Genomic DNA, 227,058 nt, shown 5'->3' with positions numbered 1-227,058 from the left:
AAAGTGAAGCGCTGTGAATACTTTCCAGATGCACTGTATGAATATATATATATATACAGTCAGGTCCATAAATATTGGGACATTGACAGAATTTTCATATTTTGTCCTCTATTCACCACCACAATGGCTTTGAAATGAAACAAACAAGATGTGATTTAACTGCAGACTTTCAGATTTAATTTGAGGGTAATTACATCCAAATCAGGTGAACGGTGTAGGAATTACAACGGTTTCTATATGTGCCTCCCACTTTTTAAGGGGCCAAAAGTAATGGGACAAACTAAACAATCCTAAATCTAACTTTCACTTTTTAATACTTTGTTGCAAATCCTTTGCAGGCAATTACAGCCTGAAGTCTGGAACGCATAGACATCACCAGACGCTGGGTTTCATCCCTGGTGATGCTCTGCCAGGCCTCTACTGCAAATGTCTTCAGTTCCTGCTTGTTCTTGGGGCATTTTCCCTTTAGTTTTGTCTTCATCAAGTGAAATGCATGCTCAATCGGATTCAGGTCAGGGGATTGACTTGGCCATTGCATAACATTCCACTTTTTAGCCTTAAAAAACTCTTTGGTTGCTTTTGCAGTATGCTTCGGGTCATTGTCCATCTGCACTGTGAAGCGCTGTCCAATGAGTTCTGAAGCATTTGACTGAATATGAGCATATAATATTGCCCGAAACACTTCAGAATTCATTCTGCTGCTTTTGTCGGCAGTCACATCATCAATAAATACAAGGGAACCAGTTCCATTGGCAACCATACATGCCCATGCCATGACATTACCACCACGCTTCACTGATGAGGTGGTATGTTTTGGATCATGAGCAGTTCCTTTCCTTCTCTTCTCTTCCCATCACTCTGTTACAAGTTGATCTTTGTCTCATATGTCAATAGGATGTTTTTCCAGAACTGTAATGGCTTTTTTAGCTGTTGTTTGGCAAACTCTAATCTGGTCTTCCTGTTTTTGTGGCTCACCAATGGTTGCATCTTGTGGTGAACCCTCTATATTCACTCTTGTGAAGTCTTCTCTTGATTGTTGACTTTGACACATATACATCTACCTCCTGGAGAGTGTTCTTGATTTGGCCAACTGTTGTGAAGGGGTTTTTCTTCACCAGGGAAATAATTATTTTGTCATCCACCACAGTTGTTTTCCGTGGTCTTCCGGGTCTTTTGGTGTTGCTGAGCTCTCCGGTGCGTTCTTTCTTTTTAAGAATGTTCCAAACAGTTGATTTGGCCACACCTAATGTTTTTGCTATCTCTCTGATGGGTTTGTTTTAATTTTTCAGCCTAATGATGGCTTGCTTCACTGATAGTGACAGCTCTTTGGATCTCATATTGAGAGTTGACAGCAACTGATTCCAAATGCAAATGTCACACCTAGAATCAACTCCAGACCTTTTACCTGCTTAATTGATAATGAAATAACGAGGGAATAGCCCACACCTGTCCATGAAATAGCTTTTGAGTTGATAGTCCCATTACTTTTGGCCCCTTAAAAAGTGGGAGGCACATATAGAAACCGTTGTAATTCCTACACCGTTCACCCGATTTGGATGTAATTACCCTCATATTAAATCAGAAAGTCTGCAGTTAAATCACATCTTGTTTGTTTCATTTTAAAGCCATTGTGGTGGTGAATAGAGGACAAAAAATGAAAAGTCTGTCAATGTCCCAATATTTATGGACCTGACTGTATACATATATATATGTATATGTGTGTAGTGGGCAGCCACGTCTGCTGCTGCTGCTGCTATTTTACACATGGTTTAGGTTCTTTTTTCTTTGCTGTTTATTAACTACTACTACTTTGGAGCGATGATATTCCACACACGATTCATAGTAAATTTCTGTGTTGGATTGTTTTCTATTGAAAGTACTTGTGAGTTGGTTAGATTGGTTATTGCTAATACATTACTAATTTGCAAAACATTTTTAAACAGAAATAAGTGCCGTGTGTTTGTGCCGCTGCTCTGCCACTTAGTTTAGCCAGCCAGCCTTTGGCCTGTATTGGTGAACAATATTGTGAGCTGTGAGGTGGACAAAATTGACTGGAAATGACTGGAAACTAACTTTAGTCAGCCAGTCAAAAAAATCAATAAGATTAGTTTGTCATGATCTACCCCCGTGTAAGTCAATGATGTTTGGGATCCTGTAAGTTCCTGAATCTGAGATATTTTACAACACTATTTTTTCACAGTGTTTCTATCAATTTCCCTACTACTGATGTAGGGCTCACTGGTCGGTAGTTGCTTGCCTCTTTGCTTCCACTTTTGTGCAGTGGTACAACATTCACTCTTTCCCAGTCCACTGGAATTATTCTGTAGCTAGTGACTGGTTGAATAATTCTATTAAAGCACCTCTTAGTATCCTTGGATCTAGCTAGCCCCATTGATTTCTTCACTTTCATATTGAGAGTATTTACATCTACCTAATTTTTTTTTATTACATATTGTATTGAAAGGTTGACAAAGTACAGCACATACAGAGTATAGAGTATAAGAGTAACATGCAGTTGCAACAATAAGGAAACAATAGAAGACATTTCTGAAACAGAGGCCCTGATTCAGAGCCGGACGCTCTGAATCAGCGGCCTCCTGGCTGCTCGCATAGCTGTGGGTGACCACCCACAGCTATAGTGAGCGGCCAGGTTGATGGTCGCGATGGTCAAGACCATCGCGACCACCGGGCTTGCGACAAGACCATTGTGTTAGGGTCTCGTGGCCGCAAGCCCCAGAGAGATTTCGGCTCTCTCCACTGACATCACTCGTGATGTCAGTTGGGCCGCCCCCAAATGGCAGGCGTTCTCATGGGAATGCCTCCGTTTGGGCAGCTACCCCCCCGGCCCGCCCACCAAAGGGGGCGAGCTGTCACTCAACAGCGACAGCTCACCCCCTTTGGTGTGAGACCCGGAGCGACGGATTGCCTGTGGGCCACCATCGACCCGGTTACGAGCGCTCAGCGCTTGCGACCGGGTCTGAATTAGGCCCAGAGTACCAAACCACAACTGTCCATAGAGCTATCTTGAACAGCATAGCATACAGAATGGACCAAAGGCAAAAATCATTGTTATGAAGTACATACAACTTTGATTATAATAACAATATAAAATTAATTTAAACATATTAGAACATATTAGCAATATTGCTTTATTTTTTTGTAGTAGAAGGGGAGCATTGAAGAGATAGGCGTATTCCAAAAATCAGGGAAAAATCTAAAAGGGAACACCATTATCAATAACATCCAGATTACACCATGAGGTTAGCTGAATGCACTTGCGTAAAGAATCCTTAACTAGTTTTTTTTTGGTGGCTGTAGCTAATTTAGTTAGTAGTAAGCAGTTACCTTTTGTCAGTCCCATGGAACTAATACCCGAGTATACATTCTAAAAGGCGCAGGCTTTAGACATTGTATAAGAAATCTTTAAAAGTATTGGTGACATAGCAACTAAGAGCCTCCCATGGGGACAGTCCCATAAACAATGTAATATATCTGCATCTGGGGTGCTGCATTTATAATAATTAGAGGTATTAGTTTAGAAGTGTAGTATGCTCTAGACCCTGAGAGAGCACACTCACGCTCTGTCTCAGGCCTGCATAAACTCTTCGCTTTGTTGCACTTTCTGGCTACTGGGTACCCGACGCAGGTGTTGGCTGCATTCCAGCCTTTTAGTGGCGCCTATATCTGCTTCCCTAGCCAGGAGTCACAGTGGCATGCAGTCAGGATATCCTTTTATCGTATTGCAGGCATGCCTAATGTCCTGGGTGCGTGTCACGATCTGCTACAAAAAGTTCCTCTGTGGGGGCCAGAGAGCTGGGTGGTTTGGATGGCTAGAAGGCAGCTAGGGAAGTGACAGTCCTAGTTCCCTCAATAAAGGTCAAACCCAGGTGTTGGCTAGATCTAGCCAGAGGTGCAGAGTCTAACCCACTCAGTGGTCTTCACCAGTGACCCCCTCCAATTGGGATGTGGGTTTCGCTGCACCAAGTGGGCAGGTCGTGGCCCCCTCACTAGGTACCTGGGAGAGAGAAGGATACTAGAGAATGATACTGTAATACTTGAACACAGGAGATCAGTGTGTGAGCTTTATACTTGAACAAAGGAGATGAACTGAATACTTCAACACAGGAAATGAACTGAATGCTTGAACACAGGAGTGCACTAGAGAATGTTAGAGATCCTAGTCGCAGGGAACACAGGAGAATGTACTGGGAATTACTAGAGATCCAGCTGAGAGCTAACTAGTAATTAGCATGAATGTGGACACCACAGTAACACAGGGAGGCTGCAAGAAAGCTAAGCAGCACACTAAAAGACAACACAGGAATTGTAACATGAATACTGCAGTTCTGAGAGAGAGCTAAAGTAACATACTGCGAATTAGCATGGATCTAATGTAGCTAACACTGGAGAACTGGGAGTAGGCTGAAGCAACACTCTAAAGGAAATAACACAGAGAAACACTGGTGAGTATCACAGTCGCTAGAACAAGTTGAACAGCAGTTTCCTGTTGCAGGAGTCAAACTAAAATACCCCTGAATAGCTGGTCACTGGATCAGAGGATCAGCTGAGTGACCACAGGACTACCATTGGGACAGACTAGTCAGGTGATATGGACCAAAATGGCTGCGCTCATGCCCGGCGCCCCGGAGACCAGGATGCACGCACGGAAGCCCTAGCAGACTCCAGGGAGAATTCTCAGACACCACTCACCTCCACTCCCAGCGACTGAACACCCAAGCCCAAGGATGCCGGCGCGTAGGTGAGTAGTAGATCCCAGGCCACATCCTGACAGTGCGATTGACTGCACACATATTGGCCTGAGACCACCTAGGGCGTGTGCACATATATATCTCAATAGGCACCACCCAGCACTCTACTAATGTGCAGGTGGTTTTTGATGCAAACATGAAAACAATGAGTGTTGTGGTGGGTTACCCTGCAGCATGTCATGACTCATTAATCCTCAGCCAGTCAGCCCTTCATGATAAATTTGAGGCGGGAGAAATGGCAGAGGGTTGGCTACTGGGTGACTTACGATTTCAAACACTTTAATGACAGCACACATGTATGTTTATACTCTTTGTATTTAAGGGGACTCTTGGTACGGCTGTTTCCCCTGGCTACTGACTTTGAGAATCCCCTGCTGAGCACAAGTATAATGATGCACATAAGGCCACTAGAGCGGTGATAGAAAGATTTTTTGGGCTACTGAAAACTAGGTTCCGCTGTCTGGACAGTTCTGGTGGCATTTTGTTGTATTTTCCATCTAAAATATCTGACATTGTGCTCAGCTGCTGTCTTTTACATAATCTGTGTTTGCGACAAGCTGATGCACATGATTATGTAATAGACAGTCAGCACGTAGAGGATTTCGATGTTTCTGGCGACAATCTGACATCAGACAGTGGGAGGCAGGTAAGGCAGAACCTCATAGAGCAACACTTTACCAGTAAGTATATGGCTTACTGTAAACCCTTATTTGATGTTTTAACATTTTACATACCTCCCAACATTCGAAGTCCCAGAGTTGAGACTTCCGCGTGCCGAAGGTGCACGCACCCGGAAAGGGGGCGTGACCTGATATTAAAGGGGGCATGGTCTGATGCATGCCCCATTTACATCACTAAGGGGCGTGCCCAGCATCTCCAAGATGCTGGGCTGCCCCCGGTACTGTGAATAGATGCTGTGCGAATGCGCACAGCAACTAATCTCGCTCTGCATGGGTGCCGACTGTAGATAGACAGTAATTAGTTAAACAATGTCTAAATCGACCCCAGTTGTTAGACAGTCAATAGATCGACAGGCACAAAAGGTCGACACACTAAAGGTTGACATGTAAGAAGGTCGACAGGTACAAAAGGTCGACATAAAACTGATCGACACATATATATATATATATTTTTTTGATTTAGGGTTAGGCACTTAAGATGAGCCAGTGTCCATTGTCATTCCCTACCATCCAAGTGGGCATGGAGGGGGAATAAATCCATGTGGCGAGCGAAGCGAGCCACCTTGCCCGCAGCATGTAAAAAAAAAAAATGTGTTGACCATTTTCGTGTCGACCTTTCCCAAGTCGACCTTTTGACCCGGTCGACCTTCTTACATGTCGACCTTTAGTGTGTCGACCTTTTGTACCTGTCGATCTATTGTCTGTCTAACAACTGGGGTCGATGTAGACATTGTCTAACTAATTTTTGTCTATCTCTTATACCACACCCGCTCTGCATACCCGCTGCTCTGCTATACAGAGCAGTGGTGTATGCTTCCCCCAACTTTCCCCCCACCGCGGGACATTGCGGCCCGCGGGTGGGATAGCGGGACTGCCCCACTGAATGCGGGACAGTTGGGAGGTATGATTTTAACAGTCACTTGTTTACCCATCAGTGGACATTTACAGACACTCAACAATGTTATCATTTACCTAAAAATGTTTGCATATGTTTTCCAAAAAAAAGGAACAGATTATAACTTACAAATATTTTCAAAGAAAACCTTAAAATGTCAAAGTGTTTTGAAAGTATTTTGCTGAAAATGTTTGGTAAACCACAAAGTAGTAAATCTATAACAAAAAAAATTCCCACATTACATATATGAAATGCAAAACTTAATTAGATTTAAATTTTCAGATTTTTTAACATAAAGACATTATTTGTATTGTTAAAATGTACCACTATATTTACAGCCTACCCCTAGTGGATTTAAATGGCTGGCGTTGGGAACCATGACCATATCTGCTGCGCAGTGAGCGCTTTTCTGGACTACCCACAGGTGTGGATTATGGTGTGTTGCCCCCAGAAGTGCTAGGTCCTGGCTCAGGGAATCGGGATATAAGTTGGGAGCCTACTGGGAAATTGTTTGATTTAAATCCCTCGTAGCAGAATTTTTGTATCCAAGTAGGTGAATTAGGGTTAGTTGTGTTGGTCTCCAGATGAATATAGGTCTGAATGAACTTTTGGTTGTCGTCCATTTAACCTCAAGAATGAATCGTGGAAACAATTATGATCAGATCTCATAAGGTCAAATGTGTTAGCCACCCAGGTAACCTCACTTGTCAACTTGCTGACATTACAGTGAACCCACTGGGAACTTTTGGTTTGAGCAGCAATCTGCTGCACCTGCCTATGTAAACACTCCAGCTGTTATGTCTGGACCATGTTGCCCAAAACTGTTCCCAGCGATTCAGTGCTGGTTCTGAGGTGACTCCAAATTGCAGGGCAGCTGGGGTAGCCATCATTGGGGGTATTGTGGGGGCCTCAGGGATAGTTTGTAATGTAATGTTACAGTTTCTTCCTCAGTAGGAAACTCTACCATGGCTGCAGGCTGCGTGGTTTCTTGGGAAACTAAGGGAGAGAATTGGGTAAGTATCTTCATTTAAAAGAAACCTGTTTATACATGTACATTACTACTTATTTACGTTGTTGAAGGAACTAAACAAGTGTCATTGTAGGCCACAAAAATGGTCTTTTTTTTATTAATATTCATTTATGGGTCTGGATCCCTAATTTGTGACCCTTATTTATGGACAACGTTGGTGTAATACAGCAGACCTTTTCTTTAACATTTTCTGAGTCTAAGAAAAGCAACAATTTTTATATAACATTTGAAGCCACTACAATGCAATGTCATCTAAGTACTACTGTGTGTTGCACGGAATGGGTATGTAATGCCAGCTGTCATGATGCCTCCTGTCAGAATACCGACAGTAGCATCCCAGTGGTTGGTATCCTGACATGGGTCGGTTTAGTATACTTACCCTCCACCCCTAACCCTCCCTTCTTGTAGCCTAAACCTAACCCTCCCCACCCTGCATCCTAACTCCCCCCTTAGTGCCTAAACCTAACCCTCACCTCCCCCCAAAAAAAACCTAACCCTGCTACGCTCCCTAAACCTAACCTCCCCCCACCCCGGCTAACGCTAAGGGCGCCCCAGACTTACCTCATTCGGGCTGGCATCCTTCGGCGTTCCGGCGTCGGAATTAAGATAGGCGTTGGTATTTCGATGCCTATCCGAAGTTCCTTATCGGGATCTCACTGTCGGTATTGAGACCGGTAGCACGAAAACTTAGTAAGTTTACCCCCTAGTCTCAGTCTCATATGCAGAAATGCCTCTCAAGATACTACATAGAGCAGGCCCAGCCAAAAGGTCGATAGCGATCTACTGGTAGCTTGCGGAGCTCCCGCTGGTAGATCACGACCAACTTAAATAGCAACTGGGAACGCTGGCCTCTGAAGTGAACAGAGACGAAAGAAGCCTCTGATTGCTTCAGAGGCCAGCGTTCCCAGTGATGCAATGCACGGGTGACTGCGATGTGAGGAGCCTGTGTGCCTGGTGGATCCAATTAGATCCAGCAGGCAGTGACGGCGGGACTCGGGAGCCCTAATGGCGTGAAGCAGTGCCAACGTGAAGACAGGTAAGTTTCTTCACAGGGGTGAGGGTGGGCTGTTCTGCACTGGGAGGGGGAGCTAGTACTGGGGGTACTACTTTAGGGGGCACGACTACAGGGGGCATTGCAGAAGGGGCACAACTACAGTGGTCATTGTATAAGGGGCACCACTGTGGGCAGTTTGCATTATTGTGCCCCCCCCCCCCGTATGCAGACATTCAACTCCCTCCCGAAAGGACGGAGCTGAATATCGGCAAGTGTGACATACACTTGCCAATCCGCCACCCTACATTCCTGGCCATGGGAACCGGAAGTGACGTCATTGTCAGTGGTTCCTGGGCCACCATGCGGGACTGTCGGTGGTTCCACCAATACACACATCTACATGATATATTAGCATCGGCTGTGCTGCAGGGACAATCTGATATGTCTGTGAACTATGTAATTCACAGACATATATCGGGTGTATACATACGTGGAAGCACTACAGATTTATAGTTTGTCGATCAAACAAACGATACCCAGCTTTAATGTGTGTAACTGGAAGGAAACAGGGCATTAGCGCAAGTTTACCATGGGTGTCTAGACTATATTGTGGCCTATGTGGTTTGCAAAGATCCAATAATTTCTTACAGGCCTCTTCCACACAGGATATGGCTGGTGCAAATGCATGCTGATAGTGATAACAGCTGCTCTGCTCTCACCAGTGGATGTAGAGGGGCTGTACAGTTATATAAATGCAGCCACCTCTGAATACAGGCAGAGGTCTGGAAGGATGTTAAATCTCTTTAATAATAATTATTTGGTGATTAACGCTTTTGATTACTGCATGCATGCTAATTATACACAGCAGCCTGTTCATGTGATGTGCAATAGTCACATGATACAACGGAACACAATGATCTTCTCACAGTACTGTGCATTTCATTTTATCATGTGACCAGGTCCTTATATATCTAAATACTGAATAGTGCATGAGCTCTTGTGGGCTAAAGAAAAAGGAACCACTGAGAAAAGGCCTCACATATGCTAATGAATAAATAATAACACAAATAAAAATACTCTCCACCTCCGGAATTTAAAAATCTTCCGCTGTCCTGATATGCAAATCGGTAAAGTCTGCTCCAATCAGATAGCTGGTCGGGGGTTTACTATTCTCATCAAGCCCCTGGACTACGTCACATCCAGAAAGATTCAAAGATTACATTTTCTAATTATTTAACATTAGCTTCTGTTGAGGACTGAGTATGTGGGATGTCATTGACCATGCATAGAACAAGGTACTTTGGGTCTAAATTGTATTTGTTATTATTATTATTATTTGTTTCTCCTCTATATTAATTATTTACTGGTCATAGCTCAGGCTCCCTGTAGTTCTCCAGTTTATGTAGAATTGTGAGTTCACATGCATTTGCTGGAGCTAATAGTCCTACAAAACTGGAGAGAAACAGATTACAAAAGCCAACTGTACCTTTACCAGCACTGGGCACAGGTAGAACTCTTACAGGTAGCATTCAATAGTCTTCAAACCTACCAGGTATCAAGGGGGATGCTTGGGGCTCCTAGTTATAAGGTCTGGACATATTTATTAAACTGTCGGTACAACAGGAAACAGTGATATTTATTTATCTTTTAACTATTTAAATACTACTGTAATAGGGGGTTTGGTACGCGATATGAATCCAGGCAGCGTAATCTCAAAGGTGGAAATCCCAACATGTGCAGGTAACTATTCTAACCCTTCCCCCTACCCATCTTTCCTGCAGCCTACCCCTAACCAGCCCAACACTCCCCAAAGCATGACCCTAACCCTCCCCCTTAGTGCCTAACCCTAATACTCACCATTGGGATCGCAGCTGCCAGGATTCCAGCACCTAGATTCTGACCGCCGGCCTTGTGTGTGAGGGGATGCGGACTACATCCATAATAGGAAACACAGCAGGTGACCGCGATTTAGTATGGGGTGGACTTTACTTTATACATAAAATGGCAACTACACCATAATATGATGATTTTATAGTCATTAAACTAAAACTCTAGCATTACATGTCACATAAAATTATATAAATATTATGTACAAATTCAATTGTGCTGCCCTTTCCAGCTTCAGTGGACTGTAATTATTAGTGTTATGCATCTTTGGCTAAATATATTGCTAAACATGAGGAAGTCACAGTAATGCAATGTATTTATAGCAGAGTGGTGTCATAAACATGACAATAACCAGCCTGTGCCATAATACAATCCTGTAAGATAAAGTACATGGTAAATCTGCATGAGGGTGGTTACAAGCTAATAAATGAAAGTTATGTGATGGTGGGGAACCTCTCTAACATTTACCCCACCTGAGGTTGCAGTTGACTTGTTCTCTAAGCAGCTTTTTACCATTTAGCGCTGCATTTGTAACTCCAGTAATATTTTATTTTTCTCTCCATATAACTGAAACTCACATTGTTTTTTTTTTTTTAAGGGAACAGACAAATGATTATTTTGCATGCAAAGCCGAATAAGGGCATATTTAGAATAATTTTTCCATTACGGGCATTGTATAGGGGGAAAAAAACAAATTAAAATATGAGATATGGTAAGAACTTACCTTTGTTATCTCTATTTCTACGAAGTCCATAGGGTTCCACAGGATACCTTGGGGTATAGGCGATGGCGGCAGACATCCAGGCACCATAGAGTTAAGCTTTCAGCCTCCCAGGATGCACTAGGGTCCCCCTCCTATACCCCGCCCCCAAGCAAAGGCACCTCAGTTAGTTACCAAGCCAAAGGCCGGAGGAGGAGAAGGAAGAGAGAGAAAAAAGATCTGGACACACACAAGAATCACATTCTCACCAGAGGGAGACGGAAAAACCGGTGACCAGAGCAAAGCCCATCTGCAGCACAGGTGCGACAGGGCGGGAGTCCTGTGGAACCCTATGGCCTTCGTAGAAATAGAGATAACAAAGGTAAGTTCTTACCATATCTCATATTTTCTACTTCAGGGTCCATAGGGTATCCACAGGATACCTTGGGGATGTCCCAAAGCAGTATCCTTCAAGGGTGGGGACGCTCCTGTGCTGAAAGGAGAATCTGCCGCCCGAAGGAAGCATCCTGAGAGGCAAAAGGTGTCAAACGTATAATACCTCACAAAGGTGTGGACAGAGGACCACGTGGCATCCTTGCAGATCTTGACTGCATAGGCACCACGTCGAGCTGCCCACGAAGGACCCACAGACCTAGTGGAATGAGCCCTCACAGAGGATGGAACCGGAAGGCCTTCATGAAGATAAGCTTCTGAAATTGCCATACCGATCCAAGCTGCCAAAGTTTGCTTTGAAGCAGGCCAACCCTTTTTACGGAAGCCATAGAGGACAAACAAGGTGTCCGATTTCCTAAATGAAGAAGTGCGGTCAACAGAAATCCTTAAGGCCCGCACAACATCCAAAGTGGCCTCACCCACTGACAGGTCAGGTGAGTTAAAAGCAGGCACAACGATTTCCTTGTTGATATGAAAACGGGAAACAACTTTGGGAAGAAATTCAGGATGAGTGCGCAACACCGCCCTGTTCCCATGAAAAATCAAGAAAGAGGGGTCTACAAGAGAGCCCCTAAATCAGAAACACGTCTGGCCGAAGCGATGGCCAGAAGGAAAATTGTTTTAGCTGTCAGCCATTTAAGATCCACTGAGCCCAGTGATTCAAACGGCGGTCCCTGGAGATCCCTCAGGACCACAGCTAAATCCCAAGGCACCACCGGTGGAACAAAAGGTGGCTGAATTCGAAGAACACCTTGCATAAAAGGTGCGCACATCAGGGATTGTAGCAATCCTACGATGGAATCAGACAGACAGGGCAGACACCTGCCCCTTCAAAGAAGCAAGGCGAAGCCCATGGTCTAGTCCTGCCTGTAGGAAGGCTAGCACTCTAGACCAGTGTTGGCTAACCTTGACACTCCAGCTGTTATGGAACTACATAACCCAGCATGCACTGCTACAGTTTTGCTATTAGGGCATGCTAAAACTGTGGCAGGGAATGCTGGGATATATAGTACCACAACAGCTGGAGTGTCAAGGTTAGCCAACAGTGCTCTAGCCAGACGGAACTCCCGAGGTGCATAACCTCTTGGTCGACACCATTGGAAGAACGTATGCCACACACGATGGTATATTCTTGCAGAAGACGGTTTCCGAGCTGTCAGCATAGTGCGTACTACAGAGCTGGAATACCCCCTGGACCTTAACATGGCCGTCTCAACAGCCACGCCGTCAAAGACAGCAGAGTCAGGTCCGGGTGAAGACAAGGACCCTGTGACAGTAGGTCCGGTCGTAGCAGCAACTGCAGAGGGATGTCCACGGACAGACACTGAAGGTCTGAGAACCAGTGCCATCTGGGCCACGGGGGAGCTATCAACAGGAGCGTCCCTCCTTCCTGTTTGAATTTCCGGATTACCCGTGGAAGAAGGGAAAACGGAGGAAAGAGATAAGCAAACCAGAACGTCCACTGGACGGACAGAGCATCCACCAGAGATGCCTTTTCGTCTCTTGTGCGAGACCCGTACACCAGCAACTTGTTGTTGTGCCGTGATGCCATGAGGTCGATCTCTGGAAGACCCCACCTGTCCACCAGAAGTTGAAAGACGTCTTGGTGCAGAGACCATTCCCCCGGATGAACGTCCTGGCAACGGAGAGAGTCGGGCTCCCGGGCTGAAAACCGCTGATATGGCCGGGAGATTGCACTCCGCCCAGATCAGGATGCGGGACACCTCTACGAGTGCCGCCTGACTTCAGGTTCCTCCTTGCAGATTTATGTAGGCCACGGTGGTGGCGTTGTCCGTCTGGACCTGCACGGGATGACCGTGAAGAACCCGATGGGCCTGCTGGAGAGCATTGAAAACGGCGCGGAGTTCCAAGATGTTTATCGGAAGCTCCTTTTCAGCCACCTGCCCTGGAACAAGTGTGGACCAAAGACCGCTCCCCAGCCCCGAAGACTGGCGTCCGTCATCAATAGGACCCAGTTCGCCACCCAAAACGGACGACCCTTGTTGAGATGGGTCGTCTGCAACCACCAGGCAAGGGACAGGCGAACCTCTGGAGTGAGCACCATCATCTGGAACTTGAGACTGAGGCAGTCCATTCCATTTGGACAGCATCAATTGCTGCAGAGGTCTGGAGTGAAACTGGGCATATTCCACCATGTCGAATACGGACACCATGGAGCCCAGTAACCTCATAGCTGAGTGAAGAGACACAGCGACTCTGCAGACAACTGCGCACCCTCAACTGCAAGGCAGAGATCTTTTCCCCCGTTACAAAGATCCTCTGCTGACTGGAGTCCAACGAGGTGCAGAATCCTCTGAGACAGGATCAGGATGGACTTTTGCCAGTTTATCAACCAGCCATGCCGTTGCAGTACTGCAATCTTCAGATCCAAATGGTGTAGAAGGAGCTCCGGAGATCCTGCCACCAACAGAAGGTCGTCTAGGTACGGCAACATGCAGACTCCCTGCAGCCGCAGGGAAGCCACCATGACCGACATAACCTTGGTGAACACACGTGGTGCTGTCGCCAGGCCAAAAGGTAATGCCCGGAACTGGAAGTGATCGTTGTGGATTGCAAACCTGAGGAACTGTTGATGGCGCAAAAGAATAGGGACATGCAAGTAAGCGTCCTGTATGTCCAACAACACCATGTAATCCCCAGGTTCTAGCGCTCAGAATGATGGACCGTAGGGTCTCCATCCGAAACCTCAGCACCCGCAAGGACTTGTTGAGTGCTTTGAGGTTGAGGATCGGATGGTACGACCCATCGGGTTTCTACACCAAAAACAGATTGGAATAGAAACCTAGGCCCCTCTGGGAGAAAGGAACAGGCACTATAACTCCAGCCTGGAGCATAGTGTGCAAAACCTTCCGCGGTTCCATGGCCTTGTTCTGGTCTGATGGAAGACCTGTGGTGAAGAATCAGGATGGGGGCCTGTGCCGAAAGGAGAGGGCATACCCGTGAGAAACCACCTCGTGAACCCAACTGTCTGTCGTGGTTACCGACCAACACTGGGCGAACCGTAGCAGGCGGCCTCCCACTCTGGGATCCCCCAAAGGGAGGCCCGTACAGTCAGGCCGCAGGTTTGTCATCGGACTTAGGGGCCGGACGTCTGGTACTCCAGGCCTGCTTCTGGGGCTTGGTCGATTTCTTGGGGCCAGCCTGTCGGGGAAAGGACTGTGCTTTAGGCCTACCCTGGGCCCTGTAAGGCCGAAAGGACGACGTACCTGAACTGGAAGCAACTGCAGCAGAGGGGAGACATGCCGATTTGGCTGCCGCCAGCGTGGCTACAATTTTGTCCAGATCCGGACCAAATAGGACTTCTCCATTAAAAGGCAAAGCTTCCAAACCCTTTTTGGAATCAGCGTCCGCCTTCCAAGATCGCAACCATAAGGTGCGACGAGCTGCCACAGTTGCCGAAGAAACCCGAGAAGGGTACTGATATCTAAAGCCGCTTCATTAATGTAAGTGGCTGAATCCCGGAGATTGCGACGAGCACCTACAGCTGCCGAAGAAATCCGAGAAGTTAGGGTACTGATATCCAAGGCCGCTTCATTGATGTAAGTGGCCGAATCCCGGAGATTGCCTACCAACTCGTTCAGCCAAACAGTCGGAATCGAAAGACGCCTCCAAACTATCAGCCCAGTGCTCCATAGCTCTGGCTACCCAACAAATGGCCATAGCCGGCCTGGCTGCCCCCCCCCCCCCCACGAGGGAATAAACGGACTTCAAGCAGATTTCCACCTTACAGTCCGTGGCATCCTTTAAAGGAGGACATGGAGGGCATGGGCAACGTGGCACTTTGGACCAGGCGTGTCACATGAGAATCCACCTGTGGCGGGGATTCCCACTTAGCAAAATAATTGTCCGCAAACTGATAAGCCACTGCTAAACGTTTTTGAGGCTGATATCGTCTGCCAGGATGTTTCCACGCTTCCTCTAAGTGGTCCACCAATTGACCCGAAAGAGGAAACACTGTGGAGTCACCCTTAACATCTTTGAAAAAGGCATATTTGGATTTTGATACCGGAGGTTCATAATCCTCAATAACTAAAGCTGTGCGGACTGCACGAATAAGGCCAGGTATATAAACCTTAGACTTAGCGTCCGACTCTTTAGTAGGGAGAGGTTCTTGGTCCGACAGATCCAGAATCTCCCCATCATCGGTCGTACCCTCGTCATCCTCATAAGGAGTGGACAGAGACGCCACCGGCCGCTTGTGAGGCCGCAACAGACTCCCCAGGGACAGTGAAAAGGCTGACAGTAGAAAGTGAAAGTACAGGCAGCAGATGCTAGCAGCAGTCACATACAATACAAAGAAATTAATCCCTGCACTATCAGCGCTGATCCTCAACTACGCAGGGCCTGGTAGAACACAGCACTGCATACACAGACCTGTTCCAACGGAGGTGAGGTATGCCGGGGAACCCAGACCACGATGCCACCGATCAGCAGCTTCCACCATGCTTCCATAAAGATGGCCACCTAGGAGCAGAGGGGAGGAGCGCTGCCACAGGGCCAATCGGCAGGTGCAGAGCGGGCTGTGTGCAGCGGGGGAGGTGCCGGCTATGTACAAGGAAGGCGCGCTCCCCTGGCATGCAATTAACCCCTGGGACGCCGCAGCACTACCGCTCAGCTGCGGTCCGCAACCTGGCCCCACGCTGCAGCCAGTCCCCAGGGAGCGCCCCTGCCTGGGGACTCCAGACCATGTTCCAGCGGGGACCCACCGCGGGACCCCGCTGCTTACCTGCTGTCCCCCTTAAATCCGGCCATGGTCCCAAACATCTGGGGTCACCGCTAGCTGTGACCCCAGATGCTTACCAGCATCCCCGGATCAGTACCGGCGTTCTGGGACCGGCGGGGGTGTAGGGAAGACAGCATGGACGTCAAGAATGACTGTCCATGCTGTACCTCCAGATGTGCAGCCACAGCTGCCTTGTAGAAAACTTCAGGGGCTATCCTTAGCCCCCCTCTAAACAGGTGCATCCAACTCTGAGCCAGGCACCAATGAAACTGAGGTGCCTTGGTTCGGGGGTGGGGTATAGGAGGGGGACCCTAGTGCTTCCTGGGAGGCTGAAAACTTAACTCTATGGTGCCCGATGCCTGTCGTCATCACCTATACCCCAAGGTATCCTGTGGATACCCTATGGACCTTGAAGTAGAAATACATTTTTCCATGTATTTCCATTTAGCGACTTTAAAACATTTAGTACAATCCATCAAATATATTTATTTTATTTTGCAAACTTGTAATGGTTACATGAATACAAAATCTGTGTAGTTAATCAGAGATTGAATATATAGGTATGAGGTATAATAGAGGATCTACGGTATATAGCCCCCTTTGGGTTATGTTTTCTGCCTTACCCCTGTTGGGGGCGTAATGTACTTATGAGACTGCTGGCCGCGATGCTGCCGGTCTAAATCTCGACGAGGGCAGCCCGATAAGGGGCTTAAGATAGGCGTCAAAATACCGACGCCTAAATCTAGAAGAACGCCATGCCGAAAGAGGTACGGCCAGGGCGTCCTTAGCTGTTTGGCCGTGGGGGGGGGGCCAGGGGTTAGAGTTAGGTTTTTTTTTTTATTTTAGGGGGCGTCTAGGCACGAAGGGGGAGACTTAGGTTTAGACACTAATGGGGAGGATACCAACCATCAGGATGCCGCTGTCAGTATTTTGACAATAGGCATCCCGACAGCTGGCATTACCGATTTCTTTGGGGGCAAGTTTTATTATGTTATACTGCATTGGATAGCTGAACATCCAAACCCTGATGCATCATGTGGGCACATTCTCTAACACTGCCATTTATCAAAAGAAGATAAGTAGAGGTGTTGTCCATAGCAATCAGATTCTAGCTACCATTTTATAGAATGTACTGGATAAATTAAAGCTAAAATCTGATTGGTTGCTTTTACTCTTTAGGTTAAATATCACTCTAATGCTGGGTACACACTGGCAGATATATAGGCCGATCAATAGATCGGCCAATATATCGGGTACCAGTCGGCCAGTGTACTAGCGATATGTCTGAACGACGTTCAGACATATCGCATTGGCTGTGCTGCACAGTCGATGGCAGATATATTAGGGCATCGTGCTGTGTGTACAGGCGGACTGGCAGAGGAGGCCGCGGGGAGGGGGGGCGCGCCACAACCAGAATACAGTTGTTTATGAACCATCATCTGCAGATATATCAGTTAAGTGTGTACCCAGCTTAAGGGCCTATTTCAGAGCCACATACAATGCCAAAGACCACATAATAGAGGGATTTTATCTGTAATTACACAAGGGCGCTGTTGCAATCAAGATGCATAGTGTTCCTGGGAGGCAGTGTAGTGTGCGCAAATAAAGGTCCATTTAATGGGTGTGTTATGGGAGAGTCGTGGGCATGTCAGTCAAGGAGGCTGCGTACACAGACGCACAGATCCAGATATAGGGGCCATAGTCAGATGGAGAAACATCACCTGTGATAGGGAAGGTGCAAGTTTCGATGGTGGTATTTAAGGGCTCACCAATCAGTATTACTGTGTGTAAGTGGGTGTCTCAGTCATTGCACATTCAGCAGCACAAATGTACACAAGTGAAGGAGTTTGCATAGGCATTTCCATAAAGTCAGACAGGCGATCGCTGATACACGCTGCTGCGTGCTCTTTTGCGTTCACCTCTGAATCAGGCCCTAATGGTGCTATGTGAGCTGCTCTTGGCCCTAAAAGGATCTCCCATCTCCTTTCAGCTGGGAAACACCAGTGATGACAGCAGCAGGGTTTTAGACAGTCCTGGAAGAGCATTTGTTCTGTCTTTGTGCTCAGGAAGCGGTTCTCCTTTCTGTGAGAGCCGGGTTCCTCCCAATAATCGCCACTGTTAACCACGGTCGCCAACCAAAATAGGTGTGCAAGGATGCCCATTCTACATCGCCCGATTTACCACTGTAAACTTCCCCTCACTCGCTAATACATTAGCAGTGGGCACATTTCTTTAATCCTCCCCCACACATTCTCCAAGAAGTTTCTTGTTACTAGTAATAAAAATTGGCACTGCAATATGTCTACTTTGCTAAAATAGTGTAGCAACTGCACCACACCATAAGGAGATAAAAGAGTCAAGGGTACCAATATAGGATTTAGATGCAAATTATAGCTTATGACAGAAGCCAAACACCTTTTTTTAGTCTCCCTCTTCTTGTTAAAATGTGAAACTAGACATGGAAACCTCCCTAAACCATTTGGTACTTGAGGGACATAGGAGACAGAGTGAAAAGTGATAGATGGCAGTTAAGGTGCCAGCCAATCAGCTCCTAACAGGCTGTGTTTGAAAAATGAGAGTTGGGAGCTGATTGGCTGGTACCTTATCACTTTTCACTCTGTCTAATACTGCTTAGTAAATAGACCCCTAAGGGCAGTATGAGGCAAAGATTCCGCTGAAAAGTTGATGTTTTCACTCATCTCTAACCATTGCGGGTATAAACAAAAATATAAAATTGGCATATATGCTCTGGCGCTTATGTGAATAGAGAATTATTCACATATGAAAGTCATTTGAAGTCAAAAGAAGATTCACATTAAGAACAATTCACCTTAGAAGTACCAGAGCATATCTCCCAATTTTATATGTATTCTTTTAGGAATTGGTTGACCAGTTTCATTGCACCTAGCTGCACATCTAAGGCCACAGGTCTGAGTAACTTTGGTGCAAGTTATTCTCCACATAGTTTACTAAAATTCACCTGCTACCTATACACTGCAAAGGCAGCCATTTTGTGGCTGAACCAACTGTACCTATTCAATGAGCAGACATATTGCAGTGTGGGGATGCAATCAGGGAAACCGGCTGACGTGATCCCGACAGCCGGCTTCCTGTCTGCTTTATCCAGACGTGGGTTAAATGACAGGAGTCTATATCTAGACTTAGGGTTAGGCAGCGGGGAAGGGAAGGAATTAGGGTTAGGCACCCATAAGGAGGGTTAGGTTAGTTTTTACTTACCTCAGGACGTTCGGGATTTCCAGCGCTATCAGCCTGCCGCTGCCGGGATCTGTTCAGCTGTCGCGAATCCATTCCGCAGTGTGTTGGTCATCGCTCTCATCAGCCCAATTCAAGATAAACGAATGAAACAAAAATCTGACTGAATGATATCGCTTCCAGCACATTTCAGCAGTTTGTGCTGTACTACAACATTAAACACTTATGTCTTCCTTCACATATCCTACGTACATGTTTTACAGCTGCACAATGACGACAGACTAATATTTTCACAGTGCTGTTTTGGTTTTACTATAAAATTGATTCCAAATACATCATACAGATTGCTGTGACACAAATGTACATACAAATAGGTGAACACCAGCGACAGGGACTTGTTCATACAGGACATGAAGACAGGGCAGAGCTGGGAATTTTGTACAGTCTCTGAAGGCACTGCTGTCTGGAAGCCGTACACTTCCATGTGTGTATGGCACAGAGCTCTCCCACCCTATGCGGAACAGAAATATTAAATGTATCAAACACCGGATATAAAGATGCTATGTAATTAAAGAGCAGGATTGTGTGTTTAAAATTAGATTGAAAAGTGTATGACAGTGTCGCCTCGCTGGATCCTCTTAACCAAATGTAGCACCACAGTTGGGGCATCGCCGTTGCCTCAGAGCCAGACAGAACAGAATTCCAATCGGGAAAAAGAAGATGGCGCAGAAGATACCCAGGCAGGTGAAGGCATCCTCTAGAACACCAACTCTGGCAAAAAAATAAAAAAGGACAAATATTAGACTTCAAAAGAAAAAAAAATATATATATATATATCTATGTTTGTTTTTTTATAAACACACAAAACATTTCTCTCTCTGTCGTTTGGTGATTGTCATATATAAAGACAACTGTTTTTCCCTATAGGTACTGTGAGGAGCACTGCTAGACAATTTAATGAGAAGTGCCACTGTACATAACCACAGCAATCATTGTTTAAATGATTATTTGGGATATTGCACAGAGGGCCTGATTCAGCAAGGAACGCAGTTGCTAATACGCGGGCAATCGGTCGATTTTGCACTGCGCATGCATCACAGTGCAAGACAGATGCTGCGGTCAGAACTGCGTGTGCAGACGGACAGTGTGATTGACAGGAAGTTTAGTTTGTGGGGAGGGGGGGGTAGTGGAGTGGAGTTGGCCATGTCAGTGCCGTTGTATGGGCATGCAGAAATTATCCACTTCGCTACCAGATACCTCCCGAGTACTCATAGCATGCGCAGAAGTTAGCCAATACTGAGCGAGGTCTGGGCCCGATGTTACTCAATGTTACCAATGGTTTCGCTATGTTGGCCAAGTGTACAGATGTGAGTAAGGGGAAGTGGGTGTCCTTATTTCAGGCTGCGTCTGCAATGCAAACACTTAAATAGCACCGCTGATATTAGCAACACAGTTGCGTACGTATAAGCAGAATAGCGATCCATGCTGAATCAGGCCACAAATTATGGTATTAGAACGAAAAAGAGATGGATAGATAGATAGATATATATATCCCAAAACTCCTGAGGTACTAATTAAATAACCTGTGCTCAAGCATGGATATCCTTAAAACCTGGACTGTAATGGTGGCGTTTAGGGGAACTCTGTTCTAGGTCATAGAGAAACCATTGTGGTATCACAAATTAAACATAATGGAGGACATTTACAGGGTAGGATGAAATACAAGAATTTCTGAGAAGGATGTCCCAGATGAAGACAGGCAGACAATTGCTGTTGACCCTTGATACAAAATCAGGAATACCTTAAGATAGCTAGCTGCAAGAGCAATGAGATGTAATTAACTAGTCCAGGTTAGTCACTCAAAACATAGTTTTGTCACAGTAATAGTGATGCAACACAGAGGAGTACCCCCTTACTATCATAACATGCAGCACAGGGATCAGTCAGACGTTGTACTGGACAGATTATGTGCTTTTCCTGCTATACTACATAATTTGGGATGTAGTTAGCATCCAGTCGTGCAGACGGTCGAAATACCGGCAGCGTCGAGATCCCAGCACCAAAATCCCGAAGGCAAGTATCGGGCATTAGGGGGGAGTGTTCGGTCTGAGCACTAGGGGGGAGGGCTAGGGAGGGAGGTTAGGTTTAGTCTTACCCGATTTCCTTATGGGTGTTGGGATGCCGCTGTCAGTATTCTGACCAGTGGCATCCCGACCGCTAGGATCTCCTACCCAACCCCATAATTTAAAGTATGCATGATTTAAACAGAAAAAAAAAAAAAAAAAAAATAGAATTGAACATATATTTTGGTCCAATTGTTCTGACATACTGTATCTACAACCCCATAATTCTATTCATTATGAATAAAGCTGGAAGCTAGTAAGGGCCATATTCAATTGGGGGAGGGAGCGAGAAAAGCAAAAAAATTTTGCTATTCAATTAGGTGCATTTTTTCCCTAGTTTGAGCTCCAGGAGGATTTTTTTTGAACACCTCCAGAGAAAGTCAAATTTTTCCTAAAATCAAATTTTAGGAAAAATAAAAAAATCAGTGTGACTTGCACTGGGACCCCAGCGGCACCCCCCATAGAACTAATTAAGCAAATGGAAGTTTCCAATCAGCTTACTTGCTTACCTTCCACAGCGCTGTCTTCTTCCTCCAGCGTCGGAATCTAGTCTCCTGCAGCAGCGAGTATATCAGTGTGTATACCAGTGCGGGCGCACCCCCCCCCTCCCACAATGGGCTCTGAGAGAACTACATCTCCCACCAGCCCCTGGAGCATTAGTGCAGCCCCCTCCCCAGATGGAGGGGAGGCCACCGGCAGCCGCGGAGACCCCCTGGCAGGTTTATTTTTTTTATGAGCCATGGGGTTTCCAGACCAGAAAACCCTGCATACCCTTTGTTTTATTGGTTACTGAGGTTATCGGGAGCGTGCATACCCGAGGTAATCCAAAATTGAGCGCAAGGTTTTTTACCTCACTAAAACTCGTGCCCAAATGAATATGCCCCTAAGTGTTGCTGTTAAACAGATAGTCTGACCATAGCCACCATGTATTCTGTATTTAATACATCTGAGTGTAGTGATTGCCAAATGCTGATTACAGCAGCCGGTGCATGTGATCTGCCTACTGTAATAGTCACATGATAAAAAGGGAAACATCTCTTCCTCACATCCCAAACGTTTTGTTTTATCACACGGTCACTGACAAGTTTCTTTTTTATCTCATTTGTTGTATGGTGTCAGTGTTACAGTCTTAATAATTCAGATTAAATTAAAATGAAGAAATACCACAGTAAACAGGGTTCCGGACTATAGACAGACGCGAACTAGTTAGACAATGTCTAGATAGACACCAGATGTTAGACAAGGATAAAAGTTCGTCACAGACAAAAGTCAGACACACTACAGGTAACATGTAAAAAGTTCAACACCTACAAAAGTTGGACACAAAAATGGTCGACTTTTGTTTTGTTTTTTTTAGGATTAGGGTTAAGCACTTACTGGAGGGTTAAGCTGGCCACACACAGCGATATTTTACCCGATCTGGACGATTCCGACACATTGCAACGACAGATAGTGTAAAATAAGGCCAAATCGGGAGAAAACCCGTGAGTCCCCACTCACGATCAGATGCGTGTCCACGCTGGTCGTACATTGCATCTTCAGATCTGCCGTGCTGTAGGGCAGATCTGCCAATCTGGAATACAAATGCACTGGAGAAACGTCTGGCTGCACGATAGATCGTTTGAAGATTGGACACTGCAAACACCAAATCGTGTGCAGAGCTGCCAAGGAGAGTTTAAGGGAAATCTGTGTTCACGATCTGACATCGTGCACACATTGCTATGTCTGTGGCCAGCATTAGGCACTTACCCAGACTGTTAGGGACCAGGAAGGAGGGTTAGGGTTAGGCACCAAGGGGAGGGTTAGGGTGAAGATTAGTGCTAAAAAATAAATTGTTGTAATTTTCATGTTGAACTTTTGACCCTGTCGACCTTTTGTACCCGTCAAACTTTTTACATATCTAGCTTTAATGTGTCTGACTTTTGTTTGTGTCTAACTGTTTTCCCTGTCTAACATCTGGTGTCTATCTAGACATTGTCTAACTAATTACTGTCTATCTCTTATACCACACCCTTGTAACCCTATCATGGTATACCATTTGTTACAATACAAACCAGTCTACAGGGGTACTCTGTCTTTGGGATAATGTTTATAAAGTACTTGTCGCCCTCTCTCAGATTTCCATTTTGTTTCCCTGGTACCAGCTGATGTTTACCTGTAATAAGCCTTTGGATTAATTTGCCAGGACTTGTTGGGCCACAAAGGCGAGGCCACCACAGGTTACCCAAGGTATGAGTAGAATCCAAGAGGTGGCACTGAATAGTTCTGCCACCAAATTTGCATGACTGGAGGCCAACCACTAGCCCCATGCAGTTTTATTACTCCTCCCTAAGCAGGGGGAAGACCTTTATTTTTACCATTTAAATCCCATGCCATGTTTTAATTGGAAGGTCCACGAGCCACCACAATTTAGTAAATGATGGATATGGGTGCAACCTATCCCTCTTCCACCCGCTACAAAAATACTTCAGAAGGATGTTTTATTAAAATGTGCCCATATGTGCTATGCATTAAGAAAAATGAAAAAATAAAATAAAAAAAAAGTTTAACATTTAACAAAATATTCCCTTGCCTGGTGGGCTACTGGGAGTCTGAGCGAATATGTTGGCACCTCAGGTAAAAGACAGACCCACTTACCTTGTGAACATGGTAGAATACAGACTAGACCAGAGGTTCCTAAACTTGGTCCTCAAGGCACCCAAACGGTCCAGGTTTTATGGATAGACATGCTCAGGCACAGGTGACTTAATTAGCATCTCAGACAATCTGATTTAACCATCTGTGCTCAACCGTGGATATCCTTAAAACCTTGACCGTTAGTTTTGAAACCTCTGGGCTAGAAAAAAGGGATGCTTCACACAGATTCAAGTCATAGACAAGGGAACCAGCCTGGGAGGATTAACAGTTTAGTGGACTGTGTTACCCCCTGCCAGCATCAGGAGTGAGAATGCATGGATAGATAGAGAATATAATATAATAATTATATATATATATATATATATATATATATATATATATATATATATATATATATATATCTCTCACTCAACATCCTAAATGTAAGCTTTTAACCTTATGACATACAACTTGTAGGATGCAACACATTCCACTGAAGTCTTCTGTTGAACCCAGCACCCATGCCAACACACTGCCTGCTACTCTGCAGTCATGATTAAAAAGTTTGAGATCAGAAGGTGCCAGCAGTAAGGAGAGGTTTCACTTGTTACACACACCAGCCACATGCAAGGGGGTTTCAGTGACCTACATTTGCCTACAACTAGAGACACCACACTGGTGAATGGCTGACTATAATTGGTCAGCAAGTGGCTGTCTTGGCAAAGTGGCATAAGTAGGTTGCTGACAAGAAGCAAAACCCAAACAAACAATCGGGAAGTCCATAAACAGGGTACTCTGCACCAAAGTAAGCTCAGTCTGCCACCCCCATATATGCACTAGTTTATTTTTATCTATATAGAAGAGCGAAAGTGCATGGATTAACATCTCTGTGCTAGCTTCATCCTTTTTTCCAATATTTTAAATTACATTTTAATCGTGTCAGTTATGGGTAACAGCAAACACATTGGACAAAACCCATTGCACAGTCCTCACACTTTGCAGACCCCATTGCGAGTCACATCGCCAGCAGCCATTGTCCCAAGATCCCACTGTACGGAACCTATCAGTAAAAGTGCCCAAACCCCACTATGCAGATGTCAATGCCAGGCAATTGGACAAGTGCCACTGTCAGAGATGAGAAGCTGAAAGTTAAAACTAGGGTCATGGAATTTAGAAGGGAGAGACTCAGTGTTTTGGGGACAGTTTGGGTGCTCGGATGACACGGTAAAAATTAAAGAACTGGAAAAGGCTTGTGTGATCCAGGTGGATATGGCAGAGAAATAAGGGCAGCAGGACTGGGAGTGCAGTGTGCTAGAGAAACTGAAAAGTAGCATATGGGGGTTCCTTAACTGCTTAATGTGGAGAGGAAGAGATTTAGACAGGGTACACACTGCAACGATATCTGCATGATTTGTTGTTTCTAGGCAAATTGGAACGACAAACCGTGCAGTGTGTATGCATAATTGGACGCTCCTGCAAGTCATACACAATATCTTTTGGTTGGCCGTGCTGCACAACCAAATAGAAGGTATTGTGTACAAAATGGTGCAGTTTAATGAAGGACGGAACGAGTGTGTACGGGAAATCACGGATGGTCCGGGACAAAGGAAATTCAGATTGCCCTTCGTTGTAGATTCTACCCGGCCTAAGAAAGGGATTGGACAAAATTAAATGTTTCATTGTCCTGCATTCTACTCTATATTCACCAGGTAAACCGAAATTTTTTTAGTTTACAGCCAAGTTTTACCAAAAAAAGCCACAATGTCCATGCAACACTGTTTCAAGAGATATCTTACAGCTTCTTCCGCATAAATAATGGACATGCAGTCACAGGGATGTCCACCAAGAATACATATTTGGAAACAGAAGATGTAGGGCAATTTCACTAGCAATCTTCTTGCAGAAGAAAGTAGTCCAGAACTTTGACCCTGCAGTAATGTTTTGTATTAATCAAAAAAAACAAAAACAAAAAAAACAACAACCTCTAATTTTTTGTCCAATCCCTACTAAAACAAGAGATATGGTAAGAACTTACCCTTGTTATCTCTGTTTCTACGAAGTCCATAGGGTCCACAGGGTTGACCTTGGGGTATAGTTGGATCTGGATCCATGGGCACCACGCAGTTAAAGCTTTGCTGCTCCCAGGATGCACTTGGGTCCGTCCTCCTCTATACCCCACCCCGGCCACAGGCACCTCAGTTGGTAAGCAGCTAAGGCCGGAGGACGAGACTAAACAGAGAGAAGGAAGACTGGAACACAAGAAACCATACTCACAGAAATGGGAGACGGAAAACCGGTGACCAGCCACACAGCCCATTTGAAGCCAGGTGCGTCAGGGCGGGCGCCCTGTGGACCCTATGGACTTCGTAGAAACAGAGATAACAAAGGTAAGTTCTTACCATATCTCTTGTTTTCTACTTCAGGGTCCATAGGGGGTCCACAGGGTTGACCTTGGGGATGTCCCAAAGCAGTTCAACTAAGGGCGGGGACGCTCCTGTGCTGAAAGGAGTACCCGGCGCCCGAAGGATGCATCCTGAGAGGAGAAGGTGTCAAACGCATAGAACCTCAAAAACGTTTCAATTGAAGACCAAGTGGCCCCCTTACACAGCTGAACAGCGGAGGCGCCACGTCTAGCAGCCCAAGAGGGACCCACAGAACGAGTGGAATGAGCCTTAACAGAGGCTGGCACAGGTAAACCCTCCTGTGCATAAGCCTCACAAATAACGGAACGAGGCCAACGGGCTAACGTTTGCTTGTTGGCAGGCCAACCCCTCTTGTGAAAACCGAAGGAGGACAAACAAAGAATCAGACTTCCTAACCGAAGCAGTCCGATCCACATAGATTCTAAGTGCCCGGACTACATCTAAGGAAGCCTCACCAGCTGAAAGATCAGGCGACTGAAAAGCTGGCACAACAAGTTCCTGATTAATATGGAACTTCGAGACCACTTTGGGCAAAAACTCAGGACGAGTGCGGAGCACCGCTCTGTCCTGATGAAAAATCAGAAAAGGAGGGCAACAGGAAAGCGCCCCCAACTCTGACACCCTCCTGGCAGAAGCAATTGCTAGGAGAAAAACGGTCTTGAACGTCAGCCACTTGAGGTCCACCACCTCAAGAGGCTCAAAAGGATGACCCTGCAAGACCCGTAGCACCACCGCCAAGTCCCAAGGAGCCACAGGAGGCACGAAGGGAGGCTGTATCCTGAGAACACCCTGGAAAAAGGTGTGAACATCCGGTAGTGTAGCAATCGGACGCTGAAACCACACGGACAATGCAGACACATGAACCTTCAGAGAGGCCAGGCGTAAGCCGAGGTCCAAACCTGATTGAAGGAACTCCAAGATTCTGTAAACCCGGAACACCTGAGGATCATAGTTTCTGGATTCACACCACTGAAAGTAAGTGCGCCACACCCTGTGGTAAATCCATGCGGAGGCAGGCTTGCGTGCCCTAAGCATGGTACCAATGACTGAACTGCAGAAACCCCTAGACCTCAAGACGGCTGTCTCAAGAGCCACGCCGTCAAAGACAGCCGACCCAGATCCGGGTAAAGGCAGGGCCCTTGAGACAACAGGTCCCGACGCTGAGGAAGAAGGTACGGAGCGTCGATGGAGAGACACCTCAGATCGGAGTACCAAGGACGTCTGGGCCACGCCGGAGCAACCAGCACGATCGTGCCGCCAGCCTGCTTGAATTTCCGCAGAACCAGAGGAAGTAAGGAAATCGGAGGAAACAGATACGCCAGGTGAAACGTCCATTTCACCGACAGCGCGTCTACCAGACTGGCGCCTGCGTCTCTTGTCCTTGACCCGTAAACGGGCAACTTGTGATTGTGACGGGAGGCCATCAAGTCCAGCTCCGGCAGCCCCCACCTGTCCACGAGTAGCTGAAACAACTCTGGGTGAAGCGACCATTCCCCGGGATGCATGTCGTGACGGCTGAGGAAGTCCGCCTCCCAATTGAGGACTCCGGGAATGAAGACTGCCGAGATCGCTGGAATGTGACACTCCGCCCAAGCAAGGATGCGAGACACCTCCGACATTGCTGCCCGACTTCGAGTTCCTCCTTGGTGGTTGATATACGCCACCGTGGTGGCGTTGTCGGACTGCACCTGAACCGCCCGTCCGTAAAGAGCGGGACCGGACGACTGCAGGGCCCGATAAACCGCCCGCAGTTCCAGAATGTTGATGGGAAGAAGAGCTTCTTCCGCAGACCAACGACCCTGAAGTGACAACGAGCCGGTCACTGCCCCCCAACCCCGAAGACTGGCATCCGTCGTGAGCAGGACCCAGCCGGGATCCAAAAGGGACGCCCCTCGACCAGATGAGCTGTCTGAAGCCACCAAGCCAAAGACTGCCGAACCTCCGGGGACAACACCAGCAACTGAGAGCGGATCCGGTGAGGTAACCCGTTCCATTCCGATAGAATCAGCCCCTGCAGAGGCTGGGAATGGAACTGGGCAAATTCCACCATGTCGAATGTTGACACCATGGAGCCCAAAACCCTCATAGCCGAATGGACCGACAGGCGGCAACTGCTCAGGCAACTGTGTATCCTCAGCTGCAGGGAGGAGACCTTCTCCGGGGTCAGGAAGATCCTTTGCTGCCGAGAATCCAGCAGGGCTCCCAAATGAACCATCCGCTGAGATGGAATCAGGGAGGACTTTTTCCAATTTATCAGCCACCCGTGCGCTTGCAGGCAAGCGACCGTCAAGTGGAGATGATGAAGCAGTACCTCAGAGGATACCCCTGAAAAGGTACCATCGACTGCTGCGGCACCGTGGGGGTTTGCACGTATACCGGCAAACCCGCATAAGGACCCACAGTCTGAGACCCGGGAGGAGACTGCACCAGACGAGTCACACCCGGGGAACGGGGCATGGTAGGCTGGGGCAACGCCCTAGAAGGGGCCGCAGTCGGGACCGCAAGTCAGTCCGCGATTGACGCCAGCACTTGCGTAAACATTGCCCACGGAGGATCCTGCACCACCGGGGGTTTAGAGGGTCCAGGTACCAACTGGCACCGCCCGCACAGACCGTCCTGAGACAAATCTGCCCCGTCAACCCCTGCCGAACAGCGTCGGCAGGAAAACAACACAGGAGCCTCGGAGCGCTCATTCCCCTCATCAGACATGACACAAACTTTTTTGCAAAAAAAAGTGTCTCACCGAAACGAGGTAAGGCGTATAACACCCACACTCTCCCAAGTATGCAACCCAAACAGCCCACAATATGGTACTGAGGAGCACACCGCAGTATGTGACGGACCTCACAAATACGTAGATTTATATAAGTGAGGTACACAGAAAGAACACCCCTCCCCCACGCACCTGCGGGCCGTAGGAGAAGGAAAGGGATAGGTAAAAAGCTGACAGTAAGTAGAAAATAAGCACAGACAGCAGCACTAGCAAAAAGTCACATACCATGCAGAGAAGTTATACTCACTGCACCTTCCGCTACAATCAACCTCCCAGATTCAGTGTCTGGGAGGGCTATAGCGCTGCGAACACTGTCCTTTGCAGGGGGAGAGGTACGCAGGGGGACTGGTCCACAGGAAGCCTGCCTGGGAGCTCTGCTATGCTGCCTGAGGAAGATGGCCGCCGGAGAGCTCTGAGGAGGAGTGGCCGAGTGAGAACAGCCCAGCGACGCCAGCACACATGAGAGAAGGCGCGCTGGGCTGAGGGGAGGAGCGCTGAAGCAGGGAAGGCTGCCTCCCCTGCTAGTACTAAACCCCGGGGGAAGCCGGTTCCCCGCCGGTACTTACACCCCGAGGGCCAGCGGACACGCGGGGTATGCCTGAAGAGGGGGAGCCCGCCGCCGCTACTAGCGCCGCCGGCTTACCTGGCCCCTTCAGTCCAGCAGCAGTCCTTGGGAGGTCCCGGAGCCACGCTAGTACTGACTCCGGGGTCCCGCTGCGATCCCCGGATCAGTACCGACGTTGCAGCGCCAGCGGGGCTGTTGGAGCGGCAGCGTAGACGTCCAGATGGACAGTCTGATGCTGCCGCTCTGAAGACAGTAAAAATAAAATCATCTTCTTTTTTTTTTTTTTTTTTAAATAAAGAATAAAGCTTAGGGGCTGCTTATGCAGCCCCACTGCGCAGGGTGACCCGACTCCGGCCGGGCACCAACTAAAACTAAGGTGCCTGTGGCTGGGGCGGGGTATAGAGGAGGACGGACCCAAGTGCATCCTGGGAGCAGCAAAGCTTTAACTGCGTGGTGCCCATGGATCCAGATCCAGCTATACCCCAAGGTCAACCCTGTGGACCCCCTATGGACCCTGAAGTAGAAAGTTATGTTGCCACAGATGTCAGTTTCTGTTTGAGACCATTTCTACATGTTACTTATACTGAAAACAGTGACGTGGGTGTTCGCAATTACAATACTTTTATAGATATGTCCCTAGCCATCACTGTACACCAGCTTTACTACATATGCAAAACTAAACCAGAATCTACATTCTACAGGCGGCCTAAATATCACCTAGACAATCTGTCCTTAAGCTGGCTACACATCTAAAGATCTGTCCAACCAGTCAACTAGTTGTTAGGTTGGAGTGAAAATCTGGTAACATATGGGATTAAAAGATGATCAGCAATTTGCTCCTAAATGCCAGAAAACAGAGTAAAATGGACGTTCAGACAAGTTTGTTAAATGTTTGATCTAAACAATTTGTTTAGAACTTGTCTGACACCATTTTCACCTGTTTTCTGGCATTTAGGAGCAAATTGCTGATCATCTTTTAATCCCATACGTTACCAGATTTTAATTCCAGCCAATCAACAAGTTGGCTGGTTGGATGCAAGTTGGTCTAGTGCAGTGTTGGCTAACCTTGACACTCCAGCTGTTATGGAACTACATAACCCAGCATGCACTGCTAAAGTTTTGCTATTAGGGCATGCTAAAACTGTGGCAGGGCATGCTGGGATATATAGTTCCACAACAGCTGGAGTGTCAAGGTTAGCCAACACTGGTCTAGTGTGTGGCCAGCTTTAGGCTTCACCAACAAGGAAGATTTAATCTTTGTTTTTGAATCTCATCCTGAGCACCCATGAATGTACCACGGGCATCTAGTAGTGAAAACAGTGGTTAACCCACCTGTGTTTATGAAAGGGGAACCAGTGACCTAGGTTACAGCCCATTTATTTCCTTCCTCATAGATAGATTTGCACCTAACCTATTAAATGTTCTGCATATGAGTAATACCCCACACAGACGAGTTTCGCCTCTATTCTTTCTATTGTGCATTGTACTATAGCTACAGTCTGACATTCTCTAAGTGAGTAGAATAAGATTCTTGATAATGTAACAATCAGAGAAAAAGGAAGGAAATAAAGAAACCCAAAAACACACACCAAAAAAAAAAAAAAAAAAAACACAATACCACTACACAACGATTCAGCAATTTTAATTTGAAAAAAAAAAAAAACCCACATAAAATAAAAAAAAAAAAAAAAATTACCTGCAAGCCGGGCACCCTCCAACCACTACCACAGAAGTCACTGCTGCTGGCTGCTGGATAATCGTGTAAGTGCTTGGGTAGGCAGTCTGTGGCGATGAAATGTATCCTGGAATGAAAAGGAAAAAAAAAAAAAATCAATGTTAATCTAATCAGAAAATCCACACGTTTATTACATGAAGTTAGATAGAAACACAAGTATAAGTACTGTTGTGACAGGTACACTTAAAAGTGAACTTGTTACATTACACCCGCCAACTATCGCATGTACACCCACCTATATGAAGCCACAAGTCTTTAGCAGTAACCGGCTTTCAAAATCACAGAAGTCTGACATATGCTGAACTTGCCATACGGCTGCATACATTTAATCCACTTTAAAATTGGGGCAACCGGGACTACTATTGTTAAGTCTATACAAATCACGCCTTAAATCTTTTTGGTGCCAATTGCTATAAGACCATTATAGAAGTCCAATTCTGATAACTAAAAAGGATCCAGATTACTAAAACCAGAGGGACAAGACCGATATAACTCTTCCAGGCATCCACTGTAACCTTAAACGTACAATGGTGTAGGGTGCTGGCAAGAGGGTAATCAGAACAAACCTATTCGATATGGTTTTGGGTCTAATATTTTATTTTACAAATAACTTGTTTGGTAAAGATCCACTTGCATTGATTTTATTAGAAAGTAGTCATCCAAAACAGCGTTCAGGGAATAGGAAGTACTTAAAAGTATAAGTAAAAATAAAACAAACACCTTCCCTCGACTTATAACAAGCTGGCGATGATGTCCATTGACAGCATTGGAAGTAATCAGCACTGCCTAAACACCAGTTCCTCACCTGACTAGATTCCTCCCAGCCACATGTCAGGTGATAACTTTCACCAGAACTCCAGGAACTTCTGACTAAATAACTTTCATGCTAATCCGCATGCAATCCTGCCTTTTCATCTGCTTCCTTTGTCCTTTAAACGTTAGTAGAATCCAACTCATAAGTTTACAAAAATAGTATTTAATTGCCAGGATCCTAGTGGTTATTTTAATTAGAGTATGGTCACTTGTCCATCAACCAGTCTCTCTATATATATATATATATATATATATATATATATATATATATATATATATATATATATATTAATATACACACACACACCTTATCTAATTATTCATTAACTAAATTAGTCTGTTCAAGGCATTACTTATTCCACATACACAGACAGCAACTGCCTTGAAGAATGGACATGGTTGATGAGGAATATGCCGATAGGTCAAGAGGATAGTCCGTGACATAAGCCCACTTTGCATAACATCTGCTTTCTAACAAATAACTAATATTTGAAAACCCATGTACTGCTGTAAACACTTCCATGTAGTTATCAGCAAACACAGGTAGGAAGTTAAATATTAACAGTGCAAACAGTTTGCACGCAATATTGTTAAAAAAAGGTTTGAAAATGTAATGCACGACAGTATTACTAACTCTAATATGCTATTAAAAGAACATCAATTTCAGATAAAAATCCATTAGAATGGAAAAAACATAAAATTATTAAAAACACAGCCTACATACTTCTGTGCCCATTATGCAACAAACACCAATGTAACCACACACACACTTGCTTATAACACTGCCTCTTATGTGCAGGGTCATGTGGAAATTACATAGGTGCTGCCATTTAACTAAACAAGCTAAATATCTATCTATATATCTAGAATTATTGTTCAGGAAACAATACTAGTGACCTACAGACACAATTATCTTTTAGTATTTCACAAATACCCAGATCATAATTATAGCAAATTCTTGATAGGAAAGCACAGATACTACTGCTAGGTAAAGCTGGGTACACATTAGACGACCTGTGTAAACAGCCGACCCACGATGCCACAGACTATATATCGGGCGGCCAGTACACAACGCATGATCTGGTGAACGACTGCACAATATGTCATTCGCCAGCCACATCCAAATACATGGGGTCGTTCATCACATTGACCGATTGAGCAGCATGTACGACAAATCTGTTGGTGCGTTGAACGACCCTGCGGGAGTTGGCATGGGACAACATAGGGCGTACACACTCGCCGATGTCTACGATATGTTGGCCCAATCCGCCGGATTGGGTGACATTGTCTAACGTGTACCCACCTTAAGAGACCTACTCAAAAAGTGAAAGTTCAATTGCACTGTATGGGACTATGAATAAAAAGGTTTCATACTCCCTGTTACTGTTGCAATTTCCTGGGGGTATTCGGTTTCTACAGAAAACTAACCACTCTGATTGGCATTCAATGGAATGAACCTGTGATAGCCAACTGCATGCTGACAGATGGTTTATTTAACGCACTACATTTTCTTAAGGCCTATGGCCCTCATTCAGAGCCACTCGCTAGCGGCAGTACGCTCGTTCCGAGCGATGTTCGCACATCTGCGCATGCGTACGGATCGTTATACGCATGCGCGAACCAGTCAGTGCGGCCGAAATTCATGTGCTCGCAATATAGCGAATGCCTGCTATTTTGAGTGACAGAATGAGGCGTATGTGGGTGGTAACAGGGGAAGGTGCTTGAAAATGGGGAGTGGAGATCCGAACGCAGGCGTGCTTAAAGGTCAAAACGGGCGTTTTATGGGTGTGCATAATTAATACAGCAGAGTCATTGACCACGTCACTGGGTTATTTTATAGCCAGAACTGCTCGCAAGATTGTGGTAGCAAAAACCAACCACAATAGCGAGCAGTTCATACGCTGGTCGATGTACTCGATTAATCTAAAAAATAGCGGACATGACGTACGGTGCGAGCGGCCAGGGGGCGTTTTTAACAAATAAACGAGCGTATGTTTTGCTCGCTCGTTCAGACTTAGAGGTGTGAACAGACTGCAATTTGCGAACGGATCATTTGAATAGCCACCCCTTGTTTTTGAACGAACGACCGCAAATAGCGAACGGCTCTGAATCAGGCCCTATGTTTAGACAATATCAAGAAAAGATAAGGGCATCTACATACAGTCTTATATTATGCCATATAGCTTTAAAAAATAAATAAAAAAAATAGCTAGCAGAGCCTTGCTACAAGTCATAAGCAATAGACTACACAAAATGCAAGTCAGAAGAAAAGAAATAAATAATGAATTACAGTAGGAGTGGCTTCTAGGATTTTTGCCAACCCTCGTCATGTTTAGAATAGTTTGAAAGAAAGTAGGTGCTAATTTGCCTTTATAAAGCAAAATCCCTTGTTTAGTCCATCTGCATACAATCTTTCAGGGCACTACACAGCCAATCATGACCCGTCTGCCATCCTTGATGGGAATGTATGGATCTATAATTACCGTGCGATAGCAGACAAAGCCATGACACAAATACCGCACATTGGAAATCAAAAGGATTTACCCAGGAAATTACTAATTGGCTCTAAAAGAGCCTTCACAGGTAGGTGCTGCCTCTTACAGTCCCCTATACAAAGAGGCAGCCAGTGGGACAATAACTGCTTGTAATGCTTCCTAATACAAGCTAATGAAGACTGAAACAGAATTCAAAATTAGTCACATGCAAATAGTTGGCATTACATTATTTTTAATGACAAGTACACGCTCAACAGCAACTAATGTAATCCATTAGGTCCCAAGCCCAGGGCCTCCTATTTTTGGGACATACCCACTGCTGCTGCTGGTGGGATACGTTTAGTATCCAGACAGCGGGGATTCCGGCGTTCAGAATGCTGACTCCGGAATGCCGATACTTATCAGAATAGCGTTAAGTAGCAGGGTTAGGGGGAAGGTTAGGCATAGAAGGGGGAGGGTTAGGAGTTAGGGTTACTTACCTAGAGCCGTCGAGATTGTAACCTGGTCGGGATGCCTGCGTTAGGATTCTGACCGCCGGGATCCCGAGCTCTAGCATCCCGTACCCAAGATAGCCTGCAGAATGTTGGGAAGAAAAAAAAAAAGCGCCCTGTGGAGTTGTCAGATAAGAGATGATTGAACAGAGCTGTTGATAAGGCATCATCTGACAACCATTATAGGCGCTGGCAGGTCACATGCCACAGTTATTACAGTTTGAGTGTCTGCTTTGTTGGCAAAAATGTGATTGCAATCTGGTTGCCAAGGATAAAAAAAAGTTGTTTCAAATTTTAAGATTAGTCTCCTTTGCCCAGCTTGGGGAAATAGGGCCAACATAACAAAAGGGAGCCAATTATACCTTGAAGTTCTATGCACAAATTAAGGCCACCATTGTTGGTACCATGCGTAATGTTATTTATTTTTTTTAAAGAATAAAACCAAAGACACATGACACCAAAGTCTAGTATTAAGTGAAGGGTCTAATGCTGAGTATTCACTAGCAGATATTAATAAGCAATTGCACGATTACAACATTATAATTGTGCAATCGCTCATTAATAGTGCATGAAAATGTCAAAAACAACCAGCGATGCGCGCTCCCGCTGGTAGTTTCCGACATCAATCATCGCCTGAACATGCCGGTCAACCTGCTGATAACGACGACGGATTGGCCATGTTCAGGGATGATGGAGGGTGCCTACACTGAACGACTATTATACAATTACCTGTCAGACATCTGTCCAATCTGGATGGTTGGAATGAAGACCTGACTGTTAACGGGGATGAAAAAGGGAGGTAGCCTCAGGTTTTATCACCTGAGGCTACCTCCCTTTTTCACCCGAGCCCCTTTTTAATGGGTGTTAAGTGCAGTTAACTCCACGAGAAGTTCGCAGACCTACACGTTAATTGGGTCTTTACACCCATTAACTGCACAGTTATCGGAGACCTGAAAAGAAATATCCAATAAGCAAGGCTAATTGCACACAGGCCAGCGATCAATTAGCACCCATTCAGCTAACAGGTCTAATTGAATTCCCCCCAAAATCACTAGGTGTTGCAATAAAAAAAAAAATAATTATATATATATATATATATATATATATATATATATATACACACATATACATACATATACACACACACACATATTATGAGTGCACATACATACAGTAAGACTGTTTAGACAAAGTGTTCTTCTAGCTAATAAGATGTGTTATATACACAACAAGTCAGAAGTCAGGCTGGGCTAGTTAGATGGTAGATACACACCGGTGCCTGTGGGATAAGGGTAGGCAGGAGGTTGGTACACGGCCTGAGCTGCAGTCTGGGGTGCTCCCGGTATAGTTCCATAGCCCTGCTGCCCGTACTCGTAGCCCCCCGGGGCCGCCGGAGTGTAGGCTGGTGGTCGCTCCTGCAGTAGGGGCTTGCTGTCCATTCTGACTCCCAGTGAGAGCGGAGGGAGAAGCACTGGGTGATCGGTAGGGTGTGCACAGGTTGGCAGGAGCCTGGCTCCCGGATGATCCCGCTGTCAGCTCCTCTAAGCTCACTCACACTCCCTCCTCCTAGTGTGCGAGGAGTGAGAGCAGCAGTCACAAGACTCGGGTCATGTGACCGTCCCCTGCTGCTGCTGCGTGACTCTGCCTGGCTGGCCGGCAGCAGGAAGCGCTTCTTAAAGGGACCGGCGCATCGATGGCACCTGATGCTGCTGCTGGTGGGGTGAGGGGGGAGGAACCAAATATAATATGACAGAAGGGATTACTGGCTGCTAGTCTGGCATCAGGGTGATGGGCGGGATGTATACTGTACACAGGAATTGGACGCAACTGTACTCCTAATGCAGAACACTTCCTTCCATTTACTATTGGGTATATATGTGGAGTATTAATGCTGGATGGTCGCTTTGCTCTCAGATGTAAAGCACTGCTGAGTACGCTGGCACTGTATAACTAAAATAAATGCTGGATGTTTGCGCCATAATATACATGGTGAAGATACTGATGTGGGGTGGACTCTTTCCCCACCTTAAAAAAAAAAAAAACCTCAAAACAGGCAATATGGACCCCCTCAATCCTCTGTGCCCATTGTGCCCCAGCGGTAGCCCATACCTACTTTTGATAAAAGCATTTCATGAGGATTGTGAATTTAAAGCAACAGCCATGCACACAGCACATATGTGAGCATCTACGTCTCCGCCTGAATTAATTTACATCCAACTGTAAATGAGTCCCAATCAGTTGCATAGTTTGGCACACATACATACATAATACCTCCCAACCATCCCGCTTTTCTGTCACTGTCCCATCTTTGGGGCCGCATGGGGGTCACTGTCACTCGCTGCTCGGCATAGAGCAGCGGTGAATGTAAGATGGTCACGTGCGCATCATCCACACTGTGCAGGAGAGGCTGGGGCTGTCCTGTGCTGGGCAAGCCCCTAGCATGATGGAAAATGGGGGTGTGACACTCAGCCACACCCCAAAAACAGTGTACCTCAGGGGCCGTGGTCTTGCGGGCACATCCACTTTTGAACATGTGCGAGTATTCCCGATTAAGGGCTTACAAATGAGGGATGTACATATATTTATATACTCCGGGATGTAGTCAATAGGACGACATTTAAAATGTCTACATTCCTAATGTCAACACCACAATGTTGACAATTATGATGTGGACATTGTTAAAATGTGGGGGAGTTGGGGTTAGGCACTAGAGCAGGTGCTCTCAACGTCTGTCCTCAGAACCCCACACAGTTCACATTTTCCAGGTCACCCAGCAGGAGCACAGGTGTGTTCATTACTCACTGACACATTTTAAAAGATCCACAGGTAGAGCTAAGTATTTCACTTGTGATTCCGTGAGGAGACCTGGAAAACATGTACTGTTTGGGGTCTTGAGGACCGAGTTTGAGAACCTGTGCACTAGAGGGAAGGGATAGGGGAGGATTACGCATCGGAACGCAGGAGCGGTGGAGGTCTAATCTAAAAGTGATGGTCACATGACCGCTGGGACCAAAAAGCCACAATGGCGCTGCTGACATTATGACCATGTCGACATGATGAGTGTCAACATTGTCTACATACAGGGACGGACTGGGGCTGTTTATCAGCCCTAGCAGTCCACCCTGCACTTCCGTGTAGGGGGGGGGCGTGGTAAATGCAAGGGGGCGTGCTGCGAGTCACGGGGGCTGGCCTCACGGCACGCCCCTGTCTCTTTTCGGCCCAGCATAGCCGCCGCCGGCCCATACACGCCTCCACCCCTTCCGGCTCTGTGAAATCTTAAAGATTTCTGAGCCGTTGGGTGGAAGGCAGGGGTCTTTTCCTTTACTCCTCCTCGAGCCGTTCCTTAGGCCATCGGCCCTTCTGGCATATGCCAGAAGTGCCTGATGGCCAGCCCGGCCCTGTCTACATATAATAACACACCCATATGCTCCACCTTCTTCAAATTCCCACCAGCCAAGAATGCCAATCCCAATATTCCTTCAAAGAACTCAAGGGGGCGCTCATAGTGCACTGTATCAATGAGGAAACAATCTCATTACAACCAAATCCAAACGCAACTTTGAATGAATGATGAAGAAAAGCTTATCTGGTATCGCCAACAGATCCAATAAATTCCAAACTCTTATTTATGGATAGCAGCAAATTCTACCTTTTATTATTCATGCTGGATATGTGTTGTCCTGGTGACGGCATCCCGCATGTACTGCGCGACCCCACTTCTTGTGTAATGGTGCTGTGTAGACGCCAATGTCAGTAAGGCCCTTCTGCCCTAGTTAGGATTCCTTTTCTTCTTGATTTTTTCTGATATTTCCAGTGTTGTTAGTAATTCCAATGGTAACTTTTCCTGAAGACATGTTCTCCTTTTAGAATCTTTATGATGCTTGTGCTCTATAACTCCTCACATCTCCTTAGGCACACTTATGTAGTCATCTGTGTGCTGTAGAGCAGCACTGGAGAGCTTGCGACACATGGGCCTGATTCAGCAAGGAAAGCAAATGCTAATACGTGCGCAATTGGCCATTTGTTGCCTACTGCGCATGTGCAAACTGGCCAATGTGATCGGGACTGCGATCGCAGTGACTACGCAGACCCATCGCAGAGTGATTGATAGGAAGTGCCGTTTGTGGATGGTGATGGGGGGCTGATCGGGGAAACGCAGGCGCGCCAGTACGTTTCAATGCCACTGCATGGGCGTGCATAAATTATCCAGTGCAATGCCTTACGCAGCCTGAGACCTCATAGTGTGCGCTGAAGTTAGCAATTTCTGAGTAAGGTCAGGGCTTGTGCAAGTTTGCGTGAGGCTGCGATGGTACTTGACTGTACCGATGTTTTCACAGCATTGCTAAACATTACGGATGTGTGTATGGTAAAGTGGGAGTCTTTGTGTAGTGCAGCAGCAGCATTGCAATCGTAATGAATTAGCATACTATCGTTGAACTACGTGCGTACTTGCTATTGCATTCGCTGTTGCGTTTCGTAGTGAATCAGGCTCCATGTCAGATGTTGGAGACAGAAGTGTCGCAGTGGAGCAGGGATTCCAGTCCTGAAATTGTTTACAAAGCCCAGGTTTTTGGGATTACCGGGCTGCAATCCTAGGCTCCCAGGATTCATTTTGGGATTGTGATTAAGAAGAAAAAAATGGGGAAAAAAAAGTAAATGGTAAAACAGCTCAAATCTCTACAATGGAAATTGGAAGTTAGTTGATTAGACTGATTAGACCAGTGATTTTCAACCTTTTTCAACTCGAGGCACAATACACAAGATTTTAAGATCTGAATTGGTCTCCAGTCTGAGGCAACAGCAGAGGTTTCCAGAATAGAGTATCTGGATTATATTTAAAAAGAAGTTTTAAAGGGGTAAACCCAAAGGGGATTGAGTGGCGCTTTTTCAAGCATGCATGCTCTATCTCTTTTTTTCTGCCCAAACTCTCCCCAAAATGATACGTGCATACCTCCGGGCTTGCTTGATTTATAACTATCAGTCTGCTTAATACAACTTGCTTTACTGTGCTCACAGCTTCCTTGTTACTAAACTATGCACTAATTACTGGAAGAGTTTGCTCACTAACAAACAAATTGTAATACTACTAATACGCCCTGTAATACTTTACTCAATGGGTGACTAGTATCGTGAGTGATTTAGATGAAGAACACATAAATTGGATGCCTGAATGTAACTGCTGATACTAAACGGATAATCTCTGATAAGATCATACTGTTACTAATTTATTGAGCCACATTTGTAAATTCTGTGACTATCTGTTAATTATTCTAGTGCTGCTTATTAAACAAGAAGGTGTATTTAGGTGCGGTATTACTGCACGTGGTTATATTATTTGTTAGGGTTTTTAAGTGTTCTATTTCATGATATGTATGTTTTTATTTGAAATAAATAAGATAACTGAATAGCGCCTAATCTTTTTAGATTGACTATTTAGCAAATAGATCAGCAAGATTGTATTGACGTCAGTACTTTGTAGGTCCATCACGTGCAGTGATTACTGCAGACACCCTTCTTGGCAGACTGTCCACAAGTTCCTGGATAACAGCATGCGGTATATTGTGCCTATCCACCTTAAGTACAGTGACCAACTGTGACTATGAAGAAGGTTGAGTTGACCTAGAATGCACCCGTCACTCCAATTCATCCCAGAGGTTCTTATAGGGGTTAAGATCTGGACTCTGAGCTGGCCAGTCCATCCGGATTACTAAATTTCCTGTATACCAGTTCTGCATCTCCCTGGAAACATGACCGGTGGCATTGTCGTCCTGATAAAAACATTGGCCCTCATTCAGAGCCGCACGTTAACAACAGTACGCTCGTTGCGTTCCCAGGTTGACTAACCGCGCATGCGTCGGTGTTACACTGCGCATGTGCGTACGGCAGATTGCGAGTTTTTTTTCTCTCGTTCCTAAAATAGCGTACAGGAAGTGACATGTCAAATGTGATTGACAGAACAGGGCGTTTTTGGGTGTTGACGGGGGTGGAGATGAAAAAACGCAGGCGTGGCGAGGCGTTTTTGGGGCGTACATACATTAGCAGATGCGAACGTCAAATGTGTTCGGACCGTCTCATACGTCACTGGAACATCCGCTTTCCCTTCAAAATGCTCGCACAGCTTAGGGTCAGGATTACTCGACCACATTGGCGATGGCCTTCTCCTCTGTCCCTGGACTCAAGGATGGTGCTGCGATTAATCGCGGCTGGTCAGTAAAGTAATTAGTGTTGGATTGAAAACCGGCTTGGTATGTGTTTGGAAAGCAGTTTATTGGGATAGCACAAAAGCGTACGCAGGTGGAAATCAGAGCTGCTAATGTCATGATTACACAATCAATTAGCGTACATTTTTGGTGTTTTATTTTGGCCACAATTTGTTGGTTATGGCCTATTGTAACAATAATGTCATCATGTTTTAATTAGCTCCCCTTTTTTTTGGTTTACTGTGGAATTTGCATCGCTATGTGATTTTTTAAACGTTCCTTAAAGAGGTCTTTTTTTTTTTTTTAAGAGGGTCAGTTTTTGCCTTTAGGGCCAGGATTAAATGTAACCCATTTGTACAATAATGTCACAATACAATGTCAGTTTTTTGTTTTAAATTTATTGTTTAAACACAAACAAATTGGCCTAATATTTTGTTGCCTTTTTTTTGTGGCAAAGATATTTGTTAAAAAAAAAAAAAAAGCCATAACTGGTAACATAAACGTAAATACCAAATGTAAAAAAATTTCACAAGAAAGGAGAGGGAAGTTTTGACCAGAAAGGAATATGAGCCAAGCACAGAAGGAGTGTGGGAAAAGTCGCCATTGCTGTCACCGTTTTCTCGCCCGTTTGGCTGGGTGAGGGTGGGCACCAGACCGGGTCCGGGATGCCATCGGGCTGGCCTGTCCAGAGGCAGATGTTGTGGCCTCTGGACTAGGCACAGGGCTAGGCACATTTGGAGGATTGGCTGATGTTGTGCCAGAGGTGGAGGATCCGGATGTTCCGGCAGGAAGGGAGGTCGGCTCCACCATGTGCTGGCGAACGAGCTGCTCCAGGGCATCGGCGATGCGGATGTTGGCCCTGGTATTTTCCGCCAGGGCCTGAGCAATGGTCACGTTGGCCGCAGCATTTTGCTCCAGGGCCTCAGCCACCCGTATCAGACTGGCGTCCATCCTCTGCAGAATCTCCGTATGGAAATCCGATTTAAAATTGAGTTCTGTGAGGAGGCCCACTGCCTGCGAGGGGGCACGCCCTGGACTGGCTTCTGCAGGGTCCTCAGCCGGATGTACTGGTTCCTCCCCTGCAGAGCCAGCAGAAATTCTGCGGCCAAGGCTCCCCTCTGGAGCAGACTCATCCGCCTCTGTCTCTGTTAGGAAAAATGCGAAAAGACTCACATTAGAATCTACATATTGGCACAATAGCATTTCATAGTTGGTGACATCACAAGACTTACCTTGGCCAACATGAGGAGCCGCAAAGTCTGGCATGTCCGTATCCATGTTGGACACGCCAAACACCTCCACAGCCTGCACACACCCCTGTGCCAGCTCTTCTAAGTCTGTCAATTCCAATGACACAGGGGTGGGACCCCCACCTGTCCCCCTTGCATGCCTAGCCCTGTCGGCAAGTTTTTGCTTGAGACGATATTTGAAGTCTGCCCATCTGTGGAATGAAATTGGAACCATTATCCTTTTTTTTACAATGGGGTTTGTTTATAGGATGGGAAAGTGTTTACTTACCGCCGTTTGACATCCCGGGCTAGACGGACATAATCACCCACCCTATTGACAGCAACGGCGACCTCCTCCCACATTCTCCACTTCTGGCTTTGGCTCATATTCCTGGCTGCCTGGGGCAGGATGTCAACGCACTTCTGGATCAAAACCTCCATCTCCTTGCTTGTGAAATGTGGCTGCCTTTTTTTTTTGGCAGCTTTGGCGGGTTGACTGGGGCCAGCAGTCTCTTCCATGTCATCCTCCTCACCTATTTGGGTAAATATGCAGATTTAGCCACTTCACAACTTGCACAATATTATGTTTTAAAAGAATCATTGAGACAAAATGCATGAAGGCCTTACCGCCGGATTTTTGGCCATTGTTTCCCTGGTCTGAAGCCATGTCTCTGCTTCCAGAATGCAATCAACCAGAAATTAAATGTGATTTCGTGACGTATTTATACATGCGTCCTTAGTTTGCGGCCGCATCATTGATTGTGCGTCCCTATGATTCATCCTTAATTTGGGCGGGAAAATAAACACTATTTATGGCTTGGTGTGTGTGGAGTCGAGGTTGCGTTGTTGGATTGTTGGCGGTTAAGTTGGTTGGATTTGGTTGTTTGCGGTTGGAGGATTTGGCGGTGTTTGTATTTTTTTTGTTTTGCTACAGTTGTTTTGGTTTTCCGTTCGCATTTTTTTGGTTTATTTTTTGCCATCGTTTCCTGATTTGGTAAGTTTTGTGCAGTCTAATTTGTGGCCAATTGGTGTCTACTTCTGGTTTTTTGTTTTATATATTTTTTTTAACACTAATTTCATCTATTTTAGTTTGTTTTGGCTTTCGGACCCAAAGACCTTTTTGTTGGAAATCTTATATATTCGATTTTGGTAAGTCCATTATTTTTCTTGCATTTGCGAACTAATTAACGCATTTTTGACTGTTGGTGTAGTGACTTGCATTTGCGAACTAATTAACGCATTTTTCGAGGCTTATTCATCATGTAAACCAGTTTTGCTTTTCCCTTTTCCATTTTTGGGGTCCATTTGACCCCTATTTGACGTACGGTGTGCAATGTCGTTTTCATCGATGGCCAAATGTGTGTTTCGCCTATTTTATGTGTTGGCTTGCACCAATTTGACAAACATAAAATCACCCTCTAAATTTTTGATGTCTCATTTTTGGCTTTTTTACAGTTTATACGTATCATGACAATACCCCGGCATGTAAGCAGCTATGGATGGTATCATAAAGCTAAGTTGTTTTATGTTACTTTTGGGGTGGCTCAAAAGCCTTACATTGTAAACTTTGAATTTCAGGTAGATCTGGGGCGAATTGTTCTCGCCCTGCTCCCGGAAGACGACCAACCTCAAACTCGTCCCAGGCGTAGGCATCGTAGGCATGCAAGGCCCCAGATATTTCGAACACGTGTCACCCTTTTTGGAATGCCCGATGATGAGGTTTTAAGACGCTACCGTCTACCTCCCAAAATCATCATAGACACTCTCTCATTAATAGAAAGTGATCTTGAGCGGCAAATTGACAGTCCAACAGCAATACCACCACTGACGCAATTTATGGCGGTGTTACATTTCTGTGCCTCAGGATCATTTCAAACAACGGTGGGAATAGTGGCGGGCATCTCCCAATCCTCCTTTTCCCGGATCCTGAGGGCAGTGATGGAGGCACTTTTCAAGCACCTCCATCATTTTATTAAAATGCCTTTGGATATGGGTGCCCTTAGTGTGGCCAAGGCCAATTTTTACCAAATAGCTGGCTTCCCACACATCATAGGGGTTGTGGATGGTACTCACATACCACTTCAGCCTCCAGCACGGCTGGAGGCAATATTTAGAAACAGGAAACACTATCACTCCCTGAATGTAATGGTGGTATGTGATGCCTCCCTCCAGATCCTGTCCCTGAATGCTAAATTACCAGGAAGTGCTCATGACTCCTTCGTCATCCGGCAATCAGGGATATGGCAGAAATTAACCAACCTACAAGCTGGTGATGCGTGGCTTCTGGGTAAGTGGAGACCTTTAGTACATAACAATGTTAAGCTTGATACACAGTGTTCCTGATGTTGTCTATTTTTTTTCACAGGAGACAGTGGATACCCTTGCATGTCCTGGCTGCTCACTCCTTATTTGGCTCCCACACCAGGGCCACAAAGTGCGTATAATTCCGCACTTACAGCCACCAGGCAAGTGGTGGAGCGCTGTATCGGCCTTTTAAAAGGCCGATTCAGATGCCTCCACCGCTCTGGTGGCGAGCTCATGTATGTGCCGGATATGGTGTCTAAAATTGTGGTCCTGTGTGGGATATTTCACAACATTGCCATAAGGAGTGGTGTCCCAATGCAGCCAGAGGATGCCTTACCTGAGGATGGCCCCCCCGAGGTTGGTCGGAGGTCAGTATGTGGGGGGGCCATACGCGATGATGTGGTGGCCAGATTTTTTAGGTAAGTTGTAACAAAACTACAGTGTTTATACCTAATGTGTTTGTGTTTGTTTGCGAACATCTAATTTTGTGTTTTTTTTCTCACCATCTTCTGTTTGTTCACATAATCTTTGGCACTCCAACGCTCACTACTTCCTGCTACCCTTACCAAACCTGGATCTGGTCCTTTTGGGCATATATTCTGGAACCCATATTGCAACGCCATGTTTGTGGAATCATGTTGGCATGGTCCTTCGTCAACCAGTTCTTGATTTTTTGTTTTTATTTAATTATTTCTTGGTATGTGTTGTATTTGAATTTATCACTGTGTTCTTTTTTTGGGAGTGACCACTTTGTTTTCTCTGTTATGTTGTGAATAAATGTTTGGAGAGTGAAATGGTCTTCCTTTTTTGGGACGTTAACAGCAAGTGTAACCAGGTTAACACAAGTTACATTTGACTAAGGGGTTATCCAGTACTGACGCCAGTTGAGCTAAACTGAAATATGTTTTCAGCTTCCCAACCCACACCAAAAGGAAGCCTGGCCCAACCTTGGGATTTGTAAGATTGGCCTAAGCAGCTTGCGCACCAACTAGGAACCTGTAAAATGTCGAAATATGTAATTGACACTACACCCAAAAACGGAAATGACATTGTTACTGTTATGTGTTTCTTGTGTCTGTTTGACATACAAAGACAAAACACAATCTAACTTTTAAAAAAGGGAAATCCTTGCAGGAACAGTCTACTTATGTCATGCTAAACTATCTTGGTTTTGGATTTAAAAAATGAGCCAGAATGTATATTTGTCAGAATAAATTTATTTTGAAACGTTAACAAAAAAAAAAAAACTACTGGCGAAGGAGGCCAGACAGCCGGTCGAGGGCCACCAGAATGCCAATTACATGTTGGCGCATCTGGCCAACACAATCCGCCACCTCTTGCCGACGCCTCTTCCTCTGTGGGTGAGAAAAGTGTGTGGGTTAATACAACAATAGGGAATCCACATTAAAAAAAAAAAAACACAACGAAATCACTCCTAAACCTAAAAAAAACACAAAAAAGGGGCTGCTGCCAAAAATACAAGGCCTATGTACAAATTCCCACAGGTGTGATATGTGTATGTTGAAATCACCAGGAAGAGGTAAAGGCAAACTGCAAAATCACCAAAAGTCAAGCCACAAAAACACGAAGAAAGGCACGACACATGATTACATACAAACAGTTTGTGCTTTAAAAAAATAAAAAATAAAAACATACCGGGAGCCAAAACGGGAGCTCCGGAAATGCCTCCATGATCCTCCTCGGAGGATCCGTCATTCCCCAAAGAATGGGGAGGAGTTATGATGGACTCCGGGGAGGGGGTAATTGGAAGAGGGGTGGGTGGAGGAGAGGGGGAAGTGGGACGGAGGGGAAGGAGGCCCGACATTTCCGGGAGAGGGTCTGGGAAGGATGGGGAGGAGTGGGGAATAGGGGAAAGATTTGGGGTGGAGTGTTGGCTGGGGGTTGGGGATAGTGGCCGGGAACGCCGTCTGGACGGACGGTGACGGCGGAGTCTTGGCTGTCCCCCTAAAATATGTCAAAGAAATTGCGGTTAGTTTATGGACAAATCCGGGGACCAAAACTAAAAAAAAAAAACAACCCAAAAAATAAGCCAAATAGGAGGAGAATGAAAAAAACAGAAATAGAGGGAAAACATGCACACGCAGATATGAGTACAAATAATAAATAGGACAGACAGGAAAACATGCACACGCAGATATGAGTACAAATAATAAATAGGACAGACAGGAAAACATGCACACGCAGATATGAGTACAAATAATAAATAGGACAGACAGGAAAACATGCACACGCAGATATGAGTACAAATAATAAATAGGACAGACAGGAAAACATGCACACGCAGATATGAGTACAAATAATAAAAAGGACAGACAGGAAAACATGCACACGCAGTTTGCCCCACAAACACAAACATTAAAACCACAATACATAACACTTACTTTCCAGGATCTGCATGCGAAAGCATGCCAGCAAGCGGGGCGTTCGCCGTTGCAGGTCGGACCACCTGCGCTCCAGCTGCCCGATGTTGCGGCGTGAGCCGAAGGACCGCAGGCGGGACCGTGCCTCCGCATACGCGGAGCGCTTCTGCCGGTTGGTGATGGGTTGAGGTTGGCTGGTGATCCGGCGATCCATGACCTCCGTAAGCACCAGCAGCTCGCGCCTGGTGAATGCGGAGGCTCTCATGATGGCAATGGTGTTTTTCTTAAAAATCATTTTTGATAAAGTGTGTAAAAATTTTCTGATTGGCTAATGTATTTTGGAAATTAACAGGATCAATTTTATTGGTTAGTGTATGAGTCATGTGTTCGACAGGGCCAGAAATCTCTGGAGAGTTATGATAGGCTTGATGCAGTGACATGCGTAAGCAAATTTAAATAAAGAAATGAACCCAGGGAAATATGCGGGGATCCACAGCAATAGTACAATTGTTTAATTGTGGTTCACATGTTTTTTGAACAATAAAAGCGAATGTTTCATCCGTACGTATTCTGCGGGTAAACACAAACACGGACAAGAGTAAAGTTTCTTGCATTGTGTTGAAAAAAACAAACAATTAAGCTAATTGATACATTGATTGGCATGATACGATTGATGGAGGTAGGCAGAATAAAGGAGCAGGTAATCGACATCTGACAAGGCCACTTCCTGTTTATACTTGTGCGTGCGTTCCTTTCAAGCCATTTCGGGGATGTACGCTCGCTATTTCGTACGCTCGTTAGTTAGAGGAGGGGTCGTCAGAGTTTAGGGAGGAATTTTAGATGCGAACGAAAATACGAGCGAGCCATTGAATTTAAATATTTTTGTACGTACGCCTAACGTACGTGCGCCCGCTTGCGAGTGGGTCTGAATGAGGGCCATTGTTTTCGTAGAACTGCCACAATGTAGGGAGCACAGAGTTATCAAGAACATCTCTATACTTCTCAAATTATACCTTCACGAACACGTGTCTGCTGCAGGAGCACAACATTTCACTTGTGCGGGGGTGTCCAATCACTTTTGTCTACATAGTGTAGATTAAAAAAGAGATCTATGAAGATATAGGGCCGTATTCAATTAGGCTGCGAAAACCTGTTATCGGCAATACTTTATCGCTGATGACGTCATTTTCGTAGGTTTGACTTATCACCGTATTCAATGTTCCCGACTTTTCGCAGGAGCAAAAAGTCTATGCATTGGGACCTGCGAAAAAGTATCACCATTGAATAGGTGGCGAGAACAAGTGCAGAATTGGGGTTTTGGGGTGCAGACTTCCAAAAACCACCCTGCACCCCTTGGACAGTCGCCCAAAGTTATTCGGTGTCAAAATTTTTTTTTTAAAGGACCACAGGACACCCCCAAAAAAGGTACTTTCATTTTGGGGGCGAAAAAAAATTGGGGGATAAACTTCTAAACTATCGAAATAGACTCGGGGGGGTCCCCAAGTATGCAGCAGGTGTTTTTTTGATTGCAGGTGGTGGCGGCAGGTGGATTTTTCACGATTATTAAAACTTCACATTAGCCACTTTAAAATATGCTAGTACCCATTTTCATGTACCCCAAATTTGATGGGACACCTTATTTTTCCCCAATAAAGTTGCTAAATGCTACTCTTCAACACTTTCCCAAAGATGCTATACATCACCTATTGAGACCGTTTAAAGAGCCCACATACCTTTAGCAGGGCTATTCGGGGGTACTCATAGTGATCCCCCATGTCAGAGCATCTTTTGGAGGGTGTCAGGCTGATTTCCCCTAAAATGACAGGACTTTTCGCTGATTTCCTTTTCGCCAGGTCCCATTTTCACCGAAATGAAATTGAATATGGGGAATCGCAGGGATGAGCGCAATAAGTTTTCACTTCCAAAACCTCCGATGACGGCAAAAAGTCCGGCAATGGACTTTTTGTCTCAAATTGAATATGCCCCTTAGAACTAAAATATCAGAAGGGCCCATTGTACATTATTAGAATGAGGATGAAACTATACTAACAATAATTAAATAATATAAAAATATTATATATGGGATTATTGGATCATTTTATGTATGTTCTATTTGTGTTATGTAATAAATTCATTATAAACGGTACTTCACTATCGTGAGATATTGTTCTCTCTTTATGGTGTGACTGGGGCTGAAGATCAACCATACAGACCAGGCCTTGATGAAGGATTTATATGAGATACTGGGGAAGATGTATTAAGCCTTGGACAGAGATAAAGGTCCTGATTCAGACCCGCTCACAAGTGGGTCGATGGTCCCCAACAGCGCATGCGCCGCCTCCGGCGTGAGCGAGACCCATCCAGTGACGGCTGCTCCATCGCTATGGGTCTCACTACAAGACGAGGCGGCTGTCGATGTTGACTGACAGCTCGCCCCGTTTTGTAGGCGGGGAGGCTGCACAAATGCAGGCGTTCCCTTAGGTATGCCTGGCATTTGTGGGCGGCCCTACTGACATCACTAGTGATGTCATTAGTGGACTTCCTGCTCTATTAGAGCAGGAAGTCCACTCGGGCTTGCGAGAGCTGAGACCATTCCACAGGGTCTCCTCGCAAGCCCGATGATAATCGCGATGGGCTCCAGGCCGCTCGCAAAAGCTGTGGGTGGTCATCCACAGCTTAGCGAATGGCCTGATGAAAAAAAAACGCGAGCGTTCACCAGCAGCGAGCGGCTCTGAATCAGGCCCAAAAATGACAACTAGGAGCTGATTGGTTGGTGTTTTATCTCTCTCCAAGGCTTATACATGTACCCCACTATATTTAAAGGCAACAAAGAACGTACTTTAAGTAAGAACAATGCCTAAGGGGTGCAATCACCCTAAATACCCTGTACTATTACTCCTATACTGATGTGTATTTGGTTATTGCCGGTGGTATTATACTATTGTTATTTTCACTGTATTTCATGTTTGAGGGAGTCATCATCGAAAGCAACATAAAGACCTCTAAGGGAATAATTTATGTTATCATTTGCATTAACCACTTTTGTCTTTACTTTTCACTCCCGGTAGTTTTATTTTCTTTTAACCTTAGCACCAGATAACATCATGCAAAACAAGGGTCATGGCCACCTCAAACTCTTTTCAAAACAGAGGTAATAATATTACCATCCTGTCTCTATATTTCTGTTGACAACACTAATAAACCCTTCCCTTCAAGCTCACTGCCTCAGTGTCATTCTCTACTTTGCTCCCCACATTCAGAGGCGGTCGGAGGATGCAAGCGGTCGCTCAGAAACTGGGCGGCCGCTTGCATCCTGACCGCCCGCCTCTGTTTCTGTCGTTAGGCTGTGGGTTTACACCCACAGCTCTAACGACCGCTAGGGTGATGGTCGCGATGGTCATTGACCATCGGGGCTTACGACGAGACCCTAGGGTAGGGTCTCACTTGTCGTAAGCCCCGGAGAGCTTCTGGCTCTGTCAGAGCCGGAAGCTCTCCACTGACATCACTAGTGATGTCAGAGGGGCCTCCCCCAAACGGCAGGCGTTCCCATGGGAACGCCTCCGTTAGGGCTGCCACCCCCCCGGCCCGCCTTCCAAACGGGGCGAGCTGTCAATCAACATCGACAGCTCGCCCCCTTTGGAAAGAGACCCGCTACGACCAGCGCTGTCGGTTGTAGCGGATCTCACGCATGCGCACGAAGGAGCCGGCTCCCTCGTGCGCATGCGCACTAGACAAACATCGAGGCGGCCGTGCGGTCGTAGACCGTACGGCCGCCTCTGAATAAAGCCCTCAGTCTGTATCCAAATCATGTTACATACATCTAATAAACATATCCAGAATACTCATATAACTCACAAGACACTAAAAACCTTTAATTCATGCACTCATTATCTCTCGCATTGATTACTGTAATAGTCTCCTTATTGGTCTTCTAAAAACAGACATTGACCCCTACAATATATTTCTCTTTCATCCACTAGGGAACACTGGAGTTGCTTACGCTGGGGTATAGAGGCGTGGATAACTGGAGCTGGCACCTTAAACAATTTAGAAGTGTGAAGCTCCTCCCCCTCTATTCCCCACCAGCCCTCAGTTTAAAAAATGTGCCTACGGAGCTGGTCACAATTTGCTGTGCTCCAGCAATACATGTATTTTACTTTATTCTATTATTTTAAAAGCATCTTTTACACTGTATTGGTACCCTTCGCCACCTTTTGAAAGGTGGGGTCCGGGTACCTGGCGCCCTGTTATACATGAAGGAGTGCACAGTGCTTATCAAAAAAGCAACTGACAGCTCCTTATCGCCACACAGCACTTCTACAAGCACTGAGGACAAGACAGTGTGAGAAGCAGGAGTGCTGTTATCAGAGAGGCCATCCAAGGGACGCAGTGAGTACATCAGCTGCGCATCCCCTGGCTCCTGTCCCCGCTGCCAACTCTGGCTTCAGAGCATAGTGCTATAGCGCTGCTCCATATTACATCTATGAGTATCCTCCTCCCCTCTCCCCGCTGACACCCGTGGCATAGCGCTCCTACTCAGCGGGGCTTCACAGGGGGAGGTGAAAGCTCCAGCGCGACAGCCATTTTCAGAGCCCTTAGGGCATGAAGAAGTGGGGCGGAACCTAACAGCACGGGCTCTCTGTTTCCAGTCAGAGCGGCAGCGGCTGTTAGAACAGCGTGGCTGCCGTTTCACTTGTATCTGCCTGCATCTCTCCAATTTAGGAAGAGTGTAGCAGCACTACTACAGAAGGGCTGGTTCTCCTGATTGCATCCCTGGGAGGCAGTGAGCACAGGGGAGTGTACAGCAGGGAATCAATTCTGTGGGAAGGGAGTTGTGTGATCTCCTCCTCTGTTTCCCAAACTAGCCTTCTGTCTTCTGTATCTGTCCCTCTGTATGGGTGACTGTGGTTAAATGCCAAACTCTTTGCAAAAGATGTTTGTTCAAACTGTACAAGCACGATGCTTGTTTAGTAATCTATCCACCTATGGCTATTACTGCCTCTCCTGCTCCTCCATGGGCCGCTGATATGGTAGGAGTGATGGCTGACTTAACGTCACAGTTGGCTGAGGCTCGCACCTCCCAGGGTGTCAGGGTTAACCAAGTCTCTAGGCACCCTGGTACAGGTTATAGGTACCGCTGTTTCTATTCCCTCCACTTCCTACCAAAAATGCCCCCTAACGACTGTTCTCCAGTCAGAGAGGGTCTGACAAGGAAATGCTCATACCAGAGGATACTAAGGAAGGTGAATGGAGGAAGTTTGTGACGGTACTCCTCAAGATTTTCTCGGCCTTTTGGCTAAGATCAAGTGTAGTATCTGTTCGTATCAGTTTAATATCTGATACGCCCCCTATCTGGGGGCCATATATAGAGTCTGCCTCTACTGGGGTGGAATTCTTAATTCTGGTGGTCAGGCAGGTACTTAATCTACCTGTGGATATAGTTCCTGCATCCCAGGAGTGTGTATTATTTGAGTACGTTACTCCCTGTGTCAGGGTCAGAACAGCAGTAACCTGTTTCTGTATATAGAACTCAGTTAGCCTGGAACAATCACAATGTAATTGGACGCTACCTATCTTCTCGGTGACCAACAAAAAGGTCATCTGTTTTTCCGTTTTTGTGACCCTAGGGACACTCCACCCTGAACACGCCTGATCTCGGAAGGTCAGGCCGTGTTAATGGGAGACTGCCTGGGAATACCAGGTGCTGTAGGCTAAAATAGTCTGGAATCAACCATATAAAAGTTTCCAAATTCCTCGTCGGTTCCTGTTCAGCTACCCATTTCCATCATCCATAATAGAAGAGTGGGAAATCTCTCCCCCTGTTGACGCATCTGCTCACTGTCCCTTTAAGAAAACTACACTCCCAGCTGCCTCATTGTTGAGGGACCCTTCTGATGCAAGTTGGAGTCAACACTGCGGTCTATTTATACTCCAGCGGGAGTTTAACTTAGACCTACGCTAGTTACCGCCTGGGTTACCAAGGCTATGGTTTGCTTGGCTGACCAGTTGATTGCGTTGATCAGGTACTTCCAGGGCACAGTTATGCCTTCTGGCAGAACACATCGTGAGTCTGCAGTTTACCTGGGAGAAGCTTCTAAGGAGCCCGCATATCTGCTTCTGCTATTTCGAACTGCTGAGCCCTATGGTTGTGCGCTTGGTAACCGGATGCAGAATCACTGGTGACATGCTTTTTGGCCCGGAATTGGGCAAATGGATATCCCAGGCCACGGGTGGGGGTTAAGTCTTCCTTCCTCCCTTCGGCTGCTCCGGCTCCCAGAGGATCTTACATGGGACCTTTGTTTCTTTCCTTCCGTGTGCCACATTCCTTTCGTGGTAGAGCCAGAGGTGCTCCCACGCAAGCAAGAGGCGACAGAGGTAGAGGTCATCCACACAATGTTGCAGGTCGACAGGAGCCTAAACCAGCTGAGAAACAGGTGGCATGACGGTCTACCGCCCCACCTGGGATCTCCTGCGGTGGGAGCCCGTTTTGCAGAAATTTCAACAAGTTTGGAACTAGACCTTTTCAGATCAGTGGATTCACAGACTGATTTCCCTACTGAAGTCCCCCCCCTCATCTCGGTACTTCCCTACACGTCTGCCAATACCTGCAGACAGGGCCAGGGTTCTACGGGAGGCTATCCAGTCTCTACTCCGATCCTTGGTGCTAGTTCCGGTTCCAGAACATCAACGAGGTATGGGGTTTTTAATCAAACCTGTTTGTAGTACCAAATCCAGATGGATCGGTTTAGGACCTCTAGTCCTTAAAACCTGTATCTTAAGATAGATCGTTTCAACATGGTGTCCCTGCAGTCCATCATTGTGTGGTTGAAACCAGGGGAGTTTCTATTATCCCTGGATATCAAGGACTATCTCCATGTTCCCTTTTGGGAACCACATCAAACCTTCCCGTGTTTTGCCGTATTGCAGGATCACTACCAGTTTTGGGCATTGCCGTGTGGGTTATCCTCAACTCCCCGCATTTTCACCAATCTCAGGTCAGTCATGATTGCTCTCCTTCGGTCATCGGGAGTAAACATAATCCCCTCTTTGGACAACTTGTATCCTCAAGACTCCATCGTTATCCCTTCTAACAAACCATGCCTTACTGACATATCACACTCTAATCCAACACGGTTGGATAATCAACTTCAAGAAGGGAGCAGTAGAAAGAGGGTGTCCCTAATTCTTTGCGTATCTTAGGGAAGATGGTAGCTGCCTTCGAGGCACTACAGTTCGGACAGATCCACTCCAGAGTGTTTCAGCTAGACCTGCTGTCACAAGGGTCAGGGTCTCATCTGCTTCTGCAGCGACAAATCCATTTGAGCCAGGTTACCAGAGTGGCCCTCCTCTGGTGGACACAATACAACAGTCTTTTAGCGGGCCGAAAATTCAGTGTGGGTCTGGATCATCGTAACAACGCATGCCAGCCTTCAAGAATGGGGAGCAGTAGTCCTCGAATTTCACTTTCAGGGTCGATGGTCCCCTCTGGATCTGAAGTGGCCCTTAACTGTGTTGGAACTCAGAGCGATCTACTATGCTCTGATAGAAGCAACAGAGTTGCAAAAGACTCGTCCGGTAAGAGTTCAGTCCGACAATGCTACGGCCGTCGCTTACATCAACCGCCAGGGTGGGACTCGTAGTCGCATGGCCATGCGAGCATCTCAGATTATCCGGTGGGCAGAGAAGAAGTCAGTAATCCTGTCGGTGGTATTCATCCAGGGTGTGGACCACTGGGAAGCAGATTACCTAAGTCGCCAGGATATACATCCCGGGGAATGGAAGATTCATCCAAACGTGTTCAACGCACTGATACGTCGATGGTGTTTTCAGGTGGACCTCATGGAGTCATGATTGAATCATCAACTCCCACTATAAGTGTCAAGAACTCGAGATCCACAGGTGGAGGCAGTAGACGCTCTGACAGTTCCATGGATCTACAACTTCGTTTACCTTTTTCCTCCGATCCCACTTCTTCCTTCTAAAAAGGATAAGACACGAGTCAGTCTCTGTCTTTCTCGTGGCACCGAACTGGCCTCGGAGTAGTTGGTTCTCGGACCTTCGGTCCCTATTGGTAGACGACCCGTCGCCCTTTCATCTGCGCACGGATCTTCTACAGCAGGGTCTTTTTCATCCACTCCAACTTAGCGCAACTAAGTTTAATGGGGTGGCTCCTGAAACCGATATCTTTTAGTACAGAAGCATCCCAGACTCTGCTACGCACCAGGAAGCCAGTTTCGGCTGCGCATTATTGCATCTGGTGTTCCAGTCGGGCCTTCCGTCCGGTTGTCCCGGTTTCTGTTTTTTTCTTCAGATGGGGCTGGATTCTGGCCTTCACCTTTGAACTTTCAAGGTGCAGGTTTTGCCCTTTCTATTTTCTATCAATGAAAATTGGCCTTCATTCATTACTTTAGGAGGTCTTGCTTGTGTAGTCTCCTTTTGTACCACCGATAGCTCCCTGGTACTTAGATTTAATGAAGTATTTGACTTGGAAGACGGTCCTCCTCCTGGCTCTAGATTTGGCTCGTAGAGTTTCGTTTTGGGTGCTCTGTCCTATAAGACACCTTAGCTTGCGTTTCCAGGGTTGGGTCGGCTTTCCATATAAATCAGCCTATTGGGTACAGTCTTTGGTAGAGGACTCCGGTAATTCTTCTACTTTGGATGTAGTTAGAGCTCTCCGCATCTATATGCCAGGACAGCGTCACACGTGGGTCAAATGTTACAGTTTTGATACATTTGCTGCTTCGGCATCAAGTTTTGGCCGCCTGGTTCTGCAGGTTCCACAGAGTGCTCCCGCCCGCGGGGAAAACTTTGGGACGTCCCCAGCGTAGGCAACTCCAATGTCCCCTAGTGGATAAAAGAGAAAATGGGATTTTGGTAACTATCGGTAAATCCTTGATTCCACAGGGGACACTGGACGCCCACCTCTGCGCTCTTAGCCTACCTGTTCGGTTTGTTCCGTATGTTGTATGCTTTGATTATTGTGTATTCTTCTCTCCTTTTTTTTTTACTCTTCTTGTTCTCCGTCTCCTCTCGGTCTTCATTTTCTAAACTGAGGGCTGGTGGGGAATATAAGGTGCCAGCTCCAGTTATCCACGCCTCTATACCCCAGCGTAAGCAACTCCAGTGTCCCCTGTGGAATCAGAAAAAAAAATTACCGGTAGGTACCAAAATCCCATTTTTGAATGCTTCAGCTAAATGTGCTTCTGCTATGTCAGTCCCTACATTGGTTACCTGTATTTTAATGAATTTAATGTAAATTACTTCTCATATATAAGGCTATCAACAAAACTACACCAACAGACATCTCTGCGCTTATATCAAAATATCTCCCAACTCAACCCCGGCGATCTGTGCAAGAATTGTGTCTGTCATTTACAGTACATGCATTACCTGCTCCCATTTACACTTACATTACTTTTTTCAGGTTACCCCCACTCTGTGGAATGCCCATCCTCACACTTCAAAACTCAGCTCTTCAGGCAAGATTATAAAATGCCTGAACTACCCACATAATCTCCATAAAGTATCCTACCCATTTACATCCCCACTGTACAGTCCACACAGAAAATTTACATATGTTCTGTTTCTGCAGGGGGTGTGCAGCAAGACACGGTGGTGTGGCCTCGCTGCACGCCGCCTTTTTTCAGTTTTCCCGGCCAAGCAGATGCTGGGAGGCGGAGCTGCTCGGCAGGGTTTGTGGCCGGACCGGCTTATATGGCATTTGCCAGAAGTGCCAGATGGGCAGTCCGGCCCTGATTGTAAGCTTGCGAGCAGGGCCCCCTTACCTCTCTGTCTGTCTGGTATTACCCAGTCTTGTTTTATTATTGTTTTGTTCCATTTGTAAAGCATAATGGAATAAGTTGGCGGTATATAAATAATTATAGTACAGATGCTTTCATACTTTCTTGTTTTTATCTCCTGGTAGCTCCATGCTGATGGAGTTTTCCTGGTGCTCCTACATTTCTGTGAAAAAACAATCTGTGCTTAAAAGTGTGAACAGCCTATGTCCTGGTCTCTGCTTACAGCTTTGTATCCATCCGCGAAGTCATACCCCATAGACTGTAAGTGCAACATGGCCCTTTGCTGGCACTATACTATAGCCACTCTGAAGCCCGAGGGAAAGCTGTTTAAGAGGAAAGTGAGAAGAAGGACATTAGGCTAGTGCCAGGGCTTGATTCTCCTGCGACTCCTGCCCGGAAGGCAACAAAAAATGTTGTCACTGGCTGGACACTAAAAAAGAGCCTCTCCCTCCTGCCTTCATAAATTAGGGCCTGAGTCAGAGATGGTTGGTAATGCAGCTGCATTTGCAGAGCTCTCACAATAGAAGTTGTGGGAATATGCAATGCTAATTTCAGCCTTCCCTTTATGCTCTACTGTGCGATGGAGTGTACAATCGTTGAGACACCAACTTTCCGGGTCCATGGTCTGCACACTTGCGATGGAGATTGTAAACACTGCCAGAGCTGTAACTAGGGGTTTGACAGGATAGCACTCACCATGGGGTGCTTGTCGAGGGGATGGGGGGGGGGCACCACCAGCCTCAGGGCCTGATTCTGACCCGCTCGCGACTGCTGAGCGCGCGCAAGCGGGTCGATGGTGCCCAAGTGCGCATGCGCACGACGGAGGCGCCTCCATCGTGCGCATGCGCGAGACCCGAATAATGACGGCCAAGCCGTCGTTAAGGGTCTCGCACCAAAGGGGGCGTGCTGTCGATGGTGATTGACAGCACGCCCCCTTTGGTGGGCATGCCGGGGGCGTGGCTGCTCAGACGGGAACGCCTACCGTCTGGGTCTGGCCCCACTGACATCACTGGTGATGTCAGTGGGAGTGCTTTTGGCTCTGATAGAGCCAAATGCACTCCTGGGCTTGCGGCAGCGAGACCCTACCGCAGGGTCTCGTCGCAAGCCCGATGGTCGCGATGGTCTTGACCATCGCGACCATCATTTTGGCCGCCTGCTATAGCTGTGGGTGGTCACCCACAGCTATGCGAGCGGCCAGGAGGCCGCTCCAATAATAGGTACGACGGCCCTGATTCAGAACGAGCACTCTTGTCAGAGCGTCCGGCTCTGAATCAGGCCCTCAATCCCTAGAGACGTCTGATACCCAGATTACCCATTCTAAGCCTTTATTATTATTATTTATTACATTGATCTTAATTTGCTTTGTTCAGCAGTGTCTGGAATCTTGACAATCAGAGAGAGGAAACAGCATCCCATGCCTAGTGCCGGGCTGCAGGCTTTGTACCTTAATGGGCATGTCCGGCGGCCTGGTATCTACATCCACTGTGTCCAGTCAGCTTGCCGCTCCTGAAGAGACATACACCGGCAATTTAGCTTCTAACAGCTGTAAAGCCACCGCTATACTACTGAAGCCAACAAGCTCTCTTAACCTGATAAGTGCACAGCCGCCGCTGTGTTATTGAAGCCAGTGAGCTCTTACAGCCTAAACACACCACATATGGACCGAGAATTATAGTGCCTGAAAAAATGACAGCCTGCCGCCACGCTGCATAAAGAGCTTATTCAGCAAAGAATACTGCAACTCCCGTTTCTAGCGTAATTGTTGGGTCATCCCCTATTAGGACAAGGACACTTTACTTTGCAGACTGCCTGATATTGCAGGAAAATTTTCTGCATTAAAAACTTTTAATATTGGAAGCATTGTCCGGTATTTTACAACACGCTGTTTTTACAGACGGACAACCAATTACCGGTAAACCCTTATCCTGCTTATAGATCGGCACTGTATTGTATTAATCTTTATATATCCTGACTGGATACTTTCCAACAATAGACATGACAAACACATGCTGAATGTTTCAACTCAATATTTCATTTCTTGTGATATTGTATGTTTAGACTGTTTTAAGTGTTGGTTACTGTAACCACTTATTGTAACATAGTTTCTTATGGCTTGTAGTCTGTGGTTATTAACATTGTTTCATATGTGTGAGACTTTATGACACATACGTATACATCCATTATGTTGTTCCAATAAACACACATGTTGCTTTTTAACACATTGGCTGTTTATTAATTGGGTCTGCCGGCACAGTTTTTCTTTATTAGTGTTTATCGGCGGCTGTACTCAGACAGCATATCACAGGAAGGTCGGGCTCGGTCAATGATGATGAAAGTACATTGGTCCTGAAGATTTATAAGTGAGGGGCCCACAGCTTCTAGAAGTGAGAAGGGCACAGCTTGTTATCTGGGACCTTCTCACTGCTAGAAATGGACAGTGGACATAATGAACTGCACCCTGTCACCACAACATGGCTGAGCTTCCTTACTCATTTTTTTGCATTGGTATTGTTAGTTTAGCGAAAGCTCATATCGGTCACGGGAGCTCATTCAGACCCACTTGCTAGGTGCGTTCTCTCGCAGACTGCGTATGCAAATCCAGTGCACGCCCAGCAGGCAGGTGATCGCACGGCAAAGCATTAGCAAGCTCACTATGTCTTGGTGTGCGATCACTTTGGGTATGCAGACGCCCAACAGCCATTCCCACTTGCGCACGACATCTCCTGGAAGTGCTTGAAAACATTGGTACATCGAGCACCATTGAATGCGATCGCAGCGCTTGAGGTTGACTATACCCTGCCGTAATCACTGTGATCACTTCAGTGTGAAATACAACCCAGTGGCATGTACTGTGACGCTGCCTTTTAATTATGCACACCTCTGAAACGGCGTTGAAACACTCAGGCACGCCTGCGTTTGCACCTCCAACCCCCATTTCTAGTGGACTGCCCCTGTCACCACCCACAAACGGCCTCTCCTGTCACTCAGCAGGACTTTCTATGCGCAGCGAGTGATTGCTTCCCGAGCATTTGCACTGGATCGCGCACACGCATTGCGATGCATACGCATGAGCAGATTGCAACTATGGGCCAGCTACGAGCGTTCGCATCCTAGCGAGAGGGTCTGAATCAGCTCCACAGAGAGATGTGACTAGTGCTTTAGAAGATCCCATCTCCCTACAAAGCAATACTGTGTATAAGACTGGATGATGCAGCACTGTCTTCATGTTGCTTGGAGCTGGTGGACTCCACAAGGTAATGCTCCCTCCTTATGGATTCTGCTTCAGGTCATGCCTCCCTCTCTACATTGTAACTTAGATCATGCCCTCCTTGCATTCTCTATCTTTTGCCCCATGTCTGCATATACTGTATCCTTCAAGGCCTCAATTCTTGTCCCTCGGTTCTCTCCTTCAATAATATTCCCTATACAGCACAGATGGCCAAGTTATAAGCAAAAATTATTATCTGGATGATGGTGTAGCTGGTACAGTGGCATCAAGTTCTTCACTTAGCCATGGGCGTCCGGACCCCTAGATATAGCCCTCAACACTCCAACATCAATGCAACATTGGTCACACCACTACATTTGTGGTAGGCTAGGGTCTACTCTAGCTACTCTCCTCTAATCCCATGATACAGCCCCTTTTTGCAATCACTTTAGGTCACCTCCCATACTCCACCCTGATACACCCAGGGATTCAGGGCCGTAACTAGGGAGGTGTGGTTGGTGCCACTGCACAGAGTGCAGGATGTCCTGTGGATGGAACCGGCCGCTGCTGCAATCTATATTGTGGTCAGACAAGTGGGTGCAGCACCAGTTTAAATTTAGCCCCAGCAGTGAGCCAATTGAGATCCGTGGACCGGCAGCCAATAGGCAGCAGCGGCTATTTGAACTTGGCGCCACTTGGAAGCTAATCACAGCTCGCAAACTGGCAGCCAAACATAAGCAGAGAAGCCTTCAGTTCGGCGGCGTGAAAAGAAGATGCTGGGTGAAGAGCGGTCGCGATAGAGGCCAGAAGATGACGCGGTAAAGAAAGAAGACTGGCAGTGCAAGAAAGAAGATGAGGACCGGAGAGTGCTGCAGGTGGTGGTAAGCAAAGAGCTTAACAAAGCTCCCCACTGCAGCCACTCCCAGCTTACCAGTAGGTGGCCTTGGCTACCGGTCCTTTATCCCCCCCCCCTCCCTAGATAACCAAGTGATGGGCATTAGGCTCGTGGGAGCAATTAGGCCACAGGCCTGTTGGGCATGTTAGGTGGGCAGAGGGCCTGTGCCACAAGTTTTAGTGACTCTGAGCATTAGGCACAGGTCACTTTATGTGCCCTAAGGTAGGCAGGCAATAGCCTGAGCACCCGATGAGTGGCTGGGCATTAGGCCTAGCCACTCGTTAGTAACATAGGTAAGGGCGGCCTCTACTGTGTAGCATTATGTATACTATTATGTGGCATAAGGGGTACTACTGTGTGGCATAATGTGCATAATGGGTACTACTGTCTGGCATAATGTGTATAAGGGGTACTACTGTATGGCATATAATGAATAAGGGATACTGCTGTGGCATAATGTGTAAAAGGGAACTACTGTGTGGCATAATGTGTAAAAGGGGCACTAATCTGTTGCAAAATGTGAATAAGGGGTACTACTGTGGGATAGTGCGTAAAAGAGGCACTACTGTGTGGCATAACGTGTACAGGGGTACTACTTAGTAGCATAATGTGAATAAGCGGCTATACTGGTGTGGCATAATGTGTATAAAGGGTACTACTGTGTGGCATAATGTGAATAAGGGGTACTGCTGTATGGTATAATGTGAATAAGAGGTACTACTGTGTGGCATCATGTGTATAATGGGTACTACTGCGTGGCATAATGTAAATAAGGGGTACTACTGTGTGGCATAAGGGGTACTACTGTGTGGCATAATATGAATAAGGCATAATACCAAGTGGCATAATGTGAATATGGGGTACTACTGTGGCATAATGTGTATAAGGGGCACTACTGTGTGTGGCATAATGTGAATAAGGGGTACTATTGTGTGGCATAATGTGTATAAGGGGTACTACTGTACAGAGCCGGCAACAGAAATCTTGGGGCCAAGTACACTGATGTCTCTGGGGTCCCACCTTCTCACCACCACCCCCTATCCAGCACATCCCTCCCCTGCATTTGTGATATGTGAAGCATGATAATGTTAACTGAAAGATATGCCAGCCTTTAAATAAAGTAAAAATACACTATGACTTACCACACTGTCTCTCTGTCACTGATGATGCAGGCTGTAGTTGTCTGCTATCTCTTCCAAGGTCTTCTTGATGACAGTGCTGTGGATGCCTCAGGGGTAGGAGGGATGGTGTCTGCAGCCAACCATCCTTAGTTGTCAGCCTCTCATCACTTTCCTCAAATTCAGCCTCGCATCACCATACTCATCCCAAAAGCCCCTCATCATCACCATCATCAGACCGCAGCACCTTCATCAGACGACCATCACCTTCCTCAGCCCCCTTAACTTCCTCAGCCCCTAACCCCCTTCACCTCCATCAGCCCCCAACCCCTTCATCAGCCCCATCACCCTCCTCTGCCCCCAGCCCCTCTCTTATGCTCTATTCTCTATCACCCCAACTCCTCACCATCGCAGTTGCGCAGCCTGCCTTAGGAGCAGGGACAAAGCGCGGCAAGTTACCTATGACACCACGTTGCTGACCGGGCCGCATCTAAATCACCTGGAAGAGTCCAGCGCTGCCCGGGCCAGGCTACAAGGGAGCTGGGTGGCGGCTATGGGTCCCGCAGCCTGCCGGCTGGAACAGTGAGTCTGCAGCCCCATTTTGTGCCCGTCTGGACCTTGGGGCCCCGTACAGGTGTACCCTTAGTCCCCCCTGCTACTGTGTGGTATAAGGGGTACTCCAGGGGGCTGGTGGCCAGAGACTTGCCCTCTCTTGTGGGGGGCCACTAGCGCCCCCTGATTTTCGGGTGCCTCCCAGCTATTGCTGGAGAGTCGGCAAGTATGAACTATGCCGCTGAATAATACTGTGGTGTGGTAGTAGCACTAATAATAATAATACTGTGAAGGTGGTAGCAGCACTAATAACAAGAGATATGGTAAGAACTTACCTTTGTTATCTGTTTCTACGAAGTCCATAGGGTCCACAGGGTTGACCTTGGGGTATAGCTTGGATCTGGATCCACGGGCACCATACAGTTAAAGCTTTAGCTCCCAGGATGCACTTGGGTCCTCCTCTATACCCCGCCCCCGAGCCACAGGCACCTCAGTTGGTAAGTAGCCTAGGCCGAAGGAGGAGACTAAACAGAGAGAAGGAAGACTGGAACACACAAGAAACCATACTCACAGAAATGGGAGACGGAAACACCGGTGACCAGTACCACAGCCCATTTGAAGCCAGGTGCATCAGGGCGGGCGCCCTGTGGACCCTATGGACTTCGTAGAAACAGAGATAACAAAGGTAAGTTCTTACCATATCTCTTGTTTTCTACTTCAGGGTCCATAGGGGGTCCACAGGGTTGACCTTGGGGATGTCCCAAAGCAGTTCAACTAAGGGCGGGGACGCACCTGAGCAGAAAGGAGTATCCTGCGCCCGAAGGATGCATCCTGAGAGGCAAAGGTGTCAAACGCATAAAACCTCAAAAATGTCTGAATTGAAGACCAAGTGGCTGCCTTGCACAGCTGAACAGCGGAGGCACCACGTCTAGCAGCCCAAGAAGGGCCTACAGACCGAGTGGAATGAGCCTTAACCGAGGCTGGAACAGGCAAACGTTCCTGTATATAAGCCTCCCTAATAACAGAACAAACCCAACGGGCTAAAGTATGTTTGTTGGCAGGCCAACCCCTCTTATGGAAACCAAAGAGGATGAACAACGAATCGGACTTCCTAACAGAGGCCGTCTGCTCAACATAAATTCTGAGAGCCCGGACCACGTCCAGCGAAGCCTCGCCAGCCGTAAGACCCGGAGCCTGAAAAGCTGGCACCACAAGTTCCTGATCTATGTGGAACTTAGCAACCACTTTAGGCAAAAACTCAGGAAGGGGGAGATACAGGAAAGTGCCCCCAACTCGGATACCCTCCTGGCCGAAGCAAGAGCCAGGAGAAACACAGTCTTAAGTGTTAACCACTTGAGGTCAACCGACTCAAGAGGCTCAAAAGGAGGTCCCTGCAGGACCCGAAGAACCACCGCCAAGTCCCACGGAGCCACTGGAGGCACAAAGGGAGGCTGGATCCTCAGAACACCTTGGAACAAAGTGTGAACATCAGGCAGTGTGGCAATCCTTCGTTGGAACCACACTGACAGGGCCGATCCATAAACTCTGAGGGATGCAAGCCGTAAGCCCAGGTCAAGACCTGACTGCAGAAATGCCAAAATCCTAGAAAACTCTGAACACCTGAGGGTCATAGCTTCTAGAACTCGCACCACTGAAAGTAAGTGTGCCACACTCTGTGGTAAATCCGTGCAGAGGCAGGTTTACGTGCCCTAAGCATGGTACTGTTGACAGAGCTTGAAAAGCCCCGGGACCTTAAGACAGCTGTCTCAAGAGCCACGCCGTCAAAGACAGTCGACCCAGATCCGGGTAAAGGCAGGGACCCTGAGACAGCAGATCCCGACGTTGAGGCAGAAGGTACGGAGCGTCTACAGACAGGCCCAAGATCGGAGTACCAAGGACGTCTGGGCCAAGCTGGAGCCACCAGCAGAAACGTGCCTCCGTCCTGTTAGATCTTTCTGAGTACCCGAGGGAGCAGGGAGACTGGAGGAAACAGATACGCTAGGTGAAACGACCATTTCACTGACAACGCATCCACTAGGCTTGCGCCTGCGTCCCTTGTCCTTGAGCCATATATGGGCAACTTGTAATTGTGACGAGAGGCCATCAGGTCCAATTCCGGCAGTTCCCACCTGTCCACGAGAAGTTGAAACACCTCTGGGTGAAGCGACCATTCCCCGGGATGCATGTCGTGACGGCTGAGGAAGTCTGCCTCCCAATTGAGGACTCCCGGGACGAAGACTGCCGATATTGCTGGAAGGTGGCACTCCGCCCAAGTCAGGATTTGGGACACTTCCAACATCGCAGCTCGACTGCAGGTTCCTCCCTGGTGATTTATGTATGCCACCGTGGTGGCGTTGTCTGATTGCACCTGAACTGCTCTTCCGAGAAGAACGGTGCCTGATGCCAGAAGAGCACGGTACACTGCCCGTAGCTCTAGAATGTTTATGGGAAGGACGGCCTCCTCCGCCGACCAACGGCCCTGAAGAGACAACGAGCCAGTCACTGCCCCTCAACCCCGGAGACTGGCATCTGTCGTGAGCAGAACCCAGTCCGGAATCCAAAAGGGGCGACCCTGGCTGAGATGAGCTGACTGCAGCCACCACGCCAAGGACCGGTGCACTTCCAGGGACAATACCAGTATCTGGGATCGTATCCGGCGGGACAACCCGTTCCATTCCACAAGAATCTGCCCCTGCAGGGGTCTGGAATGGAACTGGGCGAACTCCACCATGTCGAATGCCGACACCATGGACCCCAGGACTCATTACCGAATGTATTGACACCCTGCCACTGCTTAGGCAACCGTGTATCCTCAGTTGTAGGGAGGATACCTTTTCCAGAGTCAAGAAAATCCTTTGTTGACTGGAGTCCAGAAGTGCTCCCAGATGGACCATCCGTTGAGATGGGATCAGAGACGACTTCTTCCAATTTATTAACCACCCATGTGCTTGAAGACAAGCAATTGTCAGGTGGAGATGATGAAGAAGCACCTCCGGGGAGCTCGCCAGCAGCAGCAGATCGTCCAGGTACGGCAGCAGCCGTATACCCTGACCCCGAAGGTGGGCAGCCATGACTGCCATCACCTTGGTGAAAACCCTCGGAGCCGTGGAAAGAACGAAAGGCAACGCCCGAAATTGGTAGTGATGGTTTAGGATAGCAAACCTCAGGTACCGCTGATGTGCCGGTGCTACGGGCACATGGAGATAGGCGTCCTGGATATCGAGGGAAACCATGAAGTCCCCCGGTTCCATCGCCAGGATGATGGACCGCAATGTTTCCATCCTGAACTTGGGAACTCTGAGGTACTTGTTCAGAGACCTTAAACTCAGAATAGGGCGATGAGACCCATTGGGTCTCTGCACCAGAAACAGAGATGCGAAGCTTTGGACTCGTCCAGCGAAGGACTCGTGCAAAAAAATTGGTGGGGCGGCCTGCACCGAAACGACAGGGCGTACCCTTGAGAGACTACTTCTCGAACCCAAGCATCCGTGGTGGTACTGAACCAACACTGGGCGAATCTGAGAAGTCGGCCTCCCACTCTGGGGTCCCCCAGGGAGAGGCCCGTCCAGTCAGGCAGCAGGTTTATCCTCCTGTTTGGAAGAGGGGCGCCAAGCATTCCATATGCTTCTTGGGTTTGGATGAGGCTTTGGTCGCTGAATGTCTCGGGAAGGACTGGCCCTTGGCCTTACCCTGAACCCGAAAGGACCGAACGGCAGTGCTCCTCACCCTAGCCGGCGCAGAAGCCGAAGGGAGGAAAGCCGACTTGGACTTAGCCAAGGTATCCACTATTTTGTCCAAATCTGGACCAAATAGCAAATCTCCATTAAAGGGGAGAGCCTGCAGACCCTTTTTAGAGTCCGCATCAGCCCTCCAGGACCGCAGCCACAAGGATCTCAGAGCAGACACAGTCGCAGCCGAAACTCTAGAGGTTAACATACTTGCGTCCAATGACGCTTCCCCAATATAGGAATCGGCATCCCTCATTTGTGCCACTAATGCTCTCTGAACATCCGGAACACCGTCCGTAAGAGAATCCTCCAAGGCTTTGGCCCAGTTCTCAATGGCTTTAGCCACGCAGGAAATGGCCATGGACGGGCGCGCCACCGCTCCGGAGAGCGACTTCAAACAAATCTCCACTTTCCTGTCCGTTGGATCCTTTAAAGAGGAAATAGACGGCAATGGTAGTGTAGCGGTTTTAACCAAGCGAGTGACATGTGAATCCACCGCCGGTGGAGTCTCCCATTTCCTGCAATGATCCTCAGGAAAGGGATAATGAGAAGCCAACCCTTTCTGCGGTTGGAATCTCTTTGCTGGGTAATTGCCAGGCCGCCGCCATATGATCCGCCAACTGATCGGACAGAGGGAACACATTAGAAGTAACCTTTGCTTTCTTGAAGTCAGGAAACTTCGACTTAGGTACCAGTGCCTCCTCTTCTACATTGAGAATAGCCCGCACCGCCCTAACTAATGCTGGAACATTAATGGAGGACCTAGGCTCAACCTCCTGTCCCACAGCATCAAAATCAGAATCCTCATGGACCTCGCCATCATCTGAAGAGGGATCCGATTCTGATACATGCGCAGTGAGTAAACTCACAACAGGCCGCTTAGTCGCCTTCTGGGGCACATCACCCTGCAAAAATGACTGAAAAACCGAGGATGAAGCCGCCAAACTCTGTACCGATTTGGAGAGAACATCCACCCAAGGCGGAGGAGCCGACTGAGGGAAGCCCTGAAAAGGCACTACAGACTGTTGTGATACAGGGGGAGGCTGGACATACACAGGCAGCCCCGAATACTGTCTCACAGTCTGGGCCCCGGAGGGAGACCGCAATACCTGCGGAATATCCGGGGAATGGGAGATAGAGTGCTGGGACAATGCCCCAGAAGGGGTCACTGTAGGGATCGACATCTGCAATAGATGTCAGCACTTGTGAAAACATCGCCCAAGGGGGGTCCTGCTGCATAGGGGGTATAGAGGGGCCAGGTGCCAGCTGGCACTGCCCGCAAAGACCATCCTGAGATAAATCCTCCCATTAACACCAGCAGAACAGCGTCTGCAGGAAAGCAACACAGGAGCCCCGGAGTGCTCAGTCTCCTCATCAGACATGATACAGTAATTATACAATAAATACTTATCAGCAGAGGACATACGGTGTTAACACCCTCGCACTCACCAGCATGCAACACAAACAGGCCCAAAAATATGGTACTGTGTAGCACACAACAGTATGTGACTGACCTCACAAATACATGATTTATAAAAGTGAGGTTAATAGAAAAACGCCTCTCCCCCACACACCTTCGGGCTGTAGGAGAAGCAAAGGGATAGATATAAGCTGACAGCAAGTAGAAAATGAGTACAGACAGCAGCACTAACAAAGTCACATACAATGCAGGAAGATTGTACTTACTGCACCAATCGTTGCCCTCAACCACCCAGATTCAGTGTCTGGGGGGAGTTATAGCGCTGTGTACACTGTCCTTTAGGTAGGGGAGAGGTACACAGGGGGACCTGACCATGCACCTGCCTGGGAGCCTGCGTTATAGCCGGAGAGCTCTGAGGAGGAGTGGCCAGCAGAGGAGCAGCTCAGCGATGCCAGTACACGTGAGAAAAGGCGCGCTGAGCTGAGGAGCCGCTAAACCAGGGAAGGCTGCCTCCCCTGGCTAGTATTTAACCCCAGGGATGCCGGTTCCCCTCCGGAACTTCTACCCTGGTGGTCCAGCGGAGCGCGGGGTATGCCTGCATGAGGGGGAGCCCGCCGCCGCTACTAGCGCCGCCGGTCTGTCCCCAGAGACCGGCGGCAACTGACTGCATTTACCCCCGCGAGCGGCGCTAAGAGCGCCGCTCGCGGCTTACCTGTTCCCCGTAGAGTCCGGCAGCAGTCAGAGGGAGGTCCCGGAGCCATGCTAGGACTAACTCCGGGGTCCCGCTGCGATCGCCAGATCAGTACTGGCGTCGCAGCGCCAGCGGGGTATTGAAGCGGCAGCATGGACGTCCAGGACAGTCCTATGCTGCTGCATTAAGTGTAAAACAAGAGAAAAAATAAAAAAACTTTTCTACTGTAAAAATAAAGCTTAGGGGCTGCTCCTGCAGCCCCACTGCACAGTGCAACCGACTTCGGCCGGCACCAAACTGAAACTGAGGTGCCTGTGGCTCGGGGGCGGGGTATAGAGGAGGACCCAAGTGCATCCTGGGAGCTAAGGCTTTAACTGTATGGTGCTCGTGGATCCAGATCCAAGCTATACCCCAAGGTCAACCCTGTGGACCCCCTATGGACCCTGAAGTAGAAAATAATAATAATGATGATAATGCTGTTGTGATAATTGCACTACACATATCAGACTATATAAAGTAAGAAGAACTGTGAGATGACTTGGGAAGTACTCCTGACTCCCTCCCTCGGTGATGCCCATGACTCCCTATCTATCACTACCGACAGTGTGCACTGTCTGCAGCCAAACTACTGCTCTGTATGCCGCTGTCACCGAGTCTGACGTGGAAGTACTGCAACCAATAGCAGCTCAGCTAGTAGCCACTCTCCTGATGCAGTAGCCAATAGTAGAGCGTAGAGCGTTGAGCTGGGCAGTGCCCGCCCCCGTGTCTGCTGCTGCTTCTGCTGCTGCCGGGAGGGAGGGGAAATAGAGACATGATGGCCTCACTGTGTCAACATTCCCCATGTGTATGTGTGTGACCGGGCCCTTGCGTGTCATTGTGGGGCGGCCAGGTAAGCTGCATGCTCTCAGCGCTGCTGTCATGTGCCCTTTGCTGCCCTGCCAGTGCTTCACCAACCTGTCACTCACAGCCTAGCACTGTCTAGAATTTACAGGGTTAACGAGATCGTTTATTAGGGTCGTACACTCCCCCTCCCCAGTGGGCATAGTGTTTGTGTGATATCACAACTTCCTATTACCTGTACCTAAAATATGTCAATATATCATGTATGTTGCATGGTAGGCATATGTGTGTGTGTGTATACATATACTGTAACCCTGCACAAGAGTGTACACCTATAAATGTTTTTTAAATACTTCTCATAGTTCATATCTTATACAAGTAGTTTTGCTGTCAATTCAAGAACTGCACAATATGCTAAGTAATGTAATGTATGCCTTGTGTGGTCTTATTTATATAAACAAGTGTATTTGGTGCAACACAATGTTACATATACTACAATAACAGTATTATAAACTCAAATGTAGTATGTACTGTTGTACTGTACAGTGTTTGTTTGTTTTTTAACTATCAAGTCATTGCTATTCCTTCTTTACAATACTTTATGTAAAAAAGACAGTGAAGTTCATATATGTTGGTAAATTGCAAAAGTAAGATCCTTCATATGTAGTGGTTACTGGACAGTAACTGGGCTATTTACAAAATATTTTTGAGCTTTTGTCCTCATTAAAATTACTGTAGTCATTGTTTTGAAGACCCTGTCACTATGTGAAAGATTCCTCCTCCTCAGCGGCAGCTTTCCAGGAGTTCCTGCAGTATGTTATGAGCACAGACATCACTCCCAAAGCCCTTATATATGTGCATTTAGCTTTGACCGGAGGGGATTTTGCAAACCTCTCGGCTTCGCAAGTCTTCCCAAGACTGGTATATGGTAATGCCATTCAAGGGAAAAATGCTAAATTGCAAAATGCCTCCGTCTGTCCCCATATGCAGCGCTGTACCAGAATTACCAGTCCTCAGGCGTTAATACTCTAAGATCATCCAAATGACCCACCCCCGCCAAAACAAACACGCACACATGTATGCAGCTACCAAACATGTTTATTTTACTCAATGCCAGATACAGCTGTTAAGCTGGGTCCATACATGATTTGTCATGGTACTGTACCTACGACCTCTCTGCACGACCATTGTGTAGTGCGTACTTCCAATCTGTTGTTAGTATGCAGCTTTTATTGCATAGACGCATATGATGTGCTGCACGTCAGATGGGATGGTGTGATATACGATGTGGAGTACCCACAAGCGTTGTTCACGACGTTTGCACAGTATGTATGCCGGGATAATCCATCGCACCATCAGAAGGACCGTCGGATGATCGGCTAGTCGTTCAGGTGTATACCCAGCTTAATGTTCACCAACAATTTCATATTTAGATTTTCAATGTGTGCTTATTAATTATCATTATCCCATAGCAGCTGAAAAGATGGGTGAATTTCCCAACCTGTTCTAGATACAGTAAATGACAGCTGTTATCTAATCATAACTCCAGTCTCTGATCACATTTTTAAACAAACTCCTCCCACCAACTAATTTTACTACAGTGTTGCTGCCCATAGCACTCCCACAATTTTCCTGCATTAATTTACTTTGATGATATCGCACATCTCCGATGTTTTAATAGCTGAACATGTGCAGGAGCCGCAGATCTGTTTCTGTGATGTTGCTCGCAGTGCCCCAAAAGCTTCAGTGTGATTAACATTCTGCTGGAGTTTGAGGGCGACGACGGCCAGCATTTCAGAAAATGGGCCGTGTCGGACCTATTTTTTGGGCTTCCTTGGGCGCAGCTTCATTGGCTCTGGCAGTGTGATTTCACTGCACATCTTGAGTAACCAGAGAGTTCCTCAGATGTCCTATGGACACGCAGTTGAGGCGATGGTCGTGTCTTTGGACGCAGCATGGGATCAGAGAAGCCAGCAATGGACATTACATAATACGCCTTCTGCGGCTTTTGCATAGTCGCTGAATACAAGATGTAGTGATTGTGTGAATAGCGTCCATCTCTGAATCGGCCAGTCAGTCCGCTGATTCCTGAGGTACACTGACACTGCATTGGAGATTTACTAAGCAGCGGTTTTGGATATGGTCTGCAAAATTCCACACAATGTTCTGTTAATTGCATGTATGACTCTCTGTACCCACTTCCATTTACATATATATATATATATATATATATATATATATATATATACACTGTTTTCACGTGTGTAAGACTACAGTTGTGTTTACATACAAAGTACCTCCGTGTGCTATAAGTCACGTTAAACATAACGCGTGAGCCTCGTGAGACTCTAGCGCGTGCAACTTTTTACCTTCAAATGCTTCTTATTTGCAAAGTGAATAGGACGCACGAGAAGCTTCTGCTGATTAAAATGATATGCAGCATGCCTATATTCCGTGTGCGACTGCGGCTATATCTGCATGCTACGTTACAGCGTCAGTGGCTGTGACACTGTAACGTAGCACTTCACATGCAGATACACCCGCGTCTCACACGCACAAGCTGCTTGTGCGTCGTATTCGCATCGATTTGCGATTAAGACGCATTTGAAGGTAAAAGTCGCACTAAAAGACACTCAGCACTACTGAGTCATGCCTCGACATGGTGTGACTAGAAGGGATGTTCAACGCGCAAGGAAGTAAGATGTATGTGGACACATCTGTATGTTAGGTGCTACGGAATCTGTTGCGCCTTGCAAATAAATGACTATGATAATGAGATACACATTTTTTCTGGCTTTCTCAGACAATATATTCAATTAAAATGTAATTTCTTAACTCAAACATTGATAATTTATTATGGTTACTATAACAGTGTCCAGTTAATACAGATTCTCAGTGGCAGAAATGTCTCTTTTTATAGGCATCATACTGAAATGATATGTGATTTGAGCCTTTTTGTTCATCAGAAAATGTTTGCCTTTTTCTGCCAGTATGATGAAAGGCAGCTTTAATACTTTTTACTATGTTTGTTTTTTCCCCATGTGTAAAAATCAGGGCAGTGGTTTACAATAATGCGGTTTGGTCTGTACTAAAGCTTAGCAGTTTCTAAACTGTACATAAAAACACCAAACACCATACAATTTGGGGAAACTACACTTCAGTACTGTACTATTTCACTGTATTTACCCCTAAGGCTGTACAAGCCACAGGGAGCTAAGATCCAAAATACAGAAGGAAGCTTGTCTAAATATTGTTCAGGCTCCTTGGCCTATAGGACACAGAGGAGAGCAATTACACCAGTTATAGGAAATATTTAATTTGTTTAATTTTCAGAAGCCTGGAGTTTAAACGGCTGAGCTAGGATTTCTGGCTGTATTGGTAAATCTCATATTACAGCTGTGCATATAAAATTTAAGGTGACTGTGTTCCACCTGATATGCCCTGCACGCAGTTTCCATCATTATATCATCATTACTCTGGTCTCCTGTGCTCGGTTATCGTTGAAAATAGTCTCGGAATTACGTCTTTTTGAACAAACAATGGTAAATGTCCGGGGTTTTATATTTAGCAAATTACTGTTTTGTTTGTTTTGTCTTTTTACAGTATTTATAGTCATTTTTTTATATTTTTATTCATACACAAGAAAGAAGGTTATACCTGCCGTATTGTATTTTAGTTACATCAAACGATTGTCAATCAAAATCAATGGAAACAACTTTTCATGTGCTTAAGACCTGGCTGAGGGTAAACATATGTTACTGGTGAAGACCTGGATATGTATTGGGATGTTCCGTGGAAATGCTATTTTTACGAGTGGCTTTTTAGAACTTATGTTTCAGAGAATAATTGTCCAACTCAGCATTAATGATTTATATTTTAGATTTGATAGAGAACAATTTGAGAAATTCCTTTTTGTTTTTGAATTTCAGTTCTATAGATCTAAGAGTAACCAGTGAGGCCCACGGTGAGACTTCCTTCAAGATTCGGAAGTCGAAAGAGGACACTTTAAGCACTCCTGTGCATCGTAGAGCCATACATAATTCATTAAAATGACATAGTCACTATTCAGTACCATTAAAAAAGAGCTAATCCTGCTGGACAAGATTTAAGGTTTAGGATGAATTGATTTTCCTAGTCTGATTTTGATAAGCAGGGTAAGCAATTGTTCAATAAATTCATTGGGCTATGATGCCTTACAGAAAGAACTATTTGTCTGCTTGAACGTGACAAGGAGATTTTAAGTGTACACTTCAATATCTTAAGAGTCAGTATAATTCTTCAGTATTCTCTGTCTGTTAAATCCTCCATTACATATAGGATTGGTTTGTGCATAGCCATATTAAGGAAAATAAGCTGCACCGATCCTGCCTAGCGGACTGCGCTTGGGATTCATATCAGTGTGCAAGTTTATCTATTTACAATAGAAAGCTTTCTGTAGTGCCATGACTAATAAGGTCATAGGACCTTACAAATTGGCAGACATGGAGTAAACGGCCAGAACTATGGGGGACAATGGAGGCGCCGGGCGCCAGCACTGAAGTGGCACCTCCTCCATTGCCCACAATATATTCACACCACTTAGGGCTGTAAATATGTACTCAGAGTGTACCGTCACGGCCACCCAATGCATGGCGATCTTTCCGGCACCTGAGAAGCTACCATAACCATATACTAGTGGAGGGGTCCATGTCAGACCATCAGATGCTGCTTCGGTCTATCTATAGCCTGTCCCCGTTCATTGATGTCGCTGCTCCTCAGCAGCTTCTCATGCCACTGTGACTCTGACGCTCCCCTCACCCGCAACTCCCCGTTCCACTCCTTCCTGAAGGCAGCTCTAGCCGCGGACCTGTGCTGCGGAGAGCATAAGGGTGGCTGCAGATCTTCCAGGAGCTGGATGTCACAAAGGATGCACCAGACAGAGCTGCGGGTAAGAGGGCATGGGAGGCGGGGAACTGGGACACAAGCGACTGAGTCTGGGGGCAGATCTTAGGTGGAGCAACTTCCCGGCATGTGAAGTAGTCGGTAGTAGACCGGGCAGTTTGTGATTTGTACTTTCACAACAGTAGCAATCTTACAGTACAAACTCAGTCCTCAAAGCCCCCACATCAGGTGGTTTTCCCCTCTATATATAGATAGATGTGCACCATATTTATTTTCCCTTATTTTAGGGGAGTGGCACCAAATTATAACTTGCCTCCGGGCGTCTGGGATGAACTTACGCCACTAGGAGTATAGTTTGTATGTCTTTATCAGGGGCGCCGAGAGGGGGGGAGGAAAGAGTGGGTACAATTTACCCAGGCCTGGGCTTCCTAGAGGGGCCCGGCGCTGTACCCCCCCCTCCTCCCTCCCTCTCTCACAGCAGACCAGCACATAGCATGGGAAAAAAGCAAATGTGGGTGGCGCTGAAACACACAGCAAGGGGTGATAATAGGTATCTTTAATATGCAAACATAAATGATACAATAAAAGCATTAAATAAATCTCCCGGGAGTGAAAAAGGCAACACTTATACTAAAATGACACAATGATGCTCATAGCTCCACCAATGCAATCCAGCCTGAAATAAGTTAAATCAACTGTAATAGTTCCATACACATGAATCCAGATAAGGCTAGAATCCACTTCCTATATGGCTAAGTAATAATCCTTGGATAAAGGTAGGGCCACTGTGGGCATTGATAGTGGCGCTGAATAAAATAATATCGCGTGTAAGGGTGAAAACTGGGTGACCCAAAGTGCTAGCTTGTTGAATAAGTAAATCAAGGTGCTGAAATGTCAATCAGTTGGCATATGATAAGATTACAGCATGTGCTGGACTGCAGTGGGAGACTGCTCGCAGCTGCTGAGCAGCACCAGTTTCCTATGCCTGTGGAGGGGAGCAGGCCCGTCAAGAGCCGCGCCGGGCCCCGGTAAAATGGAAGCTTGGCCTAATCGCGGGAGGCGTGGTCACGCCCCCTTAGGTTAAAAAAAATAAGTTTTGCAGTGCCACACAGTGAGCCCCCTCAGCCATGGAGACTGCTTTTTAGCAGCTGTGAGCAGTCTCCATGGCAGTCCAGCACACAGCAGCGTGTGCTGGGCTGCTGTCATGTAAGAGGGGGGGAGCGGTGCCGGGCCCCTCCAGCAAGCCCAGGTAATTTATACCCGCTCCCCCCCTCTCGGCGCCCCTGGGGGGCAGCAATCACACTGACCGTGCCCCCCCCACTGGCTTTGCACCGAGCTGAGGGGTTTACAACGCACCCCAGCACGCTATGCGGTGCTGCAAAAGTTTTTGTTTTGTTTTTTTGCTCAGGAGGGCATAGTCACGCCTCCCGTGATTAGGCCACGCCTCCCTTCACCTGGGCTTGGTCGGGTTTTCTACGCCCCTGGTCTTTATATGCAATGAAAACTGTGGGAAAACCTATTTGTCAGTTTCAGACATGCTTTAAAACACTTTTGCTCTGTTACTTTGGGGCTTGACACTGCAATGACTAAATATGTCTTCATGTTTAATTGTGGAGTTGCAAACTGGCTGAGGTTAACGGGATTGGAGAAATTCAGGGCTGGTATTGAGAAGGGGAATCTTGATAATAATTTTTTAAATAGGAGAGGATGTCACTGGTTTCATAAACTGAATCACTGAAACCTAAATACACAGTATTTTTTTCTTTTGTTACTGTTCTTGATGCTATCACTGCCCTTTCCAACTCTATGGATTGTATGCTCTTGTTTGAACAATGCTATTTGTACTGGAGTTTCTTAGTCACACAATGGATAACACTGCCCTGGTATGAGTAGTGTTTCCTACTCTTACCAATCACATGGAAGAACATTTCTGATAAATTCAGTCAGCTACCGTTCAATAAAGGGCAATGGTAAAATCATTTAAATTGACCATATGTAAATATTAATGCCCTGATGAAAGCTTAATAACAAACAGCTGAAACTCATGTCCGGTTTGTGTTGCCCTGCGGTCGCACCGCTATTTTTATTAGAAATAAAATTAATAATGAAAAAATAAATAAAACTAAAACAACCTCTCTAATACAGTGGATCTCGTGTGCATATTCCTAGAATACACACACCGATGTATACCATAGGCCTGAGCCATGAAGAAAGCACCTAACTGCATCAGTGGTGCATTTACAAACAGCCAATCACAAGAGGATCGCTAGCGCTGGCAGCCGTCATCAACATCTGGACCTGCTCCTGACAAACAATTTGGCTTTCTCTGGCTTATATGCGTTGTTTTCTCTGTCTATGGGGCTGATTCATAGTTGTACGCTGGAACGATATATTTGCAGTTTGTAAATTTTTCAGGTCCTACAATGTCGCTCACTGTGCCCCAAAGGCCTCAGCATAATTTACACGGGGGGGGGGGTGATTGCCCCATTTTCTGGGCATGCTAAAGCCAGTGGTTGCATCTTCAGACGCAGCATCACTGGCCCCGGCAGCGTGATTTCACCAGATGTCCTAAGACAGCTGAGGGTTACTCAGATGTCCGATGTTTACGCAGTTGATCCAATGCTGCACCTCTGACGCAGCACTCTCTGGCACAGCAGCGGATCAGAGAAGCCGGCAGGGGGTGTTACATGTACAAAGAGCCAGCAGTTGTGCCATTTGCGTACAACTATGGATCAGGCTCTATATGTCTGTTCTCGATTGATTGAACATGCCATTACAGTCCCCAGCCTACGTTACAAAATAGTAGCAAGTGTTGATTTACGCTTCTGTATAGGCATATGTGCCTGCGTCTGCTTTCAGGCATGCCCAGACTCATTTGGCGCGAGATATGCTACGCAAACTGGTATACATATTAATCTGCATCAGCCCCATTGAGTTTACTCTCTCTTTGTGGTTAGGGTTACCAATTGTAAAGGTAAAATGAATGGGATTTGTACTATAGTAGCAAATTGTTTTCCAAATTATGATGGCGTTCTAATTTTAAGTCTGCATAGTCGGGGATAGACTGTACTTGTGCGTTTGTCCGTCTTACGTTGAGTAAGTTCTATTGAGCAATCATTTACATACATGGTTACAGTATGAGGTGTCAGGGTGACATGTGCTTCTACATTGTCCCTCTGTCTTGTATCTAATCATCTTTTGCACAACATTAGATTGTAACAGAAAGGAAACTCAGCTACTCTGAGACTCAATACAACATGTGTTGTAATAACAAATCTTTCTAAATATTTGAAAATTGTTACATTACAGAGGCATCCCTAATTCCTATCCCCATGAATATTGTTCCACCATACAAAATGGCTGCCTACAATGTTGTTAGTGGTCCGTTCGTTTTACTCAATTCAACATCATTAAACTCCGTAACAAATCATTAAGTATATTTCTGCAGCATCGTTACAGAGGGTCTGATACGGACTTATGAGCAAAGCAAAAACAAGCAAGTCATTTTGCACTTGGAACAAACCATGCTGCAATGCAAGGGGTGCAAATACATTTATTATTCTTGCATGCAGGGCAAATACTGGCTGTTATTGCATGTAGCCCACAAATGCTGGGCAGCTTTATATTTACAAGAAAAAGAAAAAAACCAGCTGGTGCTAATACACTCGATGTAGACTAAATGAGATATGGTCAACTTAGCAGCTGTTCAACAGTGGAATACTGCAAGTCCACAAAAGGAAAGAAAGAAAAAAAAACCTAAGATATTGATTTAAACTGCGCTTTGGTGACCATATCACACACAAACTGACAACACAACTATACAACGTTATTTATTGTAAAAATGTTATCATAACACACATAAAAACTTGTACAAGAGCAAAAAAATCCACAAAAAAGCAACAATCTTTTATAATAATCAATTCATATGAGTTATATTGTAACCCTTATTCAAAGGTATCTCTTACATGGAATCCTTGGATACAGTATCCCAAAGAGCTGGATAAACACAGTCCCGGCTGTTATAGACAGTATCCACACTGTTCACTCCGCAATAAAGTGAAATACTGAAAAAGTCCCAAGATTGAATGCCAATATCTGTGCCCTGATGGCTCTGATGAAATTACCTGGTGTAAAGAATCATGTTAGGAAGACTGCTATTGCACAGCCTGGTTTCTTTTAGTAGTACTCATTGCTAATACCACAGAAATCACCCGCAGCAATCTATGTACAAGCTGCTCCACACAGGGACCCTTCCAGGAATTGCATGCACACCCCCAATCCATCATATCTGAATTTGTACCTTGTGTCTGTTTTTGTCAGCAGGATGGTGAATACTGTACTATGGGCGGCAGATATTTGGGGCAAAGTATACACTCTGTCTACAGATGGGCAACAATGGGAACTATGTAAAGACGAGCATCTCCAGTTCAAACGTATATCTGCTGTACAAGCATGCTGCTGGGGCATCGCAGGCAACAATAAGATCTACATCTACGTACATACCAGCGACCTGCCAATCCGATATCAAGAAGAGACCTACGAAAATCAGGTGTGTAATCCAAAGGGTCACTTGTATTTGCAGCTTGCTTACAGTATATCCATTCCAGCAGTGAAATATACCCAGTGAATGTTGTTTGTTTAAACTAAATATTGTGAGAATTTAAATATTTGTTTTACATTTATTTATTTATTTTCTCCTTCATCCACTAGGGGACACGAGAGCTCGACAGTGGGGTATAGATGGTGGTAGAGTAGAGCCTGGCACTTTAAATAATTTAGAAGTGTGACTGGCTCCTCCCCCTCTATGCCCCATCAGCCCCAGTTTGGAAATTATGCCCGAGAGAGCTGGTACACTGTGGGGCTTTCGTATGTTATTTATTTAAAATTTAATTTTTAATAATTTTTCCAGTGAGGACAGGCAGACTGCGGACTGCGGCAGCCTGCCTGCTGCGTGGGAGCCGCCGGAAAGGAACCACCACGGCTACTGCAGCCTGTGTCCGGTGCCCTGAGAGGGATCCCCTGCTTTAAGACACCTGTCTCTGTGTGCCGCCACAGCTGGAAACGGCTTGTGTCCGGGTTCCTTACTGCCCCCTAAGCCAGAGTATACCACTGCTCTTGAGTAGGAGCAGTGGAGTAAGACTGGGCTCGATGACAGCGTTCCACAATCAGTGGCATAACTAGGGCAGAGCCGCCAGGGCTCGTGCCCTGGGCGCCATGGTACTGGTGGCGCAGGGGGGGTGCCACCTCCCATGGTACCGGCCTGTCCTTGATAGCCATTTTAGTGCCGACCGCAGTGAGTGCTGTCAGCGCTACACATTTACTCAGGACCGACTATAGGCTTCCCTGCGACCAACATCGGTCCTGTGCTGCACACACAGCCGAGCCCCTTCCCTTCCCCTGAGCGCTTACCCAGTAGTGCCAGGCGGAGGGTGGGAGGCGGGCTCCAGCTGGTGTATTTACACACACATTGCCGCCAGCGTGAGATGGTAGACAAATTTGTTGCTAGAGGTTATAGCGTAGTGAATTAGAGACATTAAAAAGAAAAGTAATGAATATTCCAAGTGAACAAACCCTGGAATGCGAACAAAAACCCAGGTCGTTATTACCCATTGATAAAATACCTTGGGTTAATAGATTTAGTCACACGAGTAAAGATACCACGCAGCAAGCAAAAAAATGTTAAATAGTATTTAGTGACCCAGATTTACCATCTTTGTATAACAAAATATTGTTACCCAGCTATACACGGGGAAAAAACAACAGAGATCAACTAGTCCAAGGGCTAAAAAACAAAAAATACCCATTGTCGACCATTTGTGTCGATCATTTTCATGTCGAACTTTTGACCCTGTCGACCTTTTGTACCTGTCGAACTTTTTACATGTCTAACTTTAGTGTGTCTGACTTTTTGCAGTGTCGAACTATTATCTTTGTCTAACAATTGAATATCTAACATCTGGTGTCTATCTAGACATTGTTTAACTAATTACTGTCTATCTATAGTCGAGATCCCATACTATCAACCTGTATAATTAATCTTTGAACAAAAATCTTTAGCGCCCTCTTTTTCTTTGTTTTTGATATTACTTTGAGGCATCAGACTAACAGGATGTCAATTGGAAGGTGCTGCTTCTATATTCCTTTATATTGTTTGCATTGAGCACATTCTAGGGGCATCCTTTGTAATGTATATATTAAAATAGATGCATAGGTATACCTTTAATTCCACAATCACTAGTAACCAGGTAGGCCATGTTCGTCTAATCTTTTAAGCTGAGCGGGACTTGTGCTTGCTTTGGGACCATGTGCACTAATTTTGTAAGCTGGGTTTTTAATTGTCCTTTTCTATAATAGATTAGGTCGCTCTATAAACTAGAGTCATGTTCTGCAGCTTACATTGTAATAGTCAAGATTCCCTCAGACATTGCTAAAACTCTGCTTCAAGTACATGACCCAATGCATGTCCTGTAGCCTTGTATGTTCACACATATCTATAAAACTATGTACTTACATAAAGTAGGTGCTACTGGGGCACTAGGTGTCTAGGTTCAGCTCAGGCTATTCTAAGGAGGGCATTCTGCCACACAACACTTGGGTCTTGGGCTATCGCATAACGACCTTGAACTGTAAATCTGGCAGCTAATGTTTACTGCATTTGTAAAGCGCAACAGAATATGCTGCGCTATATAAGAAACTATTAATAAAATAAATAAATACTGCGTCTCTTTTTTTTGGGGGGGGGGGGCTATTTTTATATAAAACTGCAGTACTTAGTTGCATGAGCTATGTATGTGTAGAATGTGAGTGGTGTGTGTATGCACACACACACACGTACTTCCAGGGGTGCACTCACCAATCTTCATACAAATTTTTTTTTTATTCCATAACCATCTAGAAACAAAGCATCGACGTTTCAGTCCTTTGTATAATGTTCCCATTCCTCGTATGAATATTCATAATAATAGGGACAACCTGTTTCAAACCCTAACTGGGGTGATACAACATGTATAGTCTTTCTTTACTTGGGATAACTACTCCATTATATTGACTTGTCGCAGACTGAACAAAGCTAACTCAGGAAGATACAGTATGTGTCTCTAAAGCCGCACATCCACTAGGCGACTAGGGAAAGCCAGTACGATTACTACATCATAATCGTACCGTTGTTCCCCATTCCCTGCAGTGCCTACACTGAACGATTAGTCGTTCAGTGTAGGCACCCTCCATCATCCCCAAACATGCCAATCTGTCATTATCGGCAGAGTGACGGGCATGTTCGGGCGATGATTGATGTCGGAAACGACCAGCAGGAGTGCACATTGCTGGTCGTTTCTGACATTATAGTGCACGATTTGTGCACGAATAATGAGCGATTGCACGATTACGATGTCGTAATCGTGCAATTGTACATTGATATCGCCTAGTGGATGTGCGCCTTAAGGCGGTGGCCCCAATGTAGATTCCTATCAGAATGTAGAGAGTCCAGGTTCTATTCCATCCTCAAGCCTTAATTGGCTATATTACAGCAAACTGCAGTTACAACTACTGTGTCTAAAGGCCTCAGGACCACCCGTCAAGAGGTTAGGCATGGGCTGTATTATATTGGCGGACATTAAGTAAAACCCTGACCCTGCGGTTCACTTTTATTGTTTGTTTTCAATATCCCTCTCGTTGTGTCCACTATACATGAGAAGGGTCACTGGTGGGGATCCATTGTCGTCTATGTGCTATTTATATGTGTACCTTGACTGATGCAGGGTCTTAGTTAAATTCTGCTTGTTTGGTCATAAGCACTTCACCATTATAACTGTTACTGTAATGATACTTACACTAGCAGACTGTTTTTGAGGTGTATGTGTATTCTCTATATGGATGCAGAAAGTGGTCCTGTGGATTGACTTACATGTCTCCACTAACAATTCTGCGAGTTTCTACAGTGTTTTCTACTGCAACATCTCCAAGCTGTAGTCCGAGCTGTAAAGCATTGGGTCTTAAACCACTGATGCTACTCTTTATCCCTGACGAGGCGAGTTGCTGTGAGTGGAAAAGGTCAGTGACATTCTATGTAGTGTCCAGAGGGCTTCTGGTCACTCACAGGTAAATGAGCTTAACCCACTAATGCCTCGGAAGATGCTCCTAATAATGCACCCTGACATTAAACAGCGCTATTCTCCCTTCTGCACCCTAGGTGCTGTCCTAGCAGCCATTCGCCCTGTTATGTTCCCTGTTCATGTTAGTTGGCTTCACACCATAGAGCAGTGATTCCCAACTTCGGTCCTCAAGGCACACAGTCCTGGTTTTAGTGATATCCATGATTGTGCACAGATGGTTAGATCAGAATAACTGAGGCACTAATTAAGTCACTTGTGCTCAAGTATGGCTATCCCTAAAACCTTGTCTTTTAGTGTGCCTTGAGGACCGTGGTTGGGAACCCCTGTCATAGAGCTTTCCTAGCATGTGGGTTCATAGTTCTAATATAGAGAGACACTATTATGCTAGACTGTTGGGGTTATGCTATATTCTGGGCTGAGGTGCATCTATAGGCTATTGCACCTATTTACATTAAGGTGTGACAGTCATAGGTTTAGTTCCTGTGACAGCACTGTTTCACACAGGAGGCCTTGTTGGTTTTACTGTTCAGTATCTGTTGATAAATTTATTACACTGACAGGTGCCTTCAAGGTTATCCTTAGGCTCTAGCCTCACTGTATGGACTACTTTTCTATATGGGTGACTTGCTCTCCTGGGGTGACTATTGCATTTGTGGTTCTTATCTGCTAGGGTATCCCGGTTGCGTTCATACTATGTTCGGGCCAGAAGCTGGTACTGACTGCACGCTTCCATCATGCTAGAAGTCATATGTTGTTGGGGGGTTTTTTTGCTGTGGTTTTCTTTAGGCTGTTGCCGGAGGTTGATTGTTTTTTTCAGGCTGATTGGTCGCGGGTCTTCCCCTGGGCCTGCTGGGGAGTTTCAGATGCTGTTTTATCCCTCTGGTCCAGTATGGGTTGTCTTACTGTCTGACCCTCTGCAAGGAGTTTTGGTCTCAATCCTCTCTGTGCCGCCTCTATCTCCTGCTCAGTGGATCTCCACTCGTTGGAGACTTCTTTGATCTAACCTTCCACGTGTTGTAAACACCCCTAATTAGTTTGACCTCATGATTGGACCTGGTCGACTGTTCGGTTCTTGGCTTTAGCCTTCATTTATACTCTTTTAGAGAAATCTGTGGACAGGATCAGCTTTACATCTGTATAGGTGTATAATTACACATATATGTGTGTATATGTATGTGTGTGTGTGTATATGTGTGTGTGTGTGTGTGTGTGTGTGTGTGTGTATATATATATATATATATATATATATATATATATTAGATTCTTCTGTCCGCGACTGTTGCATTTTCCTATTTTAGACTCTGGCACAGCTTTCTCGAGTTTTGTTCTCGTGTTTCTGCCCTTCTCCTATGGATTCTTGGTAGGGCTCTCTGCTACCAAGGGTCAGTTTGGTCTGTTTTCAGCTGAGATTACGGGGTTCTGACTATTCTCGTCTGCTGTTGTCCGCTAGATAGCCATTTTCCTGTTCCATTCGATTTACGCTGTATGTTGTGGACTTTTCTGTGGCTGTTCAGCATGCAGTTTTGATTGTTTCCTGTGCTCTCAGACGCTTGATCCTCAGCTCTTGCTTTTCACTTGGGCTTATGGTTCTTGGCCTCTAATCGACTCTGAGTAGCATCAATGTGCTCCAGACTCAATTAGATTATCCTGGGTGTCACAACCCTGGCTAGTTTTTTACCTTTTGCCTTGAGACTTACCTCTGCCATCTGCTCCATGAATCTGTGTGTGCAATTTGCCTGGAGGATTTTCTCTGATCATGTTGGCTGCAACACTTCTCTGTATGCATTCCCGTCCACACTGATTGTTCACCTGGGCTCTCCTCTGTCTGTGAGCATTGCTAGTTTTGATTGGAATTGCAGGTGTGGTTCTGATTCTCAGTGCTGTAGAGATGAATACTCCCACTGCATGTTGTGCCTTCCACCATTCAGAATGCTACTGCCAGACCACCTGTCTGTATCCACCAATTGCTGCCAGACCCAGGGTATGTATATCCTCCCCTGATGGCATTTTGGGCCTGAACATCTCATTACTTCCCGTAGTGTATGGTTCATGCTGCTACTGTGTACTAGTGTATCCCGGGCTCATGCTATTGAAATTCCTGGCTATCCTGAAAACCTGCTACAGCAATACCTGGAAATCCAGAAATACTACCAGTTCCCAGGCCAGTGCATTATGTCCATTGTTGTTGCATGACTTATGATCCTGTGTTCCCTGTGTATTACCAGTGCTTCCCAGCACAGCTCAGGATACTCTAGTCCGGAGTGATATTCCAAGTCCTTTCCACGGTACTCCAGTCCGGAGTGATGTTCCAAGTCCGTTCCACGGTACTCCAGTCCGGAGTGATATTCCAAGTCCGTTCCACGATACTCCAGTCCGAAGTCAAGTTCCAAGCTCACCGGTTCAATTCTCATTACTCCAGTCCAGAGTCAACTTCCAAGTTCATCAGTTCAATCCACGTTATTCCAGTCCAGAGTCAAGTTCACCAGTTCAACTCAGCAAGTCTTCCTGCCGGTCCTGGTCCGGTTCCTCCAAGTCTTCTACTAGTTCCACTCCAACGTTACAAGTTTCCTGTTCCTGTCATTTATCACCAAAGGCAGTTCTCACTGCTATACAATTCTTTCACAAATAGAGCTATTTACCTCAGCCATGGTTCCAGTTAAGCCGGTCTCCGCTGAATCCACTTCAACACCTGAGTCAGGTAATTCTCAAACACCAATCGTGACACTGGGTAACTATGTTCAGTGCTATACGGAGGTCATGTGACCTGAACCACTAGATGCAATAATTTATTTATGGAGTGGTTGGTCCACTACCTGCATAGGTAAAAGGTGCCCCCTTAAGTATTAAATCATGGAGGACAAGATGGTTAAAGATTTATTTCAGCACGATTGCTATAAATAGTGCTTTTCTTAGTCACGAATCAGCAATCCTCTAATCGAGTCTGAGTAGCATCAATGTGCTCCAGACTCGATTAGATTATCCTGGGTAAGCACCAATGGTTCCCTTAGGAGACTCTGATAGTCAATCAATGAGGCTTAACATGATTGGTTGCCTCGGACTGGGTCATCTTTTGATTGGCTAAGGACAGGACATCCGGGTATATAGGGATACCCTGACATAAGATTCGGCTTGCCTTGACAAAGCCTGTGTGCGAAATGCTGCGTCGATGGTGGCGCTTGTTACCTGACTAGGGATGGGCAGTACAATTATACTTCTACACTGACTCAGTGCAGAAGTATAATCAGGACGGATCAGCAGTGTAGGGGGTGAAGCTGCCACTCACTATGACAAAGAGGTAAGGGAGGTGGGTGTCTCGACACACCAAACACTGTGTGACTCGAATCATTCACTCATCTGAATGATTCGAGTCATTGTGTTGAGAGTGACACGCACTCGCTAGCCATCTCTATACCTGACCACATGTCATTTATATGAAATACTAATTCTATGTGTTGTTTGTACGCTCTAAGTCCCGGATAAGGCCAGACATTGTGCTCAATTGTAATGACCAGTATGGAGTGTTATAACTGCTCATACTGAGTGTGACATGTACATATTTCCCAGGAATACTTGCTGCAATAAAAGTGACTCCATTTAAACATTTTTCTAGGGGAGATTACAGCAACATTGAGAACAAGTTCGTTCTGGATATTTCCCACGAGGAATTAAAGAAGTATATGTGGTGTTTAAATGGATTATTAATAGCAGAATTTTATTCACCCCAAATGTATTAGCTATCCAAACAAACTACTCCTTGATGATCTATACTCACTGGGTGTACCAAGATTAGAGGGAACTTTTATTACATCTGCAAATACACTCTCCAGTGTGCTAACATCTGACTAAATCCAAGCTGTGCTGGATCAGTTAAAGCCTAGAGGTTTATATAACATCTCTACACATATGGTTATGCTAGTATGAAACAATATATCCTGGGTGTATATATTATTTATGTAGCAATTCAAACACACAAATTAATTGGCTACATTCCAATTAAACTAGTAGTGTCAATCATATGAGAAGATATAGAATAACTTCTGTGGATATTAAATGAATGATAAAGAAATTATTATATTATAATTACAATACATATAAATTGCTAATCCTAGCAGTCATCCTGATTATAACACAATACGAGGCAGGCACGTGCGCCGCAATCTGTTTTTTAAATCATATTTTCTTGACTTTTTGTGACACATTTCTATATATTTTTTACCAATTTTCACCATTTCTCTGTTGTATATTTTTGGTATTAACCTATGAAATATTAAAAGTTATGTTTTAAAATGAAGTGCACCACCTATGACATTTCGCTCTCTTTCCTTTGTTTTTTGTTCATATAATATATATGTCTGTGGTTGCACCCCTCATATGTACATTATCTAACCTTTAGAACCGATTATACGAGGGCCTTTGTTCTCTTTTTTGAGAAGTGATTTAATAAATATTCTTGTGCGACTGTAAATGCTCTATGGGTTCTTGGCAGGCCCTGTTTCGGTTTGGCCGCGGGGTCGGCAAGTTCTCAGTGCTTCCCACCCGGGAGGTTAGCTTTGGGATGTTCCCTACTTGAGCTCCAGTGTCCCCTAGTGCAGTGGTTCCCAAACTTTTTTGAATCACGGCGCCCTAGAGTATCGGCATTGTTTTCACGGCACCCCTAAGCCAAATGTTTGTTATTGAGAAATTCTGAAAAAATGTAGTAAAGTAAATTGTGCTTATCTATCATCCTTAGGTTCAGTTATGTGGTGGTGTACAGGTTTGCGCTTCTGTTAGTCCACATTTAAATTACATTGACCATAAATAATTTTATTTTGTGCTAAACCACCAACCTGAGGAACCCCTGCAAGTGTCCCGAGGCACCCCAGGGTGCCTAGGCACACAGTTTGGGAACCACTGCTCTAGTGGATGAAGGCGAAAACAGGATTTTGGTACTTCCACAGGGGACACTGGACGCCCAACCAGCGCCGCGTGCATGCCGTTTTGGTTCAGTTCATTCTATGGTTGTGTGACTGCATGTGTTCCCTGCAGTGGGTCCCTCTGTTCTCCTTCAGTCGGTCTTGTTCCGTTTTGTGGACTTCTCCTCATTCCATCTCCTCTTGGGCTCAGTTTCTTAAACTGGGGCTGATGGGACATAGAGGGGGAGGAGCCAGTCACACTTCTAAATTATTTAAAGTGCCAGGCTCTACTCTACCATCGTCTATACCCCACTGTCTTGAGCTCCAGTGTCCCCTGTGGAATCGGAGAAAGGGATTTATCGGTAAGTACCAAAATCCATTTTTTTTGTTACAACCATTTATGGCCTGCATCCATTATTTATGACAATGCAGAGTGTCCATTCGTCAGGAAGTAGTGACATCGCTGTGCTAGAAAGGGCCTAGTTCACATGAATCACTTTACGTGCAACTCTCACTTTCAGGTCCATTATGTGGAAGTTAATACAACAAGAAATTAGTTTTAAGTATAATATGCTTTTAGCTTGGTTCACATTTACATGAAAATATATTGACAATACAGCATTCTTTTAAGTACTTACTCTAAGGTATTTGTCTTTACAATATACATTTCTCCGATTAACGAGCTGAATTAGATTATTTCAAGGTGGTGTCACACGAGCTGACCCCAGCAAATGTGTGACACATGCTTGTCAAATATCATATCACTTTCTGGGAGGCACTTCTTTGCTTCACAGAACAGAATTGGAATTTTGGTTGGCACCAGGCAAGGCTAGCAGCTTCCTAATAGAGAACTTTACATGCGTTACATGTACAGATGTGTCCTTGCTCATCTAGCCTTAATACACCATGCAGCAAAAAATGCCTGGCGTGAGTGAGCTGTCAGGTCCCGTGCAGCTCTGCTAGCATCAGATGCGCGACTAGGGCGCACCAAGAGACTGTGCTGAATAACGAATTGAATTTGATATGTGACACTTGTATATCTGTGTCTGACTGAGACTGCAAACGGAACTTAGCGTGGAAAAAGCTGTGGCTGCTGCATCGTAGCACTTTGCATAATGATTAAGAAACTAAATCGCACACAGATACACAAGTGTCACGTATCAAATTAATCAGTACAGTCTCCTGGTACGTCCTAGTCGCATCACATTGCAACTTAGATGCATGTTCGGCAAAAAAGACGCCCAGCGCTAGAGAATCTCTTGGGACCAGGCACCCCAAATGGGCTGTTTGACGCCACTGCAGCAAAGACGAGTGAGGACACATCTATATAAGGAAGGATGCTAAGAAAAGATGATGTACTACTGAAATGAATGGGTTTTGGGTGAAGGGTGTCACACATGCAGATTTGCATGTTTAAAGGCTTTTAAGAATCTGCAAGCAGCATTTGGAGCCAGCAGGAAAACAGCTGAAGCAAAGAAGTTTGGGTATCTCTAGCACAACAGTTAGACCTCCTTAAACCACATTTGAGATTTGTCTTGTCAAAATATTTAAATTAATAGTTAGTTCATGTTCATGTAACTTAATGCTAGCAATGCTACTGTACCTTTTTCCTAACTGATAAAATGGCATACCTAGAGATGCATATAATTATCCTGTATGTTCATTCATAAAATATTGACAAAATTAAATATTTAAATTCATTAAATATTAACAAAATTAAGTAAACTTCAATGTACTTGTTTTGACTGTGGTGTGTTGCAGCGCTGGAATCCAGTGGATGGATTTTGTGAGAAGCTGCTCCCGAGTGACCGCTGGCAGTGGAGTGATGTCACTGGCTTAAAGCACCAGCAGCTGGACAGCTTTGAACTGCCCTCTTTTCACTGGGAGTGGGAGTCAGATTGGTACATTGACGAGAATATAGGAGGAGAACCAGCAGAAAAAGGGGTAAGTAATGTTGCTAATCTGCAAACCTGTAATTTATAAGTAACGTATTGCATACAGTACACTGCACATGCTTTCAGTGAGGAGCACTAACTTTTTTAATATCATAATACAATACAGAAAAAATTAGCTTGTCTGCAAAAAGGATCCTCCAGATCCTGCATTGAATAATCTGAAAGTCTAAAAGGGGTCAATTCAAGACACCTACGATATCTAACCAAGAAATTGTTACCAACATTCCTTTATCGTCCATCTGGGGGATGCCATTAACTGTGGGTTATGCCTTAGGTGTGTTGGAGGCGTGCACTAACTAGATCAAACCGACTCCCACTATATAACCCCTCCCCATAACCCGGTTTTTAGTGCCTTGGAGAAGGCACTAGCTAGGTCCTAGCTGTTTAGTTAGGTATTATTTATTTATTTTTGGTGTAGCGAGGGGACTTTGGTTATCCTCACTCAAAGGACAGGTATCAGCCCTGTCTATCCTGTTTCAAAGGAAATTGGCCGTTATTCCTGAAGTACAGACTTTGCTTCAGGGGGTAACTCGCACACAGCCTCCATATGCTCCGCCAGTTCCACCTTGGAATCTGAACTTGTTTGAGGCGCTTCAGAAAGCACCCTTTGAACCTTTGGAGTCTGTGGAATTGCGATACCTTACCTTGAAAGTGTTTTTCTGGTGGCCTTTGGTTCAGCTAGAAGAGTTTCGGAGTTAGCGCCCCTTTCCTGTAAGTCTCCTCTCCTCATTTTTTTTATGAGGATAGGGTTGTGTTACGCACAAGGTGGTTTCAGTTTTTCACATTAACCAGGACATAGTCCTTCCAGCTTTTCGGCAGGCTTCAGCCAATGAAGCCTCACCGTTAAGTTTGTTGGATATGATCCGTGCCTTCCGCATTTATGTGGAACGTACCGCGTCTTTCCGACGTACAGATTCATTGTTAGTCCTAATTGATGCTCCAAAAAGAGGCTGGCCAGCCTCTAAAGAATCTATTGCAAGATGGGTTACGGCTGCCATTAGGCAGGCTTATGTGTCCTCCAATGTGTTGGTTGCAGCCTTAGTTTGGGCCCTCTCGTGCGGTCGGAGCTTCTTTGGCAGTATGACATGGAGCCTTGGTAGAACAGTTGTGTACTGTGCTCCACCTGGTCATCCGTACATACATTTACAAAGTTTTACCATTTCCTTACATTCAGCATTAGTGAGGCCAGTGTAGGATGGAAAATTTTGAGAGCAGTGGTTTCCGATGCTCCCCCCTTTAATTTGGGTATGATCCCGCAGGTAATGGCATTCCCCAGATGGACGATAAAGGAAACAGGATTTTTACTCACCAGTAAAATCAATTCCTTGAAGTCCATCTGGGGGATGCTGAGATCCCTCCCTTGTTTGACTTCAGACTAATTTCTATTAGTTAGGTTCTCAGTTGTTTTGTGAGTTTTTTTCCGGGCTTGGTTAAACATTAGACTGAGGATCCGGGTTATGGGGAGGTGTTATATAAGGGGTCGGAATAAGTTTGAACTAGTTAGTGCATGCCTCCAACCCACCTAAGGCATAACCCACAGGTAATGGCATCCCCCAGATGACTTCAAGGAATGGATTTTACTGGTGAGTAAATATCCTGGTTTTCCCTTTTCCCCACTTTCTATATCACCCCCTGCTCATGAGAGCTTACATTCTAAGGGGAGGGGAGAACAGTTGAAGTGAGAACTGGGGAGAAGCGAAGGACAGGTAGCAGAGAAGAGAGACAATTTAGGAGGAGGCATGTTAGGCATTGACAAAGAGGCATGTGTTGAGTGAACATTTGAAGCTAGCATGATTGGGAGAAAGACTGACGTGGCAAGGGAGTGAGTTCCAAAGGAGGGGGGCAGAATGGGATAAATCTGGGAGGCAAGCATGAGAGGAGGTAAGCAAGGTGGAGCAGAGGCACCAGTCACAGGAAGAGCAGAGGAATGGGGAGGGAGAGTAACTGTAAATGAGGTTGAAGATTTGTTAGGGGGCAGAGCAATTGAGAGCTTTGTAAGTGTAGGTCAGAAGTGTGTACTGGATTAGGAGGGGGATGGGGAGCCAGTGAAGCTGGTTGTAGAGGAGGGAAGCTGACACAGAGTGGTTAGAAAGAAAAATTAGATGGGCTGCAGAGTTAGTTATGGATTGAAGTGGGGAATGTCGAGTCAGGGGAAGGCCAGGGAGAAAAAAAGGAGGTTACAATAGGCAATGCGGGAGATGTTGAGTGGATGGACAAGGGTTTTGGTGGCGAGAGAGGGCCTGATCTTAGAGATATTTTGGAGATGGAAGTGGCAGGAATGACATAGATTAATGTGCAAGGTGAAATATAAGGAGGATAGAGTATGAGGCCTAAGGGGCAGTCTTGGGGAACAGCCTAGAGGGAGATGTTGTCGACAGAGAGATGGGGAGAAAGGATGGAACCCTGGAAGGGGGAAAGATATCAATGTTCTGATTTGGACATATTTAATTTGAGAAAGCGCTGAGACTTCCCGGAAGAGATAGCCAAGAGGCAATAAGAGACTCAGGTGAGAACTGAGGAAGAGAGGTCAGGGATGGAATGGTAAATTTAAATGTCATCAGCATACAGGTGGTAGTAGTGGAGACCAATGGAGCTGATGAGTTGACCAAGAGAGGAGGGGCCCAGAGACCAATCCTTGTAGAACACTGACAGGTAGCGGCAAAAGGGCGGAAGTGGATTTATCGGCAGAGACAGAAAAGGAACGGTTAGAGAGGACCAATTCACAGAGATCAATGGTGTGGAAGGTTTGAAGAAGTGAGTTATCGACAGTGTCAAAGGCCACAGATAAGGCAGGAAGAATGAGAATGGAGAAGTGACCATTGCCTTTGGCATCGTGAAGGTCATTAGTAAGGGTAGTTTTTGTAGTGGAGGGGATGAATTCCAGATTGGAGAGGGTCCAAAAGGGAGTGAGAACAAAGAATTGAGGCGAGCCGGAGATAGACAATCTTCTCAAGGAACTTGGAAGTAAAAGGGTGAAGTATAGGTCAGTAATTCGAGAGAAAGTCAGGGTCAAGCGAGTGTTTCTAAAGGATGAGTAAAACAAGTACATGTTTAAAGCAGGAGGGGACAGTACCGGATGAGAGGTTCAGCAGAGCATGAACATTTTTGGAGGAAGTGTGTCAAATTGGATTGCCAGGGTTGGGGTGGTGATCAACCAAGGCTGAGTGTAAACCTTGGGCTAGCAGTGTCAAGGGCAGAGGAGAGGAAAGTGTTGTAAAGCGACATAACTTGTGTGGGCAACGGGAGAGAGGAGAGGTTTAACAGTAGAGGAGGAGAATGAAGTCGGGTTAAGAGAGTCAAGGTTACATGTAGCTAGCCAGATTAGAGGAGTCATGTAATTAATACCTATCAAAACATGAGCTGTTCGGGGTACTCACTTACTGGAGTTAATAAACTGTACTCTAACTAAATTATAATTTATTGCTACATCACCCAGCGATAGAGAACATCTTATAACATGATCAGCACAACCAATAATCTCTTATAACATCAAAAGCCTCTGTTATCATCTACCCAATAGATAGCCTCTTGTAACATCACTCAGCTAATCGATTGCCTCTTGTAACATCCAGCCAATATATGGCCTCTTGTAACATCATCCAGCCAATACAGAAACTCATGTGACATTATCCAGCCACCAGAAAGAATTCTCGACAATTCTGCCTGCTTTTTCTACTAATCAATAGTTCTAGACAACATTTGCAGGGTACAGGAATAATGGCCCCGATTCTGATTCGGACACAGTGGTGATATCGAGTACAGTAGAACAATGTTTTTTTCGCATGCGTCTGAGTCGCACTACGCATGCGTCCCAACGAAGCTTGCGCAGAGACCCAATACAGATTAAGACACCAGATTAAGAATCATGATCTCTGAACTATATTGGGCGTTCCTGGGCAGCCACTGGGAATGGTAGCTAAACAGACGCACTGAGATGTTGCCCCTTGCAGGAGTGTCGCAGGCATGTCGCTGAAGGTGGGTACGTTCAGAGACGTTCATCAGCTTACATGGGAGGCTATACTCAGACAGAGAAGCTGCACCTGCTATAGGGCTGCTGCAATCGATGTTTCGTCTAAAGACGCACCAAGTAGTATTTCAGCTCCTACGGACTATAACGCCCTTGCTTATTCAGGCGCATGGATGTACACCAGAGAAGGGCTTTGTAGCAGCATCAGCATAAAGTCAGTGTCGCTACTACGGCAAAAAGCTCAAGGTCAGCCGCGACTGCATCCGATGCAGAATCAGCCCCAATATATATGCAATGGTCCCGATGTTCTGCTGGTGATTAAAAGCACCTTTATTTCAGCGCCCTCAAAATATTCTAGATGCGATACGTCACCTTTATACCTGCTGATGGGAATTCTTGTCTGTTTTATATTCTCGTCATCATATGTTTCCTTGCATATTACACATTTGCAGGGCTGGACATACGCTATAGATTTCCCAGCAACATACACAAAGGATAAGAAGTGGAATTCGTGTGTGCGTCGCAGGAGGTGGATCCGGTACAGAAGATACAAGTCTAGAAACAGCTGGGCAGATGTAAGTTTCTGTTAAGAACAATGCAACAAATCTATGCTTTGTAACACACCCAATGTTAAAGATACAGATGCTCTACTGAATACAGTTTTAGTTGGAAGTGAAATTAGGAAGGCAGGAGTAAAGCAGTGAAAGTGTGTTTCCGTCCCCAGTAAATTTGATCTACCCAGGTGCTCATGATGAATGTATTAAGGTAGAGTGAAGTCATTCTGGAAAAAAAACAGTCTTTCCAAAAGTATATACTTGCTACACCAAAGAGGATGTACTTGGTGTGTGATGCACTGTACCATACAAGATAAATATTGTGCACAGCATATTGTTCTGCATCACATCTCCATCATATTGCACCATTACCACAATACACTGACTAGAGGAACAATTACCAGATGCTTCGAAATTGATTTGGGCACCCTCTATATAAATGAATTAGCTTGTCTTTTTTTTTTTAAAAGCAAAACATATATGACATAGATTCATATACTCAGGAGCATGTATAAAACCAGATATACAGTTAAACATTAGCACAATCATAAAAGCATAATCACAAATACAATTAAATAATCTTAAATGCAATTAGATTTATAAAACAGCTCCAAAATAGTCACATTGTCATCATCATATAGTTTGTATAAGAATAGATTGAAGTCTCGCTAGGCCTTTAGTCAAAGCATTTATGTGATCATGGAGGACTCATTTAATTGAAGCCAAAAGGACCACATACTGTAGCTCTCCTATTTATTTATATACTGTAGATCTGTAAAGTGGAAGTACTTATTTTTCATGTTCCGTACTCTCCTTTGCTCCTCCTCAGAGATATCACCTACCAGAGCCTTAACTAGACTTTTTGGTGCCCTGGGCCAGAAAGAGCATTGGCGCCTCCCTCCCCCCCATTTTTCAAATAGAGACATAAGATGCTCGCCTGAAAAAGGGGTGTAGCTTCATGGGGAATGGGCAGGGCCGCCATCAGGGGGGGACTGCTGGGACTCCAGTACCGGGCCCGGTGAGAGGGGGGCCCGGGTGGCTGCAGCAGCGGTGCGGCCGGCATTCAGGTAGAAACAGCATTGACAGCACTTCAAAAGGTCAGCTGCCGCGAGCCAATCAGCTCGCGGAACGGCAGCCAATCAGGAACGCCCGCTACTGATTGGCTGCCGGTCCATGAGCTGTTTCTACATAGCTGCCGGTGCCCGGTGCAATCCACACCACTGCCGCAGCAACCCGGGCACCCCTCTCCGGATGTTATGTTATGGAGGAGGAAGGGTGATGCTTTAGTTTTTTATGGTATGTCAGTTTTTTACATACAGTTATTATCCTGGTATGTTGGATTAGCCCTGATTAAATTACATGTTGCTATTAAGGAATTATACGGTGGAGGTAAACTGAATACTCTCTCTCCCTGTAATTTGTGATAATCAGTGCAGCAGTTGAAGGTTAGAGAATAATATTCAGGTTGCAGCTTGTGATCGTCTCCCCTGCAAGCATGCCGCTACTGGCCTCTCCTTGCATAGTTCACGTGTGCAGTTTATTTTTAACAAATGGTGTCCTTTAGGAGAGATCTCTGGAGACTGAGGGGAGACTGTGTGTCCTTAGGAAGGAGAGTCTCTCCCCCGAATGTTGAGAAAAGTTCACAGATTTACACTGCATTGAGAGACTCAGAGTGCTGCCTTTCCACTATTACTACAAGTGGGGTGAGTTGCTCCTGAGGAGGGCAACTGTGCAAGTGATAATGCATTTAAAAGTGAGAGTGCCAGATCTATTGTGTATGTGTGTATGTATATATATGTGTATATATATATATATATGTGTGTATATATATATATATATATATATATATATATATATATATATATATATATATATACACAGTCAGGTCCATAAATATTGAGACATTGACAGAATATTCATATTTTGTCATCTATTCACCACCACAATGGCTTTGAAATGAAACAAACAAGATGTGATTTAACTGCAGACTTTCAGATTTAATTTGAGGGTAATTACATCCAGATCAGGTGAACGGTGTAGGAATTACGGTTTCTATATGTGCCTCCCACTTTTTAAGGGGCCAAAAGTAATGGGACATACTAAACAATCCTAAATCTAACTTTCACTTTTTAATACTTTGTTGCAAATCCTTTGCAGGCAATTACAGCCTAAAGTCTGGAATGCATAGATATCGCCAGACTTGGGTTTCATCCCTGGTGATGCTCTGCCAGGCCTCTACTGCAAATGTATTCAGTTCCTGCTTGTTCTTGGGGCATTTTCCCTTCAGTTTTGTCTTCATCAAGTGAAATGCATGCTCAATCGGATTCAGGTCAGGGGATTGACTTGGCCATTGCATAACATTCCACTTTTTAGCCTTAAAAAACTCTTTGGTTGCTTTTGCAGTATGCTTCGGGTCATTGTCCATCTGCACTGTGAAGCGCTGTCCAATGAGTTCTGAAGCATTTGACTGAATATGAGCATATAATATTGCCCGAAACACTTCAGAATTCATTCTGCTGCTTTTGTCAGCAGTCACATCATCAATAAATACAAGGGAACCAGTTCCATTGGCAGCCATACATGCCCACGCCATGACACTACCACCACCATGCTTCACTGATGAGGTGGTATGTTTTGGATCATGAGCAGTTCCTTCTCTTCTCTTCCCATCACTCTGGTACAAGTTGATCTTTGTCTCATCTGTCAATAGGATGTTGTTCCAGAACTGTAATGGCTTTTTTAGATGTTGTTTGGCAAGCTCTAATCTGGTCTTCCTGTTTTTGTGGCTCACCAATGGTTTGCATCTTGTGGTGAACCCTCTTATTCACTCTTGTGAAGTCTTCTCTTGATTGTTGACTTTGACACATATACATCCACCTCCTGGAGAGTGTTCTTGATTTGGGCAACTGTTGTGAAGGGGTTTTTCTTCACCAGGGAAATAATTCTTTTGTCATCCACCACAGTTGTTTTCCGTGGTCTTCCGGGTCTGTTGGTGTTGCCGAGCTCTCCGGTGCGTTCTTTCTTTTTAAGAATGTTCCAAACAGTTGATTTGGCCACACCTAATGTTTTTGCTATCTCTCTGATGGGTTTGTTTTGATTTTTCAGCCTAATGATGGCTTGCTTCATTGATAGTGACAGCTCTTTGGATCTCATATTGAGAGTCGACAGCAACTGATTCCAAATGCAAATGTCACACCTAGAATCAACTCCAGACCTTTTACCTGCTTAATTGATAATGAAATAACGAGGGAATAGCCCACACCTGTCCATGAAATAGCTTTTGAGTTGATAGTCCCATTACTTTTGGCCCCTTAAAAAGTGGGAGGCACATATTGAAACTTTTGTAATTCCTACACCGTTCACCCGATTTGGATGTAATTACCCTCAAATTAAATCTGAAAGTCTGCAGTTAAAGCACATCTTGTTTGTTTCATTTCAAAACTATTGTGGTGGTGAATAGAGGCCAAAATCTGAAAATTCTGTCAATGTCCCAATATTTATGGACCTGACTGCATATATATATCTATATCTATCTATGATGCTTTCCCTATATATTTTGTAGAGATTCTGATTTTCTGTGTGTGGATTTACAGCAGTTGATAGATTGACGTGTTATAATAGCAACTACCCCCACAGCCCAAATTTTTACACTTGTTTATGGACCAATTGATGCCCCAACCCCAAAGTAGCTCCACCCACATTATCCAGAGCTCCACCCACCTCTGACCCACATCCCAGACGGGGGGGCTGACTATTTTCTCAGTACCGGGCCCCATAATTTCTGATGGCGGCCCTGGGAAGGGGCATGACAAATCTGATTTATCCCGTATGATAATGAAGGGGTACCGTTCCCGTTGTACCACTGTTATCCAGGTGTCACTGCCAAATACAATGTGAATCCAATGGCTGCAGTGATGATACAATAACTATACAGTATAACTTACCAGCTCTAGATGTAGGAGAGCGCTGGTGAAGCTGCATCTGCAGCAGCAAATGTTCATCAGAACAGCCATGCACAAGCCTTAAGCCGGCAGTGTAGATCCCCGACTGAAGGTATAGAAGGAGTGCTACTTGTAGTGTATATGGAGAAAATATTAGCGGCGGGAAGATCCGTATATGTACCCTGCGCTGGCCAGCTGATCTCACTGGCAAAGGTTCTCAAGGTGTGAAGGTAACACCTGACTGCCATCTGAAAAGTCATAGGTTTGAGTCCCGGGTATGACAGTATTTTGAAATATGTGTGTTAAATGCCAAGAGATGCCGGGGATAAAAGAAAAGGAAGCTACAAGTGAGAATATTCTAAATTGAAAATTGACAAGCCCGAGCAGCGCTACCTGCCCTGCGGTGCCCTGTTGGTGGCACATGTCACACCACCCTAGTTACGTCCTTACATCCCCCGCCTTCATCTTCCGTACTGCCCTTTACTGCTCCTCAGATATATCGCCTACATCCTGATCTCATGTTCCTTACACCTCCGTGATATCACCTACATCCCCTGCCCTCATGTTCCATACTCTCCTTTACTCCTCCTCAGGGATATCACCTACAACCCTTGTACTCATCTTCTGTACTCTCCTCTACTCCTCCTCAGAAATATCACCTACATAACACCCTCATGTTCCGTACTCTCCTTTACTCCTCCTAAGGGATCTCACCTACATCCCCTGCCCTCATGTTCCGTACTCTCCTTTACTCCTCCTCAGGGATATCGCCTATATCCCCTGCCCTCATGTTCCCTACTCTCCTTTACTCCTCTTCAGAGATATCACTTACATCCACTGCCCTCATGTTCCGTACTCTTCTTTACTCCTCCTCAGGGATATCGCCTACATCCCCTGCCCTCATGTTCTGTACTCTCCTTTACTCCTCAGGGATATCACCTATATCCCCTGCCCTCATGTTCCGTACTCTCCTTTACTCCTCCTCAGAGATATCACCTACATCCCCTGCCCTCATGTTCTGTACTCTCCTTTATTCCTCCTAAGGAATATCACCTACATCCCCTGCCCTCATGTTCCTACTCTCCTTTACTCCTCCTCAAGGATATCGCCTACATCCCTTGCCCTCATATTCCTACTCTCCTTTACTCCTCCTTAGAGATATCACCTATATCCCCCATCCTCATGTTCCGTGCTCTCTTTCACTCCTCCTCAGAGATATCACCTACATCCCCTGCCCTCATGTTCTGTACTCTCGTCTACTCCTCCTCAGAGATATCACCTACTGTACATCCCACCCTCATGTTCTGTACTCTCCTTTACTCCTCCTCAGAGATCTCACCTACATCTCCTGCCCTCATGTTCTGTACTCTCCTTTACTCCTCCTCAGGGATATCACCTACAACCCCAGCCCTCATGTTCCGTACTCTCCTTTACTCCTCCTCAGAGATCTCACCTACATCCCCTGCCCTCATGTTCCATCCTCTCCTTTACTCCTCCTCAGAGGTATCACTTATCCCCCATCCTCATGTGCTCTCTTTCACTCCTCCTCAGAGATATCCTCTGACCAGGCATCTAGGAGCAAGCATAAAGCCACATCTCTTTTTGGGTAGAACATATGGTACATTTTAGGAAACAATTGTAGTCAGGGCACTGTAGATTGTAATGACTCCAAAGGGGAAATAGCAATAGCCATGTATCCAAAGGTCTCCCAAGTGGCAAAATCCAATGTCACACGCCTGACCTTCCGTTGCACTTACTCGGAGTCTGGTGCACTATCTGCTGGGTATTCAGCAGTGCCACTGGGCTGGAGCCTCTGTGGAGCTTGACATCTTGGAACAGAAGTGACCATGTGTTCCTGTCCTTTAGGCCCTCAGTCACATGACTGCAAATACCAATAGGTCCGCTTTCCAATTCAGTCTGCGAGCTATTTAAGTCTGCTTGCTGCACCAGACAGATGCCAGATCTTCAGTCTCAGCCAACCTAGCTGCTTGAACTCTGGCTCACTGGAATTCATTGTCTTGGAATCTACCGTCACATGTGCTTCTGTACCTAGTGCCTCTCTACATGTGCCTAGTGCCTCGCTACCCTCACTCATATTAGTCTCTGGCACATATATTACTCGTGCCTCACTACCATTGCTCATACTAGTCCCTGGTACATCTGTGCCTTGCTACCACAAGTCATTCTACTTTCCTGTAATCCTGTACCCGTGCCCCTTCATCATCAACTATTCCTACCCACCACGTCTGGTTCTCGGGGGCTGTGACCTGCATGGGGGCAGTAGCAGAGCTCATACCACCTTGTGGGGGTCCCTGGTAAATACCTGCACCACGTTGAATTTTGCCACTCCATAGTGAGCAGTGTCATTAAGGACTCCCCATACCAGATCTGTTACATAACTGTCATGATACTCATGCCCTTGTAAAGATAAAAAGTGTATCATTCTGGTATAGTATTATTATCTTTTATTTTTGTGGCACCTCAAGTGTTCCGCAGCATCTTACAGATTAGCAAAACAATAAAACAATCACTTACCATACAAAACAATGCAGGACAAGGACAAGGACATCATAATCATTCCTGCGTCCGAGATCATAACATTCAAATAAGCAAAAGGGGGGCAGCAACCAAGGGTTCGTTACCGTTGTAGGAAGTGTACGTGAGGGAACGAGAAGCACATGAGAGAAGAGGGTCCAGCTCGTGAGAGCTTGTATTCTAATGTTGAGGGGCAGACGAACAGGAGTGACACAGATGGGGTGAACAGTGAGGAAGGAGCAAGGAGCAGTGGGTTAGGATAAGAGCAGGATGGCTTTGATCAAGAAGTGGGTTTAGAGAGCCTGTTTCAAGTTTAGTAGAGAGGTGGAGAGTATAATAGGGAGTGGGAGAGAATTCCAGAGGTAGGGAACATCATGGGCAAAATCTTGAAGGTGAAGGTGCGAGGAAGTAATCAGTTGGCAGGAGAGGTGTCATTCATTTGTGGAGCGAAGTGGGTGGGCAGGAGTGTAAAGGGAGATGAGGCAAGACCCTAAAGGCTCGTGAAGGGTGACCTGAAGTCAATGCAGGAAACAGTTAATGAATATAGGTGGTACGTGTCTAAAAAGACTGTTGAGCAGTATAAATGGCATGTTAAAGATCCTTAAAAGCCACCCAGTTAGCCTTATCTAAGAAAAGGGTGAGTTCACTTCTAGAACACCTCATTTGTATATATAAATAAGGAATGTTGATTTTTTTGATGAATGTAATACAATTTAAACTGTTTAACGTATCTCATGGGGAAATACAATTTTTATGGGATTAATGCAATTTACTACATGAAGGGTTAAATGTGCCATACATCCATCGAAGTTTCGCGCCACTCTCCCCGCGGCCTCTGCAGCAAGTGTACGGGCAGTCAGCTGACCGTCTGTACACACAGCACGATGTGCAGATATATTTGCCATGGACTGTGCTGCACAACCGACACAAAATGTCTGTGAACAACGACGTTCACAGACTTATAGGGCCTGAATCAGCAGTGCACGCTAGTGTACTGATGAATGCAGATTCATGATGTTTGGGAATCTGCGCAGGCGCAGGACCCTTTCTGCAAGTGTACAGAATGGGTCCTGCTAACTCGCTCGCAGACTTTTAGTGATTGACAGTCTGCTGCCGTTTGTGGGCGGGGAGGGGGCGGCGATGCCCTCCGTTTCCCAAAACGGAGTCATGTCGCCGCCATTGCGGGGGAGGGAAGAAGCCAGGATCTCCGTCTGCTGACGGAGATTTCCTGGCCTCTTCCTCTAAACTGCGTCGGCCGGCTGCAGGACCCCATGGGTCACCGCAGCCGGCCGATGGTACGCAGATTATCCGATGCTGCGTTGGACAACACAGCTAGGATAAGTAATGCACAGGATGTGTGACGCCTCCTGCTGCATTACCAATGCTGCAAGGATCACAATTGCAAAGCTGCCTGCGTGCATACATCATATCTATAGCCTGCGTGCAGCTTTGCAATTACGATCCATGCAGAATCAGGCCCATAGTCTGTACACACTGGTCGACGTGCATGTGAGATATCGCCGTTCAATTGAACAGCCGATATATCGACCAGTGTGTACCCAGCATAAGGCTAGCTACATAGTATGCATTATCTGGCTGATCAGTCTGATAATCTCAGAGTGTGTTCTCACACACAAGGCCGATTATATTGCTCCAAAAGCAGTTGGATCGGATGATCAGACCTAACCTTCTACATGACATTTGTCCAGCCGATATTGCGCACATTCTGTAGTGCGCATGATCATCTGTCCAACATTTCTGCTGAGAGTGCATTTAAAAACTTCATCTTTGTGACGATCTTTGGACCTATATAATTATTTTAAAGGAGAGATTGTTTAATCACCGTGAAAATCGTAAAGTCAATCAGTTCGTGAGTGTAGTTGTTCAGGAGTGTACCTAGCATAAGATTATTGCACCATTCAGTATCCATGTAGCAGTGTGATCTTTTATTACCAGCAGCATTGATCGATATAGTTCCGTGTTATGGATATACCTCATATTAACACACCATTCAGTATTAAACTGAGAATGAATTGTACTTTTTATGTTAGTACATAATATGACTCTTCTGTCTGGAAGATGGCACACAGGGTTCATTGCTATTAAATGTCAAATGTTTTTTAAGATGTAATCAGAAGTTTCAACATATATATTGATTGTGTACAGACTTTAAATGAATGTAGCTACTGTATTGTTGGTAAGCAATGTAAGCAGTCTAAATTTGCTTATCTTCAGCTGTGGTTCGTAGAATGATACACAAAAATGAATAAGGGCACTGTGTGTGATAATCCAATGCGGAATCTCCCAGTCCGATAATTACAATGCCCTGAAACCCTCACTGTTGGTTTTATAAAATGTGTGTTAATTCACTGTTATCTATTTACTGATCAATACAGAACATACTGTGAGCACAGTGATGCACTGTTCCTGCAGTTCCCATCATTATAGGGAAGTAATGAATTGTGATCTGAATGAATTGAAAGTTTCCTTTTACAGCACTGAATTTATATGCAGCTAAGGTGTAAGCTGATCTGAAATAAAGTGGCAATACTGTAGCATTTCTTCATACATATATATATATATATATATATATATATATATATATATATATATATATATATATATATATATGAAGTATTACAGTAAGTGTAAATTACAGTCAGACGGAACAAACAGTAGGGTAGCTAGGAATGGGGATCGCACCAGATCTCGAGGGCCAGTCACAAACATTTACTGCATGCAAAATCTTAACATGGCTAAAAATAGTGTTTGTACCACAGTAAAAAAACACCAGGTAGGTGTTGATGATGAGCCTACTTGAAAGAATGCTGCATACAGTGTATCTGTTCTTGTAGTTACGCCCCCCCCTTAATTGTTTTATACTTGTGTATGTTTAAAAAGCATCCATCCCGTAATCCCAAACTCATCATTCAGGCCTTTTTTCATTTCTATGACAAACTCTGCAATGCTTTTGGGTCCTTCCGGGTCTCGTCTGAATTTTCTGCAGAGATCTGGGACTTCCTCTCACACTGCCAACAGCCGGCGGTTCAAATGCCGACGCCGGCAGACCGGCAGCACTGAAGATCCCGACAGGGGATTTAGGTAAGTATAACTAACCCTACTCCCCCCCTAACCCTCCCTTAAGGGTGCCTAACCTCCCCCGAAGTACCTAACCCTAACCCCCCACCCTAAGTGTGTAAACCTACCCCCCCCCCCCATCCCCACAGCCTAAGCCTAAGTCTCCTGGGAGGGTGCCTAAACCTAACCCCCCAGGGGTGCCTAACCCTCCCTTACTCTAGCCTAACCCTCCTGGGGGGTTGCCTAACCCGGTCCCCCCCAGGAGCCCCTAACCTAACCCCCCTCTCGTGGCTGTCCGCGCCCACTGCCCGGCTTATCTACGTTCAGTATGCTCGGGCGTCGGGCTCCCGGCGTAGGTATAATGACAGGCGTCGAGATTTCGACGCCTGTCATTAGTACCCTGCCGGGATTTGACAGTCAGGAAACCATCGGTCGGCATTTCGACTGTCGGCTTCCTGACTGCATCCCATGCCAACTGCCCCGCTTATATACTGAAGCAGCCTCTTCACTTAATGCTGACATTTCTGAGGAGGAGGTCACCACGCCATTAAAACCCTAAAGAACAACAAAGCGCCGAGCCCTTATGGCTCTACGGCTAGCTATTAGAGACCTTCCAACATCATTTTATACCCCACTTGTCGGTTCTATTTAGTGATATTCTACAAGGCGCTCCCTTCTCTAGCTCAGCTCTTGAGGCCAAGATTATTGTTGTACCTAAGGATGGTAAAGATACAACGAACTGTGCTAACTGTTGACCCAATTCTTTACTTAACATCGACATTAAGATATATGCTAAAATTCTGGCCTTACGTTTAAACACTGTATTGCCTCAACTTGTACATAATGATCAAGTGGGGTTTGTCCCTTTCAGACATGCAGGGCCGGACTGGGACTAAAAATAGGCCCTGGCATTCAAAGCACACAGGCCCACCACGCGTAAGCAACTGCCTCCTGGCATAGACTCCTCCCCTTACTATCCTGACTCCTCCCACTTAGTCTGCTATTATAAATATAATTAATATTAGAGCAACATACAAGTGTACATCATTCTCTATATTAAAATACATACAACAGGGCTCATCCTGCCTGGGATTCATACATGTGCTATAGTCAGACATTTGGTATTTGGTTGGTTCTGTTAGGTACAGAAACTCCACCCGCTGAGAGAGGATAATTAAAAAGTAGGTAAGTATGGGCTACGCTCTTCGTCTTCTCATTGTTGAGCAGCCATATATAGAGCCCTAACTAGACATTTTTGCTCCCTGGACGTCATGTCCTTAAAAATCCTTTCATTTTCCAGGATACCAAAGGTATCGAGGATAATCGAGGTGTTAGGTGGGGTTAGGTTTAGGGTGTGAGGTTAGGCACTAGGGGGAGGGTTAGGGTTTGGCACCGGGGAGGTTAGGGTCAGGCACTAGGGGGAGGGTTAGGGTTTGGCACCGGGGAGGTTAGGGTCAGGCACTAAGGGGATGGTTAGGGTTAGGCACCGGGGAGGTTAGGGTCAGGCACTAGGGGGAGGCTAGGGTTAGGCACCAAAGTGGGGGGGCTTAGGGTAGGGTGAGGGGGAGGGTTAGCATGCTGACCAACAAGTGTCGGTATGTTAAACCTTTCAAGATGCCGGCATAAGATTCCAACAGCTGGGATCCCGAGCTCTGGCAACTCATACTGATTCCTCCTAAAGACCCAATAAAAAATGTCCTAAACCGATGTTAAAAAATAGGGGTATGTCCCAGTTCCTCCAAGGTTGCTTTGTGTGGTTTTCCCGCCGAAGAACCGTTTTTTTGCGGACGCATGATGCGATCTCCTTGCCGATAGAACCGGAGATCTGCAAATAAACAGTGATTTAGAATGGTACCAAACATGACATGTCTACTAGTTTCTGCACCTTAAATATCATATACATTACATTTCACAACACAAGCATTTGCTAATAAAATCTCTAATATGAAGTTTAATGTGAGGGAACCTTTTTGTATAAGTGTGTGCATGTGTGAGAATATTGTGTACTTTCGCTAGTATGTGTTGTGCGTCTATGTGTTTTGTGCTTATCCGTAGGTTTTGATGTACAGCGCAAATGTGCGTTGTGCGTCTTTTATATTTTGTATGTATTATCTAATGTGCGTATAGGTTTTGATTGGACTTTGAACAATATGGTAGCAAAACAGACGCACGACGCTAATAACCAAGTATAGCGCCGTACACAATAGTATCGCGCTGACGACGCAGAAAGGCGTCGCCAGATATTAATTTAAAGATTTGGTCTCAGTCAATCATCCGGCTTCAACATTTTGTAAGCAGATTACTGGTTTGGTGTTCTGTGGATCCTATGTTTATGGATTTAACTCAGTTCCTCAGTAGTCAACTCTAATTCACAAAGTCCCTCAAAACAAAAGGAAAAGTAACACTTCATAGTGTAAATCACTTAAATTAAAAACTTAAACACACATTCCTATAGCAGAGTGTTCAGGATAAAAGGTTGCTTTGTACCATAAGTGGTCTAAACATAGGCAGAGGGTGATTTCTGGGAGAGGCAGACCATGACAGGAGAGAGGGTGACTGAGAGGATGACAGTAGAGAGGATGACCGGAGAGAGAGGTGACAGGGGGATGGTGATACCGGGGAAAGGCAGAAGGTGGCAGGGAGAAGGTGACGGAAGAACCAGTAAGTGACAGGAAGAGGGTGATGGGGAGAGGCAGTGGGTGACCCCAGGGAGAGGGTGACAGCCAGTGGGTGAGTTGGTGACAGGGAGAGGCAGTGGGTGATATATAAGGAGGCGCTTGGCTGGGTGGGAAAGGGGCAATGAGATAGTGATAAGAGGGAGGAACACTAGGCTGGAGAATGGGGGTACACTGGGGAGAATGAGGGGGGACACTGTAATTGGATTTGCTGGGGGGTTCTTGCTGATGGGGCAGTGGGCCACTTGGGGCGGTAAAGCGGGGAGACACTGAGATGGGGGATCAGTGAGATGGTGGGAGACACTGGTCTGGATGGGAGGCATTGCGAATGGGGAGGTTCTGGGCTGGATTGGAAGTGGGGCAGTGAGAAAGGGGTGGGAGGGAGGAACACTAGGCTAGAGAAGAGGGTAAAATGGGCTGAATGAGGGGAGGACACTGCGACTAGACTGGCTGGCTGGGGATTCTTGCTGGTGGCAGTTAGATGGGAACAGCGGGCTGATTGGTGAGGGAAGGGGGGAGACACTACGATGGGGAGTCAGTGAGATGGTGGGGGACACTGGGCTGGATAGGGGTGAAATCTTGTGAATGGGTGGCAGTGGGCAGGGTGGGAAGGAGACTGTGAGATAGGGATGGGAGGGGGGGAACACTGGGATGAATGAGGGTGATCACTGTGACTGGACTGGCTGGTGGTTCTAGTTTGGGCCAGTGAGATAGGTGCAGTGGGCTGGTTAGGGAGGGATGGGGGAGATACTGGGCATGGGAGACACTAGGATGAGTTGGTCAGTAATGGTGCAGGACACTGGGCTGGAGATGGGATGGGAGCACTGACCTGCTGCTATACAATTTCTGCACACTCGCTGCACCACTGCATGCTCACGCAGCAGCTTCCTGAGAAGCTCTTCTAACTCTGGCTGCTGCTGGGATCTGGATCTCATTGTGTGTCTGTTAGAAGTGACTGCCTTCCCTGGTGGTGCGGCCTGGGTAGGTGGAAGGAGAAGGGACTAGTTTTGTGCCCAGTCCAGGACTCAGTCTAAGGCAGCAGCTGTCAATGAGAGGCTGAGCTGTGAGGAAATGAGGCGGGCTTCTCTCCTGCTCCGTCTCTAGTAAACATGTGACGAGGCCAGGCCGGCTCCTGATCAGTCCTGGCCATGGCACGAATTTTAAGAATATTAAAATACAAAAAAATACACAAAAATTATTCCACTGGCCCAAACACAGTGAAGTCTAACTCTAATCTGCGCCTGACTGTGGCTCACTTTGCACAGGCAAGACTTCACAGAGCCCGGGAGGAGGAGCCAAGCCAGGGACAGCCAGAGCCGGGCATAACTTAATGGTAGGATGTAGCATGAGGCTGGCGCAACGGAGCATGGGGACGTCACCTCTCCAGCCCAGCACCGTCCTGCAATGCATACCCTGCTTACCGCTGCACGCCGGCCCCAGACCAAGTTGTTAATTATCCAGGCAGCCAGACGCTGACTGCTCTCCCTCTGCCAAACTGCATGTGACTGTCTGTTGCTGGCACAGTACTTTATGCGCGGAGTGGGGACGGGTTGCCTCAGTCTCGCCAGAGAACAGTGGCATCCTCTCTTGCGATTTCAGTTCCTCCAAGGGTGGGCCGCTGTCAGCCGCCAGCGGGCTGCCTGTTTTACAGGGGCGATGCGCTACTGGGGTGGGGGGCCACATACGACAGGCGGTCCACCGGGAATTTTCCTGATGGATTAAACGGCTAATCCACCCCTGTATGCATGTGTGTGTGAGCGTATGTATATATGTGTGCGTATATATATATATATATAATTAGAGGTGTGCACCGGCCACTTTTTGGGCCAAATGTAATAGGGTGAGAGTTTAGAAAATGTGAGAGTTTAGCAGTAAACTCTCACATTGGTTGAGTTTTATCTTCAAAATGGGAAAACATCTGAATGAGATTTTTAATTGTGAGAGTTTTTAAAGCCTAAAAAAACATGCAAGTTCGCTCTGTTACTTTTTTTTTGGACTCTATCACATTGGCAAAGTTTAAAAAGTGTCAGAAACTCTCACTTTTCTAAACTCTCACCCTATTACATTTGGCCCTTTGTGTTTTGGTGTTGGATCTGGATCTTTCTTCGTGTTTTGGATCTGGTTTGGTTTTGTCAAAACCACCCTTCCGGGTTTTGGTTTTGGATCTGTATTTTTTTGGAAAAAAGCATAAAAACAGCTAAAATTTCTTTTTTTTTTCGTTCCTACGCTATTATTAACCTCAATAACATTAATTTCTACTCATTTCCAGTCTATTCTGAACACCTCACAATATTGTTTTTAAGCCAAAAGGTTGCACCGAGGTAGCTGGGTGAATATGCTAAGCGACACAAGTGGGCGGCACGGCCCTGTCATTTTTCAAAAACTTCTGCACCACCAAATTAATTGTGTGAGCAAAACATGGGACGTGCTGGAATTTGCCCAGATGTAATGCCTGCACAATATTGGTGGCATTGTCAGATATAACAAATCCCCAGGAGAGTCTAAGTGGGGTAAGCCATTAGGCAATGATTTCCCTCAGTTTCTCTAAGAGGTTGTCAGCGGTGTGCCTCTTACTGAAACCGGTGATACACAGCGTAGCCAGCCTTGGAACGAGCTGGCGTTTGTGAGATGCTGCTACTGGTGACGCTGCTGCTGTTGCTGCGTAAGGTGATACATCTACCCAGAGGGCTGTCACAGTCATATAGTCCTTAATCTGCCCTGTTCCACTTGTCCACATGTCTGTGGTTAAGTGGACATTGGGTACAACCGCAGTTTTTAGGACACTGAGGACACTTTTTCTAACGTCTCTGTACATTCTCGGTATCACCTGCCTAGTGAAGTGGAATCTAGACGGGATTTGGTACCGGGGACATACTACCTCCATCAATTGTCTAAATTCCACTGCACTAATGGCGGATACCGGATGCACGTCTAACACCAACATAGCTGTCAAGGCCTCAGTTATCTGCTTTGCAACAGGATGACTGCTGGTCGTACTTCATCCTCCTCGCAAAGGACTGTTGGACGGTCAATTGCTTAGTAAAAGAAGTAGTGGTGTTCCAACTTCCTCTCTGGGATGATGAACGACTCCTAGCAGCAACAGCGGCAGCAGTAGGCGTAGCAATGCAGGATCCTCCGGAGGAATCCCTGATAGGAGAGGAGTCAGTCATGCCAGTGACATGGCCCTGCAGGACTACTTCCGATCCAGATTGAGGAGGAAATTGACGAGGAGGGAGTTGCTGGTGTGGTTTACAGGCGCTTGGATACAACAGGACAAAGGGATTTAGGTGTCCATGGACTGCTTACGGTCTTAGCCACAATTTCTGAAATTTACAGTAACTTTTTATGAACGAGCTGCAGGTGACGTATAAGGGAGGATGTTCCTCTGGTGGTTAACGTCCTTACCCCTACTTACTACACCATTACATAAGCTACATATGGCAATACAGTTGTTGTCTGGATTTGGAAATAAATAATTACAGACCGAAGAGGTGGATTTTTTAGTCTTCTGCCCAGGCATGATGATGGGCTTTTTCATCCACAGACAACAACTGTCTCCCCCGCTGCCTGATTTAAACAAACCACATCACCATCAGAATCCTCCTCGTCAACTTCCTCCTCAGCGCCAGCTACACCAATGTCCTCATCCTGTTGTACTTCAACAGTGACATCTTCAATTTGAATATCAGCAACTGGACTGTGGGTGCTCCTTCCATCACTTGCAGAGGGCGTGCAAATGGTGGAAAGAGCCACCTCTTCCCGTGCAGTGTTGGGAAGGTCAGGCATCGCAACCGCCGACACACTTGGACTCTCCTTGGGGATTTGCGATATCTTCTTAGAACGCACAATTCTTTGCTGTGCTTTTGCCAGCTTAACTCTTAATTTTTCTAGCGTCTAGCTAGCGTCATGTGAAGCTGAACCACTAGTCATGAACATAGGCCAGGGCCTTAGCAGTTCCGTGTGGTAAATGGCATATTGGCAAGTTTACATTTTTCCTCAGACGATTTAAATTTCTTTTTTTGGGTCATTTTACTGATCTTTGTGTTATTGGATTTTATATGCCCTCTACTATGACATTGGGCATCAGCCTTGGCAGGCGACGTTGATGGCATTTCATCGTCTATGTCATGACTAGTGGCAGCTGCTTCAGCACTAGGAGGAAGTGGTTCTTGATCTTTTCCTATTTTATCCTCCAAATTTTTGTCCTCCATTATTTTTATGGAGTGCATTATTTTTATGGATTGAATAAGCCCTGTAAAAATTATTTGGATTAATTAAATCACCCTTTTTTATTTGGAGACTGGAGTGAATACACAGCACAGAGTAATGTAGCCCTACACCACGCAGGTCAGCCCCTGTAAAAATTATTTGGATGAATTAAATCACCCCTTTTTATTTGGAGACTGGAGTGAATACACAACACAAGGCACACCTAGCCCTACACCACACAGGTGAATGAATATACAGTACAGGACAGCACCACTGGACTGGACTGGACTGATACAGCAGAGCAGGTCACCCCCAGACTGATACAGCAGCATATCACCACTGGAATGGACTGATACAGCAGAGCAGGTCACCCCAGACTGATACAGCAGCACAGCACCACTGGACTGATACAGCAGAGCAGGTACCCCCAGACTGATACAGCAGCACAGCACCATTGGACTGATACAGCAGAGCAGGTCACCCCCAGACTGATACAGCAGCACAGCACCACTGGACTGGACTGATACAGCAGAGCAGGTACCCCCAGACTGATACAGCAGAGCAGGTAGCCATGCCACGCCACTTTCCCACAGATACTAGAGAGACACGTCCTCTCACTACCCTCTCCAGAACTGGAGTGAAGATGGCGGGGTGGGAGGCGCGAAATGTGCAAAGTCCGGGTCTCGCGAGAATCCAACACCAGGTTGATGACGTTTTGCCTCGTTCCGGGAACCAAGTCTGGCAGGAAAACTCGAGCCGGACTCGGTTCCCGGCTCTGATCGGGGGGGGGTTCGGATTTCTAAAATCCAAACCCGCTCATCCTTAATATATACAGTACATATATCAGTGACAGCCACCTACCAGAGAGAGCATATCAAGTCACATAACATGTCACACACCACAGGGTATTTAGGGCCTGAGTTCAGAGTTGTACACTAAGCCAATGTTTTCCCAGTTGAGCGATTATCAGTAAACCGTTCACGCTTCTGATTCACACTGCGCATGCGTCAAGGACCTTTACCGTTGTGTGACTGACAGTCGGTAGCACTCCCCTCAATCAACAGTGATTGACAGACAGCAGCACACTCCTTCCGGCGCGGCTGCAGAGCAGCCATTAACCTCCATGGAAGCAGCAAGCCGCGGCTACTGCGGTGTCCAGCCGACGGCACCCCACCTCCTCCTTCCGGCTGTTGCTGTGTCTCGATCATTGTGGCCAGTACAGAAGGGATACCTGACATACTATATCAGTGTGGGGGGCAGTGCCATGGCAGGATGACTTTAATAAGTAAAAAAATTAATGCCAACGTTACTGTTGAACATTCTGCATGGTGTGTGTCTTGTGTTTCCATTTACCAAATCAGTGCTGCAACTTTCTCCCACATCTTCCTCCTCATCTTTGTGTGGTTTCCCCGAGGTGCCTTGTTTCCTTCCACAGGTTGGGTACACGATCCCAGCACATTCAGAATCCTGGCGCTGTAATCCTGACAGTGGAAATCCTGACGTATGCAGGTAAGTATCCCAACCCTAACCCACCTTTTCTGTAGCTTAAGCCTAACTTTCCCAAAGACAAACCCCGACCCTTTCACCCGCAGCCTTACCCCAACTCTACCCCCCACAGCCTAACCCTAACTCCCCCCCCACCCCGCAGTCTATGCCTTACCCTCCCCTTAGTATATAACCCTAACCCCTAAACCGGAATGGGTATGAAATACCGCCGGCCACATGGCCAGCGGTTTGATTCCCGTCAGCGGCAGCCCGACAAGAGTTAGAAGCAGCGGAAGCCCGACAGCACTGGAAATCCCGATCGTGGATAGGTATGTATCTACTAACCTAACCCCCCTAACCCTAACCCTCCTTAGGGGTGCCTAACCCTAACTTCCCCCCAAGTGCCTAACCCTAACCGCCCCCCTTCCCCGCTGCCTAAACCTAAGTCCCCCGGGGGGGTGCCTAACCCTAAGTCCCCCCCGGAGGTGCCTAACCCTAACCCTCCCTCCCCCTAGCCTAACCCTCCCGGGGGGGTGCCTAACCCTAAGTCCCCCCCGGGAGCCCTAAACCTAACCCTCCCCCCCGCGGCTGTCCACTCGCGGCGCCCGGCATCACTACGATCGGGATGCCGAGCGCCGGTCTCCCGGCGTCGGGGAAATGCGGGCGTCTACATCTAGACGTCCGGCATTTCACCCTTGCCGGGATATGACAGTCGGGAAGCCGGCTGCCGGTATTTAGGCAGTCGGCTTCCCGATTGCTTCCCCCTAAACCTAACCCTGATTCTGACTCCTGTCGGGATTCCAGTGCTGGGTTACTGAGAAGCGACAATGTGAACTCCAGGATGTTGACTACATCCCCCTCCTACAGTCTAAAAACTCAGGGCCGGATTACAGCTTGTGGCGGGCCCCAGGGCAACTAAGTTGTGGGGGCCCCTACCAATAAAATTACCCTCAGAGACAGGAAAGGAGAGTGAGAGAAAGCATGAGAGAGTGGAAAAGATAGAGGGAGAGAAGGGGGGAGAGAGAGGGAGGGGGAGAGAGACAGAGGCAGAGAGCACGAACACTCACACAGCCACAAACACTGACGCTAGTAGTGTCACACTACCTGTTTTTGTTTTAGGCTTCAGTTCCAGCATCAGGTTTCTCATGGGGGCGGGCATGTCACGGCATTAAGCCCAGCCCCCACCTATACCCCCAAATCGCAGCAATGTGCCAGCGAGGGGGCGGGGCTTTGATAGGCAGCCATGGACGGGCCACCCAATGTAGAGGCAGAGACAAAGGTTTCTTCATCAGTCTCAACTCAAGTAACAAGCCAAAACGAGCCAAAAAGGTAGGTCCAGAGTGGCACGGTTCAGGACAATGCTTGGTACAGTGTGGGGGCCCGCAATATGCGGGGGACCCTGGGTGACCACCCCGTCAACCCTGCCTATATTCCGTCCCTGCAAAAACCTATATATTAGTGTGTTTGTGGGGTGGGAAATGAAGACCGTACCATCCCCAGGGCTTAAGCACGTCTTGCTGTAAGGGAAAGGCAGCTTGCTAAAGGTGAACTCCTCAAGTTGTAAAGGTCTTATCATCTCTCTACTTCTACTGCTACTGCCCTAACATAAACCTTATGAGATCTAAGAATAGTGTTACAAAAGGAATACAATAAAATAAGAATATAATAAAATTCAGTTATGAAATGTAATGAATTTAAACCACTAAAATCATAAATGATGTTTATTTAATTGGTAAGATGTTAATTTGAAAAGTGGCCGATGGTGTTATTGGACAATGCAACAAGGTGACGGCCTCGGCCCAAGCAGATCTTTTCATCACCTTCTATGGACACATTCCAGATGGATGACAGAACGTGCACTACAACGAGCTGTAGTTTTGATCTAAAGGGAATTAAATGAAAGTTTCACATCATCAATTCATAGGAAGAATTAAACATTTCTGTTTTAACAATTGTGAAAATACTCTAATACCCCTTTTCCACCAAAATTCCGGCTCTGACCCGGAGTTGGAACAGGGTTCCTATCCATATCAGACCCGGAATTTAGCCTGCGCCGACTCAGGATATTCCCGAGTCGGCACCGCTCACACCGCAGTCGGGTCTGCATAGACTCGGCTTTTCTGGCGTGAAAGTGGATGATTGGAGATGACGTCATCTCCAAGCGCCACTGAAGCCGGACCAATCGGCCGGCTTGCGGCGCACTGCAGGTCATCAAGACCCGGAGTGCGCCGTACACACAGCTGGGTTTCACGGTTTACTCCCGTGTTAAACCCTGCTATTTACCTGGGTTGGATTGCCGGGTCACTCGACCCGGCGATCCAACCCTAACCCCTTTTACACCAAGGAGCTGCCCGGGTTAACCCTGCAATAACCTGGGTTTTAGCTCCGGTGTAAAAGGGGTATAAGTATAACAGCAATGAAAGAGAAATTAAATTATAACCTGAGTACAATTACACCAAAGAATTCTAATGAAAAGTGTGTAATGACAAAGTGTAAGCAATGATAGTGTCAATCATGTAAAAAAAGTAATTTTTATCCCTTTTAATTTGTAATCCAATGGGATTGTGTTACACAGTATATGGAATCCACAATAAAATATTTTTAATTTATAATTTAATGGGATCTTCTTAATTCTTAAGGCAAATACATTTTAAATCTTTTTATGTACAGGAAAATCTTTTTAATTGGTAGTCACATTATTTTTTTCTTCTTGTAATGTATTGGTAATCTTCCTAATGTGTAACAATGGAAGACACAAACAGTTCCGCTCAGACTTTCTCTGCAGAATGACTATGAGCTGGCTGCTCAGCCAATTACAAGTGGTATCCTACACTAGCTGTTGTGATTGGTAGACTGTGAGGGGAGTCATGGGGATTCTTTGCTATAACTAAACATCAGTACAGATTAAATGAATCTCTGCTGACATGGGAAAAAAATAATTAGCAATGCTATGAGGCTCCATTCCTGTCAATTCATTTACATGTCCTATTGATTTCAATAGAGTTTCTATGTGTAGCACACAACTCCATTGACAGGAATTGGAAAAATACAGCACAATGTTGGTATAACCAATAGCATATACAGATGCAGGGTCAAAGGATATCTACCCAGCCTCTTGTCTTATTGTCCCATCCCACCCCCACTGATGAATCTGAATAAAGTGTAGATGATAAATGAATAACCCATCTTTGAAGCCTGTTTAATGCACACACTTTTAATTTGGATATCTACTATACACGAGCTATCAGATTATGGGACTGTTTTATACAACACATACTTATCGAGTATCTTATTTATATGCTAGCCACCAGATTAGGGTCTGCATAGTATACTGGCCACCAGATTTGGGTCTGCTTAGTATACTGGTCACCAGATTGGTGTCTTGTTAGTATGCTGGCCACCAGATTATAGTCTGTTTAGTATACTGGCCACCAGATTGGGGTCTGCTTAGTATAATGGCCACCAGATTGGGGTCTGCTTAGTATTCTGGCCACCAGATTGGGGTCTGCTTAGTATTCTGGCCACCAGATTAGGGTCTGCTTAGTATACTGGCCACCACATTGGGGTCTGCTTAGTATAATGGCCACCACATTGGGGTCTGCTTAGTATACTGCCCACCACATTGGGGTCTGCTTAGTATACTGGCCACCACATTGGGGTCTGCTTAGTATACTGACCATCAGATTGGGGGCTGCTTAGTATACTGGCCACCAGATTGGGGTCTGCTTAGTATACTGGTCACCAGATTGGGGTCTGCTTAGTATACTGGTCACCAGATTGGGGTCTGCTTAGTATAAACTCCAACAGATTATGGTCTGCTTAGTATACAGGCCACCAGATTGGGGTCTACTTAGTATACTGACCACCAGATTGGGGTCTGCTTAATATACTGGCCACCAGATTGGGGTCTGTTTAGTATACTGGCCACCAGATTGGGGTCTACTTAGTATACTGCCCACCAGATTGGGGTCTGCTTATTATACAGGCCACCAGATTGGGGTCTGCTTAGTATACTGTAAGTGCAATGCACATGCTAATATAGTTGCAGTTATGGAGAAATTAATATCAGCAATATATATGTGACTCAGAATTTTTAAATAAAGGGGTCCTGATCAGAATGGACTCTTTTTAGTATAGTAGCTAAAAGGATGGAGGGCCCTGCTAGTGAGAGCTTACATTAAAAAGGGAAAAGTTTGAAGTAGTGGCACAAGGGGGTGACATGAAGAGGGTAAGGATTTGGGGAGGAGGTGGGAAGGATAACTACTCTCATATCCTCAAGGGCAGTATTAATTAAATAGAAATAAAGGAGCATATTTTACTACAAGGATAGCTTCATTCTAGAACATTATAATGAATGACTGGATGTTTATGTTCACATTTCTTAGTTTTATATATGTAGCTTATCTAATGGACCTTTCCAGTGCTGGACACAATATATGTAAAACTATTATTTTTATTTCATTTACAACTATAATGGACTATGGGCCTAATTCAGAGCCGGACGCTCTGAATCAGGCCCAATGTTTCTGCCAGGTCATTTCCATTACAAGAAACATATTTTTCCTTACACCAAATTGTGTATAAATTATGATATACGAGTATGTATAAATGGGATGTAGTTTAAATCCCGGCAATTGGGATGCCAGGACTCAGAATCCTGGTGCCGGAATACCTATTGTAAGAAGTGGGGTTAGGGTTAGGCACTAGGGGGGTTAGGGGTTAGGCACTACGGGGAGGGTTAGGGTTAAGCACTAGGGGAACGGTTAGGGTTAGACACTAGGAGGGAGGGTTAGTAATAGGCACTCAGGGGAGGGTTAGGGTTAGGCACTAGGGGGGAGGGTTTAATGTGCAGGGAGGGCGGGTTAGGGTTATTCTCTGTAGGACACCATTCCCTAATAGTAGACGCTGGCAGTAGTGTCCTTACATTATATTACTGACATGAAATCTGTTGTGTAAGGATACTTATCGACAGGTGTCAGTATCCTAACCCTGCCCGGATGCTGGTGTCGGGATTCTGACCGCCGGATCCTGAGTGCTGGCTTGTGTATGGGTTGTATAAATGCTAGGTCATAAGGAAAGTGAAAGTAGACACAATAACACTGAGAGCACTTACGGTATTGCCAGATGTTTCCTTGGCATAGAGATCACGGGGACCGCAAACCCCTAAAGAAGAAAACAGACATCATAGTACCTAAATGACTCCATGACAACATTATACAACTTAATGAGGCTGATTCACTTCATTGGGACATTGTCCTCCTCATTTTATACTCATCAGTTATTCTATAATATTATACAGAAAAATAAATATATTACAGTGACATTTTAAGTAAAATGTAATGTGCTCTATGATAGTTATTGAGATGCAAAGATTAGTATATGAATGGGATCCATAACTAGATATTATGACAGAGCCGTAACTAGACATTGTGGTGTCCTGTTTGAGAAGGAGCATCAGTGCCCCCCCACCATGTCATCATTTCATATTACTGTTAGTTTGCAACACTGGAGGGGCCACGGCAATGATACTATGGCAGTCTGGTCCTGGGGCTCTTGGCTGTTAACATTGTTTGTCCCCATTTTGTGTGTGTAATAGCTGGAAGGTATGTGCATAGGGCCTGATTCAGCTTGGATCGCAGTGGCTAATACACCTGCAATTTGCCAATTGTTGCGTTCTGCACATGCGTAAGCATCGCAGTGCGTGAGCAGGCCATCACAAAGTGATTGACAGGAAGTGCTGTTTGTGGGTGGTGATGGGGGGGGTTCAGGCGTGCCAGCGCGTTTGCACGTTGTGTCAGGGGTGTGCATAAATTAGTAACTGCAAAGCCATATGCAGCCGGAGGCCTCATAGCATGCGTGGCTGTTAGCAATTTCTGGGTAAGGTCAGGGCTTGTGTATGGGTCCAATGGCACTCGTTTGTACCGATGGTTTCGCTATGTTGCTGAGTATTATAGATGTGCGTATGGTAAAGTGGGCGTCCTTATGTAGTGCTGAATATTATGGATGTGCGTATGGTAAAGTGGGCGTCCTTATGTAGTGCTGAGCTTGCATTGCGATCGCAGTGGTTATCTCAGTTGTACTGTGTGTGAACGCAGTATTGCGATCTTTAGTGAATCAGGCCCATAGATGGGAGAATACAATGGAACACAATATATTATTCTCTGTAGGACACCATTCCCTAATAGTAGACGCTGGCAGTAGTGTCCTTACATTATATTACTGACATGAAATCTGTTGTGTAGATGAAAAATATCCCCATGGTGTAAAGTAATATAGTTTAATATATGTGGTTCCAGTGAGTCCCTGAAACTGCTGCATACATACTTTAAATTTTTTTATATTAGCTGTTACTATAGTTAAAATGGTATAACTGTCAGTATGAGGACACTTTGATATGTGTAACCTATTTACCTGCTGTGACTGTGCACTGGAGTCCAGGGTGTCAAAGTGACACTCACACTGGGCTCTTCTATGTACGATACTGGCACCGGACCTGTCATGCTGCCTGCTGCTGCCGCCGTCTCCTGCACGCCCATGTACCAACTTCCAACAAACAGTTTCTCTTGGAACTGTGGGAGCTGAGGAGAGACATCTCTCCCTTCCCTGCAGATGGGTCAGGAGGCGGAGCAACCTGAGAGTGACAGGCAGGGCTGCAGCTATAATAATGTAGCCAGGTGCAGTGCTACTAATACATAGCAGTGGGCGCCCAGTGGCATATAGAGATTGCGTCAGGCAGCCGGTTCCTCCCCTAGGTAATGTTGCACTCTGGGGGTCATTTAGACCCGCTCACGAGCGCAGGACACTCGCAAGCGTGTCGATGTTCCCCCAATGCGCATGCGCACGACGGAGGGAGCTCCGTCGTGCGCATGCGCGAGACCCGAATAACGACGGCCAAGCCGTTGTTATGGGTCTCGCACTAAAGGGGGCGTGCTGTCGATGGTGACTGACAGCACGCCCCCTTTAGTGGGCGTGCCGGGGGCATGGTTGCCAGACGGAGGCGTTCCCATGGGAACGCCTACCGTCTGAGTCCGGCCCCACTGACATCACTAGCGATGTCAGTGGGAGTGATTTTGGCTCTGATAGAGCCAAAATCACTCCAGGGCTTGCGGCAACGAGTATCTACCGCAGGGTCTCGTCGCAAGCCCGATGGTCGCGATGGTCTTGACCATCTTTTTGGCCGCTTGCATATGCTGTGGGTGGTCACCCACAGCTATGCGAGCGGCCAGGAGGCCGCTCCATTTTAAGGTAGGTGGGCACTGATTCAGAGCGAGCGCTCTGGTCAGAGCGTCCGGCTCTGAATCAGGCCCTCTGTGCAGAGGCAGCGGCCACAACACCCTAGTTACGACCCTGTATTATGGTATATGATGAACATTTAACTATAACTAGCTAAAAATATGTCATAATAATCTATTTTTATCTATAAATGTCACTATTTTCATTATGTGAAATTTTTTGCCATAATTCCCATTGTTACATTTTGTTCATGTGATATCAGCACAAAGTACGTACGTGCATCTCATAAGAACAATGTCCCTGGAACTGAGCTTGTTGTCCTTCTAGTACGGTCCTATGGAAAAGAATACAGATATAATACAGTTACTATTATGTCTGGTATATGATTTGCATCAGTCAATGGATTATAGGAGCTCATTCAGACCCGCTCGCTAAGATGCAAACGCTCGCTGCTGCCGATGGTATGCATTGTGTATGCATTGTGCGCATACCTTAGCGAAAGTTCACCATGCGTTCGCTCGCTGCGCATAGACAGCCCAGCAGAGTGAGTGACTGGGGAAGCCATTTGTAGGTTGTAACAGGGGCTGGCAATTAAAAATGGGGGAGTGGAGGTGCAAACGCAGGCGTGCCTGAGCATCTCTATGGCGTTTTAGAGGTGTGCATAATTAAAAAACGGCATCATAAAACACGTACCTGGCTTGTTTTTACACTGAAGTGCTCACAGTGCTTGCGGCAGGATATGGTCAACCTCAAGTTCTGCGAGCGCATCCGATGTTACCTGATGTACCAATGGTTGCATAAACTTCCTGGACATGAGGTGCACAAGTGGGCGTCTTAAGACAGGCTGGTGGGTGTCTGCATACACTATGTGATCACTCTCTAAGAAATAGGCGTGCTAATGCATTGCTGTGCGATAGCACTGCCTACGCAATCTGCATACACATCATGCGAGTGGCTCTGAATCGGCTCCATAGTTTGTAAGTATAAACCTATATTTGTTCCTGTTGTGCCCAGGTCAGGCTGCATTCCAGTCCTATGCCATATACACCACCCCATTACAGCATACCCCAAGGCAGCCTTTTTTATTTTTATTTTAATATTGCACACCTGTAAAGACCAGCATATATACACACGTCTCAACTGTCCCAGCATGGTAACTTGCGGGGTAACTACAATTTGTATTGCTGCGATAAGCTGTAATACAGATTGTTAGTCCACAACATTGATAAACAAACCCCTTAAACTTTTAATTACATGGTACAAGAATACCTGGAGGACGAGCCTCAGCTGAACATTGGTTGCTCTGGCGCCTTCAGGGATTTTGTGGGCCAGACTCAGATGGTGCGCCTTCACCTGCAGGAGGAAGGGTGGACAGCAGAGAGTTAGTTACTGGGCACCGGCACACTCAGAGAAAACAGGGAGAAAGGAGCATATGGTTAAGTAACCTACGTGTCCTCACACAGACATGTAATAGTACAGGTGTAGCCAGGGGCGTTTCTACAGGGGAGAGGGCCCGTGTGCACTCTCTGTCCGGGCCCCCTCCTCCCTCTGCGTCGGCGGAGGCTCTCAACACCGCAGCACTTGTAAACTCTGGGCACTAGAGAGTGCGACCGAAGTCTACAGCGCATGCACAGGTCGCACCAGGGTTGTTTCCCTAGTGCAGTGATTCCCAACCTTGGTCCTCAAGGCACACTAACAGTCCTGGTTTTAGTGATATCCATAGTTGAGCACAGATGGATAAATCAAAATAACTGAGATACTAATTAAATCACTTGTGCTCAAGTATGGCTATCCTTAAAACCTGGACTGTTAGTGTGCCTTGAGGACCGTGGTTGGGAACCCCTGCCCTAGTGCGTATGTGGAGAACACCGGAAAAATGTCCGCGGTGGCCATTTTTCCGGTGTATTCTCCGGCGAGACAGCCCGGCGTGGGACTTCGGAGGGGTGAGTAATTAAAACATATGGGTGCAGGGTGTGCGGTGTAGACCTCCCCCTGACCCAGGGGCCTGTGTGCCCCGCACACCATGCACCCATTATAAATATGCCCCTGGGTGTAGCTTTTATGACTGACTGAGCTTGTAGTATATATTTCTAACATATTTTAATTGGCAGCTGAATATCTAATAGAATTTCAGTATTTAATTCAAAAATACTACAACGGATGACTAGATGTATTATATATCATTAAAAATTTATTTGTTTTACTAGTTTTATCTGGAGGTTTTTCATGTCTTTGTTCACATTTCTTAGTTTTATATATTTAGCTTTTCTTATTGGACGCAATTCAATACAGCGCGTTGTTAATTCGGAAAATGGCGGTTTTCATGACTTAACAGGCCGCGAGGCTTTTAGCGCACTTTTATCGGATTTCTCCCAGGAGGGTGCGAGAAGAAATCGAGTCAGGCCAAACATCAGGCTGAATTGATTAGCTCCAGGCGCTCCCTACCGGGGCAATTCATCATTGCTTTGAATTGAATCGTCGCCATGGACTTGTCCACTACCAATTTTTATTTCATTACAATTATGGACTAAGTTTTTACAAGGTCATTTGTATTACAAGAAATCTATTTTTCCTTTCTCATATTGTGTATAAATTGTGACACTTGTGGAGTAATATAAGATGTAAATGTCAGTGGAATAAGCATTACATTGTATGACAAAGAAATATATACATACTAGGACATAAGGAAAAGGTAAGCAACCACAATGACACTGAAGGCACTTACCTCAAGTATTGCCAGGTGTCTTCTTGGCATAGGGACCACGGCCTCAGGTACTGCCAGGTGTTTCCTTGGCCTAGGGACAACGGCCTCAGGTACTGCCAGGTGTTTTCTTGGCCTAGGGACAACGGCCTCAGGTACTGCCAGGTGTTTTCTTGGCCTAGGGACAACGGCCTCAGGTACTGCCAGGTGTTTTTTTGGCATAGGGACCACAGGGAGCGGTTTATGCAGCGAAGCCCTAAAAGAGAAATCAGACACATTTGCACCTAAAGGACTCCATGAGAATGTAACAATAGCTAAGATTAGTATAATATAATAATGTACCCAGAGCTACATATTATGGTGTATTATGATTAACATTTATATAGTAGTTAAAAAATACTTCATAACAATGTATTTCTTTCCAAAAATTAAACTAATTTTCATCATTTCTTTCCATAAATCATATTGTTACATATTGTTTATGTGATATCTGCACAATGCACTTACTCAGAGCGTCTCATAGGACCAGTGTTACTTGAACTGGGTGCTTTGTCATTATGGGCTGGCTCTATGGAAAATAATATAGAAATAGTACAGTTACTACTATGTCTAGTATATGTTTTGCTTCAGTTAGTCAATGGAATATAGGCCCTCATTCAGAGCCGTACGCTCTGAGCAGAGCGCACGCTCTGAATGAGGGCCGTCCTCCATAACTATGGAGCGTCCTCCTGGACGCTCGTATAGCTGTGGGCCACCACCCACAGCCTATACGAGCGTGCAGTTTGATGGCCGCGATGGTCGTGACCATCGCGACCATCGAAACTGCGTACAAAAGCCTGTGGTTGAGTTTTTCAACCACAAGGCTCGGAGTGATTTTGGCTCTATCAGAGCCAAAATCACTCCCACTGACATCACTAGTGATGTCAGTGGGCCGGCTTCTGACGGGAGGCGTTCCCGAGGGAACGCCCCCGTCAGGGAGGCACGCCCCCGGCACGCCCACCAAAGGGGGCGTGCTGTCAGTCAACATCGACAGCACGCCCCCTTTGAAGAGACACTACGAGCGAAGGAAAGTCCTTCGCTCGTCGCGTCTGGCGCATGCGCACGACGGAGCTCCCTCCGTCGTGCGCATGCTCAGTGCAGAACATCGACCCACTTGCGAGCGGACAGCCGCTCGCGAGTGGGTCTGAATCAGGCCCATAGTTTGGAAGTGTAAACTCCTATTTGTTCCTATTGTTCCTGGGTCAGTTGCTTCCTTTGCCTAATCTGTAACTGTAATGACCAGCATATGTACATACCTCCCAACCACCCAGTATGGTAACTTGTGGTGTAACTACAATCTGTATTGCTGCGATAAGTGGTGATGCAGATTGTTAGTGCATAACTATGATAAACCACTCTCTTAATCTTTTCATTATAAGATCCAAAAATACCTGGAGGACGACGGTCTTTCAGCTGCACTTTGTCTTCTCCTATAGCCTCAGAGATTTTGTTGGGGGCACAAACACGGTTCCTCTCCACCTGCAGGAGGAAGGGTAATCAGCAGAGAGTTAGTAACTGGGCACCGGCACAATCGGAGAAAACAGGGAGACAGGAGATTATGGATGGGTAACCTACGTGCCCTCACACAGGGGCCTATTCATGATATTAATTATTGGGATCCGAACGACCCCGATAATTAACATTCTAACTCGCCGCGGCTGCCGCAGAAATTAATCATTGCTCCAGCGCGGTGACAGCTAGTGCGAAACCTGCTGTCCCCGCAAGTGGCTTCACTGCTCCTTTCGGAGCAGTGAAACTTTTCAATGCTCCTCTGGGAGCAGTGACGGGTCTGCGCATGCACGAACTACAGGTCATACATGTGCACAAGAGCCCCGACGTCCGGCGGAGGGAGCCGATGGGAGTTGTGAGTAACAATTTGCTGGGACAGCCCATTATCGCTTCAGCTGTCCCGGCAGCAAACTTTATATAGTAAACAAAGGCCCTCATTCAGAGCCACTCGCTAGCGGCAGTACGCTCGTTCCGAGTGATGTTCGCACATCTGCGCATGCGTACGGTTTTTAGTACGCATGCGCGAACCAGTCAGTGCGGGCGAAAATCGTTTGTACGCAATATAGCGAGTGCCTGCTATTTTGAGTGACAGAATGAGGCGTATGTGGGTGGTAACATGGGAAGGTGCTTGAAAACGGGGGGTGGAAATCAGAACGCAGGCGTGCTTAAAGGTCAAAACGGGCGTTTTATGGGTGTGCATAATTAATATAGCAGCGTCAATGACCACGTCACTTGGTTTTTTTTAACTCAGAACTGCTCGCAAAATAGCGGTTGAAAAAACCAACCACAAGAATAGCGAGCAGTTCATATCCTGTTCGATGTACTCGATTAATCTAATAAATAGCGGACATGACGTATGGTGCGAGCGGCCAGGGGGCGTTTTTAAGAAATAAAAGAGCGTATGTTTTGCTCGCTCGTTCAGACATAGAGGCGTGAACAGACTGCAAACAGCGAACGGTTCATTTGAATAGCCACCCCTTGTTTTTAAACGAACGACCGCAAATAGCCAATGGCTCTGAATGAGGGCCAAAATGCGATAGAAAGTGAAGTATGGAGAGAGAAAATTAAGTTTATTAAATATCCCCCTAAATCCCTTGTTCCACCACAGTTAAACCCAGTAACATAGATATTTAATAAATATGTACAACTGTAAAGACCAGCATATGTACACATGGGCAGCACAGACGGTGTAATGGTTAGCATTACTGCCTCACAGCACTGAGGTCATGGGTTCAATTCCCACTACGGCCCTAACTGTGTGGAGTTTGTATATTCTCCCTGTGCTTGCGTGGGTTTCCTCCGGGTACTCCGGTTTCCTCCCACACTCCAAAAATATACTGGTAGGTTAATTGGCTCCCCACACAATTGACCATAGTGTGTATGTGTGTGAGCATGAGGTAGGGATTATTAGATTGTAAACTCCACTGGGGCAGGGACTGATGTGAATGGCCAACTATTCTCTGTAAAGCGCTGCGGAATATGTGTGCGCTATATAAATAACTGGTAATAATAATGTCCCAACTGTCCCAGCATGGTAACTTGAAGGGTAACAACAATTTGTATTGCTGCGATAAACTGTGATGCAGATTGTTAGTCCACAACGTTGATAAACAGGCCCTTTAAACTTTTAATTACATGGTACAAGAATACCTGGCGGATGAGTCTCAGCTGAACATTGATTTTTCTGGCGCCTTCAGGGATCTTGTGGGCCAGACTCAGATGGTGCGCCTTCACCTGCAGGAGGAAGGGTGACAGCAGAGAGTTAGTTACTGGGCACCGGCACACTCAGAGTACACAGGGAGACAGGAGATTATGGATGGGTAACCTACGTGCCCTCACACAGACATGTAATACCACAAGTGTAGCTTTTATGACCGATTGAGCCTGTAGTAGATATTTCTAACATATTTTAATTGGCAGCTGAATATCTAATAGAAATTAAGTATTTAATTCTAGAATACTACAATGGATGACTAGATGTATTATATATAATTAGAATAAATTTGTTTTACTAGTTTTATCTGAAGTTTTTTCATTCCTTTGTTCACATTTCTAAGTTTTATATATTTAGCTTATCTTATTGGGCGCGATACAATTCAGTACGTTGTTAATTCGGAAAGTGGTGGTTCTCACAACTTAACATAGGTTTTAGTCGCGAGAATCGGCATTCTCGACCAAAGTGCAGGCTGCGAGGCTGTTAATGAAATTTTGTCGGATTTCTCCTCTCACCCTGAGGAGGATGCGAGAAGAAAATCTTTAGTCGGGCCAAACATCAGGCTGAATGGAACAGCTCTGGGAGCTCCCTCCTGGGGCTATTCATCATCGCTTTGAATTTAATCACGGCCATGGACTTGTCCACTACCCATTACTTTTATTTAATTTACAATTATAATGGACTATGTTTTTGCAAGATCATTTATATTACAAGAAAGCTATTTTTCCCTTCTCATATTGTGTATAAATTGTGACACTTGTGGAGTAATATAAGATGTAAATGTCAGTGTAATAAGCATTACATTGTATGACAAAGAGATATATACATACTAGGACGTAAGGAAAAGGTAAGTAACCATAATGACACTGCAAGCACTTACCTCAGGTATTGCCAGGTGTTTTCTTGGCATAAGGACCATGGGTTCAGGTACTGCCAGGTGTTTGTTTGGCATGGGGACAATGGCCTCAGATACTGCCAGGTGTTTTCTTGGCATAGGGACCACGGCCTCAGGTCCTGCCAAGTGTTTATTTGGCATAGGGACCACGGCCTCAGGTATTGCCAGATGTTTTCTTGGCATGGGGACCACAGCCTCAAATACTGCCAGGTGTTTTCTTGGCATAGGAACCACAGCCTCAGATACTGCCAGGTGTTTTCTTGGCATAGGGACCACGGCCTCAGGTACTACCAAGTGTTTATTTGGCATGGGGACCACGGCCTCAGATACTGCCAGGTGTTTTCTTGGCATAGGGACCACGGCCTCAGGTACTGCCAAGTGTTTATTTGGCATAGGGACCACGGCCTCAGGTATTGCCAGGTGTTTTCTTGGCATGGGGACCACGGCCTCAGGTACTGCCAGGTGTTTTTTTTGCATAGGGACCACGGCCTCAGGTGCTGCCAGGTGATTTTTTGGCATAGTGATCATGGCCTCTGGTACTGCCAGGTGTTTTCTTGGCATATGGACCACGGATGACAATTTAGGCAGCAAAGCTCTAAAAAGAGAAAACAGATGCATTTGCACCTAAAGGGCTCCAAGAGAATGTAACAACAGCTAAGGTTAGTATAATAATGTACCTATAGCTACATATTATGGTGTATTATGATTAACATTTATATAGTAATGGCTAATAAAATACTTCATAATCTATTGTTATCTATAAATGACACTAATTCTTATCACATTTCTAACCATAAATCACATTTTTACATATTGTTCATGTGATATCTGCAAAGAGTACTTACTCAGAGCGTCTCATAGGACCAGTGTTACTGGAACTGGGGGCTTTGTCCTTATGGTCCTTATGGGCTGGCTCTGGAAAATAATACAGAAATAGTACAGTTACTACTATGTCTGGTATATGTATTGTGTCAATTAAACCCCTATTTGTTTCTATTGTTCCTGGGTCAGTTGCTTCCTTTGCCTAATCTGTAACTGTAAAGACCAGCGTATGTACATACCTCCCAACCACCCAGCATGGTAACTTGTGGTGTTACTACAATCTGTATTGCAGCGATAAGTGGTGATGCAGATTGTTAATGCACAACTATGATAAACCGACCCCTCAATATTTTCATTACAAGAAACAAGAATACCTGGAGGATGAGGGTCTTTCAGCGGCACTTTGTCTTCTCTTGCAGCCTCAGGGATTTTGTCGGGGCCACAAACACAGTTCCTCCCCACCTGCAGGAGGAAGGGTAAACAGCACAGAGTTAGTTACTGGGCACCGGGACAATCAGAGAAAACGGAGAGAGGAGATTATGGATGGGTAAACTACGTGTCCTCACACAGGGGCCTGTTCATGATGTTAATTATTGGGAGTCCGAACAACCCCGATAATTAACTTTCTAACTCGCTGTGGCTGCCGCAGAAATTCATCATTGCTCCAGCGCGGTGACAGCTAGTGCGAAATCTGCTGTCTCGGAGCAGTGACGGGTCTGCGCATGCACGAACTACAGGACATTCATGTGCACAAGAGCCCCAACGTCCAGCGGAAGGAGCCGACAGGAGCGTAGTGAGTAACAATTTGCTGGGACAGCCCATTATCGCTTCAGCTGTCCCGGCAGCAAACTTTATATAGTAAAGAAAATGTGATAGAAAGTGAAGTATGGAGAGAGAAAATTAAGTTTATTAAATATCCCCCTAAATCCCTTGTTCCACCACAGTTAAACCCAGTAACATAGATAAATATGTACAACTGTAAAGACCAGCATATGTACACATGTCCCAACTGTCCCAGCATGGTAACTTGCGGGTTAACGACAATTTGTATTGCTGCGATAAGCTGTGATGCAGATTGTTAGTCCACAACGTTGATAAACAGGCCCCTTAAACTTTTAATTACATGGTACAAGAATACCTGGCGGACGAGTCTCAGCTGAACATTGATTTTTCTGGCGCCTTCAGGGATCTTGTGGGCCAGACTCAGATGGTGCGCCTTCACCTGCAGGAGGAAGGGTGACAGCAGAGAGTTAGTTACTGGGCACCGGCACACTCAGAGTACACAGGGAGACAGGAGATTATGGATGGGTAACCTACGTGCCCTCACACAGACATGTAATACCACAAGTGTAGCTTTTATGACTGATTGAGCCTGTAGTAGATATTTCTAACATATTTTAATTGGCAGCTGAATATCTAATAGAAATTCAGTATTTAATTCTATAATACTACAATGGATGACTAGATGTATTATATATAATTAGAATAAATTTGTTTTACTAGTTTTATCTGAAGTTTTTTCATGCCTTTGTTCACATTTCTTAGTTTTATATATTTAGCTTATCTTATTGGGCGCGGTACAATTCAGCGTGTTGTTAATTCGGAAAGTGGCGGCTCAAACGACTTAACATGGGTTTTAGTCGCGAGAACCAGCATTCTTCGACCAAAGTGCAGGCTGCGAGGCTGTTAGTGAAATTTTATTGGATCCCTCTCACCCTGAGGAGGATGCAAGAAGAAATTCTTTAGTCGGGCCAAACATCAGGCTGAATGGAACCGCTCTGGGAGCTCCCTCCCGGGGCTATTCATCATTGCTTTGAATTTAATTGCGGCCATGGACTTGTCGACTACCAATTACTTTTATTTCATTTACAATTATAATGGACTATGGGCCTGATTCAGACCCGCTTGCAAGCGGGTCGATGTTGATCGACAGCTCGCCCCGCTGGGTAGGTGGTCGGGGGGGTGGCTGGCCAAACGGAGGCGTTCCCGAAGGAATGTCTGCTGTTTGGTGGTGGCCCCGCTGACATCATGAGTGATTTCAGTGGTGAGCTTCTCACTGGGGCTTGCGGCAGATGAGACCCTACCACAAGGGTCTCGTCGCAAGCCCCGATGGTCGCGACCATCACCTGGCCACTCGCTAAAGCTGTTGGTGGTCACCCACAGCTTAGCGAGTGGCCAGGAAGCCGGACTGAAAATAAAAAAAAAACGCCCTTCAGACCTGCGAGCTGCCTCCGGCAGCAAGCGGGTCTGAATCAGGGCCTATGTTTTTGCAACATCATTTATATTACAAGAAACCTATTTTTCCTTCTCATATTGTGTATAAATTGTGACACATCTGGAGTAATATAAGATGTAGATGTCAGTGTAATAAGCATTACATTGTATGACAAAGAGATATATACATATTAGGACATAAGGAAATGTAAGTAACCATAATGACACTGAAAGCACATACCTCAAGTATTGCCAGGTGTTTTCTTGGCATAAGGACCATGGGTTCAGGTACTGCCAGGTGTTTTTTTGGCATAGGGACCATGGCCTCAGATACTGCCAGGTGTTTTTTTGGCACAGGGACCACGGCCTCAGGTACTTCCAAGTGTTTATTTGGCATAGGGACCACGGCCTCAGGTATTGCCAGATGTTTTCTTGGCATGGGGACCACGGCCTCAGGTACTGCCAGGTGATTTTTTGGCATAGTAATCACGGCCTCTGGTACTGCCAGGTGTGTTCTTGGCATAGGGACCACGGCCTCAAGTACTGCCAGGTCTTTTCTTGGCATATGGACCACGGATGACAATTTAGGCAGCAAAGCTCTAAAAAGAGAAAACATACATTTGCACCTAAAGGACTCCAAGAGAATGTAACAATAGCTAAAGTTAATATAATATAATAATGTACCTCTAGCTACATATTATGGTGTATTATGATTAACATTTATATAGTAAAAGCTAAAAAAATACTTCATAATCTATTCTTATCTATAAATTACACTAATTCTCATCACATTTCTAACCATAAATCATATTTTTACATATTGTTCATGTGATATCTGCACAAAGTACTTACTCAGAGCGTCTCATAGGACCAGTGTTACTGGAACTGAGGGCTTTGTCCTTATAGTCCTTATGGGCTGGCTCTGTGGAAAATAATACAGAAATAGTACAGTTACTACTATGTCTGGTATATGTATTGTGTCAATTAAACCCCTATTTGTTTCTATTGTTCCTGGGTCAGTTGCTTCCTTTGCCTAATCTGTAACTGTAAAGACCAGCATATGTACATACCTCCCAACCACCCAGCATAGTAACTTGTGGTGTTACTATAATCTGTATTGCTGCGATAAGTGGTGATGCAGATTGTTAATGCACAGCTATGATAAACCAACCCCTCAGTATTTTCATTACAAGAAACAAGAATACCTGGAGGATGAGGGTCTTTCAGCTGCACTTTATCTTCTCTTGCAGCCTCAGGGATTTTGTGGGGGGCACACAAGCGGTTCCTCTCCACCTGCAGGAGGAAGGGTATACAGCACAGAGTTAGTTACTGGGCATCGGGACACTCAGAGAAAACAGGGAGACAGGAGATTATGGATGGGTAACCTGCGTGTCCTCACACAGACATGTAATACCACATGTGTAGCTTTTATGACTGAATGAGCCTATAGTAGATATTTGTAACATATTTTAATTGCAGTTACCCCTTGGGGGCTACTCACCAGTGTTTTGATGTGCTTGGCCTTGCTCCCGTAGGTGAGTGTGCTGCGAGAGTCTTCATAGGCAGCATCCGCAGGGCTGATGTGTGTGATCATCACCATTCTGCTCCTGCCACTCAGTGCACCCTGTGATAGATATAGCTCTGGTTATAGGGGAGATCACTGAGGAATCCTTACACAGTGTAATGAGCAGTTTATAGATCTACTACTATTGTTTTATACTATGTTTGTGAGAAACAAATGAATTGCACTAATTACTAATATCATGGTTGATTGCAGCCATTGTCCGAGATAAGGAACAATATTCCTGATGACTGGGGTTCAGGCATAGATGCTGTGGCCACATTCCCTGTACACAGGACCTCAGCATTTACAATAAGCTGTGGCAACACCCCCATACACTAGACCACATGGCCCTGTTTGATAACTCACATTCATATTCCTTAATGCTTGTATCCTAACAAGATATCTAAGAAGTGACTAATGCTACTTATACATCAGCCATGGGTGTATCCAGGGGCGTATTAAGAGATGTCAGTTCGTTCACAGCAGCGGAGGAGAAAAGAGGGGGCCCCAGACGGGGAGTGAGCACGGGCTCCCTCCTCTCTCCCCGGCTGCCGTCAGCGAACTGTCAGCAGCAGGAGGCTGCGGGCACTAGAGTGTGCCCGGAGTCTACTGTGCATGCGTAAGTCATCGGGAAAAGGCGCGAAAGCCAATTTCCTGGTGACTTCCTACTGCACATGCAAAAAACACCAGGAAAAAGGCAGCGGCGGCTATTTTCAAGGCGTTTTGTGTAGCGCTACTCAGTGGGAGTGGTAAGTATAAAAAAAAAGTATGGGTGCAGGGTGTGCGGTGCAGACCCCTCCTGAACCGCACACCTTGTACCAATTATAAATACGCCCCGGGATGTATCTGTAATGGGTGCAGGGTATACGGTACACGTGTCCAGTGGTCTCACACCGCACACCCTGCACCCATAACCTATACTTAACACTCTGCTAATGCTGTATTCACCAATGTAGTCACCGAGAAAATTACATGGGTGCCATATTTCCAAAGTCCTGCACATGCCCAGTAGAGAAAGCGCAGTGCCAGAGTATAATTAGTGCATAGGCCTGCATGGAGACTGCACACGGGGCCCTTCTCTCTTATTACTGTCCCTGACATCAGGTACAGTTGTATGGTCCTATGTATGTAGGAAAACTCATAGTAATAACATACCTTTAGCAGCCAGGTCAATTTGCTGTCCCGATAATTGATATGGCTGCCTGGTCTCTTGCGTAGCGCCATGATGCAGTTCCTTAGGGCCAGAAGGGAGCGGTTTATATAGCCAGTTTCTTTCATGGTTTGGCCAGTGTTCTTAGTCTGATATAGAAATAGAAAAGATAATGAAGACACATCTGGCTTCAGTCACAGTGTGGATGTGGTACAAACACAAACTTTTGTATGATAAAACTAATTACACAATTTACTTCATTTGTGTCCTAAGACAGTGAATCCCATTCACCTTAGTTTTAGCTGGTGATATTGGCTGATATGCTTTTCTTACTGCATGTAATTTAACCCAAGCTATTAAAAAAAATTCCATTATTAATATCTCAGTGGGAGGGGGTAACTGACATTAATGTATGTAACCAAGGGGGGTGGTGGCCAGTAACAGATTGGGAATCACTGCTCTAAGGAGAGAGAGACCATGCTTAGGGAGTACTCAGTGGCATCACAAGGGGTGTACGGGCCGCACCCAGGTGTCACCCGCCGAGGGGTGACACCAAAGTGCAGACTCCCCCTGACAACTAGTGGTGAAGCATGAACACTGCAGAAGGATAGCAAACTGTTACGATATTTACCTCTTTGGCATTGCAGGGAAATACAAAGAAATTATAATGATATGTATGATACAAGTGATACCTGGCATGCTCGCTCTGATCCCGCCAGGTCTACCATGTACAGCCGGCCCGTGCACACTCCATCCTTGCTCGTCTGCTTTACGGTGACTTGTACAACAGCATGGGAGCGGGATGAGTTGTTATTGGCAGCTGTGGCTGCCTTAGAGCGGCGCTTATTCCCTTTAGTCAGCAATGCGATGGCCTGAAAAAGAAAGTAATATAGATAAACCAACTCTCTTGTGGTTACACAAAACAACTCATAAAGTTGCACTTGCCCGTGTGTTATAGCTACAGCATGGTCACTACACCAGCGACCACATAGTCATGGGCTCTGCTTATTCATTCACACATTAATAGGTTCTTTACAGACAGCAACCGGTTTATATTAGTTACTTATATAACCTATTGTCATTTGTATCACCCTTGTTCAGTGCTGCAGAGCCCTTGTGGTGCCTTAAATAAAAGATGATAATAATATAGACAGGGATGACTAGTGGTGAAGCATGGACGCTGCATAAGGGTAGCACAGACTAATGATAGTCACCTCTTCAGGACTGCTGGGGAAGAACTCTGCAATCCCTTCTATCCTGGTGTTGCCGTAGGGATCCTCTCTAAGGTGCAAACATCCAAAGGACGGTCTTAGCAGATCCCGAACGGTTTCATTGTAGACCTGAAAATGTAATGAATGAATAATCACTCTCTGCAATACAAGCACAAGTGTGTAATCCATATTTACTCTGTGGAAAGGGCTTGGGTTACTTGTGGTTCTCCAGATGCTGTATTTCATGAAGAAAGTATTTTTAGGGAATGTACATATAGGGCATATAGCTTTCAGTTCTGCACCAGTCCCCATGAATTTTCAAAAAAGCAGAGTAGAGGGTCTCAGTTGCCCCCTCAAACTTTGTTACGGGCCTGGTGATTGCTTGTTATGCCCAATTACACATGTAGGGGGATCATTTACAGTTGGACGCATATATATGTGTGCAGAATGTACATAAAGAGGACACATAAAAAGCTTATTTCATGCATTTGTTGTGCCAGAATCATCTCAAGGTGCATCCAGCTGAAATACAGCATTTGCTGCAGGTGTATGTCAGGTGTGTGTATAGCGCACTATAACACAGAGATGGTGTAGAGATGTGGATTGATAGTGTTATTAGTATATTATTAACCTCCTCCTGTCTGGCCTCCCTGACTCTCCTCTGCAATCTGTCCTCAATGCTGCTGCCCAGCTCATCTTCCTCTCCAAATATACTACATCTGCCTCCCCTCTCCTACAAGCCCTTCCCTTTCAGAACCCAATTCAAGCTCCTCACACTCACTTACACAGCCATCACCCAATCCTCTCCCAGTTACATCTCTGACCTCATTTCCCTTCACACTCCCTTCTGCCCTCTTTGCTCCACTAATGAATGCTGCTTCTCCTGTTAACTGATTGCTTCTTCCCATGACTGTCTCCAAGATTTTGCACATGTTGCTCCCTACCTCTGGAATTCTCTACCTCTCCCTGTCAGACTCTTCACCTCTCTACAAAACTTCAAACAGGCTCTCAAGATGCACATCTTCATCAAAGCCTTCTATCTGTCATCCTAACACTCTGTCCCATGCTCACTGTCTATCCCGTCTGTGTCACCCCTGTCTATCTGCCCCTACCATTTAGAATGTAAGCTTCCATGAGCAGGGCCCTCTTCCCAATGTGCTTTTCCTTCCCTTACTATTATTTACAGCACCTAACCCTTGACTTCTGCAACCATGCTACTTATTTCAGGGTTATGACCGCTGTTGCAGCAATATTTATATATAATGTATTTGTCCAACATTGTCTTGTACTGCAAGTCACTGATTTCTTGTCTCGCTCAGTTGTTAATGTACTTTGTTAGGCACTGCAGAACCATTGTGGCTGCATATAAATAAAGGCTAATAATAATACAAACATCTGTTGAATGTATGACCGCCTGACTCCAACCCTCCCTTAGGGGTGCCTAACCATAGCCTCCCCCCTGAGTGCCTTACCCTAACCTCCCCGCTGTTAGTGCCTAAACCTAACCCCCCCTCCCCGCACCCTGACCTCCCCCTGAGTGCCTTACCCTAACCTCCCGTTAGTGCCTAAACCTAACCCCCCCTCCCCGCACCCTAACCCTAACCTCCCCCCTATTGCCTAAACCTAACCCCCCCTTTCCCTAGCCTAACCCTAACCTTCCCTGGGAGGGTGCCTAACCCTAAGTCTCCCCGTGGGTCCATAAACCTAACCCCCCCCCCATCCCCAGCTAAGTGTATACTTACCCCAGCTGACGACGATCGGTCCGGCATCCTCTCGGGGTTCCGGCATCGGGATTAACATAGGTGTCGGTATTTCGACACCTATGTTAAATCCCTTGCCGGGATTTCTTTGTCAGGATTGAGAGGCCGCCGGTCTCATAACTACATCCCGTTGTTACCTCATTCAACACTCAAATGAGATGATTGTGTCCTGCAGTAGTCCTAGTGGTATCAATTAACTAATTTGAATATATTGCCGTGACTCCATATAACATAGCCGAGATTCTAATGAATCTACTACTATCAGCTGATGGGGTAGATACACAATCAGCCAATCAGAAGATAGCGCTGCTAACAGTTATCATCACTCTGTGTATTTGCATCCGGCCCTCCAGCAACGGCAATAGACACATAACCCAAAATCTGCCTTTGCGTCATGTCTAATTGTGCTGCAGTTTACTTCGCCTATGTATGCTCGCCACTGCCTATGCATGCACAGTATGTAAATGCATATTTTATGCAAACCCCCAGAGTTCCTAAACTAAATAAGACACATAGAATATAAACCAAGCACATATTCCTCACATATTTACCTCAGCATAGGACACTGAAATAGAGAATTGATTCTGCCCTCTCTGCACCTCGATGGTCTTATAAAGATCTTTCAGAGCGCGAAATATCACTCCAGGCTCGTGACCATTGCCCATCATAGTAAAGGTCTTCCCGGTGCCTGTGATAAATATAAAGGTATAAGGCATACACTCACTGACGTTACAAGAAAGAATGGCAGACATGTAATTATACAATGTGTCGTGTCAGTAATGAACAGTGACGGACATCATGTGACTAAGCAAATATCAGGATGCTGCTCATCAGTTCACTCTCTCAGGGATGGCTCCGCTTGTTAGTGAATGGATAGACTGTGCAGTATTCTATATTTGTTCTGCCTCCATATTTGGTGATGGGTGCACCTATTCCCTGGTCAGTGAGAGTTAGGAGCAGTGGTAACCACAGCCTATCACAAGCTGACAATGTAACTGGAAACATAATTCAAGATGCTATATAAAAATCTAATATATGCACATTTGGGGGCTTTTTCATTAAACACAAAACAACATTGTGACATAGTTATGTGATCCAATACAATTTTACCAGTACAACTATAGTGTACTATATCGTTAGACTATAGACCAAATCTGTAACAATATTTTGGTAAATGAGATTTACCTTCTACCTACCACATCATTCTCATGCTATTACCATGCCCCAAATAGAAGTTATACTTAAGAACTATGACTTGTGCCCTTATTGGATGTTATCAATTAAATGTTATTCTATTATACTGTATCTGTCATCACTTTACTGAGGATTCTGGGCCTGATTCAGACCCGGTCGCAAGCTCTGAGCGCTCGCAACCGGGTCGATGGTGGCCCAGAGCGCATGCGCACGACGGAGCCGCCTCCGTCATGCGCATGTGCAAGACCCGGATAGAGACGGGCACTCTGTCGCTCCAGGTCTCGCACCAAAGGGGGCTTGCTGTCGATGTTGAGTGACAGCACGCCCCCTTTGGTGGGTGGGCCGGGGGGGTGGCTGCCCAGACGGAGGCGTTCCCATGAGAACGCTTACCGTTTGGGGGCTCTGTTTGAGGCGAAAGCTCTCTGGGGCTTGCGGCAACGAGATCCTACCACAAGGGTCTCGTCGCAAGCCCGATGGTCGCGATGGTCTTGACCATCGCGACCATCATCCTGGCCGCTCGCATTAGCTGTGGGTGGCAACCCACAGCAATGTGAGCAGCCAGGAGGCCGCTCGATAAAAAAAAAAAAAAACACGCCCAGAATCAGAGCGAGCGCTCTGTCAGAGCGTCCGGCTCTGAATCAGAGCCTCAGTGCTCAGACCCGGTTTGTGCCGTGCAACTAACGCCTCACTTTCTGGAACCACATGGATAAATGCACAGCCCGTAAGGAAACTACTAGCTCACAATTACTAACAGTACAGATGGTCACATGTTTTACCACCACTCATTTCACCAGATCATTACTTTTACACATACAATATAAACAATTAGACTTATGTATTAATAACATTAATATTACCTGTAGGGCCGTACGCAAATATAGCAGCACTGTACCCCGAGATGATATCGTCCACTAGGTTCTTCATTGTGGAGTGATAGACATGCTCCTGAAATTAGACACATTTATTGATGCTACGTAAGCAATCATGAAAATAATATAAAAATATGCCCTATAGTGAATAAGAAGAAATGACAGATGTACAAGCATTACTGGCTGATGCTACAGTCACATATGATGATAAATTGTTCTCATGGGCTATTTTACTCCATTACAAGATGCAGCATGAGCAGCGCTGACATATGTATAATGGGTGTAGGGTGTGTGGTGCACATGGGTACCTGAATCCAGGGGGACCCACACCATACTCCATACACCCATTGTATGTACTTACCATGCAGTTTCCCAGAGATATACAGTATGCCTGCACAATAGGCTCTGGCACAGTACCAGAGACTACACCTCGTGTACAATGGTTTGGGAGGGACCCGTTCAGACACAGCACACAGGAACCCTCCTCTCATAAGATGTCCCTGAGTACTGTATTATATATACCATTAACTTTTATTATTCATTGTAAATATATCAGGATTACAATCACCTGGGTAGCTGCCTGATCAAACACCTCATTAAAGGTGAACGTCCTCTCCCTGGTCCTGCAGCAACGCAGGACATCATCAGGATCCTCGTCAGGGTCCTGCAGTAGTACTGTCTGTAAGGAAAGAGAAGACACATGTTCAGTAGATGTCACCAGGTCCTACAAGCACCTCTGCGGCTAGAGCAGAATATCTTACAGTAAGTCCAGTTTATATAAATGGATAAAAGCAAACTCACACATATTATAATAATAACATTATTGGATTGTATCTCAAGTAGTTTGCTACCTATTGTGGAACTACAATTCTCAGCGTAACCTCCTTATTGGAGGGAATTGCCATATGTTACTGTCCATAAAATATGTGCATGACATCTTTTTTCCCTACTGAACCGAGAGCCCTGGATTGGGCAGATAGGGTGAGATGGAACATGTTGTCCGGCCTCTCTGCAGTATAAACATAGACACATCTTCTCCTCACACTATCTTCAGGGGATATAGCAATAGCTGGTGCAGCCTAGGGGGGTGTGACCACACAGACCAATAGGAAGCTACAAGCAAAAAGCTCACCACTTCCTACTGGTCTGTTGGTCACACCCCTGTCTAACAAACATTCAGCTGGTTACTAAGAGGGAGGAGCATCTTAGGAGCCTTGCAATGGTGTTTTGCAGCAGGTCCAGTATTTGCATAGTTCAGCAATGGTCCATGATTTCCCCATTTCTTGTGCACAGAGAGGTTCCTTGCACCTTGCGCTATCTGTGCAGCTGGTTATTACTCTGATTTGCTTATGGGTATATGGGGACTGTGGATAGCGTTCCACCTCTGATAGTCAAAGCAAAACATTTTCTTTTTTATCATGTTCTTAAACACAGATATAAGATATATATATATATAAATAAATGTGCTATATAAAGTAAAATTTAAAAAACAAATAAATGTAAGATTAATGTATTGGTAGGAAAATCATTGTATAATTAAATGTGTTTAATGTTAAACTAATTCAGTTGTTTAAACTTAAAATAATGTTATTAGCATTTTCTTACCTGCGGCCCGAGCTGGTGTACAATGCATCGGGCGCTGCTCTTAGCCTCTGTCCTATTAATTGGACGGATGCGCAGAGCGACCTGTGAAATAATGAAACAGACATAAGAACAATGCAGGATTTTTAATGCCAAGGTAATCTCCCTATAGTGGCAAAAACACTAATATAAAGCAAACCAAACAGTGATCTAGATGCACTTCCCTTGGTATAACAGCATTTCACAATTTTATTTTTATTTTATTTTAAATAATATGAAATCAGAACATTAACATACATATTAGAAAGTCTGGAAAGCTACTAAGCAAAACACATTAATATTCAATAGTAAATAATATAAATACAGAGAAAATGGAAGTTTTTAAAACGAATGTATCTAACTCTACCCTGAACTTATATGAAATTATATGATAGTGACCTATTACCATTACCCATCAGTAATACAGTGAGTCCATGGCTCTATAAGAGATACTTACAGTCATTTGATGGTCTTTAGGGTGGTTTTTTTCCGCCTTCTTCATCGTAATATCATTTTATCCACTCAGAAATGAGAAGAAAAAAATATCTGTACTGTCACTAGTCCAGCAATATCAGATATAACACAGGAAGCATCCAGCTGCCTTATTATACCCATCACACCTCCAATAGTGACATCATCAGCTGCCACTATGACATCACTAGGTGCCATGGCAGGGGGGCACTGCCATGTATCTCAGGCAGGGCATTGGGGGTGTATAGTAAATACAATGTGATGATTACATGTCAGTAAATAAAAACACCTAATTGGGATGAGCAGAAATGTAATCATTATACACAGCAGTGATATGTATTATCTGTGCACTGTGTGTGTCTGTGGTACATTCAGGCCCATACTATGCATCTGTGGAAACATACAGAGTGAGGCTCATGTAGTGTTTGATGTACAGCTATTGTGCTGAGTTAAATACGCATTTTCATACTACATCTACATACTATAAAATGTGCATATACATCCGTATTAAAATTTTGGCACCTCTTAAGCATACTTGCCTACTTTTGGAAATGCATTTCAGGGAGATTGCGAAAGTAGCACCTATAAGAGCACGGTAAAGTGGGCATGTACTGCTACATCTGAGAGGCGTGTCATAAAACTGATTACTTTTCAGAAAGTGCACAGGGATCATTGTGCCTTTTAACCAGGGCCGGATTAACAATGGGGCGGGTGGAGCTACAGCTCCAGGCCTCCAATTGAAAATAGGCCCACAGGATACACTGCTGTGCAGACAGGAAAAATAATGTTTTTCCTGTCACCACCACCAACAGCCCAGTTCACTCACCTCCTGGCCGCCCGTTACCACCTAACAGCTCATTGATAAATATCACCCTCTCTGGTCTGGTCAGTTGGCCCAAAGCTCCGCCCACTTCCGTCCCCAAGTAATATGAAGCTCCGCCCCAAATAACCATTTTAGTCCTACTCCAAAGCTGTGAACGGCAGGCTGAGGCTCCTAAGTACAGAAGGGAAACAGCCAAGCATGTCATGATCACACAGGTCAGTGCAATATCTGGCCCCTGAGTATATGTGTATATATAGATTATCTATTATCTATCTATCCATCTATCTATATATATATTGGTGTTAAGGTGGGAACAGGAGCACATATATATATACAATGTAATATGTGTGAATGTATGAATATATACACATTATATATATATATATATATATATATGTATAGTTTATCTATTATCTATCTATCTTTATATATAGCTGTTAAGGTGGGAACAGGAGCATATATATGTATGTGTATATATGTATATATATATATATATATATATACATGTAATATGTGTGTATGTATAAATATATACACATATATGTAAATGTGTGTGTGCATATATATATATATATATATATATATATATATTACTGTGTGTGTGTATATATATATATATATATATATATATATATATATATGCCATCCAAAGAAGACACAGCACTCCATCTTTGGAAGGTATGGAAAGTATTTCACGCAAGCACCAGGGCCTTATGCATTGGACAGTGCTGAGTGTTGGCAGTTTTGGGAAAATATATATATATATATATATATATATATACCGCTGTATATATATATATATATATATGTATATATATATATATATATATATATATACGGTGTATATGCTGTGTGTGTGTGTATATATATATATATATATATATATATACAGTGTATATGCTGTGTGTGTGTGATAGTGTGTGTATATATGTATATATATATTTTTATATATATAAGTCCCCGAGGGTGGCACTCCCTTATTGATAGAAACTTGCAGGTGCCTTCCAGTCAAAGCCAGCAGCTGATGGCTTAACAATAAATAATCCACATCGGCGGCACTCAGATGAACATCAAATAATACAGGAGAATGTGATGAATATCATATATATATATATATATATATATATATATATATATATACCCTAACATTATATATTCTATATGTTTATTGCACTAACACGTGCATACATCATACACACAGTAGCACACACATACACCCTGGCACCGTATACATAGTTTCACACACTTACTTTCTGATGCAGCAGGTTGCTGATGGAGGCGGGCACCTTGCACCATTAGGCCCCAGACCCCGCGACATATTACCGCGATTTGCGGGGATCTGAGAGGAGGTAGGACTGTTCACAGGGGCCCCATCTGATCCAGTCATGGGGATATCGGGCCGTAGAGGGGTTTACTGCTACTGCCCTGGCGAGAGGGCTCCTGCTTGCAGGGTGCTCCATTTTACCGTTCCCTTTGCCGGAGAACTGGTGCTCACTAACTCCACCCACAATGGGCAGTTCGAAAGATGAAACTTGGCCAACAGTGAAGCTGCATGGAGCTGACTGACGGCCAGGACTATCCACTCTGATTGTTTTATAAACACAATGGGAGTGACTGCAAACCACTTCGTGACTGTGCCCCTGTCGCTGAGCAGACTCAAAGCTCTGAGACGAGAGGCATATTATCTGCTCAGCTGGGCTTCTCGACGGCCGGACAGGCCCATTTGGTCATCGGCCCTTCTTGGCAGGTGCCAGAACTGCCAGATGGCCAGTCTGGCCCTGCAGACAGGCACGGGACAACACAAGACGCATCATTAGCCTTATGCATTCTATATACCGTACTCTCTGAATACTACTGCTCTTTTGCTTTCTCTGGACACAGAGAAAGCATGTGATAGGATTAGTTGGCTCTTTCTCCCTTTTCTTCCCCTCTACTTTTTTTTCATTTTCTTTTTTTCTTTTACCTTTTTTACTGCAGCTAATTTTAACCAGTTATCTGTAATATATTACTATGCTATATACGATCGTCTAAGGTTGTTAATGATACTGTTTTTTGCATTACTTCTAATATATACTCCGGATGTATATCTGATTCCACAATGTTCTCTTATTGTCATCTAAAAGCTTATGTTGCTATTGTCTTATGCATTTTAACTAAAAAATAAACCATTTAAAAAGCATCCAAAGGCTGGTAAGATGCAGTGTTTGACTGATGTTTTCATGTGTCTTAGATCCTATCTCACATTAACAACAATCAGTTACCGGACCCTTTTAATGACATCTCAGTTGGAGGATGGGAAGTCACAGACGAACCCGTAGGGCGCCTGTCAGTCTGGACTGTTTCTTTGCAAGGGAAGGTATGAGCTAAAACCACACATTACACATTTTATCATGGAGGGTGAACCAAGCCAGGAAATTGACTCTCCTGCAGACACTTTACTGACTGATAATGTCTGGTATAAAAACAATGTATGCCCAGTAACCCTGTTGTTTAGTGGATCGGTTCCTGAACTATTCTGCAGCACAGACGGTGTAATGGTAGCATTACTTCCTCACAGCACTGAGGTCGTGGGTTCAATTCCCACCACGGCCCTAACTGTGTGGAGTTTGTATATTCTCCCTGTGCTTGCGTGGGTTTCCTCCGGGTACTCCGGTTTCCTCCCACACCACAAAAATATACTGGTAGGTTAATTGGCTCCCAACAAAAATTAACCCTAGTGTGTATGTGTGTGTGCATGTGATAGGGAACATAGATTGTAAGCTCCACTGGGGCAGGGATTGATGTGAATGGACAAATATTCTCTGTAAATCGCTGCGGAATATGTGAGCGCTATATAAATAACTGGTAATAATAATAATAATAGAACAGTAATCATTAGCGAGGGACATAATTTGCATATAATATTCTGCCCAGTAATAGTTATTTTCCTTTTAGGTTTGGTATAGAGAGAATGTTTGTCATGACAATCCGGAGGGGTCATCCTGGTTGGAAATTGAAACCCCCAGCGAGGTCATACAGATCAGCTGTGGGCCTTATGACCTCTTGTGGGCTGCTCTCTGGGAAGGACAGGCCATAGTACGGGAAGGTATCAGCAGGAATAACACTAAAGGTAAGTATCACAATACAGAATCCTACCTCTTCTTAGGTCCTTATTCTAACGCTGACCCAATATTATCTGGGTGGTTGGTAGTTGGCTCACAGTTTCATTGTCCTACATGTGTGTGAAATCATCTGTCGATCACAATTCACTGGACCTGTGTACCATCACCCACTTCGCCCAGGTCCCAAATGCTACACAAGGAGCTTATTATCTTCTAAAATCCTGTTACCTACTGATTAGAGCTACTACCCAAATGCATCCCTCAGCTTTCCTTTGTTGAACTGAGCACCCTGAGTCAGTGCACTGCAAACTGTAAGATATTAAAGTACAACGAAACATTATTAAAACTACATGGACAATTTATGGGGTGTGGAGTCACATTGTTGGAGTACTGTGGTAGGTGTACCTCTGGCCTAGGACATTAACCAGTAGAATCAAGTAGTTCTCATCTTGGTCACACTGTGCAATGCTATCGTGGTCTCTGCATTACCATGGTCTGTTGCATACAAAAATGAAGAATAATGTAGGGGACGAACACAATGGGAATCTACAGGCAGATTTAGCCCATTTAAGTGTAAACTGCCTTCTTAAATTCATCATATCTGTCTGTGTGGCAAAGTATCTGATACTGGGGTAGATGTACTAAGCCATGGAGAGAGATAAAGTACCAGCCAATCATCTCCTAACTGTGATTTTGCAATCAGCCTGTAAAGTAAAAGTTAGGAGCTGATTGGTTGGTACTTTATATCTCTCCACTTTATCTCTCTTCAAGCCTTAGTACATCTCCCCCACTGTGGTGGATGTAATTGACAAGGATGTAGAATGGGAAATAGTAGCATAAAACCTGTGGAAGCAAATTAAGAAATGTAGGAAAACAACATTATGTGGGGTGAGGTACAATGAGTGATTCTAGTTAAATCTAGGGTGGTGGCGCACAATAGTTGTCTGATGAGGCAACATGACTTGATACATCTGCACCTTATATGATAGTAAGTGCAGTCGTTTCCAATACTCAGTGTAATACCCTTCAGTTTGGGTCCAGTGGTTCCTTCTATATAGCATTTGTTTTTCATGCTGATAAATGTAAGCATTGCAAATGTTTAGGCTATCAAGCAGGAACATTGGAAATGGGGGCTTGTACTGAGGTGACAGGATCTTTCTTCCTTGTGAAATTAATTATAGAGTGTTTATCGCCATATAGTAAAGTAGTGAGACTGCTCATATATGAAGTGTTTCTCATGACAGGCAGTTCCTGGACCATTGTGGAAGCTCCAACACACGGAGATGGAATCATGCACGTGGCAGCTGGTGTAAACGTGGTTTGGGCTGTGACTAAGGAACGCAAAGTAAGACTCAGTGATGTAATGTGCATCTTCTCAGGCCAGTGTCTAGTCAGGGCTTCAAGGATTTCTAAACTCGAATAGACGTTGGCTTATTTAAAAAAACATACATAGAAATATTCCTTCATAATACCTTTTTTCGTATTATATTGGCAAATGCTATTTTTCTCAGTTATTTGACATTTTTGCTCAAAAGAACTCGGCTGTGTGTTCTTTAATTGGTGTTCCTGACAGCAGGTTGTGCATAGAAAAATATCACCCCCCGCTTCATGGTGGCTTCTCTGTTGTGATAAAAAAAAGCAAGTACACCTAGCCTTAAAACTTCATGCTGCACGTGATGCCTGGCGTGAGTGAGCCGCCAAGTCCCGTGCTGCTTGGCTTGTGCCGAGCGTCTTCCTCTACTAGGGGGCACCAGGATGACACTGGGTATAGCCTGGAGAGGAGAGTCTGGGCACCAAATATTTAATTAAATTACCCACAAACCCACGCTCCTCTCCTCTATAACCCGCTCCCAACCACTGGACCTCAGCTTGAGTTTGGTGCCAGCAGGAGCTGGGCTCCAGTTTATAGGGGGGCTGCTTTAGGTGGTCCTATAGGAAGCCCCCACTGCCGCTCCATCGCCCCAGCGCCGGTGACCGCAGCACTGGCGACTGGTTCAGTGACATCAGCTGCGTACTCCAGAACATCCGGACCTGCAAACCACAGCCGGGGCTCAGCGGGGAACAGGTAAGGCAGCTCCCTGAATGTGTTCGACTTCTACCGCCGGAGTAGGAGACCCCTGGTGGTACTGGCAGTGGGGGCTCCCAGTCACCTGCATTTTCCACTAGACCACCAGGGTTGTGTCATGTAGTAGGGAATGCTTAGTAGCTGCAGCTACAATGTTCCCTGGGATTCAGCCAGACTGGGGAGGCGGGCGCTTCCTGTTAGCTACTCCCCCAATCCTGGGGTGCACTTTCCCTCTGCGGCCAGCAAGCCCCAGGCAAGTTCCTCCCCTCTCTCCTCCTCCTCCTGAATGCTGAGCAGCCATTTTCCCTCATCCTTAGGCCACATTTCTGCATTGAGTGGTCTGTGTGTATGTAAGTAGTTGTATTTTTATCTGTGTCTCTGGACCTGCTGTGGTTACTAGTCACCAGGGGAACATCCCTTGCAGGGGTGAGTACTACTCCCAGTATATTTATTCTAATATATACTGACACTATTTAAAAGACCCTTTTTGCTTAAAAACATATCCTCAATTTTTTATTTTGGTGTTTGGAGAATTCTGCGACTCTCAGGATGTACAGAAATAAAACTACCAAGGAAGTAGGCGCTACAGTATTGTGCACATGTAAGAAGTGTGTTACTGTCATTTCTCCTCAGGCTCTGGAGCACGATGGCCTTTGAGTCAGTTGCTTTACAGCCCTGCAACAGGAGACTTCGCCAATTGAATCCAGTCCAGAACCGGCCTGGGTGTCCAGGAAGGTACGGACTCAGAAGTGTCTTCAGATGGCGAAGCCAGAGCTTCCGTTACCTCTGACATTGAGACTTCTTCTGTCCCAGAGGAGGCTATGGCCCTCATTCAGAGCCGCACGTTAACAACAGTACGCTCGTTGCGTTCCGATGTTGACTAACCGCGCATGCGCCGGTGTTACACCGCGCATGTGCGTACGGCAGATTGCGAGCTTTTTTTCTCTCGTTCCTAAAATAGCGTACAGGAAGTGACATGTCAAATGTGATTGACAGAACAGGGCGTTTTTGGATGTTGACGGGGGTGGAGATGAAAAAACGCAGGCGTGGCGAGGCGTTTTTGGGGCGTACATACATTAGCAGATGCGAACGTCAAATGTGTTCGGACCGTCTCATACGTCACTGAAACATCCGCTTTCCCTTCAAAATGCTCGCACAGCTTAGGGTCAGGATTACTCGACCACATTGGCGATGGCCTTCTCCTCCGTCCCGGGACTCCACGATGGTGCAGCGATTAATCGTGGCTGGTCAGTAAAGTAATTAGTGTTGGATTGAAATCCGGCTTGGTATGTGTTTGGAAAGCAGTTTATTGGGATAGCACAAAAGCGTACGCAGGTGGAAATCAGAGCTGCTAATGTCATGATTACATAATCAATTAGCGTACATTTTTGGGCTTTTATTTTGACCACAATTTGGTGGTTATGGCCTATTGTAACAATAATGTCATCATCTTTTAATTAGCTCCCCTTTTTTTTTGTTTACTGTGGAATTTGCATCGCTATGTGTTTTTTTAAACGTTCCTTAAAGAGGCCTTTTTTTTAAAAAAAGAGGGTCAGTTTTTGCGTTTAAGGCCAGGATTAAATGTAACCCATTTGTACAATAATGTCACAATACAATGTCAGTGTTTTGTTTTTAATTTATTGTTTACACACAAACAAATTGGCATAATATTGTATTGCCTTTTTTTGTGGCCAAGATATTTGATCAAAAAAAAAAAAAAACATAACTACTAACATAAGCGTAAATACAAAATTTAAAAACATTTCACAAGAAAGGAGAGGGAAGTTTTGACCAGAAAGGAATATGAGCCAAGCACAGAAGGAAAGTGGGAAAAGTCGCCATTGCTGTCACCGTTTTCTCGCCCGTTTGGCTGGGTGAGGGTGGGCGCCAGACCGGGTCCGGGATGCCATCGGGCTGGCCTGTCCAGAGGCAGATGTTGTGGCCTCTGGACTAGGCACAGGGCTAGGCACATTTGGAGGATTGCCTGATGTTGTGCCAGAGGTAGAGGATCTGGATGTTCCGGCAGGAAGGGAGGTCGGCTCCACCATGTGCTGGCGAACGAGCTGCTCCAGGGCATCGGCGATGCGGATGTTGGCCCTGGTATTTTCCGCCAGGGCCTGAGCAATGGTCACGTTGGCCGCAGCATTTTGCTCCAGGGCCTCAGCCACCCGTATCAGACTGGCGTCCATCCTCTGCAGAATCTCCGTATGGCAATCCGATTTAAAATTGAGTTCTGTGAGGAGGCCCACTGCCTGCGAGGGGGCACGCCCTGGACTGGCTTCTGCAGGGTCCTCAGCCGGATGTACTGGTTCCTCCCCTGCAGAGTCAGCAGAAATTCTGCGGCCAAGGCTCCCCTCTGGAGCAGACTCATCCGCCTCTGTCTCTGTTAGGAAATTGGAGAAAAGACTCACATTAGAATCTACATATTGGCACAATAGCATTTCTGAGTTGGTGACATCACAAGACTTACCTTGGCCAACATGAGGAGCCGCAAAGTCTGGCATGTCCGTATCCATGTTGGACACGCCACACACCTCCACAGCCTGCACACACCCCTGTGCCATCTCTTCTAAGTCTGTCAACTCCAATGACACAGGGGTGGGACCCCCACCTGTCCCCCTTGCATGCCTAGCCCTGTCGGCATGTTTTTGTTTTAGACGATATTTGAAGTCTGCCCATCTGTGGAATGAATTTGGAACCATTATCCTTTTTTTTACAATGGGGTTTGTTTATAGGATGGGAAAGTGTTTACTTACCGCCGTTTGACATCCCGGGCTAGACGGACATAATCACCCACCCTATTGACAGCAACGGCGACCTCCTCCCACATTCTCCACTTCTGGCTTTGGCTCATATTCCTGGCTGCCTGGGGCAGGATGTCAACGCACTTCTGGATCAAAACCTCCATCTCCTTGCTTGTGAAATGTGGCTGCCTTTTTTTTTTTGCAGCTTTGGCGGGTTGACTGGGGCCAGCAGTCTCTTCCATGTCATCCTCCTCACCTATTTGGGTAAATATGCAGATTTAGCCACTTCACAACTTGCACAATATTATGTTTTAAAATAGTCATTGACACAAAATGCATGAAGGCCTTACCGCCGCAATTTTGACCATTGTTTCCCTGGTTTGAAGCCATGTCTCTGCTTCCAGCATGAAATCATCCAGAAATTCTATGTGATTTCGTGACGTATTTATACATGCGTCGTTAGTTTGCGGCCGCATCATTGATTGTGCGTCCCTATGATTCATCCTTAATTTGTGCGGGAAAATAAACACTATTTATGGCTTGGTGTGTGTGGATTCGAGGTGGGGTTGTTGGAGTGTTGTCGGTTAAGTGGTTTGGATTTGGTTGGTTGGTTGCGTTTGGAGGATTTTGGAGAGTTGTTTTTTTGTTTGTTTTTGCTACATTTCTTTGGTTTTTCCGTTCGCATTTTTTTCATTTTTTCAACATCCTTTCCTGATTTGGTAAGTTTTGTGCATTCAAATTTGTGGCCAATTGGTGTATTCTTCTGTTTTGTGGTTAGTTAATTTGTTTAACACTCATTTCATCTTTTTAAGTTTTTTTTTGTTTTCGGACCCAAAGAAGTTTTTTGAGGACATCTTATATATTCGAGTTGGGTAAGTCCATTTTTTGTCTTGCATTTGCGAATGAATTACGGCATTTTTTACTGTTGGTGTAGCGCCTTGCATTTGCGAAAGAATGACTGCATTTTTGACAGTTGGTGTAGTGACTTGCATTTGCGAATAATTTACCGCATTTTTGACTGTTGGTGTAGTGACTTGCATTTGCGAATAATTTACCGCATTTTTGACTGTTGGTGTAGTGACTTGCATTTGCGAATAATTTACCGCATTTTTGACTGTTGGTGTAGTGACTTGCATTTGCGAATAATTTACCGCATTTTTGACTGTTGGTGTAGTGACTTGCATTTGCGAATAATTTACCGCATTTTTGACGGCTTATTCATCATATAATCCAGTTTTGCTTTTCCCTTTTCCATTTTTTGGGTCCATTTGAACCTATTTGACGTACGGTGTGCAATGTAGTTTTCATCGATGGCCAAATGTGTTTTTCCGCTATTTTCTGTGTTGGCTTGCAACAATTTTTAAACCAAAAAAACACCCTCTAAATTTTTGAAGTCTCATTGTTGCCTTTTTTACAGTTTATACGTATCATGACAATACCCCGGCATGTAAGCAGCTATGGATGGTATCAGAAAGCTAAGTTGTTTTTTCTTACTTTTGGGGTGGGTCAAAAGTCTTACATTGTAAACTTTGAATTTCAGGTAGATCTGGGGCGAATTGTTCTGGCCCTGCTCCCGGAAGACGACCAACCTCAAACTCGTCCCAGGCGTAGGCATCGTAGGCATGCAAGGCCCCAGATATTTCGAACACGTGTCACCCTTTTTGGAATGCCCGATGATGAGGTTTTAAGACGCTACCGTCTACCTCCCAAAATCATCATAGACACTCTCTCATTAATAGAAAGTGATCTTGAGCGGCAAATTGACAGTCCAACAGCAATACCACCACTGACGCAATTTATGGCGGTGTTACATTTCTGTGCCTCAGGATCGTTTCAAACAACGGTGGGAATAGTGGCGGGCATCTCCCAATCCTCCTTTTCCCGGATCCTGAGGGCAGTGATGGAGGCACTTTTCAAGCACCTCCATCATTTTATTAAAATGCCTTTGGATATGGGTGCCCTTAGTGTGGCCAAGGCCAATTTTTACCAAATAGCTGGCTTCCCACACATCATAGGGGTTGTGGATGGTACTCACATACCACTTCAGCCTCCAGCACGGCTGGAGGCAATATTTAGAAACAGGAAACACTATCACTCCCTGAATGTAATGGTGGTATGTGATGCCTCCCTCCAGATCCTGTCCCTGAATGCTAAATTACCAGGAAGTGCACATGACTCCTTCGTCATCCGGCAATCAGGGATATGGCAGAAATTAACCAACCTACAAGCTGGTGATGCGTGGCTTCTGGGTAAGTGGAGACCTTTAGTACATAACAATGTTAAGCTTGATACACAGTGTTCCTGATGTGGTCTATTTTTGTTCACAGGAGACAGTGGATACCCTTGCATGTCCTGGCTGCTCACTCCTTATTTGGCTCCCACACCAGGGCCACAAAGTGCGTATAATTCCGCACTTACAGCCACCAGGCAAGTGGTGGAGCGCTGTATCGGCCTTTTAAAAGGCCGATTCAGATGCCTCCACCGCTCTGGTGGCGAGCTCATGTATGTGCCGGATATGGTGTCTAAAATTGTGGTCCTGTGTGGGATATTTCACAACATTGCCATAAGGAGTGGTGTCCCAATGCAGCCAGAGGATGCCTTACCTGAGGATGGCCCCCCCGAGGTTGGTCGAAGGTCAGTATGTGGGGGGGCCATACGCGATGATGTGGTGGCCCGATTTTTTAGGTAAGTTTGTTCAAAACTCCAGTGTTTATACCTAATGTGTTTGTTTTTTTTGGCAAACATCTAATTTTTTTTAAATTTTCTCACCATCTTCTGTTTGTTCCCATAATCTTTGGCACTCCAACGCTCACTACTTCCTGCTACCCTTACCAAACCTGGATCTGGTCCTTTTGGGCATATATTCTGGAACCCATATCGCAACGCCATGTTTGTGGAATCATGTTGTCATGGTCCTTCGTCAACCAGTTCTTGATTTTGTGTTTTTTTTTTTTTTTTTCTTGGTATGTGTTGTATTTGAATTTATCACTGTGTATTTTTTTTGGGAGTGACCACTTTGTTTTCTCTGTTATGTGGTGAATAAATGTTTGAAGAGTGAAATGGTCTTCCTTTTTTGGGACGTTAAGAGCAAGTGTAACCAGGTTAACACAAGTTACATTTGACTAAGGGGTAAACCAGTACTGACGCCAGTTGAGCAAAACTGAAATATGTTTTCAGCTTTCCAATCCACACCAAAAGGAAGCCTGGCCCAACCTTGGGATTTGTAAGATTGGCCTAAGCAGCTTGCGCACCAAGTAGGAACCTGGAAAATGTAGAAATCTGAAATTGACACTACACCCAAAAAGGGAAATTACATTGTGACTGTTATGTGTTTCTGGTGTCTGTTTGACATACAAAGACAAAACACAATCTAACTTTTAAAAAAGGGAAATCCTTGCAGGAACTTATGTCAGGCTAAACTATCTTGCTTTTGGTTTTTAAAAATGAGCCACAACGTATATTTGTCTTTAAAAATTTATTTGGCAAATACAACAAAAAAAAAAAAACTAATGCCGAAGGAGGCCAGACAGCCGGTCGAGGGCCACCAGAAGGCCGATTACATGGTGGCGCATCTGCCCCACAACATCCGCCACCTCTTGCCGACGCCTCTGTTCCTCTGTGGGTGAGAAAAGTGTGTGGGTTAATACAACAATAGGGACTCCACAGAAAAACATTAAAAAAAAAACAAATCACTCCTAAACCCAAAAACATAAATAAAAAGGGTGGGCTGGCCAAAATACAAGGCCTAGGTACAAATTCCCACAGGTATGATATGTGTATGCTTAAATCACCAGGAAGAGGTAAAGGCAAACCTTCACAATCACCAAAAGTCAAGCCACAAAAACACGAAGAAAGGCACGACACATGATTACATACAAACAGTTTGTGGTTTAAAAAAAAAAAATTAAAAACATACCGGTAAACAAATCGGGAGCTCCGGCAAAACCTCCATGATCCTCCTCGGAGGATCCGTCATTCCCCAAAGAATGGGGCGGAGTTATGGTGGACTCCGGGGAGGGGGTAATTGGAAGAGGGGTGGGTGGAGGAGAGGGGGAAGTGGGACGGAGGGGAAGGAGGCCCGACATTTCCGGGAGAGGGTCTGGGAAGGATGGGGAGGAGTGGGGAATAGGCGAAAGATTTGGGGTGGAGTGTTGGCTGGGGGTTGGGGAGAGTGGGCGGGAACGCCGACGTTGACGGCGGAGTCTTGGCTGTCCCCCTAAAATATGTCAAATACATTGCGTTTAGTTTATGGACAAATCCGGGCAAACAAACAAAAAAAAAAAAAGAAAAAAGAAATAAAACCAAAAAAAATAGCAGTAGAATTAAAAATTCATAAAAAGAGGGAAAACATGCAGACGCAGATATGAGTACAAATAATAAATAGAACAGACAGGAAAACATGCAGACGCAGATATGAGTACAAATAATAAATAGAACAGACAGGAAAACATGCACACGCAGATATTAGTACAAATAATAAATAGAACAGACAGGAAAACATGCACACGCAGATATGAGTACAAATAATAAATAGAACAGACAGGAAAACATGCACACGCAGATATGAGTACAAATAATAAATAGAACAGACAGGAAAACATGCAGACGCAGATATGAGTACAAATAATAAATAGAACAGACAGGAAAACATGCACACGCAGATATGAGTACAAATAATAAATAGAACAGACAGGAAAACATGCACACGCAGATATGAGTACAAATAATAAATAGAACAGACAGGAAAACATGCAGACGCAGATATGAGTACAAATAATAAATAGAACAGACAGGAAAACATGCACACGCAGATATGAGTACAAATAATAAATAGAACAGACAGGAAAACATGCACACGCAGATATGAGTACAAATAATAAATAGAACAGACAGGAAAACATGCACACGCAGATATGAGTACAAATAATAAATAGAACAGACAGGAAAACATGCACACGCAGATATGAGTACAAATAATAAATAGAACAGACAGGAAAACATGCACACGCAGATATGAGTACAAATAATAAATAGAACAGACAGGAAAACATGCACACGCAGATATGAGTACAAATAATAAATAGAACAGACAGGAAAACATGCACACGCAGATATGAGTACAAATAATAAATAGAACAGACAGGAAAACATGCACACGCAGTTTGCCCCACAAACACAAACATTAAAACCACAATACATAACACTTACTTGCCAGGATCTGCATGCGAAAGCATGCCAGCAAGCGGGGCGTTCGCCGTTGCAGGTCGGACCACCTGCGCTCCAGCTGCCCGATGTTGCGGCGTGATCCGAAGGACCGCAGGCGGGACCGTACCTCCGCATACGCGGAGCGCTTCTGCCGGTTGGTCATGGGTTCTGGCTGGCTGGTGATCCGGCGATCCATGACCTCCGTAAGCACCAGCAGCTCACGCCTGGTGAATGCGGAGGCTCTCATGATGGCAATGGTGTTTTTCTTAAAAATCATTTTTGATAAAGTGTGTAAAAATTTTCTGATTGGCTAATGTATTTTGGAAATTAACAGGAGCAATTTTATTGGTTAGTGTATGAGTCATGTGTTCGACAGGGCCAGAAATCTCTGGAGAGTTAGGATAGGCTTGATGCAGTGACATGCGTAAGCAAATTTACATAAAGAAATGAACCCAGGGAAATATGCGGGGATACACAGCAATAGTACAATTGTTTAATTGTGGTTCACATGTTTTTTAAACAATAAAAGCGAATGTTTCATCCGTACGTATTCTGCGGGTAAACACAAACACAGACAAGAGTAAAGTTTCTTGCATTGTGTTGAAAAAAAACAAACAATTAAGCTAATTGATACATTGATTGGCATGATACGATTGATGGAGGTAGGCAGAATAAAGGAGCAGGTAATCGACATCTGACAAGGCCACTTCCTGTTTATACTTGTGCGTGCGTTCCTTTCAAGCCATTTCGGGGATGTACGCTCGCTATTTCGTACGCTCGTTAGTTAGAGGAGGGGTCGTCAGAGTTTAGGGAGGAATTTTAGATGCGAACGAAAATACGAGCGAGCCATTGAATTTAAATATTTTTGTACGTACGCCTAACGTACGTGCGCCCGCTTGCGTGCGGCTCTGAATGAGGGCCTATGTCTCCAATAGATGTAATGGCTGTTATCAGAGCAGTAAAGTCCATTCTCCTAGTGGAGGACTCAGAGCAACCTCCCAGATCCAAGGCACCTGTATTTAAGAGAAAGAAGAAAACAGTTACGGAATTTCTGTCTTCAGCTCAGCTAGAAGACCTCCGAGAGGAGGCGTGACCTCACCCTAGTAGGCGCTTTCAAATTTCCAAGCACATTGCTACCTTTTACCCTCTCCCAGCAGTGAATAGGGCTAAGTTGGAATCTTCTCCCCCTGTGGATGCCCATATTACTCGTCTCATTAGGTCATCCCTCCTTCCTATTCCTAATATTGCATCTCTTAAAGATCCTATGGATAGGAACTAGAAAATTTCTTGAAGTCCAATTATGTCAATGCGGGTGCTTTAGCTCTTCCAGCCCTTGCATCGGCTTGGGTGGCTAAAGCTGTCGGCCACTGGGGAGACGCTTTGGAGAATGGGCTTACCTCAGGCATGCACAGAGGTGACCTGTTGTCCTTGGTTGCGCATGTTAGAGAGGTAGCTTCTTATCTCTTGGAAGCGGCCATAGATTCAAGGATTTTGAGTTCTAAGGTTTCAGCTTCTGCAATAGCAGCCAGAAGAGCGCTCTGGTTGCGCACCTGGAAGGCCGACACGGAATCCAAGAAGGCCTTGGAAGCCCTTCCCTATACGGGAGACGTTCTGTGTGGTCCGGAGTTGGACAAGATAGTGACCACACTAGCAGCGATCGCTTTCTTACCGTCAGTTGCCACTCCCAGACCTAGAACTGAGGATGCTGGCTACAATGCTGAGATACTCTGGAAAACTTGACCTGCAGAAACGGGCGAATGGTAGATATTTATAAGCTAGTGGAAAGTTGAAACAGAGACAAAGAAACATTGATGAGCATCTAAAATACGACCTATATGTAAGTAGGGTACGCATTACCGTACACATTCTTCCTCAATTTGAGATTGTTGTGAAAAGGGCTGTATATGACTGCATAAAGTGAAAAGATAAAGAAGATAAAGAAACCTTGATGTGATTGACCTCACATTTTTATTTGTGAGTTCGGGTACGCTTATATCCAAAACCATACTTGGACGATTATATCATCACATCAACATAGTGTTATATGATTGCAAGAAATTTTCCATATCACTATACCATCATTAAGGAGCTGTTTTATGTTTTTTTTTATATGTACAAAACGGAAACTACTGGAATCTTTGGGATCCTTACATAAAAAGAACAATTGGCCGAAAGGATCCTTTTCATACCGAATCACCATATAAAGATTGAGTATCTCCCAGTTTACATTACCATATTGGCTGTATGTATATCCAGCGCCATCTTGTGGCATAATATTTTCCATTTCCATTTATCAGTAAGGATTTAGGGGCCTCATTACTAAAAATTCTTAGGAGGTAATTAGGTTTAGAACTCGCATGGAGTTCTACCTAATTATCGATGGAATTCATCATTCCTCCTCTCCATCAATATCTATTCCGAAAAGTTGTTATTTTTGCGATGACAGCTTTTCGTGAAATAGATACTTTTCCCTACCTGCCTGCACATTTCACTGCCGTCCTCCGTGTCGCCCAGGCCCTTAACCTCTGTCCCCCGTCAGCATGTTCGGCTCCCACCCCCGCTGTCCGCTGCATCAACTCTCCCTGGCTGTTCTGAGACCCAGCCGCTGGCACTGACTGAGCTGTCACTTGTGGGCATCTTTAAAAGGATGCAGCGGCGGGGATATGTGAGCTGGGCAGAGGGTTTGCAATACCTACCTCTGTTCACCCCGTCACCGCATGCTGCAGGTGGCGAAAGCGTCTCCCCTCTGTTCCCCCGGCAGTGTGTCCGGCTCCCAGCCGCACTGTCCGCTGCATCAACTATCCCAACTGTCCCCCGGACACCCACCACCCCCCCTTCCATGCCGGCCAGTTCTTCCCGGCTGTTCTGAGACCCAGCCGCTGGCGCCGACTGGGCTGTCACTTGTGGGCGGCTTTAAAAGGACGCGGCCGGCGGGGAGATGTAAACTGGACAGAGCCGGGGCTGCAATACTTACCTCTGTTCTCCCCGGGCCGTCACCACATGCTGCTGCTGTCGGAAGCGTCTCCCCTCTGCTCCCCCGTGACACTTATAAGTTCTTCTTCAATTTACTGTTTATAGTAAATAAACAGTTAATAAAAGAAGCACTTACAAGTTCAACGGGGAGCAGAGGGGAGACGCTTCCGACAGCAGCAGCAGACAGAGGGGTGAACACACAGACGGAGCCGGAGGAGGGAGCTGGAGAAAGACCAGCAGGTAAGTATATACTGTACCACTGCTACACAAGCAATCAGTGATATCTCCTGCGTTAAGTGTCTTCATGAATACTAAAAAACGGTAATTAAGGAAAAAATTCCTAAAAACCGTTAATTTAGTGTTGATGAATAGGCCCCTTAGTGAGATCCTATTTTTGTGCCATACAAGAGGCTGCAGGTTTTGCGCACCTATTACATAGCAATTGTTTTGATATATTTTAAGCCAATCTGTTTCTGGTACAGAAGCCGGGCGGCTTTTTTCGACCCATCCTCAATTTAAAACACCTGAACAAATTCCTACGGTTTTCCAATTTTCACATGGAGTCCCTGTGGTCCTTCATTCTAGCCTTGGAACGGGGGGACTTTATGGCATTGTTGGATATCCAGGATGCCTATTTGCATATCCCTATACGTGCCAATTATCAACACTTCCTCAGTTGTGCAATACAAACCAGCCATTATCAGTTTCAGGCGTTACCCTTTGTTCTGTCCACGGCCCCTAGTGTGTTCACGAAGGTCATGGCGGTAATGGCAGCCCATCTTCTCTGCAGGGGCGTCACAATCTTATCTTACCTTGGACGACTTACTTCTTGTGGCCCAGGCACACGGATGGATAATCAGTTAGCGGAAATCCTTGCTAACTCTGTACCGGGAGCCTTGTTGGATTTCAGAGATCAGAGAGTCTTCCTCCCTCTGGACAAGATCTTGTCCTTACAAACCAGAATACACACCTTTCTCTGCCAGCGTTGGGTGTCCATACACTCTCGTGCATGCAGATTCTGGGGTCACTGGTCTCAACATTCGACATATTGAAGTACGGTCAGTTCCACTCCCGGCCTCTTCAAAGGGTCATTCTAAAACAATGGATCAAGTCTTGCCCGAACCTCAAGGCACAGACTTTCATTTTTCCCCAGGAGATACATATTTTCCTACTGTGGTGGCTCCAGCGCTCAAATCTGGACCTGGGCCGCCCCTTTTGGATCCAGGGTTGGGTCCTACTCACTACCGATGCGAGCCTTCGGAGGTGGTGGGCGGTAACCGGTCACCGAACCTTTCAGGATCATTGGACGTGTCAGGAGAGCCAGCTTTCCGTCAACATCCTGGAACTGTGTGCCGCATATAGGGCTCTGTGTCAGGCACAGCACCTCCTTCAGGGACGTCTAGTAAAGGTACAGTCGGACAATGTAACCGCGGAGGTTTACATAAACCACCAGGGCGGCACTCTCAGTCAAGGAGCCATGCAGGAAGTCAGTCGATTTCTCAGTTGGGCGGAGCATCATCTTCCAGCACTGTCCGCAGTCTTCATCCCTGGAGTTCAGAATTTGGAAGCGGACTTCCTAAGCAGTTAGGATGTACATGCAGGCGAGTGGGTGTTGCATCCAGACGTCTTCCACGCTACTGGTCCACTGGACATAGACATGATGGTGTCACAACCATCAGCTGCCGAGATACTGCTCCCGCACCAGGGATCCAGAAGCTCTCCTGGTAGATGCCCTGGCGATTCCTTGGAACTTCCCTCTGATTACATTTTCCCTCCGATCTCAATGATTCCTTCGGTTCCCCACAAGTTCAAGCTGGAGGGTGGCACGTTGATCCTGGTGACACCGGATTGGCCTCGACATGTGTTTTCCGCATATCTTTTGGGCCTCTCTGTAGAAGCACCTCTGCATCTTCCTCTGCGGACGGTTCTTCTGTCTCAAGGTCCGTGTTTCCATCCGGACCTTACCCGCCTCGCTTTAAAAAGGGTGGCTCTTGAGACATCTGTCCTAAGCGCAAAAGGATTTTCTAAGATGTTCATTCGGACCATGCTGCAGACTAGGAAGCCTCTTCTGCACATATCTACCATCGGGGTTGGCGTACCTACTTTTCTTGGTGTACGACTAGGGGTTTTAACCCCAGGTCTTTCCGTCTATCCTGTCTATCTTCCTTTCTGCTGACAGGTCTTATTTTGGGCCTACGGGACTCGTCTTGAAGGTTCAGGTTTCGGCTTTGTCCATTCTTTTCCAGATGCAGATAGCACTGCTCCTGGATGTGCAAACTTTTTTCCAGGAGTTCTCCACATTCAGCCACCGGTTGTCTCTCCATCCAGCTCCCTTTGAACCGCTACAGACGGTTGATTTGCGCTGGCTCACTTGGAAACCTGTTTTTCTGCTAGGCATTGCATCGGCCTGGAGGGTGTTGGATTTGAACGCCCTATCATGTTGTTCCTCGTTCATTATTTTCCATTCTGACAGGGCTGTACTGCAGACTCGCCTGGGCCCCCTTCCTAAGGTGGTATGCTGCTTCCACATAAATGGTGGTATCTGCTTTCCAGACTGCGGATGTGGTAAGTGCTCTCCAGCTTTATGTCAAAAGGACCAGAGAGATTCACAAGTCAGATTCTCTGTTCGTCTTATATGACGTTCATAAGAGGGGCTGGCCAGCTACTAAACAGACCCGCTGGCACTGCTTCACCATTCACCAAGCTTACTCCTTGGCGAACCTTCCTACCCCTACCGTGGAGGCGGCCCATTCCACCCAGTCAGTGGGAACTTCCTGGGCAATGCACTGTGGGGTTTCTGCAGAACAGCTTATAAAGCTATCACATGGTCGTACTTTCATCTGCTTTTACGCTTTTGATACTTTTACGTCATCAGACGCCGCCTTCGGGCGTTCTGTGCTCAGGAGTGTCCCTGTAGGGGACAGCTTTGGAACGTCCCAGTGTCATCCCAGTGCCCCCTAGTGGAGGAAGAAGAAAAGGACACTTATGTTGCTTACCTGTTAAGTCTCTTTCTTCGACTCCATAGGGGGCACAGTGCGGCCACCCTCACGCACCTGGCAGCCGGGGTGTGTTTACTTGGTGACCTGTCCGGCTGTACTTTCCATTGTTTGTGTGGTTCTGTGTGAGTGCCGGACTTCCTTCTCTGCCTCGCTCCTGCCGTGGGCTTGCAAACTAAACTGAAGTCCAGTGGCTGGGAATGGGGTATTCAGGAGTGGAGCCTGGGCATGTGGGTAATGTTTATTAACTATTTGGTGCCCAGACTCTCCAGGCTATACTCAGTGTCACCCGTGTGCAAGGTAAGCAACATAAGTCTGCTTTTTCTTGTCTGGAAATGAGTATTAGTCGCAAAAGGACGTGACAAACCACTTCACGAGACTACACTGATTAATTTAATACGTGACACTTGTATATTTATGTGTAACCGAGTCAGTATACAAAGCACAAAACAACTTGGCGTGGAAAAAGCGTAGCACTTCATATACAGATTAAGAATCAGTCGCACACAGATGTACAAGTGTCGTATATCACATTATTCAGTGCAGTCTCGTAAAGCGGTTTGTCAAATCCATTTACGACTAAAATGCATTTTTGGGCAGAAAAAATGCTCGGCACAAGCACGGGACCTGGCACTCTGAGAAGAGATGTTTGGCGCGACTGCAGCACTGGTGCATGAGAACACATCTGTAACCATTCACCTCGACGAACCATGTTGCAATGCAAGGGGTACAAATACTGTACATTTATTATTTTTGCATGCAGGGTAAATACTGGCTGCTTCTGCAAGCAGCAATCTGATTTACTAGGGTTCAGCGTCTTTATCTACTCTTGGTTTGGCCATGTCAGTGTCATCAGTCCTAATAGGAAAATAATAAGGTAGAATGGTCTTCATTTACCACAGTGACTGAATTCTCAATCAGTGACCTTGAGTAAGATGTCTTGTTATCCCAGCTTCCCCTTAGTCGTCAAACCTTCCTTTCAGTACAGTTATGCAGCAGTTAGTCATTTTCTGGTAGACCGTAAAGGTACTTAGTTCTGTATTGTTTCCTATCCAGGTATGGTTTAGGAGAGGGGTAAACTCGCACAACCCATGCGGCACTAGTTGGATTGAAATGGTGGGAGAAATGTCGATGCTGAGTGTGGGACTGAATGACCAGGTAATTTTATACATGTACAAAGCCATTAATAAATATATTCTATTATAAAATTTACCTGACAATTTGTTGTTTTGCCCTAGACTAAGACATAATATCTTTCATCCAATCACCCTGGATCAAGACTAGATAGGGTCCTAGATCCAGTGGAAGTTCTCCTGCTCCTCCTATTCATACTCTTATTATCCTTATTATTATTATCCCTTTGCCATCTGTGTTGCTGGCCTATTCTGCAATTATTTCACTATAAGTTTGATCTTTCCACCACACCAGTTAGTCATTGAACACATATTATACATTTAGGGGCTGTTACCAAATTCCACAGAGATGTACATTGGAGAGGTAATATAGTTGTACATTGCCCAGTGCACAAGAACTAGTCCGTTCGCTATAGAATTCTCTTAGCAGAGTGATGTCAAACACAAATGTGCACAGTTAGAGCATCGAGCAAACCACATGTGAGTAGATACAATGTAAACTTACCACAGCGGTGATACTGAGTTGCCCTAACAGGCAAACTCACCCCACAAGTGAAAGTCCTCCCTTTGGACTTCTTCCTTTACTTCATCAGCACTTGAACAGAAGTAGGAGCCACCATGCTGGAGAAGTGGACCTACCTGGTAAAATTTCAAGTATGGGGTGTGCATTAACCACTTAACTGGCGCGGTCTCAGGGGATGTGACCGCAGTCTGCTGGGCTTTGCGCTGTTGACGAAAATGCTAGGAGGGGAATTTGGTTCCCCCTGAGCACTATTTGGCTGATCTCGGCAAGTGCATAGGTCAGCTGTAGCAAGGGTGACTGATCATCAGTCCTCCCTGACACACGCTCTGCATGTGGGGGAGGGGTAATGTCCCATTGTGGTGTGGGCTATACAAACATGGGGCATGTTACGTTTGCAGAAATTGTGGCTAAATATACTCATGTTTCGTTGACATCACACATTAAATGGATTTCAAAGTTTTGTTTTTGCTGCAGATATTGTCTTTCATCTCATACAGGTCTGGGGAGTTGGATATGAGGACAGAGCAGTTTATTTTCGGCAGGGTGTCACCCCAATTGAGCTCAGTGGAAAAATGTGGAAAGCCATTGTGGTGTCTCAAGAAAATGAGAGGTCAAACTCCGGAAGTGTCTCCAGCATTGCAAGGTAATTACAGTTTTGTCATATTGTAAAGGAGAACTCCTTCCAAAACTTTAAATTTAGCTTCGGGTAGAGTTTATGAGGTTACAATAAAATGCAACGTTAATCTTACCTGTTGTGGGTCAAGTCTGTGATCCAGAAAGAGCCTTGGGTCTAGCATTGCTCTCCACTCTGCTACAGTGGCAGAATTTTTAATCACTGAGTGGTATTTTCAATGTCTCTCACTGTAAACTTCAAATTTTAATATATGGGAAATTCAGAAATAACGGGCATTGACAACACCCTTCAGTTTATTCTTTAATGTAGGCTTGATGTCACACGGGGGTGGGGCCACAATCTCTGGTGATTACAGCAATGCCCAGAACATCCTAAGGATGCTCCGGGGAGCTGTAAGGGCAGTGGTGTGATCATCTGAAGCGCCCTAAGGATGCTCCAGGCGACACTGCTGCATAGATTCTGGCTGCAGGGTGCCATTCTAGGCATCCTGATAGCCAGATGAGGCTAGCAGGAAAAAGCTCAGAGGGCCAGACCAAATGATTCCAGGGGCCTTATATGACCCCCGGGCCTGAGGTTCCCCATCCCTGCTCTAATAGATAGATAGTGAAAAGGTGTGTGTTTTTCCCCTGTTTCACTTTTTGGGTGTCTTTTATTATTTAAGGCCTGGTTTTAATCTCATATGCTGGAAGCAAATATTCTATTTGTATCATTTTAATAAGTTATCATAATTAATAACTTATTATACACCATTATAGCTACTCGCAAGGTTTTACCCAGAAAATACATCTTTAAATCATTAGGATAATTTAATTGCACACCAGATGTACTAAGATTGATTATGCACATATATATATAAAACAGTATTTTCACATTGTCAGATACAATCCAATATTACAAAATGTATTAATAAATGTTGGGAAATATTCATCTAAAATAACACTCACGGGGGTGTGTATGTGTGTGTACAGATATGCAGAGAAATGTAAGGGGAGGACAGCATGGAATCCTTTTGTTTAGGACACAAATGGCCGAATGGTTGCAGCCATCTTGTTAGACCCCATTCCGACCTGTAATTAATTAATCTCCCATGATAATAAACCTATTTGCACTATACAATCACATCTATCCCTATTACACTGATAAAAGCCTAGGATTATAGATATGATAATATACCACATTATACAAACTTCACAATACTATCATAATGTAGCAAGTAATTCACAACCCTTATGGAAACAAACGCATGGCTCAAGGCCTTATTATTAAAGGGAAAACACATGGCCATGGCCATTTTGTTTCAGCAAACTACAATTTCCAGCTGATATCAAACTGAAATATACACATTCTACAGACTACAATATATTTCAACCAGATTCCATTATATAGTATTTCAGAAGGAATATACTATCAAACAGTGTATAGTACTTATGAGCCTATTACAATATCCCCTATTACCCCTACATAACTATCAAATATCCACAGCTTAAAGCGAATACTTAAATCTCATAATTGTGCAATCACTATTATCTTTCAAGCTAGCCAGAACTACCATAAGAAGTGTCTACTATGGCCTAGATCACACCACAGAACAATTATAGCATGCTAACACAAATCTCTACAGACTTACGCCCATATTCAATTAGTTTCGCGTACGCGATAAAGTTTCGCCTGCCGGACTTTTCGCCTACATCGCGTATTTTAGCCGCAGAAACTTATCGTGTGCGTACCAGCTATTCGCCCTATTCAATTCCAAAGGACGCAAAAACGGCAACACGCGAAATTAGAACAGGCGAAAAGTGGTGTCAGAATTGGGGAAATCAGCCTGAACCACCCAAAAACATGCAGAAACATTGGGGATCAATGTAGTAGTGCCCGATTTATTCTTCATAAAACTATATGGGGTACTTAAGTTCACACAATCGCCACTAATTTGCGTCTTTGCACAAGTAGTGAAGAATAGCATAAAGCAGTATTTTTTGGAGAAAATAAGTAGTCCTGGCAAATTTGGGGTTTTAATGTCTTACAAAAGATACAGAGAGGACTCCGCACAGGATATCATAATGTCAATAAGATTCAGAAAACTAACATCTAACATTCGTTAGTTAAAGGGAGAAAAAAGAAAGAAAAAGATCTCCCTATCTCATAACACGGTTGGTGGTGCTCCCCTAGAGTAAAACAGTATATATTTAGAAATAATTATCCTATATAGTAGGATAACAGAAAGACACTCCTTTGTGGGGGCACTCTTGATGAATGTATCTCAAATTAAGTTAAAACATAACTTTTAATTTTATTATGCACTTAAAAAAGACCAACAACAGACAAAAGACACAAATAACATAGATCACAACACACACATTATAAAATACTCAGCACCACAGTATTGTATACCATATATAACTGTAGCAAAGTAAGATTGAAAATTAATAAAGGATATCTGCGCTGCGGTTTAAATAGACCAAAATGTGACCGCAGTTTGTGCAGAAATATAATCACCCTTCTATTTCTGGGTATATCTCATACCCTGTTAGTAGTGAAAGGGAAAGGCGAAATATTGGATATGCTTGTAATAGTAAATGATAATATATAACAATCCTAATAATCTATATGTACAAGCTATGTCCAGTAACCGGCGTCTGATATCATAACCCTTGATTATTAATACATAATCCTTTTTTTCCGATAGTAGTTTGCATCATTAGTTTAATATCTATATTAGCATGGTTTATAGTATTAATACCCGGATGTAAGTTACCAAGCTTAGTATACCAAACAAATTGCAATCAACACCAATTTCCTCATTTGTTGATCCTCTCACCTGTGGGCGTGGCTATCCCTAGCGTATGGTTCAAACCTTTATTTTAAGCATCCTTAAGGTGGGTAAACACCTGAAAAATATTTCTGCAGATCGTGTGATCTGCAGATATATCTTTAGATGATGGTCATTCATACACACTGACCGGCCATCATCTATCCGGCAGCGACGGGTCCCACTTGCAGGAAGGCGGGTCAGGGCTGCCCCCCTCCCCGCGGCTGCCGCCGTGCGTGTATGGACGATCTGCAGACCGCCCGTACACACTTGCCAATGGACAGATATGTCTGCAGACATATCTGTCCATCGGCTACGCAGTACAGCCAATGCGATATGTCTGTGAAGAACGCGGTTCACAGACATATCGTCTGTACACACTGGCCGACGGACAGCAGATACATTGGCCGATCAATTGATCGGCCAATATATCTGCCAGTGTGTACCCAGCATAGTGTGTGTGAGTTAGAACAAAAGTCGTGGACAGATGTTTTCATGTGTTAAATAAAAACAAGCAAAACTGGTTTCTACTCATAAATATAATCACCAATATCTGTGAGGACCATAAATCTGTGACAAAGCAAAGCCCTCATATATACATATTATGTGGCTATGATTAAATATATATATATATATATATATATATAAAATAATAATTATATACCCTCTAACAAATAGTGTGACAGAGCCTCAAATTATTTAATATATTAGTACAATGGGATGTTGTTTGTTCTTGGTTATTTTAGCGCTGGCTGCTTCTTCGGCGATGAAGTGAAGGATCGGTCTGATTCGACCATTCAGTCAGATGTAGACTCAGATGCTGAACAGACACAGGAGCTGTTTCTCTCCACATCAGAAATAAAGGCGGTAACTAGTCCAAAGTCTGATGGGCAGATGGAGAATCCAAGTGAAGTTCTACCTCATGCCTCCCAACAGGAAACTGGCCTCAGCTCCGAGCAGGACACTGCTGATGCACCTACAAACTCCGGGATGACCAGAGCTCCCCAGTGGAGCAGCATTGATCTGGTGGAGGCACGTATTAATTCACTCCAAGCCTCAAAGGAAACTGCCAGTCTGTCCATACTGGAGACATTCCCAGCAGGTGCAGAGGAAACGTTTGGAAGTAATATGTACCCTTTATGGACCTGGGTGTCCGGAGAGGGGTGCCTTGTTGATTCTCAAAGTCCTCTCAAGTGGTTCACTCGGGAAACAGGTACAAATTATCTATTTAAAGGCCCCCCAAACCGACTTTTTTATATTTGTATTTTTCTGCTGAAATTTTTGAAATGAATATATAATAATATGCTTATTATAGGATTTTACATGTTTTCTATGGCTGTGTTATTGTCTTTTTACAGAACTCGCAATTCAGTAGACTACCATTCCTTTTTTCTCTGTCATAATTATTCTATACCAGTGGTTCCCAAACTCACGTGAATCATGGTGCCCTAGGATACCAGATTTTTTTTCACGGCACCCTTAAGCCAAAAGTTTCTTATTTAGAAAATCTGAAAAAAATATTAAATCAAGTAAATTGTGCTTACCTGTTATCCTTGGGTCAGCTATTGTGGTGGTGGACAGGAGTGTGCTTTTGTTTGTCTAAATATTTTATAATTGGCAGCCACCAGCACTGGTTTTGTCTATCACATGGACCATAAATAATTTGATTTGGTCCTGGAACACCAAGCCGTGGCACCCATGCAGTGCTCTGTGGCACCCAATTTGGGAACCACTGTTCAATCGTGTTTATGAAGTGTATTACACTGATTGATATCCGTGCAACTCATATCACCCTAATGGGAGGTGGGTCATGTTGTGACAAGTAGTAAATGATTTCATAACTGCCACAATAATCTCCTCTCACTGCTGGATATTTGTTATTGCATTATCCCCCCCAATTATACACCTCTGAAATATTTTTTTTAGAAATACAATAGCAACCTCACAATGCAATAGTTTGGGAGCATGAGTGAGTAGTAATGGCCGGTTATGGACTCATTGTGGTCATAGCCAGGGCCTGGTAATGTGACAGTCGGAGAGCCACATGTAATCCCACATTGTTTTCCCCCCTTGAATATCCCCTATTCCTCACTCCTTCCCCTCCCTTTGGAATGTAAGCCTTGACGGGCAGAGCCCCGTGTTTCATCTTTTCCCCCTACAATCACATACAAAACTAATGCGGGCCATACGTCTACAGCCCGATTCCCTGTTCTGCCGATCAATGCTGAAAAACTCCAATCTGTGAACATTAGTGATCGGCGATCTGTTGGGGATCCGGGGAAATTCTGCATATTAAAAATCCCTGACTTGCCAATTACGTCCATTTTTGGGTCGGAATCTGGCAAACAAGATTGTCCAATGTGTTGGATTTCTGTGATTACCCGCATCAGCATAACGGGAAAGTGCCCTTATAAAGCCTAGGCGTATGGCCCCCATAAACTGATAGGCATATGCACATAATTATGCCTACACATTTAAATATGTTTGCTGATGAACATGTTATTTTGTTGCTTTGTTTAGCCCTCTGTGCGTATTGTAGTTGTTTGGAAGCAGTTGTAATAGCCACCATCAAATGTAATGCAGAGCGAGGAGATGGAGCTCATTTGGATGTGCTGCCTCAGGTTGTAACACTGCTTGGAGAACCACAAGCCGGTATAGTGTACAGAGTTGTACACTGTGTGCAAATCCCCCTGTTTTCTGGGATGTCTTCTCCGCTCTGCCCCCAAACAGCCGCAGCCTGTCAGTCAGGCTGTGGCATCCGGGCACTGCAAATATCAGAGTTGTACGCAAACCATCGGGTTTGTGAACCTATGCCATGTGCATTGGAACTTTTACATGATATTTTCAGAGCTTATTCATTAGTTTCAATGTACAGATGGGTCCTTGCGCGATAAACAGCCCTTTTAGACGTGCCATGCCGTGGTGTGACTCGGTAGCGCCGAGCGTCTCTTCGTGTGACCTTTTTACATGCAAATTCTTCTTATTCGCACAGCGATGCAAATAGTTAGCACAAGCAGCTTCTGCTGATTAAAATGATATGCAGCATGTCTATGTTCTGTGAGCTACACTGGGTGTATCTGCATGCGAAACATTACGTTACAGTGTCAGCGGCTGTAACCCTGTAACATAGCGTTTCATATGCAGATACACCTGCAGTCGCCCACAGAACATAGGCATGCTGCGAATAAGATGCATTTGAAGGTAAAAAGTCGCACGAATAGACACTCTGCACTACTGAGTCACACGGAGCTCCAGCATTATGTGTGGCGCGACTTGTAACTCACGGAGGATAGATGTATGTGGACACATCTGTACAGAGTAACACATACCGTAACCTTTCATACCATTTATTGCCTTTCTTCTGGTGACCAGGTTTGTTGGCCAGCATGCAGTCCATGTCGCTGTCTATCACCCCGGCCCATACAGCATTTTGGAGGAAGCAGATACTCGAGCAGTTCGGTGAGCGCACCAAGAGGGAATTAGACAGCTTCCGGCACTACGAACAGGCCATAGAGCAGGTACCTGACAATCCTTCACCATCTGCAAGGGGGAACTTCACATTTACTGGGAGAAGGAAACCTAATACCTAATACACTAGTGGTTCAGTGTCTCTACCAGATACAGTATGTCCATAGAGTCCATTCTGTGATCTAAGCTGACATCTGCCCGCCCTGCAGTTTTCTGGTCTCTGTGTATTATCTCTTATAAATCACTGCATTGTGTTCTGACTTTGTTCCAGTCCGTATGGGTTAAAACAGGATCTTTGCAGTGGTGGCGAGACTGTAAACCCTACAAGTGGATCGATGTCCGTGTGGCCCTTGAGCAGATGACAGCCTGTGACGGCTCCAGAGACAGCATTTTCTTTATTTACTACACACACTATGAGGAGAAAAAGGTATACTGACAGACCTAGAAAAGTAATGATTATGGTCCTCATTAACAGATGTACATAAACCTGATGGTTTGTGTTCATCACCGATGGAGGGAGGATGTGTACAGAGCATGTGCAGGCCTCCATCTGCGAGTTCGATCGCAGCATCTCAAAGCCGCAGCCTGATTAACAGGCTATCGTTCTTTGGGGGTGGGGAGGGGGTAGTGCTGGCCTACGTTCCCGAAAACAGGGGCATGTTGCCCCCGTTTTCCGGGAGCACCAAGGCCAGGGTCTGCTTTGGAAGAAACAAGTTTCCTGGCCTCGGATACGCAATTAAGACGGCTATATTGAGTAGCCTTTGGTTTTCTCAGATGGCCAATGCTGCAACCACTGATGGTCGCGATGGTGATCTGCTTCTCCTCCTGCGGCATTAGCATAGTTACACACTGCAGCTACGTCCAAAGATGCAGCGATGATGTGAACTGCATCCATCTCTGAATTAGGCCCTATGTGAATTAATAAAGAATACCTTGTAAGTCTAATGAATGCATACTATAATTACAATGTAATATGCTTAAAATGTATCCACAAAATGTTCTACAAGGAAGATCGTATAATAGATTCTTATTTAATTTTATACATAAAGGGCCTTATTCAAAGTTTCAAACAAAGCCGGACCCTCCGTCTGTATTCTGAATCATCCACATCTATGAAGCCGCACCACACCTATACATCCGCTTGTGAGAGCAGCCAACCTCCTTATCAGTACACATTTTCCCAAACCCTATCCTTGGTGCAAAAATCCTTTTGAAATGGTCAGATCTCTGCATACGTTCACCTCTGAATAGCCCTTAATTCCCTCTTCAGTACATGTCCACAACGAACTTATGTGAACATCCCGTTGCCCCATTTAGCCACAAGTGCTACTCTGAACAGCCCTGCAGGTCCACAGAGATGTGTATGTGTATGGGCCGTACGATAAGCAACATCTGCTACAGCTTTGATTGTGACTCTGGATCAGGCCTCAAATCTTCATCAGAAACAAAATACATATTCTAGAATCATAAACAATAGTTCAAAGGACCACATGGAATAACTGTGCATTAAAAAGCACCTGTCACCTACACACAGTGAAGGCAGTCAGTGTGTGAGCTGAATCATTGTGTTGGAGAAAGCAGCCTATTATTTCATGAGGCCTCAGTGATGTCACCAGTTGCTTGAGAATGAATCTGCTGTATTATCATAATGGACCTGCTGCAATGGGATAATGTACTGGTTTGTATTTTCAATTGGAATAAACATAATAAACAAAAGGGGTCTATTTTTACAACTGCAAGTTGTTGTCTATCTTTAGCCGTTGGTTAGGTACACTCTCTAACAGAGGGTTTGTTACATTAACCTCATCTACAGGCCCTCTCCATCATGTCCTCCAGCCAATGTCCATCAGCAGGGGATGTGACCCGATTGCTTCAGACACATTTCAGTTTAAAAAATTAATTACAGTTGTGGACTCCTCCTTTAACATGTTCTAATTCTGTAATGCAATATTAAAATGTATTTTTTCTCAAGATCATTTTTGTTAGCTTTCATTTTTAACAAAACCAAGGCTATATACGAGGGTGGTTCAATAAGTCAGGTAACAAGACCTCTGACTGCTTTCCCTCACGGCCATTAGACTGCACCTCATATCATTTATACTGTCCCAACATCCGTTGTAAGATGGCGGGGCTGGCGGAAACATGGTCAGACATTGAGGTGCGTAGTGTGATCAGATTTCTGCATCTAAAGGGCACATCAGCAGCTGAAATTCATCACCTACTTGTGAGGTGTATGGTGATAACGTCATGTCATGGAGACAGGCTTGGGCTTGGTGCACTGCCTCTGATAACGGCAGGACAGACGTTCAAGATGAGCAGCGATCTGGTTGGCCAAAACACGTGCACCACAGGTGACTATTTGTGCCACTTTGTAGGTTTGATTCAGGAGGACAAATGCATTTGAGTTAGTGATTTTGTTGAACATCTCAGTGGGCACTGTCACAACAATAAGGGTACTTACCAGCCTCCATCGGGATCTTCAATAGTGAGGCTTCTGGAGACTGGATTTCTCCAGCCGCCGGTATTTCATACACATCCCCAGCAATCCATCACGTCATGGATCCAGGCAATTGACACTGATTTCTTCTATGCCAGGATAGATACCCTGGTGTACCGTTGGTACAAATTCTTGGACAAGTATGGGGACATGGGCGTAGCTACCATAGGTGCAAGAGGTGCAGCTGCTATGGGGCACATCTTCCTTGTCAAAGTTACATGTTATATACATTTTTCAGCATTGGGTGGTACAAACTTTTGCTCTGAAACCTTCAAATGCCTACAGTAGTTATACTCCTGTATGGGGACTATATGGAAAAATATTCTGTACCAAGGCCATAGTATTGATTATATATATGTGCAAGTTGAATACATTTACTCAATGAGAAGTCTTGTTTACTTATTTATTGAACCACCCTGATAATTGCAATGGTGAAAATGTGTAAATCTTTAAAATAACGAATGAAAATGGAGTTGAAATAGCTTATATGTATAAAACTGAATTTTGTTTTTATGTGGATATTATTACTTGTTCAATTTATTTTGCTTCTGAAACTGTTTTTAGTGTAGCATTTTAGCTCAGTGTTTATGGCATTCTTTGAATCTCTTGTGTTTCCTTTTTTTCTTCAGTATATACACTTGTTCATTAATGACATCACTATATTGGTGCCAGTTCTAAACGATGCTAAACACACATTTGCTATTTATACTGCGGAGAAGACAAAGCAGAGGTGGCCGATTCGCCTGGCTGCTGCCACTGAGCAAGAGATGCATGACTGGGTAAGGAAGTGGGCACGGGAGTCAGAGTAACGTGAAGGCAGTATACTGGGTTGTATTAAACTCTGTATTTATGTATAGTTATATAGAACATATATGTTTCAATTAATAAAAAACATTCAATTGACAAATACACTGTCTCTTAAATTGCAACAGTAAAACTTATGAGCATAAAAAACTAAATAAAAAATACTACTTGAATAAATAGTGCATTTGAGTATCATGTGCAATCTGAATTGGAGTAATTGATGAGCACCTGATAGTGCAAAAAAAGTCCAGTTGATATATTAGATTAATGTCCAGAAAAAAAGAAAAAATATGTATATATGGAAATAATGTGTCAAGTTTCAACAATGATAGCAGCAGAAATAAGTGAAATTAATGAAGTTTTAGAAAAATACTGTGTATAAAGCTTGGTAATTTGCACTATGCTGTACATAGCTAATAACTGCACACTTTTACCATTTGGTCAGTGACAAAACTGCACCCTTCCTGAAATCTGAATTGTGCCAGCTCTACCACCACGAGTGATCATATATTCTTGGCAGACAAGTTGGTACTGCTTGAAAGAAAACTGCAGTAATTAGATAGTTGTCTATGGAGCACCTTGGACAATGCTGTTATTAGGTAGTTATCTGTGCAGCACCTTCGGCAATGTCATCATTGGGTAGTTGTCTGTGGAGCACATTAAACACTTCCATCATTGGGTAGTGGTCCATGAAGCACATTGTGCCGTCATTGTGTAGTTGTCGAACGAGCACATTGAGCGTTGACATTATTGGGTAGTTGTCTATGGAGTACATAGTACACTGTCATCATTGGGTAGTTATCTATGGAGCACATAGGATACTGCCATCATTGGGTAGTTGTCTATGGAATTACATAGGATACTGCCATCATTGGGTAGTTGTCTCTGGAGTACATACGACACTGCCATCATTGAGTAGTTGTCTATGGAGTACTTAGGACACTGCCATTATTGGGTAGTTGTCTATGGAGCACATAGGACACTGCCATCATTGGGTAGTTGTCTATGGAGTACATAGGATACTTCCATCATTGGGTAGTTGTCTTTGGAGTACATAGGATATTGCCATCATTGGGTAGTTGTCTATGGAGTACATAGGACACTGCCATCATTTGGTAGTTGTCTATGGAGTACATAGGACACTGCCATCATTGGTAGTTGTCTATGGATAACATAGGACACTGCCATCATTGGGTAGTTGTCTATGGAGTACATAGGACACTGCCATCATTGGGTAGTTGTCTATGGAGTACAAAGGATACTGCCATCATTGGGTAGTTATATATGGAGTACATAGGATACTGCCATCATTGGGTAGTTATATATGGAGTACATAGGACACTGGCATCATTGGGTAGTTGCCTATGGAGTACATAGGATACTGCCATCATTGGGTAGTTATATATGGAGTACATAGGATACTGCCATCATTGGGTAGTTATATATGGAGTACATAGGACACTGCCATCATTTGGTAGTTATATATAATACATAGGACACTGGCATCATTTGGGTAGTTATATATGGAGTACAAAGGATACTGCCATCATTGGGTAGTTATATATGGAGTACATAGGACACTGGCATCATTGAGTAGTTATATATAGAGTACATAGGACACTGCCATCATTGGGTAGTTATATATGGAGTACATAGGATACTGCCATCATTGGGTAGTTATATATGGAGTACATAGGACACTGCCATCATTGGGTAGTTATATATAGAGTACATAGGACACTGCCATCATTGGGTAGTTATATATAGAGTACATAGGACACTGCCATCATTGGGTAGTTGTCTATGGAGTACATAGGATACTGCCATCTTTGGGTAGTTATATATATATAGTACATAGGACACTGGCATCATTGGGTAGTTATATATGGAGTACAAAGTATACTGCCATCATTGGGTAGTTATATATGGAGTACATGGGACACTGGCATCATTGGGTAGTTATATATAGAGTACATAGGACACTGCCATCATTGGATAGTTATATATAGAGTACATAGGACACTGCCATCATTGGGTAGTTATATATAGAGTACATAGGACACTGCCATCATTGGGTAGTTATATATATAGTACATAGGACACTGCCATCATTGGGTAGTTATATATAGAGTACATAGGACACTGCCATCATTGGGTAGTTGTCTATGGAGCACATAGGACACTGCCATCATTGGGTAGTTGTCTATGGAGTACATAGGACACTGCCATCATTGGGTAGTTGTCTATGGAGTACATAGGACACTGCCATCATTGGGTAGTTATATATAGAGAACATAGGACACTGCCATCATTGGGTAGTTATATATAGAGAACATAGGACACTGCCATCATTGGGTAGTTATATATAGAGTACATAGGACACTGCCACCATTGGGTAGTTATATATAGAGTACATAGGACACTGCCATCATTGGGTAGTTATATATATAGTACATAGGACACTGCCATCATTGGGTAGTTGTCCATGGAGTACATTTGATACTGCCATCATTGGGTATTTGTCTATGGAGTACATAGTACACTGTTATCATTGGGTAGTTGTCTATGGAGTACATAGGACACTGCCATCATTGGGTAGTTATATATAGAGCACATGGGACACTGCCACCATTGGGTAGTTATATATAGAGTACATAGGACACTGCCATCATTGGGTAGTTATATATATATAGTACATAGGACACTGCCATCATTGGGTAGTTGTCCATGGAGTACATTTGATACTGCCATCATTGGGTATTTGTCTATGGAGTACATAGGACACTGCCATCACTGGGTAGTTGTCTATGGAATTACATAGGATACTGCCATCATTGGGTAGTTGTCTCTGGAGTACATACGACACTGCCATCATTGAGTAGTTGTCTATGGAGTACTTAGGACACTGCCATTATTGGGTAGTTGTCTATGGAGTACATAGGACACTGCCATCATTGGGTAGTTGTCTATGGAGTACATTTGATACTGCCATCATTGGGTAGTTGTCTATGGAGTACATAGGACACTGCCATCATTGGGTAGTTGTCTATGGAGCACATGTGACCCCGCCATCATTAAGTAGTTGTCTATGGAGCACATGTGACACTGCCATCTTTGGGTAGTTGTCTATAGAGCACATTGGATACTGTTCTCAGCATTGGGCACTGCTGTCATTAGGTAGATGTTGATAGTGCTCACTGGAAAGTTATTGATGTTTGTCAATTGGAACCAATTCCATAAATGAATCTCTACACCACTATATAATGCATAAAGCATTTAGGCTATGCATTTTGCATTAAATAATAATTAAAATTAACCTAGTAAAATCTGGTAGTGCAGGGGCCATCCCCCCGTCAATTCTGTAATACCACCTTTACATAGTGGCAGAATTTGATTTTCATCCAGGCTGTAGCAAGAATGGAGTAGCCCTTTGAAAACTGACTGCAATTGTTATTCATGTTTGTATGACTGATGATGTGCTGATTTGAGTTATTTTTGCAGTTTTGAGAATGGGGCGTTGCTTCACCCCAAATTGTTGGCTTTTTCTATAAAATGAGCAATTTGTATATTATTATGTGTTGCTGTACAGATATCTATGTGTTCATTTGAACTTGTAATCTAGCCTTGGTAGTATTCACCAGCACTTAAGAAGTTTGTAGAAGGGTAACACTACAGGAGACATTCGGGTACGTCTATGACAACTACTGGGAAGGGACAGGTGGAACTCCTGCCCATAACAACCAATCGGATGTTTCATTACATATTCTAACCTGCAGTAGAAAAATGATAGTTAGTCGTATTGGTTGCTGTGAGCAATACCGCGTGTAAATTCTTTGCACCAGATTTCATTAGTCCCCTCTTGTTGCTGTTTAAATTTTGCATCAAGTTGCATTATGTCAAGTTCCCTAAAACTAGAACGTAACACATGCCTCTTATTGTAAAAGAAATTGCCAGAATTGAAGTCAATGAGGGTTGCCTCCAACAATTTATGTCTGGGCTCAATATCTTACTGTATCTGTCTCCTCTAAAGCTGCGCGTTTATTTTATTTCAAATGATTAAACAAATGGTAATAATAAAACAACATAGGAGGTTTGTTGCTGTGGTAGATTCACCCAGCAGCTATCCAGCAGCAGTGTATGCTCATGCCAGATTATACGTGTCTTCTCCGGAACGGTATCTGCGTAACATCTTCCTCCACCCTCATATCATACATGTTCCTGTATGTTTCAACGATTATTTCACACTTCAATTGTCGCTTGTTTTCCTTATAGCTCACTCTTTTGAGTACGTGCTGCTGTGAAAGTAGAAAAATACAGGGTCCCCCATCCCACCAGGCAATCTGGTCCGTTACCTGTAAAGGAGATCTGTTTGTGAGTGAACCATCCCCAGATCTGGAGTTTCTGACTAACACAAAGTCATGTGATCAAATGTAAGTGTTACGCTGGGATCATAGAGCTCCTGGTAACAGTAGTAATGTTAACGAATATCCATGCCCTCTTATAAGCATGTGGGTTTAACCTCAACAGCATGACACCACATTTTACTGGAGTCGCCCTATGATTAGAGTGGTATTTGGTGATAAGCAGGAGAAATGGTGAGAAACAAGTGGAAACTCTGTGAGGTAGACTCTAGCTATGCACTATTCAGCTGATGTTGCTGGACAACAGTGGTAAGCAGATAGAATTAAAGCTTTGCCATCCCATCAGTTGCATTAAGAGGCAGCATGATGAAATAAAGATATTGCCACCTATCAGCATGTGGAATGGAGACCTGAAGTAAGAATTCCATACCGCACCTATGGTTCATAGCTCCACCTGCCACCTGTCACTAGGTTAGGGGCATGAACATTGCCTTGCTCTGTATCTTCCTTGGCTACAGAGGACTAAATATTGTCCATCACTGAGAGTTGTCACTAGACCCACCTCATATTCCTCTCCATGGGGAGCTTGGAACCATTAGGCAGACCCAATACGCCATTGGAGACTGATATTGTTCACAATGCTCCCGAGCAGCTCCAGGGTAGGGCTCCCAGCACTAGTCTGAGCACTATTGGCACCCCCCCACCCTTTCCCCCAGGCATCAGAAGAGCATGTAGGCCCTCAGCAGGAGGCAATTTTACACTTTCTTTTGTATGCATTTGCCTTTGTAGTACTTTGCAAATACAGCTGCTTTGTTCTTACTGTACACTTGCTATGGTCCGATTACAAAATCCTTTTTCTTCTTCAGGGTCCATAGGGTCCACAGGAACTACCTTGGGAAATATGTGGTTTGGAGGAAATCTGGTATCAAACAGTCGACTCTTTCTGGTCCCAGGATGCACTGGGTCCACCCCCTTGTATACCCGGCCTCAGGTGCTCAGTTTTTTTGTTTGGTGCTGCAGGAGAAGCACCGTTATAACAGGTTTTTTTTTTTCTACTCTATGAGTTTAGCAACAGGGTGTCTTATAAGACTCCAGCTACCCCCGCTGGCGCCGCAACACCAGTAACCTGTGTGGTCTGGCGATTTCAGCAGGGTCGCGGCGGAGCGTGCTAGCTGCGATGCTGTGACCTGGACTGCAACCGGAGGACAGGGGGAAGTCAGGTAAGAGCGAGGCAGTCCGGGCTTCCAGCATGGGAGATGCGTTGAAGCTGCTGCAGTGAGGGCCAGTTCGCCGCTCCCAAACTAGGCCAATGGGACCATATCGCCTGGCGCCGGGGACGGGCTTCAGATGCATTCTGTTGCTGAGAGGCCAGCGTTCCCGATTGGTTTGTGCAGCATAGGGGGAGGCAAGCTCTCACCCTGGCAGCCCCTCCCCCGACCCAGGGCCAGGCTATGGAAGTCTTGTGTGTCTGGGTCGCTCCGCCTACATCTGTATATGAGACGCTCACTGACTACGTTCTGTGCTCTGTGAAACGCTTGGTCTCAGGAGGCGTTGGGATCTCCCTGTATACCTCTCCCCCAGTGGCCAAGTATATAATGCTCTATATCTTATCAATCATCTCTAATAGGGTTTTGACTAGCTGATTCAGAGCTCATTTTCAACTAAAAGTTGTATCTGCATTGTATGTGACTTGGTACTAGCGCTGCTGTGTCTACTGTCTACTTGTTTCTATCACTATTGTTCCTCATTCCCCTGTGCACCTGGTGGGGTTTTCTATATCTGTGTTTAAAAGTTGCATTTGCATTACTTTGTACCTTATATGTGTAACATCAAAGTGAAACATGAGGCTGTATCCCCAGTGATGGTATTATGTAAATCTTGTCAGGCAGACCTGTCGGTATGTGTATTTCTTGTTATAAGATCCCATCACATCAACCCAGTATACCAGCTCCTGTGCAAGAGCCACCATGGGTGTCCTCTTTTTCACAGTTCTAACGCATTTAGTGGACCGTTTAGCGGCTCTTGTACTGCCTCCTACTATGGAATTTCCACAACAGTTGCAACCTGCTATGTGTGTTCCCCTTATGTATCCATCTTGGATGGATGCTTATGCTCATTCTTCACAGAGTATGGTTCAACAGTCTGCTGCTCTTAAACCTAGGCAAGCGTATAGATTGGTAACCATTAAAGTTTAGGGTCGGAAGAGATCATCGTGTCATTCCACCCAGCCTGTAGACTCAGATGCATCATCAGTTGAATCAGATATAGCACAGGATTCCTCCTCGGAATCTGTATCTGAGGAAGAGGATTGTCATGCCTCTGTGGATGTTCCCTCTCTGGTGAGATCGCTTAAATCTATATTAAATTTAGAAGATGAAAAGGCACCTCCTAGCTCTAAAGTTCCGCTGTTTAGACAGAAGGTGGTTAAGGATGAGTTCCCTCAGTCTGAACAGCTTTCAGAACTCAAGGCTGAGGCATGGAATACTCCGGATAAATGGTTCCATGGTACAAAGAAGTTATCCTCGTTATATAAATTTCCAGTAAGTGAATGTGATAAGTGGGAGGCCTCTCCTACAGTGATGCTCACGTGACTCATTTGATTAACAGTTCCACGTTGCCCATTCCGTCCGCATCCTTTCTTAAGGAAGCTACTGATAAAAGATTGTAAACCTGTTTAAGATCAGTTATTTCTTTATCTGGTGCAATCATGCAACCGGCTATGGTGACGGCCTGGGTGGCCATGGAAGAGTGGTCGGCGGCATTGGAAGAGACTATGCCAGATGCTACGAGAGAACTGTCTTATTTCTGTCTTATGCGGGAGGCAACATCTCACATAGGAGATGCGGCAATGGACGCAGGAATTATGGCATCTAGGGCGTCAGCAGCCTCAATTGTGGCACGCAGAGCCCTCTGGTTAAGGTCCTGGAAGGTTTATGTGGGTTCCAAGAAAGCTTTGGAATCCCTGCGTTTTTCAGGTAAAAGATTGTTTGGTCCAGAGTTGGATAAGATAGTGGCTACGTTTGCAGCTTCAAAAGCTGCTCGGTTGCCATCATCAAACACTTACAAAAAGCAGTTTCCCTTTCAGTCCTTTCGGCCTCAAGGAAGGGCAAAGGGACGGTCTTTTTCCAGTTGAATTCCCGTAGGACTGCCAAGCCACAACAAGCGAAGAAGCCTTGGTCAATCAGACGTCCAGCTGCCAAGCCGGATGACAAACCTTCAGCCTGATGGGGCAGGCCTCCCCTTGTGGGATTTCAAGGTGGGGCGCCGACTTCTTCAGTTTTGCGACACTTGGCATCAGACAACAACAGATGCCTGGGTCAGAGAAGTGTTCTCTCAGGGATATGCAATCACTTTCCGGGGTCAGCCTCCCCAGAACTTCCTTGGCACAAATCCCCATCAAGCTCTGTCAAGGCCCTAACCCTCCAGGAAGCCATTCAAACTTTGTTGGGTTCAGGGGTTGCTCAACAAAGAAGCGGATATTTCTCAAATCTGTTTTTGATTCAGAAATCGAATGGGTCTCCTCTCCCTATCCTGAATCTAAAGCATCTCAACAAATTTGTTCATGTACCCAAATTCCGTATGGAAACCCTACGGTCAATTATGCTGGCATTGGAACCTGGGGATTTTATGGTTTCCCTAGACATATAAGATACATACTTGCATGTGCCTATAGCATTATCCCACCAAAGGTTTCTACGATTTGCTGTTCGCCAGCAACATTACCAATTTCAGGCTCTACCCTTTGGTCTGTCCACAGCTCCTCCAAGATACCAAGATAATGTCGGTCATGACGGCTCATCTCAGACAACAAGGAGTAAGAATTCTGCCATACTTGGACGATCTCCTAATATTGGCACAATCTCAGGATGTATTACTTCATTATCTCCAGCTGACAGTGGCCTGCCTAAAGGAGCACGGCTGGATTGTTAATTGGAAAAAGTCGTCACTTTTTCCAACACAGCGGATGATACATCTGGGAGCTCTCCTGGATTCTCAGACGCAGAAGATCTTTTTACCAGTAGAAAAGATTGCAGCTCTACATTTGCGGGTGCGCAAATTGCTCCACAATCGAAGAGTATCAGTCCACGCAGCGATGCAGGTCCTAGGGTCCATGGATTCCACCTTCGACATGGTGGAATACGCACAGTTTCACTCCAGGCCCTTGCAGTTATTGATCCTGTCTTGTTGGAATGGTCATTATCAGTGGATAAAGTCTCAGATGATCCTTCTCTCCCCAGAGGTTCGGCTCTCCCTGGCCTGGTGACTTCAGACAGTTCATCTAAACAAGGGTCGCCCTCTGTGGATCCCAAAGTGGGTACTCATCACCATGGATGCCAGTCCTCAAGGATGGGGTTATCACACTTTCCAGGGAAGGTGGACGTCTCAGGAAAGTCACCTGCACACAAATATCTTGGAACTCTGGGCAGTATACAGGGCATTAATTCTAGCACAAAGCCTCCTTCAAGGCAGGCCTGTACAAATCCAGTACGACAATGTGACCACGGTTCTGGTTGGGCAGAATGTCATCTTCCGGCAATTTCAACAATAGTCATCCCAGGAGTCCACAACTGGAAAGCAGACTTCCTCAGTTGTCAGGACATACACGCTGGAGAATGGGCTCTCCTCCCAGAGGTCTTTCAGCTTCTGGTGGACAAATGGGGACTACCAGAGGTGAATCTCATGGCCTCACGGCACAATTACAAGGTCGCCAGGTACGGGTCCAGGACAAGAGACCCCTCAGCCGCCTTCGTGGATGCGCTGGCAGTGGAGTGGGATTTCAGGTTGGCTTACCTGTTTCCTCCATTTTCTCTTCTACCAATAATTCTCAGAAAATTCAAGCAAGAGGGTGGCAGGTTGATTCTAATAGCTCCGGCTTGGCCCAGGCGCCATTGGTTCAACGGCCTGATGTCTCTCTCCATAGATACTCTGCTCACACTTCCTCTTCGGCCGGTTCTAATAGTGCAGGGTCCCTGCATACATCTGTACCTACCTCGTCTGTCTTTGATGGCTTGGCTCTTGAGTCTTCCGCTTTAAGAGCCAAAGCGTTTACTAATTCTGTGATTCATACAATGCTTGTGGCAAGAAATCCTTACTCTGCCAGCATCTATTACATAATTTGGCATTGCCTTTTTCTATGGTGTTACCATAGAAAAGTTGATCCTAAGATCTTTAGGGTCTCTCAGGTTCTCACTTTTCTCCAGGCTGGATTAGACCTTGGTCTCCGCCTGGCCACATTGAGGGTACAGGTTTCTGCGCTCTTCGTTGGTTTCAGCGTAGAATTGCTCCCTTGCTGGATGTTAGAACATTTTTGCAGGGTGTTCTCCATCTGCGGCCACCTTTTGTTCCTCCAGAGGCACCGTGGGATTTGTCTTTGGTTCTCAGGGTGCTACAGGCTCCCCCCTTTGAACCTTGAATACAGTGGACTTCAAGTGGTTGACAGCGAAGACACTGTTTCTCCTCAGCTCGCAGAGTCTCTGATTTGGCATACTGTTGTGTCACCCCTCCCCATATTTGATCTTCCACCAGGATCGGGCTCCAGCGTACATGGACAGGCTACCTTCCAAAGTGGTATCCTGTTTTCTTATAAATTAAGAAATTGTTGTACCAGCGTTCTTCAGGCCTTTCTGCTGGTGAAGCTTCATTGGATGTGGTTCGAGCCCTCCGGATCTACGTGGATCGTACCAACTCCATCAGGAAATCAGATGCACTTTTTATTTTGTATGGTTTTCACAAATGTGGTTGGCCAGCTAACAAGCAGACTCTGGCTTGGTGGCTGCGTATGACTATTTCTCAAGCTTATACGCAGGCTGAACTCCCTGTTCCCAGCAGGGTGACAGCACATTCAACTCGGTCTGTTGCACCTTCGTGGGCTGTTAGGCATGATGCCTCGGCTGAACAGCTGTGCAAGCAGTTTTAGAGCGTCCTCCTGGCCGCTCGTATAGCTGTGGGTGACCACCCACAGCTATAGCGAGCGGCCAGGAAGATGGTCGCGATGGTCAAGACCATCGGGCTTGCGACGAGACCCTTGTGGTAGGATCTCGTTGCCGCAAGCCCTAGAGTGCTTTCGGCTCAAACAGAGCCGAAAGCACTCCCACTGACATCACTTGTGATGTCAGTGGGGCCGGCCCCAGACGGTAGGTGTTCCCACGGGAACGCCTCCGTCTGGGCAGCCACGCCTACCAAAGGGGGCATGCTGTCACTCAACATCGACAGCACGCCCCCTTTGGTATGAGACCCGGAGCGACGGTTTGCCCGTCGCTATCCGGGTCTCGCGCATGCGCACTGGGCCACCATCGATCCGCTTGCGAGCGCTCAGCGCTCGCGAGCGGGTCTAAATCAGGCCCTTACTTCCATTGGTGATTTCAGCAATGACTACTTTGTTTGCAGGCTCTTTACATTGCTCCACTCTTGGCTCACACCTATGTAGGGACATGTAAAGTGCTTACATACAGACCTCTCCATTCTCTGATTCCCTGTAACGTCTTGTTTCTCATGGTATGATACATTGTCTAATATTAAGTGCCGCCACATACAGACAAGTAATGATTAGTTCCGTGGAGATGCACAAATACAAGCCTATCACATGTCTCCATGCAGCTGGCACCTGAGCACTCTGCTGATTGTATCTAATTGAACTATCCCTCCTAGAGGTACATCTGTCCTGCATTGTGGGAAGAGTCTATGTAGTAATAAAGTTACAATCACTTCTGCTCTAAACATAGGTTTTGGCGTCAGATAGGAGGACACCTGAGGCTGGTGGAAAGCAACAGTTGTGGTGTGGTTTGGGGTATCGGCTATGATCACACGGCATGGGTTTATACCAGAGGCTACGGTGGAGGATACATGCAAGGTAATAAACAGCAAGTATATTTTTTTTAAATTTAGTATTTTTTATTGAATTTACAATAAACAATAAATGTGGCAGACAAGAAAGAAATGAAATGCAGCATTAACAATAACATAAAATGTAATGTATCAGCATGTTCTAAAATATAAATGAACAGGATATGGTTATGATCCCCATGAAACAACTATATAAAACAGGTATCCAAAGGCGCCATTCGGACACCCGCTTCCAAAATCAGTATATGAGAATAAAAAAAAAATGGGATATAGAGAGTAACCGCACAATATAGTAAAATGCAAATAAACCTCATCCACCAAAATAAACATATACCCAAAGCAAACCACCCATTTACCCCCCTCCCTGTATGACCCAACCCCAACTCAGGCACACTTGGATCTCAACCCCCTCCCCCTCCAATCTATACTAACTACCTAAAAAACTCACACACCCCTCCCCATCCGTAATAAAGGATAACAAAACAATACAAATGACCAGGGCAATAAACTAATGACCTTAAGCTAGGCCTAACGCAGCTCTCCCGCTATAGAAGGATAAACAAAAATTAAAAATAAATAAATATGGAGCTCCCCCCATACAGAATACTTAACACAGCACATTTAAATGTGTGACATGCAGGATTACATAAACTATAATATTAGTCTGGCCAAACCGTTTGCCAAAATAGAAACAGAAAAATGGTCAAATCCCACCCTACTCAGAAACAAATATAAAAACATATAAAATATTTTAGTGGTGAATCATGGAACCCCAGCATGTCTAATAGGAATAAAGAACGGGTATTTTGACACCAAATTGTAACACTCCCAGACTCAATGTAGTTGACCAATTTAAGGAAGTCCACATCCAATAGAGCAAATAAGTCCAAAATATCATCTTTATTAGAGTGTATGAGGACAACAGGGACAGAAGACTTAGGCACATTCATCTCAGCCCCACCATAAGTCGGCCAAGAACCATAACAGGGAATCAGGATATCCATCTATAAATTATCAAGTTTTCTGAAAATCTTCTTAGTAAATACTTGAATTGCCCGAAGGATCTGGGACAAAGAACCGTCCATCTTTAAAGTAAACAAACACGGATGTATCCAAAATATAGATATTCGGATTTTACAGTAAAACAAGGATAAGTCCTGAAATTCCACATATCAGTATAACTGGATAACAGGAAAATGATGGGTAAGTAATTTTTCAGCACAGTTTACCCAGCCAGCAGAATTAAGTCCAGGATAAGTCCAGGAAATGATATATCAGGAGATAGGAGGCATCAGGCAGCAAATTATCAGCGTTAACATTAGCACCGCAAGGATATCCAGAAGACGACCCGAAGGATCACAACAAAATGGCGCCGGTTCTCGTCACAGACTCCCCAATCACCGGAGCTAACAAGCTGCAACCACGGAGAGATCAACAGCGGGAGCCGGCAGCAACACCCCAGGAGACACAATCAAAGTATGTAAAACCAGTAGATAATCGCGACTCCACTTGGTAGTAGCAGGAGACGGGGCAGAATCACCAGGTCAGGATATAGAGGAAGGACCGACTTCACGGAGCTTCGAGGAGAGTGCGGTACTATATTCAGCAAAAAGTCCCCCTCAAGGCACATAGCAGCAGGAGAGATTACCCCACAAACAGCAAGTATATTTCCCTACATATTTAAATTAGAGATCAAGGGTAGGTAACCTGTTGGTCTCTTATTTGTTGTTGAACTGCAGTCCCAGTATTCCTTTCTAGTCAGATGCTTTTGCAAATGCAATGTTCGCTTTGTCCAAATAAAAACAACATTTATTATACACTATTAAACATCCTCAATAGAATGACATGGTGGGTGGTTTATATTTACCTACGGCAGTGCTCCCAGGGTAATTATAACAGACTGAATGTGCCACAAAATGTCTTATAACTTATATAGGAATTTATAACATGTTTGAACTGTGTTTTCACTAACAATTCAGATTTCACAAGGTTGACAATTTTAGACAGAAATAGGTCTTCTGGTAGCAGATTGGAACAAACTTACTGACTTTAGGGTACGCAGTGTCCTGTAGGTTAGGAGCAAGGGTAGGTATAGTCGGTGCTGTAGATATATACTGCTTGACATTTACATTCTGCATTAAGTTATTTTTATTAAATTGAATTATTGAGTTACAAAAAATATTTAAATAATTAAATAAATACAAAAAATTGTTTAAATTAAAAATGAATAACAAAAAGGCCACCCACGATTTTTCTGTGAACGCATAACTGGACACAAGCACACATTTAGCGTTATATATGTATGGAGAAATCACCAGTACACTAGAGACTAGCGTCCTCATTGAATAGTTCCCAAGAAACTCCATTTTCAATTTGCATTTTGGTTCAGCCTACATAATTGCTGCCTCCACTGTGAATGCAAGTAGCAAACCTTAAATGAATGTCTTCCTGTGACAGGATTTGACATACACTTGTGTGCTTAGTCCTTCCTTGACACGATGTTGTATGGGTGGTAAGCTTTCATTCATAGTTTTGCCACTGCCCAGAAATAAATTAATTTATATTTACTATTCTGCAGGGTTGAACAGCAGCACGAATAACCTGTTTCAACAGACAGATACAAAATGTGTGTATATCTATGAGAACCAGAGGTGGAATCCCATCACAGGTTATAGCGGCATGTATGTATCACTTTGGAAGAAGCTGTTGTACTTCTGATTTGTGTTGACATCATAAAGCAAGTTTAATAGGATGTTAAAGTTTTTCTATTTCTAACAGCAAGAGGTACAGTTACAATACCATGGACATTGAAAATGGCAAACAGATCACTTAAAACACATTAAAGTTTATTTGATATATTTTTTTACATGCAAGATGGTTGCTTTTTGTTTTTTGGTGCAAGTGAAAAGTTACAAGTGAAAGGTTCATTTTGACTCAAAGTTCCAGATGTAAAAAATATGAAATATTGATACATAGAAGGAAATAATAGACACGGATTTATAATGATTAAATAGTTCGTTTTTTACTTGGCTTATAGCTTGTCAAACACGTAAAACATTAGCACCAGTAGAACCCCAGGTGAATGCAAGTTAGACTTTTCCAAAAGAGATATCTAGCAACAGGGCAGTGATGTGCAGTAAGCAGGAGAGATCTCACAGTACACAGCGGTCTATTTACTAAGCAGTGTTAGGAGACAGAGTGAAAAGTGATAAGGTGCCATCCAATCCGCTCCTAACTGTCATCTCACAGGCTGGGTTTGAAAAATGACAATTAGGAGCTGATTGGCTGGCACCTTATCACTTTTCAGTCTGTCTCCTAACACTGCTTAGTAAATAGACCCCTTAGTCTTTATACGCCAGACATAGGTGCAATAGGTGATCTTTACAGAATTCAATGTAAGGGAGATAAAGCTCTTTAAACTAAATTAAACTCATGTTTTCAAGAATGACAAGTGATATTGTAAGTATTGTATCGTGGACAGGGTTAGGCACTGGGGGGGAAGGTTAGGGTTAGGCACCCCTAAGGGAGGGTTAGGGTTAGGGGGTAGAAATAGGTTAGTCAATACTTACTATAGGACAATCGGGATTTCCTCCTCTGCCGGGATGCCGCTGTCGGGATTCCAACCACCGGGCATGGGTCCGGCGGTAAATCACACCGATTCCATGGGTATGCAGTCGGAAAGCCGGCGGACCTAATCCCGACAGCCGGCTTCCCAACTGTCATATCCCGGCAAGGGTCTAAAGACAGACGTCGATATGCTGACTCCTGTCATGACTCATTAGACATATGCTGTGAGCCCGACGCCCGGCATCCCGATCAAAGGGACTCTGGGCGCCAAGTGCGGATAGCTGCGGGGGCGTAAAAGGTTAGGTTTATGGTTCCCGGGGGGGACTTAGGGTTAGGCAACCCCCCGGGAGGTTAGGTTTAGGCTACGGGAAGGGGGGGTTAGCGTTAGGCACCCCCGGAGGGACTTAGGGTTAGGCACCCCCCTGGGGGACTTAGGATTAGGCAGCGGGAAAGAGGGGGGATTAGTGTTAGGCACTGGGGGGGAAGGTTAGGGTTAGGCATCCCTAAGGGAGGGTTAGGGGTAGAAATAGGTTAGTTAGTACTTACCTTGGGACGATCGGGATTTCCTCCTCTGCCGGGATGCCGCTGTCAGGATTCCAACTGCGGGCATGTGTCCGGCTGTAAATCATACCGATTCCAGATGGAGCACTTGGAATGTCAGATTTCCTACTTTTCCTCATGGTGTGAGAATTAATACAATAATACATGACGTGTAACAAATTGCTGGATTTCAGCTTCTTTCCCAGTTGCACAAAAGATTTAGAGAGCTAGGTGGCAGCAGTGACAGTGAAGTATCTCAAAAGATTTTATTCATAGCACATGTGTACAGCCTTCCTGTAATTCAGTTGCACTTGTATCCCCCCGATTTACCTCTCCAGACGTTTGGGGCTGCAGGGTGAATTTACATTAAACTCTTAAAAACTATAACAAATTGGAATTTTGCGCCTCAGAGTTTGACTTGCGTCCAGCTCTAATTGAGGCCCTTTGTGCTTATTTTAACAAATATGCGTGAAAATTAGATCCATTAATCATTTTCTGTGGGTGTTCCTGACTGAGGGTCGATGCAATGTTAAAAGCAATTCAGTTTGTGAGGCGTATCTTGCGTGTTTTCACATTGTGCATGCTTCGGACGCAGTGTTATGCGCTTGCGTAATTATGCCTATTATCAGATGGATGTTTTGCACCAGACATGCGGCTGATGCAATTGTATCCCAATAGAGAGGATGAAACCAGGGTTCTGAGAGCTGCCACGGGCCTGCATACTGGAAGGCTGTGGCCAAATCCTGGGGAGGCGTGGCCACAAGTTTTCCCAGACCTGCCAACGACCACACAAAGGGACATTTGTCTTAGGGGGACAATGTTCCCCGTAGCAGCTGACCTAGGCCTCCGCTGGCCCATCCAAGAAGCATGGGCACGGGTAATTAGTACCAGCCCCCCCCCCCTCTCTGCACCCCTGATGAAATCAAGCATACGGATAGAGTAGGTCAAGCCGTAAAGATGTGTACAACTCTCAATGCGCGAGCAAATATACAAATTTTATTCCGTCCATGCAATGGTGGAGCAATTATGGCCAAACTTACTCTCAACTCTTCATCAGCCCCGTAATTGGATTACATTACATGTTTATAAATCAAGACCTGGTATTATCTGGCCTCACAGTGGTCACCAGACCCTGAGAATGCAACAAATATATCTCTAGTGGCTCTCAAAAGCAAAATAACATGCTGGTACTCAGGCCCTAACTAGTGATTCACTGGCAGGTGCAATATTGAAGTCAAACTTATGTATATAAGTATGATGATCAGCGAATCAATGTCCCATAGCTTAGAATTTTGGTGGGTCCAAGACATACCACCAAAATGATGTACGTTCTCTTGTTGTTATCCGTTGTAATACTTCATGTCATGCTCTGGGTTTATTTCTACTCTTTTCCTCAGTAGACTTAGACAAGGATTGTAATGTACATAGGTATAATAACAATTCCATCACCAATCACAGCTTTACTTCACCAATATTTAATTCAGTTGTTCTTTTGTGTTGTTTTTTTCACTTTAGTGTTAGTGGTCCCTGAAATCCATTCTACCAGAGTGCATTCATTATGCTCTTTCTTTGCAGGGGGCTGCTAACAGACAGGTACATGTGGAGCGACTCCACCGGATTACAGGAGTGTACCAAAACCAGCACAAAGCCTCCCTCCCCGCAGTGGTCATGGGTAAGTCGCTCTTCGCTGGCACCTGCATTTAATGGTGAAGACTGATGGCCCAGTGGCAAACAGGTTAATCAGTGTTTGTTTTGAAGGGTATAACTGCAGCCGTGGTACTTGTGCTATGAAACAGGTGAATGTTTACCATTCTGAAACCATTTATCCTAGCACATAAGAGTCTGTAAATATGAACACTTTCTTGGCAGCTTTTCACACAATGTTAATTATGAAACAAGGAGGCTCAGTGCGTAGGACATTTTTGTGTTTGTTTTACTCTCGTGTTACTAAGTACTGCACTTTATTATATTTTAAATGCCACTGGTATCCTTAGCAAGCATCTAAAATATATACGACTGTGAGTTTCTTCAACAATAACCTCAAACATTCTCCTTTGAGTTATACTGCACTCTGTTATGGGCTGCGTGTGTAGAAACCAGTCCTCTGCTCACTAGATAGAGCTCGTCTGCAGTTTTATGCAAAGCAGGTCACCTGTGCAATATTGTGGACTAGGAAACAAGATCCGGTCATCTTCCAGTTTACACGCAGTGTCACGTTGGCGTTTAGAATGCTGCGGTTTTGTACAAAGTGATCCCCATGTTCTGGAGTGATCAAACGCTCTTACTGTGCTGCATTGATGTGAACTATTTGAATCACTTCTTAACTTCATTATATTACTGCAGAAACGTGCAGTTTGTATTTCACATCCCCCTAGAGATAATAGACAGAAAATAAACTCATTACTGGGGAGAGCCAATCAGATTGTCAGAATTTACAGATCACAGCCTTAGAGCAGGAGACGAGTGTAGTGATGTGATAGGCTGTGACGTGCCCAATCATGATTACATAATAGTAGGAAAGGCTGCTTGTGATCGGGTAGTGTCATGATCTATGGAGGGGAAACGATGCAAGTGGGGAGACAGTGGGTTAAATTTTTGAAGGCATCCCTTCTCTGCCTCTCTCTTGGTTGTTTTCAACTACAATAGTTTCATTCCTCTATGTCTCATGCATAGGAATTTGTGTGCAGGAAGTAATGCACTCAGTTGCATATCTTTCTGGACACTTTTCTTATATCCTCTTTTTTTATATTATTTTGCTGGTTTGTTCATTATTAAAATATTTTATATAGTATCTAATACAATTGTAAGTTGTTTACTGTGTATCAACACAAGACAAGTTCCTGTTTCTTGTAGATATTAATCTACAGTATAGCAACCAATCAGACATTTGCTTCCATCGTTGGCACCACTGAAAACTGTTCTGTGACATCTTCATTTATTTGTGTTATTGTTACTGATTACAGCACTTTCATGCTTTTTTTGCTCTGTTGTTAATGCTCTATACGTGAAACAATATCGGTACTCCTGAGCATCATGATCTGACATGGCAGTGAGAAATCTTCTTTCTCTGCAGGTCTCTGACTGGTATGTAGACTTTAATGTCTCTGGTGGATCTGACCGAGATGGATGGCAGTTTGCGGCAGACTTCCCAGCGTGAGTAACAGCTTCTGCTTCTGCTGCATTAATATTAGAGTCATTGGTTATTTTATGTTGTCACTGAGATATGTAAGTAGGTTACTACGTAATAAATATCATTAGTACAGCCGTAACGATGCTTCAAAACTTTTTCTGGCAGGACGTAGAAACCTCATAAAATGACTGATGAACCAACACACAATTAGATAAATATGTAAATTGCATCATCAATAAATTAATAGTATCCTAACAAAGAAAAGCTGGGATTCTGTTCATATACTGTAGTTTCTCCAACAATAGCTGCCTTTTAATTTAGCCAAACAAATAATTCTATCTTCAAGGTAATAGCTCAAAAAAAGAAGATTTGGTCATCTAGTGCCTCGTGCCTCAGAGTTGTCCCTGGTTCCTAGTGAAATTGATAGGCTGTATTGTCATAGATTTTGAGAGCAGAAAATTGTTGCTTCCAGTGTGTGTAGAAGTGATAGGTGCACTTTGAGGCGGACAACTACCTAACAAATCAATTTATTGTGCCTATAGTACGTGGCCAAGTACTTATAAAGTGTGATTGATATGACTCTTGTATTACTGCCACATCCTTCCTGATGCTTGCTGCATTCTATGGAAATGAGAGCAAGTAGATCATTCATAAAGTATACATTGGAGTGTAGAATCTGTGTAATTCCCTTAAATTCCAAAATACAAAAATCCTTAATCTTTGAATAAAGTTTTGACAAAATTCTACCGTGATTCGAACAATATTTTATTTGAATGTCACTAAATTGTACCCTCTCCCATAGGTAGGACCCTCCTTACCCATTGTTTTCAGGTCTGCATTTACTTAGCTACCTTGTATGTCCCTTTTTATTTCACCACTGTCTGGCACTGTGGAGCACTGTGGCACCATACAAATCGACATCAATGATATGTTCAGAATGTCATCATCTTTTTGTTCATACATCTGCAGAAATAAAAAGAAGAACCTATTGCAGTTATTTAGGCCTTTTGGGGATTCCTATGGAGCAAGAGGTAAAATGTCCCTAAAATGAGAATAAGTTGCTTGGCCACTATGTACTAAACTTATTTCCCTCTTAAAATGGGGCTCTCCTGTCAGTCAAGAACCAAATCGGTGTCCGCAATAATATAATCACTGTATGTCAACATTGTTTTACTAACCAGCCAGTAGCTTATGATGATTGCTGCAATTATAACTATAACTATAAGTTATTTCTGTGATTCTCTAGCTCTGATGGTCAAACATAATCACTTATGTACAGTAAATTCATTAATTTGGCATTTTAAAGACTGTAATCTTTGACAACATATATCAAACAAGGTTCGCCACTATACACAACTGAGATCCTGTAGGTATATATAGCATGTGTAATGGAACACATTTGCAATGCTAAAGAACTATGGGCCTCACTAAAGGCCCCTACACGCGGAACGATGTAGTCAACGATACGATCTCGTTAACGATTTCCCTTGAACTCTCCCCGGCAGCTTCCTGGCACTCTAGGCAGGGGCTGGCTGGCAACTTTTGGCCTGTGGGGCAGACACAAGTAAGTGGCCCGATTTCTCCACCAACGCATTGCAATGGAGAAAAGACACATGATAATAGCCTCTGTAAGTAAGGTGTGCCTAATGTGGGTGTGCTTTAAATAATGTAGAGAGGTTTGCAGTGACAGCCAGATTAGGGAGCATCGCAGTGACTACCATATAATGCAGAGAGGTTCGCAGGGACCATCAGATCAGGGAGTGTCGCAGTGACTGCCATATAATGTAGAGAGGTTCGCAGGGACCATCAGATCAGGGAGTGTCGCAGTGACTGCCATATAATGCAGAGAGGTTCGCAGGGACCATCAGATCAGGGAGTGTCACAGTGACTGCCATATAATGCAGAGAGGTTCGCAGGGACCATCAGATCAGGGAGTGTCGCAGTGTCTGCCATATAATGCAGGGACGTTCTCAGTGACCACCTGATCAGGGAGCGTTGTAATGGCTGCCAGATAACGCAGTAATCACCAGATTATGCAGAAATCATCAGTGACCCACATATAACACAGGTATTATGAATATACAGTAGCCCTCAGACACCATAATAATACCCCCCCACACATTCACACACATTATTACATCACCCCCAGCACCGACAGTATTAAAACACCCCATCCCCCCAAAGATAAAAATAACTACATCCCCCCATTGCATAAATCACTACAGGGGCATTATTGGTGGCTCACTACAGGGGGCATTACTGGGAGCACTACAGGGGGCATTACTGGGGGCTTACTACAGGGGGCATTACTGGGCGCTCACTACAGGGGGCATTACTGGGGGCTCACTACAGGGGGCATTACTGGGGGCTCACTACTGGGGGCATTACTGGGGGCTTACTACAGGGGGCATTACGGGGGCTTACTACAGGGGGCTTGATACAGCAGGCATTACGGGGGCATTACTGGGGGCTTACTACAGGGGGTATGATACAGCAGGCATTACGGGGGCATTACTGGGGGCTTACTACAGGGGGCATTACTGGGGGCTTACTACAGGGGGCATTACTGGGGGATTTCTACAGGGGGCATTACTGGGGGCTTACTACTGGGAGCACTACAGGGGACCTTAGTACTGGGGCACTGCAAAGGGGGACCACTACTGGAGGTACTGTATAGGGGGACCATTACTGGGGGGCACTACATAGGCAGCACTGCATAGGGGGACCTCTACAGAGGGCACTGCACAGGGGGACCACTACTGGGGGAACTGCATAGGGGGGCGGCAGCTGGGGCTGGCATAGGTGCTGGGGGGGTGGTACATTTTAATTTGGGGGGGGCACCAACATTTATCTTGCCTCCGGGCACCTGGGATGAAGTTACGCCACTGCGCTCAGCATTGGGATTTCTATAGTGAAATCCCGTCACTGAGCCGTCATTCGGGAAGTACCGTCCTTAGAGGACGGTACGATGTTCGGTTGTCCACGTATTTTCGGGGTTTTTTAGTTTTGCCAAGACCAAAGATGCCTACATGGAACAAAGAGGATGTGATCCACGTGGGTGTGGATTAACAGATAGACAGTAAAAAGGTCGACAGTGTCTAAATAGATACCAGATGTTAGACAGTCAATAAGTTTACAGGGACAAAATGTCGACACACTAAAGATCGTCATGTAAGAAGGTCGACAGGTTCAAATGGTCGACAGTGTCGAAAGTTCAGCATGAAAATGGTAGCCCCAATCTTCACCCTAACCCTCCCCTTGGTGCCTAAACCTCCCTCCTGGTGCTTAACCCTAACCATCAGGGTAGGTGCCTGACCCTAACCATCCCTTCTAGTGCCTAACCCTCCGGTAAGTACCTATCCCTCCCTCCTGGTGCATAACCCTAACCGTCTGGGTCAGTGCCTAACACAGTGTTTGGTGGTCCACGTATTTTCATTTTTTTTTGTTTTGCCAAGACCAAGGATGCCTACATGGAACGAAGAGGATGTGATCCACGCTGGTCGACAGTGTCAAAAGTTCAGCATGAAAATGGTAGCCCCAATCTTCACCCTAACCCTCCCCTTGGTGCCTAACCCTAAACCTCCCTCCTGGTGCCTAACCCTAACCATCAGGGTAGGTGTCTGACCCTAACCATCCCTTCTAGTGCCTAACCCTCCGGTAAGTGCCTAACCCTCTCTCCTGGTGCCTAATCCTAACCGTCGGGGTAAGTGCCTAACGCTAACCCTTCGGTAAGTTCCTAACCGTAAACCTAACCCTAAAAAACTAAAATAATCACATGTCGACCATTTCCGTGTCCACAATTGACCACGTCGACCTTAAATGTCGACCTTTAGCGTGTCGACCTTTAGCGTGTCGACCTTGTGTACATGTCGACCTTTTGTCCCAGTCGACCTATTGACTGTCTAACATCTGGTGTCTATCTAGACATAGTCAACCTTTTACTGTCTATCTATAGTCCTGCACCAGATCCACGCATAGGATGAGGTGAGGATGGTATATTGTTTTTTTTTTACAGGTACCTGTGGATTACTACTTGGAGAAGGGGTTGTGAATGGCTTCAGGGATACTAGGTGAGTATGAGTGATAAGGTTGTGTGCATATGTGTGTGCATGTATGTTTTAATAAACTTGTACAATCACAGTTTGTGTGTTTTGTCTTTATTTTAATATTTATTTTGCATAATGCCCCACATGCTGGTACTTGTGGTTCTCCAAGTAACAGCATGTGGGGGAGGCTTGCTGGGACCAGTAGTTCTACTGCAAAAGGCAATATTATCTAATCTATTTTTTAAAACCACACACCACAATCAACTTCTTGCGACACCGACATTGCGTCCACCTCTGAATCAGGCCGTTGTGTTCTCAAAGAGGCAGACCTCAAACTGGTGCTATTGTTGTGCAAATGCGCCAGGTGTTTCGGAGCGTTCTAGATAAGTTTATGTGCAGATATGGTTTTAGCTCTGGACTTCAAACCCCTATGTATAGGAATGTACTGTGACACTAAACCCTGAAGTGCTTTGTAATCTCTGCCAGAGACAAAGAGGTTAACTGACGTCTGCATTTGAGAACTGAATGTTGTTTGAGCGAGCAGAGTGTTTGTTGGTATTGGCATAGGGTATATTAAAGAAACTGTGAGCCTGCTCTACATAAAACACATTGTAACATGTGGAATATACTGGAGAGGTCATCTTATAAATGCACATTTCTGTACATCTCTTTACAGGTCTTATCATGGCTACAAGACCATTAAAGATTTTGTCAGACGAAGACGCTGGGCGAGGTAAATATCGCTAGGAGGGGCTGGAGAGATGCAATCAGTGTTTCTTTGGCCTGTCACTAGCAATATCCTATATAACGTATGTCGCTTATAAAGATGTTTATTAGTCTACAGTGCTGATCAATGTACAGATGTGTGCCATTGCATCTTTGCTGCGTACGCAGCAAATCGCGCCAGACATGGCTCAAGGCGTGCGTCCGCGAGCAGATACGCGCACTGCATTCACACCCGCAAGTTCATAGGATGGCATGGTGCGATCGCAGTGTGCGCCATAGCGTACTGTAGTGTATGCTGCTGTGTGCAATCGCATGGCGTGATGCGTGCGCACGTTTGTAGCGCAATCGGCAGGGATGTGAGAGAACACATCTGTATGAATTTCCTAAAATAAACAGAAAACTATACAGAAATATTTTGCCAGGAATGTATAATTGAATGTATTATATGTATTACCTTCTAGGCAAAGTTTGGCTATACACTCTACAATCTAGTGTCACAGAAGGTGTAGCCCAAAACTTGCTGCAAAACCCAATTATACCCCTTTCAAAATCGATCGGATCATTATAGGGAATGTTGGTAAATATGGTCACAAGCTTAGCTCTATTGTCCTGTGTCTGTAACATGCAAAACTGCTGTATCTCATCCAATGATTAATACATGCATGGCCAAATTACACCTTGGTCCTGTCCATCCACCTGCAGGATCTGCATGAGCGGCACCAACTTGCAGAGCATGAAATTGTGGAACAAGCAGCCACAGGTTACGTAAACTTGATCTATCGGTCTCTATTTCAAATCCTAGTATAAACAGGCAAAAATGTCATGCCTAGCCCACTCACTCTACATCACTCTCCAGTAGGGATAACACTGTTGCTCAAGTGGTGGAAAATAGCCCCTCTTTGGGTGCCAGGTCCCAGGCAACTCGGCCGAGTCGAGCGTCTTTCTCACTCAAAATATGTGTTTTGCTCGCATAAATCAAACAACTGGGAGCAACAGAATTACTGTGCTGGATTAAACCGATCAATTTCATGTGCAACATTTGTATATCTGGGTGTGACTGCGTCACCACGTTCCATTGCTTTTCGCCGAATCTGTGATGCGAATAGGATGCACAATTGAATAAAAACTACTGGTGGCTGCACCTCTCGGAGTGGCACAATCATGCCGGGCGTCTTGTGGCGTATAGACGCTAGGTGTATGAGGTCACATCTGTATGTATTATCTTTACATGAAAGTGAAACTCGTCTGCGTCTCTCTTTATTTCAGGGGTAGGTCCAGTCTTTCAGAATCATGTCAAGTAAAAACCTAGACGGCCTAAGTAGTAGTCATCTGTACTCCTAGCTAAACCATAATAAGGCGATAATCCTACAGCACCCGCCACGTGTTATTGCACCTATCTATCAATAGCAAAAATTTGCCTTTATCATTTTTTTTCTTTAAACAATGCTGGAAATGACACACTTAGGGTCTGATTCAGAGCCGCTTGCAAAGAGCGAGCGCTCGCTCTGAATCAGGGCTGCTGCTTGGTTTTAAAAAACCCGGCCTCCTGGCCGCTCGCTAAGCTGTGGGTGACCACCCACAGCTTTAGCGAGCGGCCAGGTGATGATCACGACCATGGGGCTTGCGACGAGACCCTTGCAAGAGAATTTCTCTCTCACTCCGGGGCTTGCGCACGCGCAATGCCCCACCATCGACCCGCTTGCAAGCGCATAGCGCTTGCGTGTGGGTCTGAATCAGACCCTTGGTCCCGACAGGGTACATGCCAATCTCATTGTTATGTCTGAATACATTTGCATCTGCTCAACCCGGGTTCTGAACACAGAGAGGTCAATTCAGAGTTGCATAGATTTTTTTAGCACTATGCATGCTTTATAGCCGATCGTACGCTTCTATGGACAATTCTAATGCATGTAAGCCACTTCTTCACTTGAGGGTGCTAGCGGGGCGTGTAAAGCTAATTGAGTGAGGGCATGATGAAGGCACAGGCAGAATTGTGGTCTATGCGTACGCAGAGATCCATCTGATTTCAGCTGGGTTTCCTGCACCAGAAGGCTGGTGGAAATGCACACTAATAATGACGACAGCTATGTAACCCAGCATGTATATAGGTCCCATAGATCTGTGCAGCTCAGCATTGGGCTAAGTTCTATGCATGCGGTATGAGTGTAATTGCAGCTGACTTGTAAGCATTGATGTTGAATCAGCCCCATAGTGTAGGCTGAGCCATGCCAGACCATTACATCGTGCCTGCTCTTTCCATACACAGTATTTTACAATCCTAATCTGAAAAGGCAAAAATCTGTAGCGGGCTGAAAGTGCTGCAAGAATCGATGTGACAGAGAAAAATATCGCAAAATAAATTGAATTATGTGATTGAATAGATTAAATAATTTTAATTAGAAATGGAAAGTATCAGCTTTTTCTTATTTACTTACATTTAGTCATGATTTTAGATGTTTTTGTTACAATATTTAAGCTTGGAAGGTGTCATCTTTGTGTGGTATTAAAGGTGGGGAACTACTGTGCATACGCTTTGCCTTTATGCATTTCACTGACGCATGTTTCCTCTGTAGGAAATGCAAAATAGTGACAATTGGGCCGTGGCTGGAAGTTCCTCCAATCTGTCTGCTGGATGTCTCCCTATCTCCAGGAAGAAGGAGCCAGAATGATGACTCTGTGGCTGTCTGGGCCATCAGCAATAAAGGAGATGTCCTCTGTCGGCTTGATGTCACTAAGCAGACTCCGGCTGTAAGACCACTACGCTATTAGTGTGTAACCCTGCAGTCTGTGCTGATCACAGTGATGACCTTTAGTCATTGGGATGGCTCTGCCTAACAGAGGGCTTTGCAACACTGAGTTCAGTCAGTCTTTAGATGCCTGTAATGCTTTCCATAGGCTTAGAGCCCACTCGCATCTGCATAAATATGTTATCCATGTGCATTTGCTATGCTGGCTAAACATGCCCACGTTGTGACTAGTCCGTATCTGACAATGTTGTGTAATAATCGGATTTGGTAATAAGGGTCCTTGTAAAAGTAGGATTTCCGCATTTGCCATTTCAGATTAAACATATCTGGGCTCATGCCTTCCTGACGTGTCCAGAATACCTGGACAGCTTAGTAATGGTGGAATGTGAAACTGTCAGAACATTGACACCATCCCGCTTGGATTTCATAGTAAATTTCCACCATAGTGTGATCATCCAAAGGAACAACATGCCTAGAAATAGTACTGCTAGTGATATTCAGTTTAACTAAATTCATAATACCTGTACTCACAAGCAATGCAGTACCTGACCCTGGTGGCATTGCCATGGCAGGTCCTGAGTAACAACAAATTAGAAGGTCCCTAGTTTTAGGACCTATACTGATTCCAGGTACTGTGGCATTACATCATAAATTACTATTGACTTTGTCATTTATTTTGCACCAACCATTAATGATAGCACTATAAAATGGCATTCCCTGTTGTAATTATATGGTGGATATAATAATTGGCTGCTGCAGGCGTCTTGGGGACCTACATAAGGAGACGTTGCTGAATGAAATCAGCACTCTATATCTTAAGACTACAGTTAATTATTTTATCTGGTACTTTAACACTTGTTTCCTTACTTTGTAACGCTTGCTGCTATTACTTTTCGTTTATGCTGATAAATAGTGTCACCTCCTGTACACTGTGTATTATATACTTTATTATCTGGTACTCATACCAAGTGCTTGGTATGTCCTGTAGGGAACCCAGGCTGTATCAGTGTTGCTGTAACTCATGGGTTTAACACAAGTCTCCCCTGCTATGTAACAGGTATGGGAAATGTAACAGAGTTTGTGTATGACACAGGCACTGTAAAATCACTTTCCTATGGTCACATAGATATCTTGAGATGTTTAGAAATGTTTTCTCCAAATGCGTCTTCTCTATGTCTCGACTAAGGGATTTATCTGTATTGTTCGTAGCTGAGATTACAATTAGTAACACATACGTCTTGTAGGGCTCCTCTTGGCTCCATGTCGGCACAGACCAGCCATTCGTATCTGTGTCAGTAGGAGGATGCCTCCAGGTATGGGCTATAGCACGAGACGGATCTGCTTTCTATCGGGGCTCAGTGTCTTCCAGCCAACCAGCAGGTACTTGCACTAAATAAGCTGCTGTTCGCTTAGTGATTTCATTGTATTGATGATGGTAAGAGACACAGAAACCAGACTTAAGAGAGTCTGACAAGCAGGAGACAGTTAGGTGGAAGCAACAGAGCTGTGAAAAGAAGACGGATATGCAAGGGATATGGCAGCAGAGAAGCAAGTTACATGCAGACACAGATCAAGCAAAGAATAAACCATCCTTGTATCACTGCAATAATAGTTTTTAACAAAATGCACTTTAACAGTGAGGGTAAATGTATAAGGTACACTATGCTTATTGCGGATGGCCTGGGGCTGTTTTGACAGGCACGTGACAGATTAGGTACCGCGTACTGTGAATTGTAGGTAAATAGCAGCCTCATATCAGAGGTGACCTTCTACCAGCTTTAATAGAAAGGTAAATATGTATATATGACAATGGCAAACAATGAAGCTGGGATATTCTACCAACACTTTGAATTTGATAATCTTCATATAAAAATACCCAGGACAAATGCTTTGTTTCCAGTCAACTCTCATGTTTGTACCATTTTACTTATCTGGAGGAATCCAAGCATTGGCCTCTCTAGAGAGTACAATGATAATGCTGTTAGGAAAGCAGATAGGAGGTGCTACGTACTGTAGTGTAAAGCTGGCCGGCCGGCCGGCCGAATCTCGTACTATATGTGCAGCCAACTGGAATACCGAGGAGCCCTGTGTATGTATGCATGTGTATATATATATATATATATATATATATATATATAAAATATGTGTGTGTATATATATACATACATACACAGGGCTCCTCGGCCGGACAACTTTACACTACAGTACTAAACACACTTATGTGCTGAGCACTCAGAACTTTGAACTATGACTATGGACTATGGAGTGCGACTGGGACTTGTAATATATATGTGTATATATATATATATATGTGTGTGTGTGTGTGTACATATATATATATATATATATATATATATATATCACTGAAAAATTGTCCGGCACTCAGAAATGTAAATAGCACAGCTTGCCTGGGTGCACATGCCAAAAGGTGATGCATACAGTGAGAACGGCAGGCACTCAACAGGACCAAATAACTACACAATAATAGAGCCAGACGGAGCCGATATCTAAGTCAACGTTTCAGCAGTCGCGCTGCTTTTATCAAGACATACATAAAAAAAAGACAAATAAATACATAAATAGACTCACCCAGTGTCCATCACCACCACGGAAACCCCAGCCGTCGCGCCGCGCGATGACGTCACCACCTGGGACACACCAGCGATCGTGCATGCTGAGGGGGCGTGGTCAAGCACCCGTGCCGTCACCATGGCTACAAGACAATGACCATACAAATACAGTATGAGACAGAGACTGTGCATAGTCACACTAAAATACATGAATCAGGCAGTCATAAGCACGACAATATAAATGGCATCAAAGGGTAGTGCATTATCGCACCACTGCATCTAGATGAAGCAGACTAACAATGTCAAACATAAATAATACATAATACATTAAGAACTAGTAAGAAGATATGGCCTGGAGATACAACAATGTGTGTACTAACAGATCACTGAATCAGGGATACCATGTATGGTAGAATCATACAACACCACTGAATGATGGGATGATGTGAAAACACTAAAATTACAAAGGACCAGGACTATATTATAGATAACAGGTAAGGGATAAATTCTCATTGAGACCCATGGGATATACCGTCTGGAGTGTATAAATCCATTTTGCTTCCCTCTGCAGGAGAATGCGACCTCTATCCCCTCCTCTAGTACTAGGTGGTATCCAGTCTATCATCTTATATTTTATGCTGGAAAGATTGTGTTGCTGTTCACGGAAATGGCGTGCAACTGGTTGATCACAACCCTTACCCTCTAGTGCAGCCCTAATACTGGACCGGTGCAACGCCATCCGCTCCTTAAACTGGCGAGTGGTTTTGCCAATGTACAGCATACTGCATGGACATCTAATGTAGTAAACTACAAATTTGCTTGAACAGGTTAATGGATGTTTAATAGGGAACTTTTTCCCTGATCGTGGATGTGAGAAGGAGTCACCTGTTTCAAGGAAACTACAGGTGATGCATCCTGTACATTTGAAGTTACCTGGCTTACGTGTCAAAAAATGACAAGGTTTGTTTTCAGCAAAATGACTAATATCATTATGGACAGTAATGTCCCTGATATTTCTCCCCCGTTTATAGGATGTCAAAATGGATGATCCTCCCAAAGATGGAATTTGTTTATCCGTAGAAACTATAGGCCACATTGCTTTGGCTGTTTGCATCAGATCATAGCTGCCCATGGAAAATGTTTGCGTCCAGACCACTCGATTCTCCAATGTCTTAGAGGGAACTGGTGAAAGTGCATCCTTGCGGCTCACACCAATGCCCGATCTCTGGCTCTAATCAGTGTTTTATAATGATATCCTCGTTGGAGGAACTTAATCATCATAAGCTCAATTTGCAACTTAGTGTCTCTTGGATCACTGCAGATTCTTACCACCCTCAGAAATTGGGAAAAAGGAAGTCCAAACTTAAGCGATCTTGGATGTTGGCTATCTGATGCCAGTAGGGTGTTCCTATCCGTGTTCTTATAGTAGAGAGAGGTACAGATGATCCCATCAGATTGCATCTTGATAGAGACATCCAAAAAATGGATGCTGGTGAAACTACTAGCAGAGGTAAGTTTAATGGGGCAGTCCCGTTGGTTAATGTCATGAATGACATTATCAAATTCATTTGATGTACCCTTCCAAAGTAGGAAGATGTCATCAATATAGCGACAATAACCGCATATATTCTGCTCAATGGACACATCAGAAAAGAAAAAACTTTCTTCAATGGCAAACATAAAAATGTTAGCAAAGCTCGGGGCTACACATGATCCCATGGCACACCCCGAGCGTTGCAAATACATTTTTTTTATCAAAAATAAAATAATTTCTAGTGAGGGTCCAAGTGAGTAACTGGATGAAGAAATCAATTTGAGGACCTTTATACTCGGGTCTGTGAAGAATATACTGTCGAACAGCCTCTATTCCCTGAGCCTGTGGGATGCTGGTATACAGGCTGGAAACATCAACCGTACACGTCAAAACAGTTTGCTGGACAGGTGAAAGTGCCTGTAATTTAAGAATAAAAGCTGTAGTATCTTTCAAGAAAGCTTTTTCTTTTTGAATAAGCGGCTGAAGGAAATGGTCCAGATACTTTGAAATATTGTAAACTAGTGAATCCCGGGCTGCTATTATAGGCCTACCTGGTGGAGACACAGCATTTTTATGTAGTTTGGGGATGGTATACAAAGTGGGAATTTTAGGATATGACTGAGTGAGGGCTTCTTTGGTATATAGGTTAATGATGTTCTTTTGCACTGCTTGAGTGAGGAAAATGTCCAGTTCATTTTTGAAGATCATCGTCGGATCACTTGAAAGCACCTCATAAACTGCAGAGTCATTGAGTTGATTATATACTTCAATTTTATATGCTGATACATCTTGCACCACGATGCCCCCACCCTTATCGGCTGGGCGAATTATAATGTCCTGATAGGCACCCAGATTTTTCAATGCCTGTCTTTCCAAGTTGGTAAGATTGGGTCTGTGGTTCTCTTTATCAGGCCTATAATTTTCAATGGTATTGTCCATATAATTGGTAAAACATTTAATATTAGGGGTAGCTACCAGGACAACTTTAGATCTCACCAAAGACCCCGCACCAGGCGCGGAGGTCAGTGGGCTCGGCAGGCGAAGAAAAACTTACAACCGGAGACGGTAGTCTTCAACCTTTCCTCAAGAACTCTGACAGATCTCGAACTTAAAGTGATGAATAAAGGGTTATCCTTTCTCCCATCAAAAGAGATTGACCCTTATCAGAACAAAATTGATCTCTTTAAATTCAAACGCCGTGTCAAACTCAAGGAATATTTTGGAACATCTCCGACATCATCGGATCCAGGTCCTATTAATAAAAAATCTACTTTTGTTCCGTTTTCAAACAATAATGATATTAAATGGCAGGATCATCCATTTTGACATCCTATAAACGGGGGAGAAGTATCAGGGACATTACTGTCCATAATGATATTAGTCATTTTGCTGAAAACAAACCTTGTCATTTTTTGACACGTAAGCCAAGTAACTTCAAATGTACAGGATGCATCACCTGTAGTTTCCTTGAAACAGGTGACTCCTTCTCACATCCACGATCAGGGAAAAGTTCCCTATTAAACATCCATTAACCTGTTCAAGCAAATTTGTAGTTTACTACATTAGATGTCCATGCAGTATGCTGTACATTGGCAAAACCACTCGCCAGTTTAAGGAGCGGATGGCGTTGCACCGGTCCAGTATTAGGGCTGCACTAGAGGGTAAGGGTTGTGATCAACCAGTTGCATGCCATTTCCGTGAACAGCAACACAATCTTTCCAGCATAAAATATAAGATGATAGACTGGATACCACCTAGTACTAGAGGAGGGGATAGAGGTCTCATTCTCCTGCAGAGGGAAGCAAAATGGATTTATACACTCCAGACGGTATATCCCATGGCTCTCAATGAGAATTTATCCCTTACCTGTTATCTATAATATAGTCCTGGTCCTTTTTTAATTTTAGTGTTTTCACATCATCCCATCATTCAGTGGTGTTGTATGATTCTACCATACATGGTATCCCTGTTACAACAATGTGTGTACTAACAGATCACTGTATCTCCAGGCCATATCTTCTTACTAGTTCTTAATGTAGTATGTATTATTTATGTTTGACATTGTTAGTCTGCTTCATCTAGATGCAGTGGTGCGATAATGCACTACCCTTTGATGCCATTTATATTTATATTGTCGTGCTTATGACTGCCTGATTCATGTATTTTAGTGTGACTACGCACACTCTGTCTCATACTGTATTTGTATGGTCATTGTCTTGTAGCCATGGTGACGGCACGGGTGCTTGACCACGCCCCCTCAGCATGCACGAGCGCTGGTGTGTCCCAGGTGGTGACGTCATCACGCGGCGCGGCGGCTGGGGTTTCCGTGGTGGTGATGGACACTGGGTGAGTCTATATATGTATGTATTTGTCTTTTTTATTATGTATATCTTGATAAAAGCAGCGCGACTGCTGAAACGTTGACTTAGATACCGGCTCCGTCTGGCTCTATTATTGTGTAGTTATTTGGTCCTGTTGAGTGCCTGCCGTTCTCACTGTGTGTGTATATATATATATATATATATATATATATATATATATATATATAGGAACATGGCATATGAATAGTTTATCCCTGCATGTGCTCTGTTTGTCACGTGACAACACATTTTTAGCTGTGTAGTTTCTTTTCCATCCACAATCTTTAAGTATGATTCTCCCTCAAGAGTGTCAGTAGGTGGGGATGATAGGAGACCTAATTTATTTTAAAACCTCCTTGCCCAATGTTTCCATTTGTAGAACCAAGACAGTCAGCACATCCAAGAACGATTCTGAAATTGATTAGGCGTTCTTCTTAAACAGATCTCAGTAAGCTTGTTTTAACGCAACTGCGGGCTGTGCAGAGCTTGGCCGTAAGAGAAGACATGTCTTGTTGGAGTTGTATCTTTTGCATTTGCTAGAGGGCAGATGCCAAGTACTCTGGTGACGATGACTAGCAGTGAGCCAGGCACACAAGCAGGTGCGGGCACATCTTCAGATGCCTACAACTCTGCATTCTTTCCCTGCACGCTTCATTGGAGCGATTGACCAACTCATCATCAAGTACCATGACTCAAGCTGCTTGTTGATTGAGTTTTATATGATGTACTTCATTGTTCCTTCTAGGTGACTGTTGGTATCACATTCCCTCTCCTCCAAAACAGAAGCTACAACAGGTCTCCGTGGGGCAGACATCTGTATTTGCAGTGGATGGAAATGGTAAGTGCTCTGTGAAAGCCTTGTGTTAATGTGCCTGCATTACATGATATATATTTAGGAGTTTGAATGCAGAAATACTGCAGTTTACCAAAAATTGCTTGTAAATTTCCACTTCTAACTATAAATAAATTGTTACGTAATTCGTAATCTGCTGATAAGGATAGTGGAAAAGAGTATCTTAAAATAGAAATATAAAAGCTTCTGCTAAATGTATGTAGGAGATATAATTTATAGAGTGAAAAGTGAGAACGACTGGATGTTCTCTGGTCTTTAATAACATATTAGATTACATTTGTCTTATTAGATGAGATTGTGGTATATTTGTAGGGGTTTTTTCTTTTGTACTTTTTCAAAGTATATTTTATATAATTTTATTTTGTAGACCTTTTTTTTCTCCTTCATCCACTAGGGGACACTGGGGCTTCTGACAGTGGGGTATAGACAGTGGGTTGAGTAGAGCCTGGCACTTTAAGAATCTTAAAGTGTGACTGGCTCCTCCACTTCTATGCCCCCATCAGCCCCAGTTTTTACAGTGTACCCAAGAAGAGCCGGTGCACGTGGGGCTGTCTCCAGCCCTATTTTCTCTTTTTTTATTATTTTATTACAAAGATAACATTGAGGACAGGCAGACTGCTGGCACCGTGGGACCCGCCAGGGAGGGCACCGCCACGGCTACTGCAGTCTGTGTCCGGTCACCCTATGGAGGGGGCCCCCACTTAACAAGAGTGCACTGACCCAGCGGAGCCTGCCACAGCTGAAACAGGCTTGTGTCCGGGTCCCCCGCTCCCCCCTCCCTGCCCAGCACCCTGCCCGCAGCAGCAAAAAGTAAGTATACACACCTCTCCTGATTAGCAGGAGAGATGTTATTCACGGCTGGGCAAGTGACAGACTGTCTTTGCCACCCTGTCACTGACATGGGGATACAACATAATCCCCGAGGTCAGCAGCCACAACGGTGCTTGTATGAGAGAAGCACCAGCGACAGCCTATGCACAGAGCCGCTTGAGAGCGCGGCTGTCAGTTGTCGCGCCTATGCTAGTATGATGAAAGCACAGGTGCCGGCTTTTACAGGTGACTGCATCATGTATTTGAGTGCGGCTGTCTGCAGCGCCGGTTTCTAAGCAACGGCTATATTAGACAGCCTTCTCCGGGGAGGGGGCGGAGCTTACTGACAGCGGCCATGGTGCTCCCAGAGAGCTATGCGCTGCCTCCTCCTCTTTCTCCACTACTCTGCGATATTGGCACGCTCTACTCACTAGGAGCGGCGCCATCTTAAATATAAGACCGCTCCTCTTCCCTGCTGCCTGCACTACAAAAGAGGATCTCAGGGCTACAGTGACAACCAGCTCCAGTCTGCTAAGGAGTCTGAGAGTCCTGCAGTGGGGTAGCCTTAATTTTTGTAAATTCTGCTCTCCCCCCCTGTTTCTACATTGCATAGTAATAGTGGGGTAGCATTATTATTTGTGAATTTTGCTTCTTCCCACCATTTTTCTGAGTATCATTATTATTGAAATTCTGCTCCTCCCCATCTGTTGCTCTGTCTGCCTCAGTTTATCTTGTCTGTGTCAGATTATCTGCAAAAACTTTGTGTGTGTGCTTGTCTGTGAGTGGGTTATGATGTCTTCCAAAGCGACAGACAAAACTGCTATACAGAAACTGTTTGCTTGCACTAGGTACAAAAAGAAATGTACCCATGCTCGCACTGAAGCATAACAATGCATCCAGTTTTGGGAGCTAATACGTTAAAGGAAAGCTCAGAGCGGAAATTGGAAACTACGTTAAAATCCATTTATACTGCTGCAGGCGCACTTCTCAGACCGGCCTTGGTTGGCTCTTGGGTCAACAAGGCAGTGGAGAAGTGGGCGGAACAATTGGCAGAAGGTCTAAAGTCAAACACTCCGTGGGCAGATCTCATTACTTTGGCGGAGCATATTCATTAGTCCGCAGTATACTTGGGAGACGCCTCCAGAGATGTCGACCAGGTAGGCGCTAGGATCTCTGCTTCAGCTGTCGCTGCTCACCAGGCTCCTTGACTTCGTGCTTGGCAAGTGGATGCTGAATCTAAATGGTCAGTTGAAGCTCTTCCTTTCACAGGTGATATTTTATTTGGTTCAGAGTTGGACAAGTGGATCTCTCTGACCACCACTTCGCTTGTTTAAAGGATCTTCTTGTCGCTCCTTTTGAGCTCCAGCGAGATTTCAGAGTCGACCTTGAGGTTCGTCTTCAGCAGGTCGAGGAGGTCGTGCAAGAGGACATCAGACAGTCAGTGCCCGCCGCCCGGATCCCAAGCCAGCAGAAAAGCCCATGGCATGACGGGCTCCCATCACACCTCAGAGATTCCGTCTCCTGCCCTTCTCGGAGGTTTGGATACAAGATAGAGTTTGCCTTCTCTCCTCCAGTACGATTTTTCACAACAGGGTTTCCAGTCGATCCTTTGAAACATCTAGTTTTGCGTCAGGCGATCGACATACTTCTGCTGGCTGAGGTTCTGGTCCCGGTTCCAACTGCACAAAAAAACTAGGGATTTTATTCAAATCTTTTTGTGGTTCCAAAGCCAAATGGGTCCGTCAGATCCATTCTAAATCTCAAGTCTTTGAACCAGTGTCTCTCCTTTCACCGGTCCAAGATGGAGTCCCTTCATTCTGTGATTGCGGGACTAGAAGCAGGGGAGATTTCGGTGTCAGTAGATATCAGAGATGCCTATCTTCACAATCCAATTTGGGAGCCTCACCAGGCCTTCCTCAGGTTTGCCATCAGTGATGCTTATTACCAGTTCCAGGCCCTGCTGTTCAGTCTCTCGTCAGCTCCCAGAGTATTCACCAAGGTGATGGCAGTGATGGTGGCTCATCTGCGCTCTCAGGGGATGACAATTGTAACTTACCTGGACGATTCGCTCCTCAAGGCTCCATCGCAGAAGTCCTTTTGCGCCAAGTGTCCCTTGCACATCAGATTCTCTTACAACACGGTTGGATTGTCAACTTCCAGAAGTCTCAATTGATGCCATAGAAGAGAATTCAGTTCCTGGTTATGAATCTAGACACAATCCTGCTTCGTATCTTCCTGCCGATAGACAAGGTCATTGCCATCCGGGAGTTGGTTCGCTTGGTGCTTAGGCCAAAGAAAGTATCTGTGCATCTTTGTATTTCTCTCCTAGGGAAGATGTTGGCCTTGTTTTCTAATTGAAACTGTTTCAATTAGGTCTTCTGTCTCAATGGGCGGGATCCCTACAAATGCATCATCTGGTGTGTCTGTCTCCTCAGACCCGCATATCCTTGATCTGGTGGCTCTGGACGGACCATCTGGTAGCGGGTAGACGCTTCGGTATTTGGAATTGGACCCTGGTTACTACGAATGCCAACCTTCTTGGACGGGGAGCTGTGGTCTTGGACAACCACTTCCAGGGGCATTGGTTGCAGCAGGAATCCCTCTTACCAATCAACGTTCTTGAACTGCGGGCAGTCTACAGTGCTCTGATACAGGCTGCTCCTCTTCTACAAGAACTTCCGGTTTGGATACAATCCGATGACGCCACAGCGGTGGCATACATAAATCGACAAAGAGGAACTCACAGTCGTCTAACAATGAGAGAGGCCAGCAGCATTCTTCTGTGAGCAGAAAGGCACGTCGAGGCCATCTGCACAGTCTTTATTCCTGGGAGTCGACAACTGGGAAAGCGGACTACCTCAGTCGTCAGGATCTTCACCCCAGGGAGTGGTCCCTTCATCCCGAGGTCTTCCTTCAACTAGTTCATCATTGGGGGAGGCCACAGATAGATCTCATGACCTCCCGGACAAATCGAAAGCTACCCCTCTACCCCCCTTCAGAGGTGGTGGGAGCAGATGCCTTGCTGTTTCCTTGGCCACACAGCCTTGTGTACCTATTCCCACCTTTTCCACTTTTTCCTCGGGTTCTCAAGTGGATCAAGCGCAAGTCCTCCACAGTCATCCTAGTGGCTCCGGATTGGCCTCGTCGGGCTTGGTATTCCGATCTCCTACTCCTTTTAGCAGACAAACCTTGGCCCCTTCCACTACAGTCAGATCTTCTGCAGCAGGGTCCATTTGTGTACCCAGAATTACGTTAGCTTCGTTTGACGGCGTGGCTGTTGAGACTGACATCCTAAGAAGACATGACATGCCAAGGGCGGCCATTCCTACTATGTTAAGGGCGGTCATTCCTACTATGTTCCGAGCTAGGAAACTAGTGACATCAGCCATTATTATCGCATTTGGAAGGCTTATATTTCCTGGTGTGAAGGACGTGGATCTTCCACTTCGTCCTTTCATTTGCCGTGTCTTCCTTTTCTTCAAAAGGGGCTTGACGCGGGTCTACGGCTAGGATCTGATTCCGGGGGTTTAGACCTTTTCCAAGGGGTGCATAAAGTTCAGCCCCACTTTGTACCACTCACGGCTCCATGGGACCTGAACCTTGTCTTATCCTTCTTTCAGTTGATCATGTTTGAGCCTTTGGAGGACGTGGATTTGAAATGTTTACCTTGGAAAAAAAATTGTCCTACCATTCCCCTTACTTCATTTTTCACAATAATAGGGCAGAACTGCGCACCCGACCTTCTATTTTGTCTAAGGTGGTCTCGGCCTTTCACCTAAATCAGCCGATTGTGGTCCCGGCCTTGTTGGACTCTTCGAGGGGTTCCCACTCTCTCGATGTAGTGCGAGCGATTCAAACTTATGTGGCTCATACCGAAAGACTGTGCAAATTGGGGGCTCTATTCGTCCTTTATGATGCAAATCATTGTGGCTAGCCTGCGTCTAAACAGACTTTGGCCAGGTGAATTCGTCTTCCCATTTGTCAGGCATATGTGGCTTCTGCATCGACCTCCACCTGTATTCATCTCCGCACATTCTATGCACTCGGTGGGTACTTCGTGGGTGGCACGTAGAGGTGCCTCAGCTTCCCAGCTTTGTATGGCTGCTACGTGGTCTTCATTGAATACCTTTGTACGTTGCTACACGTTTGACACCTTTTGCGGCTTCTGCCTCTAGTTTTGGTCCGATTGGATTCTCCTTCTCTGTCGTTCTGTCTGTTCTCTGACTCCTCTCGGGCTCAGGGCCTGATTCAGACCCGCACGCAAGTGCTATGCGCTCGCGTGCGGGTCGATGTTTGGCCACTTCGCATGCCGGAACCTGCTCCGACATGCGCATGCGCGAGACCCGGCTAGCGATGGGTGCTCCGTCACTACGGGTCTCGCACCAAAGAGGGGCAGCTGTTGATTTTGATTGACAGCTTGCCCCGTTTTGGAGGCGGGCAGGGGGGGTGGCTGGCCAAACGGAGGCGTTCCCGAAGGAACGCCTGCCATTTGGGGGCGGCCCCACTGACATCACGAGTGATGTCAGTGGGTGAGCTTCCGGCTCTAATAGAGCTGAAAGCTCACTGGGGCTTGCGGGAACGAGACCCTACCACAAGGGTCTCGTCGCAAAGCCCCGATGGTCGCGATGGTCGAGACTATCGCGACCATTACCTGGTCGCTCGCAATAGCTGTGGGTGGTCACCCACAGCTAAGTGAGCGGCCAGGAGGCCGCACAAAAAAATACGCCCTGATTCAGAGCGAGCGCTCTTTCAGAGCGTCCAGCTCTGAATCAGGCCCTCAGTCCTTTAAGCTCTGGCTGATGGGGCATAGAGCGGGAGGAGCCAGTCACACTTGTAGATTCCTTAAAGTTGCATGCTGTACTCAACCCACCATATATACCCCACTGTTAGAAGCTCCAGTGTCGCCTGAGGAATCGGAGAAATGGATTTAACGTTAAGTACCCAAATCCTGTTTTCTCTATAAAGTCCTGGAAATTACATAGTAATAAACTACACATCACACACCAGGGCAAAACTACCGCAGTTGCAGCATTTGGGGTGGCCACATGGTGCAGTATATACATTGACCATGCACTGTGATTACCACAGGCATTCAGAGGATTTGGGCAAAGATCCATTCAGGGCCATGTTGTGGGCCCCAGACTTCACTGGTGCTCACTGCCCCAAAGAAATCGTACTGATCATCCAAAAGATATTATACATACAGCATTAATTTGCCTGGAATTGTATTGTTCTATTCTACTACTTGCGTATGGTTAGAATTTTCCTGATTGCTCTGCACAATACTGGGCCCACCCGAGTAGTGTTTTCATAAAATGAAAACATACAGTATATTTTGATGATACTTAACCTTAAATGTGTGATCGTAGTTTGCCTTGTTTATTCTTTCCTTCTATTAATATAGTTAAAATATGATATCCGTAGGTAGCAACAAGGTCTTCAGGCTCAATGACTTGCTGATCCTTCTAAACCCTTGTTTTCAACGGCTGTCTTCCCACTGAAACTTACTGGCCTCATCCAAGATATGTACAGAGGTGCAAGATGTCAAACCATAATTCAAACTATAGTTTGTTAGGTCTACTTCCGCACAGCAAGCTGCAGTAATAGGACAGCCACATGAGCTATTGTTTAAAATGACCATTGAGGATGTCACATACAGCAGTCCCCTAAGACTGCACGATGTGTATGTAACATGGGGTTAGTCACCACAAAACCACCTGGCTTGGCTAAAAAAATATGAATATCTCCAAATGCTGTTTCATATTGGAGATATGTCCACTACTGTCAAGCACAAAGATTTGTCTCAAGAGCTGACTCTTACAGGAAGTCTTATGCTACTTCCTGATATCCCTCTACAATTAAGGTTAAGTTAATCAGTGTTATCATTAACCAAACTATCCCTGTATTTCAATTAAGCAACGTAAGATAGCCAAGCTATCTAGAAACAGACAAAATCTCAGGTGCACAACTCCAAATCATCAATAATATATATAAATGCAATAGAATTTTGCAATCAATAGAGGTTTTTAGCATAATCATGGCCAAGCTTATGGGCCTACCCACCATATCCAGGTAACCTCTTTCGGGTAGGTCCCTAACATACTAAGGTTCAAATCCAGAGCGCAGGACCCCCCAAAACCGGCCAGGCTAAGCCGCCCCAGGGCACCACCATAGTAGGAAAAGTGCAGTGTAAAGAGATAGTTAGGAGCAGCTGCTGCTGCATATAAAGAATGAAAATAAAAAAGTGAAGTACATATATATTAGACACACAGTGAAGGGTTAAAATGTGTTATAAAGGAAAATGTGTTATACTGCAGTGCCCTGAGACAGACCAACCAACGCAGTCCAGGGGGACCCACTCCCCAAAAATGAACCAAAATTGCACTACAGTGTATAACTTGTAGGACTTACCTAGAATTGTGCCTAATACAGTGTGCATATACATTACCATACTCCATGCTTTTAAACCAATAAGGAAGGGTGCCAGTCCAGAATGAGGGCGTCTCCTTTCCCTCAGATGTGCAACAAAGCACATTAAATGGAGTATATGGAAAAGATTTCTGGACTGCACAACCTGACTATATATACAATGGGAGGTGCTACCTGATGAGACTAATTGCAGGCACAGAAACAGACAAAATCTCAGGTGCACAACTCCAAATCACCAATAATATATATAAATGCAATAGAATTTTGCAATCAATAGAGGTTTTTAGCATAATCATGGCCAAGCTTATGGGCCTACCCACCATATCCTGTGCCTGCAATTAGTCTCATCAGGAAGCACCTCCCATTGTATATATAGTCAGGTTGTGCAGTCCAGAAATCTTTTCCATATAGCCAAGCTATCTAGCATGAATGCGTTAAAACTACAAAGACAGGACATTATTAAATGGAATTTAATATAACAAAATAATCACAATGAGGTCTACAAAATGAATAATAGCACTGACTAAGGTAGTAAATGATCTTGTCACTGCCAAGGCTAAAGGCCATTACTAACTCCTAATTCTTCTAGATCTCTCTGCTGCTTTTGACACTGTTGACCACTCTCTTCTCATACAAACATTACAATCCCTAGGTCTTAAGGACACAGCTCTTTCTTGGTTCTCTTCCTACCTATCTGATCGCTCTTTTTCTGTTAGTTTTTCGGATTCTGCCTCCTCTTCGCTACCTTTATCAGTTGTAGTTCCGCAAGGCTCTGTATTAGGTCCTTTGCTATTCTCAATCTATACCATCTCTCTTGGCAAACTAATCCGCTCTTTTGGATTTCAGTACCATCTGTATGTGGATGATACTCAAATCTACCTATCCTCTCCAGATTTATCACCATCTGTATTGGTCCGTGTCACTGAATGCATTTCTGCCATTTCATCTTGGATGTCATCTCACCACCTGAAACTTAATATTTCTAAAACAGAATTAATTATATTTCCACCGGCCAATAACAGTTACCAACCTGATCTCTTTATCACTGTTGATAACTCAACAATCCACCCCACCCCACAAGCTCGCTGCCTTGGTGTCATCCTTGACTCTGAACTGTCCTTTGTTCCCCACATTCAATCTGTCTCAAAATCATGTTACATACATCTAAAAAACATATCCAAAATTCGACCATATCTCACACAAGATACTGCAAAAACTCTAATCCATGCACTCATTATTTCCCGCATTCACTATTGCAATAGTCTTCTTACTGGTCTTCCCAAAAACAGGCTATCGCCATTACAATCCATTATGAATGCAGCTGTGATGCTTCTCTTCCTTGCCAAAACATTCATCGTCTGCTGCCCCGCTTTGTCAGTCCCTCCATTGGTTGCCAGTTTTCTACCGTATTCAATACAAAATACTGTGACTTACACATAAGGCCATTAACCAAACCACACCAACATACTTCTCTTCACTCATCTCAAAATATCTCCCAACCCGACCTGTCTGCTCAGCCCAAGATCTGCATCTCTCATCCCCAGGCATTACTTGCTCCCATTCACGGTTACAGGACTTTCTTCAATCCTTCAAGCGTTCCCAGAAAACTCACCTCTTAAGACAAGCTTATCAGATTCCAGAACCACATAACCTTCACAGCTTCCATGTCTTATTACATCCCCAATCACATCCCCAATCACATCCACAATCACAGTGCACACATACCTGACATTTAGCCGACATTCCTGTGTGACTGGATCATGCAGCCCACCAAGAAACTCTGCATTCTGGCTGGACCAAATTGCAATATATAGCACCTATCCTTGTGTATCAATGCCTATTTCCCTATAGATTGTAAGCTTGCGAGCAGGGCCTTCCTACCTATATATCTGTCTGTTATTACCCTGTTTTGTTCTATAAATGTTTCCAATTGTAAAGCGCAACGGAATATGCTGCGCTATATAAGAAACTGTTAATAAATAAAATAAATAAATAAGATAATGCAAACAAGTTTCTTTAAAATACAAAGGAGGAATACATATATGTGTGTGCGTGTGTTGTAAAGATCTGCAATGCTTATTCACATAATAATATAGCTGCAGTGTTTCTTTAAGTAGCTTGTCTTTCTTTTAAGGTAATTTATGGTTTCGGCAAGGTACTACACCAAGCTACCCCCAGGGGTCCAGCTGGGAACATGTGTCAAACAACATCCGCAAAGTGTCTGTGGGCCCCCTTGATCAGGCGAGTACTGTGTTAATAGGTGTAACATGTTTATCACACGGATGTGTCCACATACACCTATTCTCAAATCGTGCCATGTAGCCCAGATTAGCGCGCCACAGACTTTGCGACTTAGCCGCGCCAAAACACTAATCCCAAGTACCTAGTACACTACAGACAAAATAGATGAAAAGCATCGCAATGGAGGAAAAGGTATAAAGATTGAGGAGAAAGTACACTATCCAGGGTAAAAAGACAAGTCCGATAGGAGTGACCAGCACCTGGCATCGTTATGCTTAACCTATGACTTTATACCAATTTCTATGCTACAAAAATACTAGTCCTAAGTACTTACTACACTATATACAAACTGCTGTACGATGCAAAATTTAGGAAACAGTATCAAAATAAAGTATGCAGCGCGGTAATCGCTACCCGTGGATGGTGCCAGGCATCTCGCGTCAAATGATGCCAGGAGGATAGATGTGTGAGGACATCTCTGTACATACAATGATTTACGCAAATGTGTAGGAGACATTTAACTGGGAAACTGTATTTACTGTATGTAATATGTAATACATATATTGAGACACAGGGGTTATTTAATAAAATGTGCAACTGTAACCCAGAGCAACCATTCTTTTTTTCATCAGTTCAGTAAAAGTCAACTAGGAAAGTGAGAAACATATGGGCAGGCTCCTCAGGTGCCTCATTGTCTGGCTGGTGCTGTTACAGGTGCACAACTGCTGCTCTGATTTGGGAACTGCGCCTACTTCTGCAGGATCGTCTCTCAATAGCCGGCCTACTAGTCCTCATTCCATAGCTTGCTCTCTTTCTTCTGACGTACTGCTCAGCTCAGCATTGTTTACCTCCTAAATTAATCTTGAGCGTACACTGTCACTGACTTTATTACATGTCACGTTAGTGTGAATGATTGTTTTTATTACCTTAGAGGAACTGCATCTGGAAAAGTGTTTTACCTGTGCCAGGTGCTTCTGGAAAGTGTCTAAGGCATCCAATGGAAAGTATATAATGATGCCCGAATGCTACCTCCTGAGTATTTGTAAACTTCATGTTAAATATCCCTCCACCATTTGGATTCTATTTTATTACATAACAAAGCTCATTATTGTATTTATTTATATAGCGCCAATCATATTACGCCCCGCTGTACAGAGAATGCGTAATCTCTCCTTTCCCCAGTGGGGTTTACATTCTAAATGTACATTTATGCACGTGTCCTTCTGCAAGAAACACCCTGAACAGCGCATCTCCTCCAGATGTATAAGTTTGCCCCTGCCAAATATACCACCATCTTGGTCTGCAAATCCACGTGCTACCCTGTTAAAATGGTGATATTTCAGTGCTTTTCCTTTCTTACATTTTTCAACAGTAAATCTGGATAGATTTCCATAAATAGGTTATGTTGGTTTTTTACTTACAAAATATTTAGTACTACCATAGTAATGGATGCCCCTGGAAGTTGTAATTAGGAAAAAAACAAATGCATGCATTAATGCTCCTACTGTATCTGTAGGCATGTTTCTGCATTTGCATGAGGGAAAAGTGTACAATGTATTGGACAACATGCTTTTTACAAAGTCAGCCTTTGATAAATTGGACATGTCACTTACACACAACAGAAATCTAGACAGAATACAATGGATATTCATGTGTATTAATGAGAGTGAAACCATCCCATGTACTGGCAGGAGCATGCTCTGTGTGCTTCTGAGACAAGAAATACACAATCATGCATTGGGGTCTCAAAAATCCAAAGGCTAAATATAGTACTAAGGGTACCATAATGGACACGACTGAGGAGGAAATGGATCCAGGAGTCACTATCTCCAATGACTTAAAGGCAGATAAGCAATGTAGCAAAGTAATGAGAAAGGCAAGTCAGATGCTTGGTTGCATAGGGTGAGGAATTAATAGCAGGTAGAAACAAGTAATAATGCCCCTGTATAGGTCATCTAGAATACTGTGTTCAGTTCTGGAGGCCACATCTCCAGAAATATATAAATACATTAGAGACTGTACAAAGATGGGCAACTAAAATAGTACATGGCCTACAGCGCAAAACTTTCCTGGAAAGACTTATAGATCTTAATATGTATAGTTTGGAGCACAGAAGGGAAACATGATAGAAACTTTCAAATATATAAAGGGTTTTAACAAGGTGCAGGAGGAAACATTCTTCATATACAGAGAAGTATAAGAACACGAGGACATGCACTGAGACTGGAGGGAGGTTCAGGGAAAATTTGAAGAAAAATGACTTCACAGAAAGGGTAGTGGATAAGTGGAATAGCCTCCCATCAGAGGTGGTAGAGGCTAATACAGTAGTGCAATTTAAACATGCTTGGGATAGACGTAAGGCTATCCTAACAAAGAACTAAGAATCAATAAGGGTTGAGGTGGGTTGGGGTATGGCCGAATCCAGATGTTCGGAATGCTGGCAGCAGAATCCCGACTGTGAAAATGTCAGCAATTTTCGATAAGTATTCTAAGGCTAACCCCAACCCTGACACCCCCAATTAGGGGCTTGTATTGTATTTCTTAGCACCCATAAGAAGTAGCTGCTTTAAAAACAAAATGCTAGTTTTGTTTTGATGAGAAATGCACAAGCACAGCGGGCACCTGAGACCAAACTAGCTGAAGGCCCATAAAGGGGAAATGTCTACAACCTTCTAAACAGGACAAATGGAGAATTTGGCCATAGCAATCAATCCGCTTCAAGCATTTATCAATCACGTTCTATATAATGTTTCCTAGAAACCTCTTTAGAAGCTGTGATGTATCCCCCCCTTAGGGCCTGATTCTGAGTTGCAACCAAATGCGACCCGTTTCTTTACAATGAGACACCCATATACAGTGCCATGCGCCTGTGCAAATCTGCCTTGCGGCATCGGACACACCATCGGAACCTGCTCCAGCCCTATGGCAGGTGCAGTTTCTCTGTCTGAACATGGCCTCCGGTGTGAGCGGTTGTGCGTCAAATTCATTCTGCATCTTTTGTGCGTAACAATCGGGACACATGCGCATTACTTAAAACATCAGCCAACTGCGCTTATATCAGCATAGCGTGTGACTCTGATGCAGGCCCTTAGTCTCTATTCTCTTATGTCCAGAGATAGTGGTTTACAGACTATACAAATTAGGGGGGAAGGGAGTCTAGAGGTAGAGTTGTAACTTAAAGGATAACCCCTACCTCCTTTTCAACACACCATTTATTCTGTTACCGTTGTTACTAAAAAATAATCCGTTATGTTTTCATCTTCTGTCATTTTCAGATTTGGGTGATTGCAGACAAAGTACAGGGCAGCCATAGTCTGAGCATTGGAACCGTCTGTCATCGCTTGGGGGTTCAGCCAATGGCACTGAAGGGGCACTCCTGGGATTACGGCATAGGGGTGAGTGTGCTGCTCATCGCTGCAGCCTTCTCCTGCTTTATACCCCTGTTCTTCAGGGAAATCTTCTCTCATGGCGTCCTCACAAGCCCACCTCTATCCCAAGTCCACTCCCCCATCGAAGAAGATGTGCACTTTTATTACCCTTCACAGACACATGGAGACAGGTCTGTGTCCTGGAACATGCAGATTAGCATAAAACATCACTACCTACAATAACTCTACCTAAGTGCTAAAGCATCTACTACTATACATTATGGAACCAGGTGGTCACTATCTGCAATTTCTCTGCATTATTACCCAGTAAAATAATCAAAATGAGATAACAGTGACATAATACAAACTATATTGGCGGCCGATTCGGTTAAACTCTTTGCATGGATGCAAATTGGGAGTTTTAGCATATAGCGCATGCACATAAGCAAATCTACGCACTTTTGTCTATCTCTGTCCGATTCGTGACAGATCGGGTACGTCGTCTAGTGTGTACCCATGATATGTGTGTGTATGTGTACCCAGCATTAGTTGTCCGTATGGGGAAGGGGAGCCTATTTTAGATGCATATTAGTTGTCCGTATGGGGAAGGGGAGCCTATTTTAGATGCATTCCTTGCACCCAGCATGGGGCTGGTGTAGGTGCCATTACTAATAATGATGTGGATGGGGAAAGAGGGGTGGCACGGCTTCACACTTCAAGCCCCACTGATGCTCGCATTAGCCCTAGGGAGACTCACATTAGCATAAGGCAGGAAATCAGACTTCCCGGTGTGTCAGCAGCATCAGATATTGACAAGTAGCTTCACAAACTGATAATACTCTCTGTCTCTATCTGCAATCATCTCGTTCTGTGTTCCAATATTCTGCCACCCCTGCCAATGTTTGTGATGTCATTATTACATAAGGGCACGTGCTGATGATGTCACTGTGTCTGTTTCAGGGAGGCTGGGAGCATGTCACCGTCAGGGGAAACACAGGTTACAGCCACGTGCAGCCTGGAATACATTCCTCTCAATCCCTGGACACTCAAGAAGTGAACAAGAAGGAAAATCCACCATCATCTACTGAATCTCACAATCCAAGTGGGAATACAGTTAGTTGTTAGAATAAAAAGGCATGTTCACTAGTTCACACCTAACAATGCAAAGACTGGTTAAGTTAATTGGATATATATTATCTGTATACTATAGGTATTTTTGATTTTATATGTGGCATACTGTGAATTTAAATGTTTTAATTTCATATCTTTGCTTTCTCCTAAAATATAAATGAGATGAAAACATGAATACTTTATAGGGAGGGATACATTTGCTGTTACATACAGAATTGTAGAGTACTTAAATGATTGTCCTGCTACACCCTGTAACTGTGCTAACTGTGACATGCATGACCACTATTCCTGGTGTTTGCCTTCCCCTGCTACACACCAGGAATTACATAGGGATTACTAGAAATAGGAAAATGAGCTGAAACCATTTAGAAATATACCCTATTTATTTATGGGGTTTAATGTTATTTTATTGTCTATAGCTGTTCACCTACTAATATAGACAGCATTTCACAGAAGAATCCCAGTTAATTGTACAATGAGTGGAAGCAGCCAGACAGTGTCCTGGTCCAGTATGAAATGAATGGTCAGCCATAGAATTTAGGGCAACAGCACTACTAGTGGACAAAATTATATAGTTGCTCACCTACAGGGCTTTACTGAGAAATAACTTGAACAAAGTAATATATAAAGATAACGATCCTTTAAACTAATGTTTCTACATCAAACTTTAAAGCACTTTAACCATATTCTATGACACTCTTCCTCTACATGACACTTCTTACATGGGCATACACAATATTTCACACTTGACAGATATATTTGTAAAATGTGGCATGTACATATTGTGTGTATATAGAGTAAATGTTTTAGTTACCCTGGGTATTTAATTAGGGAGAATTAGAGAGTTATGAAGAAGTCTTATAGCTATTCGTGAACAGTGATATTACACAATGCTGAGAAATGGCGATGAGTTTATAAAGAGGTAATTACATAACACAGTCAGGACTGTATCAGACCTTCTAGAGAGCACAACTATGTGTTACTCATAGTAACCAATGCACTTCTAGCTTTCATTTTATAGAATGTACTAGACAAATGGAAACTAGAATCTGATTGGTCATCTTGTCCTCTTTAGAAGGTTTGACATGTCGACCCCAGAGTTCTCTAGGTCTGGAAATAAACTTGAGCCATTAAAGGAGGATTCTTGTCACATACATACCTCAGAGATCACTATTTTGTAACATGAACCTATATCCATGAGAATGCGGCAGGTCTCTGGGCATGATGTAGGTTATACCTAGGGCTTAATACCCATGACTATTCAACCCGAAACTGGTGGCCTCCATTGTGTGTATGCAATTGGTGCACCAAATTATTCAATCCAAGTATTTTCATGGCATACACTAAATCACCTGTCACCGACAAAAGTGTGACGCTCAGAACAACCTGAGGATGTTTAATTCATAACATAACCAGATTCCCAGCTTTTGGGTGCACCCTGGTGTGTGTGTTTTTTTATTTTTACCAGAAATCAGTTTAAGGTCCATATTGTATTTTATCATTTGACATTATTCTTAGTTAGTTAATGTTGTTTTATTGCAAACTAGTATCTTAATCAACCTGTACGTTATGGTTTGAGCCTTCTAACATCTCACCTCTGACCGGAGTATAAAACCAGATTTCATGTTTACGGGTATAATTTAGTTGTTTTTAACATGTATAATTATAGGGACCTGTGTAAATTGCACTATGCTAGAAAAGGCAGAAATGTGGACCTGTCATGTTGTTTCGAAAAGTTAACATCAATCAGTCTGAATAAAAAGCTAATGCAATATGAGGTTACTTATGCATATTCCTTTTTTCATTTTCAAAAATCTGTGAGTATATACCCCCTCCCGCCTTCCTGCCATAGGCAATATTTATATTAGTTCTTGTAGTGAGCTGAAGATCTTGCACAAGTGTCTTGGAAGTGACCACTTCCCGAAGTTTGATGATGTCATGGAATGTTTCCTGGGAGCACACTGTGCATGCTCCAGCCAGTACACGGGCTAATATCCGTATTTATACCTGCCCAGAAGATGCAAAATTCATGCAGGCATATAAAATGGTGAACTTAGCTGACACATTACAACTCTTACATTCACGTGTAGGCCACTAAACACAGGATGCCATAGCATAACTTGGAGTGGGGGCAGTGTTACGTGGTGGAGGCCACGAATCTGCTCTTCTGAAACTGAAAGGCCAAACATCAGTTAGGCATGACTGAGCCCCTTCTAAATACCTGGCCCCATAGTCACTGCTCCCCACTTTTTCCCTGCAACACTATAGTTTATTTTACAGAGAGTGTTGATGAAGTTCTGTTGGTTGCTCCACATTGATGCGTTTATTAATATTGCTGACCTGGTGCTCCTGTTTAGCGTTACTAGCACAAATCTACAAACATAGTGCACTATTATTCTTACATATACAGCATGTTTATTTAAAATTACTTACATAATCTTCCATTAATTCCACATATAGTTTGATCCTCTCTTCTAACACTATTAACCGTTAGAGATGCCAACTCAGATAGACATTTTACTTAGGGATCTATGTACTAATAATCTCGGAACTGCCGCAATTATTATGTATCCATATCGCAAGGGATATTTTAATTTCTCCTTCATCCACCAGGGAAAACTGGAGCTTAAGACACTGGGGTATAGATGGGTGGATGAGTTGAGCTGGCACTTTAAATTTATAAGTGTAATGACTCCTTCCCCTCTATCCCACAGAAGCCCCAATTTTAGAATTGTGTCCGAGGGAGCCGGTCACTTTGGGCTGAGCTCAGCCCATACTTAGTATATTTTATTTTATAGCTTCCCACATTGAGTTCAGGCTGACAGATCAGGGGACCTGCCACCACTATTATAGAGTGAGTGTCCGGGTCCCAGGCACCCTGACACTAGCTCAGGGAAGGGACATGCCACAGCCTAATATAGAGGCGCTGTCCATGTCTCCTTTGTCCACCGCAGACCTGATGTTGGCAGCTGATAAGTATAGCTTCTTCCCGTGATTAGCAGGGGACTGAGATGAACTAGCTGTGAGGTTCCTCTATTCTGTCTGTATGTGTGTGTGCTTTCTGTCCAGAAGTTAACAGCATCAGGTAAAGGGGTAGCTGCAAAAGCATCCCAGAAGGTGTTTGCTTGTTCCAGCTCTCTGTGATTCTTGTAATTTAGGACCCGTTGTTGCGGGACCCTCTTCAGATACAGTCCTTACTCCACTTTGGATATCTAACTTGGCGGGCATTATGGCTGATCTATCCACAGATTTGGCTGCTGCAGGGAATCAGCTTGGAACCAGGCCCCTGTTTCAGGTTCCACGGAGAGAGAGCCTAGTTAGGCACGAGATCTAGCCCATTCTGTGGAGGGCTTGGCTCAATGCATGAGTTGTTCTGTCACTTCCTCTTCTAGGGTCAGTGCACGACTATCAAAAAAGAGGCCTCTGTCAGTGGTTCTCCAGTCCAACGACTCTGACGCAGAGCCTTTTTCACAGAAGGAGGAAGAAAGTGAGTAGGAGACTCTTTCAGACAGTAACGACCTTCACCAACAGACCTCTGATTCAGGCGTCCAGGGAGTGGAGGCCCTTATCCTGGCGGACGAGGAGTCCATGAGGGGATGTTCACGTGGTGCCTCCTCAGCTTCCCGTTGAGGTAAGGGCCGAGGTCGACAGTCTGGTTCGATCCGCCGTTCTGATCCAAAGCCTGCTGACAAACCTACTGCATGATGGGCTCCAGTCCCACCTCAGAGGCTCCAAGGTGGGGCTCGACTCTTGCGATTCAAAGATGTCTGGTTCAAACCAGTTCTTCAGTTTGTATCAGCAATCTGGCTCATCAGCATTGTCTGGGTTTCTACTCTAATCTCTTTGTAGTTCCAAAATAAGACTGCTCTGTCAGGCCTATATTGAATCTTAATTCGTTAAATCTTTATCTGGTGTTTTAGCGATTTAGTGATTTGGTGATTTAGTCTCTTCACTCGGTGATTACAGGTCTGGAGCAGGGGGAGTTCCTAGCATCCATGGATATCAAAGATGCTTATCTCCATGTCCCAATCAGGCTTTTCTTCGATGTGCTATCAGAGAGGAACATTTTCAGTTTCAGGGTCTGACGTCGGCACCTCGTATCTTTACCAAGATATTGTCGGTGGTGATCGCTCACCTCAAATCGTTGGGGGTCACTATTGTTCCGTATCTGGACGACCTCCTCATCGAGGCTCCATCTGTTCAGATTCTCAAACATCTTGTAGCTTTGACACACCAGGTCCTTATCGATCACGGTTAGATAATCAACTTTCAGTCTGATTCCATCTCAACGCCTCCAATTTCTAGGAATGATGTTGTATACGGCTGCTCTACGGATTTTCCTTCTAGTGGACAAAACTCATGCTATTCGGCAGCTTGTCCTCTGGGTTCTCAAACCAAAGTGGGTGTCCATTCATCTATGCATTCATCTTCTAAGGAAGATGGTGGCAGCTTTCGAGGCTCTTCAGTTCGGAAGATTTCATTCTCGTCTTTTCCAGTTGAATCTTCTGGCACAGTGGTACGGATCATATGTTCATATGCACTGCCTGGTATGACAGTCACCTCAAGCATGAGGTGACTGTCTTACCTTCTTTGGTGGATTCAGCTCAACCACCTCACTGCAGGTCGCCGGTTCGGCATTTGGAATTGGATCATTCTGACAACCGATGCCAGCCTCAGGGGTTGGGGAGCGATGGTTCATGAGCAACCCTTCTAGGGTCGTTGGTCTTGACAGGAGTCGAGTCTACCCATCAACGTGCTGGAACTCCAAGCAGTTTTCAAGGCCCTTCTGGAAGCTGTTTCTCTGCTAGACGGTCAGCCGGTTCTTATCCAATTAGACAATGCGACAGCCGTCGCGTACATAAATCGTCAGGGTGGGACTCGCAGTCGCATGGGCATGCTCGAGGTAGTTCGTATTCTTCGATGGACAGAGATACATGTGGTGGCAATCTCAGCAGTGTTCATTCAGGGACAATTGGCAGGCCGACTATCTCAGTCGTCAGGATATCCATCCCGGAGAATGGGATTTTTACCCGGATGTGTTCCATCAACTAGTACAGAGGTGGGGTAACGATACTGGATCAGAACCTCTATATACCCCTGCCTGTACCTTCTAAAATCCTTCCTATAAACCTCTAAGGATGACGCTAATTTGCGTACGCAGTCATACAGTAAATAAAGACTTAGACCTGGAATCTGTGGTTCCAAAGCACAAGTGTTATTCAAGTAAAAGTTCAAACAGTTACACGCAATTGATCCAGACACAATTTAGGCGCAAAAGAAATTATACAGACCCAAGTACAGTATACATACGCAGCGCTTCCGGACCCAAAGATAGGCATCAGCAAGAGACCCCTCGTCATTCAACACGAAGACTAAGACCCCAGCGTTTGAGCACACATTTTTATACCCCCCCAGAATAGACAGGACAATAGAGAAGTTTGTTGCTGTTGTCATTGGTTCCCAGGGGAGAAGCATCTGTTACAGAGCATTTAACAGGCTGGTTCAAATAGACTTTCCCTTCCCGCCCCCTGTAACATCCTAACAGTTGTTCATGAAATATACATTTTGTTGCTTGTAGCCTCTGCGATCCATAACTCGAGAATGCATGATGCGATCTCCCCACCGATAACACCGGAATACTGTAAAAAGAGTATGCATCAGTACGAAACCAAACACGACTTGTTTAGCATGTATAAAACCTTAGTTATCAAATATCTTTATTGCTTAGCATTTAAACTAACTGAACCAACTTAAATCATATACTTTAAAGCTTATTAAACCTTATGTATGAATATGTAATGTGTGAGTATTCGGGGTTTGATATAAGTATGCTAGTTAACTTGGGGCAGATGCGTGCGCATAAAGCTAATAAAACAGCGGTTTCATACAAAGTCCTATGCATTCGCTAATATGCGACTAGTTAACAGTGCAATTGTGTGTATTAATGTGTGTATGAGAAATGGTGAAAGATGCAATCGCATGTTGCTAATAGTATTATCGCCACATGTACTAAAATGTGAGTTTATCTAAAATGGCGCTTAGGCGGCCATTCGCAAAATGGCGTCTTGCGATCTCATTTTCAAGATGGCATCTTTTTAGCTGCAGAATTTCATCCATCTTTCGGTCTATCACCTCCTTGGGGTCGCTGGTATCATTGGTGACATAGGTGCAACATTTTACTCCAAATTGGGTGGACAATGTTACGCAATACCCTCCAGTAACAGCACTAGCCTGTGTTGCACTAATTCTTTCTTGTACGCTTGCAATTCTCTCCCTGTATACCTGAATGTGTCATCGTACATCTCGGTGATATTATCTATCAATTTAGCAAGTTCCTGGATATATCTAAAATTTTATGTACCCCGAGTGATCCTGGTGGGATCCAATGCGACAAAAACTTGAAAGCCAGTTGTCTCACTGATTAACTGAGTGGCTTCATGTACGTCACCAGGTATCATATTTCTTTTGCCTCTGTGTTCATATTGTGTGTGAAGATATGGTGACGGTGTGTTTTTATGTATACCCAGCATTTCAACATGTGTGAGGGTCATAACTTCTGGGACTACTCTTCCCAGGTAACACAAACCTTCGGAACTCGGGGAGAGCCATTTATACGCTTTTCTTCCACAGATGAAATATACATTATCAGAGAGAACATAAGGAATGGTATGCATCATTATCATTAAGCACATTTCCCTTGCAAACAATCCTATTTCTGGTTCTTCCATCTGGTACATGCAAGTTTCTGGCTGTATTATTTTAGCACAATAACCATTTGGCACCTTACCAATAATTTCTTTGGTGGAACTCAATGTATACCGATAGCTAAAATGTTTCCCACCAGACTTAATGGAGCACAATAAATCATGATTTATGGACTCATTATCAGCTCTTTGTGAGAAGGTCATCGTCTGATTATTCCCCGTCACTTCCCAACTCCCGGGTTTATTGGGGTTGGTTATGTTTAAGCACAAAAGTGATCTATCTACTTGGAATTGATGGAGTTTGAAATGAGGTGGTTTGGATGAGAGAAATTTTCCATCCAATATTTTCCCTTTTTGCAATTCTAAAATTTCCGTGATATTCAGCGGAAATGGCACCAACCCTACGTTATCCTGTCCCTGTGGCACATGTGTACACACCCAGCAATCAGTTTGATTTACCACTTTGCCTACCATGCTATGATAATCCTCTAGAGGATACCCACCCCAGTACGGATTATATTTAGGTTGGCACCGTTGGATACAGTTCTCATCAACTAGGGACCCACAAAGCTCACAAATACAGGAATCTTCAGACGATAAACCTCCACACCTTCCCCGAGTATCCGGAATGACAGCTCTCTTAACAATAACAGTACTAAGATTGTTCAGACACTCTCCTGATTGGCATTGCACTCCTCCTGACTCCACTCCATCAGCACTGCCATCAGCTCCCGTTTCCTCAATCAGTCCCCCATCACAGACACTGGATATCCCCAAACTGACCAGGATGGTGAACACTCTAAAAGAGAATATGAAAATGAACACAGCAAGCCTGTCCATTGTCACAACAAGATCACCAAATTTCTCTCAGTTCAGGTATCTCACTACAACCTGTTCAATCCTCCCGGAACAAACTCACGATTGACAGGTCCACGCTATCAGCTTTGTCTCCGACTTGTTTCTCCACCGGTTGATTGACCTTTTTGCAGTGAGTGGAATGGACCCAGGTATCTCTCTCGGCAACCTTCAGAGATGTAGTACTCGTCAGCAGCACCTGGTATGGACCCTCCCACCGATCAGTCAAACAACCTGAACGCAAGAAATTTCTGATCATTACATATTCTCCTGGTTCAACATCATGACAGTTAGTTTCAGGCATATCAATAGACAACAATTTCAGTTTCTGCTGTTGTTGCTTTAACTGCTTACTCATTGATATAAGATACTTTAAAGTTACCTCGTTGTTACCCTTCAGGTCTTCCTGTGGACTTATAATCAAATGAGGTTGTCTACCGAACAATATTTCAAATGGGGACATATTCAGAGGAGGTCTAGGAGTGGTCCTTATGCTATGTAGGACCAAAGGTAACGCTTCTGGCCATCCTAGTCCAGTCTCTGCCATGATTTTACTTATCTTATTTTTAATAGTCCCGTTCATCCTCTCTACCTTGGCACTGGCTTGCGGTCGGTAGGGGCTATTAATACCCATCAGCTTACACATATTTTGAAAAACATCACCTGTGAAATGGGTACCCCTATCACTCTCGATGATTTTAGGGATACCGTACCTGCATACAAATTCCTGAACTATTTTTTTGGCAGTAAACGCAGCAGTATTAGTGGCCGCTGGGTAGGCCTCAACCCAGTTAGAAAATATGTCTGTGCACACTAATACATACTTAAGGTTCCTGCAGGGTGGTAATTGGATTAAATCAATTTGTATCACGTGGAAAGGTCCATCAGTCGGTGGAATGTGGGACGGTTCGGTAGGGATCGCTTTCCCTATGTTCATTCTCAAGCAGGTCAGACAGGACATTGCTATCTTTTCTGCTTGTGAAGAAAAAACCTGGTGCGCACCAGTATGCCCTCACCAACTTGCACATACCCTGTTTTCCCAGATGAGTCAGGCCGTGTGCTGCCTCAGCCAGGCTGGGGTAATATGCCTTGGGGGCTACTGGCTTACCATGTCCGTCCCTCCAGAGCCCAGAGGACTCTTGCCCGCATCCCTTGGACTTCCAAATGGATTTTTCCTGAATTGAACACAAATTTTACATCTCAATTTCAGCATATCAATTGTTTGAAATGACATAATTGTTTCAGTTGAAGAAAACATATTTAACCCTGCTGCCCATTTTGCAGCTTCATCAGCTCTGTTGTTGCCCAGTGACACCGGGTCATCCTCACATGTATGGGCTTTGCATTTAATTACTGCCACCGCATTGGGCAGTTGGATTGCTTCTAAAAGATGTTTTATGTGTCGGGAATGTGCAACTAGTGTGCCTGCTGCTGTCATAAAATTTCTCAGACGC

The 227,058-nt window shown here is 44.9% G+C and overlaps 2 protein-coding genes and 1 pseudogene across 3 annotated transcripts; 2 read left to right on the top strand and 1 right to left on the bottom strand.

The window, feature by feature from the left end:
* Nucleotides 1-19,652: 19,652 nt before the first annotated feature.
* BRI3 (brain protein I3) lies at nt 19,653-37,061 on the bottom strand. Its single transcript, XM_088451968.1, has 3 exons — nt 36,673-37,061; nt 31,562-31,667; nt 19,653-20,136 (listed from the first exon to the last, which is right to left on the bottom strand). The coding sequence occupies exons 1-3, from the start codon at nt 36,836-36,838 to the stop codon at nt 20,004-20,006; spliced, it is 405 nt and encodes a 134-aa protein (XP_088308094.1). The 5' UTR covers nt 36,839-37,061; the 3' UTR covers nt 19,653-20,003.
* Nucleotides 37,062-52,789: 15,728 nt separating this feature from the next.
* LOC148538965 (U2 spliceosomal RNA) lies at nt 52,790-52,910 on the top strand (annotated as a pseudogene).
* A 16,809-nt stretch (nt 52,911-69,719) lies between these two features.
* On the top strand, nt 69,720-219,822 carry TECPR1 (tectonin beta-propeller repeat containing 1). Of its 2 annotated transcripts, none has more exons than XM_088451967.1 (25): nt 69,720-69,814; nt 78,970-79,195; nt 89,411-89,593; nt 94,024-94,146; nt 142,068-142,193; nt 142,772-142,946; nt 144,183-144,283; nt 159,978-160,079; nt 161,075-161,220; nt 164,767-165,233; nt 167,393-167,538; nt 167,760-167,915; nt 170,615-170,764; nt 175,062-175,219; nt 181,873-182,000; nt 184,572-184,674; nt 187,676-187,772; nt 189,174-189,253; nt 193,953-194,009; nt 196,576-196,750; nt 197,994-198,129; nt 203,959-204,051; nt 213,440-213,546; nt 216,822-216,941; nt 217,875-219,822. In XM_088451967.1, the coding sequence occupies exons 2-25, from the start codon at nt 78,971-78,973 to the stop codon at nt 218,037-218,039; spliced, it is 3,519 nt and encodes a 1,172-aa protein (XP_088308093.1). In that variant the 5' UTR covers nt 69,720-69,814; nt 78,970; the 3' UTR covers nt 218,040-219,822. The 2 variants fall into 2 exon arrangements, with proteins under 2 accessions (XP_088308093.1, XP_088308092.1); XM_088451966.1 differs by having other exon boundaries at nt 78,967-79,195.
* Nucleotides 219,823-227,058: the final 7,236 nt, after the last annotated feature.

This window comes from Taudactylus pleione, unplaced genomic scaffold (genome assembly GCF_031769625.1).
Source record: "Taudactylus pleione unplaced genomic scaffold, aTauple2 ptg000032l, whole genome shotgun sequence".
Taxonomy (NCBI): Eukaryota; Metazoa; Chordata; class Amphibia; order Anura; family Myobatrachidae; genus Taudactylus; species Taudactylus pleione.
This window is presented reverse-complemented; position numbering and strand designations above follow the sequence as displayed.

Excerpts from the sequence above, each read along its gene's own strand:
- BRI3 (XM_088451968.1), bottom strand. The coding sequence starts at position 36,838 with ATGGACAGCAAGCCCCTACTGCAGGAGCGACCACCAGCCTACACTCCG. Across the intron at positions 31,668-36,672 it reads CCCTTATCCCACAGGCACCG|GATACATTTCATCGCCACAG; the intron begins GTGTGTATCTAC and ends TTTTCATTCCAG. Across the intron at positions 20,137-31,561 it reads GGAGGGTGCCCGGCTTGCAG|AGTTGGTGTTCTAGAGGATG; the intron begins GTAATTTTTTTT and ends TTTTTTTGCCAG.
- TECPR1 (XM_088451967.1), top strand. The coding sequence starts at position 78,971 with ATGGTGAATACTGTACTATGGGCGGCAGATATTTGGGGCAAAGTATAC. Across the intron at positions 165,234-167,392 it reads GTGGTTCACTCGGGAAACAG|GTTTGTTGGCCAGCATGCAG; the intron begins GTACAAATTATC and ends TCTGGTGACCAG. Across the intron at positions 184,675-187,675 it reads ATCACAGGTTATAGCGGCAT|GGGGCTGCTAACAGACAGGT; the intron begins GTATGTATCACT and ends CTTTCTTTGCAG.